This window comes from Ambystoma mexicanum, chromosome 13, assembly GCF_040938575.1.
Source record: "Ambystoma mexicanum isolate Mex_15411 chromosome 13, UKY_AmexF1_1, whole genome shotgun sequence".
Lineage (NCBI taxonomy): Eukaryota > Metazoa > Chordata > Amphibia > Caudata > Ambystomatidae > Ambystoma > Ambystoma mexicanum.
In genome coordinates, this window is record NC_090938.1 from 33,661,276 (window position 1) to 33,949,633 (window position 288,358).

Here is a 288,358-nt window from a genome sequence, read left to right on the forward strand (position 1 = left end):
GGCCTGGCACAGTGAACAGAGGTAGGACATAAGCTGGGGCGCTTCCCTCACTCCCTCAGCCTGCTACTGACCCCCGGCATTGTAGTTGGCGATTTATCATTCTGAGACTTACTTTCTGGGCTAACAATTTGGCCATAGGGGAGCACCATAAGTACCCCGCAGCATGGGACTCTCGCCCGCTGGCAGAGTCTACCCCCTCTGGGGGATCTTTGGCCAGCGTGGCGCGGTCTCACTCAGATCCTTGGGGTTACATCTGAGATGTGGGCAGTTTCGCCCCTCGAGTTTGCCTTACCCTGGGAGGGCCTCCTTTCTAATAACTGGGGACTCGCAGCCTAACTGGTGCCGTTTCCGTGCAGTCTTGCACCCTAAGGGGGGGATTGGGAAGGAGGGGGGGTTCGCTGTTCTCTTAAGACATCATTTTGTTAGGCCACAAGGCCTCGGTTATCACACACGGAGTGCAAGACCTGGCGCACCTGTGGGCGCAGATGACTCAGAAGGAAAGGCCTTTGTGCTACAATCTGACATGGCTGCGCTACCATGGCAACCAACAAAGATGTCAGTAAATTGCACAACAGCTTGAAGGTCAAAGGGATGGGAGAACAGCATCTTCTGAACAAAGCTTCACAAGAGGCATCTCTCTAAGAGTTTATTTTCATTTTTAGATGATTTTGCTCTGGAAAAATGACACTGAACCTCGCCCCCTCATAGGGAATGAGGTGTGGATGGATTGGTGTGACTCCAGCAGAGGGAATGAAGCGTGGATGGATTGGTCCGACTCCAGCAGAGGGAATGAAGCGTGGATGAATTAGTGCGACTCCAGCAGAGGGAATGGGGTGTGGGTGAATTGGGGTGACTCCAGCAGAGGGAATGGGGTGTGGATGGATTGGTGCGACTCCAGCAGAGGGAATGGGGTGTGGGTGGATTGGTGCGACTCCAGCAGAGGGAATGGGGTGTGGATGGATTGGGGTGACGCCAGCAGAGGGAATGAGGTGTGGGTGGATTGGGGTGACTCCAGCAGAGGGAATGGGGTGTGGATGGATTGGGGTGACTCCAGCAGAGGGAATGAGGTGGGGGTGGATTGGGGTGACTCCAGCAGAGGGAATGGGGTGTGGATTGATTGGTGCGACTCCAGCAGAGGGAATGAGGTGTGGGTGGATTGGGGTGACTACAGCAGATGGAATGAGGTGTGGGTGGATTGGGGTGACTCCAGCAGAGGGAATGGGGTGTGGATGGATTGGTGCGACTCCAGCAGAGGGAATGAGGTGTGGATGGATTGGGGTGACTCCAGCAGAGGGAATTAGGTGTGGGTGGATTGGTGCGACTCCAGCAGAGGGAATGAGGTGTGGATGGATTGGTGCGACTCCAGCAGAGGGAATGAGGTGTGGGTGGATTGGTGCGACTCCAGCAGAGGGAATGGGGTGTGGATGGATTGGTGCGACTCCAGCAGAGGGAATGAGGTGTGGGTGGATTGGTGCGACTCCAGCAGAGGGAATGAGGTGTGGGTGGGTTGGGGTGACTCCATCAGAGGGAATGAGGTGTGGATGGATTGGGGTGACTCCAGCAGAGGGAATGAGGCGTGGATGGATTGGTGTGACTCCATCAGATGAAATTGAGTTTGGATGTATTGGTGCGATTCCAGCAGAGGGAATGAGGCGTGCGTGGATTGGTGCGACTCCAGCGGAGGGAATGAGGCGTGCATGGATTGGTGCGACTCCAGCAGAGGGAATGAGGTGTGGGTGGATTGGGGTGACTACAGCAGAGGGAATGAGGTGTGGGTGGATTGGGGTGACTACAGCAGAGGGAATGAGGTGTGGATGGATTGGGGTGACTCCAGCAGAGGGAATGAGGTGTGGATGGATTGATGCAACTCCAGCAGAGGGAATGAGGTGTGGGTGGATTGGTGCGACTCCAGCAGAGGGAATCAGGTGTGGATAGATTGGGGTGACTCCAGCAGAGGGAATGAGGTGTGGGTGGATTGGGGTGACTACAGCAGAGGGAATGAGGTGTGGATGGATTGGGGGGACTCCAGCAGAGGGAATGAGGTGTGGATGGATTGGGGTGACTCCAGCAGAGGGAATGAGGTGTGGATGGATTGGGGTGACTACAGCAGAGGGAATGAGGTGTGGGTGGATTGGGGTGACTCCAGCAGAGGGAATGAGGTGTGGATGGATTGGTGTGACTCCAGCAGAGGGAATGAGGTGTGGGTGGATTGGGGTGACTCCAGCAGAGGGAATGGGGTGTGGATGGATTGGTGCGACTCCAGCAGAGGGAATGAGGTGTGAATGGATTGGTGCGACTCCAGCAGAGGGAATGAGGTGTGGGTGGATTGGTGTGACTCCAGCAGAGGGAATGAGGTGTGGGTGGATTGGGGTGACTCCAGCAGAGGGAATGGGGTGTGGGTGGATTGGTGCGACTCCAGCAGAGGGAATGGGGTGTGGATGGATTGGGGTGACTCCGAATGAGGTGTGGGTGGATTGGGGTGACTCCAGCAGAGGGAATGGGGTGTGGATGGATTGGGGTGACTCCAGCAGAGGGAATGAGGTGTGGGTGGATTGGGGTGACTACAGCAGAGGGAATGAGGTGTGGGTGGATTGGGGTGACTACAGCAGAGGGAATGAGGTGTGGGTGGATTGGGGGTGACTACAGCAGAGGGAATGAGGTGTGGATGGATTGGTACGACTCCAGCAGAGGGAATGAGGTGTGGGTGGATTGGGGTGACTACAGCAGAGGGAATGAGGTGTGGGTGGATTGGGGTGACTACAGTAAAGGGAATGAGGTGTGGGTGGATTGGGGTGACTACAGCAGAGGGAATTAGGTGTGGGTGGATTGGGGTGACTACAGCAGAGGGAATGAGGTGTGGGTGGATTGGGGTGACTACAGCAGAGGGAATGAGGTGTGGATGGATTGGGGTGACTACAGCAGAAGGAATGAGGTGTGGGTGGATTGGGGTGACTACAGCAGAGGGAATGAGGTGTGGATGGATTGGGGGGACTCCAGCAGAGGGAATGAGGTGTGGGTGGATTGGGGTGACTCCAGCAGAGGGAATGAGGTGTGGATGGATTGGGGTGACTACAGCAGAGGGAATGAGGTGTGGGTGGATTGGGGTGACTCCAGCAGAGGGAATGAGGTGTGGATGGATTGGTGTGACTCCAGCAGAGGGAATGAGGTGTGGGTGGATTGGGGTGACTCCAGCAGAGGGAATGGGGTGTGGATGGATTGGTGCGACTCCAGCAGAGGGAATGAGGTGTGGGTGGATTGGTGTGACTCCAGCAGAGGGAATGAGGTGTGGGTGGATTGGGGTGACTCCAGCAGAGGGAATGGGGTGTGGATGGATTGGTGCGACTCCAGCAGAGGGAATGGGGTGTGGGTGGATTGGGGTGACTCCAGCAGAGGGAATGGGGTGTGGATGGATTGGTGCGACTCCAGCAGAGGGAATGGGGTGTGGGTGGATTGGTGCGACTCCAGCAGAGGGAATGGGGTGTGGATGGATTGGGGTGACTCCAGCAGAGGGAATGAGGTGTGGGTGGATTGGGGTGACTCCAGCAGAGGGAATGGGGTGTGGATGGATTGGGGTGACTCCAGCAGAGGGAATGGGGTGTGGATGGATTGGGGTGACTCCAGCAGAGGGAATGAGGTGGGGGTGGATTGGGGTGACTCCAGCAGAGGGAATATGGTGTGGATGGATTGGTGCGACTCCAGCAGAGGGAATGAGGTGTGGGTGGATTGGGGTGACTACAGCAGAGGGAATGAGGTGTGGGTGGATTGGGGGTGACTACAGCAGAGGGAATGAGGTGTGGATGGATTGGTGCGACTCCAGCAGAGGGAATGAGGTGTGGGTGGATTGGGGTGACTACAGCAGAGAGAATGAGGTGTGGGTGGATTGGGGTGACTACAGTAAAGGGAATGAGGTGTGGGTGGATTGGGGTGACTACAGCAGAGGGAATGAGGTGTGGGTGGATTGGGGTGACTACAGCAGAGGGAATGAGGTGTGGATGGATTGGGGTGACTACAGCAGAGGGAATGAGGTGTGGATGGATTGGGGGGACTCCAGCAGAGGGAATGAGGTGTGGATGGATTGGGGTGACTACAGCAGAGGGAATGAGATGTGGGTGGATTGGGGTGACTACAGCAGAGGGAATGAGGTGTGGGTGGATTGGGGTGACTACAGCAGAGGGAATGAGGTGTGGATTCATTGGGGTGACTACAGCAGAGGGAATGAGGTGTGGGTGGATTGGGGTGACTACAGCAAAGGGAATGAGGTGTGGGTGGATTGGGGTGACTACAGCAGAGGGAATGGGGTGTGGGTGGATTGGGGTGACTACAGCAGAGGGAATGAGGTGTGGGTGGATTGGGGTGACTACAGCAGAGGGAATGAGGTGTGGGTGGATTGGGGTGACTACAGCAGAGGGAATGAGGTGTGGATTCATTGGGGTGACTCCAGCAGAGGGAATGAGGCGTGGATGGATTGGGGTGACTCCAGCAGAGGGAATGAGGTGTGGGTGGATTGGGGTGACTACAGCAGAGGGAATGAGGTGTGGGTGGATTGGGGTGACTACAGCAGAGGGAATGAGGCGTGGATGGATTGGGGTGACTCCAGCAGAGGGAATGAGGTGTGGGTGGATTGGGGTGACTACAGCAGAGGGAATGAGGTGTGGGTGGATTGGGGTGACTACAGCAAAGGGAATGAGGTGTGGGTGGAATTGGGTGACTACAGCAGAGGGAATGGGGTGTGGGTGGATTGGGGTGACTACAGCAGAGGGAATGAGGTGTGGATTCATTGGGGTGACTACAGCAGAGGGAATGGGGTGTGGGTGGATTGGGGTGACTACAGCAGAGGGAATGAGGTGTGGATTCATTGGGGTGACTACAGCAGAGGGAATGAGGTGTGGATTCATTGGGGTGACTACAGCAGAGGGAATGGGGTGTGGGTGGATTGGGGTGACTACAGCAGAGGGAATGAGGTGTGGGTGGATTGGGGTGACTACAGCAGAGGGAATGAGGTGTGGGTGGATTGGGGTGACTACAGCAGAGGGAATGAGGTGTGGATGGATTGGGGTGACTACAGCAGAGGGAATGAGGTGTGGGTGGATTGGGGTGACTACAGCAGAGGGAATGAGGTGTGGATGGATTGGGGTCCTCCTTTAATGGATCTTTGGGTCCAGGATGGGGAGGGAACCAGGCCATTAAGCCCATGTCAGGGGGCAGGTCTCCTACCATTGTCAGGCCTGAAGTCTTTATGAAGCAGCACACGAGCTGCTATGCCCCATTGAAATCCCTATGGCCAAGTGTTCTAACACAACCTGTTGTATCCTTTAGCCTTGGAGGAAAGGGGAAATGGGTCGAAATATCCTCTTCTCTAATTCTTCAGGGATAAAAGCACAAGGGGAATAACTCATTAGCTTTCTCTCTAGCAGTGTCTGGAGAACGTAATGTCCCATCCGAATCCCCTAGACTCAGTGTGCACCTCTGCAAACTGCCTGGGGGTCAGGTTCTGCCAAACCCTTCTCATGGAACCAGTTGCTCCAAAGGCTTCTCGCGTTCAGTACCAAAGCTCTTCAGCTGCTCTCTCGCTTCCTGAAATGTTGATCAGCTCTGCCCTGATTTCTAATGAGTGCTCATCGTAAACGTCTAGCCTGGGGGCATCTACCCTAACTTCCTGCCTATTCAACAACATACCTGAGCGGTCTATTCCCCAATTCAAAATCTTACTAGTCACGATTATTCTACATTCTTGTATGAGGCTACTGCTCCAAATTTTAACACCCTAGAGGCTTTCGCATGCAATGTCTATTCTGGTTTCGATATCACCAAAATGCAGGATATTATACCTTTTATTGGACCAACTGAAAATATTCTGAAAAGATGGAGCAACGCATTAGCTTTCGAAGTCCCGTATACTTCTTCGCCAGATGGTGTCAAAGCGGGAAGGAATGAGCATTTTAAACATCAATGGCTGAGGGAACAGTGTGCATGGAGTCTGGATCTGGAATTGCCATCTTATCTAAAAGACCGTAAAACTCCTGGCAACAGGGAACACATCGAACAGCTGAAAACAGTTCACAGTTTTACCCAAGAGTTGCATTTTAAGAAAACAAGTCTTGCGCACTTGTGACTGTTTTACGTAATATATGTTCCAAATTACACACAGGCAGCTCTTAAAATTACTGTTATTTTAAAAACCCACTGAAGTGTAAGGTTTAAAAACATGTAACTGGAAAGCAGGTTAATCTTCCTGACTAAGTGATGTGAGGCCATTGCAGTGATTGCAGTGCAGCTGTTTCCCTGCGGATATACAATGTGACACTACATTACAAGCTCTCGAGGTTTAGCTGCTGCAGCCTCCAGTGTTGCCTCAGTGTGCCTCAAGCATCAGACTGGTTAACGGGCTTGCATATAGTATGGCAAATAAACTAATTTCCCATGTTTTAACATGGCGTTGTCCTCTATTATCTAAGTAGGTGTCATGCTTGACAATGAGCTCAGCTGTGTACGATTTCCACTGTCTGTGTAATGACCTGTTAAGGGTCCTGAACACGGTCTGGTGTGTTCTTTTCTGATGCTTGATGAGATTGCTTTGCTGGATCTGGACTCAAAATGGGTCACAGTGTGTCCTAAAACCTAGGTCCATGTTCCGAGCTCTATTTTAGGTTAAGCATCTTCAGGTGTGTTTGCTCCTGTGTTCTGTGTGTAGTATTCAAGGGGTCAGCTTTCAAAGCCATCACAGATGGATCGTGATGAGGAATTATCTATGAGACCACATGTTCAATCATCCTGTGGCCTCATTACAAAGCAAATACGTTATATTCCCGCTTTTCTCACTGCCAGCAACTGTGCACTGCTTGCTTCTGCACTTGTTAATTCCGCCTTGACTACTGCAATAGTCTCCTAGCGGGCACTACCCACCTTAACATACAAGCTCTGCAGGTTGCACGGAATAATGCAGTTCAGGCCATACAGGGCCTGCCCAAATGTGTGCACGTCTCAGATGCAAGGAGGCCCTTCATTGGCTGCCTCGCCAACACAGGATCACCCACAAGATCCTGACACTGTCCTTCAAGTGTCGTTCAAAGGCCTGCCCTACATATCTGATTGATCGAGTAAAGCCCCAAGTAGGCAGAAGGAAGCTCCGCTCCTCCCCCTATCCCACACTCATCCAGCCCAGATACAAGCTGCTGCGTTTTGGGAGGAACTTGCTTCGACACTCAGGCTCTGCTGCAGTAGAACCTACTTCCTGGGCATATACCCCTGGCTGATAATCTGGTGCTTTTTAAGAAGGAAATAAAAACCCAACTGTTCAACCTCAATCCAGGCTGAATTTAGTCTGTTCCTCAGTCCTCCTCTTGCTGCTTCCTGCCCCTCCGGTCCCTGTTTTGTTTTTTGTGCGCTCTGAGGCCCACGGGCGTGTCACTTTATAAAAAATAAAATAAATAAATAAAATTGTGCAATGTCTACCCGTCCCGTGTGAAGTGCTGACCACTGGTGCTTCCGTTTTTTGGTTTGAGATGGTCTACCTATGTAGGTTTATTCTTTCACGCAGCTCCTGACCATTCTAGCCTAGATCCTTTCCTTGCGCTAATTTCCTGCGCTGGATGAGCAGTGCAACGTTGCACGGTCTGCGGCTGTGTGTCACTTACATCTGGAAAGTCCGGTTCTGTGGGGTTGTTATGGCAGATCGAGTGCAGATGTGTTGGTACTGCCAAATGTCTCTGGGTTTCTAATCTTAAAACAAAGCATATGCCCCTTTCTAAAGAAGTCTGTTCTTAAATTAGTCTTCCCTTGAACTATACATGAAACAGCAATGAACGCTCTGATAGATTCTTAACACAAGTTTCAATATAGGGTTAGGGCCTAGTGCACAGCTTCCATTGAAAGAACATTTATCTGAACGCTTGAGCAGAATCAAGTTCGGTGATTATAGGGAGAATGGTATGTCCACTGAGCAGGTCTGCTTCCTCGACTGGGAGTAGCAGCCTTGGCCTGTGCCTTTAGCAAGTTCAGTGCTTATAGGGAGAAGGGTGTGTGCACAGAGCAGGTCGCTATTGGGAAGAGTGGCCTCTGAACGCAGAACCGGTCTGCTTCCTCCATTGGGAGTGGCAGCCTTGGCCTGTGCCTTTAGCAAGTTCGGTGCTTATAGGGAGAAGGGTATGTCCACTGAGCAGGTGTGCTTCCTCCACTGGGAGTAGCAGCCTTGGCCTGTGCCTTTAGCAAGTTCGGTGCTTATAGGGAGAAGGGTGTGTGCAGCCTTGGCCTGTGCCTTTAGCAAGTTCGGTGCTTATAGGGAGAAGGGTATGTCCACTGAGCAGGTGTGCTTCCTCCACTGGGAGTAGCAGCCTTGGCCTGTGCCTTTAGCAAGTTCGGTGCTTATAGGGAGAAGGGTATGTCCACTGAGCAGGTGTGCTTCCTCCACTGGGAGTAGCAGCCTTGGCCTGTGCCTTTAGAAAGTTCGGTGCTTATAGGGAGAAGGGTGTGTGCAAAGAGCAGGTCGCTATTGGGAAGAGTGGCCTCTGAACGCAGAACCGGTCTGCTTCCTCCATTGGGAGTGGCAGCCTTGGCCTGTGCCTTTAGCAAGATCGGTGCTTATAGGTAGAAGGGTATGTCCACTGAGCCAGGTGTGCTTCCTCCACTGGGAGTAGCAGCCTTGGCCTGTGCCTTTAGCAAGTTCGGTGCTTATAGGGAGAAGGGTATGTCCACTGAGCAGGTCTGCTTCCTCCACTGGGAGTAGCAGCCATGGCCTGTGCCTTTAGCAAGTTCGGTGCTTATAGGGAGAAGGGTGTGTGCAAAGAGCAGGTCGCTATTGGGAAGAGTGGCCTCTGAACGCAGAACCGGTCTGCTTCTTCCATTGGGAGTGGCAGCCTTGGCCTGTGCCTTTAGCAATTTCGGTGCTTATAGGGAGAAGGGTATGTCCACTGAGCAGGTCTGCTTCCTCCACTGGGAGTAGCAGCCATGGCCTGTGCCTTTAGCAAGTTCGGTGCTTATAGGGAGAAGGGTATGTCCACTGAGCAGGTCTGCTTCCTCCACTGGGAGTAGCAGCCTTGGCCTCTGCCTTTAGGAAGTTCGGTGCTTATAGGGAGAAGGGTGTGTGCAAAGAGCAGGTCGCTATTGGGAAGAGTGGCCTCTGAACGCAGAACTGGTCTGCTTACTCCATTGGGAGTGGCAGCCTTGGCCTGTGCCTTTAGGAAGTTCGGTGCTTATAGGGAGAAGGGTATGTCCACTGAGCAGGTCTGCTTCCTCCACTGGGAGTAGCAGCCGTGGCCTGTGCCTTTAGCAAGTTCGGTGCTTATAGGGAGAAGGGTATGTCCACTGAGCAGGTGTGCTTCCTCCACTGGGAGTAGCAGCCTTGGCCTGTGCCTTTAGCAAGTTCGGTGCTTATAGGGAGAAGGGTGTGTGCAGCCTTGGCCTGTGCCTTTAGCAAGTTCGGTGCTTATAGGGAGAAGGGTATGTCCACTGAGCAGGTGTGCTTCCTCCACTGGGAGTAGCAGCCTTGGCCTGTGCCTTTAGCAAGTTCGGTGCTTATAGGGAGAAGGGTATGTCCACTGAGCAGGTGTGCTTCCTCCACTGGGAGTAGCAGCCTTGGCCTGTGCCTTTAGCAAGTTCGGTGCTTATAGGGAGAAGGGTGTGTGCAGCCTTGGCCTGTGCCTTTAGCAAGTTCGGTGCTTATAGGGAGAAGGGTATGTCCACTGAGCAGATGTGCTTCCTCCACTGGGAGTAGCAGCCTTGGCCTGTGCCTTTGGCAAGAACAGGCATACATCTCTTTCCAGCCTGAATTTCCTGATTGAAAAGCCTTTGGGAAGGGGGCTTGCGAGGCTCTTAACATCTTCCCTCGTGCACTGCCCACCACAGGCTCCTCACGCACTCCCAACAGTGCAAGGGTTCGCCACTTTTCCAGCTCATCTAAAGTGTCTGGTAGGAAACAGTTCAGACTAGCACACACCAGGCCACTGTGGAACAAGAGTTGCTGCACTTTAGGGAAGCCCTGTGGGCGTTCATGTGTTTGTACTGAGTGTGGGCTCCAATCTAACATGGCCGCTGCAGCAGCCCCCTGTGCTGCCAGGGACCGTGTGTGGCAAAAACCCTGCCCCCGCAGGCGGCGGATTGGCAGTGAATATGTTTTTGACTGTGACCATCAGGGGAGCCGGCCCCCTCATTTAAGGGCCACGCCCATCCCTGTCTGGGCCCCTGCACTACTTGGTACATGATCAGCCCAGCAGCTGTTTGTATCGTCTTTGCATACTGTCCGTAACTTGCCACACTAACTCTTGGCCAATTCAGTAAGCACCGACTACTCTACTACACACCTAGAGGCAGCATACTGTAACCTCTGCCTCGTGACTCGGATCACGCCGTTCCAGCAAGCGTTCAACTATATACTTTTCCTTACACCTCCCCGCTTCCATTTCCCAGATAAAAATTCCTCTGCCTTCCAGGCAACCGCCGTCCTTCTCCTCGTCCGCCCTACTAGTACTACCCCTCTCCAACATCATCCCTCACACACCCTCACGGAGGGTTTTAAGTCCACTGAGGAGTGTAGTTCATTCAGCAGTTGACTCCAGTCCATCTCCACCCCCCCCCACCTCAGAGCGGTGTGTCTTCTTTCAAATGTGCCATTCCCCATATGGGGAGATCTACTAACCACTGCTGTAAGGCCAGCCCCTGTGGTTTCTTCCAAGCTATAGCTACACCTCCTTTTAGCCAGTACTAGCATGAACTGGGCTAGTTGCGTCCGCACCTCGTGACGCTGCCCACTTGGCAATAGCCCCCACAAACACACACTCTGCGTGCATTCAAAGCTGAAGCCGAGCAACCCGTTAATTCTCCCCACCACTGCCTGCCAGTAGCCCCTGATCACAGAACATTCCCACGTCGTGTGCCATATCCCTGCCCGTCCAGTCCCACATCTCAGGCAATCTGCGCTTAAGGAACCATTCATCGCATGTAGCTACACTGGTGTCACATATACTCTGTGCAGGACGTTACATTGTATCAGCTGAAACCTCGCGTTTCTCGAGGTCTTTTGTATCTGTTCCCACATTTTCGCCCAATCTGTTTCCGGGATCTGGTCCCCCATGTCTCTTTCCAACTTGGCCTTATCTGCCAGTTCATTCATAGGGAACAATTCCCCTATTGCTTGGTAGATCCCAGAAATTCAAGCCCTGCCCCCTTCTTGGGATAACAGTACTTGCATCAGCGGGTCCGTGGCCGGTTCCTGCGGGATATGATCACAATTTCGCTTAGCGTGCCACCATTGCTCCATCCGCTAGGAATTGTCCCCTAGAAACCCCATACCGCTGCCTCCATTCCTGAAATGGCTGTACTTTGCTCCCTCAAACAAGACTCCCACTAACGTAAACCCCCCTCCATCAGTCTTGTGAATCCCATACTTCGCGCCGCCCCCCAAAGCTCCTGGTAGGTCTGCACTATAAAGCCCTAGCTCCTTCTTGCTCTTCAGGGGCTTCTTTCAGATCTCCCTTCCCACCCTAAAAACATTTGTGGGCCCCCTCCCCGCCACCGCTCCCAACAATAGCTCTGCCCCTCGATTGGCTGGTAAGCCTCCACACAGTCCATGTAGTAGCTCCCCCCATGGGGTTAGTCCAGAACAACACCGCTTGCAGCTGGGCTGCCATGAAATATCTCAATGTAACCCCCGTCATGGCACGGGTGGCGTAGCGTTGCCAGGGAGACCCTCCTCCTTCCCAAGTCCCATAATAACTCCCCCACTCGTTCGTCTAGCATCTTAAAAAAGACCTTCTTCATTACATATGGTAAGTTCGTAAAATAGTAAAGGGGTCTCGGGAGAATAACCATTAGTGACAGTGGCACCCTCTTCCATAGTTGAACTGACTCCCCTATCCCAGAGAGAGCCCGACCCGTATTGTACACACATGTCTCACCCATGCTGTGGACGATCTGGATGCCCAGATACCGAAACCAGTCCCCCCCCCCCATCTCAATCCCCAGTCTGGTATGGTGGCTAGGTCCCGGATCCTGAGGCCCCCCAATGGAAACAGTACCAATTTATCGATGTTAATCCGAAGTCCCGACAAGCTTCTGGAAGTTATTCAGCACTTCTAACAGGACTGGGGGATTATCTACCGGATTGCCCACATACAGCATCAAATCGTCGGCATAAAGGGACACAACATGTCGCACCCCTCCCACTAATATGCCTGCCTCCTTCATCTCCTTCCCAAGATATCACATCTGGTGTTCCACCACCATTCCAAACAATATTGGGGAAACCGGGCACCCTTGTCTCGCCCCCCTGCTCAGTATGCATCTCTGTGACACCCAGCTATTTGTTTTCACCCTGGCCATCGGTTTATTGTATAAGAGCCACAACCATCTCCACATGGAGCCCCCAAACCCATAGGCCACTAGCACTCGGAACAGCCATTCCCACTCCACTGAATCAAAGGCTTTCATGGCATCAAACGCAGCCACCGCCATCTCCTCCTGAAAATCCTTAATCTGGTCCATTACATGGTGCAACCGGAGGAGATTCATTGTAGTGTTGCGACCTCCTGCAAACCCACACTGGTCCTAATGTGTCAACCCTTGGGCCACACCGGACAGCCTAGCAGCTAGTACTTTCCCCAGGATTTTCGCTTCCACATTTACAATGATATTGGCTGGTAGGCTGAACGCTCTAGGGGATCCTTCCAATCCTTCAGTAAAACTGTTATCACCGCTTCCTGCATGGATTCCGGTAGAATCCCTACCTCAAAGGTTTCGTCAAACTTTTTTAAGCGGGGGAACCAGCAATCCTTTCAACCTGCAGTAGAACTCCACTGGGAGTCCATCCTGTCCTGGAGCCTTCACCTTCCCCATTGCCTTCAATTCCCTATTTATTTCAGCTTCTTCTATTGGCTCGTCTAACTCCTCCCTGATTTCCCCTGCGAGAACCGGTAGCTTCGCTGTGTTGAAGAGCTCCTGCACGTCCTCAGCTGAATAAGTCCCCTCGCTCGTGTATAGGGACTGGTTGAAGTCCTGAAAGGCTTCATTGATTCCCGCCAGGGTAGTGGCTAGCTCCCCTGACTTCTGCCTGATCTGAGTTATAGTATATTGCGGCTGCTTTCGATGAATCAGCCAGGCTAGCAGGCGCCCTGCCTTGTCCCCCCTCCGCGTGAATCTGTATGTCCCTTTGCCGACCTTCAAACCTTGAAAGAGAATCCTGTACCACACGATGAGCCTTCAGGGTATCAGCCAGTAACGCCCCCCTGTCCCGTCCTACCTCTATTTTCTGCTACAGAACCGCTATCTCCTTTTCCAGCTTCTCCAATTCCCTTTGCAGGGTCCTCTTAACCCCTACCATCCAAGCCATGCATATACCCCTCATTGTGACCTTAAACGCCTCCCACAAGGTCCCCCTACTTCCCACCGACCCTTCGTTGATCTCGAAACAACATACTATTCCTTCTCTTAATGAGTCTTGGAATTCTACATCTTCTAAGGCCGCTACCCAGAGTCTCCAGGAATACGGGGCCGGTCGCCGCTTTATCCTCCCCTGCGTTTGTCAACAAGGGCGAATGATCCGATGGGGTTCTTCACAAATATTCCGTACCATTGAACGTATTAAAGTGTTCCGCCCCCACCTGCAAATAATCCAATCTGGAGAATGTCCCATGCACCCGAAGCATACGAATACCCCTTTTCTTGGCCATGAGACCCCCTCCACAGCTCCACCAGATCCCAATCCCTCATTATCTTTCGCCTGTTGTTTCGATGAGCCCGAGCTTCCTGTACTATCCAAGGTCGGGGTCTAGTAGGCAATTAAACCCCCCCCCCACCATATGAACAGCCTTCTGGTAACCCCCCACTAATCGCATCACCGAACGGAAATCTTCATGTTAGGAGCATAGGAGTTAACTACACAGATGTCCCTACTTTCTAATACCCCCTGCAACGCCATCGTCCTACCCTCCTCGTCCATGACCGCCTTGACCACCTGCAGGGGTACCCCTGCTGCCACCCATATCAATACCCCCCTTGCGAATTTGGAGTAAGTCGTTCCCACCACTGTTCCTCCCCACCACCTCTTGAGAAGGTCCAGATCCCTAGGTACCATATGGGCCTCTTGAATCAGTGCCAGTTGTATCCCATGTCGCCTTAGAAAGCCTCCCACACGCTAACATTTCAGCTTTTTCCCTGGCCATTGGACATTCCACGTCCCCACCCTCAGATAATCACCCCATATCCTGATTCCAGTCATCACTATAATTCCATCCCATCTTCTTTGGATCGCTCCATCCCATGCCATTAGTCCCTCTTTCAACTCAAACCAGCCAGGCAACCATGCCCAACCTAAAACTCCCCTCTCCACCCCCACACCCCCTGGTCTCCCTCGACCCATATCGTATGCCCTCTCAAACCCTCCCCCCTACTATCCCCAGGCCATCCCCTACCTTGACTTAGAAGCGTCCTCCTCCCTCTCCTCCTGTGGACAATTGGTCACCAGTCCTGGGGTCTCTCCCTGTCATCTGCCTTCCACCCATCCCCAGAGCTATATCGTGCTCTCTCACATTTAACCCTCACTCAGTGGTCTTCCTTCTACCGTCCCCTATCTGAGCCCTCTCAGTCCCCTCTCCTCCCCCTCACCTCGCCCTGTCACCCGACCGCTGCGTATCTCCTGCCTCTTCCCTCTGGGTTCTCGGCCCTTGAGGCTGTGTTTCCAGCCAGGCCCACACCTCCTGCCGTGTACCAAAGAACCATGACTTTCCCCCCTATTATAACCTTCAATTTGGCTGGGAAAAACATCATATACTTGATATTAAATTCTCTAAACCGGCGTCTCACTCCATCATACGTTTTGTGCTGCCGCTGTATATCCAAAGTAAAATCTGGAAAGATACGCAATTTCGCATTCCCCACCTCATAATAGCCAGCCTTCCGGGATTCCTGCAGGATGGCATCTCTATCCCTAAAATTCAAAATCTTTGCCACTATGGCCCTTGGCAGTCCTCCTGGTGGCGGGGCTCTGCCAGGCACCCTGTGCGCTCGCTCCACAGTAAAAGGTTTTGATAGGCCCTTCACCCGCAAGGTGTCCAGTATGAGATGTTCCACGAAAGTACAGTGCTAGGGCCTTCTTCTCTCTCTGGGACTCCTATCAGCCAGATGTTACATCAACGTGATCGCCCTTCTGCGTCCTCTGCCTTAGTTTCCAGAGTATTGGCCGCCCCCACCAATCCCGCCATCCGATTCTTAAGTCACTGCAGGTTGTCCTCCACATTGCTGATTCTTTGCTCTACTTCCATGACTCTCACACCTTCCGCAATTCAGCGTGCACCAGGGACACATTCACCCCTACCTCTTTTATGCTCCCCTCCAGGGTGGACCTTGTGGCCTGGATTGCCTCCATAAGAGCGTCCAAAGTCACCCCTCCTTTTGGTGCTTTTTAGCGGGGTCCGTGTACCTTTCCACCTTCTGCTGACCCTTCACCATTGTTTTAGTTCCTGGGTGGATCGACCTCAGCTCTTACCTCCTCTTCTCACAAGGACCCCCCTCCTAGGGTCCAGCCACCATGCGATTAGACCCCTTCCAGCCCAATCCTCCCCCTCTCCATGGGGAGAACCGTTCTGTTTATCACCTCTGTGCGGGGGGGCCCGCTCAGTGGGGTCCTCAATACTCCTTTTGCCAAGGTGTCCTGCCCTACCGTTCTGTTTATCACCTCTGTGCGGGGGGGCCCGCTCAGTGGGGTCCTCAATACTCCTTTTGCCAAGGTGTCCTGCCCCTTTTAGCTGAGCTATGTGTCTTTACTGTGGTTCCTGGCCGCTACTGCAGCTCTGCTGTCGATATCTTGAAGGTACTATGCAGCCTCGTCTACCATTCCCCTCATTCATGGGCGTAATCTTAGGGGGGCACAGGGGTGTGTGTGTGTGTGTGTCCCCAACTTTCATGGCACACCATTTTGTCCCCATTCATTTGGCTGGGGCACCTTTTTTTCAGATGTCCTGTCCCCCCCAACATTTTCAGCAAAGTTACTCCACTGCCCTCCTTCCCTGATGTGTTAGTCTGTATTCACCCCTCCTGGGCTTTCCCCCTTCCCGTCCCTCACAGGGGGGGGGGGGCTGGATATAGTCAAAAGGAAAAAATAGGGAGGGAGGGGGGGAGAGAAGCTCCCCCCACCAACACTGCAGCACCTTTTCACCACGCTTTCCGCCGAGGTGCCCTGTTCCTTTTAGCTGAACTTTAAGCCGAGCTGCATGCCTTTATGGAGGTTCCTGGCCGCCTCTGTAACTCTCCTGCTGTTGTCTTGAGGGCCCTATGGAGCCTCGCTCACCATTCCCCGCCTTCTGTTATGTGTTTACCCGCACCTGCCCCTCTTGGGCTCTTGCTTTGTCCGTCTCTCACTGAGGGGGTTGGATGTGATCAAAAGGGAGATGCAAAAAGGGGAGTGGGGGAGCTCCCCCACTAATACTGCAACACTTTTTCCTCCACCCTGGCCGGTCTTTCCTCTGCAAGGCCCCACCAGGCTTTCTCTCTCCCTCTCTCCCTCTCTCTTGCTTAAGTGCGAGGCTGCTTCTGGGTCCCGTCTGGTTCTGGGAGTCTCCCTTTGCTGCCGACTGCCATCTTCCTCCTTCTCGCCCGGCTCACCAGGGTCCTCCGGTCCTCGCTCTCCCTTCTGCCGTACCAGCGTCCGTTATCGGATGTCTTTTTCCTCCACCTCTGGGGGCATGCAGTGCTTCCGCTTCCCACACCGAATCCCTCACTGCGGTCTCCTTACTCGCAACACCTCGCTCCCCTAGTTCCGAGGCAGCCCAGCGATGCTCTCCCTCCACACTCGCGGGTTACTTCTACGCCATGCCTTCCTGGTCCTGTCGGCCAATGCTGATCTCCCGGCGACCTTTTTCTGCCCCTCCACCCGGGGGCTTCTGCTCCTTCAGCTCGGCTTCCAGCCTGGCATGCGTTTCTTTTTCTCAGGCAGTGTTCCCCGCAGCCTTCCAGTGGCATTTTTGTCTTCAGGGCTCGCGTCTCAGTCATCCTCCACATCCAGGACTGTTGTGCACCTCTCCTCTTCCGAAACCGGTTGCCACTGTCAATATGTCATTCCTGCAGCCAAGCCTATGCCGAGGGACCGTCTTTGGAAGCTCGGAGCAGGATTTTTTCCACGATTTGTACGGGCGGCTCGGGAGCCACAGGTGTGGCGTTGGCCCTGTAAGGGCGCGCACGCGACGGGATGACGTTCACTCCGTCGCGTGCCTCGTATAAATAAACGGGGCGTTCCCGATGGCGGCAGAACCACCGTGGAACCCACACAAGTATCATCTCTGTCTCTGTGTCTTTGTACAACGGAGGGTGGGGGGCTCACGGGTAACGGTAGCGGAACACTGCTAACAGTGGCAACGAAGACCGGATCACTCCCCGGGCCAGGCGGCGAAGTTCGCTCATTGCGCTGTTCAGCTAAGGTGGGCGCATCAGGCGAAATCTGACCGCGGAGAGGGGAGAAACACAGCCCCAACCCCCCACAGCCACCCCAAAGAGAGGCATGACCAGTTGACTGAGTGGGAGAAAAGTTGCCACAGCAAACTTTATTACTTACATAAAGTCAGGAGTTAGTTTACAGGTGTTCCGTTTTAAACTCAGGATTCTGCGCTGAGAGCAATGCAACTTTGCCCCACCGCCCCTTCGGGTCCTTGGGGGACCCGTCGCAGGCGCCCCCCCCCCCCGTCCCTCCCTAACAGTCCCTCTCTACCCTTTGGCCATTTCTTTGTTTTGCAATTTTTCTTTTCATTTTCTTTCCCCATCTCTATTGCATTTTCTTTCCATGTCTTAAATTCGTTTCATTCTCCATTGTCTGCTTTGGCTCCTTTTTTAAAGATGCGTTCAGGTCTCCTTTTCCCCCCCTCTTGCTTCCCTTTACCCCTGGATTCCCTCGTCCCCTTTCCCCTAGTTGGCTCTCTATTCCTTGCCAAATTATTTCTCTCCCCCAAAAGATCTTCCCCTTAGCCCGACATGCCAGGGATTCCCCCCCCTTCTGCCGAGACCCCCGGGCTCCCTTGGCTCCCCCCGCCTTAGTTGTCACATCCCCTCCGGCCCCTCCTTCCTCTTCGCACGCTCCTGTTCTCAAGAGCCCCATCCAGAGCTCCCTTCACCCCAGAGCCCAACAGCTTTAATATCCCCATCATCTTCAACTGCCTTTCGCTCAAGAGGGGTCCTCCCCAACTATCCCCCCACTTCTCTTACCACCCCAACTCACCAACCCCTAATCCCACATGGACCCCCTTCCCCCCAGTTTCCAACCAACTTGCCAGAGTCCCGTTAACTGTGCAATCTCTCATTCCACCCCCCCATCCTTGCTGACTTCATTGTTGCTCTCCATTTCTGTTTTTTTTTTGTTTCCAACAATGCACTTCCCATTTCCCCACCCACTTTTGGAGTTGGAAGGTCTTCCAAGCCCCCTAACCCTCCCCTTTAACATGGGCCTCCTGTGAGTCTAATACTCCAGGGCGCCGTTCATAATAAACTGATGGCTGTGCAGTTGCCCTTGTGGTATCCGCCAGTACTTTCTAACGGGAACACCATGTAACATCCGCTGGGCTTGTCTTCTGAAACCCATCACTACGGCCCGTGCCTCTGCCACGATTCACTGCGGGCAGCCGGCGGCAGCGAGTTCCCCCTCAGGCACCTGGTCGCCTTGTGCTGTATAGACACTCTGTTATACTCCAAACCCGGTTCCACTACCTCTTTCATTCCATTCGCAACAGACACGCTGGCCCTCCGGACTCCACCGGTGGCGTGATGATTTGTGTTGGGGATCGCCGTCCCCGACCGTCACCCGTGCATGACGGCGTTCCTTGCAGGTTACCACTCCACTGGTATTGTACTCCTTTGCAGGAGGGCCAACTGTCCCTACAGTGGCGTGTCGGAAAAAGGTCTTCCCTTGACTGTGTGGTTCCTTTTCAGGAGGCCCCCCTCCGACAGGGGGGGCGTGTTGGGCCTTGCCCGGCCATAGTGCTCCCTTCCAGGAGGGCCCTCGCTTGTTAAGCAATTGCGTAACTTCTTTTATGTTAGTTACACCAATTTCCTTTTCCATTATTTCATCAGTTTTTCCCATACCTCCCCTTGCCCTAATTCCCCCCGTCGCCATCTTCTGGGTGTAATACTGACCAAAGTACTCGGTACCCCTGGCCCCACTTCCCCCCGAGGTCGGTGTGCCCATCCTTGGTCAGAAGTCTTCACTTCCTGTTGTACTTTGGTCCCCCCCCCTTACGAAACTCTGACCATACATGCCAACTCAACTACCCCCTTGCATTCCCCTTAACCAGCCTTAACTTGTTTACCCTTAACGTTGTATTTCTTCATTGTAATCTATATTCCCCTTGATCCGTTTAACTTCTTCCATTTTCCCGTCCACTGACACACTGCGCCGTTTCCTGCCCCTTCCTTGAAACCCCCCCTTTTGGCCCCTCTTGTTGTTACGCCGGCCAGAGCACCCCTCCCCTGAGAGAGGGAGATCCAGCCTGCGCACCCTGCCTTCACCATAGCTCGTCCTGGCCAATATCGCTTTTTGCGTTACCTACTAAATGTTTTCACTTTGCTGCTGAAATTTCCTTACCGTGTACTTTGTGTCCCACGTCTCCTGCCGACACCTCCCAAACCATGGACCATTCCACTCCGCTGTGTCCTTCCTATATGGTGGGTGGTGGTTGCTTACGAGCGCTAATGTCACGCCCGTTATTTATTTAGCACTGGAGGTATTGTACAGTGCAGGTGTATCTGTGGACGGTGCTGTTGAGTATTGGGGTGGGGTAGGGAGCTGGGAAGGAGAATGAAGGTGACGAAGGGTGAGCGCAGCGAGTGGAGGAGGCACCCCGATAACCGGGGCAGGGGCCTTCCTCCTTTTCGCGCTCTTGCCCCTCCCCCCCTCAGGGGAGGAGGGCGAAAGAGCCAGAGGAAAGGGCGCCAAGAGCCCCGGAAAGCCCGCGAAGGGCAACAAAGGAAGGGGGCGGGGCTTGGCGCATAAGTACAGCGGGCGCCCGGCTTAGGAACACTTGCAGCTCTTCCAGCAGCCGGGCGCCCGCCAAGAAAGGAGGACTTCGTTGGAACTTGCGGTCGGCATCCAGAGGCGTCGGCGACGGAGAAGGAAGGTCCCGGAGCAGGTTTCTACCCGGGATTTCATTTCGTGGCGAGGAAGCGGCGACTCGTACTGCGAGGGGAGCGGTCGACATCCAGAGGCGCCGGCGACGGGGAAAGAAGGTCCGGAAGCAGGCGAGGCCATCCAGCGAACGGCGAGGCAGCAGGGAGCTACACGCTCGCAGCCGGCAAGAGGCGAGGGAAGTTTTCTTGCATAAGAGGAGCCAGTCAGCTGAGCGGCGAAGCAGCGGGATCCCACAGGCTCACGGCGGCGGAAGCTGAGGTGGGAAGCGGCCATACCCAGGTTGGGTAGCAGCCCGAAGTAGCTCAGTTGGGAGAGCTTTAGACCTAAGATCTGAAGGACCCCGGTTTCGATCGCGGAGAGACCCGTGGCGCAAGTGATAAGTGCTTGCTCTTGCAATGCAGGCGACCTGAGTTCTAAGCCCACAATAAGTGTGTCATTCTTGTTGTACGGGTTTTGGCAGGAAATAATTTTGAAAAGTAAGACGCGGCGTACGAAAAAGTGCCGGGTGTGAGGAACGAGCTATTGCAAGGCTATAGCAAGAGAAAGGACGGCAAGTTAAGCAGAATTTTCTTTTGGCTGCAAGGGCTGTGCAGGAAAGTCAGGAGACACATAAAGCATTGATTGGGAGGACAGGCCTAAAGAGAATGATGCAGATGCAAGGAAAAAGCCAAGAGGACCAGCAGAAAGATGACCTGGAGGCATTTTTGATGATGGCAAGAAGGGCGGGGGACAAACACGGCACCAGCTGGATGCAGTTAATGGCAGCACAGGTGGGAGCCGAGGTTGCGGGGCGCAACCAGAGGTCGGAGTCACCTCTCTTGTTTCCACCTACACCCATCGAGGAGGCATGGGTGGAAGTGCACTCGCAGGAAGGAAAAGAGCTGGACATCGAGGAGCTCGAGGAGGAGGAGGAGCCGGTCGCTAAAAGGAAAAGAGTGATGACCAAGAAAGCGAGGGACAGCCAGCAGCAAGCGGCGGCAGCACAGAAACGAAAAACCAACCCCAAGGGAAAGGGGAGGGCGCAGGAGGTTGAGGCCATTCCGACACCGGTCCCTGCTGAGGCTCCAAGACCAGTGGGAGGTCCTCGCAGCACACCTGTAGCCACACCGGCGGTAGCAGCGGAGGTGCCAACCACCTTGGAGATGGTGAAAGGTATGTTCAGGGAATGTATGGAAGCTTGGGTGTCGGGTGCAAATGGTCAGTTGCCTGTTAATAAGAATGCTTTGAACATGGTGGGTAAAGGAATGCAAGGGGGTAGTGGGGTCACGGAGCAGCTGGGCTCGGGGGAGAGTCAGCCCGTGGTAGGCGCAGGACAGCCAGTAACGGGAGGGAACCCGGGGCAGATGGCGACGCAGGGGGCAAATACCACCTACACGCCACAAATTGGGGGGACACCTTGGTGGGGGGCACAGGCTCCTTCACAGGTACAAGGGCAGGAGCTGGCCAGTAATAACACAATATACGGGAGGCCCATGCCGGGGTTTGCACCGGCCAGAGTGGCGATTAATGCATTGGCATGGCACATCCCGCTGGCATACAAAGAGCGGGTATGGAGGAAAGAGTTCATGGACATTATGGAATTGTTGGGGATGGTCCCCTCGGGTCAAGGCTTCAGCGAACCCACTGAGAGGGAAAGGGAGAAGAAGGAGAAGGAGAGGCCAAAAATAGAGCTCAATATACATACCTGGTTGAGGGCGTTCAGGGTTTATGCCACTATTATGTTAGAAAAATTCCCACAAGATGGCGTGGCATTGATGGCGTATGAGCAGTATATTCACGAGCAATACTTGAAGCATGGGGGGGATACATGGAGCAACTACGATAAAGGTTTTAGACTTAAAATGCAGGTATGGCCAGCAATGACCTGGGATGAAGTGGATGTGGGGGGGGCGCATAGACACGAAAACGGTCCCAGCCAGGCCGGTAGATGAGAGCGTGACAAGCGAAAGACCAGCCCAGGGCAGGGGCAGGGGCAGGGGCAGGGGGTCCTACTCAAAAGGGAGGGGGTCCTTTCGTGGGAACTCCTCTTGGATCAGCCGGCCCAATTACCAAGGGGAGTTGCCAGAATGTTGGTTGTTCGCTGAAGGGAGGTGCACTTATGGTAATGCGTGCAGGTTCAAACACTCAAAAGCAGCAAGCGCAGGGAGGGACAGCCCCAACAGCCGAGAGGGTAAGACAAGGGGCAATGCAAAAGGCAAGGAGAAAAGCAAACATGATTGAAACACAGCTGCCCACGCCAGTACGTTTACAGGCCATGATGCCTTTCCTGAATGCATACAGCGACAAGGGTGACGCAAAACTGTTATGGGAGGGTTTCAGGTGGGGTTTTAAGATTCCTTTCCAGGGGCAGTTAGGACTTAAGGAGGCATGTAATTTGAAATCGGCGCTAGCAATGCCTGGAATCTTGGCGCAAAAAGTGGGGAAAGAGGTACAGTTGGGGAGGGTGGCTGGCCCTTTCCGCACTCGTCCACTGGAAAACCTGGTAGTATCTCCGTTGGGCTTGGTACCTAAAAAGGATAAGGGGCAGTACAGACTGATACAGCACTTGTCCTCCCCCGAAGGGGAGTCAGTGAACGATGGCATTTCGGGAGAGGAATGCAGGGTTCACTACGCAACATTTGAAGATGCAGTGGACTTGGTAAAGGCAGCGGGGGTGGGGGCCCTCATGGGGAAGGCGGACATTGAATCAGCTTTCCGGTTGCTACCAATTCACAAGGACAGCCATCATTTGCTGGGGTTCAAGGTGTTACAGGATTACTTCTACGACAAATGTTTACCGATGTTATGCCAAACAAAGGAAAATGTCTCATGCAGCACCTTACTGGGGGGAAAACGAAAGGGGCTGACAAAATGAGTAATGTTGGAAACAAACGGCATAACTATTGGACAAATGCCCAGGTTATGTCGGGTCGCATGATGCGGCAGTGTTTTATTTGGTCACAATGTTTTAATGGAATATGGGAAAAGGACTCGGGGTGTGTGGCAGCCCTTTATTGATGTAACAAATTGAGCTGCTGGTGGATTTGGGCTGGCAGACCGGGTGGGTGCACGGGGGCTCAATGGGAGGAACCTTGTAGCTGGAATTACCATTAAACACTGCCAATACCAGCATAGGCAGGGGGGGGCGGTTTTCTAGGTTTGGGGCTACCAGCAGCCATCCTGAAGGGTATAGAACAAGTAAAGGCAGGGGTCAAGTCCTAAAATGTTAACGTGTGGGGTGTTCGTAAACAGACACAATGGGATGTGGCGTCCAGAATTTACCATAACAAGGCGAAATATGCACGTTTCATTAAATTGGCTACCTTTGCATAACCACCCACGTGCGCAGGAGGAACGGCATTTCTCTTCCATGAAATCAACACACACAAAACCAAAATAGGATATTTTCTTCTAATGGTGTTTTTTGAAACATCCAAAGGTGTGCATGTTTTAAACTCCCAAGACTTGCAGTACCAAAATGGGACATTGCACCTTTAGTTGTTTGATATCGTTCCTCAGGTTACCTAGTGCAGTGGTGCAGTGGTGCATTGTCCGGCCTGCAAATCTGACAACAGCGCTTCCATCCTAGAGGTCGGCTTGAAAACAGGTTTCAATCCTGGCTCACAACCCAAAAGCCCTCAAACCACGTCGCCCACCTCTCTAGCCCCAAATCCCACCGCAAGTAACGTCACATGTCGTCAATTACAATTCCCCTTCCTATTTCGTCCTCATTTGGCAGAAGTGCGCTGCAGTTTGTAGCTCAGCTGCCTGAGGGTTCGTAGCGCTATGTGAAGCACATTTAACAAAACCGTCTGCTATCTCTCCCCCCTCCCCACCCCAACTTAGCTGTATGTCGCCAGTTATTCAATACCTGCCTTTGCCCCTACGCGCTTGGCTCCTTTGCTGCACGCATGGCCACTATGCATGCCTAGGCTTCCTTGAAGCGATTCCCAACTCTAAGTCAATGAACCTTGCACCCTGCGTTCCTATGCAATTCGACTACTATTGCACCCATTCATTGATGGCCATTGTGCTCGCCCCAACCAACCCCCAATGACTCGTCTTCCCTCCGGCAGGAGCATCACACGAAAAGCTTGGGCCCCCCAGATTCAAACCTACCATTATCAATGTACCTGCCAGTTTTAACCCATACCTGTGTCGTCGTTCTTTCACTGCTGGTGCTCGCACTACAAACCCGCGCTTCCAGGTGTGCCGGCCATTCAAAAACCCCAAGCTCGGGAAACCTGTCTAACTATTGTGAAAACCCGCAACTCAGTACCTGTTATACCAACCCTGAGGGACCCCAGTAAAACATGCATTTCACTCGTTGCCATATTATTCCAACTCTCTGCCTTGACACGTGGCTAACTGTCCCCGCGGCAAAGGCCATGCATTGGGAAAACCCAAAGCAGCACGGAACTGCATACATTTCAAATCAGCCTAACCTTTCCCATGCATGCCGAGTGCCTGACATTACGCTGTGCCTAGGTCCCTCCAGCTTGCTGGCTGGTAACCTACACACTGTCCCTTAATGTAAAGGCAATACATAATGGATTCACGCGCATCCATGCACGTACACGTCATCGCTACTGTTGCCAGTCGCCAAGCGATTTACATTTTATACAATTTGAACAGTGTTAACTTCAAATAGATGCACCCGCTCTACACGCCCACCAACCAACCGGCCGCTTAAGCTCGATATCCCTTACACCTGCCCTTTCCACCTGACCCCGCCCCTAACCTGCCTCTTTGTAATCACCCTGGGGCCCGGCGACTCCGGTGCAATGCCATATTGGAAAGGCTCCACCTGTAACCCAAACTACATGGCCCAGAAGACTTGAGTCCATAGCAGCCTGCCCATACCTTTCGCTCCCCCATTTATGTGCAAGTCTTCGATACATTCCGTTTTTGTTGTACTATTTGGCCTGCCCATTGAACCCACCACTGTGCCATCCTGACGCATCCGTTTATGAAATACCTGCATTTAAAAGGACCCTCTTCCGTCCTTGCTACCCATACTCCTTACTGTTAATGCCACCCTTAAACCCGTTTCAAACTTCCTCCTCTCCAACTGATAGCGGCACTCCGCCCTTTGTACTGCCGTGCCAGTGCGTAATGGCCATAACCCCGGCATCCGTCCATTCGTAACCAACACATACTCATAGATCATTCTCCTTTTCCCCAGAACAGCGTAGAATGAGACCGGTTTGTTGGCATAAAAAGGCCGCAGACTTATTCCACCATAACACAAAACCAAACTGCACACATTTGTGGAAAATTGTTCGTAAGATGTGGCGACTGCTCCGTGTCCAAAAGAACCTGCTTCCCCCTTTCCCTCCCCCAAGAGTCCAGAATAGGCCCAACTCTCCCAACCTTTGCGTCCGAGCCTCTCCTGCCCCTGCAGGCGCTCTTGGGCGGGGAGAGTGCCGTTTCCTTGGGGGAAGCTGAGCCCTAGTCGTTCCTCCCAGGCGCCCCTGCCGCTTAGGCTCCCAAGGGGCGCTGGGTCTGAGAAGAGCAAAGACCCTTCCTGCTTTCTCCTGGCTCCTCCGGAGTCTGTCTCATGTGTTTGTTCGGCCAAACACCGCCACACCGCCTTGTCGTCCTGCGACGCCGATGACTAGGTGCTCCTGCTTGTTCTGTTTGTAGGGTTGGTAGGTGGGAAAACAAACCTCCTACTGCTGTGCAACGGGCGGGTGTCCCACGGCTGCAGCTGGATGCTGCCTTCCGTGCGGACCCCGCTCGTTATAAAGGGGAATCCCCTCCCCTTTCTTTTGTTTGCCCTTCGCGGGATTTCCCCCAGCTTTGCCACGCTTCCCTTTTCGTGGCCTTTCCTTCCTTTTGCCGCCGGCGCCTCACCTTCCTTCCAGTGGGGGGGAGGCCAAAGTGAGGACACTGCCCGGGTTATCGGGGGTGCCTCCTCCATTTTGCTGTGCCTTTGTGTTCGTCGTCACTTGCATAACCCCGGCATCCGTCCATTCGTAACCAACACATACCCATAGATCATTCCCCTTTTACCCAGAAAAGTATAGAATGAGACCTGTTTGTTTGTTGGCATAAAAAGGCAGCAGATTTATTCCACCATAACACAAAACCAAACTGCACACATTTGTGGAAAATTGTTCATAAGATGCGACGACTACTCCCTGTCCAAAAGAACCTGCTTTCCCCTTTCCTTCCCCAAGAGTCCAGAATAGGCCCAACTCTCCCAACCTTTGCGTCCAAGCCTCTCCTGCCCCTGCAGGCGCTCCTGGGCGGGGAGAGTGCTGTTTCCTTGGGGGAAGCTGAGCCCTAGTTGTTCCTCCCAGGCGCCTCTGCCACTTAGGCTCCCAAGGGGCGCTGGGTCTGAGAAGAGCGAAGACCCTTCCTGCTTTCTCCTGGCTCCTCCGTAGTCTGTCTCATGTGTTTGTTCGGCCAAACACTGCCACGCCACGTGTGGGATACCACCCACCGTGGCTCCCCCCTTACTCCTCCTCTTACATTTCCAAGATTTTTGTGCAAATATTCCAGAAAAACAAGTCCATACCTAATGGTGATAGGTGCACCCCATCTTTTAAGAAGTATTTTGGAGATTTCAAATTAATCAGACCGTGCCTGATCTGCCCAAAACCTCTGCCCCTGCAGAACTTCGACATTGCGCAGTTTAGCTTGCGCCTGGACTTCTCCACTGCTGCGTGCTTATCTGCGCCTCTCCACTCCAGCCTTGGAATGATTTCTGACCAAACTATCTGTTTCCCCCAGTTGTCCTGCCAGCTCCTGTAAAGAGAACATCATCTCCCGCATGAGAGCCCCCCTCCCCAAGCTTGTCAAATCGTCCCCCCAACCCCCCAAGTGAATGAACAAAATGTCAGGTTGTTGCTTAGTGATCAACAACTTGCGCACCTGTAGTTGAGCCCATTTCATACCAGGCACCCTGTGCCACCCAATCCTGAACTCGCCCGCCGTCAGCTTTTCCTGCTCCGCTGTCCAGCTTGCCCCTGCCCTAGACACAAATGAGTGTCCTACTACCCATACCAATATCTTCTTCCTTCGGGCTGGTGCCGTAACGCTCAGCTGACTCCCACGGAGGCGCTGGTCTAGTCTGGGATGCTGTGGCCTCTTCGAGCGTGATGCGCAGAACTCGGAGCACCGACTGAACAGGACCCTGGCCCGTAGGAATATCCTTCTGCAGATGAGAAAGGGGATTAACAGTCTGCAGAATAGTGTGCTTGCTCCCCCCTTACCCCCTTCGTTCTACTCTAACTTCCTCCGAAATCCCCGGTTGAAGCTCACCTTATGGTGTAGGGGCGCGTGTTTGTCCAGTTACTTCACTGGTTTTCAGAATGGCGCTGGTAAAATCCACTTGACTTTTCCGAGCGGTATGCCGTAAGTATGAAGATTACAAAAGTTCAAGTGATGAACCTTCTTTTCTGTTGCCTTCCTAACCTGTGATCTGTCCTTTATTTCAGGTGCAGAATGAAGGCGATGCGTTGAGGGATTGAATTGCCGATGGTAAACTCAGGTGAGTAAGCGATGGGGGCGACCCCTCTTAATGTCTTTATATTCCTCCAGTAATGTCTTTTGTCCTTTCCCCATAGGGGCCGGGGTGCGGAACCTGCCAACGAAGCGGCGCCGCCCCGAAATGAGGAATGGTCCACCTACAGAAGACCGGTAAGTGTTATGGCGGAAAATAGGCTTTCCTCATATGTTCCTTCTGCTCACCTTTTGTCTCTTCTTCTCTCCCCTAGGCGCAGAGATGTGGCGACCGGAGCAGACAGTCGCGGTGGAGCCAGAAGAACTCCCGAGGACAGGTGAGTGAAGCATGGCGCTGCAGCGAGCAACGCGGTGCTTTTAAATGAAAGTCTTTTCTCAGGAACGCTGGCGTGAAGGTTCCGGATGCAGGTAAGAAGTTTGATAAAATTCTTGGTTTTCACCTTTCTCTTCTCTTCTTTCCTTACAGGTTTTCCAGGATCGAGGCGGGCGTGGCTGGAGACCAGATGCAGGAGCAGACACGGTGAGCGTTCAGCTGCTTGGATGCAGAACAACGCGTGGCTTAAATAGTATCCTTCCCTGGCCACGCCCGAGTGGCAAAATAGTCCCAATGAAAAAATAGTCCCTTTCAGGTCTCAGGGAGGCCTGAATCTTGCAGCATGGTCTGCATCAGGTAAGTGCACAAAACACCTTCCTTTATGAGCGTGGCGCCTATGGCGCCAGGACTGATGTCCAACATGAGCCTGGCGCCAAAGGCGCCAGGACAGAGTCCAAAGAGCCCCTATAAGGGGCCGCTGGGCTTTTACCCGGGGGCATGATGCCTGCTCCCGGGGGTGCTGGGCCTGGCGCTCCGGGGGTAGGCATCATGACAGGTGCTGATGGGAGAAAGAAGGAGGCATGTCAAGCTTACATTTTTTCAGGCCTAATAGATCTATTGAAACAACCTGATTTCCATCTCCCGATTTGCCTGATTGCCACTTACCCCATACCCACAGCTGCAGCCGACGTAGCGGCCCCGATCCGGAATGAGTGTGTTCCAAAAACCCCTTCCGTCTACCAAATTCCCTCTAGAGTCAGCTCCATTACTCTCCTGAACTGAAAGCGACTTAGTGCGGAGCCATCCTGGTGGATGAGTAGCGGAGCCTCTTTTGTAGATGGAGGTCTTACTTTGAGGAACCCTGCCACTGCCTTGACAGAGCCCACCGGGCTCCCGGCGATGGCCTGTAGTGACACTGTACACCCCTTGCCTTCCTGGTCTGTTTATGACCTCTTCAACCACAATGTCACCTGCACCTCTGAACATTGCACATCCTGTATTTGCAAAAAACTTGTGCCCTTCGCACCTCTGTTCTCTGGGACCACCTCACTCACCCTGAATGCCCCGAAGAATGCTAGTGTAAATGCTGCTCTGAACAAAGCCACTTTGAATCCCCCGTGACAGACTTGCTCAAGACAGGCCACCACCCTCTGTAACTTGACAACATCTATGGGCCGCCTTTCGTCTCCTTTAGGCTTCACTTGCTTGGCCCAGCCCTTCATAGCCATACAAATATAATGTTCCTTGGTAGGGTCACTCATTCCCCCCAGTTTAGAAAAATGGGCGATAGCTGCCAGGTGATGTGCCATTCATGCCTTGGTTTTTCCTTCATGCCATCCCCAACCCACAAAGGCCCTCACTGGCCTCTCCTGTTGGTTTTCCCCCAGCACTTCTTGTTTGAATTTCAGGTACCGTGCCCAGCATGCCTGATACCTCTGTGTCGTGCCTGGTGCCAGTGCCGTCTGAATCAGGGAACTCAGATTACCCCAATCATGTCCCACCACTGTGTTTCGAACTGTTTTATCACTTTTTCTGCTCCCGGGCAACACTCTCGAAATTTCTCCCACTGTAAACGAGAGAGAGCATCAGCCGCTGTCGTCTGAACCCCAGGAATGTGTCTAGCTCGCACCTCAATGTTCCTTTCTAGCATACATCTATGAAGCTCCCTTAACAAACGTAACACCCTAGAGCTGCTGGCAGATCCTTGGTTAATTATCTGAACCACAGCTAGATTGTCTGACCAGAGCATGACTTTGCTGTCTTTCAGCTGCTCCCCCCACAGCTTGAATGCTATCACGATGGAAAAGAGTTCCAACAGCGTGATGTCCCTGGTGACCCCTTGGCGATGCCATTCCTTTGGCCATGCCATGCCGCACCACTTGTTGTCAAGGATTGCCCCAAACCCCAGAGCCCCTGAAGAGTCTGAACAACTTGCGCCTGTCCTTGCTGTTGCTTTCGGTTCTCCACATTAGTACCCCATTGAAGTTGTCTAGAATTGTATCCCACATGGCCAAGTCCTCCCGAACCTCAGCACCCAACCTGACATGTTGACCTGGATGCTGCAGCCCTACTGTTCTCAGTTCAATACTCCTTGCAAATGCTTTACTTGCCGGGGCGACTTTCCCTACAAAATTGAGATTGCCTGCCATAACCTGGAGTTCTCTCAAGGTTGCCTTCCTTTTGCACCTTAAATCCTTGATGCTTTCCTTCAGTTTTGCTACCTTGTCCTGTGGCAGCCTGCATTCCCCTTTTACAGAATCAATTTCAATTCCCAGAAAGGTCAGGTAATTCACTGGGCCTACAGTTTTTTTCCCCGGCTAGCAGGACCCCCATTACCTTCATCAACCTCTGAAAAGTGCACATGATTTCTTCACACTCTGTAGCCCCTTTTCTCCCGACAAACAGAAAATCGTCCAGGTAATGCACCACTGTCCCTACCCGGCATTCCTGTTTTACTGTGAATTCTAAAAAGGTGCTAAACGCTTCAAAATGGGCACATGAAATGGCACACCCCATCGGTAAACATTTGTCATAATAATATTGCTCTTGTACCTTAAAACCCAACAAATGCTGACTTTCCTTGTGAATGGGTAACAACCGGAATGCTGACTCAATGTCCGCCTTTCCCATGAGAGCTCCTCTCCCGACCGCCCTCACCATTTCGACAGCGTCATCAAAGGATGAATAATGCACTATGCACCTTTCTTCCCCAATCCCATCATTGAGCGACTCCCCCTCTGGAAATGACAAGTGATGTATCAGCCGGTATTGTCCTTTCTCTTTTTTAGGAACCAGCCCTAATCGTGATTCTACCAGGTTTGGCATTGGGGGTTGCGCAAAAGGCCCGGCCCCCCGGCCCAAGGCCACCTCGTTGGCTATTTTCCGAGCCACCACCCCTGGCATCCCTAAAGCTGACCTTAAGTTGCGCCTCAGTGCCCATTTTTACTTCCGCACATGGGATCCTGAACCCCCACCTGAAACCTTCACACAACAACCTAGCATCTTCACTGTTATGATACGTATTCAACCACGGAGTCATTGCTTGCAAATTGACCGGGGTTGGCAGCCCACTTTTAATCACATCATTACACATTCTTTCTGAGGTATACTTTGACAGCATGCTATTAACTTCATTCTTTTTTTTACTTTGCTTTTTCCTTTTGGGCTGCCCCTGCGTCTCCCTTCGCTGGCCGAGGAACTACGCTCCTTATTACTCCTTCCCCGCGGGTGTTTGAATCGGCAAGATCTGCCAAATGGGCAACCTTCTTCCGAATTGACCCTCCAGCATTCAGCTTGCTCCACCTGGTAGCTGGCTCTGCTGTTCCAGGAGGAGTGCCCGCGAAAGGACGCCCTCCCCCGCTGGGTGAAACCACCCCTGCCCCTCCTTACCTGGGGCTTCTCCACTGTGGCTTCTTCGCCCCCTTCTCCTGTGAGCAATAGTTTATCCAAAAACCCGCCCACATCCATTTCATCCCAGGATAAGGCTGGCCACACCTGCATTTTTAAGCAGAATGCCGATCATAATGTAAATATCCTGGATGTAATGCCCATATGCCAGCATTGCTGAAGCATCCCGCGGGTATTTATCAATCATTATTGAAGTATAAACCAAAAATGCCTTTAGCCAATTAAGAATGGATGCCTCAGTCTTGGGAGTCTCCTTATCCCTTTTCTCTTTCTCCTTCTCAGATAATTCTTTTAACCCGTTACCCAGTGGCTCCATCCCCACAAAATCCAGGATTTCTACGAACTCTTTCCTCCATACCCTCTCCTTGACTGCCATTGGTATGTGCCATGATAATGAATTTACCGACAACCTAACCGGGCCAAAACCAGGCATTGTCCTCCCGTACTGTGTCATAGTACCCCATCCCCCATCCTGTCCAGTATTGTTCCCCGCCGGAGGAGGTAATCCTGCGTTAGCTACCCCTTGCCCCCACCATGTGGGTGGCTGAGTTGCCTCTCCTGTAGGAACTCCCAACTGTATCCCTGCGCTACCTCCACCTGTTGGGTTTTGCGCTGTTCCCTGCCATGGGTTGTTGGATTTGCGGAGACTGCCCTGCAGTGAGGCTCCCAGAGGCAACACTGGTAACAGTGTTGGTACTCTGTAGCTGGTGACTCCCCACACTCAAGCTTGGTGTAGTGGACCTGGCCACTGGATCCCTGTTCCAGGCCCCCCAATGCTGGTGAAGATCCCTGGTTGCTGATAAGCCCCAGAGCCCCCTCCCCCCAGGCCCGGTGTTACCCCTCTCTGCTGTATACCGTTGCCCCATTCCCCATTTGGTTAAATTCATTGACATTCCCACTCAGGAGTGGGCCATTGCCCCCATTTCCCCACGCTTGCATACATTGCATCACCATACCTTTCACTGCTTCCAAGGATGTGGGCCCGTCCTCCTTCGCAGCCACCGGTCTGGTTGCAGGCGTGCTGGGTGGTCCCTGATTCCTTGGTGCTACCACAGGTGTAGGTGCCGGGACGGCTGCAACCTCCTGTGTCTTTCCCCTGCTCCTTGCCGTAGCTGCCCTGGATTTCCTGCTACTGGCAGCTTGCTCCTTGCTTGCTTTGGCCCTCTGTGCCATCACTCTTTTTCTTTTACCCGCTGGTTTCTCTTCTTCTTCCTCCGGACCTTCTTCGTCCTGGTCCTGCATGTCTTCCTCATCTTGAAACATTAATGGTGACTCTGGCCTCTCACTGGGCCCTGCTTGTTGTTCCCCAGGCTGCGTGACCAGGGCCTCCATCCAGTTGCTGCTATGCTTGGCTACCACTAGTTTGGCCATCGTGATAAAAGCATCCAAGTCCATGCTTGCTGATGGCTGTTTTCTGTTAGGCAGGCTGCAATTTGCAAATTAGTCCGATCCTTCCGGATTGTCCTGCGTGTGCCTCTTGGCGAGAGCAGAGGCGCCGTGTGTGGCTTGGGTCTGCCGCACAAATGTTGCCTCCTGCTTGTGATGCAGTTCTGAAGAGTGCTAGGAAGCCCAGTGCTTGCCTCTTTGCCCGAGCCTTCCTTTTAATGCCTGAAGCTCGAGCGGCACATGCACCTCCTTTGCAGGAGCCGTACAACCCTCAGAGGATCGCTTTCATGTCTTTTCCGCGGCTTCCCCCAGCTGTCTTCAGTTCACCCGCCCTCTCGATCCACCTTTCCTGAGCCTCTGCTTGCTGTTCCCCCACTCCGCTTTACCTCTGATAGTGGAGGGCCCAGCGTATCCTTCCTCTGTGTAGGCTGTAAGATCCTTAGAGAGCTCTGACGCTCCCTTCCGCAGCCCCTCCGTCTGGATGCTGCTTCCGGATGAACGTGCAGCGGTTCTTGTAACCGGCGGGCGCGGCTTCGCTGTGCATGCCTCGGCTCTTCTCTCCCGCTGGACTCGCTGTTGTTCTGGTCCTTCGGCGGGGCGGCTCATCTGCTGTGCCCCTCGCAGCTCTTCTCACCAACGGCGGCGGTGACCTCTCGGCGACGTGAGCCCCTTCGGTGGCGAAATGTCCTTGCAATGGCTTCTCAGCAGGCCGGGACCTCGGAGGCTCCTCCCCACAAACAATAGTGTCCGCTGCAGCCAGGCACGATGCTGCGGTCCTTCTTCTCTTGATAGCTGCTGCTACTGCCGCTCCTTCCGACTGGCGCTGGTGCAACGGTCCTCCTGGAAATAAACCTCCTACTGCTGAGCAACAGGCGGGTGTCCCACGGCTGCGGCTGGATGCTGCCTTCCGTGCGGACCCCGCTTGTTATAAAGGGGAATCCCCTCCCCTTTCTTTTGTTTGCCCTTCGCGGGCTTTCCCCCCAGCTTTGCCGCGCTTCCCTTTTTCGTGGGCTTTCCTTCCTTTTGCCGCATTTGCTGCCGGCGCCTCCCCTTCCTTCCAGTGGGGGGAGGCCAAAGTGAGGACACTGCCCGGGTTATCGGGGGTGCCTCCTCCATTTTGCTGTGCCTTTGTGTTCGTCATCACTTGCAAATGCGCTTGTTGAAATGCAATTGAAACCAGCGCTCCACTTCTAGGCGCCATGATGTACCTGTGCATGGGATAGCTGCACATTTCAAGCATAGCATGCAACACCGAAGAAAGCCTGGTTCCCATACTATTGCTGCTATTGCTCCCATTGCTCCCATCATGATTCTGGCGGGCAAGCTGGGTGTGCCTGTCCCAAGAAAGCTTTATCTCTCGCGAGCTCTAGAGGAATGAGGGGCGGGTACCCTGGGAGTCAGTCTACAAGTCGTGAACATGGGACTCCCGTTATCGTGCATTAAAACTGCAGCCGCGGAAACTATAAATAAAAAGGGGAGACTGAGGCTGCGCTGCCTCTTGGCTGAGGGTTGTAGAAATGTAATGTAAACCTCACATGCATTTCTTTATTTATATGTTTGCATACCCGCCACATGCCCATCCTTCTGCCCGCCTCTACTGTCTCGGGCTCTCACGACCCGGATCCCTTCTTAACCACGTTCCGCCTACTTGTAGTGCCACAAAGCCCATACCCTCCCCGTGATCGCTGCATGTCACGCTACATTCGGTGAGCGATGCTTTGGGTCAACATTTGGTACACGGCCCCGATATAATAATAGCGATTTTGGTATATAGCGCCTCGTGCCATATTCATCTCCATCACATGTGCCCGGTGAGGCAGACAAAACCGCCAGCAGCTCAAACGTTACAACATTACCGATAAAAGCATTTATCCCCCAGGCGATTGTGCAAGACAATATTGACAATATGCGTGCATTAGTTGTGCCTACCCCATGGCATAAGTACTGCACTAAACCTACATGATGCTTGCCTTTTGGCCGCTCTGAAACACTCGTGTACGAGCGCGGTATAATTACACGCTGGCCCCCCCTTCACTCATTCCCCCTCTCCTCGTGCCACCTTGTGTCCCGACTCCCTATCAATACCATGTGCCAGCCGGGACTCTCCCTGGCACCCTTGCTGGCACGCTGCCATACGCCACGAGGCACCTCGGCCCCTACAACCAACCCACCCGCCCTGAGAATCCCCGCGCCCCTTTGCTTCTGCCAGCTGGGGTATAGTGTTACCGAGCACCCCAAGGGTTAAAGGAGTGCCGCCCCCACCGTTGTGGGGGCGGAGCCAGCTCACGGCGAAGTCGGGAAAAAGGGGAATTATGGGTAAGGCGCGCGAGCGCCAGTTTCGGTTGGGAAAGAAATAAAGGAGGCGGCTTCCACAATCCCTGTGTCCGTGTCCTCCTTCTCCGTGGCCGCCACTGTGTAACACTGGCGACGAGGACCATCCCCGTGCGCCCACAGAGTCCTCCTTCGGCAGTCCGCCGTCCTCCTGTGGTTTTCCACCACGTCCTGCGCTACGAGCGCATCCGCAGCATTGCCGGCAGTCCGCCAGCTTCCTCCATTTGATCTCCTGCCGCCTCCGCGCTGCGAGCGCATTTGAGGACGTTCCTGCGCCTCCCTCTGCCTGTCAACCTCCTACACGGCCAGAAAGTAGAGGCCGCTCCACAGGTACCCTGCAGCTGCGCCACATCACGACATTGTACGTTGGAGGCTCGCCTGATTTTCACGGCACTGCAACGAGCCCCCCCCCAGAAACTGCCCAAGGGAGTCTCAGCGTTTCCACTGCACAGTGTGCTGGCATAGCCCGCCCACGTCCACCAAAAATTAAAAAAAAAAAAATAATAATCTTTTTTGTTAAACATCATCAAGAACATTTGGCGAGTTTGAAGCAAGGACGTGTGCCACACCTGGCGGACCACTCTCTCAGCATAACTGACCCATACGCAAGTGCTGTACCCAGCTCCTGCCACCATGAGCACGCCGGCATCTGCCTCAGGGTCCAACCCTGGGTCGCCTACACCAGCCTACATTGTACAGCCAATTCAGCTGCGACTTCCACCATGACTCCACAAGCCACGAAGGGGCCCAGATGGACCGACTGGATGGAAGATTTCCAGCACTACGTCAGGGGGTCTGGTGATGGTAATTCCCCCAACATTAGGGACATTTTCCTCAACCTGGTAGGGGGTGAGATTAAGACGGTGGTCAAGACCATCCCTGCAGCTGAACAGAACACATTCAAGGACTTGATCAACGCTCTAGATAGACTCGTCATCATAGAGGTTAATCGTGACTACGAACGCTATCTTTTCAACAAATGCACCCAAATGCCACAGGAGACAGTTGACAAATTCATAACCCGCCTAAGAGTGAAAGGCGCAAATTGCCAATTTGACGCTTTCTCGTTGGAGGAAGCCATAAGATTAAGGGTCATCGAAGGCTGTCTATCCCCGGTGCTCAAAAAACAGCTCCTGAAGAAACCCCTCACCATCCAGGCGAACTCGCCCGCATACATGAAAGAGTTGATTCCCAAGCCACATCCATGGGAAACCCGAGTAACACCAAGCAGGACGCAGCGGAACTGGTCGCAACTATTCAACCAGCTCGCCCAGGTGACCGAGGGCCGCAGTCATACAGAACTCAATCCATCCAAACTCCCCGCCAACAGAGACAGTGTTATCGTTGCGGGATGTCTTTTCCGCATGCAGGCTCATGTCCGGCGCTATCACAGCGATGCACGAACTGCGGAAGAGAAGGACACTTTCACTCAGTATGCCGGGAAGGAATACCATTTCCCCCTGTGAGACCCCAAACGCCTGCCAGGCCGGCCTTTCGTCCACCACCCCCACGATACTTTCAACCCAGATACTACCAACAAGGCCAGGGGCAAAGGAGATACGTCTGGGCCATCGATGAATACCAAACACCAGGATATCCACTACAGCCGGAGCAAGCTGACCGAACCAGATACTTCACGGACGAATATGATCATCCACCAGAGGAATATGGGCCAGAGTCTTTCTACCAGGAGGAGCACGGAGCCGCATATGACATGCCATAAGACCTCTACGACCATGACGAGTTTGTCAACCTCGTACTTGACACTGAAGAGGCCAGAGAGGCCCCAACAATCCCCATCAAAATGGGAAACAGAAACTTCCAGTTCATGATTGATTCCGGCGCTACCGTAAACATTATGGGCGAGCAGGATTATGCCGCACTACCGGACCCACCAGCACTCGAACACTCTCGCTCAAGGATATTTCAGTGGGGAGCTACCATCCCCCTACGGACGGTAGGATGCTTCACACAACGCCTTCTCCTAAATGGCCGGAAAGTCGACACTACAATACACATTATCGGGTAACTTGCCAGAAGCCGATGCCTACTCAGCTATCACACGGCATCCCGCCTGGGTTTGATTGAAATACACGTGAGGCCGGGAGACTCCATCACAGCGACCTCCGAGAGCACAATCACGAGAAACACAGTTGGCTCCATCGCATGCCACCAGCCGCAGAACCTGGTCACACAGTCTGACATCTCGAGGCAATTCCCCAACCTCTGCACAGGGCTAGGCAAACTCAAGGCCCCTCCCATCCGGCTCCACGTCGACACATCAGTGAGGCCAGTACCACAACATCCTCGGAGAGTAGGTTTCCACCTGCAAACGGCTGTGTCAGATGCTCTTCAACAGCTGCTGGCTGATGGAATCATCGAACCTGCCACAGGCCCGACACCATGGGTCTCCCCGCTCGTGGTCGTACCCAAAGAAGGAGGAAAGAACCGTCTGTGCGTGGACATGAGGGTGGCCAACACTGCCATCCAGCGTGAGAGACATCCGGGCCCGTGCATCGAGGACATGATTGGGCAATTGAACAACGCTCGGATGTTCTCCAAACTCGACCTCAACCAAGGATACCACCAACTAGAGTTACATCCGGAGTCCAGGCCCATCACGACATTTGCGACCCACAACAGTCTCTACAGGTACCGGCGGTTGAATTTTGGAATCTCATCAGCCGCGGAAATTTTCCAGGAGGCCATCCGACAGGTGATCAGACCCATCAGGGGCAAACTAAACTACAGCGACGACATCCTCGTTTTTGGATCATCTAAGGAGGCCCATGACAAGGCTCTACTCGCCGTGTGTGCAGCACTCCAGGAAGCGGGCCTCACCCTCAACATCGCCAAGTGCCGTTTCAGCAAGACAAAACTGAAATTTTTCGGACACATCTTCTCCAGCGAAGGAATGTTGCCGGATCCCGACAAGGTTGACACCATCACCAACTTGGGTGAACCGCGACAGGCTGCAGATGTTCGCTCGTTCCTCGACATGGCTGGTTACTGTGCGAGGTACATACCACACTATGCGTCCCTTACCGACCCTCTGCAGAAGCTCCTTCAGAAAGATACAATTTTCGAATGGACCCCTGCGTGCCAACAGGCATTTTCCAACATCAAACGTGCCCTGATGGAAGCACATCGCCTGGCGTACTTCAACCCTTCGTGGCACACTGAAATAGTGGTGGACGCCAGCCCAGTGGGCCTTGGTGCCATCCTAGCCCAGACCAGCGGGGCGGACGTCCACCCGAGACACGTGGTCGTCTATGCAAGCAGAGCCCTGTCCACCCCTGAACTGGCTTACTCCCAGGTGGAAAAAGAGAGCCTAGCCGCCGTCTGGGCGTGCGAACATTTCCACGACTTCATTATCGGGAAAAAGTTTACGCTGATTACGGACCAACAGGCCTTGCTAACGCTCTTTGGCAACCCGCACACAAAGATGCCCCCTAGAATCGAGCGGTGGGGAATCCGTTTACAGGAATACGATTATGACATTGCATCGACCCGGGGGTGACCTCAACCCCGCGGACTACCTATCACGACACCCAGTCGGGGCTCCCCTAACACGCGAAGGAGACATCGCCTACGTACAATACATTGCATCCAACTCGCAACCACCGGCGCTATCCCTAGAGAGAGTTGCAGCTGCATCAGCGGCCGACCCCACCATGGCTCTCGCCATCAGCCTCACACTGACCAACAAATGGAGAGATCACCACAGGGCAATGCTGGCGCACCCAGGGGTGTGCAAACAGGAAATCGAAAGACTGGCCAGGATACATAGTGAACTGGCCGTCAAGGACAACGACATCCTCCTCAGAGGCTGCAGAGTCGTCATCCCCGCCACGCTCAGGAACGAAGTAGTAAGCACGGCCCATGAGGGACACAGAGGAGCGGAGAACACCAAAAGACAGCTGAGGTGCCATATCTGGTTCCCGTTTCTAGACGCAGCGGTAGAGGAATGGGTAAAAAACTGTCATGCCTGTCAGTGCACGGCCCCTGCGGAACATCCACCCCCGCTCCAACACACACAGATACCTGAACGGCCGTGGGAGCGTGTAGCCATGGACTTCTACGGGCCCACGGAGGAGGGTGACTACCTCCTGCTCATAATAGATGAACACTCACGTTTCCCGATCGTCAAAACAGTCACCACCACCGCATTCCCTCAAGTAGCAGCGGCGATAGAGGAAGTGTTCAGTGAGTGGGGGATCCCCAAAACAGTCAAGTCCGACAACGGGCCCCCGTTCAGTGGACACGAGTTTGGAACCCTAGCAGAACACCTAGGATTTGCACACATGAAGATAACTCCTCGACACCCACAAGCGCATGGGATGGCGGAACGCTTCATGGCGTCGATCAAGAAGACAAGACAAAGGGCCAGAATAGAAGCAGTCGATCCACACCAGGCACTGTGCCGACTTCTACGGGACTATAGAAACACTCCGCACGAAGCCACCAACAAGACACCTGCCGAGCTAATGTTTCGATACAAAGTGCGAACCCGTATACCGTGCAACCCATCGGATGAGGAGCTGCCCGACATAGACGTACTCCGAAGGGATGCGGAAGCCAAGGAGAGAGCAAGACGAGAGACAGATGCTCGCCGCCACGCGGTAATACCAGACTTCCACATTGGGGACGAAGTACTCGTCCAGCAACCAACGCCCAGAAAGACAGATCCGCGGTTTGCTCCAAGCCCCATGAGAGTAACCGCCGTGAAAGGCACGATGGTGACGGCCGAAGATCAAAGCAGATCTGTCACCAGGAACTGTCAACAATTCAGGCACTACACCAGACGAGAAGGAACAGAGCAGTTCCAGCGGTCGACATCTCCAGAACCACGAGACCCGCGGGACGACCTGTGGATCCCGCCAGGAGGAGATCCGGGGGAGACATGCGGAGGAGAGAGAACCACGGAACCACAAGAGGCAGGTGACCAAGAGGAGAGGCCACGGAGAATCGTAAGGAAACCTATGAGACTTGTTGAAGAATGTTGATTTGATGTTTGAATATATTGTTCGGGGGTGATGTTACCGAGCACCCCAAGGGTTAAAGGAGTGCCGCCCCCACCGTTGTGGGGGCGGAGCCAGCTCACAGCGAAGGCCGGGAAAAGGGGGAATTATGGGTAAGGCGCGCGAGCGCCAGTTTCGGTTGGGAAGGAAATAAAGAAGGAGGCTTCCACAATCCCTGTGTCCGTGTCCTCCTTCTCCGTGGCCGCCACTGAGTAACATATAGTATGTTCGAAAGTTCCCTCATTTGCTGTTGTTACCTCCCCAACTGCCCCCCCCCCATCCACGCCCATTGCCGTTGACCCACAGCAGCCCATACAGTGCTTGGCCTCCCCGTAGAGCGTCCATCGGACCGCTGGCCACGTTGCTGAACTCCTCCCAGCGCGACCCCTGCTTGCACCCTACTGCCGTGCCACCATTGCCCACTAGGCTGCCCGCACCCGCCCCCAAAACCGACCTCTCCCTCACTTTGCTGCGACATTTGAGCCACCATTGTGTTGCACCTTGGTCGCGCGTCCCTGTCCCTGCATGAACATGCATTTCCTTGCATTGTTTTGTAGCTGCCCACGCGTTCCCCGTCCCTGCAACACGCCTTAACCGGCCTTGTGTACAACACATGCCCGAACATTGATCCGCTGTGTTTTGCCATTAGTATCGTGCCCTAATGGCCAATCACCTATGGCGAGTGTGGTTTACATGAAAGCCCGCCAATTCGCAACATAATCTTATGCAGCACAATGCGCGCATACCTGCTTGTGATCAATGTAAAGTTACTACCGTTGCTCGTCGTTGCATTTTCCGTGACGCTCTGCTAAGCCTACGCTGCCCATAACAACGTTTGCTTTACTTTAAATATGCGTTGGTCCGATTCCCGCCTCGTTCTTCTTATGCAAGGGCCCAACGTCCCTACCAAACATGCACGCCGCCCGGCGCTTCCAAAATGGGGACGTGTCTCTATTCTGTACTGTACAAATAGTAACCATGCGCCAGGGAGGGCATCTAGACATTTTTTGCTCCACTGATATAATGACGGAGTCAACCACGCTTGTCTGCACCTGAAAAAACAACTGCTCGTAGCCTGTAATTATTTTATATAGCGCTTCATGTCCTGGGGTAGCTTCTAAGCGCTTTGGTATGCCCAATCTAGCTAATAGTCAGCAGCTCTCCCAACTAAGCGAACCTCCCGTCCCCTAGTTACCGGCCGGCACTGCTGTTCCATGAACTCTGGCGTGGTATTATTATCATCGCTATAATGGTACCTTCTCTCTCCCGACTCAGTAACGCGAAACTAGACGGGTGTTAAAGCAACATGGTCACGGGGATCCATCTGTATGCGCAACGCACCCCCGGCCACTAACTGCCAAGCAATTGTGAACTAAACGAAGCATATTCACCTCGTTCTTCATGACGCACCGTCCTCACTGGAACGCCTGGAAGCCGGAACCCTTCCTGGCCTGGAACTCATCATCTGTCACCAACCAGGAACGGAACACGAAACTTGGGACTGGTTGCAAACGAAAATCCCCTCCTTGACTGTGCCATGCGTCCGAACCGGAGGCCAACGGCAACAATAGTGGGATTCCGGCAGGAAGAGGGCCGCATTCTCATGCCGAGCCCTTTTATAAGGCCTCCGGCTATGGCGCGCTTCCCTCACTTCGCTCGCTGATGGGGTCACCCACCCCCCTTCTGAGCGGTAACAGGCATGGCCCTTCATTGAGTGGGTTGCAGGCGATTGTGGCAGGGGATGGTGATAGGAAGGATGTGATTATGGACATCAGGAGGAAGATTGATCGGTGTGTGCGTGGGGGAATGGATTTAGAGTTGGGTTGGGTTCCCAGTCACAGTGGCATTTTGGGTAATGAGTTGGTGGATCGGGTGGCCGGTGAGGGTATGAGAAGGGGAGCGATTGATATGAGGCTGCCTTTGAGTGTGGATGAGGTAAATGCTGTGGTGGTGAGATAGGTCATGGAAGAGTGGCAAGAGAGGTGGGTGAGTGGGGTGAAGGGCAGGTGGATGTTCAGTGTTCGTGGGAAAGTGTCCGTGAAGGTGGATGCGGGGAGCCTGGAATGGAGGAGGGGGGAGGAGGAGGTGATGCTGAATCGTTTGAGGATAGGACATGTGGGGCTGAATGACTGTTTCGAGTAGGGAAGCCTGAGTCGAGGGATTGTGCGGTGTGTGGGGTGCCTGAGACTGTGGGACATTTTCTGCTTAGGTGTGAGAGACATGTTGAGGAGAGAGAATTGATGAGGGTTCGGTTGTCTGCCCTGGGTGTGGCTGAGCCGAGTGGGAAGGCTTTGCTGGGAGGTGACGGGGTGAGACACAGGAGAAGGAACAGTGTGATGTTGGATTTTGTGAGGCAGACCGGGCGGTGGGAGGAGTTGTGAGCTATGGGAGCTAAGTACTGATTGGTGGGTCTGGTGCACATCATCCTTTAGGATGGGGAAGCGCCTGCGCGGGTCCGCCCACGCATCTGATAATTAAGAAGAAGGCGTCGGCACTAAGGGGTGCCCCGCCGAGAAGCCATTCTTTGAATGGCGTGGGAGCCCGTCGTAGTTTACCTTGCAGCCATACAACTTGTAACTTCCTGACACTAGCGCCTAGATGCTTAGGGCTTTGTGTGCTGCTATAAATGTAAATAATAAATAAATTATTGAAAAGCAATTACAAACTTCATTTTACATTGGATGTGTTGCACATACCACACTAGCAAGAAAATATGTAGCATGCTGCTTTAATACCTCTGCCAGTTCTTGGAACCCTGGCAGGCTGTGGCGAATACCAGCTCATTCAGCCCATGTCGGGATTCAGCTCTGGGGGTTAGCTATATTATTCTTTTACTTTAGTCACCTCATACCGACTGGACTGTCCCACCCTGCTAACCCTGATGCAGGCAAACTCCAGAGTGTAATTTCCATCAGAACAGCCTAACACCCCCCCACCCCGCTGAAGCTTGTGTCCATGCTACATTTCTGCGGCATATGTGCCTGCCAGCACACAGTAGGGGCACTGTATGGCATGTCTCAGCCTACATTTTCTAAGGTGCTCGACCACGTCCTGATGCCCTAATGATGCACACCCCCCAGCACATCTCCCTGCCCATCACCCAGGCACAGATGCATGCAGCAAAGGCAAGGGTCTACAGCATCGCACATTTGCACAACACAATAGCGGCATTGGAATGCACCCATGTGGTGTTGGCACCACCCCAGGCCACTGAACAGGCATATCGCAACCGGTTACAATATCACTCCATGAACGTGCAGATGACCTGTGATGCCGATCTCACCATCAGTCACCATTGTGCCCGATATCCTGGTGCGACACATGATGCACTTATTCTGGTAACAGCACCCTGCCTGCGTACATGGAGAGGCACAGAGGACAGCACACCTGGCTTATGGGTAAGTAGCAGTCAGACCTGATTGGCAAAAACACACATGCCGAAGGGGTACATCAGTAGCAGTGAAGTGAATGAACCACAATGACACCCGAGAATAGGCCAGGCACCCTGACTGACCCACACCGGGACACAGACTTCACACGTGTGATAAATCAGGGCATCCAGCCATGCTAAGCAGCACCACGCAATCAAGTCAACGTACAACCTAGCAGGAAGTAACAAGACACGCATGAAGATACCGTAATCATGGTAAGAAAGACCTGACAAGGGCTAAGAATGAGTTAAACAAGATATCGAAGAAGGGTCTTCAGTATGAGCAACCACTGAAAACCAGGAACACCAAGAATAACAAATAGGCAATACAAAATTGCCAAACCTATAGAATCGGAGTAACACTTATTCACCTAACACTCATAAGAAACACAGGATACTCGTCCAATCAGCATCATAGACTGTTAAAACATAGGGAGAAATGTATACCTACCATGATTGCTGTTTGGATAAATGGACAATATGTCCTAAGACAAATGTTTTAAAAAACAATATCTAATTGTTGAATGAATTATTATACTTGTGCCTTGAAAAAGCCAGCGCAAGGGCAAAACGCATGCTCGTGCCTCCAGGCGGAGTTTGTTGGCACTACTGTACAAACACTGATTTTTGCAACTTTTTAAATGAAGAAATATGAATAAATTACAATAAATTATGAATAAACAGGACCTTTTTAGTTTATCAAGCAAATTCTGATATAACTGCCACAAGAAGCGCACAGGGAATGTATATTGACACACTTATTGACTGGTTGGTAAGTACCAGTCTCTATGTGCTGCTACTGGCCCTCGCCTACATAACCAAATAACATACTCAGAAATCTAAACTAATTTGCTCACCCACGTACACAAAACTTAACATACAACCTATGTAGGCATATCCATGTACCCCACATGGCGTACTGCCTGCCGCACCATAGCTGACCAGTCCATTGCCAATGTAACAAGGTGGCCATGTTGACCATGCCCCAACAACCCCTATGCACACAAGGTGCCCTGTGCCCATCCACTGCAACATGCAGATAGGACTATGCATGTTATGACCATGCACTGGTACCACGATCAACACACTGCCATGTCTCACACAGTCCATTCCTGTCTTGCAGGTGACGCTGGCTAGCCACAGTTGCCATGGCTAATGACCCGTGCGAAACCCAGTCACACCACAGGAGATGGCCTATAATGATGCACAGAGGAGAACACGATCTTGCATTGAGAAGACATTTGGCCTTCTGAAATCCCGGTTCAGGTGCCTTCATCACAAAGGTGGTGCACTGATGTACAGCCCCGAAAAGGTTGGGAAGATCAAAGTGGTCTGCACCATGATGCACAACATGTGCATACGCAGGAATGTGGCAATGCCCGCAGATGAGGACAATGACCCCACCCCCCGCCTAGCTCTGAGAGGAAAAGGCTGGAGGAGTGGACCGGGCACCCCAGGCCCTACGTGGGGAAGCAAGGGAAGGACGGATGGTCTGCCATGAGCTGATAGAAAATTATTTTTTACACGAGAGACATGACACCTATACATGCAATATATGCATATGTATAAATTGCATTAAATTGATACTACCAACATGAAGAAGATTCAAGTGTGTTTAATACTGGCAATAAGGCAACAACATCCCCTACTAAAGGCCCCCCTCACAAGAACCCCCACCAACAACTACCACTTGCATTAGCGATTGCGCTTATCCCCCCTGTCTGTTGGGCTGTCAGCATTTGCGGCACGCCGTTGTGAACGCCTGGGAGGGGTGCTCTGCGATGACCCCTCAGTAGGGGTAGCAGACTGCAATGGTGGTAATGGTAATTCTGCAAAATATAGATGGATTTACGTCGCACCAAAGGGTTTTTGGCGGTAACACCACAATGCAGATTTACCGTTACCACCATTGCTGTGTGGCGCGCCCGCCAGGTTGTAATTCAGCGGAGATTCTGCCCTGATGCATGGCGGTAACAGTAAATCCGCATCGGTGGATTTACCACCGATTTTCCACCAAACTCGTAATGAGGCCCAATGTCTTTTCCAAATGTCTCTCCGTAATGTTTCCTTTTCTCCTTGCAGGTGTTGTGGGCCTGTGGACCAGCGAGGCGTGCACAGCTACGGAGTGTAAGAAAGTTATGGTGGCAACAGTAAAGCCAATACAAGTGATCGCAGTTCAAGGGTGTTTATTAATCTGTATAAATGGGTGAGAAAAACGCCTAAATCTAACATGGGAGCAAGATACAACCATCAAATAATAATAAGGCAGTCCTAGTGGCATCTTGTCATACTAAAAAAAACTATTGCCAACCCTTACCGCTAAGTTATAAAACGGTGTGGGGGCAGTGTTCATAAGAAAAGAAAGAAGTGTTAAAAAAATGATGTCAGGAAGTTATGGCCGGGGGTCTCCCTCCCCCCCCATTTTCTAGCACGGGACAAAGGCGGGACTCCTAAGCACAGCACACTTCTGGGATTCTCCAGTACGAGGTTACAGTTCCTACAGTTCCTTTCAATAATATCGGGACCTTCTGTTTCCAAGACTCTTTCAACCAAAGTCTCTTAATTCAGAGAGCCTGATGTATCGTAAGCGACCAAAACAAAAGTTTGTTTTATTCTTTTTCACGTTGGGCGATTATTCTTCACCCATGGATCCCCCTCACTCGGGCTACGAACCATCACTCAACGTTAATCTCCCTCAGACGGACTCAGACCAACCACTCTTGATGAAGTTCAGGAAGCTGTTTTCACAATGTGGGATTCACTTCCTTTAGCTTTTCTCCTGACATCCCTCAGTCGGGTTCACTACTGCCTTTCATTCAGAATCTCATCATTTGCAATATTCAAAAGTCTTAATGTCTTTTTAAACAACCATCTCATTTATTTAGGTCCCCCTCAGCCGGGCTCAGACCTTCCAATAGCACTTGCTAATCTTTAATCACAGAGACTTCCGAAAGGTGATCATGTCTCGCTGGGTCACTCTGTTTCCCAAAATCACAGTTCGTACGGCGTTCCCCTCAGCCGGGTGCAAACGCGTGCGTCACAATTTTTAATACTTTAACAATGCGTCAAGGACATTCGATTACAAAAGGGATTTGGTTGGACCCTTGTATGACTACCTTGACACCTTTCGTTGGCCTCCCCTATGGCCTTCTGGTATTCATAGTTTACACTTTTAATCTCTTAATGTTGCCACGGCAACCTCAAGCTCAATACAGTCCGGCTCCTATCAGGTTCTTCCGACCCACCAGCTGTGCTGAACTCGTTGATGTTCCTTTTTTCCGCTGGAATGAAAGACAGTACCACAATGGCAACCTCGTCTCCCTGCCCTGGCTATCAGTGCGGGAGGGTTCTATGTACCAGTGACATCCGTCACACCATCCCCCAGCTGCGATTCCTGGTCTTATGTTTCTTTGTTTAGAGGCTTCGCGGGCCTGGGTTGAAAACGGCATGGGCAATTCCCTCCTTGACATCCTTTCAGGTCGTGCCGCCTTTCTTCTCCGTTTGAACTGGTATCTTGGAATCACTGCTTCTTCGTACGCTCTGCCTTGCTCAGAGTGTGCTATCGTGCTCTGCCTTTTATCCCTATGGGAAAGGGAAAGGGCAGTCAGGTGTGTGAAATCAGTGGCAATTGCCTGACTCTGCCTGATCCTTGTGTTGGGATATGTCAGGTATACGGCTCTAGTGTTAGTCCGTTGTCTTTCAGAGTAATCTGTCTGTGAGAAAGTGTTTGTTTTAAGAAAGGGGGCAGGGGGCTGAGTTTTTAAATATCCATCGGAGTAGGATGGGGAAGAGGTGTTAACAAAAAGGGTATCCCGTGTCTCACCCGTCGGTGTCCCACTTCCACTCCCCGAGGACCCCCCATTCAGGTGATCCCCCCGCACTGGTCCACCACCAGGAACTGTGTCCAATAGCCATGGCCACCTGGATGACAGATCCCCTGGACCTAGAAGGTGCAACACCTTCAGGTTTCTCACAGGAGTTTGCTGAAGAGAAGCTCGAGCCAGCAGGATGCGCCCAAACAACAAAGCAGCTGAGGGAAGATGAGGCAGCAAAATGGCAGGTATGCCTGGGGGGGTGGCGCACCTGAAATGGACTGAGATGTGCGCGGCGTGTCCAAGGGTGCGCGGTCACCTAACGTGTGCGTTTCTCTTGCAGGACAGGGGTGAGATGACGAGGATTCGGAGGCCCGGTAAATGCTAGAGCAGGCAGCGCGGAGATGCAGAACAAGCAGAAGTGTAAGCATTAAGCTGCTTACTGCCAGCAGAACTATCGTGAAGCATCAGGTGAGGCTCTGTGCGTGGTCTTCATAGTCCTGGGCCACTCCTAGTGGGTCTAGACTACATAGCACGATAGATGCAATGGGGGTGCTTGGGGGCCATGTTGGTTTCCGGGCTGCATCCATCCCTGGTGGCCATGTTTGAGGGGGCTGGACTCATGTTCCCACGATGCACCTACACCGGCCATGGCGCGCTTGCACCAGCCAGCAACCAAGGTGGTCCAGCCTTCTCCCAAGTCTCTACCCTTGTGACGGCTGCATCCTAAGGGTGCGTTCCGTGTGGTCATGACAATATGCCATTCAGTTACTCCCATTAAAATGTCCTAAAAAGTTATTGCAGAGGATTGATGGGATGATCCTGAACTTTCTGAGGGGCGATAAAATAGACCGAAGATTCCACAATTCGTGCTAGTGCCTAGTGTTCCGGGAGGTGGTTTTGGATATCCAGATCTTGATAATCACAACAAAAAGGACTTTTGCTTAAGAGGTCGGCCTATTACTTTGTGGCAGAAGGGACCCGAACACTAGTTTGGATGTCAATATAGAGGGACATAAGTATTGGATAGTGGGAAAGTGCCAAACCCAGGCAATAGGTTACTTTCGTTAGATGCTACTCGAAAAGCTCTTGCTTGATGGCTGATTGACAGTAGTCAAAATGTGTGGCTGCATTAGGATGCCTCATCATGGCACAATCCAGTGCTTCAAATTGGGGATAAAACGCTGTGTTGGCGGAGTTGGGTCTCAAGAGGGATACAGAGGAAAAGTGATGTATTGATAGAGGAGCAAATAGTGTCTTGCAATGCTTCATCATACGTTTAGCCTAGGGAAGAGAGAATTAAGAAGATATACGGAATTAAAGTCACTTCGATCACATAGACTGGGTATGTTGAATACTCCGTTGGAAGTTAAATCAGTAACTTGTGGAATATTTAACTTGCCACCCTCATGGTCTTGACATTCCTTACTACGATGCCTTTGAAACCTCCGTATATTGAATCCTGGGGTAAACTAAGGAAGACCTGGACCAGTTGGAGTGTGATATTTCTATCAGAGAATGGGACTATATGTTAAGATGGGTTTTAAGTCAAAATGACCTGTGGTTTACCCAACGGAAGATCTTAGGACGACAGTATTGGACTCCTGTACAGATGCACAGATTGAGATTGTTGGACAATCATTCATGTTGTGGTTGTTAGGGAAAGGGGCACATTGTTACACATGTTGTGGGATTGTTCGAGAGTGAGAGACTTCTAAGGGGGGGGGTGTACTTGACAGACTGGATGTGATATTAAATAGGACCTTCTCTAGGGCACCCCTCAGGTTATTTTATTGTCGTATAGAGAGAGATATGTGTGATTGCTGATGAGAAAAATCCTTATACCTCACCTTACCTCGCGACAACCACGGAACACTGACACCTCAACACGGAAACCTTGAGACATGCAAAGAATTTACCGAAACACCCGGAAAAAAGATGAGAGCACTCAACAAGAGAGTGGGTTGACTCCAACCCCATTACCCCTTACATCACAAGAACAGAGGGGCACCATTGTTTTCCACAACATCCCGCAGAGTACGATGAAGCCCCGACAACCAACAATGCTACCTCCAACCTAACAATCGGACTCAATGAAGAAGAAGTCATCACTGATCTTCAACCGAGCATCATCACAGCAGAAGCACCACGATTGATCAGCCCTGTTATCAACCTATTGGACCGCTTCAATGAAGAAGCAGCTGCTGCCGCGCTCTTCATCCTACCAACATCAATGCGGAAACATGACGACCGGACAACCACAAACCTGAACAACAAATATCCACAAAACAAAATCACACCCAGAGAATTCACTGTAACTTAATAAACGCAAGGTCAATGTCCAAACATTCAACCAAAATATACGACCTCCTATCAGAAGGAGGCATAGACATCCTATTTGTAACCGAAACATGGCTAGACGACAACTACAAGATCACCCTCAACAACTGCCTCCCTGAAAACCTCAAATGCATCCAAGCAAACAGGAAATCCAAAAGAGGGGGTGGGGGCTAGCGATCATCCACAAGGAGCAACAGGCCATCAAAATGGAAGATCCACTAAACATCGATAGATGCGAATCCTTAATACTACGGCTATAAATAAACCCCAAAACAAACCTGAAATTCATACTCATATACAGACCACCCACCTACAGTGCGACTTTCATAGACGCCTTCACGGAAGCAATCACCATCCTAGCCACCAAGTACAATCATCTGATCATGCTCGGAGATTTCAACATCTGGTTCAACGAAGAAACCACAACCACACAAAAATCCTTAACCGCCCAACTAGCAGCCATGAACCTACAACAACTAGTCAAAGGAGCAACACACTCAGCAGGGCACACACTTGATGCAATCTTCGCCAACAAGGATCTCATCGCCACGGCACCCCCAATTCAAATACTCTGGAGCGACCACCTCATCATTCCATTCATAATCACAACGGCAGCTCCAACAAAGAAGCAACAAGAAAAACCACTGATCATGATGAAAAGAAATTGGAGAACCATAAAAATTCCAACCTATCCGAGCTCCTGTAACTCAGCAAACCACAAGCAACAACCATGGAAGAAGCTGACCTAGACAAAAAAAGTCACCCTACTCCATACCTAGATCGAAACAACTCTGGATGACATCGCCAAAGAAAAGCCCTTCACTCCATCACGTAAGAAAACAACAACAAAACGGTTCACCCCGCTACTCAACACCATGAAAAGAAAAAAACAAAATCTAGATTCTGAATGGAGGACCAACAACACCATTGCAAACAAATAGAAATTCCAGCATATAAAAAGGAAATACAAAAAGCAAAGAAGAAACACTACGAATCTTCAGAGCACCAAATGCCCAAAAAGAACTCTTCAAAATCATAAACGAAATGAGAAACCCATGGAGCTGCAACAACACGCCAATTCCATCGATGAAACTTTGCGATGACCTAGGAGACCACTTCAAAAGCAAAATAACTTCCATCCAACACACCATACAAAACAGACCAAGCGATCACACCTCAAACCCCATCTATATAGATGAGGAATATCCAACCAAGCTACGAACCTTCCCAGAAATATCAGTGGAGACTTTCGTCAAACTGGTAAACCAAAGCAGCAAATCAGGCGCCCCTAAAAACCCCTGCCCCCCGGACATATAGGCAACAATTCTCAAACAAGGAACCCCCATGGAATACCACAGGAATCTCCTCAACCTCTCAATCTCAACAGGCAAAGTACCACAGGCCTTCAAATCGGCTTACATCAAGCCGTTACTCAAAGACACAACAGGAAATGTAGAGGACTTCTCCAACTACAGACCCATTTCCAACATACCCTACATATCCAAACTGCTAGAAACATACCTCTACAAAATAACCCAAGAATTTATAGAAGAGCATTGCCCACTAGACCAGGCACAAGTTGGTTTCAGACCAATGAGGAACAGAATCAGCTCTACTCTCAATATGGGACGACCTAAAAACGAACGCAGATTCGGACAACAGTACCGCCCTGATTCTCCTCGATCTATCCGCAGCTTTCGACACTGTCAACCACGACACCCTCATAAAGAGATTAGAAGGACTAGGAATAACAGACACCGCCCTACTATGGATCAAATCCTTCCTAACAAACAGAACCGAAACCGTATGGATGAAACCTTTTAAGTCCAAACCTAGAGACTCCACGTGCGAAGTACCACAAGGGTCATCTTTCTCCCCGCTTCTATTCAACATCTACATGTACCTATTAATCAAACTCATCAAAAAACACGGCCTCACATGCTACAACTACGCCGTCGATATTCAAATAATCTTCAACATACAAGACACACGAGAAGAAAACGCTACACTAGAGAATTGCCTCAGTGATATATTCAACTGGATGAACCTCAACCACGTCAAAATCAACCCAGGTAAAACAGAGATAATGATTGTTTCAAAAAAGGGAGGAGACATCAGCTACATCCCCTGGCCAAGAGAGATCGCCACCACACCAGCACCATCATCAACTGTAAAAAACCTAGGGGTCCTGATGGATAGCAACCTCACCCTGGAGCCAAAAGTAAACTCGGTAATCAAGAAATGTTTCTTCCTCCTGCGAGCAGCAAAAAGGATCCCACCGTTCCTGTCGTTCGCCAACAAAACACTTACCATCATCGCTCTGATCATGGCCAGAGTAGATTACGCCAATAGCCTATACCTGGGCATGCCCGAATGACATCTAAAAAAACTCCAATGCATATATGCAGCCAGACGACTCCTGAAGCTACCCAGAAGAGAACACATCACACCTGCGCTACAAATACGACACTGGCTACCATTAAAACAGTGAATAAAGTTCAAGTCCATGTGCATCACACACAGAGTAATACACAAGCAAGGCGCAGAATTCCTAAGCGATTAACTACGCCTACATCAACCAACAAGAACACTGAGATCAAGCACAGACATCCGCCTGGAACCAAAACCCTACAACAGAAGAAAACTAGGAGGATCCTCTTTCTCTCACCAGGCACCGAAAACCTGGAATGACCTACCTAAGAATATACGGAAGACAACAAACCAGCTAGCATTCAGGAAACTCCTCAAATCATGTCTCTTCACAGCGTAACTACAACAGCGACGCACTAGAATGCCCACCCCGTTAAACAATGATGAAAAACACCAACCTCGGCCACTCCCAATACGGACATACACAGAACCCAAAGAACGGACCCCACGACAGACCATAAGATAGTAAGGGAAATAGCCACTAAAAGAAGGTCACCATAGACAGATTGCATAGTCAGACTGAGACGAAAGCCTTAAACGACTCATCCACTGCCTCCCGGCCGTACCATATCCAAAACCCCAGCAGACACATTTAGATAGAAAGTTTGTGAGAGGAGACCACAACACCAGCACCCAAGGAGGAGAATAGACACCCAACCCACACCAATCAATCCATCGGCATTACAGAGCTACAGAGCTAGCTAGAATAGAATGGCGAGGAACAATTAGAACAGTTACAGAGCACAGGGAGCGCCTCACACATACCTAGAACCCTGCCAGGATTAACCCCATTCGTCCACCCTGATGAGATTGGGAGGATTGGCGAGCGCCACACTCGGACAGAGTTCTGAAAATTAGCATGTTAAACATTATACAACCCACTAACAAAAAAAACTCAGAATTTCTGCACTTATCTCACTCAAAAATCTCACACAACCATCTCTCACACAACAACCTGCACGCACTTCACAACACAGCAACAACACATAAGCCGCACCAACAGCACACGAGGAATGACATCGATCCGATACCTACACCAAAGCTCAGCACCCGGTGTATACCGAGTTGAAGCTGCCAACAGAACACCACTCCTCTCACTATCCTATTCCTGCTTCACCTACTAACCCATCCCACCTTCTCGTTTGCAGATCTGCCAGAGCGCCTGGGGACCAACTCCGTTGGTGACGGTGCGCGGTACAAATACCTCTAACATTTAACATGGTTAGGAGATAGGAACAATGGATCAACAAAACCTTAGTAATGGCGGCAAAGCAGGTATTAAAAGGTATGGAAGACTAAGAAAAAACTGCGGGTGGAGGACTGGCGAACTGAATTAGAAGTTTCGTCCAGTTTTGAAATGATTACATTTCTAAAACAAAACAGAGGACTTATCTACAAATGTGGGCACCCTTTAACAATGTATATGGTTAATGTTGATACTCTGCATTGTGTTGTGATTAGAAACTTGGTAGGGGCTTGGTTGTATGGGTAGGTGTGTTTCGTTAATAGCATGTAAAGAATACTAGCGTTTAATGATCACCATGTTATGCTATTAAAACGTTTTTATGGCCTGTTGGGGAAACCAAAATGAATTTACAAAGGCAATACAGCGGAGGCAAGGTTAGAAAGCTTCTTCAGGCAGCGCTGCGCTCAGAAGAATATTCGGCGGACACAGGCTTGACTTCTTGAACTGGTGTATGTCCCAGGATCATTGAAGCAACCAAGTGCGGAAGAACCAGGGCATGCAGGTACGACTTCCCATTCTAGTGTAGAGTACATGGCGACCAGCCTGCCCCCGCTTTATGTAATAATAGACAGGAGACCCTCAAAACTCCTCTTTATTCCAAAAAACAAAAAAGTAAAATACATGGCCAACTGGAATCATGAAATGTACAGCTTTAAGTTATGTCCTCTTATTAACAAAATAAAGCTCTATCTATATTTACAATCATAAAAAAAATATATGTACACACATTTATATAGATATATATATTTTTTTCAGGTGGATGACAGCAGACAGGGTCAGACAAAGGAGAGACCGTGCTGGAGATCTGATATGTCAGTGTTTGCATGAAAAGAATTAAACTCTGGGTACTTTCCGGGGTGGCGGCATTCACTGCTTCCATCTGAGCGAGTAACCAATGCACAAGTGAGTTCCCAACATCAAACTAAGGTCCCAACGCAAGGGTCCATCTGTGTGCCCCCTTAAGAGGAGTGCCTTGCTTCATGCATGGCCGAGGATTCCCCAACTCCTGCCTATGCACACACTCCAACAGCAGGTGACAAAAAAAGAGGTGTTGTGGGTCATAACACAAAATATGCGCGAGTAGGGTACGTTGACATACAATTTGGGCAATGAGTGTCTTGACAGTCCGAGGAATGGGGCCGTCCTTCCCAGACACTCCTGTGGAGTTGCAAACTTAACATGTCGCATTTGTCCAGTGAGTGAGTCCACATGGGATTCTGTCTTGTGCAAATATTCTCAAAAATCATAATTGGACAGAGCATTTCCCTCGGCCAATGAGTTGATTGCTGATTTTGTTGCCATGAGTCCCTCTGTGAAAGTGGGGATGGGGCAATTTGTGAATCGGATCTCAGGCAGTATGAAGCCAATAGAAAGATTGGAGCTGATCCTCTTAGTCCAGGAAGAAGCATTGGCCATTGCCACGGATGGTGGATCTACAAATGGATTGTATGAAATCACTAAGCAGGTTGACGGGCATTCCCAGATAACCAGGCAGCAAGTGGCGAAGCAGACCAATAAGGAAGCCCTAAACACACAGGCCCACAGGAATGCAGAGGAGGTAGGAAGTCATTGAACCAAACAGGAAGTTAGAGCAAAGTCGGAAATCACACTGACCAGTCACAAAGTAGGCCTACGAAAACTCACAGATTCAAAGTGGAAGTTACGGAGAGACTAGACGGGAAATGAAAAGGCCAACCTACTGAAAGTGGGAAGGCAGAAAGTTCCTGGCCGACAACGATTTACAAAGTGACAGAGAGAATCAAAAAGGAGAGAGTCGCAAAACACACTAACAGAAAAGCACATAGTGACCTGATAACAATTGGAGAACAGACTAACATAACAGCAAGAGACAGAGTGATTGGACTGGCAGTCAAAGAAAAAGAAATCATGTTTCAGGAACCAGGGTGAATCTTGATAAGATCCAATCAACAGCCTTTATGACCCTTGCGCTGTAAACTTGGGGGCAGAAATGGGGGCAAAATGATATCAACCTGGGGCCTCCTGTTTGCGGTCACTATTACTCTAGCGCCCTTGGTCTTTAAGTAAGACCTGCTCTGTTTTGTGGGAGGGGCCCAAGGCCCTCCTTTGGGGTCATCATTGTTTGAAACTTGTGTGTACTTGAGAGGCGGGGAATCCAAATGGTCTTAGAGACCTCCTTACACATCTCTATTAAACAATCCTGCAGACATGGTGGCTAATAGGGCGAAAAAGGGCCAAGAGTGAATGGTTGTGCAGGAGGTGGAAGTGTATCATCCATAAGAGGTGAAAGCCAAGGCAGCCTCAAGCAGTATCTGTGCTGATAGGAATGTGAGCTGGAAATCCTACCGGCCAAGCCATTCTGCCGCACTACATGGCTGACATCAGACATTGAATCTATTGTCAGGCTGTAGAAGGTGAAAAGGAAAGCGACATATACTGTTTCCCGAGCTCGGTTATTCGACATCGAATGATGTGCTTTTACTCAGACTGCCATTGGAATCAAGCTTTCCCTACCGGAAATATGCCACAGAAGTGCTGATCTTAAATGGTGATCATGGCCATTAACTCCTCCCACTAATGAAACCGACGGAGTGAAAAAGTGACTCCTTGCAATGTTGCCAGATGTGGCAGAAGACTGCAACTACAAGAGTCACAAAAAGTTCTTATCCTGCCTCATCCAGTGCCCACCCTCCCCCGCACACAACCTGAAAGCACAGGATGCACTAGGAGTGCCCAATCCCCTTGAGACTAGATTGTATAGCACATATAGTCTTTGCAACACAATGTATAGACTTAGACACACAGACACGCTTAGATGCACAGATCGGTACAGATTCTGGCAGCCCTAACATTAGTGGCCTGGGGTCTCACTGTATCCCAAGGCATTTGTGCTGTGGGGGTACCTAGTGCTGGAGAGGTGCAGAGCGATGGATCCATGCCTACCTGGGGGGACAGTACGCACATGATAAACTTGCTTTATAAATAGTGGAGGAATCAGGGTGGTGCCACAGTATTTCAAGCATCCTATCATTCTTCATTGCCAGCACTAAAGGAGGCCCTTTCCTAAGGTTCTTCTCATCCAAATGCAAACTTCAGTCCGTCAGTACTACCAGCTCCCCGTCACTCTTGTCGTCAGCCTCTGAATCCTCATCTTCGCTGTATTGGTACAGTTCACTTTCGGTGTCCCCAGGATGACGGTGCTCTCGTCCCTCCCGGTCTTCTGACTTGAGACTGCGGGTATTGACAATGATAGGCATGCTCGGGTCTGCATCGCACGGGTGGTACTGGTCTGTCCTCGGCTGGGACATCATCATTCCCACGGAGCGATCATAAGATACCGAAGACTGCATCTGAGATTGAGGCCTGTAAAGAAAAAAGGGCACATGTCACAGTTCTGTCGCAAGTCCTTTCGTGCCTCTGTAGGATCATAGAAAAAACCTAACACATGCCATCCCAAGATCTGCCAATTTGCCCTCCCGCACAAGCGTCTAGAACACTGAAATCTGTTTTGTGCCGTCTGTATTAGGGACTACATCTATTCAGCAAGTCAATCATTTAAATACCCATCACATACAATGAACAAGTAAAAAGAAACGGACACAGTGTGCTACTAAACTTAGGCCAGGCTCCTTGGGGCCCTGTGAGGAGCAGTCAGAAGATCTATAAACCTACAATCCTGGTTAGCATGGATGGTCAATGGGTACAAAGAGGTAAGGAATGTAAACACAAAAGCAAATGTTGCTCATAAGATGCAGCAAATGGAAATACATAACCAACGTGAGAGGGGGGAGGGGGCATGATCTGCCGTTAAGTTTGCAACAGCTGGTAGCTCTCCTAACCACACCTGCAGATTAGAAAATCATCACAGGGTGAGGAGGTGGGCATATAGGTAGAGACCTGTCTGCTTAGGGTTCACGATGAACTGGTGCAACCCCAGAGAGGGTTGTGCCCCATTACTGACAGTAGCTCCTTATCACAAGGAAGCTAATTGACTCACAGAAAGAGGAAATCAGACCCTTCAAAAGGCCCTAAAAACATGCACTAGAATCTAGCAAAGAAAATTGGGCGAGAGTAGGAAACATATCTGCTTTGCCACTTTGCATTCTACGAGGAGCCACCAAGAGAGTAGTGACCGCCCCTAATTTGAACTGTGACATGCCAGGGAGATGAGAGGCTTAGTGGACTCAACACGGAAGCATGTAGAAGAGAAGCCCATCCTAAGGGAAGGGCCATTGAATTCAGCAAGAGGATTAATGGAGTCCTGTGCTGGTTCACAACTAACATGTCTATTGACAAGTTAGAAAAGAAAAGAAAATAATTTTTAATAAATGTCCCGATGGCAGGTGAAGGACTGCCTGCACGAAGTAGAGTAAGAGCTGTAGGCAGAGAGAGCTAGCTCACATATAACGTGACCCCTTTGCCCCCACAGGTGGAATATATCAACTGTGTTTTGAAGTTAGAGGACAAGAGACACAACTTCATGTCACATAATATAATAAAGACCTATTTCAATCTGGCTGCTATGATATTTGTAGTCTGCAGTACTGCGGGTGGACTGAAGCAAAGTTACCACAATGAGTGACAAAGGACAGGCAAAATATTCCGGTCTCCCTCATTTTCAGGCACGTATTAAGTGACTGTTGTCTCCTAGCCTCACCCTTGCCTGGGAAAATCTTCTTCTGGGGCAATAACGTAACCATGGATATCCTGTCCAGCAGGACATGTGGCTGCATATAGTAACATAGAATTAGATGTGAATGAACCAGCGTCCCTGTTGGAATTGTACTGAAAAAGACTAAACATATGTGCGTGCATAGACTACCGAGTGCGGAATCCATACATTTGTTCGGAAAAAGAAAAACGAATGGGAGATTTTATCGAAAATCTGCTGTATGAAAATTACTACAGATGTAAATTTCAAATAAATCCCCTATTCGGTGTCATTATAGTGAACAAGGGCCGTGGGGCTGTCCCCCACACCCTTGTTCACTATAATGCCACCGAGGGTTGCAGGGGTGTCCCCTGCTCCATATTAAATAAAAAATAAAAACATTTAAATTAAAACATATTTTAAAAAAGAGGGGCCCCCGCTACGCCGGCTCCCACTCACGCAAGTGACCGGAACCGCGTCACCGAGGGATGTGGTAGACGGCAGCACACAAGGTGGTGTGCCGCTAAGAGGTAAGTAAAGGGGGTGTCAGGGGAGAGGGTTACCATAAATGTTCGGGGAGTGAAAACTGAAAGTCATTTTCATTTCGTTTTTTCTCCCTTGAACATTTATTTGATCTATTCATGGACAACCACAGAGTACATGTTACACACATAAAATCTAATGCCCAGACCACGATGGATACACATTAACTGGAGAAACAACTTGGTTGTAGAAAAAGTAGAAGAAATCCTGCAATCACAATATGTTAGACAAAGGAAAAAGATGCAGCAACTAGCCCCAGGCCTAGACACATGACTTCATTACCCAATGACAGCTTCTTTATTCCAAGCGAGTCCTTTCAGAGTAGAGATGCTCCTGCGACTCTGCAATGGGTAATCAGGTTCTCCGTGATGCTGAGGGATACAATGTGACTGGATTTAATGATGGTGTCTCATTCAGCGTGACTTGAGCGTAATGAACCGCATTTAAACCTACAATACTGATAATAATTTGATGATTATATGGGGCGTGTTGATTGGATTTACAGCCAGTAGGATAACTCAAGCACAATGATATGCACCCTGCGTTTATATCCCCTTTGGGACAATTCAGCCCTTCACTAGTCCCGTCCCCAGGTCGATTGAGTGACAAATATTACAGCACTTGGAAGTTGAGAGAATCCAGCAAGAGCATTGTACCAACAGGATGGCATGGATATCATGTCTTTTTTGATGCTTGTAAATGGTGAACTGTGGCAAAGTCCCCTGCCTGTCTCTGGGGGTGGTGGGTCAGGTGGACAAGGCGTTCAGGTGCCACTGCCAATTGAGTGATACTGAGCATTGAGACATGTACCTGGGGATCCCGTGGACCACCCCAACATGCCCCAGCTCTGTGACACGGCCTTGTCCCTTACACTTTGCCCATGCAATGCCGGTTGCCTCATGGTAAGTTGCAGCACTGTAATGATGGCAGCGTCAGCCATGGCAGGACTCTAGACTGGCCTGCTTAACTGAGAAAGAACAGAGTACTTGGGGAGGAACAGGGCTGTGTTCTGCTAAGCAGTAAAAGAAAGGAATCAATAGGTGCGCTCCAAATTGCGGAATCAAAGTAGATGATTGAATCTAAACTTAAATTAGTCTGGGTGCTGGGGAGGAATACCAGCCCTGGCACGGGGTTTGTGAAGAACATGAAACAGAAAAAAGTGTCTACATCAGAGTCAAATCAATCAAATGATCAAAGTCAAGTTATATTCTTGCGAGGAACTCAGATGCTCTACGCGTTTCGGGAAACACCCCCTTCTTCAGGAGCAAAGTAATCTGAAATTATATGCATTTGAAAAAAACATCAGTAGCATAGACTCAATGTTGTATTTGACGTTGATCATTGTGCTTTATATTACTAAGCATCGTTTCATTTGTCCTTTTTTCAAACGTCTTTTGTTTCTTTAATGGCCTCATTTAATTAATTGTATGTTTACACATTTCCTTGTTAGCCAGAAGTGTCTTGGTAATGACATTGTTAATATTGTTTGCTTTGACAACATTTCATTTTCACCGGTAAAAATTAAAACTACATTGGACTGATTCTGTATCAGCTTTAATGGTGTGCAGGGGACGAGAGGGCCTTTAGATTCAGACACTTCATGCAGCACAGCTCCAATGCTGCAGCACAGCTCCAATGCTGCAGCACAGCTCCAATGCTGCAGCACCCTTGCTGTCAAGGACAAAGCGAAGGTGACCTGCCAACAGCGTTGGGATTGCGTGTGGGCACTCCAAGATAGCAAACAAGAATCAAGAAAGCTTGGTTGGCAGTACTACTTGTCCCTCATTGCTAGCTGGCGCTGCAAAGCACCAGGACCAGATAAACCAATCCCAAACCAGTTCCAATTACCCAGCACATGTGCAATCACCCACGTGGCCCAGAAGAAGAGTCTAGTATAGAATAAAAAGCCCTGGGCACCTCAGCAATAGTGTGGGCGCTCAGAGTTGGTGAGAGAGAGACGCTGAGAAACTGGGGGCCAGGCTGCAGACGAGGAGCAGCAAAGGGGGAGAACTGATTGCAGCCGAGTGGAGAGAGGTGATAGAAGAACTGAGAGGAGAAGAAGAAGGAGAGAGTATTTGGAGGAACAGCAAAGACGTGTTTAGAAGGGAGTTGTAAGGGTAGGTTAGAAGGAAGTGGAGAGAATGGTAACCAATGATTACATTGCAGTAAAAAGTAAAGACAGTAAATGAAGGGCTAAAAATAATGCAATCCAAAAATAAAGAGGGTAAAAAACAGTGGCAGAATGTAAAATAACGAAATATAGGCAATTATATATTAATGAAGGTTTGAATTTAAGTGGGGGAAAAAGTCCAATTGGGCCTCATTTAAAAATAGTATAAAGGGGAGGATGAAAAAGAGGAATGACAGATATAAGTGGTTCAGGGGTTGGAGGGGCGTCTCCCGTATATTTTATTAGCAAGGCAACAGTAGGTATAAAGTAATATGGTCAGAGGGAAAAGTAGACGAAAAGACATTTAAAAGCCACAAAACCACGATTCTTAATTATTAAAAAGAGCACTAGATGGCAGTCACAGACTATAGAAACAGTCTGCATGTACATAATATGAGCGATGTAAAAGACATGTTGATATTTATTTAAAAGTTATTAATGTTACTTTATAAATGTGTTTAGATGTTTTGGGAGCGATAAAACCACATATAACTGGGGAGAATGCCATGAGGAAGATGGAAGGAGGTGTTCAGTGGGAAGGGAGTGAATATCAAAAAGGAGGTTGGAGAAAGTATCCATAGGAAGGTAGAAAGGAGTACTCAAGGAGGCTGGGGGAACTGGGAGAGGCTGCAGACAGGAGAACAAGTTACGCACCCCCGGTAACGCCCTTTCAACTGGATATTCCTCCCACATATTCCTCATCTCTGATATATTCAGGTCTGCTTGCAACTTGCTTCGTATTTTTTTTCCATATGGCCGAGCGTGGTGCAGCGTCGAATCTTGGTCCTCAATGCTCTCCGTAGCGTCCCTTGTGACGTCGACACTGGTATATAGAGCACACACGCTGACTGGTACCTCAGTTCTTAGTTTTTTCCTCCTTTAATTAGCATTCTTTTCCTCCTTTAATTAGCATTCTGTGTCACAGGAGGAGATAGTCTTGATGTTGTGAGAAAGAAAGGTGTACGACATAGACATTCTAGGCAAGTGGGGATGGATGGGAGGGCGAGGAGGAATACATGGGAGGAACATCCAGTTGAAAGAACGTTATCAGGGGTAAGTAACTTGTTCTTCGACTGGATTGTGTCCTCCCATGTATTCCTCATCTTTGATAGACCCCCAAAGCAGTTAGAGTTTTGCAGAGGGTGCCAAGAATTTACTTTATTTGTTAATGTTATGAAGGACAGCTTTGCCAAATTTGGCTTCCTCTCCTGAAAAAGAATCTACACCGTAGAATTTATTAAATGTATGCAGGGACTTCCATGTTGCCGCTCTGCAAATGTCCCTCATTGGTAGACCTCTTTCTAGAGCCGAGGAGGCAGCCACCCCTCTACTGGAATGCGCCCTCAGACCTTCGAACAAATCTTTGGCCTCCAACGAATAAGGAACAAGTTACTTACCTGTAACTGTTGTTCTCCAGCATGGGTCTGGCATGGATTCACATGCTCATGAATATTCCCCGTCGTCAGGCCGGGAATCCTCGGTAAAGAAAAAAATCAGTATCAGTTTCGTTTCTGATCTGTCTTTCTTAGCAGTAACCAATGGCTGGTCTCTGGGTCATACTGCCCCCAGCCAATGACTGCCCTCTCCCTAAGCCCCGCCTCTGGCAGCCATCCTCAGATTTGGTAGCACATAAAGTGGCAGTATGACCAAGTGAAGAGCCGCAGAGGGGTAGGAGGGAGGGTTCACATGTGAATCCATGCCAGACCCATGCTGGAGAACAACAGTTACAGGTAAGTAACTTGTTCCTTCTCCAGCATGGGGTCTGGCATGGATTTCCATGCTCATGAATGACAATGCATTACTTACCGTAAAAGCATTTCTGATGATTGTATCTGCTTAGATTCACATGCTGTGCATAGGTCCGACATCCAGTGGTCACTGCGGAGTATTGCATTTTGTTTTTCGTAGTCGAAAAGGGACGTCGACAAGGCGTGTCTGAAATACTATCCCTATAGTGACGTGTGTTGTACCCACAATCCCTCACGCGTCGAGGTCCCTCTGTTTGTATTTTTCTGCCCTGAGGGAGCCTTCTAGACGTGAGTGAGTACAGAAAAGAGAGATATAAAAGGAAGTCTATGTTCCTTCCATCCGAGCGGGGAGGAAGGGTGGGCGCATGTGAATCTAAGCAGATACAATCATCAGAAATGCTTTTACGGTAAGTAATGCATTGTCTTCTGATGCTTGTTAATCTGCTTAGAATCACATGCTGTGCATAGACTAGCGAGCAGTACCCGGAGTTGGCGGTGGGTTATGAGAAGGAACAGTAGAGAAAAGATGTCTTAATACTGCCTGACCCACCTGGGAGTCAGATCTCGAGTGTGCATCTAGACAGTAGTGTTTTGTAAAGGTGTGCACAGAACTCCAGGTAGCCGCTTTGCAGATGGACTCGAGGGGAACATTTGCAATGAATGCTATGGACGCCCCCGTGCCTCGAGTGGAATGTGCTCTTGGCCTAAAGGGCAGTTCTCTCTTAGCAAGAGTGTAACAGAGAGTGATGCATTGAACAATCCATCTAGAAATAGTGGACTTTGAAACTGCATCCCCTTCTCTTCCTGCTGCCACCGAGACGAAGAACTGATTAGTCTTCCTCAGTGGTCTCGTTCTTTCCATGTAGAACATGACCGTTCTGCGCACATCTAGTGTGTGCAGAGTTTTTTTCTCCCAAGTTGAAAGGATTTTGAAAGAACGTTGGCAGTTCTATAGACTGGTTTACGTGGAATTTCGAGATGAATTTCGGAGCAAACCTTGGGTGAGTGCGTAGAACCACCTTATCTCTGTGAACTGTAACAAAGGGGTCTAGAACAGAAAGAGCCTGTAGTTCACTTACTCTCCTGATGGAGGTGATAGCTATTAGAAAAGCAGTCTTAAGAGTGAGGTCTTTAAGAGATGCTTTGTGCATGGGTTCAAATGGTGAGCCCATGAGTCTGGTAAGTACCACGTTAAGGTCCCATCCGGGAGCTGGGTCAGCTATCGGGGGGGGTATTCTCTTTATTCCCTCCATGAAGGCCTTTATAACAGGGATCTTCCACCACGACACCTTGAGTTGGGAAGTGGTGTATGCAGAAAGTGCCGCTAGGTGGACTTTAATGGAATTGAACACTAGACCTGAATCCAATAAGTGGGTCAGGTATAGAACAATATGTGTGGGAGAGCAGTCAATTGGGTTGATGCCTTTCCCTCTGCACCAGATGACAAATCTCCTCCACTTGCTAGAGTAGCAGTGGCGAGTGTTAGGTTTTCTGGCTTCCCTGAGAATGTCCATACATCTCTGCGGGAGCAGTAGATGTCCGAATTCTATGATCTCAGGAGCCAAGCTGCTAAGTTCATGTTCTGGGGGCATGGATGCAGAGTCCTGCCCTTGTCTTGTGACAGCATGTTGTACGGGCAGGGGAGTTTCACTGGGGGAGATAGAGACATCTCCATCAAGTGAGCGAACCATGGCTGTCGGGCCCACATTGGGGCCACCAGTATCATGGTTACTTGTTCCTGGCGCATCTTGTGCACCACCTTGTTGAGAAGGGGAGTCGGGGGAAAAGCGTAAACAAATTTCCCTGACCATTGCATCGACAGACCGTTCCCCTTGGATTGGTTCTGGGGGTACCTGGAGGCGTAACTTAGGCATTGTGAGTTCTCCAGGGTTGCGAATAGGTCTATTTCTGGGAATCCCCATTGTGTGAAGACGTCGAAGACGATGTCTTCGTGCAGTCGCCATTCGTACTCTTCGGGCAGGGGGAAATCTCTGCTGAGTTTGTCTGCCAGCAGATTGAGTTCCCCTGGTACATGTTCTGACAGTAGGAACATGTTTTGTTTGAGAGCCCACTTCCATATATTTTGGGCCAGTTTGGACAGTCCTGGAGAGTGGGTGCCCCCCTGCTTGTTGATGTAGTACATCGCTGTGGTGCTGTCTGTAAGGACCAACACAGTTTTGCCTTGTAGGTGTTCCTGGAAGGCTTTTAGCGCCTTGAACACAGCTAGTAGCTCCAGTAGATTTATGTGTTTGGATGCTACGTCCGGAGTCCACACTCCGTGAGCAGTCTGATGGGATAGGTGAGCCCCCCATCCTGTTAGGGATGCGTCTGTGGTTAGAGTGGCTTCCGCCGCGGGTGTGGCAAAGGGTTTCCCTTTTTCCAGGTTTTCCTTTGTCCACCATCGTAGCGAGAGAACCAAGGCCTGCGAGACCACCACTGGATCGTCCCATAATCCGCTGGCCTGACACCACTGGCTGTTGAGCCACTCTTGCATAGGGCGCATGCGCAGGCGCGCGTGAGGTACCAAATAAATACACGACGCCATCATGCCTAGCAAGCGCATTGCTTTGCGTACCGTCACCTCTCGACCGGTCACATATTGAGGGATTTGAAACAGCATGTTTTGGACCCTCTCGTTGGAGGGGGAAGACAAGGCCGTCCTTTGTTTGAATTAGAGCCCCTAGGAATTGTTTGATTTGGCTGGGGTCGAGGCTGGACTTCTTTTCGTTGATGGAGAAGCCCAACTGGAACAAAAGGTCTACAGTCTTTTGGGTATTGGAGAAGCATGTTTCGTAAGAATCCCCTGTTATGAGCCAGTCGTCGAGGTAAGGGTAAACTGGGTTGGACAACCTGCGCAGGTGGGCCGCTGCCACTGCCAGTACCTTGGTGAATACCCTTGGTGCTGATGCTATGCCGAAGGGTAGCACTCTGAACTGGTAGTGTTTGCCCTCTATCATGAACCTGAGGTATCTTCTGTGCGCTGGCAACATTAAAATATGAAAGTATGCATCTTTCATGTCCAATGTTGTCATGTAATCTCCCTGTGATAGCAGTGGGATCACTTCGTGTAAGGTCACCATACGAAACTTCTGGGGTTTGACAAACTTGTTCGCTGGGCGCAGATCTAATACAGGGCGCATGGTTAGATCCTTTTTGGGTACAAGGAAGTACACAGAATAAATACCTTTCGTTACCTGAGATAGAGGCACAACCTCTATGGCTCCTTTTTCCAGCAGTTGTTGTACTTCTTGGAGAAGGATGGCAAGGTGTTCCGGTGTCATGCGTCGTCCCCTCGGGGGTCTGTATGTTGGGGAACTGTTGAATTCGATGCAGTATCCGTGGGCTACGGTGGAAAGTACCCAGCGGTCTGACGTTATTCCCTCCGATGCTGGAAGAAAGGATGTTATCCGGCCCCCGACCGGTGTTGCATGGGAGGGGACGCGAATCTTCGCGTCACTTGGTGTTGTTGGGGGCTTGGGAGCCTCTGGGGGTGGACCCCCGACCTCTCCCTTTGCCCCTGCGCTGGCCTCTTTGGCTGTACTGCCCACTATTGGTCTGGTAACTGGTGGCAGGGTACTGCTGCTGCTGATTCTGCTGTTGGCGTTGGCCACGAAAAAAGCATTTGTTGCCATAGCCGCGTCTGGTAGTGGGCTTAGAGATCTGGTCAAGAGTTTTGATAGTATCGAACTCTTTTTTAGCCATTTCCAGAGCCTCATCCACCGCTTTCCCGAAGAGGTTTGAGTCTTCAACAGGTTTATTTATTAAAGACGCCTGTGTCTCCGGTTTGAACCCTGAGTTGCGCAGCCATACATGGCGTTTTAGGAGTATTCCCTGAACCAGGGAACGCCCCGCTGTCTCAGCAGCATCCAGAGAGTTCTTTACAATACTCTGGTTGACCTGGGTTCCTTCGCCAATAGTTGATAGCAGGCGTGTACGTAGTGGTTCCGGCGCTTCTTCGGCGTCCTTGCGCAGTTTGGCCCACTGCGCGTCCGCGTAGCTAGCTAGCAAAGAATTGTTGTTCGCAATTCTTGCCGAAAAGGCAGCCGATGATGTGACTCTTTTAGCAAGGGCATATAACCTCTTGCCCTCCTTGTCAGGTGGTGCCTCACTGGTGGACAGCGGCACCCCTGCCCTCTTCCTTGTATTAGTTACTACAAGGGAATCCGGAATGGAATGTCCCTTGATGTACAGCGGGTCTGAGGGTGAAGGAGTGAAAAGTTTTTCAATCCTTGGATTAACTCCTCTGATTAGTGCGGGTGTGGATAGCGAAGGGATGATTCTTCTCTTCACTGAAGCGAGGAGGGGAATGGTCTGGCTGACTGGGGGTTTCTCCTTAATTACTCTTTCCACAAAGTCTATTTCCGGAGAGATCTCCCCAGTGTCCAGTTCGAAATGTGCTGCTGCTCTGCGCAACAGGGCATTGAATGTGGGCTGATCGTCAATGGGAGACGCGTTTCTAACAGGTGACTTGTCAGGAGGATTTAGGTTCAGGACATCATTGTCCGAATATACTGATGGGGATTGCCAGGGATGAGAAGGTCCTTCTTCTGGATTTTCTCCGAAGCCTTCTCCTACCATGTCTGGGCTGTCTTCCAGACCTTCCTCTTGGTTCTGTCCCTCTTCATTGTCCACAAAATCATCCTCCTCTTCTAAGTATTGTTCCTCACCAGTGAGGTCATACACATTATGGAAGTCTAAGGCTGTGTCCTGCCTTGGGTATTTGGCCCTGGGGTCCTCCTGAGGCCCTTCTCTTGTTCTCTTGGGAGTGGGAGGGTTCTGGGTGTTCATAAACCTCTCCATTCTCTCCATGCAGAGATGGAGCCTTTCCATGGTTTCATGGGGTACCCCTGAGCGGTCTAGCGGGGGGAAAATTAGTGTCATCTTGCTGAAAACGGCTCGACCTCTCCCACAACGTCGAGGAAAGTGTCCCGTCGCCTTCCGAAAAGCCTTCCGGTGTGCTGGGGGTCCCCCCGACTGAAGGGGGTAGTCCCTGTCTTTCTTCTGGCTTTTTCGGCGTGTCTTTCGACCTTTGCGTAGCGCTCGACGTGTCTTTCGGCGTACTCTTCTGGTCGTCGGCTACAACAATCCTCGCCAAGCTCTCTGTGACTCGTTTGTCAGCGGAGGGCTGTGGTTTCGACGTTACGGGTGTCGATCGTTCTACGGCGGCGTGCGCTCTCTGCTGGTGCGCGCCGGCCGATGGTTTGGGGGCGGCGCCCTTATTTGCCGAAAGCCCAGTCGTTGGTCGCGGTTGCGAGAGGGGCTTCGAACCCGAACGGTCCGAGGAGGCCGCCGGTGTAACCTGCGTCTCCTTGGGCGCTGATGCTTTCTTTGTCTTCGACGAAGAAGAGCTATGGGTTGTGTGTTTGTGTTGTATCGTGTGCGTCAGTGTCGCCGGGGTGTTCATCCCCATAAGCAGGGCGTGAGCCGAGCCCGTCGGGGCCGGGGACAGACGACGAAGAGCGCGAGCGTTCTTTAGAGGGGTGTACGACTTCCGTAGCGGAGGTCGTGTTATCACGTTCCTCGTCACTGTCGGTGGTAGCAGCGGCGGGTGAAGACCCGGCCTTCGACATAGCGTAGGCCGCCCACCTCTTGACCCTACGGTCTTTTAGAGTCTTTGGCTTTAGAAGCCGACAAGCCGAGCAACCCTCCTCTTTGTGATCGAGGGGCAAGTAGCGGTTACACCGTGAATGCTTGTCCTTCCAAGTAAACTTGCCCTTACAAAGTGGGCAAAACCTAAAGGGTGTCCTCTCCATAGCCGAGGCAATAAACCGTGATAACTACCCCAAGGGAAAGGAAGGGGAAAAGGAAAGGCATTCTCAGAAAAAGAATCAGAGATGTCCCACGACCCCACTCTCCCTACTGTATTTGGCCTGCGAGGCCAGGCCACGTGTTCGGCAACGCCGAAGGATCTCCTCCGCTCGTCCCCTCCGTCGAAGATCTTGCTCGGCGGAGATAGCTTCACAACTGCGTCGAGGGAGGGATCGATATATTAAATGTTTAAACAGGAAAAAACGACCAAAGGTCGAGGAGATGGAATCTGCAATGTCTCTCGAGGAGCTCCGCGTAAAGGCGACCAGTAGCTGGGCAGAAAAAAACAATCTGAGGGACCTCGACGCGTGAGGGATTGTGGGTACAACACACATCACTATAGGGATAGTATTTCAGACACGCCTTGTCGACGTCCCTTTTCGACTACGAAAAACAAAATGCAATACTCCGCAGTGACCACTGGATGTCGGACCTATGCACAGCATGTGATTCTAAGCAGATTAACAAGCATCAGAAATAAGAATACATAGCAGTACACACATGCACAAACACAGGAGGTGGCAAAGGCTCAATATTAAGCATTACATCAAAACTCAACATTAAGCATTTCTTACCTCCTCACCAGGATCACCTTAAGCGAACAAGTTGCACAGCACTGCTTGGCTGACCCTGGACTCCTCCCTGGAATCCCGGTCACACCAGACAAGAACGCCGTGGTAGCAGCGACCGCTCTGGTCGAATGGGCTCTCGGACGGCCGGGCAACGGTCGGTTCGCCAACCGATGACAGTGCATGATGCAGCCGGAGAGCCATCTGGAAATGGAAGCCTTCGAGGGAGCCTTCCCTTGGTTCACAGGTCCAAAGTTCACAAACAGCTGTGATGTCCTCCGAAAACTCTTCGTTCGGTCCACGTAGAACTTCAGCGCTCTAGCTACATCCAGCGAGTGCAAAGTCTTCTCGGCCGGCGACGAAGGCGACGGGAAAAAGACTGGAAACACCAAGGGCTCGTTGAGATGGAAGTCCGATGGCACCTTGGGCATGAAGGAGGAGTGCGTCCTCAGCACTACCCTCGTATCGTGAAAAGTCAGGTATGGAGGCTTGCAGGATAGTGCCTGGATCTCTCCCACACGTCGTGCGGAGGTGATGGCCACCAGGAACGCTGTTTTCCACGACAGAAACTTCAACGGGCCGAATGCAATGGCTCGAATGGCAGACCCATGAGCCTGGTCAGCACCACGTTGAGCTCCCACGCCGGGGCTGGCGCCTTCACCGGCGAGAATGATCGAAACAGTCCCTTCATAAATTCCTTAACCAGGCGATGAGACCACAGGGATGACCGCGCTGTAGTCCTGGTGTATCGAGAAATTGCTGCCAGGTGTATCTTGATTGAAGCATGAGATAGTCCAGTTTTGGCTAGCAACAAAAGGTACGGCAATACTTGAGGGGCCGTAATCCGCAGAGGGTTAATCTTCTGTGCACGGCACCAGATAGAGAACCTATTCCACTTATGTCCGTAGCACTTGAGAGTTGAGGACGCCCTGGCCTTCGCAAGAACCTCTCTGCAGTCGGCCGGGATATCGTATCCTCCAAACTCTAGTGCTGCAGGAGCCAGGCCTGCAAGTTTGGCGACTCCGAGTCGTGATGAAGAATTGCACCTCCTTTTCTGGAGAGAAGATCTGCGTCCGTCTGATGGGGACGCTGACAGGTCCAGAAGGTCCGGGAACCAGATCTGTCTCGGCCACGCCAGTGCAACGAGGATCATTCTGCACAGTGACCTCTTGAGCTGGTTGATGAGTCAGAGCAGCAACGGCAATGGAGGAAACGCATATAGGAACAGGCCGTCCCAGGGGAACGAGAAAGCATCGCCCATGCTCCTCGGTTGGGGAAACCTGCTGGCGAACCTCTGGCACTTGGAGTTCGTCGCTGTCGCGAACAGGTCGATCTGGGGTTTGCCCCATCGCTGAAAGAGTCGGTCCACTAGATCCTGGCGTAGTTCCCACTCGTGGCATGAGCGCAGCTCTCTGCTGAGTGAGTCGGCGATGGTGTTTTTTATCCCTGCCAGATGAAACGGCACCAGAAACATCCCTTGAGCAACAGCCCAATGCCACAGGTCCTGGGGTTCCTTGGATAGGGCCGGGGATCTGGTTCCGCCCTGCTTCCGGATGTAGAACATCGTGGTGGTGTTGTCGGTGAAGATCCTCACCACCTTGCCCTTGAGGGACGGGAGGAAGGACATGAGGGCCCAGAACACTGCCCGGAGCTCCAGGATGTTGATGTGGAGCAGTTCTCCTCTGGGAGCCAAAGGACTCTCGCGTGAAGATCTCTGGTGTGGGCTCCCCACCCCTCCAGGGAGGCATCCGTCGTCACCGTCGCCTGGTGGGCCGGGGTCTGAAAGTCTGTCCCCGCCACTAGATGAGCGCGGGTGCCCCACCACCGGATCGCTCATCGGAAGGTCTCGTTGAGAGGGATCCTGTCCTCGAAGCTGCCCGTCGCTTGAAACCAGCGGGCGTCGAGGAACTCCTGTAGAGGGCGCATCCCAGGCCTGCACAGGCGCACGAGATAAATGCAAGAGGACATCATCCCGAGGAGGGACTTGATGGACCTCACTCTGGCCATGTCCGTGGCCAGCAGACGCTGCACCTTGCCTAGGATGGCCTTTGTCCTTTCCTCCGACGGCGAGGCCAGACGCCGCCACTGTGTCGAGCTTGTCTCCCAGGAACAGTGCGACTTTGAGAGGGGACCAGGTGGGACTTGGGGAAGTTGATGGAGAACCCCAGGTCAGTGAGCAGCTGGACGGTCTTCGCTGTGTGTTCTACGGCGAGCTCCCTTGTCCTTGCGCGGATGAGCCAATCGTCCAGGTAGGGGTAGACGTGGATCCCCTGCAGGCGCAGCCGCGCCGCCACTGGAGTTAGGCACTTGGTGAAAACCCTGGGTGCCAACTTCAATCCGAAGGGGAGGGCCTTGAACTGGTATTGCCGCCCTTGGACCACGAACCTGAGGAACTTCCGGTGTCCTTTTAGAATGGGAATGTGAAAGTATGCATCCTCCAAATCCAACGACGACAGGAAAACGCCTTCCTCCAGCTGTCCCAGCACATGCTGGAGGGTGACCATCCGAAACTTCTGTGCCTTGATGTACTTGTTCAATCGTCGCAGGTCTAGGATGGGTCGCCACCCTCCTGTCTTCTTTTTCACGAGGAAGTACCTTGAGTATACTCCGGGGCCCCGGAGCCTCTTTGGGACGAGCTCGATGGCACCTTTCTTGAGCATCGCCCTTACCTCCAACAGCAGTTGAGGGACAGGGTTTTCTTTCCTGGCCACGGGAGGAATGCGGGGGCACTTTTTTAGAAATTCGAGGGCGTGCCCCTAGGTCAGGGCGTTCAGCACCCAACGGTCGGTGGAGATGGACTCCCACACGCTGATGGAATTCGCCAGCCGGCCTCCCACCGGGGTGCTTCGGTGGGGGCCAGACGCCACGGTCGGTTCAATCTTGCTTGGAGGATGCCTTGCCGCCTTGGCCTCCCTGGCGATGACGGCGGGATCCACCCGACTTGCCTCGTCCTCTATAGGCTTCCTGCGACGAGGAGCGGGCCGCTTGACGGTACGTAGTGGAGCCACCGCCGAATCCCTTGGAGGCACCCTGCTTGCCTCCGGAGCTCTGAAGGGCGGCCTTCGTTGCTGGAGAACTCCCAGGGTCTTAGCTGTCTCTGTGTCCGCCTTGATGGCTTGGAGGGACTCATCTACTGTTTTCCCAAACAGGTTGTTCCCGTCGAACGGCATGTCCAAAACCTTGGCTTGTACGTCCTGGCGGAAATCCGTCGCCTTGAGCCACCCTGTTCGTCTGAGGCAAACGCTGTTGCCTAGCTGGCGGAAACCGGTGTTGGCAATGTCTGTTGCCACCGTTATGGCGTCGACCAACGCCACCTCACCTTCTTGCAAGATCTTCAGGGCCTCAGCCCTCTTGTCGTCCGGTAGGAAGTCCAACAGGGGGGCGATCTTGTACCATAACTCCCTGTCGTAGCGGGCCACGATCGCGTTGGCCGCCTTAATCGTTGTTGCCGCCGACGAGATAACTCGTTGTCCCATTGCATCAAGCTTCTTTCCTTCGCCGTCCGGCGGGGGAGTTGACGTTGAGGACGATGCCCCCCCCCCCTCGCTGAGACGACCGAGTCAGGGGTCGTTTGCACCCTAAGGCACAAAGGTGCCGCGTCGGGGACCCGGTACTTCTTCTCGTACCGATCCCTCTTGGCAGACGTTGTAGACGGATTCTTGAGAAGGGCGAGACCCTCGTCCCAGATGTCATCCAGCAGAGGCACGGCGAGGACTGTCTTCCTCTTGGCCTTGCGCCGTTGGTAAAGGAAACCTTCCTTCTTCTCTTCGGGACAGAGCTGAAAAAGCTCAGATGCCCTGGCGATCGTAGCGTGGAAAGACCCAATCTCGTCGGGCGGGGAGGCCTGGGCTGGAGGCGATGGGAGCTCCGTCCCGTCGTCGCCGCCGTCGTCATCCGTACCCATCGTGGCCGCGTCCGTTCCCGTGTCATCCCCAGGTACGGGGGACGTGGGCAAAGGCTGAGCAGGTCGCGAGGGCTGAAAAGGCGGGGCTGGATGGGTCCGTCTGCTCTTGTTTGGGGGACTTCCCGATGGGCCTGGCTCTGGCTCCTCCGTCGGGCCAGGTTCCGGCTCCTCCGTTGGTGGTAGGGGCAATCTCGTCCTTATCTCCGAACATAAGGATTGTATTGCCAGCAAAATGGCCGCCGAGTTGTCCTGCGGCTCCGGAAGCGACGGGCGCGACGGTTGACTAGGAACCTCGCCGGCGCTCTCGTCGTCCCCTTCGTTGGGATCCCTCCTGTGGGACCGGGCCTCTTCGACACCCTCGTCGAGGCCCTTAAAGACCTCAACTAGTTTCTCCTCGGAGGCTGTGTCCGTGTCCACAATGGCCACCGGCTCCCCCCCTCTTTTTCCACCGGGGTCTTCTCGAAGGGCCGCCACAACCTCCTCGATAGAGGCCTTGGCCGGGTGAATCAAGGCCTTCACCACCTTCTGCGGGCCTGTGGCTTTCACCTTGGGGGGGAAGGTCACCGCCTCGGTCCCCCTCGGCTGGATCCTTCGAGATCAATCAGGGCCTCTCCAGAAGCTTTGCCGGGTTCTCGGCCTTCCTCTTCCCTGAGCCAGAGCGTTGGCTCGTGGTTGATGGTGCTGGAGAGGATGCGCCCTGCCTGGCAGTCGAGGAGCCCGACCATTCGGCGCTCCCGCTGCCCACGGACTCGCGGTGCTTTGCCTTCTGTTGGGCCCGCGTCGCTGGGGCGCCCTCACAGGACTTAGAAGACCGCTCGGACTTCTTCTTCTTCTCACCTGACGGGCTCTTTCCTTCCAGCCAGTTGGAGAGACGAAGGTGTCAGTCCCTGATGGTCCGTTCCGACATGTTCCCGCAAAACACACAGTCCTTCTCCACGTGCGTTTTGTCCTCATGAAGGCAGTAGAGACATTTCGAGTGCTCGTCCTCCTTGAACACATTCTACAGCTGGCATCCAGGGCAAACCCTGAACAGCTTTCCGGGCGTCAAGCTTCCTTTCTCCTGGGCCATGTCCGGGTGGTCCGCAGAAACTTCTGGACTCCTCCAAGAACCGTAACTCGAAACTTCATCCTTGAGGGCCGTAGAAAATCCAAAACGGGTCCCCGTTGATTGGATGTAGACACGGTGGAGCTTTAGGCTCTATTTGACCGAAAAATGAAAAAATATCTTTGAAAAAGCGCGGCGCGAAAACGCAGCAAAAAGCTCGAGAGCTAAACACGAGGACTCCCAACAGTTGAGCGTGCAGTAAAAGTCTGAGGATGGCTGCCAGAGGCGGGGCTTAGGGAGAGGGCAGTCATTGGCTGGGGGCAGTATGACCCAGAGACCAGTCATTGGTTACTACTAAGAAAGACAGATCAGAAACAAAACCAATACTGATTTTTTTCTTTACCGAGGATTCCCGGCCTGATGACGGGGAATATTCATGAGCATGTGAATCCATGCCAGACCCCATGCTGGAGAACACTGTTATACACATAACAATCCATCCAGAGATGGATTGTTTTGTGACTTCTACATCTAATCTTTGACCAGCATACCCAATGAAAAGCTGATCACCTTGGCGAATATTTGCAGTTCTTGTAATATAGACACTTCGTACCCTCTTTGGGTCTAGGCGATGTAGTCTCTCTTCCTCCTTAGATGGTTGAGGAGAATAAAAAGATGGTAGTGCAATACGCTGTGCCAAATGAAATTTTGACATGACTTTTGGTAGAAAAGATGACTTAACCCTTAAAAATACCTTATCCTTGGAGAAGGACGTGAAAGGTTGTTTGGAAGATAGAGCCTGTAGCTGACTTACCCTACGGGCAGATGTGATGTCCACTAAAAAGGCCGTTTTTATGGTGACCATCCTTAAAGGGCATGAATGCAAGGGCTCAAAGGGAGCTCCCAAAAGACCTCCGAGTACCAGGTTTAGATCCCATTATGGCACGATGAAGGGCGTAGGCGGAAAAAATGTGTTAAACCTTTCAGAAATTCTATCACAATTGGTACTTGGAAGTATGATCCCTCATCGGGAGATCTTTTGAAAATTGAAAGAGCCGCTAAATAGCCCTTCACCATGGCCACTTGCAATCCAGAATGGGTCAAGTGAAGTGGGAAAGATAAAACCTGGGGAAGTTTACATGAGAAAGGATCTAGTTTCTTTTCCCTGCACCAGTTGCAAAATCTATTCCAATGGCAGCGGTACAGGGATTTAGTTGCTGGTCTTCTTGCCGAATGCAACACTTCCATTACGTCTTCTGGAAGGTCCCAATCTTTATATCTCACCCTTTCAGACACCAGGCATGAAGGATGAGAGTCCTGATCTCTGGGTGAAGAATGTGGCCTTCCTCTTGCGAGAGTAGGTCCTCTCTTTGGGTAAGACTAATTGCAGGGCAGATGGCCATCTCCAGAAGGTCCGGGTACCATGTTCACCTGCTCCACTCGGAGCAATGAGGATCATGGTTTTCCCAAACTTCCTCAACCTCCGTATTACGTGAGGAATGACAGGGACTGGTGGGAACACGTACCGGAGTGCAAAATCCCAGTCCACTACGTACGTGTCCCCTAGAGCTCCTCTTTTGTGAAATTCCCCAGAGCAGAATAGCTTGCACTTCCGGTTGACACTGGTCGCGAACAGATCCACTTGAGGGGTTCTCCAAAGGGCAAAGATCTCTTGAAGGACTTCCTGAGCTAGTTCAAACTCGTGGGAGATCGTGCTCTGCCTGCTCAGAGCCTCTGCTGCCATGTTCTTTTCTCCGGCTAGATGAACTGCCAGAAGAGTTAGTCCATCTCTTAATGCCCAGATCCAGAGCTGCATTGCCTCTCTGCACAGGGGCAGTGACCTTACGCCTCCTCTCTTGTTGAGGTAATGCATGGCCACTGTGTTGTTCATCATTATCAGGACACTTTTCCCCCGTTTTGAGGGCAGGAAGGCCATCACCGCTAGTCTGATTGTCCTCAGCTCCAAAAGGTTGATATAGAGTCTGGAATTCGACTGAGACCAGTGTCCGCTTCTTGAAAGTTCTCTCATGTGCTCTCCCCATCCTGAGAGGGAGCCGCCTGTCACAACTCTCGGCTCCGGCCATGGTTGCCAAAAGTAGAAAATGGCGATGAGGCGTGCACTCTGGTTCCCAGTTAGATTTACCTGCTAAAGCAACAGTTAGTCTTCTCCAAACATTTTCTTGACTATATCAATCATCAGGGAGGCTGTTTTCCTTTTCCTTTTCAGGTGTGTCTGGTTAATTCTCATTAAAGTCTCTAAGGATTCTGGTACATGTAGTCGCACAATTTTTTCAATGCAGGTGAGTAGGAACCAATTTGCGCGCCTCACCCACCCTCTGTTTCTTTACATAATGGTTGCCAAAAGTATTCTCCTCTCATCACATTTTCTCGGTTGGCCCACCAAAGGAGATCCTGGGTGACCTTTGTTGGGACCTGGAGAAGGTCTGTCATTCTGCCGGAGAATTGAGACCACTGGGATCTGAGAGTCTACCGAAGGGATCTCATTCTCAGATGAGCTTCTGGCACCAGAAAAATGATGCCGTAGGCTGTTAGACGTTGGGCACTCTGAAATCTTTGGACCATCTGCAAAAGATGTTGAGCCCTTAACTTGGGCAGCAAAGCTTTTCCCAAGGCTGAATCCAAGACTGCTCTAATACATTTAAGCTTATGTGAAGGTGTCAAATGGGACTTCTTGAAGTTCAGGGAGAAGCCCAGCTCGCGGAGTAAGTGGCAGGTGAGCCTGAGATGACTGACACTGTTCCAGAGAAACAGCTCTGATCAACCAGTTGTCCAGGTAGGGGTAACATGTGAATCCCCTCCCTCCTTAGACTTGTTGCCATAAGCTTGCTGAAAACCCTCTGGGCTGAGGTGAACCCGAATGGCAGAACTCGAAACTGATGAGAACCGCGAACCTCAGGTACTTTCTGTGCTTCTGATGTATCGACACATGAAAGTAAGCATCCTGAAGGTCCAATGACACCAACCAATCCTGAGGTCGAAGGGCCTGAATGGACTGTTATGTTATGTTATTTGGCATTTATATAGCGCTCTATGTATCATTGGTATGATCTCAAAGCAAAGACTGCGAAAGAGTTACCATCTTGAACTTTCCTTCCTGAGGAACTTGTTCAAGCATCAAGTCCAAGACGGGTCGCACTCCTCTGTCCTTCTTTGGTATTAGAAAGTAAGTAGAGTAGCAACCTTGGTTCCTTTCTACTACAAGGTACCAATCATATTGCACCTTTCTCTTGGGGGGGAGGAGGGGAGCAATAGGCAGGTATTTTTAAGAATGGGAGGGAGGAACCGTCTGCAACTGTTTGTAGCACCCATGCATCCGAAGTTATGCTTTGCCAACTCTGGACATGGTAAAACAGTCTGCCCCATACCCCAGATTTGTGGGTGAATGAATCATTTTGCTGTTCCACCTGCAACAGAGGGTAACTCTGAGTGTTGAACAGAGAGTCCTTCCTCTTCCACCTCTTCCACGATAGGGTCTTCTTTGACCTCTTTGTGAAAACTGACTTCTTCATCTAGATATGGAGGAATAGAAACAAAAAGAACGACCCCTCAATCCCGGACCTGTTAATTGAGGCTGTCTTATTGCCGCCCCTAAAGATTTTGCTGCAGCCCTAGCAGCTTGCAGTTTTTCCAGACTGCTATCAGCCTTCTCACCAAACAGAGAAGTACCATCAAATGGCAGGTCTAGCAAACGTGCCTGGACATCCGCTGAAAATAGAATTAACATTGTGGTTGCCCAAGTCAAGATGGAGAGAAAGAAACTTAATCTGATTGGTTTGAGGAACAATGCTATGTTTGGTTTGTCTGATTGGTGGAAAGGATAATGGCAGGATTCTTGGGAGGTGAGCAAGATTCTAAACTGCATTTCATCCAAAGTAATTCAGTGGCTGGTTGTATTTTAGTTAAGCTCCTTAAGTAAGGCCTTTCAGAGTTCAGAAGATTTACTAAAGAAGTAAGAAAATCGTTTGCTGAGCCAGAGAGATCAAGAAGACATCAGGTGGGATTGTTCCTTTTAAAAGCTTAAAGATTTTCACAGTGAACGTCCATTGTTTATCAGAAACTTAGAGTTTAGAAGTTTAAAGCTTACTTGGAGAAAGAACATTTACAGTTTATTTACAATAAGGAGAAAACAATTGAAAAGACTGCGCGCGCAAGCTTTAAAGTTGTAAACTGTGCGAAAAGTGTTTCAAGACTGTTTAACGTGCGCGCAAAGTCGTTGGGAGTGCGTGCGTATGAGAGCGCTTGTCGGATTGCGATAGAGTGCGAGTCCATATTAACTGAGCGCTAGTAGTTTTTAGCGCGTGTATATTTTTCACGTGCGCGACGTTACGCAAGAGAGCGCGAGTCCATATTAACTGAGCGCGAGTAGTTTTAGCGCGTGTTTCGCTTGGCGATTGCGCGCGTAGTTTTTTCAGAGCGCGCGCGTAGTTTTTTCAGAGCGCGCGCGTGTTTCCTGTACGCGTGGAATTGTTTAAGTGCACGTGTTTCACGTGCGCGTGAATTTGTTAAAGTGCGCGTGTTTCACGTACATGTGAATTGTTAAAAATGCGTGTTTCATGTGCGCGTGTATTCGTTAAAGTGCGCGTGTAATTTTTTTAGCGCGAGGACAATTTTTTCACGTTTTGTGATTTTGCGTGTTAATCGCATGAATGCAGTGAGAATTCAATACTTCAAGAAAAACTGTATTTCTCAAGAGTATTTGGAAATGTAAATTTGATGGAGTTAAGTGAACTTAAAGTCAAAGAAGAATATCTAAGGTTGTAAGGTGTTTGCAAGAGTCATCTTCAGAATATTAAAGAGACTGGAATGGCTAGTGACAACATACACCAAAACATTACAAATGTTTTCAAGATATTCTCTACAGACAATTAACCTCTAAGTTCTAAACAGAGGTATAAGAGGTAAAGAAGTTGTTTTAAAAAGAATAATTTAGAGAAAAAGGTTTACACTGATGTATAAGTAACCAAGTGTGTTTGTTACTACAGATACCAGAGCCTACCAGAAGGTTGCAGGGCTGCAGTGTCTCCGTTGTTATTTTATCCAAATTCCCCTTTCCCTTTCCTGGGGTTTTCAGCTCAGCTTTCACTTTAGGGTTGAGAGGTGAACTCTTGTTGAGGGTCTGTGGGGCCAGCATCAGCTCCTGTGGAATTCAGTCAAGCCGGACCCTGACAAAATCAAGATTTTCTTAGTCAAGACATACGTCGAAGTACTGTGCTGGCAGCCATGGCTCTACTGACCGAGTCCACTGTATCAAAACTAGATTGTAGGGATTGCATAATGGCATCTTTGCCATCTTCTTTCAGGCTTAAAAATCCTTCTCTCTCTTCTCCCTCGGGTATATGTTCTGCTGCTAGAGCAGCCACACCCGAAAGGGTATGTGTGTATTTTGTTAATGCACTGGTAGATTTTAGTGCCATAATTCCTGCACTAAATACTCTTTTACCCAAAGAGCCAATCCTCCTATCTTCTTTATCTGCCGGAGCAGAAGGATAGGCTGCAGCTTTTGAAGAAGCTGTTGCTGCCTGAACATCTAAGCTTTCTGGCGTTGGGTGCCTGTTCAGAAATTGAGGTTCTATGGAAGCAGTCTTGTATTTCTTTGTTAATAACTAATTAAGCGATGGAACAGAATCTGGCTTTAGCCATTCCTCCATTACTCTTACTCTCAAGGTTGCATGAAATGGCAATACAGCTTCTGTAACTAGCCCACTGTCTAGGATGTCAGTGAGGTCATCAGTCTCCACAGTAGCTGCAGGTCCGGACCATCCCCGATATGCAGCTACTTTACCAATTACTGCCCTGTAAGAGGGATCAGTATAACCAGATATTTCAGGATTACAAAATTCTATCTCTGTTGATGTTTCCCCAACTACTTGTTTCCTTTAATGTCTCCACAAGATTTTGCATCGTGGATTCATCTGAAATTATTTCCTCTGGAACATTTTGTGATCCATATTCATAACCAAAAGGGGGCTGATCTTCTTCTTCCTCCTCATCATCATCTTCAAAAATTGAACCCATTTTCCTAAAGAAATCAGATCTAGGAATGGGTTGGAGGAATTTAGGATCATCAGGTATAGACTTTACAGTCTTCGAGAGCAAAGAATGCTCTGACGGAGCTGAAGGTGGCAAAGATTTTAACAGATTTTTTTAAATGATCAGTGAATGCGTCGACAATTTATGTTGCTTCGGAGGCTATATATGTATTACATGCCTCGAAGGTTCAGGCGATGAACATACATGTTTTGATACCTTAGAAGAAGGTTTTGATGCAGTTAGTGAATGTTTCGAGGTAACAGACACATGCTTCTTCTTTTGCGTCGTGGAAGATTTCTTTGACTTATGTCGAGGAACATCTCTTCCCGGGCTCAGAGGCGTGTGAGAAGGGGACACACGAGACTCCCTATTGGTCTTGATAGGCGCTGAGGGGTGGCCACTTTTGTTAGACTCCTTTGGAGTCTAACATTTTTAAACAGAAGTTTTCTAACTCTGCTGGAGTCGAGTTCTTTTTGGGAAAAGAAACTCTTTCTGAAGAGGAAGACGAGGACCTGTGATGCTGTTTCTTACCCTTTTTATGGGAAGAGGAGCACGACCGTCGTAAACTGGACCTCGAATGTCTATGTTTAGAACTTTTTTTTTACAGGAGATACATCTCTCAAGTCAGATAAGGGCCGAGGATTTGGGAGAGAGCTTACCTGCATCGAGTTTCCCCTTCCTTTCCCACAAGGCCTTAAGAGTCATCGATTGACACGAGCCACAGTCGTCAACCTTGTGGACCGATCGTAAGCACCACAGACAAACGCGCTGAGGGTCTGTGATAGACATTTTAGCCCCACAGTCTGAACACTGCTTAAAGCCAGTCTTCCGTGTCAAGGCCATATCGAAGTAAACGCAATTGAAACGCTGAGGCAATTAGCTCCAAAGCACATAGCAATGCGGAAAAAACAGAACTGAGGTAACGGTCAGCGTGCGTGCTCTATATACCAGCATCCACGTCACGAGGGACGCTACGGAGACCATCGAGGACCAAGATTTGACGCTGCACAACCTCGCCCCCTATGGAAAACAAATTCTGAAGCAAGTTGCAAGCAGACTTGAATATATTAAAGATGAAGAATACGTGGTAGGACACAATCCATTCGAACGTATGTTCAGGAGGAAGTTGGGAGTATCATCAGAGAGGATGAAGGTGGTATCAAGGAGATACCGGTGGAGAGACAGGAGTGTGTAGAGGATGGGAGAAAAGGAATGGGAGAGATTTCCATAGCAACATGAGTGTTGCAAATCACTGAGGAGGAAGACCAGGTTGGGATTTGGGGAACAGAGCCAGGACCCCAAGATAGGGAGCTGCAAATGAGACAGAATACAGCTTCCCTTGGTGGAAGCTTGGGGATGGTGGCAGCCCTTATCAAGCCCACGTTTCTGCCACTCCAGAGGCATAACCTGTAGGTGCACATGGGCCTACAAATGCCTGTGAGGAGCTCCCACTGCATCAAGTATGAGAAGCAGATGATCAGAGGCGAAAGAACTAGATGACAAGAAAGAACAGTGGGGGACACGTACAAAATCCCAGGATTGTGAGTGAAGTGAACGGATAGGGTGGGGAACCCAGATAGAAGTCATCCTATTGTTGTTGAACCTTTTTATGTTGCTTTTATTATTATTAATCACGTTACTTTCCCCAATAAGCCCTGCTTTAATTATAGTTGCAGTAAAAGGGTGGTTCTCTCTTCCTTCAAACCAGTGCACACAAGATGGCAGTGGTAGCGGTCCCGTCTATTGTAAGGGTGCAGAAGAAGACTGACACGCAGGTAACATGATTGTTGCCATAGACTTATTTAAATCAAAATAAAGAGGAAAACCAATCTCTCCCTAAATCAAAGAGGGGGTTCCTGCCTCCACTAAGGAACTAAGGATTCAACCAGAATGTTCGAGTAAATGGAAAGAGTCCATCATTTTGTGTTAAAATGCCTACTTCTGTCCCTCACACTTGTAACTAATACTAACAAGGTAGTGGATCTTCTTGGTCCAGTAGAATGGCTCCCTATTTCTGGACAATGGACTATAGATCCAGTTGCAGGTGGGAACTTCACCTGAGAGAATGACCCCCTTCGCCAGGTCACAGTTCCTTTCTAAGGTATCAAACAAAGTTCCAGCTTGTGATGCAGTAAAGTCCTCAGTTCCAATTCAAAAGGTAAAGTTCCAAATCAAACATCATCTCTTGTTGCCCATAGGTTTTTTCACCTTTGGGTTCCTGGTGAATGTCTCCCTTCTCCAGGTATCCTGTTCTCCATTCTTCCACAGTACCAGGGCAATTACTCCCTTCCCCAGGCCTCCACCTGTTTGGCTTCCCGGTACACATCAGGGGGCATGGCTCCCTTCCCCTGATCTCTCTTGGCTCCATGGTACACACCATGGGGTGGGTATGGCTTCCTTCCCATGATCTCTCTTGGCTTCAGGGTCCACAACACCAGGGGGCAGGTATGGCTTCCTTCCCCTGATCTCTCTTGGCTTCAGGGTACACAACATCAGGGGGAATGGCTCCCTTCTCCTGATCTCTCTTGGCTTCACACTACACAACACCAGGGGGTATGGCTTCCTTCCCATGATCTCTCTTGGCTTCAGGGTCCACAACACCAGGGGGCAGGTATGGCTTCCTTCTCCTGATCTCTCTTGGCTTCACGGTACACAACACCAGGGGGTATGGCTTCCTTCCCATGATCTCTCTTGGCTTCACGGTCCACAACACCAGGGGGCAGGTATGGCTTCCTTCCCCTGATCTCTCTTGGCTTCAGGGTACACAACATCAGGGGGTATGGCTCCCTTCCCCTGATCTCTCTTGCTTCACACTACTCAACACCAGGGGGTATGGCTTCCTTCCACGGAGCTCTCTTGGCTTCACAATACACAACACCAGGGGGTATGGCTTCCTTCCTCTGGTCACTGTTGGCTTGCAAATTCACTGTAGTAGGGGGAATGACTCTTCCCCGTCCCTTCTTAGGCTCTTCACCACAGTTCACGAAGGTTGGGTGAATGACTCCCTTCCCAGGCACTTATCTTGGGTGCGGATCCCATACCTTTGTTGGAAAACCTGCATTACTGCCTTGCAAGGTACTGCGACAAAGAAGAGTGGTTGTGATGACCTCTTTCTTCAGTTGCGGGTACCAGACCCTTCTCTCCTCTTTATGTCTCGGTGGGGACAGACCTGGTTCACTAACCTGCAGGGTAATATTGTGTCTCAGATTACTTAAGGCAGTTATGTGTGGGTCGCCGACCCCGATTTCCGGGCTTCTCTCACTCTCCTTTCTTCCCCCAACAGCCCTTGTACCTTTTGTGTCTCTGCTGGGTCTTGTTCGCCGGTTGCAAGCACTTCTGTTGCTCTGCTCAGCTTCTCTGGCTCTCTCTCTGCTTGTGCGACTACTGAGGCGGATCCGCAGCATTTAGTGCTTGGCAGGTGGCAAGTCTCTCCATGACTGCGCGGTCTGAGGACTCCGCCCCGTCGTACTATCGCTCTTCCAGCTCTCTGGTGGGCCAGGATACTGCAGACCAGGTAAGGACGCCTCTTCTTTTGTTCTCGGGTGCGCGGCTTCCTCCTGCTCCACGCTGATCCTCCTGGGAAGGTCTGACTTTTTTTTCTCTCTACTATTTTGTATTGGCTTTGGCCAATCAGGACTCTTGAAACGCTACACTGCTCGCTAGTGTTTTAAGGATTGCTCTTCATATCTCCGTACCTCCTCCTCATCCCAGTATTTACCTGAGAGCTCTCTAAGGTGGGCCTGACCCTTCTTCGTCTCAGTACTGCTACTATTATGTACCCGACACATGCACATGGGATGGCAAGGTAAAGGAGGGATAGGTGACGGGGATTGAAGGGACGCATACTGCGTTCTCCCCACAGTCGACCCTAGTCCCATTTGGGGGGCAAGCCTCCCCATGAGATCCTCCCGCTGAGTACCACCTCCAGGGGGGCTATCGATCGGGTAGCGGCCTCACCTCCCTGGCCTCATGGGGAGGGGCTCCCCATAGGGGAAAAGTGACCGCATCCAAGGATTCATCACACTATTGTCTGCAAGACTCCAGAGGTCTCCCTGCTACTCACGATATCACGTAGCTCGGCCGTGTGTCCTGCCGGCGGTTCTTCATCAGTGCCTTGTACTCGCCCACCCGCAGCCGCTTTCCTTCCACAATACATGTGCGCTTTGGGCGGGGCTTGTATTTGTAGTCGGGATACCGCTCCAGGTGCTGACGGCTGAGCCGGGCCTGCTCTTCATAGTATGGCTGCTTTTCCATGTTGGACATCGTCTTCCAACGAGAGCCTGGCGCAGGAAGAAAGAGGCAGATTATCGGGACCAGAAATCACATCAGAGGAGCAGGAAGAAGGAGTCAGACAATCACAACCAGAAATCAAATCAGAGGAGCAGGTAGTGAGAAGCAAACGATCCGGACCAGAAATCACACCAGAGGAGCAGGAAGAGAGACAGACATTCACAACCAGAAATCACATCAGAGGAGCAGGAAGAGAGGCAGACGATCACAACCAGAAATCATATTAGAGGAGCTGGAAGAGAGAGGCAGACTTTCACGACCAGAAATCACATCAGAACGAAAGAGAAGCCCACAGGAAGAGATAGCCCAGTAAAGAGCCAGAATGAGATACAGCAAGAGGAAACATACAAAAGAGACTTCCCTGCATGCAAGCTGTAACGCAGAAAGAAACACCCTCAGAATGAGATCTCTAGCAGCACACTGTCACACAATAAGAAATAGCCCTCTAAAGAGACATCCCACCCTTATAGCAACTTGCCACAAAACCGCAACATCCACATTAGAGCTCACAAACAGGTCATAGTCACTCACACTTCTCTATATTGTTCGGTGATTTGCATCGTACATGGCGGCTCTTGTACTCCCATAAGCAGAGTAACGTTCAATTAGCGCTTAATCACAAGGCAGAGCCTTAGTCTAGCACACAGCACACTCACACCCAGAACAGAACCCACCATTCAACCATTTCAAGACCCACGGTGCAATCACAAAAGCTTTTGCAATTACAGGGTGATGGGTTCTATGCAGGTGCTCCCCATGCTCTTGCACTTGTTACCACAGTGCAAATCCAACAGCAGAGCACTGTGACCGAAGTTCATGAATTCATAGAATCTATGCAGATCTCCACGTCGCTGACACTCTCCGAGGCTCTTGTACTCGCCGTACACAGTGCATATCATGGTGCTGCTCGCACTAACAAGGGATCTTGCACTCACCCAGTACAGATACTGACCCAGCACACATTCATCCAGGATTTTGCATTCATTTTCCAGTGCATATCCTGGTACTGCTCACTCTCCCAGACTCTTGTACTCACTCAGTACAGATCATGGCCCTCCTTGCAATCAACCACAATCTTGCTCTCACTCTGTACATATTGCTGGCCTGCGCATACTCATCCAGCATCTTGCACTCACTCTGTACTGATCCTGGCCCAGCACACATTCACCAAGGATTCTGCACCTCCTCAGTGGAGATCCAGGCTTGCACACACTCACCTGGGATCTTGCACTCACTCAGTACAGATGTTGGCCCCACACACACTTTAAAGTGCAGATCTTGGTGCTGCTCACACTCACACAGAGTACAGATCCCGGAACTGCTCACCCATGGTCAGATTGTGGCCCAGCACATGCTCACCAAGGATCTTGCACTCACTCTGTACAAACCCTGGTCTTGCGCACACACTCACACAGTACAGATCCTGGCCACGCACACGCACACGCACTCACCCAGGATTTTGCTGATGCTCGAGTTATGCATGTCGGGGAAAGCCTGTAAGATCTTGCGCCGCTCATCCTTGGCCCACACCATGAAGGCGTTCATGGGACGCTTGATGTGGCTACTGTTCCTCGATTCAGGAAAGTGCCTTGAACCTACAACAAAAGAAAAGGAGGAAACAATAAAACCAAAGTTCCCCACCATTTAATTAGTGAATCTCCAATTGTTAAAAAAAATAAGGAACTACATGAAACTTTATTGTTTGAGCCAAAGAACCAAGATGGCAGGCAAAACCAAGAATGTTGTAGTGCAAAGGTGCTTGTCAAAAAGGAAAGGTAAGGAAAGTGATATGAAAGGAGTGGTGAGTGATGAGAGTTTGCAGGGAATGGGGAAAAACAGGGTGGTGGGGAAGACTGGATTGGGCAGTGAGAGAGAGGGGGTGCATGCCCACCCCAGCCAGAATACGGGGAAAGCATTGGCACAGATGAGGGATCACCAAACAATGCGAGTTCAAACAAGTTTATTCTACAACACAAAAGGTAAAAAGGCTGAGGAACCTTAAATGAAACTAAAAAGGAAGCAATTCAGCTTGCTTGAGGACCGCATTTCTACAGCCCATCCCGCACTTCCAAGGCTCCGTCTCACCCTGGTCAAAACAGCACTAGTAGTCAGTGGGGTTTTAAGAGTCCACCGCATTTCTGTTGTGGTTGCTTTGATCTTTCTGTTACCACTGCTGTAGTGAGGTTTCTGCCGCCATAATGGGAGCCAGGATGCTAAGATCTCTTTAGATAATTGTCTCCACCAACCAGATGTGTGGGGTTTTTAGTGTGCCAGCACTTCAAGGGTTACTATGGGTGTAGTGAGGTTTCTGTAGCTGTCATGGTTGTGGGGATGCTGCGCTCGCTCTCTCTGGTCCTCCCCACCTGCCATTTGCGTGGGGTTCAGGCTTACTTCAGGTCTTTACCCATCTGGCTCATGTACCTCCAGATCTCACTGAGCTCTGGGAGCTTCAGGGGGTCCCTGATGCCCAGGTTCTAAAGGTGCTTAAGATGTGGTGTGCGATAACAGTGGGTCAGAAGCACCCGACTGAAGAAGGGAGGAAGGGAAAAGATTGGCTCCACTTTTCGAAGGTTTGGTCTTTCCGGATTGTATGCTTTTAACGCAGCTGTGTCGCATAAAGAAGAATGCACCCAGAAAACCTGAATCTAAAGCAGACATTTCCTCCACCCCTGTTTGGGCCTAACTTCGTACCGTCACCGTCCATACTGCAGTTCAACAGGGAATCATCCATCTGGTGCACTGATGCTTCATCCATGGCATCCTTTGACGGCGGAGAGTCCATACTGAGCCCCTCCTGCAGAAAATAAAAAGAGGCAAAGATTGAACTGCACTGATGGAAACGGTGCACATGTGTATGTAAGCACACAGAGCACAGGTACATGGATTTTCACATAGACAAACACAACCAAATCGAACCAAAACAAACTTTGAAAAGGGCAGCGGTGTGCAGTATACATCTTAATAACATAACACAGCAACTTTAGAGGACAGTAAAGCCTCAGAGGACATCGGCAGAGCTGTTCATTGTTACCAGTATTGGAATAGAAACATTAGAATTGAGCAGCATTGGCAGAACAGGGTGTTGTTCATACTACTGGGGTGCACTGGGTCAGCAGTTCCACTCACCTTGCGGTGCAGGTTGATTGCAGGACTGTCCGCAACACCGTTCTGACTGTGCAGGAGCTGGCGTGCCTCCTGAATGGCTTTGGTGATCGCATCCCCCTCCCCAAGGAATCCTGTAAAGAGCAAAATCAGAAGGTGAGCTCAAAAAGAAGTGTTGCACCTGTAACGTCAGTTTGCAGCCTGGCATCTGGAATAGGGTCTCCGCCTTCTGGTACTTCAATAGCCTTCAAAAAAGAAAACTACGATGACTAAGTATAAGAGAGCGAAGATATTGACTGGAACTGGCTGCAGACAATGACTCGAACTAGCAAGAATGAGTTAGTGGAGCTTGCCGCAGAGAGTGACTGGAGCTGAATACAAGGAGCAAGTGAAGCTGCCTGTAGTGAGCGACTAGTGGGCATGAGTGGAGCTGGCACCAGGAAGTGAGTAGAGCTGGTCGCAGGTAGTGAGTGGAGCTGGCCACAGAGGGTGAGTAGAGCTGGCTATTGGGAGTGAATTGGGCTGGTCGCAAGGACTGAGTCGAGCTGGCTGCAGGAAAGAGAAAGGAACATTGGTGAACTTGGCTGAGGGGATAGTTGTGGGGGGCAGGAATATGGTTGCGGGAAGAAGTTTGTGCTGAATGTGAAGGAGCTGGTGGTCAGGGCATCGGAGTTAATATCAGGAGTGACCTAGCTAGCTATAGGGAAGGCCCAGGTGGAGCTGAGGGAGACAGAACTTACAAGAGTGAACCAAAGTGGGGGTACAGTGTCTGATTGGTTTACAGGACGGTGGAGTTGGTTGTAAGGGTAGTAGGGATAGCTGTCTGGTGACCTATCACAATGACAATTGCCAGAGAGATTACCTTAAAATGCAGTCGCGGCTGAGAGCAACCTACAAATGGTCCATCTCACATACCTAAGGGTAGGTTCCCTTGCTGGGGACTGGCCCGCATGTCCCTGCCAGACCCGTGATTTGGGGGTGAAGGGCCATAAGAGCTCATCTTTATGGTTGGGGAGCTTGACGCATTGGGATGATCTGAACTTTTTGGTTTCGCAGTTAAGTTTAATGGCTGTGACGGTTCCTGTAAAATAAAGAAGAGAGGTATTAACATTACATTGGTAGTAAACAGGCCCAGAGCCTCCTCCACAAGTGCCCCTCCCCTCCCCCACTCACATCTTCCCCAGCTACTTACGCCTTCCCCATGAAGCACTACCCAGGAACTCCCACCATGAAATCATCAACAAGATTTTGTGTACATATCATGATGAGAGGATGAGAGGGAGAGAGTGGGAAGGACAGAGAGGGAAGGAGAGAGGGAGAAGGAGCGAGGGGGAAAGAGAGAGGGGGAGAGAGAGAGGGGGAGAGAGAGAGAGGGAAAGCGAGGGAAAAAGAGAGCGAGAGAGAGAGAATCATTATATAAGAAGGTTTGTCTGTTGAGCACTGTGCAATGTTGTGCGTGCATAATAAAGAATGAATGTGTATGTTTGTGGATAAGGGATGGTTTGTGTGTGTGTATATACTGTGTGCATCGGAGTAGGTGCATAATTAAGAAAGTGTGAATGGGGTATATAGTGACGAATCTCAGGGTATAGTCAATGCTTACATGGGGGGGGGGGCCCTTCCCATGAGGCCAGGGAGGTAAGGCTGCTACCAGATAGTCCCCCCTGGGGGTGGTACATAGCGAGCGGATCTCATGGGGGGGGGAAAGAGCGCGGTATCTATGTACTTCACCCCTACCGCCCCCATCATCCTACCCTATACAAACCTCTGTAGTTCCCAACACTTTCATATGTTTTTTGTAGAACAGAAGACCCCCATCCGTGTGAGACGCACTGAGACGAGGAAGAGTAGGGACTACCCATATGGAATGCATGAGAAAACAGACGAGGAAGAATCCACCTAACCCAGTAGAGAGTAATCATGTCAGTATTGGGACGAAGAAGAAGTGCAGAGGACTGAGGAACGCACCGCGGTACCAAGGTATGCATTCCAGTCAATACGAACACTCTGAGGATACAAAAAGGGAAGAAGGATTACACAAGTTGTCCAAGCCTCCCTGGAGGAGCCGCAAGAGTCAGCACAGTCCAGGAAGGAGGAAAGCAGATCAGGACGCTGAGAAGGGAGCAGGAAGGTCCAGGGCCAGTCCAGAGTGGCAGCACTGCTCGACAACACCTGAGAGAGAAGCTCCAGGAATTGCTAAAGCATGGGGGGCGTGAGAAAGGAGAACTGCGATGCCGAAGGAAGCTTGCAACTGCAGAGACGGTACAGACCGAAAAAAGACGACGAGAGTCGGGAAAGCCCAACAGCTGCTCGCAAGCGTCAAAGAACACCCAGGATGATCGCAAACCACAGGAAAAAGTATGCATGTTGCTGGGAAGGCGCAGGGGCTCTAGAAATGTGGTGAAAACCCCAGAGGGGAGTAAGAAGCCGAGAATACAGTGTTTGGGACCCTGACCAAGGGAGAGAGACTTTTCCCATACCTTGGGTTGCACGATAGTACTTGACAGGAGAGTGAACCAAGACTATCAAAGGGGAAATCCAAGCAGGAAAGGTGAGTCTGGGGCCTGCACCCATAAGAGGAAGAAAATCATCATTCTTCATAGTCCCAGTACCTGGCAAAAACCCAAAGCTACTTAATATGTGTAAACAAGGGGGGGTCCTGGGAGTAGCTCTCTACTGGCCTATATCCCGGGTTAGAGTCTAAACCCCAGTCTTTAGCTCACCATCCTTTCACAGAAGAGACATTTTCCACTACATATCAGTCTTTGTCCTGCCCAAGGGCAGTCCAGCACCAAAATGCCAGGAAATTCTCTTCTGAACAAGCGTACCAACAGCAACTGCAGACATGTGTTTCGGCCTGGTTGGGACTCGTCAGTGAGGTGGAGCTGTGCCTCTTTCAGAGCAGTGAGCAAGGGTTCCACGTCTGGTGTGGAAGGTTGCCCAGAGCAATTCCAGTGGTTCAGAGTCATTCAAAACCTTCCACCGATCACTTTTGTGTTTATAGTTTGTCTCACTATGTGAGAGAGGGTATGCCCAGACGTGGGTCCATTGCTTGCTGTGCCATAGGGAACCAAGCTGCACCTCACTGAGAAGGTCCAAGAAGGCCGAAACATGTCTGGGGTTGCTTGCGTTTCCATGCAGAGGGGACCTGGCCTAGCAGTTCGGGCAGGGCTGCTCCCATTGGTGGCAGTGCCTGACTGATTTGCATATGGCTGGACCCCTTTTGCAATGGCGCAGACGGGCTAAAAAACGGTGGTGTGGAAGGTTGCCCATAGCAGTGCCAGTGGTTCAGATTCATTCAAAACCTTCCACCCATTACTTTTTGTATATAGTATATATATCCATTCTTTCTGGGCCAGGGCTTTCATACAAGATTTCTTAGAGAAGTGAGTTTGGTGGAGGTAGAGGTCCCCAATGTTGAGAGTAGACTGAAAAATCATGGTGGTGAATATCAAGAGGGCTATGGAGGCCTTAGAGGAGTAAATTAGGCTACAAAAACGTGCTGACCGCAAGCATAGAGCAGCCCCACATTCTCAGGTAGGAGAGTTGGTTTGAATTTCCAGTAAGAACATTGCTCTTAATGGAGAAAACAAGTTCAGTTCCTGTTACATTGGTCCATTTGAGATTGAACAAGTCCAGTCCCCAGTTAAAGTGAAATTGAAGTTGCCCTCAGGTCTCAAGGTGCATCCAACCTTTGACGTAAATCTTGTAAAGCCTTGTAGAGAGGGTACCAGGTTACAACAGGCGCCAGGTCCAGTGAGTGTAGAAGGTTCGGGAGAGGAGTACGAAGTGCACGGAATTCTGGATTCTAGAGAGATACGGGTAAGGTTGCAGTATCTTATTTATTGTTCACTTGTTAGGCACCTCTACACAAAGTACATACTGTTTCAAAGCGCCCACAGATCAAAGGAATGGAACAAGGGAGAGATACATATTTAATACACAACAGAGGGTGGTAAAGGAAATAAGGACGAACCTACGGTGCCTTGTGAGTATTCAGAACGTGCAAGTGCAGCAAGTAAGAGTGGGGTGGGGGTAGGTGCTGGGATGTGCGTGCTAGTGAGTGAGCAACAGATTAAGTGCATGTGTGATAAGTGCTACATGGCCTGGAGCCGTGTTGGGTGTCAGTGCAAGCCTCCAAGGCAAGTGCTGAGAGTAGACAGAAGCTGGGGTGATTGGGTGTGGTAGGTCAGGGGTCCAAGGATGCAGAAGGACCCAGGACACCAATCGCAGCAACTGTGATATTAGCAGACAAGAGACAATGGAAAGGAAGACGTAAAGAGGAAAGTCTTGAGGAGCTTCTGGAATTTAAGGAAGTCCTGCTCAAGACGATGAGGGAGGGGGAGACTGTTCCATAGTAGGGAGCCAGCTGAGGAAAGCAATCAACCACCTGCTCTCTGTTTAGCAAAGCGCTTTACACCCAAAGAGTTGGTGCAAGAGGAACTTACAGGTCTGGAGGGAGAGTATTTAGTGAGATAAAGTTGAATATACTGATGTCCCTGAGCCCAGACAACCTTGTGGATGATGCAGAGGAATTTGAATTTAATCCGAGCAGCAACCAGAAGCCAGTGAAGAGAAGACTTTTTGGGGCAGGAGAGATGCAGACCGTGGGCTGAAGGCCAAGGATAAGTCTCACTGCCCTCTTCTGGATTAGCAGAGGGGTTGCAGAGTGGAAGAAGTTAGATTCAGGAGGAGGTTATTGCAATAGTCAAGCCTAGCGAGAACCAGAGCACGGGTAATGTGGAGCCTCTGGGGAAAAGTGAGAAAAGGGAGAATTCTTTGAGAAGGAATAGCTGAAAGTGGGACTTCTTGGCAATGTCCCGAGTTCAAGGGAGGAAGGAGAGAGGAGTCGAAGATTACTCCAAGGTTTCTGGCTTCAAAGGAAGGAGCAGTGGGGAGCCCATGGAGGAAGGCCAGAGTGAAGGGAAGAAAGCAGGTGCAGGGGTCCCGATGGGAAGGATCCCAGTTTTACAGGCGTTGAGGAAGAGATCGTTAGAGGTGCACAAGGACTGAATGGCTGATAGGCAGTAAGGGATGATGGAAAGTGCAAGGGGGTCAGCAGGAAGTTTGCGAAAGAGTTGAGTGTCGTCTGCACAACACTGGAAATTGGGGGGAAAGGAGGAGATGAGGCATGCCAGCAGAGCAAGGTAGATGTTAAAGAGCCAAGGAGAAAGGTATAGAACCATGGGGTACGCCACAGGTGGAGGAGGTTGTTGGAGAGGAGAAGGTGCCCAGGATGACTTTGGGACAAGCGGTCAGTTAGGAAGGATGTCAGTCAGTCCAGTGCCCGATCCGAGAAATCAAGGGTATCGTGGAGTCTTTGTATGAGGATGGAATGGTTGACCATGTCAAATGCAGAGGAGAGATCAAGAAGGGTGAGGACAGCTGAGGAGTTGGAGTCCCGAGATGCGATCAGTTCTTCAGGGGGGTTCAGAAGAGCAGTTTCTGTGCCTCTGGATGCTCGGACTCCAGATTGGTGGTTGTGGAGACCACCAACAAGTTCGGTGTGAGAGTTGAGTTGGGGCAAGACAAGCTTCTCCAGTGGCTTCCCCAGGAAGGGAGTGATGGAAATAGGGCGGTAATTGGCAGAACAGGTCGGGTCTGCTGAAGGTTTTTTCAGGAGGGGGCACATAAAGGAGTGCTTGAGGGGGGAGGGAAAAGATCCAGTGGCAAAAGAGTGATTGCAGAAATTTGCGAGTGAGGGGGCAAGAGAGCCAATGTTGTTGATGGTTCTGGATGAGCAAGGGGAAACCGGTTTAGAAAAGACTTTCATGGGCGGACAACTCTGGTAACTTCTTCAGGTGTGATGGGGAGGAAGGAGGAGGTTGTGGGGCCAAGGAAGGCATGGGGGTGTGGGAAGGGTGAGTGACAAGGGAGTTCAGGATGTCCTGGGTTTTTGTGGTGAAGTGTGTGGCCAGTGCATTACAGAGGGCCTGGGAGGGAGACGGGGAGGAGGAGACTGCAGAAGGATTGGCTAGTTCCCTGTAGATCTTGAAAGGTTCCGCTGTGCTGTTGAATGCACTAGATGCACTTTCATCGGGTGGACTGAAAGGGGTATGGCCCAGAGGAACGATCATGGGTGGCCAAGGAGGATGTTAATTCCCAGAGGTTGGTCAGGAGATTTCATCAACATTGGCTTGGGAAACTTGGCCCTGGGCATTATGGGGAGCAGAGTACTGTCAGGTTCCCACTAAGTATTCCCAATAGAAGGAATTCAGGGTATGGAAGAGGTGTGTGATTCTAAGTCTTTGATTTGTGTGGTTATCTTGGGGCTAGAATACTTTTTATTTCCTTAACAGTACTTATTCAGGATTCAGGAGGAGCGCCAAAGATGATGGACTTGTTGAGCAGCAATGATTGGTTCAGAGATCAGTGTGAGGTAGTTTGGAATCTTTGAGAAGATTCTAAACTGCCTTTCATTCCTGTGAAGCTCAAAGAAGGTCACAGTATCCAGAGCTCCTGTATATTTACATTGATGAACCTGTAAAGAAGACTATTTTCAGGAAAAGATCAAAAGTGAAGTTTCAAAGTAAGAACACCCAAAATCAGAGAAGAAGCAGAAGATCAAAGATAAGTGCTGTAGAAAAAAAGAGAGAATAATATTTGTAACTCAATGAAAGCAAGTGTAAGGAAGTTCTTCAGAAAAAGACAAGTGCATGGTCAGCGTCCTAAATTCAGCTTAAAGAGCACTTACGTATCCAGCGTAGCCTCAGAAGGCAGTTGCAAGTTATTTAGAGTAAGGAATACTAAGTCGCTAGCGCGTGTCACGTGAGCGAGCTGAGAGACTTCTTATTTCATCAGTGTTAACATTCGTGCAGCACAGTGATTAACGATCCGCTGAGGGTGAGCGGAGAGCGTCGTAGTGAGACTGTCAGGTCCAGGCCCAGGGGCAGAAGGGTATAAGTCTTACCAGTGTCTGTTTGGGTCTTTTTGTTATTGTTTCTCAGTATTTATTCTGATCTTGGTTTAGTCCTCGACTCTTGTGCTCAGAGTAGGGAAGCTTCCCCAAGCCAAGATGGAGGAAGGATAACTGATTGTCCACAGTGATAACAAAGACCCTTTGACCAACATTCTTAACTGCCTTTCATTATTTTTGTTTGTTCTTCCTGGAAGAATGATAGGAGTGAATCAGCAGTCAGGAGAGCAGTGAAGCAGTGAAGGAGAAAGCAGCTTCAGCAACAGAAGGCAGCAGCTAAATTCCCTTTTGCTCTTGCTATCTTATTTGAGACATTTACATGATTGAAATCAGCAGGAGTTAAATTTTGCCAAGGCTGTGTACTCACACGTGCCTAAGAGAAGTCGATGTTTAAATATAACTGTTTCCAGGCAGTGAAAGTGAGTGCAAATGTTGTGACATTCACTAGCGATGCGACAGTGCTATATAGAGGCCGTCCGCTGAACTGCAAGCTAGCAGTAACATTCTAACTTCTGCAAACTAGCAGTAACATTTTTTCACTTTCTGTTTTCTAACTTTTGACAACAACCTTTTTCTGGATGCGAGGTTAGCGCGGTATTAGGGATGTAACCAGAAAATTATATTTGTAAATAGTCACTTTTATTAATTCTTGAAAACAAAAGCATAAATTCAGGAATTGAACAAGCAGTGTTACGCAGAAGCATATGTGAGCAACAAAGACCTAGGGCCTCATTCCGAGGTCGGCAGTAATCTGCCATTACCACCGGAGGGTTGCCGTCGGCCTGGAAACACTGAATCCGCCGCCTGACTTCCCGGTGCCACTGGGACATTACAAGTCGCGGCGGCGCAGGAAGTCAGGCAGCAGATTCGGTAACTCCCCATTCCCGTGGTGTCTCATAGGACTCCATGGGAGTGGGGAGACGGTTTCACCTGCACTGTTGATAACTGTGTCTGTGCTTCCATGAAAAGTCTGCCTGCAGGGGCTGTTGCGCCCGGAAGGTCGGAACCTGCCGGGCGCAACAGCCCCTGCAAGCAGACTCGTAGTGTGGCGGTCCGGAAACAAGGGTGCCAGTAAGCTTACCGCACCCTTGTTTCCAGACCGCCACACTTGGAATAAGGCTCTTAAACTATTCTTGAAGGCTGATGGAAGCAAAGAAACCAACTTTTAAGAGGGCTCTAGAAAACTGTTAACAAACATTTTTAACAAAAAGATATAGCTGCAAGGTTCCTCTGGATATAGTCGAGAGAAATTCAGGTAAAGTTAGTAAGCCACCAGGGAATGAAGTAAGGGGGAAAGGTATTTAGGATGTATAAGCTAAACAGTACTTCTTTCTCGTTCCCTGCAGATATTCTCCTGAGTCAAGGCCTGTAATCTGAACTGTTTGTTAATTTATCCACTTCCCCCTTTCCCTTGGTGGGGGTGTTACGGGCTCAGCCTTTTTTAACTTGGCTGATAGCGTAACATCTTGGAGGGACTGTGGGGTTCAGCAGCTCCTGAGGACATCTTGTGAAAACAGTCCTGACAAGAGACTACTGTGTGTGGGATAGAGGAGGCAGAATAGAATCACCAGTATTGCACGTGGGTACTGTGGGAACAGAACCACCATCTAAATCGCACATGGGCGCTGTGAGAAATCCAGCATTATGCGCAGGCGTCCAGATCTAGGAATCTTCAGAGCGCACAGTGGCAAGAGCGGCAGAGTGGCGAAACTATTACTTTGCGGCAAGTAAGCGCAGAGGCTCCCTAGAGACTCAAACTAAAGTAATTCTACCTGGTTTAGCAAATAACCATAAGGAAGCATCTTTAGTAATTGTGTTTTGGAGGTTCCAGTGCACTTGAGGAGAAAACTCCAAAATTGGGAGGCATCTACAGCTTGAATAAAAGTGTCAGATCAGTCGGCCTGTGGCAGTATAAATAAAGTATTCCAAAGAAATCCTAGCACTAAAAAGAAATGTAAGGAAAAGATACATGACTGATGGCCACAGCAGAGAAAAAGGTACTACTAATTCAAGGCAGAAGTTGAAGAAGTAATTTGATGTAATTCAGGAACGAGACAGTTTAGTTGTTAAAAGGAACAGTTCAGCCATCAATGGTTCCGTTGGAAAGACCACATCAGTGAGTGAAAAAACTAAAGCACAACTCAGCTTAAAAACGGTTCCTCCAGGCTATTGGTGGAGGTTTACAGGTAATTAAGGGAAGTGGGGCTAATGAATACATTCAAGTTTAAAGGATTAAGAGAAGTTAAGTAAACCACCAAGTGTGTTCATTTGCAGGTTCTGTCTGAAGGTGTGAGTTTCAGCAGTCTGAGGGCTACCGACAGGAACCAGTTCTTTTTATTTTATCCACTTCACCTTTCCCCCAGCCTGGTCACTTCAGCAGTTTTAACCTTAAGATTGCAGGGAGGACCGGACTAAGGTGCCTGGAGGACTCATAATCTGCTCCTGCAGAATGAGTGCTGGACCTTTCACTCGTGCAACGTAACATGCGCGCAGGGAGCACGCAAATCGGAAGGAGACCACTACGAGAAAGACATTTCGGAAGGCACTGGGAGTAGCGTACTAAACAGTATACAAGAAGTAATACTAGTTAGAATGAGCAGTATTCTATTCAAACCTAAACCAAAGATATGTACAGTTAAAACAAGTCGTATCTATGAATAGTTACAGTTGTCAGTGTTCATTTGCTTAGCAACCACACAATCCTGAGTGAGGGTTTTTCTTCTACACAGGTTGTTTACTGTGAAATAACCTTTCCAAACTTCACAAGCTCCTTTTGGCATCAGCTATCGGATCACAGGTACTGCTGAGTATAAGGAGTTGAGGGGCAAAAAAACAGATTCTAGACTAGAACTGTATTAATTAAGAAAGTAATCGGTTTGTACTTCTTTTAAAATAGGTCTTCAAGTCAGAAGAGGAAGAAGAACCTGTGCTATTATTCATTTGATCCACTTCCCCTTTCCGGCGACCGGCGACCAGCATCCAGTGGGTAAAACGTAGCTGGAGGCTAGACGTTACGAAGGGAACAGTGGGGTACAGCAGCTTCGACAGGGATGAAAGTTCATACCCGAGTGGCATTCTGCTCTCACTTGTGGAAAGTATTCATCAGCTTCTTGATACTCGATTCGGGCCAGAGTGAACCACTTCTCCTTCATCCAGGTGCTGATATTTCCCAACCTGGATGGCAGTGAGGGTCTGCACCAGAAAGAAGGCATGGGGGAATGGTAATAAGTTGGTGTTGTCACTGTACCTGGGTCTGCGTCTGGCCAGGCACGGAAGGTCGTTTCACGTTCGAGGGTGAGGGATTGTGCATCAGCGACATTTGGTATTCTAGGGGCGAAAGAAGAAAGTTTAGAGCATATAGAGGGCGATATCATCACTGACACAGCACTGTTACTACACACACTATTACTACACGCACACACAAACGTTTTCTCTAGAAGCACATTTCCTCCATAATCTATGGACCTCTAAACGTTCTGCTTTTGTTTTACACACAGTCCTGACTTTTTGCAGTACAGTGAAGCGTTCAGCTTCACTCCACTGGGCTTTTGCTCACATGTTATGGGGAAACTGACTAGTCCTTCAGGCTGTTAGTATTACGAAACTATGTTTCCCTTAGTCTTTTACTCTGTTGCCTGTTTGGGTAATCATGGGTTTTATCATTGCACAATGCATCTTCCAATGCAGTGCAATATGGGTTTCTTTATGTGTAACCCTAGACTGCACCCAAGAGATTTTTATTCTACCTTAAAGGACAAACTGGTGGCAGCGGTTACTTTTTCGTACACTTTACTATGTTTTCAGTTAGCCTCACCGTGTTTAACCCTTTTGGCTACCAAATGTGACTAGAGTCCTACAATGGCCGTGCCACAAGGTTTTCATTTGTACCTTGGCAATCGTATGTTTTTGCCTTCTTGCTGCCCTTTCACGTCAGGAAAATCCTTGTATGGTCATGCACTTGCCCAGGAAACACAAAGGTTTCGTGGGATAGTGCAGGGCATGTGTGGGTGGAGCCAGGAAGTAGGATGGGAATGTCTGGTTGTAATCCACAACGTGGTTCCAGTCTGGTGTGCATGCTTGCAGGAGACCCACAGTGGTCCATTATTGGACCAATGCGGGTGTGCATGTGTGGAGCAGATCTTGCTATTGGAGGGCTGAGTCTGATTACTCACCTGACTTTGGATAAGAAGAGGAGCCCTGCAACCGTTTCAGCGGATCTAAAGAAGGAGCAAAGTATCCTGAGAAGCTAATCAGATGAAGGATGATTCCGAGACCCACTTGACGCGGCCTGGCAACGACATCCTGCTGCTGTCCGAGAGAAGCCCTGCTTGGCAACTGATCTCAGAAGCCCTTCATTGGTACTGGCCCGTGAAGACCTATTCTCTAACCTGGACTCAAACACTCACTCCGTTCTGATCCTCCTTGATCTTTCTTCTGCCTTTGACACAGTCAACCACTCCATCCTCAAACTGTCTCCATGATACCCTAGGCATCACAGACTGGGCACTGGTGTGGCTGACCCCCTTCCTTTCAAACAGACCTTACCAAGTGCAAATGGGCCCTTTTGTCTCCTTCACCTCACTCTCTACCTGCAGTGTACCTCAGGGCTCTATCTTATTGCCTTGGCTATTTAACACCTACCTGGCCCCTCTGCCCTCCTGATCTCCACTTTCTCCCCTCATTTCCAGTGTTACGCAGATGACACACAGCTATCTTTCAAGCTGCCTTCCTCTACCTCCTCCTCCACTTCCCTCACACCTGACTGCCTCACTGCTATTCAGTCATGGTGCTCAGTCAATGAGGTCTGTCTTAATGCCAGTAAGACAGAGATACTTCTCATTGGGATGCCTGTTCCTCGCCCCGTCACCCCCTCTCTCTCTTTGGCCTGACTCCCTAAATCCTCTCCCCTCACCCACTTGTGAGGGAAAAAACCTTTGGATCATCTTTGACTACTCCCTCTCCTTCTCTCCACACATCACAGATCTTGCCAAGAAGTCCAACTTTCTGCTGCACCTCCTCGGGGGCATTCCCCCTTTCCTCACCTTGCCCCAGAAGGTCAACGTCTCCAGGGCCCTGGTTCTCTCTAGGCTGGACTTCTGCTACAGCCTCTTCCTCAAGCTGCCTCCTTCCTCCCTTTGCCCCCTTCAACTAATCCATCGGGATATCTGGTTGTATAATCCCCAATCACAAGGACATATTTATTCCCTAATCAGGATGTCTCCAGAGGACCAATTATGTCCATACCGATTCTTAAAACTGGGATTTCTATGATTGGCAACGTGTTCAGTGGGGCAGGTAATGGGATGTGTGTGCTGGTCTTTTGACAGATCTCACATGTCTGGATGAAGGTTTTGATATCAGCGTGGATACCTGGCCAGTAAAACTTTCCACTAATATGCGCTTGGGTTTAAGATTGTCCTAAATGCCCCCCCCCCCCGGCCCCTGGAAAGGTGGGAATGCGCAATCTCCAGTACAACCTTTCAGTGGCTCTTGGGTATTACCAGTTGTGTTTTGACTAGATCTTCCGTGGATGTCTCTCTTCTATAAAGCAATCCTTGTTTTAAGAAGAAAAAGACTTCCCTTGTCTAAGCCTTCTCCCTCTGGGATTTCTTGCAGAAAAACTTCAGCGAGAGCTGGATCATTTCGCTGGGCGAAGGCTAGGTCGGGATAGATGGTGGGCTCTTCTCCCTTCCTTTCTTCTATGTTACGAGATTTATCAGCTTCCCCAACGCCTAAGGAACAAGTTACTTACCTGTAACTGTTGTTCTCCAGCATGGGTCTGGCATGGATTCACATGCTCATGAATATTCCCCGTCGTCAGGCTGGGAATCCTCGGTAAAGAAAAAACCAGTATCAGTTTCGTTTCTGATCTGTCTTTCGTAGTAATAACCAATCACTGGTCTCTGCGTCATACTGACCACAGCCAATGACTGCCCTCTACCTAAGCACCGCCTCTGGCAGCCATCTTCAGATTTGGAAGCACGTGAAGTGGCAGTATGACCAAGTGAAGAGCCGCAGAGGAGTAGGCGGGAGGGTTCGCATGTGAATCCATGCCAGACCCATGCTGGAGAACAACAGTTACAGGTAAGTAACTTGTTCCTTCTCCAGCATGGGGTCTGGCATGGATTCACATGCTCATGAATAAAGAATACATAGCAGTACACACATGCACAACCACGGGAGGTGGCAAAGGCTCAACATTAAGCATCACATCAACTCAACATTAAGCATCTTACCTCCTCACCAGGCTCACCTCAGGCGAACAGGTTGCGCAGCACTGCTTGGCCGACCCTGGACTCCTCCCTGGAATCCCGGTCGACGCAGTAGAATTTCGTGAAGGTGTGCGTCGACCTCCACGTAGCAGCCCTGCATATGTCCAGCAGGGGCACACCAGATAGGAACGCCGTGGTAGCTGCGATCGCTCTGGTGGAATGGGCTCTCGGACGGCCAGGCAGCGGTCGGTTTGCCAACCGGTGACAGCACATGATACAGCCGGAGAGCCATCTGGAGATGGAAGCCTTCGAGAGAGCCTTCCCCTGATTGACAGGTCCAAAGTTCACAAAGAGTTGTGACGTCTTCCGAAAACCCTTCGTGCGGTCCACGTAGAACTTCAGCGCTCTAGCTACATCCAGCGAGTGCAAAGTCCTCTCAGCCGGCGACGAAGGCGACGGGAAGAACACAGGCAACACCAAGGGTTCGTTGAGATGGAAGTCCGACGGTACCTTGGGCATGAAGGAGGGGTGCGTCCTGAGCACTACCCTCGTGTCGTGGAAAGTCAAGTACGGGGCCTTGCAGGAAAGGGCCTGGATCTCTCCCACTCGTCGTGCGGAGGTGATGGCCACAAGAAAAGCTGTTTTCCACGATAGAAACTTCAACGGGGCCGAGTGCAGAGGCTCGAACGGAGGTCCCATGAGCTTGGTCAGCACCACGTTGAGCTCCCACGCCGGGGCCGGAGCCTTCACCGGCGGGAACGATCTGAACAGTCCCTTCATGAACTCTTTCACCAGACGATGAGACCACAAGGACGTCCGGCCCGTGGTTCTGGTGTATCGGGAGATCGCAGCAAGATGAACCTTGATGGACGCATGTGCCAGACCAGCTTTGGCCAGCGTCAGCAGGTACGGCAGTACTTGGGGAGCCGTAATCCGTAGAGGGTTAATCTTCTGTGCGTGGCACCAGACAGAGAACCTCTTCCATTTGTGTCCATAGCATTTAAGAGTCGAGGACGCCCTGGCCTTTGCAAGAACCTCTCTGCAATCGGCCGGTATGTCGTATCCTCCAAACTCTAGTGCTGCAGGAGCCAGGCCTGCAAGTTCAGCGACTTCGGGTCGTGGTGGAGGATGGCGCCTCCTTCCCTGGAGAGTAGATCCGCGTCCGCCGGCAGCTTGATCGGCGGGGACACTGACAAGTCCAGAAGGTCCGGGAACCATATCTGCCTCGGCCACGCAGGTGCGACGAGGATCATCCTGCACCGTGACCTCTTGAGCTGGTTGACGAGCCGGATTAGCAGAGGCAAGGGAGGGAACGCGTAGAGGAACAGGCCCTCCCAGGGGAACGAGAAAGCATCGCCCATGCTCCTCGTCTGGGGAAACCTGCTGGCGAACCTCCGGCACTTGGCGTTCGTCGCCGTCGCGAACAGGTCGATCTGGGGTGTGCCCCACCGTCGGAAGAGGCGATCCACCAGATCCTGCCGTAGTTCCCACTCGTGGCACGAGCGCAGCTCCCTGCTGAGTGAGTCGGCGATGGTGTTTTTTATCCCTGCCAGATGAAACGGCACCAGAAAAATCCCTTGGGCGACGGCCCAATGCCACAGGTCCTGCGCCTCCTTGGACAGCGCTGGGGACCTGGTTCCGCCCTGTTTCCTGATGTAAAACATGGTGGTGGTGTTGTCGGTGAAGATCCTCACCACCTTGCCCTTGAGGGACGGAAGGAAGGACCTGAGGGCCCAAAACACTGCACGGAGCTCCAGGACGTTGATATGTAGGGACTTCTCCGTCGGGAGCCAGAGTCCCCTTGCGTGCAGATTTTCGGTGTGCGCTCCCCACCCTTCCAGGGAGGCATCCGTGGTCACAGTCTCCTGGTGGGCTGGGGTCTGGAAGTCCATGCCCGCCGTCAGATGCGCGCGGGTGCCCCACCACCGTATCGCTCGTCGGAAACTCTCGTCGAGCTTGATCCTTTCCTCGAAGCTGCCCGTCGTCTGGATCCAGCGCGCATCCAGGAATTCTTGCAACGGGCGCATCCGGAGCCTGCACATGGGAATGAGGTAGATGCAGGAAGACATCATCCCGAGGAGGGACTTGATGGACCTCACTTTGGCCGCGTCGGCCACCAACATCCGTTGCACCTTGCCCAAGATGGTCCTGGTCCTCTCCTCCGACGGGGAGGCCAGAAGGGACACTGTGTCGAGCCTCGCTCCCAGAAACAGTGCGACTTGCGCGGGCACCAGGTGGGATTTGGCGTAGTTCACGGAGAATCCCAGGTCCGTGAGGAGTTGGACGGTCCTTGCCGTGTGGACCACGGCGAGCTCCCTCGTCTTGGCGCGGATGAGCCAGTCGTCCAGGTAGGGGTAGACGTGGATCCCCTCGCGGCGCAGCTGCGCCGCCACCGGTGCAAGGCACTTGGTGAATACCCTGGGTGCCGACCGTAGTCCGAAGGGAAGGGCTTTGAACTGGTAATGACGCCCTTGGACCACGAATCTGAGGAATTTGCGGTGCCCCTTTAGGATGGGAATGTGGAAGTAGGCATCCTCCAAATCCAACGACGATAGGAAGTCTCCTTCCTCCAGCTGACCCAGGACGTGCTGGAGGGTGACCATCCGGAACTTCTGCGCCTTGATGAACTTGTTCAGACGTCGCAGGTCCAGGATGGGGCGCCATCCTCCCGTCTTCTTCTTCACGAGGAAGTATCTCGAGTAGACTCCGGAGCCCCGAAGCCTCTTTGGGACGAGTTCGATGGCGCCCTTTCTGAGCATCGCCTTTACCTCCAGGAGAAGTTGAGGGACGTGAAGTTCTTTCCTGGCCACGGGGGGGACGCGCGGGCACCTTCTTTGAAACTCGAGCGCGTGGCCCCGGGCCAGGGCGCCCAGCACCCAACGGTCGGTGGAGATGGACTCCCACACGCTGACGAAGCCCGCCAGCCGGCCTCCCACCGGGGTGCTTCGGTGGGGACCCGACCCCAAGGCCTGTTCAATCCTGCTTGGACGCGGCCTTGCCGCCTTGACCTCCTTGGCGACGACGGCGGGGTCCGCTAGACTTGCCTCGTCCTCTGTAGGCCTCTTGCGACGACGAGCGGGCCGCTTGACGGTAGGAAGCGAAACCGCCGCCGGAACCTTTGGAGGCGCCCTTGCCTCCGCCGCTCCGAAAGGGCGTCCGTCGTTGCAGGACTCCAAGGGCCCGGGCCGTCTCAGTATCCGCCTTGATGGCCTGAAGGGAATCGTCCACTGTCTTCCCAAACAGGTTGTTCCCGTCGAAGGGCATGTCCAGGACTCTGGTCTGGACGTCCTGCCGGAAGTCCGTAGCTTTGAGCCATCCACGACGTCGAAGGCAAACGCCGTTGCCCAGCTGGCGGAATCCAGTGTCGGCGATGTCCGTCGCCACGGTGATGGCGTGGTCCGAGGCCACCTCACCTTCCTGCAGGATCTCAAGGGCCTCCGCCCTCTTGTCGTCCGGCAGAAAATCCAGCAGAGGAGCCATCTTGTACCAGAGCTCCCTGTCGTAGCGGGCCACGATAGCTAAGGCGTTGGCCGCTTTAATCGTCGTCGCTGCCGACGAGATGACTCTACGCCCCATAGTATCCAATTTCTTTCCCTCGCCGTCCGGCGGGGAAGTCGATGTGGAGGCCGCACCCCCCCCGCTTTCTTCCTGGCTGCCGCGGAGACGACGGAGTCCGGGGTAGGCTGCGCCCGGAGGCATAGGGGGGGGCCGTGTCCGGGACCCGGTACTTTTTCTCGTACCGGTCTCTTCTAGCTGGCGTCGTGGAAGGGTTCTTGAGGAGGGAAAGGCCCTCATCCCAAATGTCGTCCAACAGAGGCACTGCGAGGACCGTCTTCCTCTTGGCCTCGCGCCGCTGATAAAGGAAGCCTTCCTTTTTCTTCTCCTCAGGGCAGAGTTGGAAAAGCTCGGAAGCCCTGGAGATCATGGAGTGGAAAGATCCGATCTCGTCGGGCGGAGAGGCCCTGGTGGGAGGCGACGACGGAAAATCCTCGTCGTATGCCTCGTCGTCCGTACCCGTCGCTGCCGTGTCAGTCCCCGTATCATCCCCTCGGGTGGACGGGGAGGAGGGCTGGAAGGGGCGCGACGGTTGAAAAGGAGGTGGTGGATGGATCCTTCTTTTCTTGGTAGGGGGAACACCAGAAGGTCCCGGTTCTGGATCCCCCGACGGGAGAGGTTCCTCCGTCGGTAACGGTAGCCTCGTCCTTATCTCGGAGCATAAGGACTGTATGGCCAACAAAATGGCCGCCGAGTTGTCTTGCGGCGCTGGCAGAGGGGAATCCGACGGGCGAGCAGGGGCCCCGTCGGTCTCCTCGACGATGTCGTCGTCGTCACCTGCGTCGGGGTCCATTCCGACGGGCTGGCCTTCTTCCACGCCTAGGCCGTGGCTTAAGACCTCGATCAGTTCCTCTTCTGAGGTTGAGGCCGACTCTACGACGACGCCCTGCCCCCCCTTCTTCTTCCCCACGGAGGGTTTCACGGGGGTCCTATCGATGGGCACAAAGGAAGACTCCCTCCGAGGAGGCAGGCAGATTCTGGGCCCTGAGGTCGCCACCACTGGTGCAGCCACCACAGGCTGAGCCAGGGCCGCCGCGACCGTTTCGATAGAGGGCTTGGCCGGATGGATCAAGGCCTTCACCACCTTAGGTGCGCTCACCGCCTTATCCTTGAGGGAGGGGGCACTGCCACGCTCCTCCTCTGCCTTAGAGCTCGACCGGGGCCTCTCCAGGAGCTTCGCCGGGTGCTCGGCCTTCCTCTTACCCGACCCAGAGCGTTGGCTCGTGGTTGATGGTGCCGGGGAGGGTGCGCCCTGCCTGGCGCCCGCAGAGCCCGACCGTTCGGCGCTCCCGGTGCCAGCGGACTCGCGGTGCTTGGCCTTATGTTGGGCCCCCGTCGCCGGGGCGCCCTCAAAGGTCTTAGAAGACCGCTCGGATTTCTTCTTCTTCTCGCCAGACGGGCTCTTACCCTCCAGCCAGTTGGCGAGACGTTGATGGCGGTCCTTCATGGTCCGTTCCGACATGTTGCCGCAAAACGCACAGTCCTTCTCCACGTGCGTCTTGTCCTCATGAAGGCAGTAAAGGCAGAAAGAGTGTTCGTCCTCCTTGAAGACGTTCTGCAGCTGGCATCCAGGGCAGACCCTGAACAGCTTTCCGGGCGTCGAGCTTCCCTTCTCCTGGGCCATCTCCGAGACAGGGCCTGAGAAGCTTCTGGAGTCCTCCGAAGTGTAGCTCGACGAAATCTTCACCCTTGAGGGGCACAGATGAATCCGACACGGGTCCCCGTTGATCGGATGTAGGATCGGTGGAGCTTGAGGCTCCTTTAACCGAAAGAATCGAAGTTTTTTGTAAAAAGCGCGAAAAATTAGCACTAACGCTCGAGAGCAATAGCACGAGGATCCCAACACATGAACGTGCGGTAAAAATCTGAAGATGGCTGCCAGAGGCGGTGCTTAGGTAGAGGGCAGTCATTGGCTGTGGTCAGTATGACGCAGAGACCAGTGATTGGTTATTACTACGAAAGACAGATCAGAAACGAAACTGATACTGGTTTTTTCTTTACCGAGGATTCCCAGCCTGACGACGGGGAATATGGAACAAGTTACTTACCTGTAACTGTTGTTCTCCAGCATGGGTCTGGCATGGATTCACATGCTCATGAATATTCCCCGTCGTCAGGCTGGGAATCCTCGGTAAAGAAAAAACCAGTATCAGTTTCGTTTCTGATCTGTCTTTCGTAGTAATAACCAATCACTGGTCTCTGCGTCATACTGACCACAGCCAATGACTGCCCTCTACCTAAGCACCGCCTCTGGCAGCCATCTTCAGATTTGGAAGCACGTGAAGTGGCAGTATGACCAAGTGAAGAGCCGCAGAGGGGTAGGCGGGAGGGTTCGCATGTGAATCCATGCCAGACCCATGCTGGAGAACAACAGTTACAGGTAAGTAACTTGTTCCTTCTCCAGCATGGGGTCTGGCATGGATTCACATGCTCATGAATAAAGAATACATAGCAGTACACACATGCACAACCACGGGAGGTGGCAAAGGCTCAACATTAAGCATCACATCAACTCAACATTAAGCATCTTACCTCCTCACCAGGCTCACCTCAGGCGAACAGGTTGCGCAGCACTGCTTGGCCGACCCTGGACTCCTCCCTGGAATCCCGGTCGACGCAGTAGAATTTCGTGAAGGTGTGCGTCGACCTCCACGTAGCAGCCCTGCATATGTCCAGCAGGGGCACACCAGATAGGAACGCCGTGGTAGCTGCGATCGCTCTGGTGGAATGGGCTCTCGGACGGCCAGGCAGCGGTCGGTTTGCCAACCGGTGACAGCACATGATACAGCCGGAGAGCCATCTGGAGATGGAAGCCTTCGAGAGAGCCTTCCCCTGATTGACAGGTCCAAAGTTCACAAAGAGTTGTGACGTCTTCCGAAAACCCTTCGTGCGGTCCACGTAGAACTTCAGCGCTCTAGCTACATCCAGCGAGTGCAAAGTCCTCTCAGCCGGCGACGAAGGCGACGGGAAGAACACAGGCAACACCAAGGGTTCGTTGAGATGGAAGTCCGACGGTACCTTGGGCATGAAGGAGGGGTGCGTCCTGAGCACTACCCTCGTGTCGTGGAAAGTCAAGTACGGGGCCTTGCAGGAAAGGGCCTGGATCTCTCCCACTCGTCGTGCGGAGGTGATGGCCACAAGAAAAGCTGTTTTCCACGATAGAAACTTCAACGGGGCCGAGTGCAGAGGCTCGAACGGAGGTCCCATGAGCTTGGTCAGCACCACGTTGAGCTCCCACGCCGGGGCCGGAGCCTTCACCGGCGGGAACGATCTGAACAGTCCCTTCATGAACTCTTTCACCAGACGATGAGACCACAAGGACGTCCGGCCCGTGGTTCTGGTGTATCGGGAGATCGCAGCAAGATGAACCTTGATGGACGCATGTGCCAGACCAGCTTTGGCCAGCGTCAGCAGGTACGGCAGTACTTGGGGAGCCGTAATCCGTAGAGGGTTAATCTTCTGTGCGTGGCACCAGACAGAGAACCTCTTCCATTTGTGTCCATAGCATTAAGAGTCGAGGACGCCCTGGCCTTTGCAAGAACCTCTCTGCAATCGGCCGGTATGTCGTATCCTCCAAACTCTAGTGCTGCAGGAGCCAGGCCTGCAAGTTCAGCGACTTCGGGTCGTGGTTGAGGATGGCGCCTCCTTCCCTGGAGAGTAGATCCGCGTCCGCCGGCAGCTTGATCGGCGGGGACGCTGACAAGTCCAGAAGGTCCGGGAACCATATCTGCCTCGGCCACGCAGGTGCGACAAGGATCATCCTGCACCGTGACCTCTTGAGCTGGTTGACGAGCCGGATTAGCAGAGGCAAGGGAGGGAACGCGTAGAGGAACAGGCCCTCCCAGGGGAACGAGAAAGCATCGCCCATGCTCCTCGTCTGGGGAAACCTGCTGGCGAACCTCCGGCACTTGGCGTTCGTCGCCGTCGCGAACAGGTCGATCTGGGGTGTGCCCCACCGTCGGAAGAGGCGATCCACCAGATCCTGCCGTAGTTCCCACTCGTGGCACGAGCGCAGCTCCCTGCTGAGTGAGTCGGCGATGGTGTTTTTTATCCCTGCCAGATGAAACGGCACCAGAAAAATCCCTTGGGCGACGGCCCAATGCCACAGGTCCTGCGCCTCCTTGGACAGCGCTGGGGACCTGGTTCCGCCCTGTTTCCTGATGTAAAACATGGTGGTGGTGTTGTCGGTGAAGATCCTCACCACCTTGCCCTTGAGGGACGGAAGGAAGGACCTGAGGGCCCAAAACACTGCACGGAGCTCCAGGACGTTGATATGTAGGGACTTCTCCGTCGGGAGCCAGAGTCCCCTTGCGTGCAGATTTTCGGTGTGCGCTCCCCACCCTTCCAGGGAGGCATCCGTGGTCACAGTCTCCTGGTGGGCTGGGGTCTGGAAGTCCATGCCCGCCGTCAGATGCGCGCGGGTGCCCCACCACCGTAACGCTCGTCGGAAACTCTCGTCGAGCTTGATCCTTTCCTCGAAGCTGCCCGTCGTCTGGATCCAGCGCGCATCCAGGAATTCTTGCAACGGGCGCATCCGGAGCCTGCACATGGGAATGAGGTAGATGCAGGAAGACATCATCCCGAGGAGGGACTTGATGGACCTCACTTTGGCCGCGTCGGCCACCAACATCCGTTGCACCTTGCCCAAGATGGTCCTGGTCCTCTCCTCCGACGGGGAGGCCAGAAGGGACACTGTGTCGAGCCTCGCTCCCAGAAACAGTGCGACTTGCGCGGGCACCAGGTGGGATTTGGCGTAGTTCACGGAGAATCCCAGGTCCGTGAGGAGTTGGACGGTCCTTGCCGTGTGGACCACGGCGAGCTCCCTCGTCTTGGCGCGGATGAGCCAGTCGTCCAGGTAGGGGTAGACGTGGAAGGCATCCTCCAAATCCAACGACGATAGGAAGTCTCCTTCCTCCAGCTGACCCAGGACGTGCTGGAGGGTGACCATCCGGAACTTCTGCGCCTTGATGAACTTGTTCAGACGTCGCAGGTCCAGGATGGGGCGCCATCCTCCCGTCTTCTTCTTCACGAGGAAGTATCTCGAGTAGACTCCGGAGCCCCGAAGCCTCTTTGGGACGAGTTCGATGGCGCCCTTTCTGAGCATCGCCTTTACCTCCAGGAGAAGTTGAGGGACGTGAAGTTCTTTCCTGGCCACGGGGGGGACGCGCGGGCACCTTCTTTGAAACTCGAGCGCGTGGCCCCGGGCCAGGGCGTCCAGCACCCAACGGTCGGTGGAGATGGACTCCCACACGCTGACGAAGCCCGCCAGCCGGCCTCCCACCGGGGTGCTTCGGTGGGGACCCGACCCCAAGGCCGGTTCAATCCTGCTTGGACGCGGCCTTGCCGCCTTGACCTCCTTGGCGACGACGGCGGGGTCCGCTAGACTTGCCTCGTCCTCTGTAGGCCTCTTGCGACGACGAGCGGGCCGCTTGACGGTAGGAAGCGAAACCGCCGCCGGAACCTTTGGAGGCGCCCTTGCCTCCGCCGCTCCGAAAGGGCGTCCGTCGTTGCAGGACTCCAAGGGCCCGGGCCGTCTCAGTATCCGCCTTGATGGCCTGAAGGGAATCGTCCACTGTCTTCCCAAACAGGTTGTTCCCGTCGAAGGGCATGTCCAGGACTCTGGTCTGGACGTCCTGCCGGAAGTCCGTAGCTTTGAGCCATCCACGACGTCGAAGGCAAACGCCGTTGCCCAGCTGGCGGAATCCAGTGTCGGCGATGTCCGTCGCCACGGTGATGGCGTGGTCCGAGGCCACCTCACCTTCCTGCAGGATCTCAAGGGCCTCCGCCCTCTTGTCGTCTGGCAGAAAATCCAGCAGAGGAGCCATCTTGTACCAGAGCTCCCTGTCGTAGCGGGCCACGATAGCCAAGGCGTTGGCCGCTTTAATCGTCGTCGCTGCCGACGAGATGACTCTACGCCCCATAGTATCCAATTTCTTTCCCTCGCCGTCCGGCGGGGAAGTCGATGTGGAGGCCGCACCCCCCCCCGCTTTCTTCCTGGCTGCCGCGGAGACGACGGAGTCCGGGGTAGGCTGCGCCCGGAGGCATAGGGGGGCCGTGTCCGGGACCCGGTACTTTTTCTCGTACCGGTCTCTTCTAGCTGGCGTCGTGGAAGGGTTCTTGAGGAGCGAAAGGCCCTCATCCCAAATGTCGTCCAACAGAGGCACTGCGAGGACCGTCTTCCTCTTGGCCTCGCGCCGCTGATAAAGGAAGCCTTCCTTTTTCTTCTCCTCAGGGCAGAGTTGGAAAAGCTCGGAAGCCCTGGAGATCATGGAGTGGAAAGATCCGATCTCGTCGGGCAGAGAGGCCCTGGTGGGAGGCGACGACGGAAAATCCTCGTCGTATGCCTCGTCGTCCGTACCCGTCGCTGCCGTGTCAGTCCCCGTATCATCCCCTCGGGTGGACGGGGAGGAGGGCTGGAAGGGGCGCGACGGTTGAAAAGGAGGTGGTGGATGGATCCTTCTTTTCTTGGTAGGGGGAACACCAGAAGGTCCCGGTTCTGGATCCCCCGACGGGAGAGGTTCCTCCGTCGGTAACGGTAGCCTCGTCCTTATCTCGGAGCATAAGGACTGTATGGCCAACAAAATGGCCGCCGAGTTGTCTTGCGGCGCTGGCAGAGGGGAATCCGACGGGCGAGCAGGGGCCCCGTCGGTCTCCTCGACGATGTCGTCGTCGTCACCTGCGTCGGGGTCCATTCCGACGGGCTGGCCTTCTTCCACGCCTAGGCCGTGGCTTAAGACCTCGATCAGTTCCTCTTCTGAGGTTGAGGCCGACTCTACGACGACGCCCTGCCCCCCCTTCTTCTTCCCCACGGAGGGTTTCACGGGGGTCCTATCGATGGGCACAAAGGAAGACTCCCTCCGAGGAGGCAGGGAGATTCTGGGCCCTGAGGTCGCCACCACTGGTGCAGCCACCACAGGCTGAGCCAGGGCCGCCGCGACCGTTTCGATAGAGGGCTTGGCCGGATGGATCAAGGCCTTCACCACCTTAGGTGCGCTCACCGCCTTATCCTTGAGGGAGGGGGCACTGCCACGCTCCTCCTCTGCCTTAGAGCTCGACCGGGGCCTCTCCAGGAGCTTCGCCGGGTGCTCGGCCTTCCTCTTACCCGACCCAGAGCGTTGGCTCGTGGTTGATGGTGCCGGGGAGGGTGCGCCCTGCCTGGCGCCCGCAGAGCCCGACCGTTCGGCGCTCCCGGTGCCAGCGGACTCGCGGTGCTTGGCCTTATGTTGGGCCCCCGTCGCCGGGGCGCCCTCAAAGGTCTTAGAAGACCGCTCGGATTTCTTCTTCTTCTCGCCAGACGGGCTCTTACCCTCCAGCCAGTTGGCGAGACGTTGATGGCGGTCCTTCATGGTCCGTTCCGACATGTTGCCGCAAAACGCACAGTCCTTCTCCACGTGCGTCTTGTCCTCATGAAGGCAGTAAAGGCAGAAAGAGTGTTCGTCCTCCTTGAAGACGTTCTGCAGCTGGCATCCAGGGCAGACCCTGAACAGCTTTCCGGGCGTCGAGCTTCCCTTCTCCTGGGCCATCTCCGAGACAGGGCCTGAGAAGCTTCTGGAGTCCTCCGAAGTGTAGCTCGACGAAATCTTCACCCTTGAGGGGCACAGATGAATCCGACACGGGTCCCCGTTGATCGGATGTAGGATCGGTGGAGCTTGAGGCTCCTTTAACCGAAAGAATCGAAGTTTTTTGTAAAAAGCGCGAAAAATTAGCACTAACGCTCGAGAGCAATAGCACGAGGATCCCAACACATGAACGTGCGGTAAAAATCTGAAGATGGCTGCCAGAGGCGGTGCTTAGGTAGAGGGCAGTCATTGGCTGTGGTCAGTATGACGCAGAGACCAGTGATTGGTTATTACTACGAAAGACAGATCAGAAACGAAACTGATACTGGTTTTTTCTTTACCGAGGATTCCCAGCCTGACGACGGGGAATATGGAACAAGTTACTTACCTGTAACTGTTGTTCTCCAGCATGGGTCTGGCATGGATTCACATGCTCATGAATATTCCCCGTCGTCAGGCTGGGAATCCTCGGTAAAGAAAAAACCAGTATCAGTTTCGTTTCTGATCTGTCTTTCGTAGTAATAACCAATCACTGGTCTCTGCGTCATACTGACCACAGCCAATGACTGCCCTCTACCTAAGCACCGCCTCTGGCAGCCATCTTCAGATTTGGAAGCACGTGAAGTGGCAGTATGACCAAGTGAAGAGCCGCAGAGGGGTAGGCGGGAGGGTTCGCATGTGAATCCATGCCAGACCCATGCTGGAGAACAACAGTTACAGGTAAGTAACTTGTTCCTTCTCCAGCATGGGGTCTGGCATGGATTCACATGCTCATGAATAAAGAATACATAGCAGTACACACATGCACAACCACGGGAGGTGGCAAAGGCTCAACATTAAGCATCACATCAACTCAACATTAAGCATCTTACCTCCTCACCAGGCTCACCTCAGGCGAACAGGTTGCGCAGCACTGCTTGGCCGACCCTGGACTCCTCCCTGGAATCCCGGTCGACGCAGTAGAATTTCGTGAAGGTGTGCGTCGACCTCCACGTAGCAGCCCTGCATATGTCCAGCAGGGGCACACCAGATAGGAACGCCGTGGTAGCTGCGATCGCTCTGGTGGAATGGGCTCTCGGACGGCCAGGCAGCGGTCGGTTTGCCAACCGGTGACAGCACATGATACAGCCGGAGAGCCATCTGGAGATGGAAGCCTTCGAGAGAGCCTTCCCCTGATTGACAGGTCCAAAGTTCACAAAGAGTTGTGACGTCTTCCGAAAACCCTTCGTGCGGTCCACGTAGAACTTCAGCGCTCTAGCTACATCCAGCGAGTGCAAAGTCCTCTCAGCCGGCGACGAAGGCGACGGGAAGAACACAGGCAACACCAAGGGTTCGTTGAGATGGAAGTCCGACGGTACCTTGGGCATGAAGGAGGGGTGCGTCCTGAGCACTACCCTCGTGTCGTGGAAAGTCAAGTACGGGGCCTTGCAGGAAAGGGCCTGGATCTCTCCCACTCGTCGTGCGGAGGTGATGGCCACAAGAAAAGCTGTTTTCCACGATAGAAACTTCAACGGGGCCGAGTGCAGAGGCTCGAACGGAGGTCCCATGAGCTTGGTCAGCACCACGTTGAGCTCCCACGCCGGGGCCGGAGCCTTCACCGGCGGGAACGATCTGAACAGTCCCTTCATGAACTCTTTCACCAGACGATGAGACCACAAGGACGTCCGGCCCGTGGTTCTGGTGTATCGGGAGATCGCAGCAAGATGAACCTTGATGGACGCATGTGCCAGACCAGCTTTGGCCAGCGTCAGCAGGTACGGCAGTACTTGGGGAGCCGTAATCCGTAGAGGGTTAATCTTCTGTGCGTGGCACCAGACAGAGAACCTCTTCCATTTGTGTCCATAGCATTTAAGAGTCGAGGACGCCCTGGCCTTTGCAAGAACCTCTCTGCAATCGGCCGGTATGTCGTATCCTCCAAACTCTAGTGCTGCAGGAGCCAGGCCTGCAAGTTCAGCGACTTCGGGTCGTGGTGGAGGATGGCGCCTCCTTCCCTGGAGAGTAGATCCGCGTCCGCCGGCAGCTTGATCGGCGGGGACGCTGACAAGTCCAGAAGGTCCGGGAACCATATCTGCCTCGGCCACGCAGGTGCGACGAGGATCATCCTGCACCGTGACCTCTTGAGCTGGTTGACGAGCCGGATTAGCAGAGGCAAGGGAGGGAACGCGTAGAGGAACAGGCCCTCCCAGGGGAACGAGAAAGCATCGCCCATGCTCCTCGTCTGGGGAAACCTGCTGGCGAACCTCCGGCACTTGGCGTTCGTCGCCGTCGCGAACAGGTCGATCTGGGGTGTGCCCCACCGTCGGAAGAGGCGATCCACCAGATCCTGCCGTAGTTCCCACTCGTGGCACGAGCGCAGCTCCCTGCTGAGTGAGTCGGCGATGGTGTTTTTTATCCCTGCCAGATGAAACGGCACCAGAAAAATCCCTTGGGCGACGGCCCAATGCCACAGGTCCTGCGCCTCCTTGGACAGCGCTGGGGACCTGGTTCCGCCCTGTTTCCTGATGTAAAACATGGTGGTGGTGTTGTCGGTGAAGATCCTCACCACCTTGCCCTTGAGGGACGGAAGGAAGGACCTGAGGGCCCAAAACACTGCACGGAGCTCCAGGACGTTGATATGTAGGGACTTCTCCGTCGGGAGCCAGAGTCCCCTTGCGTGCAGATTTTCGGTGTGCGCTCCCCACCCTTCCAGGGAGGCATCCGTGGTCACAGTCTCCTGGTGGGCTAGGGTCTGGAAGTCCATGCCCGCCGTCAGATGCGCGCGGGTGCCCCACCACCGTAACGCTCGTCGGAAACTCTCGTCGAGCTTGATCCTTTCCTCGAAGCTGCCCGTCGTCTGGATCCAGCGCGCATCCAGGAATTCTTGCAACGGGCGCATCCGGAGCCTGCACATGGGAATGAGGTAGATGCAGGAAGACATCATCCCGAGGAGGGACTTGATGGACCTCACTTTGGCCGCGTCGGCCACCAACATCCGTTGCACCTTGCCCAAGATGGTCCTGGTCCTCTCCTCCGACGGGGAGGCCAGAAGGGACACTGTGTCGAGCCTCGCTCCCAGAAACAGTGCGACTTGCGCGGGCACCAGGTGGGATTTGGCGTAGTTCACGGAGAATCCCAGGTCCGTGAGGAGTTGGACGGTCCTTGCCGTGTGGACCACGGCGAGCTCCCTCGTCTTGGCGCGGATGAGCCAGTCGTCCAGGTAGGGGTAGACGTGGAAGGCATCCTCCAAATCCAACGACGATAGGAAGTCTCCTTCCTCCAGCTGACCCAGGACGTGCTGGAGGGTGACCATCCGGAACTTCTGCGCCTTGATGAACTTGTTCAGACGTCGCAGGTCCAGGATGGGGCGCCATCCTCCCGTCTTCTTCTTCACGAGGAAGTATCTCGAGTAGACTCCGGAGCCCCGAAGCCTCTTTGGGACGAGTTCGATGGCGCCCTTTCTGAGCATCGCCTTTACCTCCAGGAGAAGTTGAGGGACGTGAAGTTCTTTCCTGGCCACGGGGGGGACGCGCGGGCACCTTCTTTGAAACTCGAGCGCGTGGCCCCGGGCCAGGGCGTCCAGCACCCAACGGTCGGTGGAGATGGACTCCCACACGCTGACGAAGCCCGCCAGCCGGCCTCCCACCGGGGTGCTTCGGTGGGGACCCGACCCCAAGGCCGGTTCAATCCTGCTTGGACGCGGCCTTGCCGCCTTGACCTCCTTGGCGACGACGGCGGGGTCCGCTAGACTTGCCTCGTCCTCTGTAGGCCTCTTGCGACGACGAGCGGGCCGCTTGACGGTAGGAAGCGAAACCGCCGCCGGAACCTTTGGAGGCGCCCTTGCCTCCGCCGCTCCGAAAGGGCGTCCGTCGTTGCAGGACTCCAAGGGCCCGGGCCGTCTCAGTATCCGCCTTGATGGCCTGAAGGGAATCGTCCACTGTCTTCCCAAACAGGTTGTTCCCATCGAAGGGCATGTCCAGGACTCTGGTCTGGACGTCCTGCCGGAAGTCCGTAGCTTTGAGCCATCCACGACGTCGAAGGCAAACGCCGTTGCCCAGCTGGCGGAATCCAGTGTCGGCGATGTCCGTCGCCACGGTGATGGCGTGGTCCGAGGCCACCTCACCTTCCTGCAGGATCTCAAGGGCCTCCGCCCTCTTGTCGTCCGGCAGAAAATCCAGCAGAGGAGCCATCTTGTACCAGAGCTCCCTGTCGTAGCGGGCCACGATAGCCAAGGCGTTGGCCGCTTTAATCGTCGTCGCTGCCGACGAGATGACTCTACGCCCCATAGTATCCAATTTCTTTCCCTCGCCGTCCGGCGGGGAAGTCGATGTGGAGGCTGCACCCCCCCCCGCTTTCTTCCTGGCTGCCGCGGAGACGACGGAGTCCGGGGTAGGCTGCGCCCGGAGGCATAGGGGGGCCGTGTCCGGGACCCGGTACTTTTTCTCGTACCGGTCTCTTCTAGCTGGCGTCGTGGAAGGGTTCTTGAGGAGGGAAAGGCCCTCATCCCAAATGTCGTCCAACAGAGGCACTGCGAGGACCGTCTTCCTCTTGGCCTCGCGCCGCTGATAAAGGAAGCCTTCCTTTTTCTTCTCCTCAGGGCAGAGTTGGAAAAGCTCGGAAGCCCTGGAGATCATGGAGTGGAAAGATCCGATCTCGTCGGGCGGAGAGGCCCTGGTGGGAGGCGACGACGGAAAATCCTCGTCGTATGCCTCGTCGTCCGTACCCGTCGCTGCCGTGTCAGTCCCCGTATCATCCCCTCGGGTGGACGGGGAGGAGGGCTGGAAGGGGCGCGACGGTTGAAAAGGAGGTGGTGGATGGATCCTTCTTTTCTTGGTAGGGGGAACACCAGAAGGTCCCGGTTCTGGATCCCCCGACGGGAGAGGTTCCTCCGTCGGTAACGGTAGCCTCGTCCTTATCTCGGAGCATAAGGACTGTATGGCCAACAAAATGGCCGCCGAGTTGTCTTGCGGCGCTGGCAGAGGGGAATCCGACGGGCGAGCAGGGGCCCCGTCGGTCTCCTCGACGATGTCGTCGTCGTCACCTGCGTCGGGGTCCATTCCGACGGGCTGGCCTTCTTCCACGCCTAGGCCGTGGCTTAAGACCTCGATCAGTTCCTCTTCTGAGGTTGAGGCCGACTCTACGACGACGCCCTGCCCCCCCTTCTTCTTCCCCACGGAGGGTTTCACGGGGGTCCTATCGATGGACACAAAGGAAGACTCCCTCCGAGGAGGCAGGGAGATTCTGGGCCCTGAGGTCGCCACCACTGGTGCAGCCACCACAGGCTGAGCCAGGGCCGCCGCGACCGTTTCGATAGAGGGCTTGGCCGGATGGATCAAGGCCTTCACCACCTTAGGTGCGCTCACCGCCTTATCCTTGAGGGAGGGGGCACTGCCACGCTCCTCCTCTGCCTTAGAGCTCGACCGGGGCCTCTCCAGGAGCTTCGCCGGGTGCTCGGCCTTCCTCTTACCCGACCCAGAGCGTTGGCTCGTGGTTGATGGTGCCGGGGAGGGTGCGCCCTGCCTGGCGCCCGCAGAGCCCGACCGTTCGGCGCTCCCGGTGCCAGCGGACTCGCGGTGCTTGGCCTTATGTTGGGCCCCCGTCGCCGGGGCGCCCTCAAAGGTCTTAGAAGACCGCTCGGATTTCTTCTTCTTCTCGCCAGACGGGCTCTTACCCTCCAGCCAGTTGGCGAGACGTTGATGGCGGTCCTTCATGGTCCGTTCCGACATGTTGCCGCAAAACGCACAGTCCTTCTCCACGTGCGTCTTGTCCTCATGAAGGCAGTAAAGGCAGAAAGAGTGTTCGTCCTCCTTGAAGACGTTCTGCAGCTGGCATCCAGGGCAGACCCTGAACAGCTTTCCGGGCGTCGAGCTTCCCTTCTCCTGGGCCATCTCCGAGACAGGGCCTGAGAAGCTTCTGGAGTCCTCCGAAGTGTAGCTCGACGAAATCTTCACCCTTGAGGGGCACAGATGAATCCGACACGGGTCCCCGTTGATCGGATGTAGGATCGGTGGAGCTTGAGGCTCTTTTAACCGAAAGAATCGAAGTTTTTTGTAAAAAGCGCGAAAAATTAGCACTAACGCTCGAGAGCAATAGCACGAGGATCCCAACACATGAACGTGCGGTAAAAATCTGAAGATGGCTGCCAGAGGCGGTGCTTAGGTAGAGGGCAGTCATTGGCTGTGGTCAGTATGACGCAGAGACCAGTGATTGGTTATTACTACGAAAGACAGATCAGAAACGAAACTGATACTGGTTTTTTCTTTACCGAGGATTCCCAGCCTGACGACGGGGAATATTCATGAGCATGTGAATCCATGCCAGACCCCATGCTGGAGAATCATGAGCATGTGAATCCATGCCAGACCCCATGCTGGAGAAGTTGCCTCTATCTTTTTTATGTGGTTCACTTTATTTAAACTGAGGGAATAACGCTCTTTCTAAAAATTGCCTGGGCAATATGATCTACCTGACGTACCTCAAAGGGGATATGTAAGAGAACCTTCACATCTCCTCGGAAGTCGGGAAGACGCCAGGACGTCTGTCCCGAACTTCCACGCTATGCCAGATTTTGGGGCCAATCTTATGTAACACCCCACAGGAGGTATCAGGACCAAGTCCATGGGAATCATTCCTCTTTTCCATGGGGGGATAATAGCTTCCCTACGGCTACAGATATCAAACCCTATTGATTCCTTGGTGGCGATGGAGGGGTTAGTGGCCCTCAGACTCCGTTTTTGAAATTGTAGGGTACCCAATTTCTTTCAATTGAGTCACATCCCACCCCTGACACCATATGTAAGGAACGCATGGTGGCAACAGTAAAGACAGACACAAGTGATCACAGTTCAAGGGTGTTTATTGAACTGTATATGCAGGTTGGAAAAACAACTAATCCAAACCTAAATCTAAGATGGGAGCAAGCTACAACCATCAAATACTAATAAGGCAGTCCCAGTGGCATCTAGTCAAGATGAAAGGGCTTATACAAAACCTATTGCCATCCTTACGCTAAATACAAAGAGTGTGGGATGAGGAAAGAAAGAAAGAAAGAAAGAAAGAAAGAAAGAAAGAAAGAAAGAAAGAAAGAAAGAAAGAAAGAAAGAAAGAAAGAAAGAAAGAAAGAAAGAAAGAAAGAAAGAAAGAAAGAAAGAAAGAAAGAAAGGCTCAGACCCTTCTCGAATATTAGCTTCCCTCCACAGGTTCAATACGGCTTTCAACTCAATCTCATCTATGACATTCACAACTCTTAATGTCTTTTTTAAACAGTTCTTTGTGGACATCCCTCTGCCGGGTTCACTCTTGTCAACACACTATTCATTGGGACTTTTGGCTTCGCCCCCCTCTCTATCGGCATCCCTCCATCGGGTTTACTCTTGCCAACTTTGTCAATCACACAGTTCCTTGAACAGTTCTTACGATGTAGGATTCACTTCTCTTAGCTTCACAATCATCTGTCAGTCAAATACTTTTGACTGTACAGAGGATTTTACTAGACCACTGTATGACCACTTGGACCCCTTTTGCACCTTCACCAAGGCCTTCTGGTAATGGTAGTTTCAATAATAGGGTAGTAGCCCAGAGTTTCCAGAATGAGCATCCATGTGATGGCTGACTCCTCTGTAACTGGATTTCCCTATTCGTATCAACAGTTCTTTGTACTTTCTTCAATTAGCCGCTTGCTAATTTCATTCAACACAGTTTGGTTTCCAATTGGCTCTCCCCTCAACTCACCGGCTGTGATTAACGGCCTGGCCTTTCTTATCTCTGGAGTCAAGGCCGGTACCACGGTGGCAAGTGTCTCTTCCCAGCTTGGTTATCAGCGGAGGAGGGCCCCATGTACCGTTGACATCTGCTGTAACACACACTGGCTACTGTTCGCGGTTTTACGATTCCTTCAGTGGAGGTTTCACGGGCCTGGCTCAGAAAGGGCAAGGTTGCTTCTCTCTTTGTCACCCTCGTGATTTGCGCTGTCTTTCTCCTCTTGAACTGCTGTGCTGAGTTAGCTATCTTGTTGTGCGGTCTGCCTTACTCGTATTGCGATCTCATGCTCCACCTTTTATCCCTGTGGGGCCGTCAGGTGTGTATGATTCTGCTAAATTGCCCGACTTTGCCAGACCTTTGTGGTGGGACATGTCAGGTAAATGGCTCTGGTGTTTGTCCGTCATCTTGCGTGGTGTACGAAACTGTTTGCATCGGAAAAAGGGGTGGATAGAGTGTCTGAGTATCATACAGGTTATGATGGGGAAAAGGTGTGATAAGAGGGGAGCTACTGCGTCCCACCCATCGGTGTCCCACTTGCACTCCCCAAGGACCCCCCCATCCAGGTGGTCCTCCCTCACTGTCCACCCCCAAGAACTGGATCCAATAGCGATGGCCGTGTCCTGGCCACCTGGATGACAGATCCCGGGGACTAGTCAGGGAGGCACCTTCACATTTCTCACATACTGCAGGACTTATCCTTGGGCTCAAGCCCAGGGACTGCATCTCTCCAGCCCTAAAATCTCTCCACTGGCTCCCGGTGGCTGAAAGGATCAAATTCAAGACCCTCTGCATCATCCACAAGGCTGTCTGGGGCCGATGACCTCTCTACATCCAGCTCTTCTCCCAAAAATACCTTCCGGCCAGATTCCTTCGGTCCTCTGGCTCCAACTCTCTGCAGATCAAACATTTCTCCAAGCAGAGAGTGGGACGATCCCTTTCCTCAGCTGGTTCCGCCCTCTGGAAGATCCTCCCCGCACCCCTCAAACTTGAGCAGGATCTTCTTAAGTTCTGGTAACTTCTCAAGACTTTCCTGTTCTCCTCTTCCTTCCCTCTCCCCCTCCCCCTCCTGTGATAAATCTCCCTCTGCTGCTGCGACTGGGGCCTGATCCCTTCAGAGTCATCCAGGGGCCAGACCATCCACCCGCTACAAGCCCCCTCAGCACCCCTTGCCAACGCTTGCCCTGGTGCTCCCCTTCCCGGACTAGCCCAACACAGTCCTACCTGTCCACTGCACTCAGCCTCCCCCCACCTTCCTCTTCCTGTAGCACTTGGCCGCCGCCTTGGCCCACCCCCACCCTTGTGGGCAACATTCTCCTGCACTGCACCCTCTAGCACTCCCCCTGTCACGCACTTGCACAGTAGGATTGTCACAAGGCCAATATAATTGTATTTGTTGTTCTACTTTGTTCCCATGTTCCCCCCATTCATCTTGTCTTGTGGCGCCTTGAAACACTTGTTTAAAGACGTCATACAAACGTCCAATAAATAAATAAATACTTCAACTCTTTGGAGTGGTGGGACCAACCATTCCTGACGTCTCCTGGTAGCCCTGCAAGTGAGCCTGTTCGGAAGGGTCCCTGTGTACGTGGTTTAGTAACCAGAAAGCGTATGTACATAGAATTAACATTGTGGTTGCCCAAGTCAAGATGGAGAGAAATAAACTTAATCTGATTGGTTTAAGGAACAATGATATGTTTGGTTTGTCTGATTGGTGGAAGGGATAATGGGTTGGATTCTTGGGAGGTGAGCAAGATTCTAAACTGCCTTTCATCCATAGTAATTCAGCGGCTGGTTGTACATTTATTAAGCTCCTTAAGTAAGGCCTTTCAGAGTTCAGAAGATTTACTAAAGAAGAAAGGAAACCAATTGCTGTGGCTGAGAGAACTAGAAGACATCAGGTGGGATTGTTCCTTTTAAAAGTTTATAGACTTTCAAAAGAATTTCCATATTCTAAGGAACTTAAAGTGTTCAGAAGTTATTTAAAGGTTTACTGTGAAAAAACTCTTACACAGTTTTAAGACTTTGAGAAAAGAAGTGCAAAGACTGTGTGCGCAAGTTTTTAATGTTGTTATCTGCGTGAAAGGAGTTTCAAAACAGTTTAGCGCGTGCGCGAGTCTTCGCGTCTTCAGCAACGTCATTTATGGAAATGCGCGGGTATGGAGAGCGATAGTGCGCTTGTCCCGATGAAATGTGCGCAAGATCGTTTCTAGCGCGTGTACAAGTTTTCACATTAGTAACGTTGCGTGCAAATAGCGCGTGCTCGGTGAGCGATAGAGCGAAAGTCCATATGAACTGAGTGCGAGTTTGTTTTCAGCGCATGTACAGGTTTTCACGTTTAGCAGCGGTGAGTATAAATCGCGCACGTGCGTTTAGCAAAAGAGCGCGTGAGGTCTATGAATAGTGCGTGAGATTGTTTCAGCGCGAGAACAGTTTTTCACGTCTTGATGGCGTCGCGTATTAATCGCGTGAGTGCGGTGAGCATGTACGTGATTTTAAAACGCGTGTCAAGAAAATAACTAGTGCAAGTTATTTTCTGAGTTTAGAAAAGCGCGTGTTTATTTTTCTTGTCGTATATGACCGTGTAAATAGAAAACTCACACGCAGGAGGAGCAGCATTCAAGAAAGTTTAAGAGTTTCCATTTTCATGTAACTTTCACGCTATTGGGAATTCTATTTTTCAAGAAAAGACTGCATTCCTTTAAAGCATTTAAGCTCAGACTTTACAGAGTTAAATGTAATGAAAATTAATGAAGAATATCTAAGTTTGTTAAGTAATTGCAAGAGTCATTTACTTTAGAGTTCTAAAGAGACTTGAATGGCATAGTGGCAAGATGTATTAGAGCATCACAACAGTTTACAGGATATTCAACATGAATAAATAACCTCTAAGTCTTAACAGAGGTTTAAGAGGTAAAGAAGTTAGTGTATGTTAAAAAAACAATTTAAGAAAGGAAATGTATAATATTGCATAAGTAACCAAGCATATTTGTTTTACCATAGATACCAGAGCCTACCAGAAGGTTGCAGGGCAGCAGTGTCTCATTTGTTGTTTTCTCCATTTCCCCTTTCCCTTTCTTGGGGTTCTCAGCTCAGCTTTTATTTTAGGGATGAGAGGTGAACTCCTGGTGAGGGTATATGGGGCCAGCATCAGGTCCTGTGGAATTATGTCAAGCCGGACCCTGACACCCTGGGCAATCCAAGGGGCCATCCAGCTTGAATTTGGGCTACCGTAATAGGAGCGCCGTCATCCCATGTTTCGACCTAGGCTTTGGGGATCGCCAGCTTATCCAACAAGACACCCTTCTGATGAATTTCACCTTCCCAGCACCATTGGGTCGAGATATAGAAGGCTGCATCAGACTGTGATAGCTGAATCCCTCTGTGTCACTGTTACAAGAGTGACAGTCGCCACAGACTAATTTCCAGTGCCCTGAGACGTGCTGCAGTGGTGTGTTTCGCATTCATCCTACAGAACCGAGTGCAGCAACCCCTGTGACCAGCCGGACCGGGCTCTGCACCTGCAGCATATGGGCATCTGGGAACCGAAAGGAAGGTGGGAAAACTTACCTCGAATGACAACCTCCGGACCTGCCAAGTCTGGACCAAAACCGAAGTAAGGGCGGAGAGTAGAGAGCATACTTACCAGTGGATTATTTCATCAAAAGAGTTTTCTAACTTTGGGCTACGTTTTGTCATTATTTGGCTTGGGTAGTACTTCCTGTCTAAAGCCATCTGAAAGACGGGAACAGTTTTGTTATCAATAACCCCTACCTGACTTTTGAATCTTTGCTCACATCCTCAGGACACTTAGTCTCCGAAAAGTATTGGAACTTTGTGAACTTCACATTGAACATTGGTCGCAAGGCCCCATTCATCTTAGGGCAGGACTTCTAAAGTGTGGATTACATTTTATGAAGAGTGCTGGCGCCAACTAAATTACTTACCTTCTTCCTTTTCAGGTACTGGCCAAGTAATTGATTGATGTGCACTGACTAAGATTTATAATAGATAGTGTTGTATGATACTTTAACTGCCATTTATTCATTTTTCATGCGTTTATCTGGGCCTATAATGTAGCTTTCGCGCCCTGGCTGGCCAGCCCGCCCTCAATTTGGGCTCCGGCCCATTAAACGCCATGTCTGCCCCCCAGCCGGGACGTGAAAACTATTCGCACCCCTCCGATCACACTCTGGGCTAGTAACGGGCATCTAATCAGAAATAGGGACTGTACTCAGAATTCTGGAAACAGGCAGAGCAGCAAAGTAGCGCAAGAACCCGTCACCCAAAGGCAACTTTACTGATACAACTAGAAAGGGCACACGGAAGAAGGCAAGATACAACTAATAAGCCGGAAAAGCTGAAGAATATCAGCCACGGCCATCAACAACCCAAACTGTTACTAACAATCAACCCTCCGCATACACCTCTCACATACTGCACTAAAAGAACCAGAGCTCCTCAGCACAGCAAACCGCACACACATGACAACACTGAAACAACAAGACATAGAACACACAACCTTGCATAACACCACATGACGTCTGCCTCCCGAATCTCGCAACCAAGCTCAGTGAACGGTACGTCCGAACTGAAGCTGCCAACAGCACATCACAGTTCCCTTGCTCTTTCTCCCGCTCCTCCCACTAACCTACCCCCTTCTTTTTGTTTTCACAGAATCGCCAGAGTGCCAAGAGACCAAGCAAGTGGCACTGGTGCGCAGTATAAAAACCTTTACCATTAACATTCTCCACATTGCCTTGATTGGTGTGGCTTAAGCTCCCAGAAGTAAATCCCTGTTCTCCAACGTGGGTGGCCTCCTAAACACCTGTCCACCAGGCCAGAGTTTAGAAATCCATTCTAACATACACACACTCTCTCTCTCGAACATTACATGTTGGCACCAGGTATGGTTACATTGTAATACAACGGTGATTCTTAAAAGAGTAGAAACACAGCAGCCAAGCACCAGGGGACTGCCTGTCTTCATTCAGTGAATGATGAAGTTACCAGCAGACCGGCCTACTGGGAAATAAGGACATGTTGGGATAGGCCAGTATTGCACAACGTGATTTAGAGTCTGTGAAATGGCAGGGAAGGCCAGTCTGGAGCCTATGAGAGACGGGCAAAGATCTGGCACATACTGGGCGTTAACAGGTTGGTGCCTGTAAAAGATCGTAAAGCACATGCCTGTCAGTCGCTTGCCAGACTTGGACAGTCCAGTTCTTTGAGAAATAAGGATTCACATATTCAGTGACTTGTCAGACGATAGTAGGGTATGTGTAAAAGACTGGGATAGCCAGACAGACAGGCAGACGTGCAGGCAGGCAGACAGGCAGGCCGACAGGCGCAGGCTTCTTACCTGGTTTGCAGGACATGGGCTGCATGCTCATTCCCATTTGGGATTCAGAGGGCATCTGCAGAGACTGGTGGCTCTGGTGAAAGGCTGGGATCATCACATACGGCATGTTTACCTGCTACAGAGAGGGAGGACAGATCAAACTCACTGCACAAAAAGCAGGAGAAAAAAGAGGACAGAGTGCATGCTGGACCTAGAGCAAGAGAGCTTGAAAGGACAGGGCAGCATTACTCAACACAAAAAGCAGGTGGGGGAGGGGGTCATCACTGCAACCACAGAGCAAGAGAAAGAACAGAAGAGTTAGGGGAAAGAGGAGCATCACTGTATGCCGAAATCAGGAGCGAGCGGGAGCATGGCAACATCAGTGGACACAAAACAGGAGAGAGTGGGGAGAGGCAACATCACTAGAAACACAGAGCAAGAGAGAGTGAGGAGAGGCACATCACTGGTAACACAGTGCAAGAGAGAGTGAGGAGAGGCGCATCACTGGTAACACAGAGCAAGAGAGGAGAGGCAACATCAAAGGAAACACAAAGCAAGAGAGTGGGGAGAGCTACATCACTGGAAAAACAGAGCAAGAGAGGAGAGGCACATCAGTGGACACAAAACAGGAGAGAGTGGGGAGAGGCAACATCACTAGAAACACAGAGCAAGAGAGAGTGAGGAGAGGCACATCACTGGTAACACAGTGCAAGAGAGAGTGAGGAGAGGCGCATCACTGGAAACACAGAGCAAGAGAGAGTGAGGAGAGGCGCATCACTGGAAACACAGAGCAAGAGAGAGTGAGGAGAGGCGCATCACTGGTAACACAGAGCAAGAGAGGAGAGGCAACATCAAAGGAAACACAAAGCAAGAGAGAGTGGGGAGAGCTACATCACTGGAAAAACAGAGCAAGAGAGGAGAGGCACATCAGTGGACACAAAACAGGAGAGAGTGGGGAGAGGCAACATAACTAGAAACACAGAGCAAGAGAGAGTGAGGAGAGGCGCATCACTGGAAACACAGAGCAAGAGAGGAGAGGCAACATCAAAGGAAACAAAGCAAGAGAGTGGGGAGAGCTACATCACTGGAAACACAGTGCAAGAGAGAGTGAGGAGAGGCGCATCACTGGAAACACAGAGCAAGAGAGAGTGGGGAGAGGCACATCACTGGAAACACAGAGCAAGAGAGTGGGGAGAGGCACATCACTGGAAACAGAGCGAGAGAGTGAGAAGAGGCAACATCAAAGGAAACACAGTCCAAGAGAGAGTGCGGAGAGGCACATCACTGGAAACACAGAGCAAGAGAGACCGAGGAGAGGCAACATCACTGGAAACACAGAGCAAGAGAGGGAGGAGAGGCAACATCAAAGGAAACATAGTGCAAGAGAGGGTGAGGAGAGGCACATCACTGGTAACACAAAGCATGAGAGGAGAGGCAACATCGCTGAAAACACAGAGCAAGAGAGACTGAGGAGAGGCACATCGCTGGAACAGAGCAAGTGAGTGAGGAGAGGCAACATCAAAGGAAACATAGTGCAAGAGAGTGAGGAGAGGCATATCACTGGAAACACAGAGCAAGAGAGAGTGGGTAGAGGCACATTGCTGGAAACAGAGCAAGAGAGGAGAGGCAACATCACTGGAAACACTGAGCAAAAGAGAGGCAACATCACTGCAAACACAGAGGAGGAGAGGTAACATCACAGGAAACACTGAGCAAGAGAGACTGAGGAGAGGCAACATCACTGGAAACACAGAGCAAGAGAGGAGAGGCAACATCGCTGAAAACACAGAGCAAGAGAAAGAACAGAAGAGTTAGGGGAAAGAGGAGCATCACTGTATGCCAAAATCAGGAGCGAGCGGGAGCATGGCAACATCAGTGGACACAAAACAGGAGAGAGTGGGGAGAGGCAACATCACTAGAAACACAGAGCAAGAGAGAGTGAGGACAGGCACATTACTGGTAACACAGAGCAAGAGAGGAGAGGCAACATCAAAGGAAACACAGAGCAAGAGAGGAGAGGCAACATCACTGGAAACAGAGCGAGAGAGTGAGAAGAGGCAACATCAAAGGAAACACAGTCCAAGAGAGAGTGCGGAGAGGCACATCACTGGAAACACAGAGCAAGAGAGACTGAGGAGAGGCAACATCACTGGAAACACAGAGCAAGAGAGGGAGGAGAGGCAACATCAAAGGAAACATAGTGCAAGAGAGAGTGAGGAGAGGCACATCGCTGAAAACACAGAGCAAGAGAGACTGAGGAGAGGCACATCGCTGGAACAGAGCAAGTGAGTGAGGAGAGGCAACATCAAAGGAAACATAGTGCAAGAGAGTGAGGAGAGGCATATCACTGGAAACACAGAGCAAGAGAGAGTGGGTAGAGGCACATTGCTGGAAACAGAGCAAGAGAGGAGAGGCAACATCACTGGAAACACGGAGCAAGAGAGAGTGGGCAGAGGCACATAGCTGAAAACAGAGCAAGAGAGGAGAGGCAACATCACTTGAAACACTGAGCAAGAGAGAGGCAACATCACTGCAAACACAGATCAAGAGAGGAGAGGCAACATCACAGGAAACACTGAGCAAGAGAGACTGAGGAGAGGCAACATCACTGGAAACACAGAGCAAGAGAGGAGAGGCAACATCACTGGAAACACAGAGCAAGAGAAAGAACAGAAGAGTTAGGGGAAAGAGGAGCATCACTGTATGCAGAAATCAGGAGAGAGAGCATGGCAACATCAGTGGACACAAAGCAGGAGAGAGTGGGGAGAGGCAGCATCACTGGAAACAGAGCAAGAGAGTGAGGAGAGGCAAATCGCTGGAAACACAGGGCAAGAGAGACTGAGGAGAGGCCCATCACTTGGAACAAAGAGCAGCAGAAATAGCTAAGAGCAGTAGAGAAAAAAGATGGATAGGGAAGCACTGTTTCATACAAACAGCGGCGGATACAGAGAGGAGTGGACTAAGCAGCATCACTAAAGTCTAGAAACAAAGAGCAGGGGAGCTGCAGAGAGGACAAAGCATTAGATATAAAAAGCAGTGGAGCTGCAGATAGAGGGCAGGGCAGCATCACTAGCTACAAAGAGCAGGAGAGCTAGAGAGAGCACAGTGCAGCGTTGCTAGATACAAAGAGCAGGGGAGCTGCAGAGAGAGAGGAAAGGGCAGCATCACTAGATACAAACTGCAGGGCAGATGGGGAAAGGACAAGGCAGCATCACTAGATACAAAGAGCAGGGGAGCTGGAGAGAGGACAGGTCAGCATCACTAGATACAAAGAGCAGGGGAGCTGCAGAGAGAGAGGACAGGGCAGCATCACTAGATACAAACTGCAGGGCAGATGGGGAAAGGACAAGGCAGCATCACTAGATACAAAGAGCAGGGGATCTGGAGAGAGGACAGGTCAGCATCACTAGATACAAAGAGCAGGGGAGCTGCAGAGAGAGAGGACAGGGCAGCATCACTAGATACAAACTGCAGGGCAGATGGGGAAAGGACAAGGCAGCATCACTAGATACAAAGAGCAGGGGAGCTGTAGAGAGGACAGGGCAGCATCACTAGATACAAAGAGCAGGGGAGGTGGAGAGAGGACAGGTCAGCATCACTAGATACAAAGAGCAGGGGAGCTGCAGAGAGAGAGGACAGGGCAGCATCACTAGATACAAACTGCAGGGCAGATGGGGAAAGGACAAGGCAGCATCACTAGATACAAAGAGCAGGGGAGCTGGAGAGAGGACAGGTCAGCATCACTAGATACAAAGAGCAGGGGAGCTGCAGAGAGAGAGGACCAGGGCAGCATCACTAGATACAAACTGCAGGGCAGATGGGGAAAGGACAAGGCAGCATCACTAGATACAAAGAGCAGGGGAGCTGCAGAGAGAGAGGACAAGGCAGCATCACTAGATACAAAGAGCAGGGGAGCTGGAGAGAGGACAGGTCAGCATCACTAGATACAAAGAGCAGGGGAGCTGCAGAGAGAGAGGACAGGGCAGCATCACTAGATACAAACTGCAGGGCAGATGGGGAAAGGACAAGGCAGCATCACTAGATACAAAGAGCAGGGGAGCTGCAGAGAGAGAGGACAGGGCAGCATCACTAGATACAAAGAATATTGTTTCAAGGATTGAGACACCCCAAAGAGACAGCTCGCCGCTCACCTACACTATGAAGCAGTGTGCAGGCTGCAGCCACCTACTGCCCAAGTCCCTTGCAGAGAGGCCCTCGGCAGGCCTTTCCCTTAGTATTCACCCTGGTTCCACACTAGAGAAGACACGTGATCCAATAGAGAGCCTCTCTGCACACACACACACTCCCTGTGCTCTCCGGTGTGGTGCGCTGCCCCAGCCCCGGGCACTGCCTTTACCTGGATCTGCTGCTGGAGCACGTTGATCTTGTGCTGCTGCTGGATGAGCTGCTGCTGCTGCTTGGCAATCTGTAGAGGGCATAAGAGAAGCAGGGTACACGTTAGCAGGACCCAGGTGCAAGTAGCAACAATGCTGGGAGCCATCCCAGGAGAGGCTACAGCTGGTACCCCCAGAAGGCTCATGCATGAAGAAGAGTTGCTGTAGCACAGCACAGGCTGTGCAGACTCATATAAGGTAGAGGCCTATTGCCACCACTGGTGGTTCCTATCAGAAAAGCCCATACAGATGGTTGAGGACAGGAATAATGCCACCTTGAGATGGTCTCATTGGGGCATGACCTTGATTCCACGACAGACAAAGCTGAACCGGGAAGCAGCGTCCCCGGCAGCACTCATTCTGTACTTGAATACATCTCTTCCAATCTCCCCAGCTATGAAGTCCAAAATCTAGGGCTGCAGTGCTATACACATTCCTCAGCTAACCGTGTACCGCTAAAGAGAGCTGTGATGCCTGCTTTCCCGCTGGCTTTGGCCAACACGTTCTAATGTTTGGCAAAGTGTTGGGCCAGGACATCAGAGCCATCAATGGCATCGCCCCGCCAGAAGGAAGATGTAGGGGTGCGCGCTCTTCCTTTTCAGCCGGCTAGTTTGACCTGTACTCAGGTCTTCCCTAGGAACTTCCTGCAAGGACTCCACGCCTCATGTGAGTGCAACGGCAATTCATGGATGGACACGCCTGAGACTGGCTGGATGCCTCATGGACACGCCTGAGACTGGCTGGAAGCCTCAAGGACACGCCTGAGACTGGCTGGAAGCCTCAAGGACACGCCTGAGACTGGCTGGAAGCCTCAAGGACACGCCTGAGACTGGCTGGAAGCCTCAAGGACACGCCTGAGACTGGCTGGAAGCCTCATGGACACGCCTGAGACTGGCTGGATGCCTCATGGACACGCCTGAGACTGGCTGGATGCCTCATGGACACGCCTGAGACTGGCTGGATGCCTCATGGACACGCCTGAGACTGGCTGGAAGCCTCAAGGACACGCCTGAGACTGGCTGGATGCCTCAAGGACACGCCTGAGACTGGCTGGATGCCTCATGGACACGCCTGAGACTGGCTGGATGCCTCATGGACACGCCTGAGACTGGCTGGAAGCCTCAAGGACACGCCTGAGACTGGCTGGATGCCTCAAGGACACGCCTGAGACTGGCTGGATGCCTCATGGACACGCCTGAGACTGGCTGGATGCCTCATGGACACGCCTGAGACTGGCTGGAAGCCTCAAGGACACGCCTGAGACTGGCTGGAAGCCTCAAGGACACGCCTGAGACTGGCTGGAAACCTCAAGGACAATTAGAACAAAAAATATAAGAACACTGTTCAGCCCGCAGTCGAAAAGAAGGTTCTCGGTAGCAAAAGTCAAGAAGAATGAGGAGAAGAGGACAGCTGGAGGTGCCTTGAAGACTTCCTCTCAGCGCGTGGACCTCCCACCAAGTGCCCTGCTGGATAAAGAGTCACGTGGGTTCACAGATGCCAGCCACGTGTGTGAAAAGCTTAGACACTCTGTACCCAGTTTCTAGGGGTCGGCAAGAAAAATCTATGCGAACACCCCACACAGTGCTTACAGTGGCTGGGTACAGGTGTGCGGAGGGAGTGTCGCTCTAAAGAGAAGCATATTGGGGTGCAGGTCCCTTACCCTGGCGGTATGGCAGGGCCAGAGCAGTACATTGCCAGCAGGAGGGCACCCACACAGACATCTCTGGAAAAAGGATTTACTACAGCTTGGCAAGAGGCTCCCGTCCCTGTTCCACAGGACACCCCCCCACCCCCCTCATCCCCCAAGAATGGGGGAAAGGAGAAAGTAAAAGAAACCTGAAGAGAGGCGAACTAAGGCCGAGTGACTCCACAGGTGCGTTATGCATTGTATTATAGGGCTATTCCAGGATGAACCACTAGATGGCAGCAGAATGAAAAGCAGGCGAATCCTTAACAGAGTCAATACTTTAAATAAAACATCACGACAGAAAAAGAAACGGAAGGTTTCAATGCGGGTGGAGCCTATAGGCCACGAGCCTGCAACCTTGGCTCTCCAGATGTTTTGACTACATCTCCCATCAGCCCTAGCAAGCACAGTAATCGTAGGGGGTCCTGGGGGTTGTAGTCCAAAACATCTACTGCGATGTAGACACCTGCTAGAGGCAGCTGGATTCTTGCATGAATTAGGGCAGAAAAGGGGGGAGTGGAAAAGCGATGGGCACAGAAAAATGGGCTAAACAACAAGTTTCACACGGGTTTTGTAAAGGGGCTTTGGACCCCCACCCAGCAGCTCTTTTGATCACATTGCTTAAAGCGAAGATCATGAAAAGCAAATGCAAGGTAAACCTGGTCGACTTTCGAAGGCATTTGACAGCATAAATCGTACCCGTCTGCAGAAAACAAGATAGCTGATCAGAAATGCCCTGCAGATTTGCTGGAACAACTTCGAGGGCTTCATACTAACACGATAAGAATCTGTCTCAATACTACAGGGCTATTAAGTGAGGAAGTACAAACAGGAAGGGGTGTCAAGCAAGGGTGTTCCATTGGCCCCCGCCCTCTATAATCTGTACATTGCAGATCTGGGAAATTGCATGGAACAGATTAGACGCTTTCCTCCAAAGCCTGGGAAAGAACAAGTTACTCTCTTACCTGGTAACGTTCTTTCGATGGGATGGTCCGACGACGTATTCCATATCTATGACAGTAATCACCACAGCTATGCTGCTTCGGAAAATCTTTCAGCGTCTGCGTCCCTGCGTCGATGACGTCGATACGCCGCCCTGGAGGACCTCCTCCGACGGCCGACGTCACTGGATGTTATAAGTAGGACGCACAACGCCCGTAGCCTCAGTTGTAGTTTTTTCCCAGAACGTGTGGCACCAGTCTTCTGCCTGTCTGACCACACAAAGCCTTGAGTAGACGTAAACTGCAATCGCATAAGAAATTCTGTAGCGGGGAAGGCAGGGAGGGAGCGATATGGAATTCGTCGTCGGACCATCCCATCGAAAGAACGTTACCAGGTAAGAGAGAAACTTGTTCTTCGAGGGGATTGGGTCCTCCGACGTATTCCATATTTATGACAGACTCCCAAAGCAGTACCAACGCAAGGAGGTGGGAAAAGAATTTAGAATACAGAAATTTAGAATGCCCAATCAAATTGCGGAGTAATGGACCGCCTTGCCAAAGGCCAGATCCTGCCCACGGATAGAATCGAGGGAGTAGTGACGTACAAAAGTATGGACCGAAGCCCAGGTGGCTGCATCACAGATGTTACGAATAGGAACACCCCTCTGTAGGGCAGTAGAGGCAGCCATACCCCTGGTAGAATGGGCCTGCAAGCCGACCGGCGGGTCCTTACCCGCCAAGCGGTAACATTCAGAAATTGCCAGAATAATCCAGCGAGACAAAGTCTGCTTAGTTAACAGCTTGTCTCAAACACCTTCCAGCGTAACCAATAAAGAGTTGATCGTCCACTCTGACCCGGGACATGCGTGAAATATAAAAGCTTAAAGCTCTCCTAGGATCCAGCCTATGGAGCCTCTCCTCTTCCTTACCAGGATGCGGAGGAGGATAAAATGCCGGAAGAATAACCTTCTGGCCTAAATGAAATTCCAACACCACCTTCGGAAGAAAGGAAGGACAAACTCTAAGGACAACCATGTCCTTGTGAAATACAGTGAAGGGTGGCTTAACTGAAAGTGCCTGTAACTCACTCACTCTGCGAGCGGAAGTGACCGCAACCAAAAATACAGTTATAAGAGTTAACAGTCTCAAAGGGCAAGAATGCAAAGGCTCAAACGGAGCACCGATCAGAAACTTGAGGACAAGGTTCAAATCCCAACCGGGCACCTGGAAAGGTGACGGAGGGAGCACATTAGTGAGCCCTTCTAGAAACTGAGAAATTAAAGGGATTTTAAAATAAGCACACTCTTCAGACGAGCGCTTAAATATGGACAGCGTCGCCAGGTAACCTTTAACGGTACCCACTTGCAAGCCCCTGTGGGCTAAAGAAAGCAAAAAAGACAGACCCACAGGAATGTCACATGAAAACGGATCCACATTCTTAACCCTGCACCAGCCGCAGAACTTTCTCCAACGGCAACGATACAGGGACTTTGTTGTGGGCCTTCTTGCCGAAAGCAACACCTCCATCACGTCTTCAGGGGAGGTCCCAATCCTTATACCTCAACCTTTCAGAAACCAAGCGTGAAGGTTGAGGGACCTGACCTCTGGATGGAGAACCTGACCCCCCTCCTGTGAGAGCAGATCGCTTCGGTAGGGAAGACGACGTGGAGGGCAGATGGACAAGTCGAGAAGGTCCGGGTACCATGTCCTCCGGGCCCATGCCGGAGCAATGAGGATCATCTGGGAACCAAACCTCCGCAGCACTTGCGGGATGACGGGGACTGGAGGAAACGCATACAGCAGTGGGAATGACCACTCCACCACAAACGCGTCTCCTAAGGCTCCTCTTGGAGGAAATTCCTGCGAGCAGAACCTTTTGCACTTCCGGTTGACACTGGAGGCGGAGAGATCCACTTGGGGGGTCCCCAAAGGGCGAAGATCTCCAGGAGAATCTCCTGAGCCAACTCCCACTCGTGAGAGATCGCACTCTGCCTGCTCAGAGCGTCCGCTGTCTCGTTTTCGTCTCCGGCCAGATGAACTGCCGAGATCGAAACTTCCTGCTGGATTGCCCAGAACCAGAGCTGCATCGCCTCCCTGCACAGAGGAAGTGACCCTGCCCCCCCCCCTTTTTGTTGAGGTAGTGCATGGCCACTCTGTTGTCCGTCAGGATCAGGACATTCTTTCCTCGCACAGTCGGCAGAAAAGCCTTCAGGGCAGGCCTGATGGCCCTCAGCTCCAATAGATTGATATGGAGTCTGGACTCCGACGGAGACCAACACCCGCTGACTGTCAACTCGTTGGCATGAGCTCCCCATCCCATGAGGGATGCGTCCGTCACGATCATCACCTCCGATTAGGGTAGCCAAAATGGAGCCCCCTTCATCAGATTGCCTTCGACGGCCCACCACAGAAGGTCCTGGGCGACCGAGGGCGGCACCTGAACGGGGTCTGACATCCTGCTGGAGGACAGACCACTGGAGCTTGAGTGCCCATTGCAAAGATCTCATCCGCAACCTGGCCTCTGGCACCAGAAGAATGCAGGATGCCATGAGGCCGAGCAATCTCAAGAACTCGAACGCAGGGAGACTCTGGGCATGTTGAAACTTTAGCACCATCTGCTGAATGTGATGAGCCCTCACCTTGGGAGGAAAACACTGCCCCAGGGACGTGTTCAGCACTGTTCCGATGTACTGGAGCCTCTGAGTTGGCATTAAGTGGGACTTCTTGAAGTTGAGGGAGAAGCCCAGCTTGTGGGGGGAGTGGCAGGTGACGGACAGATGATCCAGGACTTGCTCGGGAGTGCGCGCCCTGATCAACCAATCGTCCAGGTAGGGGTAGACGTGAATCCCCCCTTTCCTGAGATGCGCTGCCACCACCACCATGAGCTTGGTGAAGACCCTCGGGGCGGAGGTCAATCCGAACGGCAGAACCCGAAACTGAAAGTGCGAGTCGCCAACCGCGCACCTCAGGTACTTCTTGTGCTTTGGATGGATTGGCACATGAAAATAAGCGTCCTTGAGGTCGAGAGACACCAGCCAGTCCTGAAGTTGAAGGGCCTGGAGGACTTGAGAAAGAGTAACCATCTTGAACTTGTCCTTCCTGAGGAGTTTGTTCAAACCGCGCAAGTCCATGATGGGTCTCAATCCCCCGTCTTTCTTGGAAATCAAAAAATAAGGGGAATACCATCCCTTGTTCTTCTCCACTACAGGCACCACTTCTATGGCGCCTTTCTCCAGCAGGGCTTGAACCTCCTGCACAAGGAGCGGATACGGGCTCTTCAACAAGGAGATTCCCTGGTGGATTGTCGTGAGGCCTCTGCCGAAAAGGAAGACAGTAGCCGTGGGCTATGATCTCCAGAACCCACACATCTGAAGTAATGGCACGCCATTCGACAAGATGCTGCGCCAGCCTTCCCACAAACGGCGAGCCATGGGATATGGCCTCATGACTGAGCTGAAGCGGCTGCGACGTTGCCTGAGGGCAAAGAGGCAACTGCCCGAGTGGCCTTGGAACCTCGAGTACCTTGCTTTCCACCTCTGGCACTCCTACGGTGGCCCCTTTGACTGGCAGCTCCCCTCGCTTTACCAAAGGATGAGGAATAATGAAAGGAACCTCCCCTCCATTGCTGTCCCCTAGGACGAAAAGGCGGAGGTTGGCGAACTGCAGCGCCCAACGACTTTGCTGCAGCTTTGGAGGTCTGCAACCTCTCAAAGCTCTCGTCAGCCTTGCTGGCAAAAAGATGGACACCATCAAAGGGCATGTTGAGGAGCCGGGCCTGCACATCAGGTGCAAACCCCGACTTCCGCAACCACGCAAATGTGCGTATTACGGTGCTTGCCGCCATGGACCGGCCGATGCAATCTGCCATGTCCAAACCCGACTGAACGGCCTCACACATGGCATCCTTGCCATCCTGGACCATAGCAAGAAAACCATCCTGTTCGTCCCCTTCAGGAATATGTTCAGCCGCTAAGGAAACAGTTCCACAGAGTGTGCGTGAAACGTGACAAGGCACATACGGAGTTGGCAGCCTGAAGAGCCATACCCCCTGAAGAAAGCACTTTCTTCGCCCAACCATCAAAACGCTTGTCATCCCCATCAGGAGGGATGGTAGGATACGACGCTTGCTTTGCTGGGGCCGTAGCCGCCTGCACCACCAAACTCTCTGGAGTGGGGTGCTGGGTCAAGTAGCAGGGGTCGCTACTGGCTGGGTGGTATTTTCGCGGCAAAGACTTGCCCACTGCCGGGAGACTCTCCAGAGCAGTCCAAGCTGCCGCCACCCTCCTCTGTAGAGCCATACGGAACGGCAGTACCGGGTCAGTTGGTGGACCTTGGTTGAGTATATCCATGAGGTCATCCTGAAGAAAATCCCCTGGGGGAGCAGACCACCCCAAGTACTCGGTGACCCTAGACATAAGGCGCCGGTAGGAGGAGTCGGCATGGGTGCCAGGCTCAGATCTACAAAACTCCACCTCCGGAGAGGTGTCCAGACCACTGGCGTCGTGCAGGGACTGACGCAGGTCCTCAATCTGACTATGTCCTGAGAGAATCTCATCTGGCACCGTATCAGGAATCATGCCATCATCAGAGCCCTCATCCACCTCCGAAATGTACTCAAGATGGTGGAAAGTGGGCACAGTATGGGGAACAAAGCCATGCTTGGCCTTGGCCAGAGCCTTTCTAGGGGGTTCCACCGCACCCCGGGGTACCCCCGTCGAAACATCCTCGAAAGGTGTCGAGGGCGTCGAGTGAATCAGCGTTGACGCCGAACGCGGCGCCGACAGCATCGACAGCGCCGACAGAGGCCTCGAGGGCGGAGCCCCGAGCGTGTCCTTCGACAGCCTAGGCGCCGATGGCGTCGACGACTTCCTCGAAGGCAGAGGCTCGAGAGAGTCCCTAGACGACCTCGGCGCCACCGGCGTCAACCTCTTCTTCGAAGACATCACAGATACACATGGTCTCGAGCGCGTCAAGGACCTGGACCTGGACGGGCATGACTAGAACGATTCCCTGTGTTCGAGCGGGACCGTTCCCGCGAATCGTGCCGACCACCCGAGCCCGAAGGCATACGAGCGGTGTCTCTAGTCCGATCACGCCAGACCCCACTCAGAGACGCGGACGGACCAGTGCCCTGCGATTCGAGAATCGCTAGCATTTTCTTACCAAAGGAAGCCCATTCCTCCTGAGTCGCATGCTTGGTGGAATAAGTGACCCGCCGACGGGCAGAGTCCTCGGAAGAGGACGGGGAAGGCGAGCAATGACAGCGCTTCCGGGAGTGCCTCGAAGAGGCAGAGGAGTGGCGGGACCCACTCCGGGACCGAGACCCACTGGACTTCCGACTGCGGAGAGTTGCCCCTCGAATCATCCGTCGAAAGCCCCGTGGACCTCGACTTCTGGGGCTTGGACGCCTTACCGACCAACAGTTTCATCTTGCGCTCCCGCAAGGCTTTGGACGTAAGCGACTGGCAGTCGACACAATCATCCGTGTCATGGGCCTCCCCGAGGCACCAGAGGCAGGCGTCGTGCAAGTCCGTCACTGACATCTGGGACCCGCAGTCCCTACACTTCTTGAAGCCCGGACACAGGGTGGAAGAAGAGGAAGACATCTCGAAAACGTCTCACAAACAAACAAACAGGTTCCAAGAACCGAAAGAACAGAAACTCCAAAGAGTCGAGGCGCGTTTGCGGAAAAAACGGAACTGAGGCTACGGGTGTCGTGCGTCCTACTTATAACATCCAGTGACGCCGGCCGTCGGAGGAGGTCCTCGAGGGCGGCGTATTGACGCAGGACGCAGACGCCGAAAGATTTTCCAAAGCAGCACAGCTGTGGTGATTACTGTCATAGATATGGAATACGTTGGAGGACCCAATCCCCTCTAAATGAAGATTACTCATATACTATACGCAGGTGACTTAGTCCTACTTCATTACACCGAAGTAGGTCTACAAAGACAATTGGACAGATTAAAGGAATATGCAGTGGAAAACAACTTAGAAATCAATGCAGAAAAAACAAAGATCCTCACCCTAAAAAAGGGCAAGACCCAGGAAAAAGAAATTGGTAACTTAAACGCAGAGAAATTATGAAAGTAACATCCTTTAAATACCTAGGGATATTGATCTCAAAGAGCGCATCGGAGATTCACACTACTGAGTATTTAAGAAAGAAAGCCACTAGACTCACTAGCCAAGCGATAATCCTAATACGGAAATACTGTAGATGCTCACTCCTCCCAATAATTGAGTTCTACAAAGCCAAGGTGGTTCCCACGCTTACCTATGGTGCCGACGTCCTATTTGACTTTCCAATCAAGCTCTGGGCACTCTGGGAAGGTCTCTTTTGGAAGACGGCCATTGGACTTCCACGCTCAATCCCAATGCAGGTTGCTAGAAAGGAACTGGGGTTAGGATCTATGAAGATGGCAGCCCAATGGAAAATATGGAGTCTGTTTGGGAAATATGTGAGCGCTAATCTCCCCGCCTCCTATGATCAACGGGATCAAATCCGAATTAAACAGAGATAACAAAGCTCTAATTAGGCAGGGGACGAGTGCAGACAACTACTCACGGAAATAGAGAGCTCAGTAAGACAACCTTCTGACCAACCCCAGAAGGGTGAAGAAAAAACTGCAAAAAATTGACTGGGTAGCCACAATAGAGGATGCAAAACAAATTAAAACTACACCAAAACTTAAAATCCGAAGCAAGAATGCAACGTGAGATCTAAGGAAGTGCCCAGACCCGAAGATGAGAACTGCATTAATGACGATCAGATTTAATATTTGTAGGACAAAGGAAACAATATCACTGAGAGCCAAAGAAGAAGTCAGTGATAAATCGTGTCGATTCTGCAAATCAGAGGACGCGAAAGAAACTATCTTTCATCTGTTTACCACATGCCCAGCCCTCACCCTGAAGAGGACTCAGTACTTTGGTCGTTTCCTAGAGAGATTTAGAACCATATCAGCTGAGGACTGGTGGAGACTCCTGCTGAGCGGAGAGCAAACTTCTGTGACAATTGCAAGCGTCAATTATTTTAGGAACTGTTTGGAGGAACCACTACGAGCGGTGGTAAGGATAGATTAGGGAAGTATATGACAAGAGAAGAATACTTTGGACTGGTTCCTCCTGGTTTTTGCTAAAAGTCTAATGTAAATTAAAGTGCAATTAAATAAATAAAAATCTGATCTGCAAATCTACCATACCCCAACAGGATGCATCCGGCTGGACTGACGCAGTGCGTTTCTAGCAATGCGCCTAACTAGAATACCGTGCCACGATTGGAGCACTTCTCTAGCAGGCGCATTGATACATTATGACCACGCACCCTGCCTGCAACCTCCAGGAGGCCACAGCATGCGAGACGCAGACGCAGAATGAGGGCATGTCTGTATTGTTTACATTCCAGGGGTTGATTATTCTGGATAAGGTTCCCTACCTGATCCTGCTGCTGCCGTGCCAGCTCCATCTGCTGCTGCTGCTTCTCAAACAGCATGGCGGCCATGTTCTTCTGCTCCGAGTGGGCCGTCAGCAGCTGGTCCCGCAGACTGGACAACTGGTTGATCATCACCAGCAACTGCAGCTCCTTCTCAGCAAGGCTCTCGTGGGTACCTGCTCCGGGAGGGGGCATGAGTTACAAGGGAGCCTTAACAGCGGGTGGCACTGTAAGCCAAAAGGGACACAAGTACCAAGGGGGGCTGCCCAGAGAGGTACTGTAAGCCAAGAGGACAGAAGTAACAGGGGAGGCTGCCCAGAGGAGGCAAAGTAAGCAAAGAGCACACATAACAGGGGAGGCTGCCCGGAGGAGGCAAGGTAAGCCAAGAGGACACAAGTAACAGGGGAGGCTGTCCAGAGACGGCAAAGTAAGCCAAGAGCACATATAACAGGGGAGGCTGCCCAGAGGAGGCAAAGTAAGCCAGGAGGACACAAATAACAGGGGAGGCTGCCCAGAGAGGGTAAGGTAAGCCAAGAGGACACAAGTAACAGAGGAGGCCGCCCATAGGAGGCAAGGTAAGCCAAGACGACACAAGTAACAGGTGAGGCTGCTCAGAGGTGGTATTGTAAGCCAGGAGGGCACAGGTAACAGGAGACTCTGCCGAGAGGGAGTACTGTAAGCCATGAGGTCACAAGTACCAGGGGAGGCTGCCCAGAGCGGTACTGTAAGTGAAGAGGACACAAGTAACAGAGGAGGCTGCATAGAGGGGGGCCAGGTAAGCCATGAGGACAAAAGTAACAGTAAAGGCTTCCCAGAGGAGGCAAGGTAAGCCAAGAGGACACGAGTAACAGGGCAGGGTACCTAGAGGACATACTGTAAGCCAAGAGGGCACAAGTAACAGGGGAGGCTGCCCAGAAGGGTACTGTAAGCGAAGAGGACACAAGTAACATGGGAGGCTGCATAGAGGGGGCAAGGTAAGCCATGAGGGCAAAAGTAATAGGGAGGCTACCCAGAGGGGGTACTGTAAGCCAAGAGGACAGAAGTAACAGGGGAGGCTGCCCAGAGGGGGCTAAATAAGCCGAGAGGACACAAGTTACAGGGGAGGCTGCCCAGAGGGGGGCTGTAAGCGAAGAGGACAAGTAACATGGGAGGCTGCATAGAGGGGGCAAGGTAAGCCAAGAGAGCACAAGTACCAGGGGAGGCTGACTAGAGGAGGCAAGGTAAGCCATGAGGGCAAATGTAACAGTAAAGGCTGCCCAGAGGAGGCAAGGTAAGCCAAGAGGACACGAGTAACAGGGTAGGGTACCTAGAGGACATACTTCCAAGGTAAGCCAAGAGGACACACGTACCAGGGGAGGCTGCCTAGAGGGGTACTGTAAGCCAAGAGGGCACAGGTACCAGGGGAGGCTGCCCAGAGGGGTACTGTAAGCCAAGAGGACAGAAGTAACAGGGGAGGCTGCCCAGAGGAGGCAAAGTAAGCCAAGAGGACACAAGTAACAGGGGAGGTTGCTAAGAGGGGGTACTGTAAGCCACGAGGACACAGGTAAAAGGGGAGGCTGCCCAGAGGAGGTATTGTAAGCCAAGAGGGCACAGGTAATAGGAGACTCTGCCCAGAGGGGTACTGTAAGGCAAGAGGACACAAGTAACAGAGGAGGCCGCCCAGAGGAGGCAAGGTAAGCCAAGAGGACACAAGTAACAGAGGAGGCCGCCCAGAGGAGGCAAGGTAAGCCAAGAGGACACAAGTAACAGAGGAGGCTGCATACAGGGGGGCCAGTTAAACCAAGAGGACACAAGTACCATGGGAGGCAGGCCGTGCATTCTCACCTTTCACATCTTTGCTTTCCATGGGCACGTTTCCCAGAAGCCTCTCCTTCCAATCACTGGACAGCAGCTTTTCTATAGTTGGCATCACTGTAGATGGAACAGGTGGAGGGAGGGAATGAAGAGATACATATCAGCAATTAATTACTAAATACATGTGACCAACAGGATGGGGTTCAGGGTGCGGGGGAGGTGGGCATGTAGAGTCCTGCTTCCCAGACCTCTACAGGAGGCACTTGAGGGACGGGGCCCACACGGGCATCTGGATTTCTGCGATGGATGGAGATTATATGTAAGCATGGCTCATACACCAACAGGGGTGCAAAGACAGTGGGACAAGCCCCCGCATATCCAGCATTACTATGGTCAAAATAGCAGTGGAGCGGCCAACATGAGATCAGAAACTTCCTGGCAGGTGGTAGAGGGACAGATCCTGAGGTAAGGGGCCGCTTCCCAGGCACCCAGCCTCCAGAGGAATAGCCTCCCTAAGATTGACAAGTATCAAGTGTGCCCTAGAGGCACCAGTCCAGCAGGTGCCACTTCCCCAGCTGCACCGTGCACTTACCTTCCCTCATGTTAGGGCTCAGCTCCAGCTTTTCAGGGCCGGCAGACTGAAGTCCTCTGGTGTCTGGGGTTCTTCTGTCGGGAGGGGACCGGGGCTCCTGCTGGGCAGAGATAAGATTAGTTCACAACCTTCACAATCTCAGGTTTGCCAGCAAAATGAGAGGTCTGTGTCAGCAGCCAGGTGTGGGAGACCCACAGAGGTAACAGCACAAGGTGAGTGGAGTGGAGAAATGTTACACAGTAAGTGGAGTGGGCAGCCTGGTCTGGTAGAAGGCTTAGGATCCCCCCAGCTGCAAAGGAGCATACCTGTTGGGTTATGGAGCAAGGGTGGCAACGTTGATATGGGTGGGGCCGCGTAAGCCCACAGTGAGAAAGACAAGTGGTTGGGGAATGATGGCTCCCAACCCACAACTTCACAAGCACTCAGGTTACCTCCTAAATTACCCCAAGCACCTGGAGGCGACAGTATGCATTATACAAGAAATCACACTGCCTAGAATCAGATCGCTAAACAGCTATAAAGACGAATGCATATGGAAAGCAGGAAGGGGCGGTTTGCTTGTGAACAACGTAAAGGTTTGAAGACACCAAGGGGTTGAGATATTCTGCTTCGAGCACAAATCAAGGGGGCATGACAGCATCCAACCCCCCCCCCCTGGTAGTGCTCTGTCTCCATGCCAAATTCTAGTGCATGCGCAGAGGCACAAAACAAGGTCCCCCAGAAAAAGGGCAGGAAGCTCCCATTCTCTATTAAGATTCTGCAGAACACAAAAGCTTGCCCTCCTCATACCCCCATCTACCCTCGCAGCGACTGCTGCTGTCTTGCCCATAAAGCTAGACACAAGAGAAGAAAGAACCAACTTATAAAGGTTGCACCACCTTGGTACCACACAACAGAGCCCCCCCACAGAGAGCTAGATTCACTGCATCAAGCAACGACCTGGGGCTGTTCAGGACCGAGGTGCACTGTGCGAGCTGTGTGGGTGTCAGTATGGAAGAGCATGGGTGGTCAGAGGCTGGTCTGAGGTGCACTGGTAGAATGAAAGGTGGGTCCCAACACTGTAGGTACATATTTAGGTGTATTGGTAGAGCTGTGTGATGGTGCCAGCATAGAATAGTAAGAGGTCCTGCAGGCCATGATTAAGGTGCACTGACAAAGGTGTGTGTGTAAATACAATGGGGTGGAGATCGTAATACCAGCTCTTTTAATGGCTTTTAAAGTCAGGCAGCCTAGAGGTACATTTGTGGAGTAGAGCAATGACTGCTATGTCACTCTTGCCTATGTCTACTGGATCTTATGACCTCACCATGATGTGCCCATGCCAAGCATAGCCAATGTTCACAGAATTACATAAAAAGCATAAATGGCGTAATGACGCAGGCCTGGCGATGCAAGTCACACCTGAGAAGTGGAGTCGGTGGCATCCCTGGGGGGTGGAGGTGCCCTGTTTGAGCCGCTGGGTGGGATGTCGGCTGCTGGCAAGTCACAGCTCTCCTCCATCTTGTCCTCTTCCTTGATGGCGCAGGTCACCATGTCGCCGGACCCGTCCTCGTCGCGATGGGGAGAGCCGGGATTCCTAAAGGACATCCTGAGCAGACCAGAGGTAAGAGTTACCATAGGATTCGAGAGCACCCGGCACTCGCTGCGTTGGATCATTCACTCTAAGTAAGAAGAGCTCCCAGGCCCTGTCAACAGAATTCCATAGAGTCTACAAAGCAGAGGGCAAATATACCAGGCTAAAGGTTATACAAAAATAACTCCCTTAGACTGTAAACATAACTGCCTGTAAGCAGTTTCCAAAGCCTATAAAAAGCCTGCACCCACCACCCCTCTTTACACCATAATACCTGGGGCTCTTGTGGTGCTAGCATGGGTTCCCTGTAAACAGTTCCTGCAGAACTGTAAACAAAATGGCCCAAGGATTTAAACCAAACTCTTTACACGTTCCCAAAACCTTAAAGAAATGAACTAATTCTAAACAAAACTTTCAGAACCTGTAAATCATGCTTTATACTGGTACTAAGTTGATTTGCCAGCTGTAAACTCGTATCAAATTCTGCTACTTCTGCTTACGAAATACCTGGGTGAGAATAAATCTGTAATAATCAATGTCTACCAAAGTTTGTGAAGTGAGCTCCCTTGCCAAGCGCCTCCAGGGCTACCTTTAATGGCCTGTGCAGAGCTCTCGAGTCAGGTGGAAAGACTCTTGTAGCCCATAAAGAGAATTGCTGGAGCCTGGAAAGATGACCTTCCAATGGCTGGTCAATCGATCTTTAAAATCTGCAGAGTAAATTAATTTCGCTTCTTATCATTACTCTCAAGCCTGTAAGAGATCACACATGCCTTATGTGTAGGAAGGTCCACATAAACCAGTCAATGGAACACCACTTACTTAGTCTTTGGTTGAGAGTCACTCACCACGACTGCAAACAAAACTCTAAAGCACTCTCAGCCTATCCGTTTTAGGATTTTAACAGAGCTGTTCAATATGGTGGAAAGGACTCCTTCAGCATGAAACCGTCAAAGCCTAAATAGCACCACCCTAAACTACACGCCGACCCAGTGAAGCCACTGCAGAGCTCCCTCTAAATATGCAAAAAGTTCCAATTCTCCAGGCTTCTAAAGAGATTTCTACACGATTAAAACAAAGCTCTCCAAGCCAGCAAATAAAACACTTTTAAGATTGGAAAAAAAGGTTGTCCGTGGCTGTAAACAAAACTCTCCCAAGATGTAAACAAAATGCTCTAAGTTCGTCAAAAAGACTGTCCAAGGCTGTAAACAAAGCTCTGCACGTATATAAACAGACCATGTCAAGTCATTAAGCAGAACTTCCGTGGCCCTCAGGGCTGAAAACTGATTTTTTCAGGCCTATATCCAAAACTGTAAGCCTGTAAACAGAAATCTCCAAACCTGTAAATTGATGCTTGGGGTGGGTGGGGTGGGGCGGGGTCTATGAATAACAGCTGTTTTGAACTGTACCAGTGAAATGGAGGGAGAGGGACACTTGAAAAGTGCGAGGCTAGTGAAGGGCGCAACCCCCTGGGGTGGAAAAGACCCTTCATTGTGCGAGTGCTACTAGACCTAGGCAAGTTCCTGGGAGGGAATACCCTGATGACTGGCTAGCACCCTGGGGGATGAGGGGGCTATATGGGGACCATGGCAGCTTGCTCAGAGAGCTTCATGTACACTGGCCTGCTCCTTCAGTGCGGTGTAGCATCTACAGGAGTGTGCATCTCAGCAGCCCCAGTGAGGAAAGCAGACAGAGAGAGGGGGGGGTGTGGTGCTGGTCGAGTGGGCTGGTGAGCAGAGGGACTCTACGAGAGGTCACCTGCAGTTGTGTGGTGAGGGCGAACTGGCTGGCTCCTTCATTTAAGGTTTCCCGGGGGGCTGGTGAGCTTATTTAGGGAGACACTTCCCTAATGCTGGTCAGTGTACACCCGAGCAGGGTTCAGTGCAAAGCCGAAACCCAGGGGGAGAGTTCATGTCCCCATTAAGCAAGGAGTAGGAGGCACTGTGAACCTGAGATCACCCGATACACACTATAGAGCACTACCAGCCACGCAAGTGATGAGACTCCCTTCCACTCTCACTCTTGGAAGGCCTGCCTTTCCCTTCAGACTCAGTCTTTTTGCCACATCCAGGAATTCTTCGTCTGCTGGTGCCACCCTTCCTGGCTGCCATGGATGTTACACTCGCCCAGCCAGATTGGGGGATGGGGGGTGGGGGGTGCTCTACCGCAGACCATAAGCTCGGCAACTAACCTTAGAGGTGAAGGCCTACTTCCAAACCTCAATATGTCTCTCGGCAGGCCCAATTGTCTACTTGCACACCTCTTTGTGCAGACCCAGAGACCCAAAGCGTGTTAGCGGAGCCTGTACACATCTATGGAGAGCCCAGATCTCTCTGTGCAGAGTCTAGCCCACCCTGTGCAAAGCCCTGGCCTCTGTGTGCAGACTGGATGCTTCTATAGAGAAGGACTTCACACATCTGTGTGTGGGGCCTGGCTTTCTCTGTACGGAGACGGGACCTCTGTGTGCAGGCAGACACCCATAAATCATTCCATAGAGCCTCACTCTCTGAGGAGCCCAGACTTCTATGCAAGCGCATACCGCTCCCTATAAAGACCCAGTATCTCTTTGTGCAGACCGTGGGGCTAACCCTACAGATTCCTGATCTCTCCATGAAGAGCCCAGGCCCAACCCTAGAAATTCATGGTCTCTCTATCTGTGCAGAGCCCAGGCCTAACCCTACTGATTCCCGATCGCTCTGTGCAGAGCCCAGGCCTAACCCTACAAATTCGTGATCTCTCTGTGCAGAGTCCAGGCCTAACCCTAGAAATTCATTAGCTATCTGTGCAGAGCCCAGGCCTAACCCTACAGATTAATTATCTCTCTGTGCAGAGCCCAGGCCTAACCCTACAGATTCCTGATCTCTCCATAAAGAGCCCAGGCCTAACCCTACAGATTCCTGATCTCTCTGTTCAGAATCCAGGCCTAACCCTAGAAATTATTGATCTTTCTGTGCAGAGCCAAGGCTGAACCCTAGAAATTCACAATCTATCTGTGCAGAGCCCAGGCCTAGCCCTACAGATTCATGATCTCTCTGTGCAGAGCCCAGTCCTAATCCTACAGATTCATGATCTCTGTGAAGAGTCCAAGCCTCATCCTAGAAATTCATTATCTCTCTATCTGTGCAGAGCCCAGGCCTAACCCTACAGATCCTTATCTCTACGTGCAGAGCCCAGGCATAACCCTACAGATTCTGATCTCTACGTGCAGAGCCCAGTCCTAACCCTACAGATTCATGATCTCTCTGTGCAGAGCCCAGGACTAACCCTAGCAATTCATGATCTCTCTGTGCAGTGTCCAGGCCCAACCCCACATATTCATGATCTCGCTGTGCAGAGGCCTAACCCTACAGATTCCTGATCTCTCTGTGCAGAATCCAGGCCTAACCCTAGAAATAATTGATCTTTCTGTGCAGAGTCCAGGCTGAACCCTACAGATCTATGATCTTTCTGTGCAGAGCCCAGGCCTAACCCTACAGATTCATGATCTCTCTGTGCAGAGCCCAGTCCTAACCCTACAGATTCACAATCTCTCTGTGCAGATCCTGGCCTAACCCTATAAAGTCATTGTCTCTATCTGTGAAGAGCCCAGGCCTAAACCTACATATTCCTGATTTCTCTGTGCAGAATCCAGGACTAACCATCGAAACTATTGATCTCTCTGTGCAGCGCCCAGGCTGAACCCTACAGATTCATGATCTCTCTGTGCAGAGCCCAGGCCTAACCCTACAGATTCATGATCTCTCTGTGCAGAGCCCAGGCCTAACCCTACAGATTCATGATCTCTCTGTACGTCGTTTGGGCCCGTTAGGACAGTTTTTCTGAGGTTCTACCCAACTTCATCAAAACCATTCAACCGGGACAGTACAAGACTCCACTCTTAGTACAAGGCTGTACCACCTGAGTTTGTTGGTAGCGTAGACAGAGCAGCCAGGCTTATCTTAGGAGGGGGAGAGTGCTGTAGACCGGTACAAAGAATCTATAACACACAAATTAATCAATTGAAACACTGATAACCCGAGCTATTATGAAAAATAAAGGTTTATTTTAAATACAATTAGGCCAAGTTAAGTCTTGGGGTAAGTACTGGTCAAAGTCATAAACCCATTATAAAAAACACAACACAATGCTTGAAGGTACACAGACCAAAGCATATAACCTTATTTGGAACACCCAACAGTGGTTCTAGGGAAGTCAACCCTTTTTAAAATGCATTCTGTATAGGACGCTCCTATTATTGGGGAATAAAATCAATGGTTATTTTCAGATTACATTGAGTAATACCAGGGTAGTAGACCCTAACAGTTTTACTGTGATGCTCAGCAACACATCACATAGTCACCTGGACATTATACGTTTTGTGGCTAGTGGAACACTTATTCCAGGTGCAGTAAAAACCTATAACTACTTCTGTGATAACACAGTTCTACAAGGTGAGTAAAACCTAAGAATGTAATATTCAATTACAGGTGCTTTGGAGATCAGTGAAACACAGATTGAGATAAGCAGTAACTCTTGTAACTTATTTTAGGATGGCACACAGCTAACTCAAGATAAGTAAACCCCATATACTTTTTCAAGAAGCCATCAGCAACTTGGGGCAGGTATAAACCTAAGACTGTTTTGTGTCTGTCTAAAACAGAACAGGGAAAGCAAACCCCAGTGTTACTCTTTATAAATGACTCAAGGTTATTCTAGGTAGGTAAAACCTAATGCAGACTTATTCTAGACTGGCTAACAGCAAGTGAGGGGAAGCAAGACCCAGTTGGGGGACACTCAAACAATTATCCTAACAAGAATAATAAAGTGAAACACTACAGCATTACTTTTGGGGAAGAGGAACAACCTTTTCACAGGTGAGTAATATACCCTTACATCTACTTTCTGTTAGAATGGCGAAACAGTTTCTAAGGAAAGAAAGATGTTACATATACTTTTCAGAATGGCACGTCTCTAAGGTAAGTAATAACTTTTGTAACTGTTCACTCTCAGAGTTACAGTTACAAACCAACTTCTTCTACAAGTAAGTAACTTTTAAACATTTATTCTCTTTTCTATGTGAAAGTCCCAATCCCTGAAAAGTCTTTCCCTTATTCTTGGAGCATGAGTGTTCTCAGTGGCAGAAGGGGGGGGGTCACTAGGGTCTAGTGTCCAACAGGCAGTGTCAGGATAGGTTCTTAAGTAGCAAAAGTCAGAGTTCCTAAGGCAGACTGTTCAACGGGTGAGTATTTTACTTTAGAGTTAGTTGAGGGTCCAGGGGCTCCACAGAAGACACCCTAGCAGGATTCCAGCAGTGGGCCTGGGTGAACTGGACGAGAGGACTCCCAATCACAGAAAACACCCCCAAAACTACACAGGAATCGCAAGAGACTTAAGGTAAGTAAATACCCAAGCCAGCACAGTACCTCAGCACAGTAGAAGATGTTGCAGCAGGAGGGCTTCAGGATTTGCAGGCAAAAACCCGGCCGGTGGATTCCTTGTCGTGGTGACTGAAAACAGGAACTTGGAAGGGACTTTGCAGCAGGGATCAATGGGGAAGGCTCCAAGCAAGGTTTTCCTCATGTCTGGAAGCAGCTCTGTGGATTTGGTGCCTTTTCGGGAGCACAGAAGAAGACGGAATATCACTGGTCGGATTCTCATCATTACAAAGGTCCAGCACTTTGGTGAGGGAACTTTTTGGACTTGATTTGTGCCTCTAGAGATCCAGCAGGATAACCACGAAGTTTCAGCGAGATTCGGAATTCGGAAGACCATGCACGGACAATGGCTCGAGGTCCCAGGGTATTGGGGTATTGCAGCCCCACAAGGTCGTAGCATGGCGTGGTATGTCTAAAAATGCAGGTCTTCTTGAGTTTAGTGGGTCTCACCAGGAACTTGGGTGGGGTTGTTGTTTTCAGAGACCACCGGTCGACTGAAAGGAATGGCTACAGCCGGTTCAGGTTACACAGCAAGCTCTCCAGTCACTGGAAATCGTCTGTCGCTTTTCCTTCATCATCCTCTTCGGTTTTGGTTCCAGTGGTTGACTTATCTTCAGCTTCCAGGTTCGCAGTATTTAACAGGAACTACAGCACAACTTCTGCATTCTCTCCCTGCATTTTACAACAAGGGGCGATCTGGTTGTCCAATCAGGACAGCCAGCCCCCCCCCCCCCACACTGGGATTTGTGCCTATTCAGGCAAGGAGGAAAACAAAGGGCTGTGGAGTTTCGGACAGACAGACTGGAGCCTGGGCGGCGAGTCCAGGGGACTCCCGCCGAAGATAAAAATCACACAAAGGAATTTCCCACCCAGGATGTCAGGGCAAAGAAGAAGGAAGGACAAGGAACAGTAAAATGGCGAAAAAACAAGACAGAGGCCCTTTTGGTGAAATTAGCACCCTTGGGTGCCTTGACTACTGCAGTGAACACAGTCTGCAGTAAAGGTGCACTGAATTAGTAAAATGTATCACTGTGACCAGCCATTGAAGGTAAGCTTGTCCCTGTAACAGAATTGTTACAGTTTTAGTGTGAAAAGGGGATCCATTCCATCTCCCCAGCACTCCACATAAGGTGGGGTGTGCTGGTTTCACCGAATAAAATGTAAAAGGGATCCAAAGATCCTTTCTAGCCCTGGGAACTGTAGTTCTCTCAAGGTTAGCCAGAGAAAGTTAAAAAGGGGTGAGCTCAAAGGGCAACCCAGCAACAATAGGCAGAATGTGACAAACGTTGTCAAAGAGGATAGAATTAAAAAGACACTATGGAGAGTCTTAAAAATGACAACCATAAAAAGAGTAAAAGACTACTGAGGTATAAGGAGAAATAATCCAGCACTAAAGCAAAAAAGTTCTGGGGTTGACACAGGTCAGGAAGATTTATCATTACTATGAAAATCGTACCTAACGGGGCCTTTCCATGAAGAGCCCGGGCACCCCTAGAGCAAACACCCCGAGGACTCCTCTCTGTAGATCCACTCCTTGCAGACCCCTAAACGTCGCAGAGCAGATCTAAGAGCTCTTGCTTCAAGCCATACCCTACCCCTAGAGGCTGAGTGATTCAGTGTGGGGTCCACAGTGGTGCCTCCCTCGCAATGCGGGATGCCCTCCTGCTCCACAGCCCTGCCCAAACTCCTTCACACACCCTGGCAGCATAAGACTAAACCGCCAGTAACCTGCTTCTAGGGCAGTGTTCTCCAATCTGTGGGCCGCGCGTTGTAGAGCGATGAGACAGAATGTAAGAGAGGGGCCACATAAAAAGGGGGAAAATGGGAGCGAGACAGAAGAGAAGATGCATGGAGAGAAGAAACAAGAGGAAGTTAAGGAAAGAACAGGAGAACGAGGTGAGGCACACAAAGGGGCGAGGGGAGGCACACAAAGGGGCAAAAGAAGGCACACAAGCATACGTGTAACAAGGAGAACGGAATGGCAGAATATGAGAGGATGAGAAAGGCGAGAGTGTAAGAGCGACCACGAGTAAACAAGAGAAAGAGCAAAGGAGGGAAGCAGAACAGGTGTAAGAGAATGAAGGGGGAACAAGGAAAAGAGGTGCACGTTACACTGTAAATCACATGCTAAGTAGCTAGGTGTTTGATCCTCTGTGGTTCAGACTGACCCGTGCTAGCCCCCACTCCATAGCTGCCACATAAGCAACCCACTCACTCTTCCTCATTTGGGAAGTGCTTCTCTTCTGTGTCTAGTTCTTATCTGCCAACCAAATAAATGACCAACATTGGCTTCAGTGGGGCCACTTTTAAAAACAATGAAATCGCATTTATTCTCCTGGGAGACCGACCAGGATTAAGGACGTCGAGTGTTGGTCTCTTGGCAAGTTCCCTGCTGTCCCTATGATGTCTCTGGTTAGCTGTCACCAGCCCCCCCCCCCCTTCCCAGGACCTTTCCCGCGAGTGGGGGTGCGGGATCTCAACTTCAAAAACTTTATTTCCATGGGGGGCTTGGAAGGTTCTGTTCTAGGGTCACCAGCAGATGGAGAAGTGAGGAATGGCACTGGTAAATGCCAGTGCCAGGCTGTTTGGTACCGTGGTGACCCGAGCTATCTACAGCCAGTGGCAAGGGGGCAGACAAGGGTACCCGAGAAGGAAGAGAAGGGGAGGCTCCTGGAGAATTCAAGACCCCAAGTGTGGGTTTCGGGAAATAACCCGGATGTATTACTGCAGCCTTTGCGCTCTAGCTGCAAATGAAGGCAGGATTTCCCTCGATGAGGAAACCGTAGTCATTGGCTGTGTCGCCGCCCTGTCTTAATCAATTGGTGTCATTTACAGGAAACTGGGGAAAGGTCAATCGGGGCTCACCGTGTATGGTAGTGCTAGGAGGGGCTTCAAAGCCATTCTCTTTGTCCCTCTTGCTCTCTGACTGTACTCCCGACTTTCTGCACCCTGATCCTTTCGCTCGCTCTCGGTTTCTCTTTCTCTACCCCTTCTCTCTAATTCCTTGTCTCCCTCGCTTTCTGTCTCGCTATTTTCCCCTCTGCGTTTTTCTCTCTTTTTTACTCCTTCTGCCTAATACTTTGTCTCGATATCTCCCTTATTTTCTCAATATTTTTCCCCTATGCTTTTTCTCTTTCTCTACCCATTCTCTCTATTTCCTTGTCTCCATCTCTTTCTGTCTTGCTATTTTCTCCTCTGCGTTTCTGTTTCTCCCTTTCTCTGCCTCTTCTGACTTCTTTCATGTCTCTCGGCTACTGTCTCACTATTTTTCCCTCTCCATTTCTCCATCTATTGCTATCTCTCGCTCTACCAATTTCTGTGACTCATTCTTGACTGTCCCATTCTTTTCCCCTCAGCGTTTCTCTCCATTTCTCTACCCCGTCTCTCCGAATCATCCTGTCTCCCTTGTTCTCACACTGTTTTTCCCTCTGCGTTTCTCTCCCACGCTCTACCTCTACTGACTCATTCCCTGCTTTTCTTTTTCCGTCTCACTATTTTTCCCACTGTGTTTCTCAACCTCTCTCTTTTTCTTTCTATCCCCTTCTCGCCGACTCACTCTTTGCCTCACGCTATCTCCCTGCTGTATGCAAGGAAGGCCGCTCTGACGGCCTCCTCACGCGTCCCTGCTGTTTGCAAGGAAGGTAACCCTGCCTATCGGCCTCTTCATGCGTCCCTGCTGTGTGCAAGGAAGGTAGCCCTGCCGGCCTCTTCATGCGTCTCTGCTGTATGCAAGGAAGGCAGCTCTGCCGGCCTCCTCACACGTCCCTGCTGTTTGCAAGGAAGGTAGCCCTGCCTGCCTCTTCATGCGTCCCTGCTGTGTGCAAGGAAGGCAGCTCTGCCGGCCTCCTCACACGTCCCTGCTGTTTGCAAGGAAGGTAGCCCTGCCTGCCTCTTCATGCGTCCCTGCTGTGTGCAAGGAAGGCAGCTCTGCCGGCCTCCTCACACGTCCCTGCTGTTTGCAAGGAAGGTAACCCTGCCTATCGGCCTCTTCACGCATCCCTGCTGCGTGCAAGGAAGGTAGCCCTGCCGGCCTCTTCATGCGTCCCTGCTGCGTGCAAGGAAGGTAGCCCTGCCGGCCTCTTCACGCATCCCTGCTGCGTGAAAGGAAGGTAGCCCTGCCGGCCTCTTCACATGTCACTGCTGCATGCAAGGAAGGTAGCCCTGCAGGCCTCTTCACGCGTCCCTGCTGTGTGCAAGGAAGGTAGCCCTGCCGGCCTCTTCACGCGTCCCTGCTGTGTGCAAGGAAGGCAGCTCTGCTGGCCTCCTAATGCGTCCCTGCTGCGTGCAAGGAAGGTAGCCCTGCCTGCCCCTTCACGCGTCCCTGCTGCGTGCAAGGAAGGTAGCCCTGCCTGCCTCTTCACGCGTCCCTGCTGTATGCAAGGAAGGTAGCCCTGCAGGCCTCTTCACGCGTCCCTGCTGTGTGCAAGGAAGGCAGCTCTGCCGGCCTCCTAATGCGTCCCTGCTGCGTGCAAGGAAGGTAGCCCTGCCTGCCTCTTCACGCGTCCCTGCTGTGTGCAAGGAAGTTAGCCCCGCCTGCCTCTTCACGCGTCCCTGCTGTGTGCAAGGAAGGTAGCCCTGCCTATCGGCCTCTTCACGCATCCCTGCTGCGTGCAAGGAAGGTAGTCCTGCCGGCCTCTTCATGCGTCCTTGCTGCGTACAAGGAAGGTAGCCCTGCCGGCCTCTTCACGCATCCCTGCTGTGTGCAAGGAAGGCAGCTCTGCCGGCCTCCTCACACGTCCCTGCTGTTTGCAAGGAAGGTAACCCTGCCCATGAGCCTCTTCACGCGTCCCTGCTGTGTGCAAGGAAGGTAGCCCTGCCGGCCTCTTCATGTGTCCCTGCTGTGTGCAAGGAAGGTAGCCCCGCCTGCCTCTTCACACGTCCCTGCTGTGTGCAAGGAAGGCAGCTCTGCTGGCCTCCTAATGTGTCCCTGCTGCGTGCAAGGAAGGTAGCCCTGCCTGCCTCTTCACGCGTCCCTGCTGTGTGCAAGGAAGGTAGCCCTGCCGGCCTCTTCACGCATCCCTGCTGCGTGCAAGGAAGGTAGCCCTGCCGGCCTCTTCACGCGTCCCTGTTGTGTGCAAGGAAGGTAGCCCTGCTGGCCTCTTCACGCGTCCCTGCTGTGTGCAAGGAAGGCAGCTCTGCCGGCCTCCCAATGCGTCCCTGCTGCGTGCAAGGAAGGTAGCCCTGCCTGCCTCTTCACGCGTCCCTGCTGCGTGCAAGGAAGGTAGCCCTGCCGGCCTCTTCACGCGTCCCTGCTGTGTGCAAGGAAGGTAGCCCTGCCGGCCTCTTCACGCGTCCCTGCTGTGTGCAAGGAAGGCAGCTCTGCCGGCCTCTTCACGCGTCCCTGCTGTGTGCAAGGAAGGTAGCCCTGCCGGCCTCTTCACGCGTCCCTGCTGTGTGCAAGGAAGGTAGCCCTGCCGGCCTCTTCACGCGTCCCTGCTGTGTGCAAGGAAGGTAGCCCTGCAGGCCTCTTCACGCGTCCCTGCTGTGTGCAAGGAAGGCAGCTCTGCCGGCCTCCCAATGCGTCCCTGCTGCGTGCAAGGAAGGTAGCCCTGCCTGCCTCTTCACGCGTCCCTGCTGCGTGCAAGGAAGGTAGCCCTGCCTGCCTCTTCACGCATCCCTGCTGCGTGCAAGGAAGGTAGCCCTGCCGGCCTCTTCACGCGTCCCTGCTGTGTGCAAGGAAGGTAGCCCTGCCGGCCTCTTCACGCGTCCCTGCTGTGTGCAAGGAAGGCAGCTCTGCCGGCCTCCCAATGCGTCCCTGCTGCGTGCAAGGAAGGTAGCCCTCCCTGCCTCTTCACGCGTCCCTGCTGCGTGCAAGGAAGGTAGCCCTGCCGGCCTCTTCACGCGTCCCTGCTGTGTGCAAGGAAGGTAGCCCTGCCGGCCTCTTCACGCGTCCCTGCTGTGTGCAAGGAAGGCAGCTCTGCCGGCCTCTTCACGCGTCCCTGCTGTGTGCAAGGAAGGTAGCCCTGCCGGCCTCTTCACGCGTCCCTGCTGTGTGCAAGGAAGGTAGCCCTGCCGGCCTCTTCACGCGTCCCTGCTGTGTGCAAGGAAGGTAGCCCTGCAGGCCTCTTCACGCGTCCCTGCTGTGTTGAAGGAAGGCAGCTCTGCCGGCCTCCCAATGCGTCCCTGCTGCGTGCAAGGAAGGTAGCCCTGCCTGCCTCTTCACGCGTCCCTGCTGTGTGCAAGGAAGGTAGCCCTGCCGGCCTCCTAATGCGTCCATGCTGCGTGCAAGGCTTTGCCTCAATACCGTGACTGCCTCACAGAGAATCAACACCCTACAGCGCCTGGCGCTTCACGGAGGAACTAACAAACCTCCTACAAGACTAGGGTGCAGGCAGATCAAGGGGGGCAGAGAAGTCACTGCCCTACTCCACCCAGCTAAGAGCAGTGCTGTCATAATGGAGGAGAGGCCCGGCAAGCCGTTCTGCCGGCTTTCAGAGGGTTAAAAATCCGCCTTTACTCAACATTGCACTTTGAACCTGTTTTCATTTTGCAACTTTGCAAGGACAGCTGCTAAACACATGGTACTATGCCCAGACTCTTCATTATTCGAGTGATTACTTTAAAAATATACCCCATTTGCCTCTTTCAAAAGGTCATCAGTTCTCACTGTATCAGAGTAAAACCCTGAATGACAGAAACACATTTTAGTTCGTTTTTTTCTTACAACAGTTATAGCAAGAGGACAGTGGCGGTGCACTTCAGACTCATGTCCCCAGTGCAAACTCCCTCAGCTATTGCCACGAATACAAAAAAATCTCAACACAACTGTAGTAAAGAAGACCTCCGGTACTCCAGGTAAGTTCCTAGGGTCTTTACTGTCCTTGTCCTGTACTCCTCAACAAGACACGGGGGTGGTAGGGGACACAAGATGACAAGGGAAACACCGGGCCCACCGCCAAACCCATCTTCTCTGTTCACAGCTTCTCTCTCTCTGACCAGCCGTCACCCAGCAGAACACTTCCAAACATTCCGCTAGCAGATGACCTCACACACACTGCTACAGACAGCTACTCTGTAAGCCAGATCACTACACCAACATATCATCGTGGACCACAACCAGTGCACACCACTACAGGACGGCCACGCATACCTGCAAAAAAGGGCGGTGGTCGCGTAAGGTATGGGGGTGTCAGGTTCTAATGGAGAATGGTAGATTGCCCCCTGTCGTCCATACAGTCCATGGAAGCTGCCTCAGATAAGTACATGGTCAACTCGCTCTGCTTTTTGTGAACACAATGTTCACATAGCTAGAGACACATTACCGCCTTTAAAGGCCAGTCCTCGCACGAGTGAGTGCTCTGTACCCCCCCATCTCCTCCTATGGGGTTAACTACAGTCAGGGATTTCAGGGGTAGGTCCACACCAGCCCTACCACCAGCATGCATTTCCAGAATATATGCACCGATGTAGCCCCCCCGTTCCTTGTAGCCCCAACAGGCCTGAGACTCAGAGAGGGGCAGGGTAGCTTCTCAGCGGCCTAGTGGTGGCAAATAAGGACACAAGGCATTGGTCGAAGCCACTCTCTTTCATACCTCCACAGGCGGCCCCCCAAACACTTGCCAGACCAGCTACCCCACATTCCCTGTACTTGTCCCCTAGTTATGCTGGGCCGGGAGCATTAGCCAGTATCCTCTCAAGCATTCCGCCCTTTGCACGACAAAGATTGTTTAAGGCCGGCGAGGATTGGCTGAAGTTTAAGGGCAAGGCGATCCTTCATAGGTGGCCAACAAACGGTCACGGTCCCAGTAGCATGGACTGCAGCCAATGCACACACATACACTCTGCCCTGTGTGCACAGATGGCAACAGGGGTTCTTTTATCTTTGGTGGAGGGGCCAACATGGCAGCATACCGAAGGTAAACACGCTGAGTCGCTGAAGGCCTACCTTGAGAATAACTAAGCCATTGGGACTCTGGACAATGCATTGAACTGAAATGCCGGCTATGGTAATGCCAGAGCAGGAACTGCAGGCATAAATCCACAGCAGCTGAAAGGTGCTTACACTGCGCACGGTTTCCAATACAAGGCACTACCCAAGGTAGGTTTTAGTTCTTTTTAAACTATCATCTGCACTCACTTCATGTGATGTCCCCCAGGGTGCAGCCCTCACCCCTGTTACTATTTAAATTTACATTCACTTTGCTGATGTCATGCGCGAGCGTGGCCGGGAGATCTAGGTGGGTGATACTCCAGAGACAATCACAAGCTTGGCGGTGCCCATACATGACATCTCCAGAAATAGTGCATGGATGAGGAAGATTCATGTGGTGTACTGGCGGTAATTATACTCAAAGAGCTGAAATACATGTCATATAAACCATATTTTATTTCCAAATATTCTCCCTTAAACCCGCCAAGATGTGGTTTCACAGAAACTAAATGTCTCTTTTGATGAATTCTGTCGGACCCTTGATCTTTCTTTCACTTGACTCTTCGGTCCCAGAACTGACTCTGCCCCGTCCCTTTGATTCTCTTGGGATGGGGGTCACCTGGCTTCTTTAGCTCCTCGTGCCGGGGTTACCAACAGAGGAATTTCACCTCGACTCTTGCCTTAGCAACTTCCTCTTCCAGGAGCAACTCTTACTTTGGAAGCTCTTTTCCCCTGAGGTCACCACCTCTTTATACATATTTGTAAACCTCGACCTGTCCATATTTGACTAATGTCTCAAAAGTCCACTCCCTCAAATACCGCCATTTTTTAAAGTCTCCAAATACAAGTTTATGAATGCCACCAGAATTTCGTAAATGTTTCTTTATCTTCTTTTACAAAAAGTCTTTCTTACGTGCAAAATAGCATTCACTTTACAATTCCTACAATACAATATTTCTCCCCATATAGAATTCTCCTCCCATTTTCTAGCTGCTTTTACAGTCTACAATCACCTCCCAACAAGCAAGGTTTCTCTTCATGTGCAGCTTTCAGAGTCTACCATCACCTTCCAACAAGCATTGTTTCTCTTTGCAACAACCTCTTTCTAAATCTACCTGCTCTACTCTCTGCCCTCTGCAACTAATCCAGAACAGGACTGTGAGACTTGTCCTTGGCCTCAAGCCCTGGGATCGTATCTCTCCAGCTCTGAAATCTCTTCACTGGCTCCCAGTGGATGCAAGGATTAAATTCAAAACCCTCTGCTTTCTGGGGCCTGGGTGCAAAATACCTTCAGCTATCCCTCCGCAAATACCTCCCCTCTCGAGCGCTTCGCTCCTCTACCTCCAACTCCCTCAGGGTCAGTCGTTTTTCAAAGAAAGGAGCTGGGGGTAGATCTCTGTCTTCGGCTGGGGCCTCCCTCTGGAACAGCCTCCCTGCCACTCCAAAACCTGAGGAGAACCATCTCTGGTTCCGGAAGCACCTCAAGACCTTCCTCTTTTCTTCTGCCTTCGATCCCCCTCTCCCTTGCTGATCTGTTCTCTCTTGGCACTGTGCACCTGGCCACCCTCTGTCCTTCGGGCCCAGATACCTGCTCACCATGCCACCCTCCCGCACTGCCTCCGGGCCACCCCTTGCACTGGGGTCTGTATATGTTCCCATACAGCCCCCCCTTTTTCTTCCTGCACTTATCAGACCTACCCTGTCTGCTTAAACCTAGCACTTGCAAATTGCTTGCTGCATTACGACTGTTTGTTGCCTTTATTATTTATTTATTGTTATTTATCTGTTTCTCCTCTGCTTCACACTTTCCACTTCTCCCCTTCCATGCACTTTTCCCCTCCGTCCTCCCCATGCACTTGCGCGTTCTCAATGTCACTGGGCCTAGTAAGATCGCTGTTTTGTTCTCCCCTGTTCCCCTCCCTTGCCTTGTCGCGCTCTGAAACACTTGTGTACGAGCGCAATAGAAAAAATATCTATCAATCTCTTCATGTGTAGCTTTCAGTCTACCATCACCTACCAACAAGCCATGTTCCCCTTTGTGTAGCTTTCAGAGTCTACAATCACCTCCCAACAAGCAATGTTTCTCTTCATGTGTAGCTTTCAGAGTCTACAATCACCTACCAACAAGCAATGGTTCTCTTTATGTGTAACTTGTAGTCTACCATCACCTCCCAACAAGCAATGTTTCTTTTTATGTGTAGCTTGTAGTCTACCATCACCTCCCAACAAGCAATGTTTCTCTTTATGTGTAGCTTTCAGAGTCTACAATCACCTCCCAACAAGCAATGTTTCTCTTCATGTGTAGCTTTCAGAGTCTACAATCACCTACCAACAAGCAATGGTTCTCTTTATGTGTAGCTTGTAGTCTACCATCACCTCCCAACAAGCGATGTTTCTCTTTATGTGTAGCTTGTAGTCTACCATCACCTCCCAACAAGCAAGGTTTCTCTTCATGTGCAGCTTTCAGAGTCTACCATCGCCTCCCTACAAGCAATGGTTCTCTTTATGTGTAGCTTTTAGAGTCTACCATCACCTGCCAACAAGCAAGGTGTCTCTTCATGTATAGCTTTCAGTCTACCATCACCTCCCAACAATCAATGTTTCTCTTTGTGTAGCTTTCAGAGGCGCCCCAATCACCTCCCAACAAGCAAGGGTTCTCTTTGTGTAGCTTTCTCAGGTACTGCGACCCAGAATGCAGTGTGGTTGCTTTATACTTGCAATCTATTCCTTAATCACTAAATGCTCTGGGATTCCATTTCCCAGAATGCACTGTACACATTCCTACTTTCAACGCAACTGGGATTCGGCACCTCTGGGTCAACCTCTCAACTCCTTGGGGGTCCCATAATCAAACATTGCACTCCTATCTGAGTTGCTTTTCTAGTTCCTAGTTTCTCGGTGGTTGGAATCCCAGTGTTGATCGATGGAGCATATTACGCAGGCGATTTCTTCAGTAGCTGGGCTTTGCAACTTGTGCCTTGAATCTCAATGGCACCTCTGGTTTCCCTGCGTGACTTTACTTGTGGTACCACAAACCCAGAAGCCTCACCAATTACACGTCTCTGCTTCCAAGTCAGGGAATTTGCCAGTTCAGCTTCCCAGCATCTCATGCTCTGCAACTGCATGCCCTTTTCTGTATGCCGTACCTGGGCCCCGCCGCGCTCGTCTTCCTCGACACAGCTCTCAATAGTGCTCCAACATGATTTCCTCTCTCGGAGTATGAGCCGATCATTAAGTAGGCCTCCCACTCTCCCTGGTGGTGTAATAACTGAACTAGAAGGCAGACTTGGATGTTCGCAGGCTGTTTTTCCATCCAGACTTCCATCAATTTCTATCTGGGGAGGGAAATCAGTTAACACAAAATGGTGGCAGGACAGAGAGAATTCTGTGAAGCTTCATCAGCATTCTCCAAACGCACGCCCTATGACCTTTGGCTTGTTGAACCAATGCCCACTCCAGTATCTAAAGGCCTAAACAATGAAGAGGTCTTGGACCTGGGGCTGGTTCTTGTGCAACAGATACATTTAAATGATCGGTACAGTTTCTCCAGAAACTTCACAGCCAGTATGCCTTCTCATTGCTGCAATACAGAGATAAGGATCATTTTCAGCTGGAATATAGACCACTTTCCTCTCAATGCCACTCTGGTAACCTTTGCATTTAGTCATTTTCTTTCAACTTTATGTTCCATATTGTATTTGATCTTCTTTCAAGGCTCTGTCTAATTGCACAAATTATGTTTTGTAAATTTAATAACATATCCCACCAGATCTGGCACAGGCAGCTGGAACTCACCAGGGTGCTCAATTTAGATGAAGGAGAGCATGGTCTGGAGTTGGTTGACATGGTTCCATGGGTATTGCTCGCTATTCGCGCTGAATGCTGGGTTATTCCTTGCCCAGGTGGTTGCCCCCAAGCCCTCTCTTCTTACTGCACGGTAAACCACACATTGCAATGGCATTCAGTCCCATACAAGTTCTAGTTTGCCTACAAATTTAGCTGACATGTTTTCTAATGAGGGCATCCTTTTTCCTTCAAATGCCGGGTACAGTTAACGCTCCCACACATTCACACCTGGCTCTAACCTGCACTCCTAATGGAGATGCCGATAACACTACAAAGTGTGGCCACCGAGCAGTCTCAGAACCCCAATGTTGGCACAGCTTCTCATGTACATAGGCAGGCTTACAGCAAATCAAGACATTGCCCTGCATACAGTACGCTGGGTGCACCATACCACCCCACATTAACACGAGAAGGAAGGCAGTACAAGAGATATGTTGGCTGCCTGGGGGGCATGGTACCAGCTTAAGTGTGGTCTTATTATCAGACCCACCAGCTTTTCATGCACAGAGCAGGAATCTCAGCAACTTTCTCATATGGTTTTACATTCAGACGTCAGTGTTTATACCTAAGTGGGCAACTGCGGTGTGGGAAGGTGTAGATGCAGAGGATTCCCAGAAGAGCCAAGCAGTAGACAGAGGATTCCCAGAATAGCCGAGCAGTAGACAGAGGATTCCCAGAACAGCCGAGCAGTAGACAGAGGATTCCCAGAACAGCCGAGCAGTAGACAGAGGATTCCCAGAACAGCCAAGCAGTAGACAGAGGATTCCCAGAACAGCCGAGCAGTAGAAAGAGGATTCCCAGAACAGCCGAGCAGTAGACAGAGGATTCCCAGAACAGCCAAGCAGTAGACAGAGGATTCCCAGAATAGCCGAGCAGTAGACGGAGGATTCCCTGAATAGCCGAGCAGTAGACAGAGGATTCCCTGAATAGCCGAGCAGTAGACAGAGGATTCCCAGAATAGCCGAGCAGTAGACAGAGGATTCCCAGAATAGCTGAGCAGTAGACAGAGGATTCCCAGAATAGCCGAGCAGTAGACAGAGGAATCCCAGAATAGCCGAGCAGCAGACAGAGGATTCCCAGAACAGCCAAGCAGTAGACAGAGGATTCCCAGAATAGCTGAGCAGTTGACAGAGGATTCCCTGAACAGCAGAGCAGTAGACAGAGGATTCCCTGAATGGCCGAGCAGTAGAGGGACGCTGTCTTCACAAACTTGTCGAACAGACACTGGGCACTGCAAATGAAATTCTACCCTCACTTGAGGATCCTCAAGTGTAACCTGGGTGCTCCCCTACACCTTGCCCTGCCGAGCAGGGTGCTTGGAGGCTTCTGGCCTTAACAGCACCTATCACATGAGCCCTCTGGTGCATGCATGCTTGCTCTGTTAACCTTAACTGTATCTTAAAGTGCTTGGAAGCAGCTAGAAGACAGCATGTTATCGCTAGCTAGAGCATCAAAACAGACAACTCTAGAAGCTCCTCTGGAGACTGCGGGTAGCTTTCAAGAGCCGCTGGAAAGCATAGTCAGGGCACTGAACACAGCAGGACACCACACAGGGAAGGCTACCTTGACCAGAGTGTTTTCCCGGAGACCCACAGCTATATACCACTAGACAAACATGGCATTCAGGGCTGCTTGTAGGGCAGGGGCAAGTATATATCCCAGTGTAGGCGCATTATACTCTGACACTCATCTATGAAGGAGCAACGAAGAAAGCACTGCTAATAAAAGTAAAGCTATATTACCAAGGGGCTCCTGACATCGTTCATTCATACTAACTGATTTCCTTTTAGTAGACTCTGACTGCTGAATTAGATTGGCTTAAACACAAAAGCAAAGGACATACGTGTGCAAAGACAGTGCCACTGCTGAACGTGTACAAATAAACCTAGACAGGTCCACACAATTGACTATTGAAAAGAGTGAGGCCTGTAGTCCCCCATCTTCACAGAGACCACCTACGGAAGGACATGAAACGGCTCTACTAGCCCAGAGCCCCTCTATGCAAAGGTAAGGAAGAAGAGGCCCCCAAGAGAAGAAAGCAAGCAAAGACCAACAAAACATCTATGGAAGGACATGAACCAGCTCTACTAGCCCAGAGGCCCGCTATGCAAAGGCATGGATGAGGTGTCTGCCAAGAGAAGAGACCAAGGAGAGGCCCACAGAACATCTATGGAAGGACATGAAACAGCTCTACTAGCCCAGGGACCCTTTATGCAAAGGCATGGATGAGAGGTCTGCCAAGAGAAGAGACCAAGGACAGGCCAGCTGGCTCTCCACAGATGGGCACTGAACAGTCTTCCGTCAATAAAAGAAAACCTGCACAAGCCACAGACCTTCCGGCTAAGCCTAACAAGGAGGCTCCAACTGTGCTTAACCCCTAGGCCTCACCGAAGTCATCTTAGCTGTATGATCTCTCCATCAACAGGACTATTTCTTTACTCTTACAGAAACCATTGGCTTGTCAAGGTAAACACAGGCCTTAATAACTAAATAAAAACACTTAGAAGACTGGTTCCAGTACCTGGACCTGGGATTTGAAGGCCTCTTCCCTGATGGCATCTTGAGCAGCAGCAGCTGGATAAACAATGGAGGGATGGAACTTAGTGTGGCTTTTCAAATGCTGCTTAGAACCCCAGGGCTGCCCAGCAGCAGAACAGTGAAGTCACAATCCCAGCTCAGAAGAACCCGGGGAACTGACATCATTGCCTACCCAGAATCTACCTGCAAGCCAGGTCACATGATCTCCAGCCACCAACAGGAGTTCGAGTTCGGCATCGGAGCATTCAATGAGCGCTCACACCAAACTACATTCTTGGCCTTAAATAATACGTTTATTATTACCCAACTAATTGGCAACCATTTCATCTGTCTTGGGAGGGTGAAGTGCCGGGTTGCTCCTGCCTGTATGCAAACAGGTCTGTCTCTGCATTAGGTGCATTAACCCACGCAGAGTTTTCTTGCCAGCAGCAGAGCACATGCGTTTAGGGGTACGCCCTCACCAATGCATCTTTTTTTTATTGTTTAGATCTTTACAAAAATTCTTCTAACCCTGATTTTTATATAGATATATAATCATTTGCTACTTTTTTCTATTTCCTTTTCTTAATTGCTGCATTGTTAATATTTCTTTAATGTTTCCTTCTGTTAGGCTGAGTTAAAAAAAACCTTGTAAAATAAATGCATTCGCCAATCTGATCCCTTCTGTCCCCATTTCCATACTGCCCTCCTTGCGGTCTGAAGCGACCCTCTATGCAGGCGACAAATGACAGCTGCAAATCAATACATGGAAAAAAGGCAGGGCTCTGCAGCGTTATACTGGCCGATTTCACCGCAGAATAAAGGCAGAGAAAGACACCCCACTCATTAGCTCCCGAGTTCTCAAGCAGAAAGTCAAAATAATGTCATATTTTGATAGCAGCTTGACATCAAACGTGTCTTTTTGTATCACAGAAAGGAACACATTTTCCATTGTTTGACAATTGTTAGCGGAACAAACTTGCCTTAGAAAATAAGGACTCTCAAGTGGTAATTAAAATATAAAGAAATGGCACAACAAAAAAAACAGGGAAAGCATCCACTGTTACTTACTGTAAAAGCGGACACAAAAAAAACAAATTAAAAAAGGACCTTGCAAGACATTTACTTTCAAATGCGGCACAGATGAGAACGTGTAATTGGGGGGGGGATATTATAAGGGTACAGGAGGGCTTAAACGGGGATTGGAGGTGACCGGGCCCTAACTGCAGGATTATTATCAATAATAAAGCTTTTTATAGACAGCCATAGGGGTGGTGCCTTAAAGCCACCTACCTCCACCCTCTTCAATAGTCCTAAAGGACTAAACGCATTTCGTAAAAGGTTGTACTGGTGAGCTCCGCCCTCTCCCTACAGACCAGTAGCCAGACGTAATTTCAAGAAGTGTACATGGCTTATGAAGACGCCCGGCCCAGCCTTCCAATGTCCTTGCCAACCCTAGCATACTCCTGCTCAGGGCTCTCTGAATAGCTTCCCTGTTTCTGGGCCCGCTCCTTGTGCTGGGAGGCTGTTCCGTGCACCCTCTGCTCTTGCCCACAAAATGACCTTTAAGCCATCATAGCTCACGAAGCCTTCAGATTTTCCTTGACACGCGTTTCTCCTGACGCAGACCACCGCAGAACTAGCTCTGAGCAGACAGCCCAGCTTTTGGAAGGCTAGGAAACTGGAACTTGCATACAGAGAGCACAGTCATGGGATGGAAAGTTCATTTCATGGCTACAGAGAACAGGAAAAAGTGACAGGAGCAGAGCAAAGGATGGTGGCCTGTGATGTGAATTCACTGAGAGTCGACATGTGTTTCGGCCTTTGGGACACAAGCTATTAAACTCTGAAACTGTACCTACATCTGTAGAACTGTCATTTGAAGGTGAATTGGGAAGGACAAATTATGTATCAGGCTTCTAGTTCACAAAAAGATCCACAGAGGGCTGTTTCAGTCCTCTTGTTCCCAAACAAATAGGGTATCGCCTCGAAAAACCGAATCCAAAAACAACGAGGCCGCAAATGCTGATTAAAAAAATATATATTTTCGCAATAAATGGATGGGGTCGGGGGAGGGAGTTAGGAAATAAAATATGGTTGGGGGATGGTGTGTGGGAAGGGGAATTTGGGGGGGGGTCTTCCTCAGTGTTAAAAATCGGAAAAAAAGCCCACAACTAATTCTCTACAATATGTGCTAATACATGAAATCAAATCAAGTAGACACTGCCTGGGCTGGGTGACTGCGGTGTTGTTGCCACCAGCCGCCGCAACCCCGACTAGGTTTCATGCTGGATGCATGGACAAAGCAAGACTCTATGCTTGTGACTAGGAAAGAGAACAGAGGGCCCTGTTAGTGAGACCCCTATACTCATTCTCCTAAAATTATTCAATATGATGGTCAACAACCCGGGGACATGCAATGGGGAGCCAAGGTGCTGCTACTGATTGGTACCTCTTTCCTTGCTGATCGTCCCCCCGGGAGTCGGGCTGGTGCTGCTGCAGGCGATCCGAGGCCTCATTTAGCCCGACACTGAAAATAGAAAACAAATCAAAGGTGCTTGTTCAACATTACTTAGCCTTCAAGTTCAACCCATAAATATCAGCCAAGACTCTACCCACCGCGGTCAGGCTTATGGTCTACACATGAATCGGAAAGGGTACACTTAGCGTAAGCAAATCAGACAAGTTAGTATGTAGTAGAGCTGGGCGATACATCAAGTTTTGGAAATATATCAATATACATTTTCAAAATCGATATAGGATGAGACAACATCAAGATATATACATTTATATATATATATATATATACACTTTATTACATATGCTAAAATTTTGTATTGACATTTTTATCTGTACACATCTGTGTGTATTCTCAAACAAGAAGAGGAGCCCTGTATTTTCATTTTATTTTGATCAATGTCATATAAATAAAGGTATTTGTGACATCTCACATGTAGTTGGTGGCTTACAACTGAGCATTTAACCCACATAAACAATATGGAGCTATATATCGTATATCGCCAGTCAGCCCAAAGATATCGCGATACGATGCTTGGTCCATTTCGCCCAGCCAGCCGTAGTGTGAAAAACGACCACGCAAAAACCTTTTAGATTTGTCCACTCAAAACTCCCTAAATAGCGACACAAGATCTAGGACTGCAGATAAAACTGCTTTAAGAAAACACTGAGATCCGAACCAATCTTGTTGGTTTGTTCATTTATGATGAGCACCAGACCCGAAGGTATCAGGGAACAGCAGATACAGGATATGCAAGGCTTAGGTACAATGGTTACAAAATATAGACGTAAGTAGTACATATGTAAGAGCTGAATACATAAATCAATGCACAGAAGATATAAATAACATACAGAAAGTGGTTACAGAACATGGATGTAGATCACACAAGTACATTACAATGTGTAGGTGAAACATGAAGAGGTCTTAATGATCCGTAAACATGAGCAGGTTAATGTAACTGTGTCTAAAATTCACATAGGGTTGGTCTTCTCTATAGGGTTAGGCATGTTATTCCATAGTTGGGCCGCTTTGACGGGGAAACTACAGCCACCAACCTTAGAGAGCTTAAATCTCGGGCTATTGAGGCAGTTGCTGTGGATTAGTCTCATATGTCTAGCTGAGGTTTTCCTATGGAATATATCAATAAGATAGCTTGGGGAAGAGTTATTCAGTGCTTTGTGGGTAAGGGATGCTGTTTTAAGTTGGATTTTGTTGTGCGTTGAGAGCCAATTGTTTTGGGGCCTGATCGCAGATATGTGTGATCTTTTAGCCACGCCCAGTGCTGCTCTTAAGGTATTATTTTGGAGGATTTGTGTGCTCTGGATGGTTGATTTGTTGGCACCGATATATAGGGCGTTACAATAGTCTAGCCTAGAGAGTATGAGGGCTCTGGCCAGGATAATGCAATTGTCTTCAGACAGAAAGGATTTGCCAGTTCTGATGAGCTTACAAGTGTAGGCAGTAGCAGTGACCATGGAGTTCACTTGTTTAGCAAAGGAGAGAGTGGAATCTAAGTAGAACCTAAGGGTCTTGACCTCCTTGGCTACCTTAATGAGGTTACCATCAATTATGAAGGAGGAATATTCATGGCCTAATTTCTGAGGTTGGTAGGAGTACCCATGATGATAAGTTCAGATTTGTCATCATTCAGGCAGAGACTGTGGGTCGCCATCCATGCCTGAATGATGAGATACACTCTATTCACCAAGGCCAAATCCTTAGCGTAATCCCCGAAAACTGGGAGGAGAATCGGAGTATCATCTGCATAATTAGTGTAGGTGATACCAAGAAGGTCCAGATCATCGAAAAGGGGCTTAGTGAATATATTGTATAGTGTGGGGGAAACACAGGAGCCCTGTGGAACCTCGCACATGATAGGGATAGGGTCTGCCGCTGCAGAGCGGGAGAAGACCCTCATCGTCCTGTCGCTCAAGAAGGACTCAATACAGTCTATAGCCTCTTTGGAGAAGTGGGCAGCCGAGTCTAAGCGGCTGCATAAGACCTTGTGGTCCACAAGGTCGAATGCCGCCAACAGGTCAAGCAGCAGGAGGAGGGAAGTTTTCCCTTTGTCTCTTAATTCATCGATTTGTGTCTTCAAATCAATGAGGGCAATCTCTGTTCCGTGTTGGGGACGGAAGCCTGATTGTCGCGCCCCTAGAAGTTTGTGGAATTCCAGAAATGTTTGAGGCTCCTTCACATCCTGGGATCGTTAGTAGGCCTCAAATCCAGACTTAAATAATAAAGAGTCTATTTAAAGTTCCATATGAACTTGAAACACCCTCCATCATCCAAATGCTTATTTTATTTATTTTCTATGTTTGTAGAGCACACTTAGCCCTTAGGCATCTAGGCGCTTGGATTAAGGTTAGGTGAGATTGCTTAGTTACAATTCCAGTTACACTTGAGGTTGCGGTTACAAATATAGCGCTAGTTGCATAGAACAACGCTAATAGGCGTAGGGTTACACCAGCATTTAAAGAAAGCATTATCAGTGAAAGCCACATCTCTGGTAAGCATAAATGCAAACGTTAGATCAGTGATGTGCATTAAAAGGAGGCACGCCTCATGTTGCGGGAGGTGGGGGGGGCAGAGTACAGTAGAGAGCTCTTGTTAAAGGCTGAAAGCGACAGTCTCACTTCTCTTGCCGGATCTGTAACTCCCTGAGAAACATATGAAACCCATGCGGCAGTATAGTTTGGTTCACACTAAGGTTGTTTTTTAAAGTTTGGTGAAGATTGGTAAGGGGGGACAATGTTGCGAGTGGTCCCAAAACATCCAAAGGTCTCGATTGGCTATGAAACTCATCTAATGTTGAATGATCTCTGGCTTACTGTGATGGGAGGACTTTTGAAATAGTCCCTAAAACAGCAAATCTCCAGCTTCCTCTCAAACACAGCATTGTCATGGGTTACATTAAAAGCCGCTGAAAAGGTTCTCCAGGGCGGCCATCTTGGTTCTGCGTAGCCTGCCACAAACACTCGGTTTGGTACACACATTGCATTTGCTGGCACCTCGATAACTCAGACGAGTGCCTGACCTGGGTTTCTTTGCCAAAGAATTCATGAAGAGAGAATGTATAGGTGCCTTGGCCACGTCCTACCAAGAAATGTGCATATCTCGAATTGGTTCCCAGGTGGAACTTAAACAAACATATTTATCATTCAGTGAACATTCTTAAATGAAAAGACAAAGGTTCCAAAACGTGGAAATTCGTTAGACAAAGCAACCATAGGCCCAGCCCCCATGAGTCCTCCAGGGTCCTCTGCAGCTAGGCGCAGTATCTCAATGCAGCTCCACTATTAGGGGGAGTCAGCATTGAACGTATGCCCCAACTGCAGAAGTTCCAGGCTTGAGATGCTAGGACCTGAATGCCACCATTTGGAGTATATTTAATGGGTGGATGAAGCAGACAGACCACCCAAGGCAAACAGGGAGATCAATTGCTGTGAACTGGTTATCCTCGAATCCATCTACCAAGGGCGGCCTCTGGAGAGGGTCCTTGAGCCAGTGTGCTGCAATATATGTGTCATTGTAACTCTCTGCATGTGGCGCAACATGTGTCACTGTGCTGTACCTGGATGAACCTCTTCCTGTGTAGATGCTAGGGTGTGTGTGTATGTGCTTATGAATGTCATTGTGCATATGTGTATTCGTGTTTATGTGGGCACATGCCACATTGCTTGGGCTAGTGTGTCACCGGGCCTGTAGGTGGGCAAGTGCCCCTGTGTGTGTGCCAGCAAATACCACTGTGTCTTTGCTTGCATCTCAGCACGTGCCCCTCTGTTTTTGCCCGTTTACCACTGCATACATGCCGCCACCACACTAGGTGTGTGCCTTGCAGGGGTCACTGACTGGATGTGTCTGTCACTATGTGTGTTACATCATGTGTCTTTGACAGCATGCATACGTGTGTGTGTGTGTCTGTTGCATTTGTCACTGAGTGGATGTATATGTATGCCACTGTGTTGTGGGTATCGTTGACTGCATGCAAGCCTCTGCCTATATGTGTGTCTGTGTTGTGGGTATCATTGACTGCATGCAAGCCTCTACGTGTGTGTGCTGTATGTGTCACTGACTACATGCAAGCCTATGCACATGTGTTGTATGTGACATTGACTCTGCAAGTCTCCGTCTACGCGTGTGCACTTCTCTGTGCGTTGTGAATCATTAGCTCTTCCTTTTTTCGTTGCTCTAACTTCCGGTACCCCTATAATAATCACAAAGCTTCCCCTCCCCCTCCTTTAATCTCAGCCCGCCATCTGCAGGGCTTTCTCGGTTTTGTGTTGTTCAGTTGTATAATTCCACTGGCTCAGCATTTTTCTCGTAAAAGGAAAAAGGGGCAATTGCTCTGGGTTGTTATCCGTGATACTGCTGTAGGTATCCTCGGATGACAAGAGCCCCATCATAGCTTTCTGGGAGACTCCTAAACAGACACGCTAATGAAAGGGGAGTGGGCCCGTGCCCTGCACATCATCGAGCAGCAACCAGGAGTACCAGTTCCAGAGGTTCCAGGGCTCTGCCTTTGCTACCTCCAATGATTGTACGGCAGTGTCTTCCTTGTCCCAGAAAGCACGTGGCGCCCATATTCCAGGCACAACGTGGCCATCGCACGCCCCTACACCCAGGGGCGGCGCCCAGCACCAGGCTGCAGGCAGGAGGCGCCCACAGGAAAGCGGTGCATCAAGGGCCGGCCGGTCACATGCATCACCTGGGCAGGCCGAGTATTTACATTTCAAGAATCATTAACGTGAAGCCACGGGCCTAATTGCTGGGCTCAGCTTTTGGATGGCCACGCCCTCAACGAGTAGCAGTGCTTTAGTCTCTGGTGCACCTCCTGGAGCAAACGAAGCCGTGACCGCCATTACACCGCCGTGCCCTAGTAAGGAGGGCTCACAGAGGGGTGCTGGTCATGCCCTACTCATGACCACTGTCATACAAAAGCTGGAGAGGGCGGCTCCACTCCTGCCAACACCAAGCAACAATCACCCCACACAAAACGCCTACTGTTGCATCACAAATGCCCGCAACTCCAACACAACAAAGCCATCGTCTCAACGCAAAATGGTCAAACGTTGTCCCAACAGAAAGCAGCCACTGTGTTAAGAAAAGGAAGCCACGCTCTAAACGCAGGGCCCCCACTGTACGAACACAACCGAGCGGGCTACAGTTCCTACCAACTCGCCCGTCTTCCCAGCACAGTAATGTTACAAAAAGCAGTGTATTGCCCTAAGACACAAGGGGCATGGAGTAAACAAGAGTCAGCCAATATGCAAACACGAGGCACTCCTAATCGCGAGACATTGCAGCCATCCTCCCAATACAACCCAGCAATCCCCACAACACTTAGCGGGGACATCCCCCAACTGCGCCTCCCAGGATGTAGGCACCCCCTTACCACATTCATGCCCCCTGCCCCCTCCCCCACACCCCACCAAGACCTCCAGGAGGTTCCATGAAATAAAGAGGCAGGCCCAGTTTTCAAAGGAGAAAGTCGCTGCAGCGAGTGCCGCAGCAAGCATTATTGCATGAACCCAGGAGTTATCTTACAGATGATCCGTTTCTCCTCCCCCCCACCCCCCCTGCCGTCAGTGTCCAGAGGACCCTGCGGCAGGGGTAATACCGTCCCTCCATACACATTCCCTCTCTGCCCATGGCCGTTTCGTTGTTTACTTTTTCACTTTACATGTTTGCTTTACTTCTTTATTTCCTTGTCAATTCACGTACTTTTCTTTCATTCTAATTTCTGTCACTTGTTCTACCCGTCTAACATTCATGGTGTTCGCTACTTTCCTTCACTTCCATGTTCTATTCCCTTCTTCTGTCTAACATGCTAATTCTAGTGCTTGGTGTTCACTACTTTCCTTCACTTCCATGTTCTATTCCCTTGTTCTGTCTAACATTCTAATTCTAGTGCATGGTGTTCACTACTTTCCTTCACTTCCATGTTCTATTCCCTTGTTCTGTCTAACATGCTAATTCTAGTGCTTGGTGTTCACTACTTTCCTTCACTTCCATGTTCTATTCCCTTGTTCTGTCTAACATGCTAATTAATTCTAGTGCTTGGTGTTCACTACTTTCCTTCACTTCCATGTTCTATTCCCTTGTTCTGTCTAACATTCTAATTCTAGTGCTTGGTGTTCCCTACTATCCTCCACTTCCATGTTCCATTCCCTTGTTCTGTCTAACATTATAATTCTAGTGCTTGGTGTTCACTACTTTCCTTCACTTCCATGTTCCATTCCCTTGGTCTGTCTAACATTCTAATTCTAGTGCTTGGTGTTCCCTACTATCCTTCACTTCCATGTTCCATTCCCTTGTTCTGTCTAACATTCTAATTCTAGTGCTTGGTGTTCCCTACTATCCTTCACTTCCATGTTCCATTCCCTTGTTCTGTCTAACATGCTAATTCTAGTGCTTGGTGTTCACTACTTTCCTTCACTTCCATGTTCTATTCCCTTGTTCTGTCTAACATTCTAATTCTAGTGCTTGGTGTTGACTACTTTCCTTCACTCCCATGTTCTATTCCCTTGTTCTGTCTAACATGCTAATTCTAGTGCTTGGTGTTCACTACTTTCCTTCACTTCCATGTTCTATTCCCTTGTTCTGTCTAACATGCTAATATGCCAATTCCCAGTTCTTAGTTCCCCATCCTACCCGTCTTCATTGAAATTTCGTTCTAGTTCCAAATCCTTTCCTTCTTCCCCCCTCACCCGGGCCCCTTGCCCCATCTAACCCCCCCCCCCTTTGTTCCTGAATACCTTCCTCCTCCCCAGTGCTTCCGCCCACCCCTTTTGTTTTATTCCATTTCTGCTGCCCTTTGCTTCCATATTCAGTTCTATTGATTTCCCAAGTTGCCTGCCCCCTGCCCCTCGGGTTCATAGCCATCATCCCCTAGCAAGTTATTTTCCCAACCGCCTAATTCCTCCCAGACCTGCCAACTTTTACCTCCCTCCAGAGCCCTTTCAGGCCCCCACTCATCACCTTGCCCCAGAACTTCCCCTTCCCTGTTTCTTTCCTTACCGCAGCCTCCTTACCCCACCCTCCTTATCCATTCCCCCAATTCTTCCTTTACACAGACATTCCTGTAACACATTCTTCACGTTCCCTCACAACTTCCCTTCCCTTTCTCCCCAGTTTCCGGTCTGCCTTCCCTTCCCCACCCCACCCCCTGCATTTTGAGTTGAAAGGACTATCAAACTCCAAACCCCTCCCCCTTTTTTCAGGGCCTTCCCTGAATCTGGTACTCCTGGGCGCCGTTACTTCTAAGCTATTGGCTGCGCAGTCCCCTATGGGATCTGTTGGTGCTTTTTCTCAGGATCACCCCGTAACATCCGCTGGGTACTCTGGAATAGAGAACGACACACATTACACGACAGTAACAGACCATATATCTGCAGTGGGATGGGTAGGAGGGATTTCCACTATGCTGTGAGGGGGCTGGGGTGGACTGGCCTATAGGGAACTCTGGAGATTTCCCAGCAGGCCTCTGTACGCTGGGCCTGTTTTGTGTGCTATTTCCACATTTTCTCATAGGAAAAGCATTGGAGTTGCTAAAAATATGTCATATTGGGCCACTTTGCAAATTATTTCCAGGGCCTCTTTTAGTTCCCAGTCCACCCCTGTGAGGGGGAGTAGGACCAAGAGGGTGCCCCAGGGGGTCAAAGGCTTTCTATAGCCCTGCACCTCTCCTGGTCCTGCTCCCCCCACCCCTCGTCGTCCCTTGTGACGTGCTTCCGGCCGCCTCCCCCATCCCGCAAATAGGGGCCAACTATTGGTCCTTTGTTTGTTTTCTCCTTTGTCGGCTGGGATTCGCCCGCCAATGTGCTTGGGATGTTTGCGAGATGGAAACAGGTGAATGTGTGAAATGACTCTCACTCCAACGTCGATTTCATACCGGCGCTCTCCGATCCAGCATCCATACAGAACACATAGGAGTGCCATCCGCATAGTATTGGGGCAAGCAGGAGGGGGGCAGAGCTTGATAAGCTGCTTTCTCAGAAGGGCGGCGAGATGCCGAAAGACTATTCCTTCCGGCGATTTTCAACAATGTTTAGCATTTTAGTCTAATTGTGCTAGGTAGCCTTACTTCACATTTAGCCTAATTGTGTAAGGAAGCCACACACTGCATTTAGCCCACCTGCACTAGTTAACCAGATTTTACTTTCAGCCCGATTCTGTTGGGTAGCCAGCCGTGTTTTGCATTTTGGCTTAGTTGTGCCAGGTGCTCATATTCTGCATTTAGCCCAAGTGTAAAAGGTAGCCATACTCTGCCTACTCTGAAGATTAGCCACACGGCACAGTTAGATAGAATTGCTAAAATGAAGTAGACACTTAGATTTTAGAACATTAGCCATGCGTAGCCATGCGTCTCACTTGGATAGATTTGTGAAGATTAGCCACCTAGAAGAACTTTGAGAGTACCCAATGTACTAACCAGCCCACTCCTGCTCCCCTCTAACACCCCACTCCCCTCAAGTACTATACACGCCGATTGGCATTGGACCTCACCTTTACAGATACAACATGCCAGTGCACCCAACACACGGAGGCGCCGGTTTCTCCTGGCTTTATCCTATCCCTCTACCCTCACTAACCAACCCCGTCCTCTTTCTTGTAGACCCACGTGAGCTCCTGGAGACTGCCCCTCGGTGGTAGCGGTGCACAATAGAAGTCAGCATAACATAACATATGTTCAATTATTTCAACACAAAGTGGCTACCGCCCCTTCGCAATGCAGCATGTGCCCCAACACAGCAGAGCCACCTTCTTAACACAATATGTCAATTGTCCAAACACAACGGAACCATTGTCAAAAAAAGAACAGCAGCAAAATCCCCAAAAGAATAAGGTTATTATCCCAACAGGATGGCATTTGCCAGCACAAAGGGACATTGTCCAAACATCAAACAGCCATTGGTCTGGCAGAGGGGGGGGGGCAGTGTTCCCACACAACAAAGATGTTTTCCTTACACAGGCTGTCCACTGTAACAACACAGGTGGACGCTGTTACAGTACAAGGCTGCAACTCTCACAGCGAAAGGTGGCCACAACCATAGCTCAGAGTGGTCCATGTCACAGCTGAAGACTGCCACAGTCACAGATCCGAGTGGCCACTGTCAAGCTCAGAGTGGCCACAGTCACAGCTCAATGTAGTCATAGCTCAGAGTGGCCAGTGTAACAGTTGAAGGTGGCCAATGTCACACTTCAGAGTGGCCACTGTCACAGCTCAAAGTGGTAACAGCTCAAGGAAACATTTTGCCATTGTCTGAAAACAGGGCAGGTATACCCCAAATGCACAGTGGATGTATTCCTAACAGAAGATTTTCCGGAACCCACCTTAAGGATCATTTTAAAAAAAGATGGTAGAGGTGCCCACTGACACAAAATGCATTACGTCCTCCATCACCGATTTCCATATATGCAGAAAGCAAAAAGAATGTGGAGCACGATAGATGCGCAACTGAGCTGCGAGTTTGCTCAGCTACTGAGAGCGCTACTGAGCTGCAAGGATGCTCACAGCACTACCTAGCTGCGAGCATGCCCAGAGCACTACTGAGCTGCGAACATGCTCAGCTACTGAGAGCGCTACTGAGCTGCAAGCATGCTCACAGCACTAACTAGCTGCGAGCATGCTCAGAGCGCTACTGAGCTGCAAGGATGCTCAGCTACTGAGAGCACTACTGAGCTGCGAGCATGCTCACAGCACTACCTAGCTGCGAGCATGCTCAGAGCACTACTGAGCTGCAAGGATGCTCAGCTACCGAGAGCGCTACTGAGCTGCAAGCATGCTCAGAGGGCTACTGAGCTGCGAGGATGCTCAGCTACTGAGAGCGCTACTGAGCTGCAAGGATGCTCACAGCACTACCTAGCTGCGAGCATGCCCAGAGCGCTACTGAGCTGCGAGCATGCTCAGCTACTGAGAGCGCTACTGAGCTGCAAGCATGCTCACAGCACTACCTAGCTGCGAGCATGCTCAGAGCGCTACTGAGCTGCAAGGATGCTCAGCTACTGAGAGCGCTACTGAGCTGCAAGGATGCTCAGCTACTGAGAGCACTACTGAGGTGCGAGCATGCTCACAGCACTACCTAGCTGCGAGCATGCTCAGAGCACTACTGAGCTGCAAGGATGCTCAGCTACTGAGAGTGCTACTGAGCTGCAAGCGTGCTCACAGCACTACCTAGCTGCGAGCATGCTCAGAGCGCTACTGAGCTGCAAGGATGCTCAGCTACCGAGAGCGCTACTGAGCTGCAAGCATGCTCACAGCACTACCTAGCTGCGAGCATGCTCAGAGCGCTACTGAGCTGAGAGGATGCTCAGCTACCGAGAGCGCTACTGAGCTGCAAGCATGCTCACAGCACTACCTAGCTGCGAGCATGCTCAGAGCGCTACTGAGCTGCGAGGATGCTCAGCTACTGAGAGCACTACTGAGCTGCGAGCATGCTCACAGCACTACCTAGCTGCGAGCATGCTCAGAGCGCTACTGAGCTGCGAGGATGCTCAGCTACTGAGAGCACTACTGAGCTGCGAACATGCTCAGCTACTGAGAGCGCTACTGAGCTGCAAGCATGCTCACAGCACTAACTAGCTGCGAGCATGCTCAGAGCGCTACTGAGCTGCAAGGATGCTCAGCTACTGAGAGCACTACTGAGCTGCGAGCATGCTCACAGCACTAACTAGCTGCGAGCATACTCAGAGCGCTACTGAGCTGCAAGGATGCTCAGCTACTGAGAGTGCTACTGAGCTGCAAGCATGCTCACAGCACTACCTAGCTGCGAGCATGCTCAGAGCGCTACTGAGCTGCGAGGATGCTCAGCTACTGAGAGCACTACTGAGCTGCGAGCATGCTCACAGCACTACCTAGCTGCGAGCATGCTCAGAGCACTACTGAGCTGCAAGGATGCTCAGCTACTGAGAGCGCTACTGAGCTGCAAGCATGCTCATAGCACTACCTAGCTGCGAGCATGCTCAGAGCGCTACTGAGCTGCGAGCATGCTCACAGCACTAACTAGCTGCGAGCAAGGCCAGAGCGCTACTGAGCTGCGAGGATGCTCAGCTACTGAGAGTGCTACTGAGCTGCAAGCATGCTCACAGCACTACCTAGCTGCGAGCATGCTCAGAGCGCTACTGAGCTGCGAGGATGCTCCGCTACTGAGAGCACTACTGAGCTGTGAGCATGCTCACAGCACTAACTAGCTGCAAGCATGCTCAGAGCGCTACTGAGCTGCAAGGATGCTCAGCTACTGAGAGTGATACTGAGCTGCGAGCATGCTCACAGCACTACCTAGCTGCGAGCATGCTCAGAGCGCTACTGAGCTGCGAGGATGCTCAGCTACTGAGAGCACTACTTAGCTGCGAGCATGCTCACAGCACTACCTAGCTGCGAGCATGCTCAGAGCGCTACTGAGCTGCGAGGATGCTCAGCTACTGAGAGCACTACTGAGCTGCGAGCATGCTCAGCTACTGAGAGCGCTACTGAGCTGCAAGCATGCTCACAGCACTAACTAGCTGCGAGCATGCTCAGAGCGCTACTGAGCTGCAAGGATGCTCAGCTACTGAGAGCACTACTGAGCTGCGAGCATGCTCACAGCACTAACTAGCTGCGAGCATACTCAGAGCGCTACTGAGCTGCAAGGATGCTCAGCTACTGAGAGTGCTACTGAGCTGCAAGCATGCTCACAGCACTAACTAGCTGCGAGCATGCCCAGAGCGCTACTGAGCTGCGAGGATGCTCAGCTACTGAGAGTGCTACTGAGCTGCAAGCATGCTCACAGCACTACCTAGCTGCGAGCATGCTCAGAGCGCTACTGAGCTGCGAGGATGCTCCGCTACTGAGAGCACTACTGAGCTGCGAGCATGCTCACAGCACTAACTAGCTGCGAGCATGCTCAGAGCGCTACTGAGCTGCAAGGATGCTCAGCTACTGAGAGCGCTACTGAGCTGCAAGCATGCTCACAGCACTACCTAGCTGCGAGCATGCTCAGAGCGCTTTTGAGCTGCGAGGATGCTCAGCTACTGCGAGCACTACTGAGCTGCGAGCATGCTCACAGCACTAACTAGCTGCGAGCATGCTCAGAGCGCTACTGAGCTGCAAGGATGCTCAGCTACTGAGAGCGCTACTGAGCTGCGAGCAGACTCACAGCACTACCTAGCTGCGAGCATGCCCAGAGCGCTACTGAGCTGCGAGGATGCTCAGAGCGCTACTGAGCTGCAAGGATGCTCAGCTACAGAGAGCGCTACTGAGCTGCGAGCATGCTCACAGCACTACCTAGCTGCGAGCATGCCCAGAGCGCTACTGAGCTGCGAGGAGGCTCAGCTACTGAGTGTGCTACTGAGCTGCGAGCATGCTCACAACACTACCTAGCTGCGAGCATGTTCAGAGCGCTACTGAGCTGCGAGAATGCTCAGCTACTGAGAGCGCTACTGAGCTGCAAGCATGCGCATCTACTGAGAGTGCTACTGAGCTGCGAGCATGCACAGAGTGCTACTGAACTGCGAGCATGCTCAGCTACTGCGAGCGCTACTGAGCTGCGAGCATGCTCAGCTACTGAGAGCGCTACTGAGCTGCGCGCATGCTCACAGCACTACCTAGCTGCGAGCATGCTCAGAGCGCTAGTGAGCCGCGAGCATGCTCAGCTACTGAGAGCACTAGTGAGCTGCGCGCATGCTGAGAGCACTAACACTATGAACGTCCCACGTAGGGACTTTGTAAAGAAGGACTGTGGACGCCTAGTCTATCATGATGTAGTGGGTACTGCGACCAAGCCCCATATCCTGGCCGCAGGGTGGGACTGGGGTAGATATATGAAGTAGGCCCTGAAGAGGTTAGTGAAGGTTCTCCCTGGTTCCCAGGCCACACCTAACCATTTTTGCACCGTAAACAACCTGATGTTCGGGTCTAAGGGACTTTTACATTTTCCCCCCGAAGAGAGATACTTGCAATCTCGGTGACGGCAAGATGGCAACATGAATGTTCTACCATGACACATGTTCTTCCCTGTCAATCAGGGTCACCATTGGTCTCTGTAATTTGTGTTACCCGAACCAACATCAGAGACCCCGGCACCAAACTCGATAATGAGGGGTTGGAGGGGTTCCACAGACTTAAAGAAGGAAGCATTCAGCATTGGTTTGAGGAGCGGACTGGTCACGCGGCAAGCGCTATACGACACCACCTGCTTGTGCTGGCTTGATTTGAGGTTTTCTTATTTTATGTGCCGCTGGATGTCAGCACTGCAAACTGAATTTCCTCTAGGAGCAGAGAACTCTGCAGGCAGGAGAGGGTTGAGATTACAGTTTCATTGAGTTGCAAGTGACTTCTAGAATAAGGAGGAAGACGGCCAGGCTCAGAGGAGGGCATTGCAAAGCCATGGGCTTACAGTAAAACTCCAATCTTTTTTTTTCTTTTTTTTTTTTTCGGTTTTTATACAAACCTTTAAAAATAGAAGCAGCCTTACAAAACTTTCAAAAACAACCCGCTTTACTTTGCACTTTAGGTTTGGTATATGTGACTACACCCCACGCTCATCAACAACCCTGTGGCTTAGGCCACATTTTTTGTGTCTATAGTAGCATTTAGACGATCTTTAGCTACCTGAAGAAAGGATACCAGAGCATACAGAACAGGTTTGTTAGACCCGTCAAACAAGGCTTTCCACCAATCGTCGCGAGTTAAGCATTTAAAGTTTTTTGTAATTGTGCTAAAAATGCGATTTCTTTCTTGCTCAAGACCAGAGCATGACATCGTCAGGTGCTTCAGCGTTTCATTTGTGATGTTACAAAGGCGACACCTGAGGTCTAAGTCAGGTCGTTAGGACAAATAACATAGCCGTTCCTTCGTCGGCAGAGCGTTCAATCTGAAATGTAAGTATAGAGAACGCAACCACTGATCCGGAAAACATGACAAATAGGTCGGCACACAACCATAGGCTCTAGCTTCTCCAGGAACTTGTTGCATTGACCTTGATTTTGCTCTTTGGTCACAGGTGTTTATCCAGTCATTTCTCCAGAGCTTCAGTTTGGCAGCATCAGGATTTTCTAACAGTAGTTGTGGCGTAATATCATATGAGGTAAGAACCTCCTGACATAGCTCGTTCCATTGATGGACAATTGACGGCGCTTTGTCAGACTCTGGGTTTTGGAGGATTGCAGTTTGGAGCATAGGTTTTGTTTGTATAAGTTTTCTGTAAAGGTTTAGCAGATTCCAAGCAACCCTTGCTTGTATGGAGATATACCCAAGCTCATATCTAATACAAACCGTAGGAGTACCTTTTGGGAGATGTAGAACTTTAGACCAAAAGATATTTTCAAGAGTGTTCCACACTTCGTTTCCACTGCCAAAGGCATTTTCACCAGCATAGATTAGTGAGGGAACAGCCTTCTGCTGGAAGAAATATAAGGTCGGTTTTAAGGAAAATTTTCCATATTTTCTGTTTATTAGAGAAGCTTGGCATGCCAGTTGGCGGCATTTTCTCTTTGCTTCTTCAACCCATGGAGCGTCATTTCTGCTCGCACTTAGACGCATCCCTAAGTATCGGGTGTTTAACACACGCCCAATGGGTTCTTTGTCTAGGTACCATTTGAATATCGGCTTGTTTGTTTTTGCACCTTGCAGTTTTTCAAAGACGATGATTTCGCATTTTCCCCTATTGATGTTTAGTCCATTCTCTGTTAAGTATTTTGCCACAAAAGTAAGTTTGCGTTGTAGACCTATAGGTGTTGAGTCTAGCAAGATGATATCGTCCGTGTAGACTAAATAGTCTACGTGTGTGCCGTGAATTTTGGGTGGGAATGTTCGCAAACCGTCGAGAGCGTCTTCGATGTCAGATATAAACAGGTTGAAGATGCTTGCTGCTAGGGGACAGCCTTGTTTCACACCTCTAGAAGTGATAATAGGAGCTGATAACTTGCCTTAGATCTAATCGCACTCTGATTGAGGTATTTGCGTGGAGTTCACAAATGGCGTCCAACAGACTAGGCGGACAGGCCCATTTGGACATTTTTTCCCATAGTAGTTCTCTATTTATACTATCGAACACCTGAGATAAGTCTACCAGCACGAGATAGATCTTGGAATTTGAGCGAAGCGCTTCCATCTTCATAAGATTCAGTAGTAGGAGATTAACGCAGCAACCTACACCCTTTACAAAACCTCACTGTCTAGGGTCTACCCGCTGGTTATTATAAGACCTCTCCAGCAGTTTTTGCTGCAGAAGGGTGGCATACACCTTTCCCAACACGTCAAGGAGTGCAATAGGTCTATAATTTTTGGGGTTACTGCGGTCTCCTTTTTTGAAGATTGGGATGATCACTGCGGATTTCCATGAGATAGGGGTCTTACGACACTCAATGATCCTTTTGAACAGTGATTCGCAGAAGGTTGCCCAATGTTCGGGCTGGTGCTTAATCGTAAAGTTCGTTAGCCCATCAGGGCCAGGCGCTCTAGAGTCGTGCACATTCTTGATGACTCTTAGGATGTCTTCATATCCAAATGCGAGGTCCCAGTGTGGTAGGTTTAGGGGCTTCCAGATGTGATTGTGAGTGCCTTTACGAAATAGATCAGCATAGAAAGCTGTCCATTCTGACTCGGGCACCAGGTTAGCCTGAAGAGCATGTTGAGGAGCAAGATGGTCGTTTATGAGTCTCCAGTATTTAGCTGGGTTAGCGGACTCCATTTTTGCCAGCATGAACTCTGCGTCATTTTGCAGCATTATAGCCTTGTGGGACTTTAACCAGTTCTTACAATCTTGTTTGATCTTTTGAGCTTGACTTCCATCGTCTATTGGGGAGTTTTTATGTGCCGTTCTCAACTGCCGGCGTAGAAGGCGTTTCCGTTGTTGTACCTCAAGATCAAATTTATGTTTAGGTATAAATTGGGTGTGTCTTAGATTATTTTTTTGTTCTTGGTATTGCGTCAGCAAGTGGTCATACTCCAAAGAGTCGGAAGACTGGAATCTCATGAGAATGTTGCTCACCTCACTTGGTTCAAGATTTAAACGAACCCGGCCAGTTCCTGTTCGAACAGAGTGAGACCATAGGTCCTGGGAAGGGTGAACATTCAAAGTAAACTTTTGTACCACCATGTCGTGGTCACTATGAGTCATTTTAATGACATTGAACCTGTCAGTTCTTTTGTGAATCATTGCAGATACAAAGATCTAATCAAGTGTAGACTTTTGTTCACCTCTTCTCCAGGTTGGAGCCGCCGGGATATCACCATGGGTTTGTCCATTTAGCATCGTCAAGTCACGTAGCTCCATTTCTAAACACCATTGAAATGTCAATTGGTGACCCAAGTTGTTTAATCTCTTCTTATTCCCCGATAGATTTGTGTAATTAAGGCAGTCAATGTTGAGATCGCCGCAAATGATCAGCTCATGTTGAGGGCCAGCTTCCAGAATCTCGTCCAGCGCAGTTGTGACTTCGTCTATGAAGTGTTTAGACTCAGCAGCTTCATGATTCCAATAGAGATTGACGATGTGAAGATTTATAGCCGAGCTGTCGGCTGCCTTTCCAGAGACAATCTTTACCACTTGGATAAAGGGAGAAATGTTGGCAGAACCTAAGAATCGAAAGCCTGAGTCCAGCTTAACTGCCACCAGCAAGCCTGCCATAGGTCTGCCTTTACACTGTTTAATTGCAGGGTTATGGGCAAGTTCAAAACCTTCTAGTATTGGTTTATCACAAAGCCACGTCTCCTGCAGGCAAGCAATATCCAATTCAGCAGCCCAGGCAGTATTGAAAAGATGACTGAAGCCCCTGGTGTTCCAGGATCCTAGTGTGTAATGTTTGCATAAAGAAGGGGCCTGGCGTTAGCATGACTGATCATTGTTTAAAGTTTCAGCGAGCCAGGACCAGTCTTTTTCACTCGTTTTATGCGACAAGCAATGATCAATTGCTTCAGTTTTAGAGTGAGCTAGATTGGCTCCTTGAATTGTTATTTTTATCCGATTTTTGCTGGATGGTTCGAAAGCTGGCTTCCAGTGGTTTACTGCAGGACATTGTGATTTGTCACAAGAAGCCATTTTAACAAAATCAGTTGTCTTCGTGTTATAAACTTGATTTTCTTTACCATCGTGTACCATATTGAGTACTGCTTTTGGTGCGCCATTAAGGGTGCGGGCCGGTGCCATGGAGATGTCGAAGCCCAAAGACAATAACACCGGACCGGCTTGAAGAAGTGTGTCAACTATAAGTTTGGACTGCACGTGTAAGATGACTGCATCATTTTTCGTCTCGTCGAAGAATTCCACTATTTTTAAATCTTCGGATTCAATTGCTCTAAGACTTGGAACGAGATGGCATAACCATAAAACGTTGTGCCGATTCATGATCAAATCATCTGCAGAGTCAATACGTTCCAAGAACACCTGATGAAGCAATGGTTCATTTTTTTTTTTGCGAAGATTGACCTTATTGGAGTCGTTTAGTATGTTACTTCTTATCGATCTTGATAATGGACTCACATTTGAGGTCGGTTGGGGGGTGTGGGCAAACTGAAAACCCCTGAGACTTTATTTGCTGAGTCCAAAGTGACAGGCTCAGGTACTGGCATCTTTCCACGAATATCCAACACTGTCTGGGCACTGGTCTCATCTAGTTGACAAGCCAGTTTGTGGGATAGTGTTGACAGCCTAGAGCGCTTTTCATCTAGCGTCAAAAATGTCTTCTTTTGACAGTCCAAGTTGACCGCTGGAGCTATTTTGGTCTGTCTGATTTCGCATAATGTGACCACTCTGTTTGATGGCTGAGATGACTTGTTTAAGCAAGGATGATTTACAATTGCGGCTCCATTGGTCTCTGAATTTGCACAGTCCACTACCAGCGAATCTGAGTTGATCTCTGCAAGTTCAGCGACTTTGGCAGAGTTACCGTGCAAGGTGTTTGTTTCTTCAACCTCACCCAGATCTTCAGTCTCTACATCCTCGTATACTGACATGTTTAGTAGTTCTTCAGAAGTGTCACACGAGTTGATTTTGGCTCCAATCGGTTGGTCCAGTTCGGTGACAACATTTCCAGAGTTGGTGTCCGACACTCCACTTTTTTCTTTCAGGACCGTCTTGTTGACAGTTACATTAACTGTTTTCAGGTTTCTCAGAAATTTCCTCGAGTCGTTGCCTCGTTTTGTTTTTTTCAGGGGCATGTTTTTAGATTTTTTCAGCCCGTTTCCTCTGCAGATTTTAACACTAGGTCCAACTGGAGGATCCTTCTTGGCAGATTTAAAAATATCAAAGACAGCCGAGGCAACGCTACTCGCCTCTTCCGATACGAGTATAGGCTCCTCGCCGATCAAGTCTAGATTTCGGATCTGGGTCGAGGAGGAGGCCGGTTGAGGATCTAATAAAGCCAAATTTCCAACGGCTTGAGTTGCCAACAATATGTCCTGGAACTGTGTGGGGTTGCTTGGGTCAGGCCCAGCTAAAGCTGGAAGGTCGTTACTTGTCTGAGCCCCAGGTTGACTACCAGCAGAAAACTCCACCACAGTCGTCAGATCTTGAGTACTTATCAAAGGAGCTTTTTCCATTGAAATCGTCGGAATCTTACAACCTGTGTGAGCTGTTGCAGGATTCGCCACAGGCTGCGCGCGGGAGGTCTCAGTCAGACTACTAGAGAGACCGAGTGTCGACTGGTGTAAGCTGCAAGAGGACCCGTTTCTTCTGTCGTCTAAGAGGCCATTGCACGGGTGGTTTGCTGACTTTTGATGAAACAGGTTGAGTGCTTGTTTCGCCACATCTGCCAGTAATTTTCTGTCTAAGTAGACGTTTTTGTTGCAGTCTGTTAGGGCCCCCAAAAGCCGTTTCAGCCTTCTTGTTGGTGTTCAACACTACGTCCATATAGGACATGTGCGTATTTTCGAGCATAGCAATCTTAGTGTTCATTCCAGAGACAGCTACTGACAGATCTTTTAGGCTTTCGTTCAAATGTTCATACATTTTGAGAAAAGGTGTCAACGACATCGTTGTTGACGACATGATGATGGTCTGGAGATCTTGCATGTTTGGCATTTGGCGTGCATTAGCAATCGACTCTTTTGTGTGACCCACTTGACGTTTTTTGCTTAGCGGAAGTCGTCTGATTTTAGGAAAGGGTCGCTCCATCAAGGATGAATCAGAGGATGAAGAGTCAGTTGTGGAATCAGCACGCCCATCATCCATTAGAGAGACACACGCATCCTTTCGTGCGGTATTCGATGAGCAATTTTGCTTTTGCGTTGCAGCCGCGAAACCTATTTTAAGGAGCTTCCTCTGTGAGCATTGTACGCTCGGAGATGTGCTCGAATAAACTCTTCTCCTTTTCGTCAGATTGTTTTTAAGAGGGCTCTGCAGTTGGCATTTACTTGCAACTGCCTGTGGTTTAGGATTTGTCACAACTTCAGATACATGTGTGTTTGCCATGTGCATAAGTTGCGATACGGCCTCCCTTGGTTCAACATCTCCCGTTGTAGTGTCTTTTGTGGGTAAGGTATAGAGTCTTTCTTTGTTTATCTGTTTCAGATCTGTTAGGAGCTTGTTAACGATATCTAAAGAGTTTCTGCGGTTAGTAACACCTTTGTCTTCCGATAGCTTCGATGTTTCCCAGACAGCTCTTACAGTTGAGTGACAGTTAGGGGACTCTAGGCACGGCTCAAAGACATGCTCCGCAGCGTCCCTGTGTGTGGAAGCAGCGCTATGAGCGATGTCAGCCTGGGCCCTGTTGGGAGATGTGACTGACAAAGGTATTAGATTATCATACGCAGTGAAGAATCTTGGTCGGTACGAGCCCGTGCTTATTTCTTCCTGAGCTGTGTTGTGTGTTTTATTATTAAAACTCCAATCTTCCCAAGTGTTGCACCTGGAGGAGAGAACCACGTGAAGATGGAGATCTGACCGGAACGGGAGGCCACCGTGTGTTAGTTAAATAGGTTGGACCCAATTCACGAAGACATTAATAGACCACACAGTAGATTTTGAAAACGCTACGACTGTGGAAGGCAGCCAATACAACACAGAATCGACTTCTGTGAGGTTAAAAATTAACCTTATGGCAGCTTTTTTCACAGATCGCTGCCTCTGAATGTGAACTGGACTTCTGGGCTGACCTGTGTCGGGGAATGCCAGAAACCAACAAGATGGCGGATGGTCCTAAAGAGGGCTCGCTCTGTGGCTATGCAGACACCTGCAGGAATAGAAGGGAAGCGGCTAACGCCAGAGATTCCAATGCTAGGAACCAGTGCCCTGGCTCACACTAAGGAGGAAGCCAGATGACACCAGGTCTTCAATTATGGGGCTCGTGCTGGGGCCCGAGCAAGGTTAAAAGGACCCAGTATGCATCCCTGGGTGCAGGAGTTGAAAGGTATAGCTTGAGAGAGGTGGGGAATCAGTGCAGCGAGGAGGAGGCAAAGCAGAGTGAGGAAAGGGAATGTGCGGAGTAGAGCGAGGACGCAGTGCAGGAGAAAACAGATTGTGAAGGATGGTGGTAAAGAACAATCATGTGGTCAGGAAAGACCACAAGGTGCTGGAAGAGAACAAGGAGGATGAGACTAAGCAAAGTTGGGAGCGAGGAACAGCGGAGGAGGATGGTAGAGATCAGGTCGAGCTGGAAGAGGACAAGAATTATGAGACTATGCAGAGACGAGGAGCAAGGAAGAGCAGAGAAAGGCAGTAGAGCAGAGAAAGCTGGTAGAAATCAGGACGAGCTGGAAGAGGACAAGGATTATGAGACTATGCAGAGACGAGGAACAAGGAAGATCAGAGAAGGACGGTAGAGATCAGGACGAGCTGGAAGAGGACAAGGATTATGAGACTATGCAGAGACGAGGAGCAAGCAAGAGCACAGAAGGACGGTAGAGATCAGGACGAGCTGGAAGAGGACAAGGATTATGAGACTATGCAGAGACGAGGAGCAAGGAAAAGCAGAGAAGGCTGGTAGAGATCAGGACGAGCTGGAAGAGGACAAGGATTATGAGACTATGCAGAGATGAGGAGCAAGGAAAAGCAGAGAAGGACAGTAGAAATCAGGATGAGCTGGAAGAGGACAAGGATTATGAGGCTATGCAGAGACCAGGAGCAAGGAAGAGCAGAGAAGGATGGTAGAGATCGGGACGAGCTGCAAGAGGACAAGGATTATGAGACTATGCAGAGACGAGGAACAAGGAAGAGCAGAGAAGGACGGTAGAGATCAGGATGAGCTGGAAGAGGACAAGGATTGTGAGACTATGCAGAGACGAGGAACAAGGAAGAGCAGAGAAGGACGTAGAAATCAGGACAAGCTGGAAGAGGACAAGGATTGTGAGGCTATGCAGAGAGGAGGAGCAAGGAAGAGCAGAGAAGGGCGGCAGAGATCAGGGCGAGCTGGAAGAGGACAAGGATTATGAGGCTAAGCAGGGACCAGGAGCAAGGAAGAGCAGAGAAGGACAGTTCAGATCAGGGCAAGCTGGAAGAGGACAAGGATTATGAGACTATGCAGAGACGAGGAGCAAAGAAAAGCAGAGAAGGACGGTATAGATCAGGACAGGCTGGAAGAGGACAAGGATTATGAGCAGAGAAGTACGGTAGAGATCAGGATGAGCTGGAAGAGGACAAGGATTATGAGACTATGCAGAGACGAGGAGCAAGGAAAAGCAGAGAAGGGCAGTAGAAATCAGGACGAGCTGGAAGAGGACAAGCTTTATGAGGCTATGCAGAGACCAGGAGCAAGGAAGAGCAGAGAAGGACGTTAGAGATTAGGACGAGCTGGAAGAGGACAATGATTGTGAGGCTATGCAGAGACCAGGAGCAAGGAAGAGCAGAGGAGGACGGTAGAGATCAGGACAAACTGGAGGAGGACAAGGATTGTGAGGCTATGCAGAGACCAGGAGTAAGGAAGAGCAGAGAAGAACGGTAGAGATCAGGGCGAGCTGGAAGAGGACACGGATGAGCAGAGAAGGACGGTAGAAATCAGGACGAGCTGGAAGAGGACAAGGATTATGAGACTATGCAGAGAAGGACCGTAGAGATTAGGATGAGCTGGAAGAGGACAAGGATTGTGAGACTATGCAGAGACGAGAAGCAAGGGAGAGCAGTGAAGGATGGTACAGATCAGGACGAGTTTGAAGAGGACAAGAATTGTGAGATTATGCAGAGACGAGGAGCAAGAAAGAGCAGAGAAGGACGGTAGAGATCAGGGTGAGCTGGAAGAGGACAAGTGTTATGAGGCTATGCAGAGACCAAGAGCAAGGAAGAGCAGAGAAGAACGGTAGAGATCAGGACGAGCTGGAAGAGGACAAGGATTATGAGACTATGCAGAGAAGGACGGTGGAGATCAGTAGAGATCAGGTCGAGCTGGAAGAGGACTAGGATTGTCATGCTATGCAAAGACCAGGAGCAAAGAAAAGCAGAGAAGGACGGTAGAGGTCAGGACGAGCTGGAAGAGGACAAGGATTATGAGACTATGCAGAGACGAGGAGCAAGCAAGAGCAGAGAAGGACGGTAGAGATCAGGACGAGCTGGAAGAGGACAAGGATTATGAGACTATGCAGAGACGAGGAGCAAGCAAGAGCAGAGAAGGACGGTAGAGATCAGGATTAGCTGGAAGAGGACAAGGATTGTGAGGCTATGCAGCGATAAGGAGCAAGAAGAGCAAAGAAGGATGATAGAGATCAGGAGGAGCTGGAAGAGGACAAGGGTTATGAGAGTATGCAGAGACGACGAGCAAGGAAAAGCAGAGAAAGGACAGTAGAAATCAGGGCGAGCTGGAAGAGGACAAGGATTGTGAGGCCATGCAGAGACCAGGAGCAAGGAAGAGCAGAGAAGGATAGTAGAGATCAGGACGAGCTGCAAGAGGACAAGGATTATGAGACTATTCAGAGACGACCAACAAGGAAGAGCAGAGAAGGACAGTAGAGATCAGGACAAGCTGGAAGAGGACAGGTATTGTGAGGCTATGCAGAGATGAGGAGCAAGGAAGAGCAGAGAAGGACGGTAGAGATCAGGACGAGCTGGAAGAGGACAAGGATTGTGAGGCTATGCAGCGATAAGGAGCAAGAAGAGCAGAGAAGGATGGTAGAGATCAGGACGAGCTGGAAGAGGACAAGGATTATGAGATTATGCAGAGATGAGGAGCAAGGAAAAGCAGAGAAGGGCAGTAGAAATCAGGACGAGCTGGAAGAGGACAAGGATTATGAGGCTATGCAGAGACCAGGAGCAAGGAAGAGCAGAGAAGGACGGTAGAGATCAGGACGAGCTGGAAGAGGACAAGGATTATGAGACTATGCAGAGACGAGGAACAAGGAAGAGCAGAAAAGGACGGTAGAGATCAGGACGAGCTGGAAGAGGACAAGGATTATGAGACTATGCAGAGACGAGGAACAAGGAAGAGCAGAAAAGGACGTAGAAATCAGGACAAGCTGGAAGAGGACAATGATTATGAGGCTATGCAGGGACCAGGAGCAAGGAAGAGCAGAGAAGGACGGTATAGATCAGGACGAGCTGAAAGAGGACAAGGATTATGAGCAGAGAAGGATGGTAGAGATCAGGGCGAGCTGGAAGAGGACACGGATTATGAGCAGAGAAGGACGGCAGAGATCAGGACGAGCTGGAAGAGGACAAGGATTATGAGACTATGCAGAGAAGGACAGTAGAGATCAGGTCGAGCTTGAAGAGGACTAGGATTGTCATGCTATGCAAAGACCAGGAGCAAAGAAAATCAGAGAAGGACGGTAGAGATCAGGATGAGCTGGAAGAGGACAAGGGTTATGAGGCTCTGCAGAGACCAGGATCAAGGAAGAGTAGAGAAGGACGTAGAAATCAGGACAAGCTGGAAGAGGACAAGGATTGTGAGGCTATGCAGAGACGAGGAGCAAGGAAGAGCAGAGAAGGACAGTAGAGATCAGGGCAAGCTGGAAGAGGACAAGGATTATGAGACTATGCAGAGACGAGGAGCAAGGAAAAGCAGAGAAGGACGGTATAGATCAGGACGAGCTGGAAGAGGACAAGGATTATGAGCAGAGAAGTACAGTAGAGATCAGGACGAGCTGGAAGAGGACAAGGAATATGAGACTATGCAGAGACGAGGGGCAAGGAAAAGCAGAGAAGGGCAGTAGAAATCAGGACGAGCTGGAAGAGGACAAGGTTTATGAGGCTATGCAGAGACCAGGAGCAAGGAAGAGCAGAGAAGAACGGTAGAGATCAGGGCGAGCTGGAAGAGGAAACGGATGAGCAGAGAAGGACGGTAGAGATCAGGACGAGCTGGAAGAGGACAAGGATTGTGAGGCTATGCAGAAACGGGAAGCAAGGGAGAGCAGTGAAGGATGGTACAGATCAGGACGAGTTTGAAGAGGACAAGGATTGTGAGACTATGCAGAGACGAGGAGCAAGAAAGAGCAGAGAAGAACGGTAGAGATATGGGCGAGCTGGAAGAGGACACGGATTATGAGCAGAGAAGGACGGTAGAGATCAGGACGAGCTGGAAGAGGACAATGATTATGAGACTATGCAGAGAGGAAGAGCAGAGAAAAACGGTAGAGATCAGGACGAGCTGGAAGAGGACAAGGATTATGAGAATATGCAGAGAAGGACGGTAGAGATCAGGTCGAGCTGGAAGAGGACTAGGATTGTCATGCTATGCAAAGACCAGGAGCAAAGAAAAGCAGAGAAGGACGGTAGAGATCAGGATGAGCTGGAAGAGGACAAGGATTGTGAGGCTATGCAGAGACCAGGAGCAAGGAAGAGCTGGGAAGGACAGTAGAGATCCGTATGAGCTGGAAGAGGACAAGGATTGTGAGACTATGCAGAGACAAGGAGCAAGGGAGAGCAGAGAAGGATGGTAGAGATCAGGATGAGCTGGAAGAGGACAAGGATTGTGAGGCTATGCAGAGACCAGGAGCAAGGAAGAGCAGAGAAGGACGGTAAAGATCAGGTTGAGCTGGAAGAGGACTAGGAATGTCATGCTATACAGAGACCAGGAGCAAAGAAAAGCAGAGAAGGATGGTAGAGATCAGGAGGTGCAGGTAGAGAATGATAAGAGGAACGTTAGAAAAAATGATGAACTGCTGAAGAAAGAGAAGGAAGTGAAATAGTGTAAGGAATGGAGAAGAGGACCTAGAAGAACAAGTTACTTCTTACCTTGTAACGTTCTTTCAATGGGATGTTCCTCCGACGTATTCCTTATCTTTGATAATTCGTCTCCAGCTTGCTGGCCTCGGAACTTTTTCTCTGTAGAGCGCGATGCGCGTCGACATCCGCCGAGTCGATGTCCCTCGACAGCCACCGTATCGGCGCCAACGTCACCATGCCCATAAATAGCCATGCGCGGCGTCCGTTGCTCAGTTCCGTTTTGCAGCATAAGATAAGTCATGCCTGAATTGTTTATTGACCTTGAAGGAGCGTAAGCTGCAACCACAAGGGAAGTATTACTGCAGGCATGGATGGGAGGGGCGATAAGGAATACGTCGGAGGAACATCCCATCGAAAGAACGTTACAAGGTAAGAAGTAACTTGTTCTTCGAAGGGATTGTGTCCTCTGACGTATTCCTTATCTTTGATAGACTCCCATAGCAGTGGCATGTAATTGGAGGTGGGAGTAATAATGTCATGTATCCCTTTTAGGAATGAACCGCGTGTAAAACGGCTTTTCCAAATCTGGTCTCTTGACTAGCGGAGGAATCCAGGTTGTACAATTTTGTGAAAGTATGTGCGGACGACCATGTGGCAGCCGCACATATGTCTCGGACGGGTACCCCTCTTTGGAGGGCCGAAGAGGCTGCGATACCCCTGGTTGAATGAGCCCTAAGATTTTGGGGTGGCTCTTTCCCTGCCAGTTTGTAACATTCCAGAATGGCCAAAATAATCCACCTGGAAATGGTCTGTTTTGTTATGGGTAGTCCCAACTTGTGACCGAGTATCCTACAAACAGTTGGTCTGCTTGCCTAATCCTAGCCAGTCTGCTGATGTAAAAGCTCAGAGCTCGCCTTGGGTCCAGCCTATGTAGCCTTTCTTCCTCTTTCCCTGGATGGGGAGGAGGATAGAACGAAGGTAAGGTAATTTTCTGAGTAATATGAAATTCAGAAACCACCTTTGGGAGGAAATTAGGCTTCACCTGTAGGACAACTTTGTCCTTATGGAAAATTGTATGAGAGGGTTTACAAGAGAGAGCTTGTAGCTAGCTCACCCTCCTAGCAGATGTTAGTGCTACCAATAGGACAGTTTTAAGCATGAGAAATCTCAGCGAACAAGAGTGGAGTGGTTCGAATGGAGTACCCATTAGGAAGTTTAAGACTACATTTAAGTCCCATAAGGGAACTTGGAATGGTCTTGGAGGATAAACATTAGTTAATCCCTTGAGAAATTGTATTACCGAAGATACAGCCCTGATCAGCCAATCGTCCAGGTAGGAGTAGACGTAGATCCCTTCCCTCCTTAGACTCGCAGCCACTACCGACATTAGCTTGGTGAAGACCCTTGGGGCGGAGGTCAGACCAAATGGCAGAACTCAAAATTGATAATGAGAGTCGCCAATTGCGAACCTCAGGTATTTCCTGTGTTTGAGATGGATTGGCACATGGAAATAAGCATCCTGAAGGTGCAGAGATACCAGCCGGTCATGGAGCTGGAGGGCCTGAAGGATCTGAGAGAGAGTTACCATCTTGAACTTGTCTTTCCTGAGGAACTTGTTCAATTCTCATAAATCCAGGATGGGTCTCAGTCCTCCGTCCTTCTTTGGTATGAGAAAGTAGGGGGAGTACCAGCCCTTGTTCCTGTCCGCTACAGGTACCGGTTCTATGGCACCTTTCTCTAGCAGGTCTATAATTTCCTGCAAGAGGAGCGGATCTGGAACTTTTAGAGAGCTGTGCCCCGGTGGATGACTCTGAGGGATGTGTAGAAAGGGTAGGCAGTAACCCTGGGCAACTGTCTCCAATGCCCAAGCATCTGACGTTATAGCCTGCCATTCCGTCAGATGGTGAGTTAACCTGCCCTCTACAGGTGTTTTGTGTGGAAAGACCTCAGACTGGTTGGGGGCGGCTGATGCAGATGCCGAGTGTAAAGAGGCACCTGCTGCTGCGGCTTTAGTACTTTTGACCCGTCCACCTCGGGTGGATCTCCTTTGGCCTCTTTGAGCCAGCTGTCCTCTGCCTTTCCCGAAGGTGGAATAATAGCGAAAGGACTTTCCTCTCCCAGAGGTTCCTGAGGGGCGAAAAGGAGTTTGGCGGATTGCAGCTCCTAACGATTTTGCTGCTGCTTTAGATGTCTGCAACTTTTCCAGACTGTCATCAGCCTTTTTACCGAATAAAGAAGAGCCGTCAGAGGGCATATTCCAAAGTCTGGCCTGTACATCTGGAGCAAAGCCAGACTTTCGCAACCACGCATGCCTGCGGCTTGTCGTACTTGCCGCCATGGCCCTGCTGATACTGTCAGCGGAATCGATGCCAGTTTGAAGTGACTTGCACATGGCATCTTAGCCATCTTTAATAATGTTAAGGAAGGCTTCCCTTTCCTATTCTTCGGGTATGCAGTCAGCCGCTGATGAAGCTCACTCCCACAGTGTGTGACTGAACCTGGCGAGCGTACAGGTGGCGTTGATGGACTTCAACGCCATACTACAAGCAGAAAATACTTTTTTTGCCATAGAATCGTACCTTTTGTCATCTCTATCCTGTGGGACAGTAGGGTAAGCGGACCTGCTGCTTGATGAAGTTGCCGCTTGAAGCACCAGGCTCTCCGGAGTCGGGTGTTTTGATAAGTATTCAGGGTCAGCCGCAGCTATCCTATACTTGGCTGACAATCTTTTATTGACTGCAGGGATAACTTCAGGAGTTTCCCAATTAGATGAAATCTTTCTTTGTAAGGCTGCATGGAAGGGGACCACAGGAACCTCCTGTGGACCTTTATCTAATATGTCTGTCAGGTCATCCTGTTGAAAAACAGGTGAAGGCGCAGACCAACCCATAAATTCAATAATCCTTGCCATCAGGGTTCTATAGGGTGTTTCGGCATGTTCCCCTGGGTCTGGCTTAACAAATTCCACTTCTGGGGAAGTGTCCAGCCCACTTGCCTCATGTAATGATTCCTGTAGGTCTTTCAACCTTCTTTCCTCAGAGGTGAAATCCTCTGAAACAGGTAGTGTGGTCCTCTGCAACCCAAAAGTTTCCTGGTCAGAATCCTCCCCTTCTTCATAGATTGAAGATAATCCGGGGTACTCTGACCTCGGAAATGGTGTAAAACCCATTTCTAAGGCAGAAGGAGCCAAACTAGTCATTATTGGGCGAGAAAACGTCAATGTCGTCGACGCCGATGAAACAGGCTTCGAAGGCGCCGAGAACGGCGTCGAGAAAACTGGAAGAGGCCTCAAAGAACTCTGGAGGATGTCGACGACGGTCTTGGCGTTGTGCCGGAGGCTCTTGGTATCACCGTTGGCTGTGAAGTAGCCGTGGTTTTCTCTTTCATCGGCGTCGACGATGGCGTCGAGTCGATCGACCGATGTGTCGAAGAACCCTTCGACAACGGCGTTGATGGCGCCGATCCATGCGTCGAAGGGATCTTCGAAGATGAAGACGGTGCCTTCTTACCCGATGGGCTGTGGCGCTCTCGGGTGGATTCTTTCGCCGGGTGCAGCGACTCGCAGCGTTTCGATATTTTGGGTTTTTCACCCGGGGTATCACCCTCAGCTGTCTTCGAGAGGGTCTAGGCCGCTTTCTCGAAGATGCTTAGCATTTTCTTCCTGAATTCTTCCCACTCAGCCTGAGAGCTGTGTTTTGTGGGACAGGAGACCCTTTCTGGGGAAACAGAAGACGAGGAAGGGGATCTTCGACGTCTCTTTTTTGAGTGTCTCGATCTCGACGAATGGTGGGAGCTACTTCGAGATCTAGAATGGGAATGCGTTCAACGGCGAGGAGACGAATGCCTCGACTCAGCCGAAGAAACTTTCGAGGAGGTTTTTGACTGACTTACCTCTCTCGAGCTTCCCCTTGCGCTCCTTCAAGGCTTTCGCCGTCATGGACATGCAGTCCTCACACTCCGAACAATGGTGCTCGGCTTCCAAGATCCACAAGCATATCCTGTGTGGATCTGTTATCGACATTTTTTTACCGCAGTCTCGCAATTTTTTGAAGCTGGATTGCGGCGTTGTCGGTTCCGATGAAGAAGCCATCGAGAACGAGTAGGTATTTTCGAGTAAATCTAGAAGGTTTATCTGACTGAACTGAGCAACGATATTCCGAGGCCCCACGAAGCGCGGAAAAACGGAACTGAACAACGGACGCCGTGCGTGGCTATTTATGGGCATGGTGACGTCGGCGCCGATACGGTAGCTGTCGAGGGACATCGACTCGGCGGACGTCGATGCGCAGCGCCCTCTACAGAGAAAACATTTCCGAGGCCAGCAAGCTGGAGACGAATTATCAAAGATAAGGAATACGTCAGAGGACACAATCCCTTCGAATAACAAGTTACTTACCCTGGTAACATTCTTTCGATTGGATGTTCCTCCCACGTATTGCTCATCTTATGATAATTATCCTTCCAGCTTCAGCTGCTACAGAATTTATTTTCAACAGAGGGCGCTGTGTGCCGTCTCGTCGAGTCGATGTCCCCCGAGGGCCTCCTTTCGACTGTTAACGTCATCATCAGTATAAGTAGCACTCAGCAGCACCTGTTGGGTTCAGCCCTGTTTTTCCCCTCTTGAAGAGGAATTACCAGGCGTACCATAGACCTTTGGCTCCAAGAAAGCGGAAAGTCTAAGAACGCGTAAATTCTACGGCAGGGTAGGTTAGGAGGGGCGATGAGGAATACGTGGGAGGAACATTCAATCGAAGGAACGTTACCAGGGGTAAGTAACTTATTCTTCGAATGGATTATGTCCTTCCACGTATTCCTCATCTTATGATAGACTGCAAAAACAGTAATAATTTGGTGGTGGGAGTACAAATTATATTTTGTTTTAACTGTTGTCATGGACTGATTGAAGGACCGCTTTTGCAAATTGTCCTTCCTGATTGGAAGATGAATCCAGGCAGTAATGTTTCACAAACATGTGAATAGACGACCAAGTGGCGGCTGAACAAATGTCTTTGATTGGGTTACTTCTCTGAAGAGCAGCAGAGGGTTGCCATGCCCCTTGTGGAATGCGCTCTCAAACCATCCGGCGGTCTTTGCCTGCTAACTTGTAACATTCCCCAACAGCCAGGATAATCCATCTGGATAGGGTCTGTTTAGTAACAGCTAAACCCAATTTAGGGCCTGGATAGCCAATGAATAATTGGTAATTTTGACGAAATGTATAATTTTTTATGTATAAAAACTGAGAGCCCTTTTTGAGGCCATCCTATGTAACCTTTCCTCCTCCTTTCCAGGACGAGGAGGTGGACAGAAAGTTGGCAAAATTATTTTTTGCGACCTGTGGAAGTCAGAGACTACTTTAGCTAGAAACAAAGGTTTCACCCTGAGAACAACCTTGTCTTTATAGGAAACCATATGTGGGGGTGGGGGTTTACAGGAAAGTGCCTGCAACTTGCTTACCCTGCGGGCTGATGTTATTGCAATTAGCAAAACAGTTTTGAAGGTTAACAGTCTTAATGGGCATGAGTGTATAGGCTCAGAAGGAACGCATGTTAGACATTTTAACACTAGGTTAAGATCCCATACAGGGACTTTGAATGAAACTGGTGGAAATACATTATTAAGACCCTTCAGGAATTGAACAATCAGAGCGATATTAAAATATGGATCCTCCTCTGTAGAGCATTTGAAAATAAATAGTGCCGCCAGGTAACCTTTAATTGTTCCAATTTGGAGCCCCATATTTGCCAAATGTAACAAAAAGAAAGCACTGCACCAGCTGCTGAACTTGTTCCAATGGCAGCGGTACAAAGATTTTGTTGCTGGCCTTCTGGCCGAAAGCAAGATCTCCATTACGTCATCCGGGAGGTCCTTGTATCTCAACCGCTGAGAAACCATGCGTAAAGGTTGAGGGTCTTGACCTCTGGATGCACAACACAACCCTCCTCTCGCGAGAGAATGTCATCTCTTTGTGGAAGACGCATTGGAGGGCAGATGAACATGTCCAGAAGGTCTGGGTACCAAGTCTTCCTGGCCACATTCGGGGCAATTAGGATCATGGATTTCCTGAACTTTCTCAACCTACTGATCACATGAGGAATGACGGGGACTGGAGGAAACGCGTACAGGAGTGGAAATTCCCAGTCCACTATGTACGTGTCCCTTAAAGTTCCTCTTGGGGGAAGTTCCCTGGAGCAGAACGGTGCGCACTTCTGGTTGACACTGGTCGCGAACAGATCCACTTGAGGAGTTCCCCAAAGGGTGAAGATCTCTTGAAGGTCTTCCTGAGCTAGTTCCCACTAGACTGTGCTCTGTCTGCTCTGAGGGTCTGCCACTGTGTTCTCCTCTCGGGCTAGGTGAACTGCTGATAGAGAGATTCTTTCTTGAATTGCCCTGAACCAGAGCTGCAAAGTGGTAGTGACCCACGCCTCCTTTCTTGTTGAGGTAGTACACAGCCACCATGTTGTCCGTCATTATCAGGACATTCTTTCCCCATAAAGAGGGCAGGAAGGCCTTCAGCGCTAATTTGATTGCCCTCAGCTCCAAAAGGTTGATGTGTAGTTTGGGCTCCGATGGAGACCACCGACCGCTGATTGTCAGGTTGTTGGCGTGGGCTCCCCCACCGAGTGAGTGAGGCATCCGTCACTAAAGTTATCTCCGGCCATTGCTGCCAAAAAGATTCTCCCTTGAGAATGTTGTCCTTGCAAGCCCACCACAGAAGGTCCTGAGAGATTCTGCCTGGAACTTGCAGGTGGTCTGACATTCTGCCTGAAAACTGGGACCATTGAGTCCTCAGAGCCGATAGGAGGGATCTCATTCTCAGGCGAGCCTCTGCACCAGGAAAATGCAGAATGCCATGAGACCGAGCAACCTCAAAAAATCAAAGTCTGGAAGATTCTGGGCATTCTGGAATTTCTTGACCATCTGCCGAATATGTTGAGCTCTCACCTCGGAGGGCAATGCTTTCCTGAGGAAGAATCTAGGACTGATCCAATAAATTGGAGTCTTTGAGATGTTATCATGTGGGACTTCTTGTAATTGATGGAGAATCCCAGTCTGTGGAGAGAGTGGCAGGTTACGATGAAACATTCACCCATCCTTGATGATTGCCAGGAAGCCGTCTCTTTCTTCACCTTCCGGGATGTGGTCAGCCACCATAGCTACAGAGTCCCACACGGTAAACGTAAACCTTGACAAGGTACAAGTTGCGTTAGTTAACTTTAATGCCATACTGCCAGCAGTAAATATTTTTCTCGCCCAGGCATCCACTCTCTTATCATCCCTATCAGGAGGGATAGAGGGGAATGCTGATTAAGAAGTAGATGTAGGAGCCTGAACCACCAAACATTCTCGCGTTGGATGCTTTGTCAAGTACTCTTTGTCACTGGTGGATGGCCTATATTTTTTAGCAAAATGTTTATTTACTGCAGCCGCAGTCTCTGGTGTCTCCCAATTTGCTGAGGCCCTTTTTTGTAGTGCAATGTGAAAGGGCAAAATTGGATCTTTTTGGGGACCCTGATCCAAAATATCCGTCAGGTCATTCTGCTCAAAAGAAGGAGTAGGCCTGCTCCATCCTAAAAACTATCACCTTACTCATCAGCTTCCTTTATGAGTCAGCGTGGTCAGTAGGATCTGGTTTACCAAATTCCAGTTCGGGAGCGGCATCTAACCCACTGGCTGATTGAAGGTTATTGTACAAGTCTTTTAACTTAGATTCTTCTGAGATGAATTCCTCTGGCACATTAGGGGTGCTATATTATAACCCAAATAGAGGTGTGCTATCATCTGAAGGCTCATTATCTTCATAGATAGATAATAAAGACTTTAACAAGTCTTTCTTTAGAAAGGGTTTGAAAATCTTTTCCTGGGTTACTGTTGGCTTCGACAACTTTGACGTAATCGTCTTCGAAGTCGGAGTCAATTTTGTCTTGCGATTCGAGGGGGTCGAGGCCGCATTCTCAAAGATCTTAAGCATTTCATTATGAAATGCATCACATTTTGCTGAGGAGTCTGACTTAGTTGGACATTTGATTACCTCGGCCGAGGAATCACTAGAGGTCGAAGGTGACCTATGGCGCCGCTTCTTAGCCTTCTCCTTCTTCGCGAAGAAGAAGGGGATGATCGACTTCCACATAGCAATCTTTTAGATCTTTTCCGTCAAGGAGAATCTCTCGATCCATCAGACTTCCTTTTTGAGCTCTTCGAAGAAGACTTCGAAGGCAACCTCCCCATTGCCAATTTACCTTTACACTCCCTCAGAACCTTTTCAGTCATCGCTTGACAGGAGTTACAGTCAGAGGCACGGTGACCGGTACCAAGACACCACAGACATATGCAGTGGGGGGTCGGTGATCGACATCTTCGATCCACAGTCTTGGCATTTCTTGAAGCCCGTCTTAGGCGTTGATGGAGCCGACGGGGAAGACATTTTTGTTGATTGAAATTAGCTAACGAAGTTCAGTGAAGAACCAAAGCTCACCGCTATTCCTCGAAGCGTTAGCTCGGAAAAACGGAACTGAAGCAAACGGGCGCTGCATGTGCTACTTATACTGATGATGACATCAACAGTCGAACGGAGGCCCTCGAGGGACATCGACTCGACGAGACAGCACACAGCGGCCCGGTCGAAAAAGAAATCTGGAGCAGTTGCAGCTGCAAGGATAATTATCAAAAGATGTGCAATAAGTGGGAGGACACAATCCATTCGAAAAACCCACTATCAAGAGAAGAGGTGCAGGTGAAAGAGTGAAAGGAAAGGTGCAGAATAGCTGGAAACCCCCGCTGCCAAGAGAGGAAGAGGATGGCTATTTGACTATATGAGCAGAGAAGAGGCAGCCTGAAAAAGAGAAGGAGCTGTCACCACCAGGTGGTGGAGGAGAAGACCACAAGGGGAGGTGGAGAATGGCACAAACGTTGTTGGGCGTTTAACATACTGACATATGCCACTAAAGGACAAACTGTAGTCCAGAAATAAATGTGAGGGATCCTTAAGGCCCCAGAGACTGAGTGACTTTATGCAGACCACTGGTTGGCGGAGCCAAAGAGCAAAGAGGGAAGGACTTACAGACTACAGTCCTTAAGAACTATTTCCTTCAAGTGTCCAGTTTCCTTGTTGAGAGTCTCCATTAAACCCATGGCCAGTCATTTGACCTTACATTATGGGTTTCGATATCCCTAGTTCAATGCTTAAGAGTGAGTGTTCCATCCGTTATATAGCAGAAGTGTGCAACTTAAGAAACATTCATGATCAATGCAGTGGGTTAAAGGCAGATATTTTAAGATACGCTCTGCTTGGCGGCGTTAGAGGATGAGTGGCTCATGATCAAATTGGATCTTAAATTGGCTGTCAGTTCTTTGACCTCTCTGGAAGCTATACGGGTGTTCTCCTTTGGATATTATAAACCGATATGAGCAGGATTGCCTCTACTGAGCATTCCGGAAGTAATACTGTTCCGTCTGTCTTGCTGAGACATACACTCTAAAGCAGGGGTCTGCAAATTGCGACCCTCTAGGGGTTTTGGACTACCACTCCCATGATCCCCCATCATTACTTTAGCATGAGAAGGATGACAGCGTAGCCCAAAATCTAGCGAGCCAAAGGTTACAGACCGCTGGTCTAAAGGTTTTTTCTAATGGTGGTGGCTGACACCTCAGCTTGAGTGTCTTGAAGCCTGGACACATTGCATTAAAGAATCCACACCATTATCCTAATGCAGCATGTTCATTGTCCCAAAACAATGTAGCTACTGTCCAAGCAGGACAAGTGTATTGCACGAACACCAGGCGGCCAGGGTCCCAGCACCAGGCGGCCAGAGTCTCAGCGCCAGGCAACCATTGTTCCAATACAAGACGGCTACGGTCTCTGCACAAGGTAGTCATTATCGTAAGACTCCTAACACATGAAGGCCATACTCTCAAAACAACACATCCAAACCCCAAATACAACAGGGCCATTGTTGCAACACAAAACGGTGCGACAGGGTCATGAAGTGGTCAGAAGGGAGCAGGGACTCTTCTCAGCCTGAGGTAGGCCAGAGACTATCGTATTTTTTTATTTGTTGCATTTGGATGTACACCAAAACCCTTGGTTATCACGGCGTAGTTACATATATCTTCGTTAGCAAGTTAAGGTTACATACATCTTTGTTGATAGCTGAGTACATATCTTAGTTATCAAGACTGGGTTACATACATTTTAGTTGCGGCAGTATAACAGGCGTATAGTGTATCATATGACATAGCAATGATCTAGTGTTGCTTGGTATTTACCGTCTAGGGTAAAGAGTGTTTAAGAGAGTATTAGTACTTGTTGAACAACCAGGTTTTGAGTTTTTTTTTTTTTAACTTAGGTAGCAAAGTTTCATTGGATAGATGGGGTGGGAGAGAGTTCCAGATGCGGGGGGCTGCAATGGTGAAGCTAGCATTACCTGCTCTTGTGCTGGTGAAGCAAGGAATGCGCAGTTGGATATTTGCATTGGATCTGAGGGATCTCGATGTGGTTTTGCGTGCAATGCAATTATTGAGATATGTATGGGCAGTGTCTGATAGCATCGATGCTGAGTGTTTTATGGAGGATTCTGGACTGCACTGGGAGCCAGTGTGCCTCTCTTCTGTATTGTGAGATGTGTTCTCTTCTTTTAATGCCCAAAGCTGCTCTGAGGGCTTTGTTTTGTAGGAGTTGGAGTTTAGTTAGGTTTTTTTTGGAGGTACCTAGCAGTAAGATGTTACAATTGTCTATTTTTGTTAGGGTGAGGGCTCTAGCAAGTGTCAAGCACTTGTCAGGAGATAGGAGAGGCCTGCTAAGTGTGATCGAGTTTGGTGGTGTAGGCTGTTGAGTAGGCCAGGGCGCTAATGTGATTGTTCATGGTGAGATTCGAGACTCCCAGTGTTTTGACTTTATGGGAGATGTTAATGGGTGTGCCGTCAATCATTATGGAGGTGTAGACTGGGTGGAGTTTACCGAGTTTGTTGGGGAGAAAACTATGAGAATCTCAGTTTTGTCTCCATTAAGACAGAGGCTGTTATAAGCCATCCAGTTTTGGATGTGTGAGTAGATTGTATTAATGGTGGCCATGTCTTGATCCAAGTTACCTGTGATGGGAATGAGGATTTGTGTGTCATCAGCAAAGTTTGTGTAGATTACTCCCATGGCATCTAGTGCTGTGAAGAGTAGCATGGTGTTGGTGTTGTATAGGGTGGGGGAGAGGCAGGATCCTTGTGGTACACCTAGTGGTACTGGGATGGGATCGGCTGAAACTTCCCCTATGGAAAACTCTTGAGGTGCGGTCAGACAGGAAGGATTTTATCCAAGTAGTGGCCTTATGTGAGAAGTGGAAGTTAGTGGATAGTGTTTGGCAAAGTTTTTCATGGTTGACCAGGTCGAAAGCCGCTGATAGGTCTAGGAGTAGGAGGATGCACAGTTTGCTGGAGTCCCTGATGGCATACACCTGGTTTTTGAGGTCTAGTAGGGCAGTCTTGGTACTGTGGTTGGGGCGGAAACCTGATTGTCTTTGCCCTAGTAGGTGATTCTGTTCAAGATGGTGTTGTACTTGGGTATAGGCTATTTTGGCAATGATTTTTAGGAGGAATGGTACTGTTGTTATAGGTCTGTAGTTAGTAGGGACCGTAGGGTCTAGGGAGGGTTTTTTAAGTAATGGCGTGACCCAGGCTGCCTTAATGGAGGCTGGTATTTCGCTGGAAATTAAGGATTCATTCACAAAATTGGTGATGGTGGGAGCTAGAATGGTGGCGCATTCTTTGACTATTTTAGCTGGGGTGCTGTCGCCTTTGCAGTTCGAGGGCTTGAGTGACGCTATTGTTTTAAGGACTTTCTCAGTGGTGACTTGTGTAAAGTGGAATTCCGGTGCGTTAGGGCTGGTGGTGATAGTCGAAGGGTGGGGGGGGGCGTGGTGGTTAAGATCTAGTAGGTTTTTTGTGAGGCTATTTTATTTTGGAGAGTGGTCACTTTGAAGGATAGGGCATCCTGAATGGTGGTGCACCAGGCTTTGCTTGGAACTATGGGGTTAGTGGGGTGAATGGGTGCTTCTAGTTCTTTGATAATAGTAAATAATTCTTTAGCGTTGGAGGCTGCGGCTGCTATGCAGTCGTTGAGTGATTCAGCTTTGTGTGAAAGTACGCTGAGTTATCCTATTCCAGAGGCAGAGAAAGGGATTTGAGGGTGGACCCCAGGCCCTATCTCCCCACGGCGGGTATTATTGTGAGATAGCATTTGTACCACTGTTCCATTCACAATGCCTACCAGCCTCTGTCCTGGTCAGGTTTCCTGCGTTTTCTTTCAGGACTACTTTTCCCAGAAGCACCCAGGCAGCGGCAAGGAAGACCCGGACTGGATCTGTAGAAGCAAGCTAACCGACACAGAACACCCAGTCCAGAATATGTACGAGACGAGATACAGGAGCCCCAACCCACCACTGCCAGACAGACCGCTATCAAAGAAGAAAGATAACCTCACTCATTTCAGGAAGAAAACGTGGCAAAAAAATTACCGTTTTCCAAAGCCGGGACTAAACATAAACTGGAGACCAAAAATGGGGCAGGCCTAACCAGGCTATTTAAAGACTTCACAAATCAAAACCTACCCCCTGGAGGAAAGCACAGGAAGTGATTGGCCCACAAAGGCAGGGGACAGAAAATGCCAATGGTAACCAGGAGGATAAGCAGAGCAGGGGATGCTGGGCTATAAAAGCCCAAGCTGGCCAGACATTGATGAAAGGTGTTTGGGTGAGATCAGGAGGGGAGCTGGTAGACCGAGAGATCAGGCGGTGGAGAGCGAATAGTGGAGAACAGTGCTGACAAGACTGTGGCCGTGGTGTGAGAGTGCCGGTAAGGTATTGTGTGAGAGAGAGTGTGGCACCAGGGGCTAGAGTGAAGCAGAGTGTATGAATAACGATGCGAGAGAGAGACAAAGAAAGAGAGAGGGTGGAGTGAGTGGGGAGAGGGGATGGAAGGGGGGCATAGGTGGAGAGGCAGAGGGAGAGTAGTAGTAATGGTGAGGGTGGAGCGTAGAGGCAGGAAGATTGTAGTAGACAGGAGGAGAGAGTGTGGCAAGATCCGGTCAGAAGGGAGAGGTTAGGAGAGGAGAGGTTAGAGACAGGAGAGGTGAGAGAAGGAGTGGAAAGGGAGGGAGACTAGATGGTCGAAGAGAGTGAAAGTAGATAGATAGTAATGTAAGGGGGAGTGAGAGTGAGTGAGCGAGACAGGAGAGAGTGGAGAGAATCTGTGGAGTCACCCATCAGAAGAAGTTGCAGAATTAATAAGTCTTGGAGGTAGGTAGTTGGAGAAGGCCACAACCTTTAGGTTCCCAAATGAGTATCATATGCATCAGTTAAGCGAGACGAAGATGGTAAGATTTACTGTTCCACAACATGGCTTTGTGGGGCATTGTGAGGGTTAGGGTGGAGGCAACCCACGGGAAGGTTGAGAGAGCCATAGGGACCACCCTAGCCGAACTAACCCAAGTCTAACCAATATACCTCCTGTTTGGAATCAAACAAAGATCTAAAAATCCACTACTTTAGTCTGTCAGTCTGTAAGGTAATCCGTGATAAGGGCTAACATCCAAAAACAAGCCACACAACCATTGTCTCAAAAAGAGAATGCCAACACAATACAAACACCGTTCCAAGACAACACAGCCACTGCTTCGACACTACCCAGTGACTGATCCAACCGGAAAGGTTTTTACTACCTGGCCATTGTACTAACACAAGTTGGCCACTGTCTTAAGAGTGCTAGCATAACGGGCCTTTTGTGTCAGCATAAGGTAACCATTGTTTCAACATAATGCCACCACTATTCCAAAAAACAATACCACTGTAGGAAAACAAGGGAACAGTTGTCGGTCAGGCTGGTCTTTGTCCATTGAAAATGTTGAGAAGAGTATTACCTCTGATCCCGGCCCGCTGCACCCTCCTGTGGTTGCTGCTATGGTTCTATCACGTATAGACTATTGCAACTCTCTGTATCTAGCCCAACCCAAGGACCTGATTAAACAGCTGCAGCGGCTGCAAAATGTGGCCGCAAGGGTAGCCACAGGCTCCCCTTTTGGACCGCACATCTCCCCTGTGTTACGGAACCTGCACTGGCTCCCTGTGGCTCAACGGGTTGAATTTAAGACCTTGTGCATTGTACAGCGTGCCATTCATGGTCAGGGTGCAGAACACCTTCAAGCCAAGTTCAGGCGCTATCATCCTACTCGTCACCTTCGCTCAGCCACCTCCGAGCTGGTTGTTCAAAAGCACAACAGAGACTGGGTTGGCGGCCGGGCCTTCTCTATTGCTGCAGAAGTTCTGTGGAATAATCTTCCACTTATCATAAAGAAAACTCCTAACTATCTGGAGTTTAGAAGGTGGATTAAAACGTAGCTATTTTGAATGTCATGGGGCTGTCTCCTTCTCTCCTAGCGCCATGATGCCTTCGGGCGAACGTGCGCTTTACAAGAATCAATGACATAACATTGTCCCAATGCAAGATGTACGTCGTCTCAGCATAACCTGATCGTTGTCACAAATCAACACGCCCATTGCCCTGAAACCAACACAGCAGAATCCCAGACAATGTACCAACACAACACACTCACTGTCCAAAACAAGTGGGTTATATATAGCAGCCACAGTCTTCACATAAAGACTGCTGTCCACACACAATGCAGACATCAGAAAACAGAACAGGACCATTGAAAGTGTGCTGAGGGAGTGACTGAAGGCCACTGTGAGTGTGCCAAAAAGGCTACCAGCAGGCAAGAGCCAACATGCTAGAGATCGTGCTCAAAGGCCTCAGCAAGCAAGACGAAGCAAACATGGCAAGGTGAGCATGAGTGCCCTCAAGTCTCTTAACAGTACAACACGCATGCTAGAGCGAGTAACTTGAGGCCAGAATGAGAAGGTTTAGTGTCTGCTGTACTCAAGCACACAGGAAATATATAGTATTATTTATTATAAGATATATATATATATATATATTTATTAAGATGCCATTAACAAGCCCTGCTCTCTCCGTCCTTCCTTCCAACGGTCCTCCTTTTCATCTCGTCACTTCATTCTGGAATGCCTCTCGTGCCACAGTGTCAAGATGGCACGATACCACATATCCCCTTTCCTAAATCAGGGCTCTTCTCCGGGCCTCTTACGGTTTAGTGTAGTCTTCCAGATATCTCAGCCTACGATAACTTATTCCGAACCTTGAAGTTGACTGCAGCATGTCGGTCTCATTCGGCAAGGAACATCCACCACCATTTCTTTTATTCACACTCACATCCTTCCTACCACACATCATTTCCCAATGCCTTACTCTCTCAACCATCACCCTCTCCAAATTCTATATTCTTCCGTCCTTTGTCCTCACTGTATATTTAAAAGTTTCTTTGAACCTGATTGACTTTGACCACTGACACCCAACACCTCTCAACATTGCAGGCAGTCTGATTCTAACCCAGTCTCCCACATGCTGAGATATGAATTTCCTGAAATACCCATTATCGCGCAACACTTTGTTCTTTATCTGTCTCTGATATTCTCTTTTGCATGATTCCATCTGCGTTTTTATACGTTTAAGTCATTCATGGGTGCATTACAAATACTTAAAACCAAAATCAAATCAAATCATCCAACACCACAGCCATTCCGATCCCATCACCCTTCCAACCTGGAAACACTTCAGTACTGGCCTTCCTCCCTGTGCTGTGCTCAAAAGGAGAGACCCCAGTTGTGCTGCACGGCATGAATCTCTGAGCCACTATTGTCCTCTTCACAACACCCTTCCAGTCTTTCCCATTAGATCACGCCTCTAATGGCCTCTTTGATCACCCTATTAAATCTTTCCACAACCCCATTTGTTTGGGGATTATGTATGGCACTAGTCTTACAGCCCTCTCCCTAAAATACTCCTGGATTTCTCTTGATTTGAATTAAGAACCAGTTCCTGTAAGAATCACATCAGGATAGCCCTCACAACCACAAAACTCCTCCAAGAATTCAATCACTTTTCCAGCCATAACATGTGGCGTCATTCACAGCTCCACCCATCTGGTTAACATGTCTATTACTACCACACAATATATCTGACAACCACCACTCCATATAGGCCCAATCACAGCAATCGCCAGTTTCTCCCATGATCGCTCCCCGGTTTGTCCGTAAGAGCCATCAGGTGTTTCTCACTCACACACACCTTGTCACTATTAGTACAAAGGATACAGTTCCCCCACGATCCTCTCAAATTGTGTGTCACACGCTGGCCGCCAATAGCTGTTTCATATTCTGCGTTTAGTCTTCATGATGCTTTGATGACCTTCATGCCCAAGATTTATCAGCCTCGACTCAAGGCTCCTTTCATATGTTCCAGAAGACCACAAGCCCAGTGCAAGCAACTATAGCTAACAGGTAGTGCTCCAGATTATGCATGGCAAAGCTAGAGCGTGTACCCAAAACCCAGTGCAAGCTCCACAAGGAGAGCCACAAAGCTTGAGCAAATGAAAGTAAGTTCCTAAGGCTGGCACATGTGTGCCACAGGAAGTGAGGCCCTAAGGACCACTAGCCGGAGCATTGCCCTGAGGCAAGAGTGAGCACCCAAAGACCAGAATAAGTGCCACAGGAACACAGCATGCGCCCCCCGTCCCCAGGGGAATGCAACTGTCCTCAATCCAAGCTCAGCATTGCAAGACCAGAGTGGGCACCACCTCTGCTGTCACGGATGCCCAAAGGCAGAAGCAAGCATCCGACGACCAGAGTGGACACCACCTAGGCTGTCCAGGTGACAGAAGGTAGAAGCAAGCATCCAAAGACCTGAGTGGGCACCACATGGGCTGCCACAGATGCCCCAAGGTAGAAGCGGACATCCCAAGAGTCTGGAATAGTAAAGTATTACCATGTACTCCCATCTAGTGCTCATACTTAAAGGCCAGTATCCTATGGTTGAATTAAGCATGACAAACAACCACACCATGGTTAGTGCAAGCTCCCAAAAACTTATTGGGTGCTGCAAGGAGTTCCCTAAATTAGAGTGCAAGGCTAGAGGAAGCGTCCAAAGAACAGAGCAAAAGCACTAAGGACCGAACAAGCACACCAGAGATGCAAGAAAGCATGGCAGTGCAAATGTCTCACCGCCACTGCAAGTGCCTGAAGCCCGGAACGAGTGCCTCAAGATGACAGATGCTGCTCCAAGGCTGTTGAGAGAGTCTAAAGGAAACATCAAGCACTCGAAAGAGAGCAATGCTAAAGGATGAAGTGAGTACACTGAGGTGAAATGGAGCACACAAAGGACAAAGCGAGCATGTCATTGTGTGTGCGCCCTCGACAGAGGAACTCGGAGACACAGCACATATCCAAAGGACTCAGTGAGCTTGCTATGGTCAGAGACAGCATGCCAGAGAGAATGTCTCAAGGCCACACAAATATACAGTAGTCAAAGGGAGTACTCATAGATCACAGCGACTGTCCTAAGGTGAGAGCCTCCGTTTTAACACCAAAGTAAGCGCCTCTAGAGTGAGTACCCCAAGAACAGTGCACAAGTCCCACAATGAGAGAGCTCTCAAGCCAAAGGGAGTTTTGTAAGGTCAATGCAATTGCCTCAAGATCACAATGAGCATTGCCATGGTTACAGAATGCGCCGTAAGGCCAGGAATTGTGTACCAGTTTAAACCTATAAAAAGTAAAAGAAGCATTCACCGGCAAATGCCTGCTTCACTTGTATACAAACAATAAGCACCCCACAACAGAGCAGCACTCCAAGCGCAGAACATATCCTCACAAGCAAGTGTTCCAAGGGGAGGGCAAGCTTGTCATCCATACAGCGAACTGCCAAAAGTAGAGAGAGATTTCCCTACTGGGAGTGGGCTTCCTAGGGCCAAATTGAACATGCCAAGGTCACCATGAGAGAATGCCTCATGGCCAAAGCAAGGATCTCGCTGACAGAGCAGGCACCTACTAGAAGAGTGAGCACCCAAGGGTGTGCACCCCAAAGAATTTCAACTTGAGTGCCTAAAGCACCAGGCTTGTATTACAAGGGCACAGTCTGAATCCCTAGGCCAGAGCAAGTGCTCTGGTTTGCGCTACACACCAGAACGAGCATGCAAGAGTGCACAGTGCAATGGAAGTCATGGTGCCCTCAAAAGTAAATTCATCTCTTAGCACTTTGCTTTGGTGTCAGAATCGCCAAGAATCTGAAATTCCGTTCCCATGGTTGTGAGGTGGGGCTGTTATCCACAAGCTTGGACCCGAGAGAAGGATTTACCACATAACACACACTGGAAGCTTGCGAAGCACAAAGACTAATTACTGTATTGTTTTGTGCAAACAAAGTGTTTACTTAGGCAACGGCAGCATGATTTGTGCAGTATTGTAGCATTGTTCTTGAGAAAAGCAAAGAGGAACAACCTTGGGGTTTGGGCAACCGTTCGTAAAAGGTCACAGTCACAGAAAGTTGCAGGCTGCCATCTGGAACTTTCAATGGGTTCACGTGTAGTGAACATGTACAGTCTGTTAAAGGATGGAGGAAAAGGGACGGGGCGTAAGAGTACTTCAACCTGTACAAGAGCCCAGAGGCTCACAGGACCTATAGGTTGTAAACACAGGATCCCAGCAGCAGCCTTGGGAAAGTGCGTCTATAGCACTGATATGAGCAGGTCCTGATTGGGGTATCTGACAGACAAGTCACTGGTGCATGTGAACCCCGTGCTAAACTATGGGTACAACAAAAGATAAACCATGATGTGGTGGGCCTCCAGAGAAAAAGCAGCTGTGCCTCTCCTGGGATTGGATGGCAACCTTTGAGTGGTGAAGGTCAGTTGGGGGATGCTAGTACTCGCCAATTGACACAAGTCCATTGTGCCCATTGCTCCAGTTGTCCAACAAATAGTGCATAGAGGACGAGTGCCGCCAGCATGGCTAAAGTAGCTAGAGGTCTGCGCCGTTTCAGTTCTTGAATGTACAGTGAGAAGACCAACTGAATACAGTGGTGAGGGGCTGTGAGAAGTGACAGTGAAAACCGAGGGCACACAGCCTTGGGCACGCAAGGCAGGAAGGGGTTAATCGGGGTGTGCGAGACGGTTACAAGAACGAAGGACTGTCAGGTGTGTGCTTGGGTGCGGATGCGGGGAGAGGCAGAGTTGGGTTAATGGGTTTGTTCTGTCTTTTCTTTAAAAGGAGGAAGAAGCCCGTCTGGAGGAGGAGGTCGTGCCATGAGGGACTGAGGAGACTGCGGGTAGCGGTGCGGAAGAGGCATTCTTCTGGGCTTATTAGCCAGCCCGGGAAAAAACGGTACGGGAAGGCCAAGATGAACAGACACAGTGGCGGAGCAGAGTGCAGTGCGAACCAGGTAACAAAGCCCAACTCGCGAACAACGGCCATGAGAGTTGCCAGCGGATCACCAGGGTTTACCACGCGGAACGCCACCACCGAGGGAGCAGGTGAGCCTGCCGAAGAGTGCAGGGGACGTTGGGGAGAAAGGGGACAAGGGCCACACAGAACACTGCCACCCAGGGACCAGGTGAGCCTGCCGAAGAGAAAGGGGTTGTCGGTGGAGAAAAGGGGTAAACTTAAGTGGAACACCGCTACCGGGGGATTTGTTCGTAACCGGGACAGTCTGTGCCAGAACTTCCCAAGTAGAGGACTAACCTAGGAGAACTGGGACACCGGGCAGGGGTGAGGTAACCACTGCTCTACTACCAGAATGTTGGACTACTTATAAGTAACTGTTAAGAAATAAAGTAAAGAACCACATGCAACTTTCCTATAGTCTCAGCGTACTTTGTGTAACGAACACAAGTAGTGACAGGGCCCTACCCCCCAGCCAGATGTGTGCATTGGCGTCAGTCCTCGTGGAGCCAAGTGAACCGTCTTTCCGCTTGCCCTTTATACTTTTTGGCACACTCACTGTTGTGCAGGTCAGCTCTGCATAACCATTAGCCACGTTGGAGACTGTAGACTCCTACGGTTAACAGAGCATACCCCACAGCTTCCATCAAGGAGGTCTAGATCGAGCCATCAGATCACAAAAAGCCTTCTTCTACCGAACAATAGACAAAGCTGACAACACCACAGCTGCTCTTCTCAAGATCTTTTACAACTTCATCAGACCCAAGGCTCTCGCACAGGTCATTCCCTTTTAAACGGTCTTCTGCCATCAATTCCAGGACCCTTGTGCCTTGAAGATCCACACTCTTAAGCTTAAAGGCTCTAACTCGCCGTTTCAGAACTTTCCCAGTGGACACCCCTCCCTTACTGCAGGCAGTGGTCCAATGTCTGACCTTTTACAATGCAAGCCAGTTGGAGCCTCTTTGGACCCCCGTCAAATGACCATCTCCATCCCAGTGACGAATGCCATGACACCTCTTCTGACTGGATGAGATGTCATGGAATCATGGGTGGAATTTTGAGGGTAGCCTATGTATTGCGCTAGATTAATTGTAGGACAGACACTTTTGAATTTAGCAAAATCTCTGGTTGGAGCCACTGTATTGAATCTAGGTGCACTTTTGAGCATAGCCACCGTGCTTTAACACAGCTGTATTTCGGAGTATAGATACCAGATTGAATAGGGTGCTGCTGCCCTCTGAATCCTGCCTCTGTGTTGAAAGTGTACTACACTCTGAAGCGTGCCACTGTACTAACCTCCCCATCTCCTCTCCCGCATACCTCCCAAGTACCACACACGCCTTATAGAGCCAGCCACACCACACACAAAACACACATCCACCACAACAAACATCTGCCAACAACAAAAAATCCCAGACATTGGGCCTTACTCCTCCAGACACAACAAGCCAGTGCACACAATCAATGCACACTTAGAAAGCCGACACACACACACAGACGCCAGTTCCTCCTGGTTCTGCAAGCATAAACGGAACAGCACAACCTCTATCCTATCCCTCATCCCTCACTAACCCACCCCACCCTATTTTCTTACAGGGCTGCATGAGCGCATGGAGAACATGCAAACGGTCATTCCACTTCAACATCAAATGAACCACGGCACGATAAATCAGACCCCCAAGACACTTTACCTGGACCCTGTGCAGCCTTCAAACCGCTGCCACATCTCAACCCTTCCTCGTATTAGCAAGGTCTTGATGGAATTGGCCACCAAGCAACTCCAACCCTAGTTTGAGAAGGATACCTTCCTACATTCATTCTGGTCAGGCTTCAGACCATCACAGAGAACGGATACCACCTTCCTTGATATTAAAGAATGTCAGCTTTAGGAAATGGACATTGGCCAACCGATCCTGCTCGTCCTTGCAGATCTGTGAACACCTTTGGACACTGCCCACCATCTTCTACATGATCGGTCGGGTATCTCTGGCTCGATTCTAGCCTAGCAAGGATTCTTTTACGGCAGATTTCAGCATGTGAAACGTAGCCCTAGTGGAGGACTCTTGAGGAGCTCATCGGACTCCTCAGTCTGGAATGCCAGACTTATGACAAAGACACCCAGTCAGTGGTGAGAGGAAGGCCTTCAATCAGTACGAGATGAAGAACCAAAAACTCTTTCCTAAACTCTCTCCCCATCTGACACAAGGCGACACAACAGTGTTAATATACTTTTATATTCAGCCCAATCAACACCCTAGTAACTTTGAGGCACTTGGCCTTGACTGTAGAGCAGTGCATTGTGCCCCTGCCTGTGGAAATCACACCTTGGTGTGCAGGAGGAAAGGATTAAGCAATGGGGAATAAAAAGGATGTATGAACTTCAGTAAGAGTACCGTTATATGGGATAAATCAGAAATCCTTGCCTTCAGACTACCCAACGCTCTTCTCTTAGGCCTCATCTTCCAAAATCATGTGCACAGTATGCCCTGTGATGACAAATATATGTTATGAAAACAGTTAAGTCATCTTGCCAAATCCTTTCATCCGCACAGAACCTGGCTTGCAACAGCACTCTATTCATCTCTGTTCCGCAGACAGCATCCCTCCTTAGAGCCAGTAACTTACCAGGATGGACTGTGCCAACTCTCTCTGTACCTCGAGCTCTCTCATTCCTCTGCTGCAAGCAATCCAGAATTAAATAGTGAAGCTAGTCTACGACCTTAAGCATCATAACCACCCCTTCCATAGCTACAATAAGCTGCCCACCTCTTCCCGAATCAAAAACTCTCTGCCCAGTCCACAAAGCTCTCCATGATCAAGCTCCCGTCTACCTATAGAAATACGACATGGACTAAAAGCCAATAAGACACCCTTCTCGCCGTCGCTCAGTACTCATAACACCTCCTGGGTGGTAGTTGAGGAGCAGTTCCAGATCCCACCCTATATATCTCTTTGCAAGTTCATCTCTGACATAACAGAGCCACCATTTCTTGCAACGAGCCCTCAAGGCGTATCAGTTCTCCCTTGCATTTCAATCCTCCTCTTTGCTCTTTACCGCCTGCTTATGTCCACTCATCAAGCTCCTGCACTCTGGAGCAATCACCAGCTAGCATGGGTACACTACCAGAAAATAAGAACTATAGAAGAGCATTTTTAACTGCAAGAAGGCCTGCCACCCAGGAATTGTCAGACAGGGGTGCAAGACTTTGGAACTGCTGCATGTCAAAAAGCAGCAGTCGGCCACTGAGGTCCAAGTAGCTGGATCAGACCCCCTGCCAGCAAATTACAACAAACCAACACACACTGCCCTCTCTGGTTTGTGGTCATTTTGATATTATTTATTCCTGTTGAAGACACACACACACCTTGTTAGTTGCTGAATCAGTCCCCCTCCGCCAGTGCTCTGCTGGGAAGAAGGTGGCTTGTAAACACACACAACCGAAACTTTAAAAGAAGGGACACGTCGGGAACTTATTTTGAGTAGCCCAGAAATTACCTCTCGGTGATAACTTAGCCATTACAAACGAACCATCGAGGGAAGAGCAAACTCCCTCGATCCCGCTTCTGATCGTGGGTGCTCACTTTTACAAGTTGGAAGTAATCCATCCCATCTGAGCTTCAAATTCTGGAAGTTTCACGGTATAAGGAGACATTCCATCTCCTCTCTACCATTGAACATGGGGTTTTGGCTTATTTCAGTAGAGTAGTCCTGCTGTTGAAAATGGTTTTAGACAGAGGCTAATTTCTGATACACCTGTTGAACAGCCCTTGCCATGCATGTGGGGTAACTAGTGTGCCTGGTGCTTAATTTAACCTACACCTGGATTCACAGAGCAATTTAATTCCACACTGACAAACATGTGCGCGATAAGTGACATTCTAGGGCCAGAAGAAAGGACTCAATGGGGTGTTTCCTCTACTTCTGCCCTTTACCTACTATCAGGTTACCCCAAGGGAGTAGGGGGGGGTCCAGCACAGTCAAGAGGAAAATGGGCAGGTTAAGATAACAGGAAGGGGGCCTGGGGGCTGATGGGGAATCCATGCATGTAGGAAGCCACCAGGGGGAAATGTAGGAACCGAGGCAGGGAAACCAGATCAGCAGAAAGCCACTGGAGGAGAACCCTGTGAATGGAGGAGGAAAATGTCAACCAGCAGGAAGCAGAAGGAGAGAGGCAGAGTGGGAAACCAGTGAATTACATACCGGGGAGAGGGAGAGCCAGAGATGACCCCCTTGCTTCCCACCGGGATCAAGAGAGACCTGCCCTGCCGGGTTGGGGGGGGGGGGGTTTAGTAGGGGTGCGGCTAGATCACTGCCTAGCAAGTGCGTGGTACACACAGGCTGAAAGAGACCCAATACTATACAGAACAGTGCTCTCACAGCCCAAGTGCAATATCCTAGTGCCAGAGTGTGGGATGCTGGCAAGTGCAGGGATGATTAAAATTGCTGGAAGGGATTTAGTGCCTCCTTGTAGCTAAGAGGAGCTTGGTTGGTTTGACTCCCCAAGCCAACAGGTACCATTCAAACACACCTATGTGAGATTAAGTCTGTGTTTGAGAACGTGTGTGAAGGAGCATTGGGGCACATCTAGAAGATATTTAGAACTCAATGGATCAAATATAAATCCCTCACTGCCAACTCTTGCCGCTTGCACCTCTAACATTCGCAAAGTCCGTCCCTTTCTGACCTCCCATGCTACTAAACTCCTCATTTCCTCCCTCATCTTCTTTAGACTCTTCTACTGCTCCTCTCTTTTCTTCGGTCTCCCCTCGACTCATCTATCCCCTCTTAAATCCATCTACCACTCCGCTATCTGCTTGCTTTGTCTTCTCGCTCCCCACGATCACATCTCCTCTTCTCTCGCCTCTCTAAACTAGCTTCCCATCTCAAATTCAACTTCCTCTGCCTGGTCTTTAAATCCCTCTATGGTCTCGCCCCACCTTACCTTTCCTCTCTCCTCACTTACCATCCTCCCCCTCGTCCACTTCCTTCTGCTGATCTCTTCCTTCTCACCTCTCCTCCCCTGCCCTGTACCCCATCCCCGCCTCAGATCTTTTCAACTTCTTGCCCCTTTCCACTGGAACCGTCTCCCCCTCCCCATCCGTTCCATCTCCTCCTATTCCTTCTTCCGCACGTCTCTCAAATCTTACCTCCTCCAATCACCATCACAACACCTGTGCTGCCTCTTTCACGATGGTCCTATATCCCTTCCTACAGTTTTACTACCTCTCCCACCACGACCCCTTTCCAGTCATGTAATACCATATTGTTCATGTAAATTGTTCTAATGACTGTTTTCCGATACTTGATTCATTGTTGTTAATGCTCGTTATGTATTCTCTTTTTTTTCCTTATGTAAAGCGCTTTGGAGTAAAGCGTTATATAAACCCTAGTAATATCTAAATACAAATAAATAGTTAGCGTTGCACGTGCAGGTTAGATTCACAGCAGGCAATGCACTAGCTCCTTGTGCCCCCGATTAGCTCCTGAATACTGACTGGGTGATGCTGGACACCCAGGAGCTGCTTTTAGGTGTTGCTTTTGCAATCTTTATTTTGAATGGCAAGTTCAACTGTTCGATGGGAGTTGTGGTTCTGTACAGAAGAGGATCAAGCATCTAGAGTGTTGTGCTAACCGTCCAAGTGCGGTGCATGCCTGCCAGGATGAAGTGCTTGAGAAACAGTGTGCGCTACGCTGACAAGGGAATACTAGCTTGATGGGCGATTTACTGCTATCCCCCTGCAGCCAGTTCTCTGCAGTCCGACGTTCAAGCCTGGAAATCAACTATTGGGAAGGAGAATTCCCTTTCCTCACTATACAAGATGGCGTGTGATGCGTCTGCTTTCTTTCCATTTGTGTAGAGAAACGGGTCTACAATACAAGAACACTGTGCCTGCTGAGGATGCCAAAGTCGTGGAAAGCCCAGTTTTTTTTTTACATACAGAATTCATGGAGTATTAAATCACGCATTATATATTCATGAAGTTGGCAGCATTATGCGGGGTTCCTCCACAGTCAAAGAATTCCCCAAAAAACAGTCTTGGCTTTTGTGTGGGCTAGAATTAGGCATGTTCCAGGCACTGCCATTATGGCAGTGGCTGTAAAATGGTGCTAGGAACCAGGCACGTGATGCAGTGCCTAGAAAATGCCTATTGCCTGAAAAAGAGCTAAGGCTGTAGGCTTTGCCAATGCTTGTTTTTAACAGAAATCCAATGCAAAAACTGGCTGCAAGGACACACCCACTGCTTAAAAATCAAGTGGCTGAAGGCACATTTAGTTAAAATATTTGAACAACATTTTAAGCCTTTACCTTTTAGAAGATTGCTTAGACGTAACCAACAAATGTGATGAATGGAAGGTTTTGAATTAATCTAAACCACTGGCGTAGCTCTGGGCAACCTCCCACATCACTGTTTTCTAGCGCATCTGAGCTGTTGCATATCCGGAACTAGCCTTAGGAAAATCAGCCTGCAACTGCCGCCAATGGGAGCAGACAAGCACATATTATTTATTACGAAATGGCAATAGCGGGGTCATAAAAGCGAGCAGTCAGATGATACTGCCTGACGAAACAAACTCAAAGAGATCATAGGAGGGTGTGTTTTGGGTGGGCAGGGTAGTGGTATTTACGTGGCTATGGGCAGTCAATGGGGGTTACTAGAAAGTCAAAACACAATGAGGCTGTGTGCCCCTCCACACCTCATCTGGCTCCTATACCAATAGTTGACTTCAGAGGTGCCAATAACCAAAGACTTAAACATTTGTTTTTAAAGACTGAGAAAGGGGACCATACAGCATGTCCGAAAGACAGTCACATAGTGTATGCCAGGCAATAGGCTCTGCCGTAGACTCCCAAGAGACCAGCGTGAAATAGCCCACGAGCCAAGTCCAGTAGGAACTTTAATTGGTCATGGGGGACAACCAATGTCAGGTTGCAGCTCTGCCTCAGAATTCTTGGGCTCACTGGTCAGAAGACCTCTTTCCATGTAGACTTTGAACAAACGAGGGGCCTCGCTCTGAGCTTGCTCCTCCGCCTGCTTTCATAGACCTGCCGGAGCAGGACAGTCTCTCTGTGCCCGACAAAAACTCAACGTAGGCCTCCAGCGGAGGAAAACTCACTGACGTCTCCCTTAGGCTTGAAGCTACTGTGTCCTCCATCTCTGGTTCTGTTTTAACAGCACTAGGCTAACCTGCGATCACGGAGGACTTTAATACTACAGTAGCCACTGGTTCCTCTCCTGCATGGGCAGCCAACTTAGTGGACTTGGGGTCTGGACTTGGAGCTACCAGTTTGAACAGTTGCTCTCACTCTCCAGCAGTGGAGAGGGGGCCTCAACCGCTTCTTCTATGGGTGCTTGCACAGCCTTTGCTCGCTTCACTGCTGCAACTATCACTGGTTCAGGAAGGGCACTGCCTAATATACACGCCAATGGAATGGAGTATTGTACTGCTCTTCACCTTTCGGTGGTTTATACCTCCAGCTAAACCTTAGCATTACCAGTGGGCATCGGCTGAGGCCATCAAACCCTCTGACATTACAATCCGGGCCTTTGATCTACTGTCCCTCTTGTACCCATTGTGGTTGACAGTTCCAGCCGGGTCACAGAGCACAGGAATCTTGTTCCCATTTATTAAGACATGCTCCATAAATAAATGAGCATTCAGGGAACTAGAGTCTCCTCTGGGGACCCTCTCCCGGGCCACAGGGAGCTCATCAGCTAGGGAGCCCACACTGGCTGTGTCCTCTTGCGCTTGATTGTGCCCGCTCTATGGCTCTGACGCCCACACAGAAAACATGCACTGGGTGTTTGTGTCCCAGTGCTAAGAGTATTTGTAATTGTTTTTTTATAACGTGCTTAATACCCAGAGGTTTCTAAGCGCGGACCCGGGGATGGAACCTGTGTTGCTCCACATCGTCTCTGCCTCACAGCAAGCAGCCAATTGTACGTTCCTTCAAATGTGTACCTTTGTTTCCAGTCACCCACCCACTCAGAGACTTCAGAGCAAAATGTGTAAACGCAGCGGAAGTTTGATTACCCCTTTTTGAGAGTTCTTTAAAACTCCCGAGGTATTGCTGCAGGGTTTTGTGAAGTTTCCCCAGGGTGGCTGCTTTAATTTTAGAGTACACAGGCATCTTCTCAGTAGCCACCTGAATTATCACATCAGTGCCCTGGGTTGCTAAGCAACTCATCAGGGGATGCACCCCACAATCTCGTATCTACCTCCTGGGGTTGGAAGACCAACTCTAGTGCCTCGACCCAATCAAAAGTATGCTTCCCCGCCTCATAGGATTGTGTTAAATCCTGAGCTTGAAGGACTTCACTCCTCACCTGAGGTCTGTCTGTGGGCCCCTGTCTCCGCCTCGAGCTCTACCTTGCACAGCAGGAATCAAGCTCATGCTACCTTCCTCTTCCCCAGGAGGAGTTTTCTAGTAGCAAGCTTGGTTACATTGAGACTACCCTGGGATCTACGGGAGACTGGACTTTGGAAAAACCACACAACCCCCCCCCCCCTCAGATATCACTGCTGCTCTCCCCCTTCTTCCAGCACCCTCCCCACTGGATTGGGTACTCTTTGGGCCTCGAGGTCACTACAGTCCCCTGGACCTCCCGGGCCACCCCTGTTTTTCAGTATTTCAGGTTTACCAACCTTACTGCCACAGGCGAGTCTGCCGTCCCGATACAGATTACGAAGGGCGCTGACTTTCAAGCCTTATCTAATAGTCCTGTTCTATTCCATTCCACACAAGTTACCCGGCAGGATGTCCAAACCTGCCTGCACAGTTCTTTTATTTTGGCAAACTAAGCTTTAGGCAGTCGGTGCTGTATCCCTACCGCTTGACAAAGTGTTACTAAATGAGTACTGCCCGGCAGGAGAACAGGGATGAGTATTGGTTTCTAAAGTCCTACTCAGCCACACACTCCGACTAGAACAGGGGTGATCCCAAACGTAGAGGTGAAACCTCCTTTGCCTCTTAAGGTAGCATGGACCAAGGGCATCCTGTACTCCTCAAGAGGTTGTGAGCCAGCGTGGAAGCATCCAAAACAACACCAGTAATCAAGGACCAAAATAAAAGAAATGACCAACCACGGTTCTATAAAAATAAGACTAAGTAAACTCGAAGGACAGAAGAACCAGTAGAAACACTAACAACCAACACGTGTATTGAGATGCACAGAGAACAGAGCTTCGGGCGAATGGGCACTCTGGGTATTGAAGAATAGGCATCTTCAAGTAAACAGCATTGTAGGAAAGTCAAAGAAGTTCAAAGATATGTCTTTAAGTCACAGAGTGGGGTCTTAGTGACACCACGGACCATAGAACAAGGCCCGGGGGACGGAACCACTGATATATGCAGGGTTTTGACAGCGTTGAGTCTGGTTCCTGGGTGCTTTCTGACGATTCGAGTAGGGTTCTAGTTGCCAAGCTAGGCTGATGGATCGCAACAACACTGAGATTCAACAAGCAGCAATGGCTCTTGACCCAAAGCATCTTGGGACTTGCAGGTGATGTACAAGTCCACAAAGCCCCAATGGTGTCTCGAAGCGCTGAAGGTAGAGATTCAGCTGAAGCAGAGAGCTGGCCTGGCTGGATCCGACGATGCAGTGCGGATCAACACGCAGCAACGGCCCAAAGAAGTTTGGAACGGGTGGTAAGGTCTGCTCGGTGTAGCTCAAACGAGCGTGAAGCGGCTTAAAGTGGAGAGAGTTTCAAAGAGTCTTTGCAGAGGCTCAGAAGTGCTGGAAGCAGCTCGTAATTTAAGAGCGAGCCAACAGCTTCTTGTAGTCCTTGGTGTGCTGTGGGACCCTTTGTCTTCTTCCCTTCGAGGCAAGATGTTTGCCAGTGACACTTGGGGGGCTGCTCCTGTAGCAGGCTGCATTTGGGGTACTAGTGTACCTGCAGCAGTCAAGCTTCCCTCCAACTTGTTACTTCCAATGTTCACCAGAAGAAGTTAGGGAGATGGTCAGGGCACTCCATGGAAATCCTAATCTTCACCCCAATGGTTGTTTGGCTTTGGGCAGCCTTTACCCCAAAATGGCTCCAGTGAAATCTTCTGCAGGATGGTTCCAAGATTATTCTTCAAGATGGTTGCCCCAGATACTTCCCCAAAGCTCAAAGAGATCAAAGATGATTCAATTAAGTGGGAAGGGGTCCCATCGCCTTATGTGGTCACTTTGCAACAGCAGATTGGTGCATTCCAAGGATTCTGCCATGGGCCAATCATTGCTGTCTGAATTAGGATTATTCTTTGTGATGTCATCTTCTAGCAGACTGCCCTGTCTGCAGGAAGTTAGGGAGGGGCTCAGGAAGGCAGGAGGGGCCCTCACAAATGCAAGGTGGCTGTGGCTGGCCTTTTCCCAGTTACAAGGTCCTCTCCAGCTACAATGTATTCCCTCATCCCCTGTCTGGCCCAGATCAAATGGACTCCAATAATTGTATCCCTGGTGCGACTTCCCCCTTGTGTAACATAGGCCCCTTTAAAGCCCCCACCTCACCCTGGCCCTAGAGGAGGTATGTCCTTTTATCCTGGGAAAGGTATCATGGCTTCCCATCAGAGAACAAAGGCCAACCCGGAAAAGGCCCACCATGAGTTGTAGGTTTAACTTCCAGGCCAGATGCAATACACAAATGCCTCTGCCCTGCAGCTCCGAGGTGGAAATAATAAATGACATCAAATTGGGTTTTGGATGTTGCACCTGTACTTCCTTGCAGCCACTATATCAAAGCAGACATGGCTTTAGCTTAGATTTAGCCAAAGTTCTGCCACAAGGCAAATGGGGCTATGCAGTTAGAGGTATGTTGAACATTAGTGCCAGTACTTTTAAAGGCAGCCCATGGCTGTTGGAATGAATACTGATGGTAGTAGGCTGTTTAGAAAGGCACGTGTTACTCTGTAGCGGCCAGTTTGCCAAACCACACACTGCAGCTGCTGGTGTGCCAGTAGGCAGGGCCCAGCGAAATACACATGTGAACTATACTTTTCAGCATGAAGCATTTTGAAAGGCCTGTTTAGCAGAGCCCACTTTCCGAAAGTGAAAAACACCATCATTTTGCACAGCAAAAATCAAAAGAACCCAGTACTGCACGTCCTCGCAGATGGCATTCTGTCATAGGTGCATCTCTGCTGGTAAGGCACGCAGAGCTAAAACATGATTATAAACCATCGAGAGGGGGCACACTCCCTTGAAAAAATGGGTTATGTGGCCTTCATCGCTCTCAGTATAGGGGCGCTCACATTTTTGACAAATAATGACCTGAAGACCTTAGTACTGGGGGGAGCTGTGTTTACAAGAGTCAAACTCCAAATAGAAATTGCCAGGGTACCTAGGGCATGCAGAGTAGGAGGGGCAGAGGAGGCACAGGGCACTAGACTTAGTTGCAATCTTGGTACTCAGCTCACCCAGTGACCTCATGTGTAGGGCAATTGAAGGCAGGTGCCCGGCCCGAAACACAGACCCTCTGGTACACTAGTGTTCGCAGTTTACTGCGGCTGTCTGGGCCTTCCCTTCTTCTAGCCTTTGAACATGCAGTAGCGTCTCAAAGCGCTCAGAAGCCAGCATATAGGCGCTATACAGAAGAACAAGTCAATCAACAGTGTTTTTAGGTCTAGTCAGTGAGAGTGGAGTGAGCCAGGGGGCAGGGGCCAGACATAGGAAGGCCTTGGAGACCCCTCCCCCCACACCGGACGGGAGCCCCTTGATCTTAAAAGGGAATGGCAGCCAGGAGGGAGTGCATGTGAAGGGGGAAGAGCGTGGAAACAGCCAGGTGTAGGGGGGACTCTTAGAGGGTGGGGTGGGGGTCAAGGGCCAGAGAACAGGGGGCGGGCGGGGGTTGCCCTCTTTGTTCCAGATTCACCAACTACGAGAGGACGCACCTGCCCCACCCACACCTTAAGTTAAGGATAGACTGGGGCGCAATCCGTAAACGACATGCAATGTCTGATATATACTGTGTGATGCTTTCTTTCTGAGGTGCCCCGGCAGAGTTACCTGGTGTGTCCAAAGAGAACCAGTGCTGTAACTAGGCTTGGATTGACCTATAGGGCAATAGGCGCATGACCGAACCAAAAACACAAAATGCTAGCATGGGACAGTTTTTTTGGCCAACGTGGGACAGTTTGACGAGTTACTTCACTCTGCGGCTAGCAGTTTTGAGCAGTGCTGCTGAGTAAATATTCTTTAAAATGCACAATATGCATTACATTTTATCAAAAAACTCCACCTTGGCTACTATTCAAACAACGTCACAAAAGGAATGAATTGCCATTTGCAACTGTGGCCCACTTTTTCATAGGTGCCCGAGATAATTATATGGCCCAGTCCGACCCTGGCTGTAACAACCAAAAGGGTCCAGCAGTCGTAGGGAAGGGGGGTTGGCTACAGTAAACTGTCCACCCTCTCCTCCCCTCTCGCTCCTCTCCTCCTTCTGTGAACTCTGACCCTCCTTCAGCCAGCCCCCCTCTTTTCTCCCCCGACGAGGTCACTAGACAAGTCCAATCTATGAAAGTCTCGTCAAAACAAGTCCATCCCTGTTCTTCGCAAACCTTAAAGGACCAAACTGACACCCTTGCTCCGGCCCTTGCTGATTTCTGCAACCTCTCCTTTGTCTCAGGAGCCTCCCCCTCCCCTCTAAAGCACTCTCGTGTGCATCCTCTTCTCAAGAAACAGCTGATCCTTCTTTCCCGGCTATCTATCGCCCAATATTCATCACTCCATTTCTGGGCAAACTCCTGGAAAAGCTGGCCATCTCTCAGCTTAACCTCCACTCTGATTCTGTTGGCTGTCTCCACGACCATCAGTCTGGCTTCAGAGCTGCCAGAAGCACTGAAAGTGCTCTCTTGAACATCCGTGAAGATTTGCTCTCCAACCTTGACTCTAACATTCCCTCTGTCCTCATTTTACTTGATCGCTCTTCTCCCTTTGACACGGCCAAACATACCATCCTGCTTAACCGTCTCTGTGACAACCTGGGCATCACCGACCAGGCTCTGGCCTGGCTGACCTCTTTCCTCTCCGATCGACCCTCCCAGGTCCAACTTGGGTCCTTCCTTTCCTCTATCTCCCTCTCTACCTGCAGAATTCCCCAGGTGTCAAACCTCTCCTCCTGGCTCTTTAACCAATACCTGGCAACTCTCGCCCACCGCATTGCCATTTTCCGCTCTAATTTCCAGTGCTACGCTGATGACACCTCATTTTCAGGCGTTCCTCAGCCACCTCTTCTCCTTCTCTCATCTCCGACTGCCTTTCAGGATTGGTGTGCCGCCAATGATCTCAGTCCAGAATGCCAGCATGTCTGAGATCCTACTCATCGGCACACCTTCACCCTCCTTTCCTGTCTCTCACTGGCCGGTCTCCCTTGGTCGTCCTCCTACCCCCACCTGAGAGGCCAAGAACCTCAGGATAATCTTTGACTCCACGCTTTGCTTCTCTGTCCACATCTCTGCAGTCTCAAAAAAGTCAAACGTCCTTCTGCACCTCCTCGGAAGTACTCTGCCTTTCCTCTCCTTCCCCCAGAAGCTCACTGTCTATCTAGCCCTGGTTCTCTCAAGGCTGGACTATTGCAACAACCTCTTTCTAAATCTACCTGCGTCTACGCTCCGCCCTTTACAACTTATCCAGAACAGGACTGCAAGACTTGTCCGTGGCCTCAAGCACTGGGATCGTATCTCTCCAGCACTAAAATCTCTTCACTGGCTCCCAATGGATGCAAGGATTACATTCAAGACCCTTTCCATTGTCCACAAGGCTTTCTGGTGCCTGGGTCCAAAATATCTTCAGCTGTCCCTCCGTAAATACCTTCCCTCCCGAGCCCTTCACTCCTCTGCCTCCAACTCCCTCAGGGTCAGTCATTTTTCTAGGAAACGAGCTGGGCGTAGATCTGTCTTCGGCTGGGGCCTCCCTCTGGAACAGCATCCGTGCCACTCTAAAACTTTCGGAGAACCATCTCTGGTTCCCGGAAGAACCTTAAGACGTTCCTCTTTGCTTCTGCCTTCTCTCCTCTTCTCCCCTGTTGATCCTTTCCGTTCCTGTTCTCCGTTGTTCCCCTCCCTTGCCTCGTCACACTCTGAAGCACTTGTGTACGAGCGCGATACAATTAAATATCAATAATAAACGTTAAAACGAGGAGGCGGATTGGCCACCAGAGGAACAGTTTCCGCTGCCAAGGGTACGCAATACAAAGCCAGCCCGGCATGAGAACCTGGGGACGACGTGGCTGGATGACGCCAACAAGGAAACCGGGGCCCGATAGGGAGGCAAGCGCTACAGGGGGGGGGCATCATCCACCATGTGTGGCTATGGAATTATCAAGGGGGGGCATCATCCACCATGTGTGGCTATGGAATTATCAGGGGGGGGGGCATCATCCACCATGTGTGGCTATGGAATTATCAAGGGGGGGGCATCATCCACCATGTGTGGCTATGGAATTATCAAGGGGGGGCATCATCCACCATGTGTGGCTATGGAATTATCAAGGGGGGGGCATCATCCACCATGTGTGGCTATGGAATTATCAAGGGGGGGCATCATCCACCATGTGTGGCTATGGAATTATCAAGGGGGGGGCATCATCCACCATGTGTGGCTATGGAATTATCAAGGGGGGGGGCATCATCCACCATGTGTGGCTATGGAATTATCAAGGGGGGGGCATCATCCACCATGTGTGGCTATGGAATTATCAAGGGGGGTCATCATCCACCATGTGTGGCTATGGAATTATCAAGGGGGGGCATCATCCACCATGTGTGGCTATGGAATTATCAAGGGGGGGCATCATCCACCATGTGTGGCTATGGAATTATCAAGGGGGGGGCTTCATCCACCATGTGTGGCTATGGAATTATCAAGGGGGGGCATCATCCACCATGTGTGGCTATGGAATTATCAAGGGGGGGCATCATCCACCATGTGTGGCTATGGAATTATCAAGGGGGGGGGCTTCATCCACCATGTGTGGCTATGGAATTATCAAGGGGGGGGCATCATCCACCATGTGTGGCTATGGAATTATCAAGGGGGGGGGAATCATCCACCATGTGTGGCTATGGAATTATCAAGGGGGGGCATTATCCACCATGTGTGGCTATGGAATTATCAAGGGGGGGGGGGCTTCATCCACCATGTGTGGCTATTATCAAGGGGGGGGCTTCATCCACCATGTGTGGCTATGGAATTATCAAGGGGGGGGGGGAATCATCCACCATGTGTGGCTATGGAATTATCAAGGGGGGGCATCATCCACCATGTGTGGCTATGGAATTATCAAGGGGGGGGCAATCATCCACCATGTGTGGCTATGGAATTATCAGGGGGGGGGAAATCATCCACCATGTGTGGCTATGGAATTATCAAGGGGGGGGCATCATCCACCATGTGTGGCTATGGAATTATCAAGGTGGGGGCATCATCCACCATGTGTGGCTATGGAATTATCAAGGGGGGGCATCATCCACCATGTGTGGCTATGGAATTATCAAGGGGGGGCATCATCCACCATGTGTGGCTATGGAATTATCAAGGGGGGGGGGATATATGGGACGGGTGGTCGATAGGAGGGGAAATCCAGAAGGGAGGGTCACCACTAGGAGCTACCCAGTTTCTGAAGTGAGGCGAAGCATGTGTCCTTTATGACGGACCAAAACTGAAGTTGCCAACAAGACCAAGGCTGCTTCTCAGGCCGGCCTAAAATCAAAGGGCCTTTAGGACGGGGAATGCTCCAATGTAGGACTGGCCCCAGAATACACTCCGTCACAAGGCTCTCTCTGAATGGGAGCTTTCAGTGGCCAGATGACTAGATAAAGGGTCATGGGTTGAACCACCCTCTGAAGCACCGTGTGTACTCTGAGCAGCTGACAGCACAGACAGTATTTATACTCATGGAGATGAGTGAGTCAACCTGTAAAAGGCTGTGTGCCCACAGGCAGGGTCATAGCACACTACAGCACAGCAAACCTTATACACACCTAGAAAAACACAAAGCAGGTACAACACAGGGAGCAGCAGTGCAAGCTTCCCTCGTACACACAAACAGCACAGGGAACAGCAGTGCAAGCTTCCCTTGTAAACACAAACAGCACAGGGAGCAGCAGTGCACGCTTCCCTCGCAAACACAGACAAACACAGCACGGGGAGCAGCAGTGCAAGCTTCCCTTGTAAACACAGACAAACAGCACGGGGAGCAGCAGTGCAAGCTTCCCTCGTAAACACAGAGAGCAGCAGTGCAAGCTTCCCTCGTACACACCGACAAAAAGAGCACAGGGAGCGGCAGTGAAAGCTTCCTTCATGCACACAAACATAGCACGGGGAGCAGCAGTGCAAGCTTCTCTCGCACAAGGAGCAGCAGTGCAAGCTTCCTTCGTAGACACCGACAAAAAGAGCACGGGGAGCAGCAGTGCAAGGGTCCCTCGTACACAGAGGCAAACAGCACAGGAAGCAGCAGTGCAAGATCCCCTCGTAAACACAAACACAGCACGGGGGGCAGCAGTGCAAGCTTCCTTCATACACACAGACAAACAGAGCATGGGGAGCAGCAGTGCAAGGTTCCCTCATAGACACAGAAAAACAGAGCATAGGGAGCAGCAGTGCAAGCTTCCCTAGTGTGTGTATGTATATATATATATATATATAAATATATATATATATATATACACACACACACACACACACACACACACGCTTCCCTCATACACACAAAGAGAGCACAGGGAGCAGCAGTGCAAGCTTCTTTAGTACACACAGGCAAACAGAGCACGGGGAGCAACAGTGCAAGCTTCCCTGCATAGGGAGCAGCAGTGCAAGCTCCCCTTGTAAACACAAACACAGCACGGGGGGCGCAGTGCAAGCTTCCTTCATACACACAGACAAACAGAGCACAGGGAGCAGCAGTGCAAGCTTCTTTAGTACACACAGGCAAACAGAGCACGGGGAGCAACAGTGCAAGTTTCCCTCGCATAGGGAGCAGCAGTGCAAGCTCCCCTTGTAAACACAAACAGCACGGGGGCAGCAGTGCAAGCTTCCCTCGCACACGGAGCAGCAGTGCAAGCTTCCTTCGTAGACACCGACAAAAAGAGCACGGGGATCAGCAATGCAAGCTTCCCTCATACACACACAGAGCACGGGGAGCAGCAGTGCTAGCTTCCCTCATACACACACAGAGCACGGGGAGCAGCAGTGCTAGCTTCCCTCATACACACACAGGGCACGGGAGCAGCAGTGCAAGCTTCCCTAGTACACACAAACAGAGCATGGGGAGCAGCAGTGCAAGCTTCCCTAGTACACACAGAAAAACAGAGCACGGGAGCAGGATTGCAAGCTTCCCTCATACACACAGAGCACGGGGAGCAGCAGTGCAAGCTTCCCTAGTACACACAAACAGATCACAGGGAGCAGCACTGCAAGATTCCCTCGTACACACAAACAGAGCACAAGGAGCAGCAGTGCAAGCTTGCCTAATACACACAAACAGAGCACAGGGGCCAGCAGTGCAAGCTTCCCTCGTACACACAGACAAAGCATGGGGAGCAGCAGTGCAAGCTTCCCTCGTACACACAGACAAAGCATGGGGAGCAGCAGTGCAAGCTTTCCTAGTACACACAGAGCATGGGGAGCAGCAGTGCAAGCTTCCCTCGTACACACAGACAAAGCATGGGGAGCAGCAGTGCAAGCTTTCCTCGTACACACAGAGCATGGGAAGCAGCAGTGCAAGCTTCCCTCGTACACACAGAGCACAGGGAGCAGCAGTGCAAGCTTCCCTCGTACACACAGACAAACAGATCACAGGGAGCAGCACTGCAAGATTCCCTCGTACACACAAACAGAGCACAAGGAGCAGCAGTGCAAGCTTGCCTAATACACACAAACAGAGCACAGGGGCCAGCAGTGCAAGCTTTCCTCGTACACACAGACAAAGCATGGGGAGCAGCAGTGCAAGCTTCCCTCGTACACACAGACAAAGCATGGGGAGCAGCAGTGCAAGCTTTCCTCGTACACACAGAGCATGGGGAGCAGCAGTGCAAGCTTCCCTCGTACACACAGACAAAGCATGGGGAGCAGCAGTGCAAGCTTTCCTCGTACACACAGAGCATGGGAAGCAGCAGTGCAAGCTTCCCTCGTACACACAGAGCACAGGGAGCAGCAGTGCAAGCTTCCCTCGTACACACAGACAAACAGAGCATGGGGAGCAACAGTGCAAGCTTCCCTCGCATAGGGAGCAGCAGTGCAAGCTCCCCTTGTAAACACAAACACAGCACGGGGGGCGCAGTGCAAGCTTCCTTCATACACACAGACAAACAGAGCACGGGGAGCAGCAGTGCAAGCTTCCCTCGTACACACAAACAGAGCACAGGGAGCAGCAGTGCAAGCTTCTTTAGTACACACAGGCAAACAGAGCACGGGGAGCAACAGTGCAAGTTTCCCTCGCATAGGGAGCAGCAGTGCAAGCTCCCCTTGTAAACACAAACACAGCACGGGGGCAGCAGTGCAAGCTTCCCTCGCACACGGAGCAGCAGTGCAAGCTTCCTTCGTAGACACCGACAAAAAGAGCACGGGGATCAGCAATGCAAGCTTCCCTCATACACACACAGAGCACGGGGAGCAGCAGTGCTAGCTTCCCTCATACACGCACAGAGCACGGGGAGCAGCAGTGCTAGCTTCCCTCATACACACACAGGGCACGGGAGCAGCAGTGCAAGCTTCCCTAGTACACACAGAGCATGGGGAGCAGCAGTGCAAGCTTCCCTAGTACACACAGAAAAACAGAGCACGGGAGCAGGATTGCAAGCTTCCCTCGTACACACAGAGCACGGGGAGCAGCAGTGCAAGCTTCCCTAGTACACACAAACAGAGCACAAGGAGCAGCAGTGCAAGCTTGCCTAATACACACAAACAGAGCACAGGGGCCAGCAGTGCAAGCTTCCCTCGTACACACAGACAAAGCATGGCGAGCAGCAGTGCAAGCTTCCCTCGTACACACAGACAAAGCATGGGGAGCAGCAGTGCAAGCTTTCCTCGTACACACAGAGCATGGGGAGCAGCAGTGCAAGCTTCCCTCGTACACACAGACAAAGCATGGGGAGCAGCAGTGCAAGCTTCCCTCATACACACAGACAAACAGAGCATGGGGAGCAGCAGTGCAGGGTTCCCTCGTACACACAAAGAGCACAGGGAGCAGCAGTGCAAGCTTCCCTCATACACACAGACAAACAGAGCATGGGGAGCAGCAGTGCAGGGTTCCCTCGTACACACAAATAGCACAGGGAGCAACAGTGCAAGATTCCCTCGTACACACAAACAGCACAGGGTGCAGCAGTGCAAGGTTCCCTCGTACACACAGAGCACAGGGAGCAGCAGTGTAAGCTTCCCTCGTCCACAACAGAGCACAGGGAGCAACAGTGCAAGTTTCCCTCGTCCACAACAGAGCACAGGGAGCAACAGTGCAAGTTTCCCTCGTCCACAAGAGAGCACAGGGAGCAACAGTGCAAGGTTCCCTCGTACACACAAACAGAGCAAAGGGAGCAGTAGTGAAAGCTTCCCTCGTACACACAAACAAACAAAGCCCGGGAAGCAGCAGTGCAAGCTTCCCTCATAGGCGCAGAAGAGGGGAGCACAACCATACATTTATGTATTTGTATTTTTTAAGCGCACAACAGCCCAGGGGCATCGTGGCGCTGTTACAGAATTAGCAATCTTGCTGGTTACAAAAGAAGGCATGGTGGTTACATGGATATTTGCATTTAAGAGCATTTCGAATACATAGAAAAAAGTGATAAAGACATGTTGCGTTACAGTACAGTACAGTTTAAGGTGGGGGTGAGGTGCAGAAGTAGAGTTAGGTGAATAGTGTAGTTTTGAGGGATTTGCGAAAGGAGAGCAAGGAGGGTTCCGCTCTGAGTGAGTTAGGGAGGGCATTCCAGAGCTTAGGTGCTATGTGGGGGAAGCCAATGCCGCCGGCTTTGGCTCTTCGCATAGTGGGTATGCAGAGTTGGTTAGTGTGGTGGCTTCTTTTGGGGCGATCAGAGGAATTCTTGACTATGGTTTCTGATAGATAGGAAGGTACGGCTAGATTGATGCATTTACGAGTGAGGGTGAGGATTTTGACGTTGATTCTTTCCTGTCCACTTTATCCATTCTGTAGACACTAGTCCAGTCCTGGTTTTCACTTTGCTGGGTTTAGAATGGGGAAATCTAGGACTACACGTCCCAGAATGTAAAGTTGGACTGCTCTTTCCCGAATGGAACATATGCTTAAGCAGCACTGGTGCAAGAGTCTCAAGCTGCCCCCGTCATACACACAGAGCACTGGTACAACAAAGGCAGCAGTCGAGCAAGCATCCTACAGATTCTGACACGTACATGCCCAGAATCCTCAAGTTTCCCCTGGCCATGCGTGAGAAGGGAATCCAGTCCTATGTTTGCTTTGAAATTTGGCACTAAAAGGTTCTCTACATTTCAAATGTGAAGCAAAAAAAAAAAACTACAAGTCCCAGAAGCCAAAGGGAAAAACGGGCCTTGATGCCCCACTCCCGCATTGGCCACGGGAAACTTGAAAGAACTTGAAAACTCTGCATGCCCTTTAGATAGTAAAGTGTTTAAAGCATTTTCTGCTGAACAGAACCCTTTTGTTTTAAACTTGAAATGTGCACTTTAGCGGCAATCAGCGTGTTCTCTTGGCTAGGAGCAAAGATCTTGCGTTATTTCATGACGGTTGTGAGCGGCTGATCCTGTTGGAGAAATGTCTTGTGCAAAGCTTGCAAGAGTGCATGTGCCAGCTTTTATGCACTCACCCAGCCCTAACTTTTCGGACCATTGCATTCTGGGACTTGTAGTTTCACTTTTCCTGCATTAGGTTTAAGAGGGTAAGCACTACTCACACTTGATATGGGGTAAGGCAGCGTGTACGGTGTCACTGCACTTTTTCCTTCAAGACCAGACTCACTTTTTCTTCTCTGTTCAATTGAAAGGTTGCAGAGGCAGCCTTTCCATTGGTCAGTTCACGTGAGGATTCAGTTAGTGGCATATGAGCTCAAACAGCTGTCTGACCAATCACACATGGCTTCCAAGTAGTCCAGAATCAAGTGTGCCACAATCAGGTATGGCTTTAGCCATCATTCATTCATTCTGTCATTTGTAAAGCCCCTTTCACCATAATCATGGTCCCAACACGCTGCTGGTTGAATGCCCTCGGAGGGACCAGCATCCATATTTGGGAGGTGCTATTACACGTAAGTGCATTTAAGCCATTAAGGTTATGTGAGGGTGGCCAACACCCTGCTAGTCACCCATGTCTGAATCGCATGTGGATGGGCGCGGCGGAGGTAGACTATGAACTAAACAGATAGAGAATTATGCGAGAAGCTACAATTCGAATTGGCGTCATTAAAAGGTAGCTTAATTCTTATGGCTGAGGTGTTGTGCAATAGTGTTTGTGTCGTATCTCTCCAGGGCTGAAATCTCTGCACTGGCTCCCAGTGGCTGCAAGGATTAAGTTCAAAACCCTCTGCATTGTACACAAGGCCTTCTGGGGTCAGGAACCGAAATACCTTCAACTCTCTCTACCTAAATATCTCCCTTCTCGAGCTCTTCGCTCATCTGCCTCCAACTCCCTTAGGGTCAGTCGCTTCTCCAAGCAACAAGTTGGTGGCAGATCACTCTCTTCAGCAGGGGCCTCTCTCTGGAACAGCCTTCCTGCCTCCCTGAAACTTGAGGAGAACCATCTCCGGTTCAGGAAACACCTCAAAACCCTCCCCTTTGCTTCTGCTTTCTCTCCTCCCCTCCCTTGCTGAATTCCTGACTGTAATTGCCCTGGTTACCTGGCCACCCTTTTGATCTCTGGCCCAAGCCCCGTCAATTACCCACCTGCACTGCCTCCCTGGCAACCCCTGCACTTGGGGACCGTTTTTCTGTATCCTTTCAGTCCCCTTACTAGCACTTACGTTTGCACTTCCTTGCACTTGCCACTAGCTGGCTGTTTATGTGTCATATGTATTCCACTTCCCATGTACTGCACTTCCCCTCTCCCTTCCCCCTGCACACTTTTCCTTTCCTCCCTTCTCATGCACTTGTGCGATCTGAATGACACCTGGCCTAGTAGGATCGTTGTTTGTCCTCCCATTGCCCCCCCCTTGCCTCGTCGCGCCTTGAAACACCTGTGTATAGGCGCGTTATAAATGCCATATCATATGTGAGTGCTAGGTGTGTGGAATGAGCCTGTGGCTTCCGCTGAGTTACGAAGGTGTGAGAGGAGAAAAAGGGTTAGCTGATCAAACAACAATGTCCACATTGTGGGTTTCATCTATGTACAAAGAGCAGTGCTACGTTTCACAGAGCAACCAAGTGCTAAATGAATACATAATACTTGCCCTCTGAGAAGATGCATTATTAGTTCCTTCTAGCACGAACGTGGCCCCCTCTTATGTTTTCTTATGGCGGGATGGACCACCCTCATGTAATAGTCTAGGTGCGAGAGGATGATGGCATGATTGCGGAGACTGTGGGGGTAGGAGAGATCTGCTTGATGTGGAAGGTGCATGATCTGGAAACAGCATTGATGTGACGCGAGAGGGTCTAGTCTGAGCTAAAAGTGCATCCTAGGTGGGGTTTTGACTGAGGGCGATGCAGAGGGAGTGGGTCCTAATAAAGGCAGCCCAGGGATAGGTTGGGGAAGGAGAGCTGTTTTGCTGCAGATTAGGATTTCAGTTTTTCCGGGGTTGAGGAGCAGTATGTGTTTGGTATAGTTGTAGGTATGAACCGTGGGTCATACTAGGCCTTTTTATGCATGAAAATCTTGTAAATAGGACAGCATTATTATTATTTTGCCGAGTACATTTAAGCACAAGTTTAGTGCAGAGGGCAGTGCAAAGGTCAAGTTACTAGACAGAAACCAGAACGCTTCTTTTGATTTTTTATCTACATGGATGTAATTGCAAGCCATGGAGAAAAGCCTGTGAAACAGAATGTATTTCTCTGAAGCTCTTCAAAAAAAGAAACTGAACGCTGGGTTAAAAGGAATGGTTTCTTTCCATTCAGCTTCTGGTGTGTTGTGTGCAGATGCTCATGGAGCAAACAGGAGCCCTGAACATATTTATTTTCTTAGCATTTTAGGATTGTATAATTAATAAGATGGAAAACTAAGTTGCAATTGAGAATTAATCTTTTGTACCAAAATTATGATTTTTTTTGCCAGTGAAAACAAACCAGTATGGCACAATTGTATTTTTGAGATTTCCTGTGCTGTGTGCATAATCATGTGGAGGCAGATCATTTTTACACTTATAATTTACACTCCAATTATAAAAACAGTGTGTAAAATGATTATGCACGGTCTAGTTTACATCCATTCAACCTTGCAGTCAATGGGGTACATTACTATTAATGGTCAGTGACAGCACAGTCTTTGCTCAAGGGTGAGTGATTGTCATTACACCAATCACAGGCGTTATAGCTTCTCAAATCTTCAAGACTACAATTAAAAAATGCAAAACCTGACTCTCCAGAAAGTGCAAGTGCTGTTCAACAACAAACAAATGAAAGTTACATTTGTAGTTGAAATAGAAACTTAGCAAAACCTGTCCCTGTGATAATCCTTTTATCTTTTATATTTAAGTTTATGTAGCGCTTCATACATGGTTTGTCCAATATCTAGGCACTGTGATTATTATACCTCAGTCGATACACAGTTTACTGACCTCTGAAGGATTTTAGCCAATATGATAGCTCAGCTGGTTGAGTGCTTGTTGCTGTGATCTGTGACGATCTCTAGGTTGCAGGTTCGAATCCCGCAAGACCAACTCAGCCTTTCATCCTTTCGAGGTAGATAAAGGAGCACCAAATTCAGTTCGGTGATAATTGTGATAAATATGTTCTATGTATATAAATAACAATTTGACCATGATATTAGGTATAGAATTTAGCATGGAGTCCTTGCCTCTCTGCACTGTTGGATCATAACATTGGCATACCATTAGGTAGTAATAGATCCAGCCAGGAAATGAGGACTTTCATTAAACATCAAAAGAAAATTCTGCTATCGAACCTCAAAACACACAATACAATTCATGTTTGCTTTACTATGTAATTGGCTACGTTTTTGTGATTTCAACATCTAAATATATTTATTTATATAGCGCACCAAACCCAGAGGTATCTAGGCGCTTATGCTTAAGAGATTGGTTACAGTGCTTATGGTTACAGGACAGGAGGCGCAGGAAGTAAATACATCAGAGAGCCGTATAGAGGTAGTTACATCACAGGCAGAAGTGCAAGAGTTCAAGTGGACACATTCATGGAGCCTAACCCCAAGTTGCAGGGCAGCTACAGCACAAAGATGTAGAAAGTCAAAAACGGTGGGCACATTAATGATGCCTAACCCCATGTTGCAGGGCGGCTACAGCACGAAGATGCAGAAAGTCAAATGCAGTGGGCACATTAAGGGAGCCTAACCCCATGTTGCAGGGCAGCTAAGGCACAAAGATGCAGAAAGTCAAATACAGTGGGCACATTAAGGGAGCCTAACCCATGTTGCAGGGCAGCTAAGGCACAAAGATGCAATAAGTCAAATACAGTGGGCACATTAAGGGAGCCTAACCCCATGTTGCAGGGCGGCTACAACACGAAGATGCAGAAAGTCAAATGCAGTGGGCACATTAATGAAGCCTAACTCCATGTTGCAGGGCAGCCACAGGACAGATATGCAGAAAGTCAAATACGGTGGGCACATTAATGACGCCTAACTCCATGTTGCAGGGCGGCTACAACACGAAGATGCAGAAAGTCAAATGCAGTGGGCACATTAATGAAGCCTAACTCCATGTTGCAGGGCAGCTAAGGCACAAAGATGCAGAAAGTCAAATGCAGTGGGCACATTCATGGAGCCTAACCCAAGTTGCAGGGCAGCTAAGGCACAAAGATGCAGAAAGTCAAATACAGTGGGCACATTCATGGAGCCTAACCCATGTTGCAGGGCAGCTAAGGCACAAAGATGCAGAAAGTCAAATACAGTGGGCACATTAATGAAGCCTAATTGCATGTTGCAGGGCAGCTACAGGACAGATATGCAGAAAGTCAAATACGGTGGGCACATTAATGACGCCTAACTCCATGTTGCAGGGCGGCTACAACACGAAGATGCTGAAAGTCAAATGCAGTGGGCACATTAATGAAGCCTAACTCCATGTTGCAGGGCGGCTAAGGCACAAAGATGCAGAAAGTCAAATACAGTGGGCACATTCATGGAGCCTAACCCATGTTGCAGGGCAGCTAAGGCACAAAGATGCAGAAAGTCAAATACAGTGGGCACATTCATGGAGCCTAACCCATGTTGAAGGGCAGCTAAGGCACAAAGATGCAGAAAGTCAAATACAGTGGGCACATTAATGAAGCCTAATTGCATGTTGCAGGGCAGCTACAGGACAGATATGCAGAAAGTCAAATACGGTGGGCACATTAATGAAGCCTAACTCCATGTTGCAGGGCGGCTACAGCACAGATATGCAGAAAGTCAAATACGGTGGGCACATTAATGAAGCCTAACCCCGTGTTACAGGGCGGCTGCAGCATGAAGATGCATAAAGTCAAGTACGGTGGCCACTTTCAGAAGAGATCAAATGGCTAGACCTTATAGAAATAATGAAAGGTTTATTCTGTCACAATGCAGAAAGCTGCCACATGGCAATAGTTTCAATACAGTTTTTGCACAAGTCGGCTGGATGTCACATACATTTTACTCTTGCAAGGGAGACACGTCCTTTTTACTCTCTTGTAATCACATATACTCTCAAAGTTTAAAAATAGGGAGTAAAATAATCCCACCTCAAAATCTTATCTGGAGCACTGCTCGAACTGTAATTTTTAGTGTTCTGTGGGGACTCAGTATAGCCCTAGAACATTCAAACCCTCTGAGACTAAACCCAGTCGCTCTGTTACGTTACCTTGATTGGGTATGGCTAAAATCCCAGTGTCTCCCCGTTCACCACAACAAGAGGACTCCCAAAATCCATCCTAACAACCCTTACAGTGGTTGCTGAAGAAATCCGAGTAAGGTGGGTGCGAGTGCATAACAATTCCTGCCTGCCATTTAGATGAATTTCCAAAAGCACAGTGCATTCTGGGAGGTGTAGTTCTCATTCCCCCATGTTATGTGTTGTATAGTTCCCACCTCAAAATCTTATCTGGAGCACTGGTCTAACTGTAATTTTTAGTGTTTTGTGGGGACTCAGTATAGCCCTAGAACATTCAAACCCTCTGAGACTAAACCCAGTCGCTCCGTTACGTTACCTTGATTGGGTATGGCTGTGGGGACTCAGCATAGCCCTAGAACATTGGGTATGTGTTGTATAGTTCTCGTTATCATACTGCTTATCCAGTCCTGGTTTGCCCTTTTACGAAGCACTGCTATATGCTGATTTGACCCAACGTGTTCATTTAGTTAAAAGAGAACGCCAACTCCCAGAATGCACTCGTTTGTTTCGTAATGAAATGGCAGAGTTCTCTGGTCCCCGCAAACAGAACTCCAGTTGCACAAGCCCAGGAGGAAGACGGTTAGCATGGGCCGATTGTTTTCCCATACTAATGGGGATTGGCCTGTTTCTAAGCACCCCTTGGTCGCCTGCTTCTCGTTGCTACGTTAACCTGCACCCGGAAGGATTTCCATGCAGTGCAGCCCAAGTTGCAATGTATGGTTGGAGGAGACATTGCATCTCAACGGAGGGAGAGGTTGACCAAAATGGACATATTGGGGGGAGGGGGGTTGGACAACCCCCAAGACTAGGGAAGGAACGATCGCTCTGCCTCGAGAGGAATTCTATGCTCACTCATGAGATGAGGGGAGAGAATCAATGGGGCATCATAGCAGCGAACCACCCTCCCCCAGAAGGGGGAGGGGCGCGGGTGCATTACACCCCCAGCCCCTCCCCAATCAGCCCAAACAGCGGAGAATCAATACAAGGCTTGTGTGCAAAGAGAGACTCACTGCTCAGACGTGCTTTCCGCCACGGTGTCTCGGCTGCCGTCTCTTCCAGGCTGATAGACTCACACGGGTAGATGTCTCTTCAACAGGACCCCTGGTTGCTTGCCAGTCTCTTGCTAGACAGCACGCCCACAAGGCGGTCTCTTTACAGAGCCAAGCGATGCCCTTCGGTCTCCTCTTCCGAGCATTCAATGGCTGTGTGCAGTCTCCTCTCCCAGACTGTCAGGCGCACTCTGATTACAATGAGATTCCCAATGCTGTCTCTGCTCACGTTCCGACTTCCGAAGACTGTCTCTTTCCAGCTAAAAGGCACTCAATGCCATTTCTTCTCGCAGACTGGCGAGAGTGCCCCTTCTCCTCGGGTGTCTCTTTCCCAGTCCCAAACCCTGATGTCCCTGGATTCCTCTCTGCCCTGCCACCTCCCTGTTGCTCTCCCACGCCTCTGTCTCTTCCCCAGGCTTGGCTATTCCTGTATTCCTTAGTGTCCAGCTCCTGTCCCAGTCTCCGATGCTGCTGTATTCCTCGGTTACTCTCCCAGGCTCCTAAGTTCCTCTAGTTCTCCCCCAGGCTCTGATGTTCCTCTAGTTCTCTCCCGGGCTCTGATGTCCCTATGGTTCTCTCCCGGGCTCTGATGGTCCTCTAGTTCTCTCCCGGGCTCTGATGTTCCTCTAGTTCTCTCCCGGGCTCTGATGTTGCTGTATTCCTCGGTTACACTCCCAGGCTGTGATGTCCCTCGAGTTCTCTCCCGGGTTTTGATGTCCCTCGAGTTCTCTCTCATGCTCTGATGTCCCCCGAGTTCTCTCCCAGGCTCTGATGCTCCTCTGGTTCTCTCTCAGGCTCTGATGTCCCCCGAGTTCTCTGCCAGGCTCTGATGTTGCTGTATTCCTCGGTTACTCTCCCAGGCTCTGATGTCCATCGAGTTCTCGCCCAGGTTTTGATGTCCCGCGAGTTCTCTCCCAGGCTCTGATGTCCCCCTAGTTCTCTCTCATGCTCCGATGTCCCTCGAGTTCTCTCCCAGGCTCTGATGCTGCTGTCTCCCAGGCTCTGTTGTCCATGTATTTTTCTCTGCCCTCTCAAGCTCTGATGTCCCCCGAGTTCTCTCCCGGGTTCTGATGTCCCTCGAGTTCTCTCCCAGGCTCTGATGCTGCTGTCTCCCAGGCTCTGTTGTCCATGTATTTTTCTCTGCCCTCTCAAGCTCTGATGTCCCCCGAGTTCTCTCCCAGGCTCTGATGTCCCTCTAGTTCTCTCCCGGGCTCTGATGTCCCTCTGGTTCTCTCTCAGGCTCTGATGTCCCCCGAGTTCTCTCCCAGGCTCTGATGCTCCTCTGGTTCTCTCTCAGGCTCTGATGTCCCCCGAGTTCTCTGCCAGGCTCCGATGTTGCTGTATTCCTCGGTTACTCTCCCAGGCTCCGATGTCCCTCGAGTTCTCTCCCAGGTTTTGATGTCCCGCGAGTTCTCTCCCAGGCTCTGATGTCCCCCTAGTTCTCTCTCATGCTCTGATGTCCCTCGAGTTCTCTCCCAGGCTCTGATGTGCCTCGAGTTCTCTCCCAGGCTCTGTTGTCCATGTATTTTTCTCTGCCCTCTCAGGCTCTGAATCCCCCGAGTTCTCTCCCAGGTTCTGATGTCCCTCGAGTTCTCTCCCAGCCTCTGATGCTGCTGTCTCCCAGGCTCTGTTGTCCATGTATTTTTCTCTGCTCTCTCGGGCTCGGATGTTGCTATATCCCTCGGTTACTCTCTCCTTGTGGCTGGTGGCTGGCTCTTCCTGTGGGCGTGTTCGTTGTAGCTTTCTCACTCTCCCCCTATCCTTCGCTCCCTGGATGTGATTGCAGAGTGCCACTTCCTGCCACCTCCCCCCTCCCCAGCATTGTATCCTGCCTCTGTTTATTTCTCAGGCCCCGCCCGCGAATCCAAACTGTCCCTCTAGCTCCACCAGGCTGTGAGTGGAGGCTGCACGGCCCTGGGAAACTCACACTCGCCTCTGTGCCCCGAGGCTCCAGTGTCAGTGTGCAGTGCTGTGCAGTGCACCACTCGGCGTGCTGGAATCAGTGGGGGGCACTCTCTTGATGCGTGCCTCGTACACAATGACGGTCCCTCTTTTGCTGCATGTCTCATGTTCAGTAGGGGCCCCTCTCGATGTGTGTCTCCTGTCAGTGGGAGACACCTCTTTTCATGCATGCATGCCTCGTGTTCAGTGGGGGCCCCGCTCGGTGCATGCCGCGTACATCAGTGTACCCCCCCCCTCCACAACAACCAAAAGCACTTTCTTAAATCTGGCACCATATCAAGAACAGTAAGCCAAACTCCCTCCACTACTGTGGTGGCTGCCCCTTTACGGGCACACACACGCGGCGTAGTGACATCACTCTGCAGCGTGGGCTTGAAATAAACGGGGCATCCTCAGAGCGACCATTGAGCCCGGACCAAGAACACGCATCTCTGTTGTGCTCTGTAACGAGGGGACTCACGGGGAGAAGGGGGGAACCTGGCCACTCGCAACAGTGGCGACGAAGGTGGAATGCCAACGCACAGGCGGTCAGGGGAGCAGAGGTTTTTTTCCTCTGGTCTTCATGCCGCAGACCCAGCGGTAACCACACGGTTTGGCCGCCATTTTGCGCACACTGTGGCAAGGGCTTGCGGCTCCAACCAGGAGTGCTTGTGCTCCCTCACACTCTTGGACAGCATTCTGCTGTACATTTCTTCGTTTTGGAGCGTTTTCATGCATAAAGTTTGATGTGATGAGCTGGGGGAGACCTGCTGTCCTTTGTCTTTGTGCCTTGGGCCCACCCCACTCAATTTTTGGACTCATTATCTTTGGCCTAGGAGTTCCATTCTATTCTTCCTGGCTGTTTGAACATTGTTGGAGGGGTGGGGGTGGGGGAGGGAGGCTACTGTGTTGATTGCCCACGAGTGATGTAGTGGCAAGGGGCCCTACGCCCACTTTTTGGATATTTGGAGAAGGTGCCAGGCAGGCGCTTGGTGACTGTGTGGTGGTGGAGGGATATCATCAGAAGTAGCTGCAAGGGGTGTGTCTGGCCACATCATCACACTGAACAGCTTGATGCAGTTTGCCCAGGGCAGCCTGCCAGTGAGTTGCATCCCCAGTACTTTGGTGTGGTGCCTGTGCGCTCACTGCCATGAATCGTCATGGTGTAGGGGCAGGAGCCCAAGCACCAGTGCCAGGACCAGCTGCCCCAGTGGCTGCGCGTGCGACAAGACAACGGGGGGCACTCACACCAATGCCCGAGATTGATATCTCTGGGACCCCATCCAGCCTGGGACTAAGATGGAGACTCTGGATTGATAGGCTCAACATGTACTTCCGGGCCACTGGGGAGACGGATGAGGGCAGCAAGGTGGCTATGCTACTTTACTCTGCAGGACCGACATTGCATGAAGTCTTTCAGTCCCTGACACCAGCGGATGCGACGTACGTGGCAGCCAAAGACACACTGCACAAGCATTTCATGCCACTTGCCAATGCAGATTATGAGTGTTTAGAACAGGGGGAGTGCGGCGGCCCTCACGAGGAAGAAGACAAAGAAGAGGAAGAGAACATCTTTTTCATCTCGAGCGTCAGTGCTCTGCACACCACCAACAAGAGACAGCGACGGTGCCTGGTGAGAGTGAACGAGTCAATGGTGCTAGTGGACAATGGGGCGTCTGTTAATGCGATGTCAAGGGTGCACTACGACACCATGGTAGCGCCACCAAAACTACAAAAGCAGAGGGCGTGCATATTTGCCTTTGACGGCGAGCAGCCAATCCCGCTGACTGGGGCGTATGTAGCCCATGTGGAGCATGGAGGGTCGTCCATCCAGGCCCAGTTCTACGTGACAAACGTCAGCAGAGAACACCAGCCTGAGTTGTGCGGCAGCTGAAGCACTCGGCATGGTGAGCTTTGCATACTCAGTGTATGTGGAAGACCTGCAGGGGCTGCTAGTGAAATACAGCCAGCTCTTTGAGGGAATTGGCTGCATGGCTGGGGACCCAGTGAGGCTGCATATCGACGAATCGATCCAGCAGGTTACGCTGAAACACTGCCGAGTCCCAATTCATCTGCAGGATCTTGTCGACAAAGAGCTGGACAGCCTGTTGGAACTCAACATAATCGAGAAAGTTGATGGCCCGACTCCCTGGCTGTCTCCGATTGTTATTGCATGGAAGCCCAAGCAACCTGACTCTGTGCAGATTTGTGTGGACATGAGGCTCCCCAATAAGGCCATTAAGCGCGAAAGACACATCACCTCCATGATTGATGACATCATTGCTGAACTGCAGGGGGTGCGTTTCTTCTCGATACTTGACCTTCGAGCGGGGTATCATCAAGTGGTGTTGCATCCGGATTCTCGGTACATTACCACCTTTACCACACACTGAGGCCTCTATAGATACAAGCGCCTGAGTTTTGGGGTATCATCTGCAGCAGAGGTATTGCAAAATATCATTTGTGGAGCTCTGGCTGTCTTGGATGGCGTCCTCAACATTAGTGGCGACATCTGGTGTGTGCGAGAAGGGAGGCAGAGCACATGGACAGGCTGGCGAAGACCCTGGAACGGCTGCAAGCTCTCGGACTAACACTGCATAAGGACACATGCAGGTTGCTCAAGAAGACCATTGAATTCTTCATATTCGTATTCCAAGAAGGGGATGTATCACCAGATCCTCATAAGGTCAAGGATATTGTGGAGGCAAGGCCCCCGGAGTGTTACGGCCCGTTCACGAAGGTGGTCTTTCCTGCGCCGGTGGCGCTTTATGCCATTTCTTCATGCTATTTCTCCCAAGATGGCGATGTGTGCACAAAAGGAAGGTCTAGATCCATTCCAGTCGCCTGAGGATACTCCTCCCCTTAACCTGGTCACGGTACTTAAACCTCCGGAAAGGAAACCTCAGTGCGTTGCTACTGTTTACTGTGGTCACACTTCGTAAGTCACCGCTTAGGAAACTCCTGGATTTCAGCATCCAAATTTATTCTAAGCTTCCACATCCTTCCTTTATTGAAACCTGTTTCTCTCTCCTTCTTTGCTCCCTCTTAGACCATCTGCTGCCATTCACCCTCACGCTATAGGGTTAACGATCAGTTTCGCCATGGAATCTGCAACCCGACCCATTTTCATTCTGTAGGTTCCATATTCCACATTAATTAAACATTCTTAGCACAAGGGAACCATCTCAGCACTTCTTGTTGTTTCACTTCCGTATTAGTTCATTAGGAAATCCCAGACTACATCTCCTAGCATTCATCACAGGGATCTCTTTCTCTCATCCATCCTCACAGTCGGACTGGGTAGGTGGAATCGAAACCCCTTCACTCTTTTCTGCAACCCGTCTTCCTTTCACACCATTTACCCTGTCTTTGTTTTCCTCCCTAAGCTACCTCCGGTCCCGGACCCATCAACGCCCCCGCTTCCGGAAAGCATTGACGCAACCCGCAGGGAAACTTCCTGGGGAAACCTGTTTGCCGATAGTCTACGCATCGAGGCAGCTGCCAAGGCCTTTTCACGCCCCCCGTTGATCCTGCGCTCTCAAGCAGCACAGGGTTTTTTCCCTTCCCAAAGGGTTTCCCTGAGGCACCCTGTGCTCGCCGAGGCGGATAGAGGGTGTAACAGGTGAATTCTCGCTAGCTTCGATCCTTCACCGAAGACAAGGTAGGAATTTTCCATTTTGTTGTGTTGTGGTGAAGGGAACCTGAGTGAATCTCTACTTCTCGTTACTACTATGTGGTAGAATTATAACAGATAGCAATGCCTGGGTAGAAATTAGAGCCGCTTTTTGTTCAGCTCACTCTGTGTTCCCTTCATAACAACATCGCAAATTGACATGGAGCAGCAGGTACAACAGTTGATGGCGGCTGTACAAACCCTCTCAGGGGAGGTACAACAACTTAAACGAGAGAACACTCTTTGCGGCAACAAGTACGTCGCTCAGCTCATAGCTCCGAGGTTCCCCCGGGTCGACTCCTGTTAGGGAAATTCGATGGAAATCCACACGCTGTCAAAGAATACCTAGAAGCCTGTACAGTGCAATTTACCTTTAAGGCAGCCTTTTTCCCAACTGATCGCGACAAGGTTGGTCACATGATCGCCCAAATGACGGGCGCAGCATTAGCAAGGGCTACCCCCCTTGTTACCAGTAACAATCCGATACTTGACTCCTACCCAGCTTTGTGCAACAGCGTCAAAAGCATGTTTGGCAGGCAGGAAATCACGATAGCCTCACAAGAGCGACTGTTGGACCTTAAACAGGGAAGTCAGGACATTTTGACGTATATTACTAGGTTTAAACAGATGTCGACCGATTCCTCCTGGGCTGACCACGCTCTCATCACTATATTTAGACGAGGGCTTTCTGAAGAACTAAAGGACGAAGTTTCTCGAGTCCCACGTCCTCACAATTTGATAGAATTTATTGTATTAACAATGCAACTCGATTATCGTCTCCAGGAGAGACAGCGTGAAAGGCGCAAGGGTCGTTCACAAAAACCCTATTCTGAAGGAGCAGTCCCACTAACCAAGATTCCATCTACGGAAGAACCCATGCAATTAGGTACCACTAGAGGTCCTCTATCACCAGAAGGAAGGTCCAGACAGAAGTCTTTAGGCTTGTGCATTTATTGCGGAGCCAGCAACCATACAGTAAAGGAGTGTCCCCTCACTCCCAAAAAGAAATCGGGAAACGCCAGCGCCCGGCCGTGAAGGAAACAACGGTCCAGGGCTCTTTGACGGTTACCAGTTCCCTACTCGCTACACACTCTGACTCTAACCCCAGCCCAGAAGGCTCCATGATTGTACTGGAAGTTTCCTTAACATGGGACAATATCCAGCTCCAAAGGGTGTCTGCCCTAATAGATAGTGGAGCTGCAGGCAATTTTATTGACGATACATGGGCTTCACGACATGGCATCCCAAGCAAAACCCATCACAATTCCAGTTGAAAGCGTGGATGGCAGTCCACTAACCACGGGACCCATTACAGACAATACCTACCCTTTGACTATGATCATCTCCAATCACCAGGAACCCCTTGTGCTGGACATCATCAAGACGGCTCATTACCCGATAATTTTAGGATTACCTTGGTTAAGGAAACACAATCCTTACATAAATTTGGCCGCCGGCACGTTGTTTTTAGGCCCGGAACATTGTGTTCAACAATGCGTAGGAACAAACAACCTTTCCAAAAACAAATCAATAACCAGCCAGGGGCTCCATCAGGTATCTATTCTCCCCCCTGTCTACCAACAATACCAGGGAGTCTTTGCACAGACGAAGTATTCATCTCTTCCCCCACACCGCAGGGATGATTGTGCAATCAAATTGATCCCTGACAGTCCTCTCCCCTTCGGGAGAATGTAGATACTATCTGCAAAAGAAAAAGAGGTACTGAAAGATTACTTGCACACACATTTACAGAATGGGTTGATTACTGAGTCTAATTCCCCGGCAGCGGCATCCTTGTTTTTTATCCCGAAAAAAGACTCTTCAGAACTCCGTCCATGTATTGATTACCGGGGGTTGAACAAGATCACCATCCCAGACAGATACCCCATGCCCTTAATACCGGACATTTTAGAGGCTGTCAGAGGTGCACAGATATATACTAAACTAGATCTCAGGAGAGCCTACCACTTGATCCGCATTAGATCCGGGGACAAGTGGAAGACAGCCTTCTGCACCCCTTTTGGTCATTATCAGTACCAAGTCATGCCCTTGGGTTTTACCAACACTCCAGGGGTTTTCCAAAGGTTCATGGACCACTTATTCGCTGATATTTCACTACATTATGTCATCATCTATCTGGATGATATCTTGGTTTTCTCTCCTACCTTGTCCACTCACATTCAACATGTCAGTAGTGTCCTTGCACGTCTTCAAGAAAACCATTTGTTTTGTAATATAGAAAAATGTGAATTCCACCAAACCTCTGTCACTTACTTAGGGTACGTCCTATCCCCTCAAGGTATTTCTATGTACCCGACCAAGATCTCAGCCAATAATGACTGGCCATCCCCCAAGACCGTCAAAGACATACAAAGGTTTTTGGGGTTCGCTAACTTCTATAGACGGTTCATCCCACGTTTTTCTTTCTTGGCTCAACCACTCACACATTTGCTCAAAAAAGGGGTCCCATTCGTCTGGACTACCGAAACTCAAGACTCATTTGAAGCTTTGAAATCCATATTTACTAAAGCACCAATCTTGGCAGTTCTGGATCAAAATCGACCGTTTATTGTGGAATCAGATGCTTCCCATTCTGCATTCGGAGCGGTCCTATTACAGCCGGATGCACAGAACACGGAAAGACCAGTAGCATATATGTCCAAAACCCTAACTCAGGCGGAGCTCAATTATACTGTCTTGGAGAAGGAGCTTCTTGCCATAAAAAGAGCGTTTGAGGAGTGGCGACATCTTCTATTGGGGGCTCAACACCCCATAGAAGTGAGGACGGATCACCAAAATCTACGAACCCTTCAGTATGCACAGACATGCAATAGTCGCCAAGCTCGATGGGCACATTTTTTCTCACCGTTCCGAATCACTTTTACCTTCATTCTAGGTAGAGTGAATTTGAAGGCTGATGCTCTATCCCGCAGGGAAGGCAAAGACCACAAGATGTTTAAACCGGAACCGTTGTTCCCCAAGGCAATGTTCATTCCAGTCATTCATCACTTTCTACAGAAGATAGAAGAACAGACTCAGAAGTTGTTGACGGCCAATCCTGACATCGCAATTCAGCAAGCTTTGTCGAACAATAACGGGCTTCTTTTCAAAGGAGACAGGTTATTCATCCCTAATGAGTTCCTTCGAATGGAAGTATTGCGATTATGCCATGACTCTCGAGTAGCGGGTCATAGAGGAATCTCCAATATCGTGGAGTTGGTTCTCAGACAATTTTGGTGGGACACTGTAAAAAAAGATGTACGTGATTACATAGCTTCCTGTGCTATTTCTCTTCAAACTAAAACTCCCCGCAGACCACCCTTGGGGAAATTGATACAAATGCCATTACCCGACAGACCCTGGCAAATTATATCCACAGATTTTATTGTGGATCTTCCACCATCGAACCATTGCTCCACCATTATGGTCACCGTAGATTCTCTAACCAAGATGGCACATTTCATCCCTCTTCCTGCAGTACCTTCCGCAGTACGTATGGCTCAAGTCTTTTTGGATCGTATCTTCTCTTTACATGGTCTTCCCGATACGATTATTTCAGATCGCGGACCTCAATTCACCTCTCGATTCTGGAAACATCTGTGTAACACCTTGGGAATCTCGTGAGCCCTGAGTTCGGGCTTCCACCCTCAATCTAATGGGCAGACTGAACGCCTTAATCAGACTCTAGAAGGGTACCTCAGATGCTATTTCTCCGCGGCGCAAGACAATTGGAAAGACTGCCTCTTGCAGAGTTCGCGTATAACAACGCTACGTATTCTGCCACTAAAGGTAGCCCTTTCTACTGTACCTATGGATTCCATCCTTCCATATTTCCTTCCGTCTTACCATCCTCCTCAGTTTTCCCTAGCTTGGAGAGATTATCGAACTTTATTCAACAAGGACACAAAAAGGCCTTGGAAGCTCTAAAGATGGCACAGGATAGGAGCAAGTTGCAAGCGGATAAACACAGATCTACCTATCCCCCTCTTAACATAGGGGATTGAGAATGGCTGGCCAGTAAATTTCTTCCCAGAAGACTTATCCCTTCTAAACTATCCCCTAAATTCTATGGACCTTTTAAGGTGCTCGAATGGAAGGGGCATGAAGCCTTTAAATTGGAGCTACCTCGATCATGGAGTCGGATCAATCCCACCTTCCATGTATCTCAACTAAACCAGTTGAACCAGATGTTCGGAACCGTTTTCATCGTGTCCCTACTGGCACACCACTTCCTATACTCCGGGATTCTCCGGGATTCTGGCCCTGAATACGAAGTAGCTGACATATGTGATGCACGTTTTCACAGGGGGGTTCTGCAATTTTTGATTGATTGGAAAGATTATTCTCCATCTGAGAGATCCTGGGAGCCGGCTTCTGCGGTGCATGCTCCACGCTTGGTTCGCACCTTCTATCGCCGTCACCCGGGTAAGCCGGGTTCCACCTCCTTTGTCAGGGGGCATACTGTTACGGCCCGTTCACGAAGGTGGTCTTTCCTGCGCCAGTGGCACTTTATGCCATCTCTTCATGCTATTTCTCCCAAGATGGCGATGTGTGCACGAATGGAGGGTCTAGATCCATTCCAGTCGCCTGAGGATACTCCTCCCCTTAACCTGGTCACGGTACTTAAACCTCCGGAAAGGAAACCTCAGTGCGTTGCTACTGTTTACTGTGGTCACGCTTCATAAGTCACCGCTTAGGAAACTCCTGGATTTCAGCATCCAAATTTATTCTAAACTTCCACATCCTTCCTTTATTGAAACCTGTTTCTCTCTCCTTCTTTTCTCCCTCTTAGACCATCTGCCGCCATTCACCCTCACGCTATAGGGTTAACGATCAGTTTCGCCATGGAATCTGCAACCCGACCCATTTTCATTCTGTAGGTTCCATATTCCACATTAATTAAACATTCTTAGCACAAGGGTACCATCTCAACACTTACCTCTTGTTGTTTCACTTCCGTATTAGTTCATTAGGAAATCCCGGACTACATCTCCTAGCATTCATCACAGGGATCTCTTTCTCTCATCCATCCTCACAGTCGGACTGGGTAGGTGGAATCGAAACCCCTTCACTCTTTTCTGCAACCCGTCTTCCTTTCACATCATTTACCCTGTCTTTGTTTTCCTCCCTAAGCTACATCCGGTCCCGGACCCATCAACGCCCTCGCTTCCGGAAAGCGTTGACACAACCCGCAACCCGCAGGGAAACTTCCTGGGGAAACCTGTTTGCCGATAGTCTACGCATCGAGGCAGCTGCCAAGGCCTTTTCACGCCCCCCGTTGATCCCGTGCTCTCAAGCAGCACAGGGTTTTTTCCCTTCCCAAAGGGTTTCCCTGAGGCACCCTGTGCTCGCCGAGTCGGAGGCGGATAGAGGGTGTAACAGGTGAATTCTCGCTAGCTTCGATCCTTCACCGAAGACAAGGTAGGAATTTTCCATTTTGTTGTGTTGTGGTGAAGGGAACCTGAGTGAATCTCTACTTCTCGTTACTACTATGTGGTAGAATTATAACAGATAGCAATGCCTGGGTAGAAATTAGAGCCGCTTTTTGTTCAGCTCACTCTGTGTTCCCTTCATAACAACATCGCAAATTGACATGGAGCAGCAGGTACAACAGTTGATGGCAGCTGTACAAGCCCACTCAGGGGAGGTACAACAACTTAAACGAGAGAACACTCTTCTGCGGCAACAAGTACGTCGCTCAGCTCATAGCTCCGAGGTTCCCCCGGGTCGACTCCTGTTAGGGAAATTCGATGGAAATCCACACGCTGTCAAAGAATACCTAGAAGCCTGTACAGTGCAATTTACCTTTAAGGCAGCCTTTTTCCCAACTGATCGCGACAAGGTTGGTCACATGATCACCCAAATGATGGGCGCAGCATTAGCAAGGGCTACCCCCCCTTGTTACCAGTAACAATCCGATACTTGACTCCTACCCAGCTTTGTGCAACAGCGTCAAAAGCATGTTTGGCAGGCAGGAAATCACGATAGCCTCACAAGAGCGACTGTTGGACCTTAAACAGGGAAGTCGGGACATTTTGACGTATATTACTAGGTTTAAACAGATGTCGACCGATACCTCCTGGGCTGACCACGCTCTCATCACTATATTTAGACGAGGGCTTTCTGAAGAACTAAAGGACGAAGTTTCTCGAGTCCCACGTCCTCACAATTTGATAGAATTTATTGCATTAACAATGCAACTCGATTATCGTCTCCAGGAGAGACAGCGTGAAAGGCGCAAGGGTCGTTCACAAAAACCCTATTCTGAAGGAGCAGTCCCACTAACCAAGATTCCATCTACGGAGGAACCCATGCAATTAGGTACCACTAGAGGTCCTCTATCACCAGAAGGAAGGTCCAGACGGAAGTCTTTAGGCTTGTGCATTTATTGCGGAGCCAGCAACCATACAGTAAAGGAGTGTCCCCTCACTCCCAAAAAGAAATCGGGAAACGCCAGCGCCCGGCCGTGAAGGAAACAACGGTCCAGGGCTCTTTGACGGTTACCAGTTCCCTACTCGCTACACACTCTGACTCTAACCCCAGCCCAGAAGGCTCCATGACTGTACTGGAAGTTTCCTTAACATGGGACAATATCCAGCTCCAAAGGGTGTCTGCCCTAATAGATAGTGGAGCTGCAGGCAATTTTATTGACGATACATGGGCTTCACGACATGGCATCCCAAGCAAAACCCATCACAATTCCAGTTGAAAGCGTGGATGGCAGTCCACTAACCTCGGGACCCATTACAGACCATACCTACCCTTTGACTATGATCATCTCCAATCACCAGGAACCCCTTGTGCTGGACATCATCAAGACGGCTCATTACCCGATAATTTTAGGATTACCTTGGTTAAGGAAACACAATCCTTACATAAATTTGGCCGCCGGCACCTTGTTTTTAGGCCCGGAATATTGTGTTCAACAATGCGTAGGAACAAACAACCTTTCCAAAAACAAATCAATAACCAGCCAGGGGCTCCATCAGGTATCTATTCTCCCCCCTGTCTACCAACAATACCAGGGAGTCTTTGCACAGACGAAGTATTCATCTCTTCCTCCACACCGCAGGGATGATTGTGCAATCGAATTGATCCCTGACAGTCCTCTCCCCTTCGGGAGAATGTAGATACTATCTGCAAAAGAAAAAGAGGTACTGAAAGATTACTTGCACACACATTTACAGAATGGGTTGATTACTGAGTCTAATTCCCCGGCAGCGGCATCCTTGTTTTTTATCCCAAAATAAGACTCTTCAGAACTCCGTCCATGTATTGATTACCGGGGGTTGAACAAGATCACCATCCCAGAAAGATACCCCATGCCCTTAATACCGGACATTTTAGAGGCTGTCAGAGGTGCACAGATATATACTAAACTAGATCTCAGGGGAGCCTACCACTTGATCCGCATTAGATCCGGGGACAAGTGGAAGACAGCCTTCTGCACCCCTTTTGGTCATTATCAGTACCAAGTCATGCCCTTGGGTTTTACCAACACTCCAGCGGGTTTCCAAAGGTTCATGGACCACTTATTCGCTGATATTTCACTACATTATGTCATCATCTATCTGGATGATATCTTGGTTTTCTCTCCTACCTTGTCCACTCACATTCAACATGTCAGTAGTGTCCTTGCACGTCTTCAAGAAAACCATTTGTTTTCTAATATAGAAAAATGTGAATTCCACCAAACTTCTGTCACTTACTTAGGGTACGTCCTATCCCCTCAAGGTATTTCTATGTACCCGACCAAGATCTCAGCCAATAATGACTGGCCATCCCCCAAGACCGTCAAAGACATACAAAGGTTTTTGGGGTTCGCTAACTTCTATAGACGGTTCATCCCACGTTTTTCTTTCTTGGCTCAACCACTCACACATTTGCTCAAAAAAGGGGTCCCATTCGTCTGGACTACCGAAACTCAAGACTCATTTGAAGCTTTGAAATCCATATTTACTAAAGCACCAATCTTGGCAGTTCTGGATCAAAATCAACCGTTTATTGTGGAATCAGATGCTTCCCATTCTGCATTCGGAGTGGTCCTATTACAGCCGGATGCACAGAACACGGAAAGACGAGTAGCATATATGTCCAAAACCCTAACTCAGGCGGAGCTCAATTATACTGTCTTGGAGAAGGAGCTTCTTGCCATAAAAAGAGCGTTTGAGGAGTGGCGACATCTTCTATTGGGGGCTCAACACCCCATAAAAGTGAGGACGGATCACCAAAATCTACGAACCCTTCAGTATGCACAGACATGCAATAGTCGCCAAGCTCGATGGGCACATTTTTTTCTCACCGTTCCGAATCACTTTTACCTTCATTCTAGGTAGAGTGAATTTGAAGGCTGATGCTCTATCCCTGCCATGATCTCTGCTTCCAAAAGATCAGGACTTGCCCGACTCCCTTGGAAGCAGACCCATAACCCCGGTTCCGAGTGCCAGCCAGTCCCAATTGGGACCTTTTGGACCCTGTCCTGGCGCCAGTGGCACCAGGCTCATAAAGATGCCCAGTCCCAGCGCTGGAAGCGCCGGGCTCATAATGCTTGGGTGGACTTACCTGCAGCAGACCATGCTGCTTACTTACCTGCCAGTTGAACCCCTGATCCTCTTCTGTTTGGGACTACTTTTCCTGTTGGGTGGGGCAGGAGCCACTCCCTAGGTTCAGAACACTGGAACTCTTCTGGAAAGCAGGAACTCTTTTCTTAGGCGTGGCTGTGGAAGGAGACACCTAAGCACTACAGGAGGCTATTTAAACCACACCCGATGGATGAATCTTGCTTTGCGTTATTCTGCATTCTCTGCAGCAGAACGCTCATCGTGTCTTCTGCTTCTGATCCTGGGCCTAAGGGAACAAAGGCTTACCATCCTGGAATCCAGTCTTCAGCAGCACCTGTAAAGACAAAGAAAGAACAGGTTAGCACTACGGTCTTCAGTGGCAGCGCATCTCTTACCTGGTCCATCGGCTGTCACCAACGCCTCGCGCTGCATTCCGGCATCTGAAAGACAAAGGCTTACCTACTCTTCGCATGCTCCGGAGGTCTTCGCACTGCATTCCGGCATCTGAAAGACAAAAACTTACCAGCTCTTTGCATGCTCCGGAGGCCTTCGGCGCTGCATCCCGCATCTGAAAGACAAAAGAAGGTGCGTTTAAAGACATTGGGGAACTTTAATACTCACGTGCCATTACTCCTTCCCACGCTGAATCCAGTGGGTATTCCAGCACCCTTCAGCTTCTCTAAAGCTCCGAACTTGTACCTGCAAGATAAAAGGGACAGTTAGTGCGCATCGTGAAGCAGGCTACAAGCGCTTACTTACGTGCTTCCAGGCGCTTCTATTCCTCACGCGGGTTCGATCCTCAACTCTCATCAGCCCGCCATCCGCCATCGCCGGAACCCTGCAAAACAAGAGATATCATTACAAAAGACTTTTAAGACATTTGAAGTGCCCAGAACTTACCGTTCGTGCAGTTAACGACGGACAGCAGTCCTCTGAGGTCAAGAGGCCTGCACCCTTATCCAGTGAAGAAACTGGTTACGGCACCCTGCCCCGAGGCAGATGGAGAGCTCGGCGTTCACTTACCTAAGGTGAGGGTGTTAACCTTTGGGGTTCTACAGGAGAAGAGAAAGGGAAGAGGAGAGAGGCACCCAATAACCCCAGTTCATTAATCCCATATTTTCTATCTGCAGACATCTTACTCTTCGAGTCAGACATACAGTGCACAGAGGTCCAGCCCAAAGAGCCAACCGTGTGTTACACATCACCTTTAAAGATACGGCATTCACCCAGTCAAGACCGGCGCCTCTGCGGGAATCAGGTGAGCGTTACAGAACGCAAAGCCTATCGCAAAACTCCCACCCAGGCGCTATGGAAACCTCGGATACCGACCAGCTAGCCCAGTTACTTGGGGAACTAAGAGCAGAAGTGCATGCAGCCCGTCAGGAAACGAATGCTCTAAGAAGGGAACTGATTATTTCCAAGGAGCGAACAGACGATCTCGCTAGACAATTGCTACAGTCACAAGCCGGACAAACTCCGTTACCCGCATCAGGGGCAAATCTTCCTTCAACATCCTCTACGAACCCAGTGCAGATCAACCTACCTGGGAATGTACCTCTGGCTCCGCCCGAACGATTTTCTGGTGACCCAAAGAGGTTTGCAGTATTTATTAATCAGTGCCGGTTGCACTTCTTATGCCGGCCAGCAGCCTTTCCAACTGATCAAGCTAAGGTAGCTTTCGTGCTTTCGTACCTTAGTGGCAATGCGGCAGACTGGTCGATCCCTCTAGTTAATCAAGATGATCCGGTTCTCCATGATTTTCGAGCTTTTCAGCTCAGTATGGAAAAACTGTTTGCAAGACATTCACAGGGGCAGGCCTTGGACAATGAGCTCCTTTCATTGCGACAGGGTAATGAAGACCTTTTGGCTTATATTGCGTCTTTCAACAGACTGATAGTGGAAACTCGATGGCCTGAGGACAAAAGGATTACGCTGTTTTATAGAGGTCTACGTGGAGAGCTCAAAGATGTGTTAGCCCAAGTAGTGAATCCCCCGCAAGACTGTTCGGACTATATTGACTTAGTCGTTCAAATTGACCACAGACTGCAGAACAGGAAGGCCGATCGTTCCAAGTTTGATGCTCGAGTATTTTCCAAACCACCAACTCCTACCAAAGGAGTAGACTCCGGGGAACCCATGCAAATAGGGGGCCTGAAAGGACCACTAACACAAAAGGAGCGGGAAAGGAGAAAACAGCTGCAATTATGCCTCTATTGCGGAAACTCGGGGCACTTTCTTCGAGACTGTCCGGTGAAACCAGCCAAGAAGGCAGTAGGAGCTGCAGTTACCAGGGTCACAAACTCTGAGCAGGGAAACGACCTCGCCCGACAAGAATAGAGGTCCTCTTGCCAAGCGTTAAAACCAGTTCCGTGACCTCGCATTTCGTGATACCTATGGTCCTCATTAGCCCTGAACATCCGGATCGATTACATGCGATTGAAGCTTACGTCGACAGCGGTGCCATCGGCAATTATGTGGATCATGAAATGGTTTTGAGGATGAATCTGACTCTTTGTCCAAAGGCTGTAAAGGACGTCATTACTACGGTGGATGGTACGGGGATAGCCTCCGGACCAGTAACGCATACCACCCAAGAAGTGACGCTAGTAAGTCAAGATGGACACCATGAGAAGATCGTGTTCGATGTGATCAAGGCCCCCCAGTTCCAGATTATTCTAGGAATTCCTTGGTTAGAGAAGCACAATCCTCAGATCGATTGGCGAGCAAGAACGGTTCAGTTTCCAGAATGTGTCTCTACTTGTCACCCTCAACCTGGTGTTGCACTGGCAGCAATTTCCTCGGAGGCTCCTCAGTTACCTCCTGAATACCTAGAATTCCAAGATGTTTTCCGGAAGGATCAGGCTAACTCTCTACCTCCTCATAGGTCTTATGACTGCCAGATAGACCTGATACCTGGATCTACTCCTCCTTGTAGTAGAATTTATGCCCTCACCGAGCCTGAGAATCTTCACCTCCGACAATACCTGGATCAATACCTAGCGAATGGGTTTATTCGTCCTTCCAAGTCCCCTGCTTCCTCAGCTTTGTTCTTCGTTCCAAAAAAAGAAGGGGACCTTAGAACTTGTATAGATTATCGCGCCCTGAACCAGATCACCGTTAAGAATAGATATCCGTTACCTTTGATCCCTGAACTCCTGGACCAAGTCAGAAAAGCATGCATATATACAAAGCTGGATCTTAGAGGAGCCTACCACTTGGTACGAGTAAAAGAGGGCGATGAATGGAAGACGGCCTTCCGCACCAAGTATGGGCTATTTGAATATCAGGTCATGCCCTTCGGACTTTGCAATGCCCCGGCCGCCTTTCAATATTTTATGAACGATGTCCTCAGAGAGCTCATAGATGTGTGTGTTGTTGTTTACATTGACGACATCCTCGTTTATTCTTCATCGGAAACTGAACATCGGAAACACGTGAAAATGGTCCTCGAGAGATTGCGTCAACACAAACTTTTCGCTAAGTTGGAAAAATGTGTTTTCAACGTGACTGAAGTTGAATTCTTGGGATTCATATTATCACCTAGCGGAGTGCGTATGGATTCAAAGAAGGTCGATGCAATTCTCAAATGGCCATCGCCATCCTCGGTAAAAGGTGTTCAAAGCATGTTAGGCTTCGCTAACTTTTACCGCAGGTTTATCCCCGAATTTTCTCGAATAGTCCAGCCCATCACTGCCTTGTTAAAGAAAAACAAACGTTTTGAATGGTCTACCGAGGCGGAAACAAGCTTTCCAGAATTTGAAGACTAGATTTATCTCTGCACCGATCTTAAAACATCCTCGCCCAGAACTCCCCTACATCGTTGAAACTGATGCTTCGAGCCTTGCCATGGGGGCAGTTCTATCACAAAAGGACCCAGTAACCAATCAGTTGCATCCCGTGGCATTTTGGTCCCGCAAATTCTCGCCTCCTGAAATCAATTACACTATTACTGATAAGGAACTTCTAGCTATCAAGTCCGCCTTTAAGGCTTGGCGGCATTATCTTCTGGGGGCCCGACACACCGTTACTGTGATTACAGATCACCGAAACCTGCAATATTTGAAAACCGCAAAAGCTCAATCCTCTAGGCAACTCCGTTGGGCACTATTCTTTGCCGAGTTTGACTTCATAATTACCTATCGACCTGGTACAAAAAACGGTAAAGCTGATGCCCTTTCTCGGATGGGAGTGGAAGAACATTTGATCAATCCTAAACCTGTACCTATCATTCCCGAACAAAGAATTCTAGGTGTAATCGCCACACAATCCATAGAGGAAGTTAAGGATAAAGCCAGGCTACTGGTAACTCCAGCAGACATACAGAATTGGCATCTGCAGGGAAAGGACTTTACGGTGAAGGACAACCTATTATATTTCCAAAAACGGTTATACCTGCCCAGCACAGATTTACAGAAAAAGGTAATCTCTTGTTATCACGATTCTTTAATGGACGGACATCCCGGTATGACCAAGACCACGGAAAAGATCAAGCGCTACTTCTGGTGGCCGTCTTGGAAAAAAGATATCAGAGACTTTATAATGTCCTGTGGAGTATGCGCCCAAAACAAGAGTCAAAAGGAAAAACCAGCCGGCCTCTTACGCCCTATTGACATCCCGCCTCGCCCTTGGCATACGCTTTCTATGGACTTCATCACCGATCTACCTCCATGCTCCGGATACAATACGATCCTAGTAATCGTGGACCTATTCTCCAAGATGGCGCATTTCATTCCACTCAAAGGCTTACCAACAGCAGCAACTCTGGCCCGAGAATTTCTCGAAAACATCGTCCGACTGCACGGTTTTCCTTCAGTTCTAATTTCAGATCGAGGTAGTCAATTTATTTCTCATTTTTGGCGAAGTTGCTGTCGGTCGGCTCAAATTGATGTGAGACTTTCGACCAGCCACCACCCTCAAACCGACGGACAAACCGAGAGGACCAATCAAACTCTGGAACAGTATTTGCGCTGCATGCTACAACAAACTGAAAAAACTTGGAAAGATATCCTTTGGATAGCCGAATATGCCTACAATAACTCTGTCCACTCGGGAACTGGGAAGACCCCGTTTTTTCTTTTATACGGTAGTCACCCTCGAACCTCGGAGTTGGATCCACTCCAAGATCTTGGAACACCAGCAGTAGACCACCTGCATTCTACAATCACCCAAGCCTTTAAGGAAGCCGTTTCTCACCTTCAAAGGGCTAAAGAACAATACAAGAAAGGAGCAGACCAACATCGGAAGGAAGCCCCCCAATATCAAGTAGGAGATCAAGTCTGGTTATCCACCAAATATCTACCTCTAAAAGGACCACGCACATTCAACCCAAGATACCTTGGTCCCTATTCCATCACTACCATAGTAAATCCAGTAGTGGTCAAGTTGGACTTGCCCCCTCACATGAAGATACATCCGGTCTTCCACGTCTCTCTATTAAAACCCGCGCAACCTCAAACCCGACTAACTACATCTCCAAAACCTATTCTAGTTGATGGAGAACTCGAGTTTGAAGTCAAAAGCATCCTGGATTCCAAGATCTCCAAATCTAAACTATTTTACCTGATTGACTGGAAAGGCTACGGTCCCCAAGAAAGATCCTGGGAACCTGCAGAATATGTCCACGCGCCTCGTCTAATCAAAAGATTTCATCGAACATTTCCTAACAAGCCCAAACCCCCGGAGAAGCCCGGTTTGGGAGGGGCCTTGAGGGGGGGTGCTGTCATGATCTCTGCTTCCAAAAGATCAGGACTTGCCCGACTCCCTTGGAAGCAGACCCATAACCCCGGTTCCGAGTGCCAGCCAGTCCCAATTGGGACCTTTTGGACCCTGTCCTGGCGCCAGTGGCACCAGGCTCATAAAGATGCCCAGTCCCAGCGCTGGAAGCGCCGGGCTCATAATGCTTGGGTGGACTTACCTGCAGCAGACCATGCTGCTTACTTACCTGCCAGTTGAACCCCTGATCCTCTTCTGTTTGGGACTACTTTTCCTGTTGGGTGGGGCAGGAGCCACTCCCTAGGTTCAGAACACTGGAACTCTTCTGGAAAGCAGGAACTCTTTTCTTAGGCGTGGCTGTGGAAGGAGACACCTAAGCACTACAGGAGGCTATTTAAACCACACCCGATGGATGAATCTTGCTTTGCGTTATTCTGCATTCTCTGCAGCAGAACGCTCATCGTGTCTTCTGCTTCTGATCCTGGGCCTAAGGGAACAAAGGCTTACCATCCTGGAATCCAGTCTTCAGCAGCACCTGTAAAGACAAAGAAAGAACAGGTTAGCACTACGGTCTTCAGTGGCAGCGCATCTCTTACCTGGTCCATCGGCTGTCACCAACGCCTCGCGCTGCATTCCGGCATCTGAAAGACAAAGGCTTACCTACTCTTCGCATGCTCCGGAGGTCTTCGCACTGCATTCCGGCATCTGAAAGACAAAAGCTTACCAGCTCTTCGCACGCTCCGGAGGCCTTCGGCGCTGCATCCCGCATCTGAAAGACAAAAGAAGGTGCGTTTAAAGACATTGGGCAACTTTATTACTCACGTGCCATTACTCCTTCCCACGCCGAATCCAGTGGGTATTCCAGCACCCTTCAGCTTCTCTAAAGCTCCGAACTTGTACCTGCAAGATAAAAGGGACAGTTAGTGCGCATCGTGAAGCAGGCTACAAGCGCTTACTTACGTGCTTCCAGGCGCTTCTATTCCTCACGCGGGTTCGATCCTCAACTCTCATCAGCCCGCCATCCGCCATCGCCGGAACCCTGCAAAACAAGAGATATCATTACAAAAGACTTTTAAGACATTTGAAGTGCCCAGAACTTACCGTTCGTGCAGTTAACGACGGACAGCAGTCCTCTGAGGTCAAGAGGCCTGCACCCTTATCCAGTGAAGAAACTGGTTACGGCACCCTGCCCCGAGGCAGATGGAGAGCTCGGCGTTCACTTACCTAAGGTGAGGGTGTTAACCTTTGGGGTTCTACAGGAGAAGAGAAAGGGAAGAGGAGAGAGGCACCCAATAACCCCAGTTCATTAATCCCATATTTTCTATCTGCAGACATCTTACTCTTCGAGTCAGACATACAGTGCACAGAGGTCCAGCCCAAAGAGCCAACCGTGTGTTACACATCACCTTTGAAGATACGGCATTCACCCAGTCAAGACCGGCGCCTCTGCGGGAATCAGGTGAGCGTTACAATCCCGCAGGGAAGGCAAAGACCACAAGATGTTTAAACCGGAACCGTTGTTCCCCAAGGCAATGTTCATTCCAGTCATTCATCACTTTCTACAGAAGATAGAAGAACAGACTCAGAAGTTGTTGACGGCCAATCCTGACATCGCAATTCAGCAAGCTTTGTCGAACAATAACGGGCTTCTTTTCAAAGGAGACATGTTATTCATCCCTAATGAGTTCCTTCGAATGGAAGTATTGCGATTATGCCATGACTCTCGAGTAGCGGGTCATAGAGGAATCTCCAATATCGTGGAGTTGGTTCTCAGACAATTTTGGTGAGACACTGTAAAAAAAGATGTACGTGATTACATAGCTTCCTGTGCTATTTGTCTTCAAACTAAAACTCCCCGCAGACCACCCTTGGGGAAATTGATACAAATGCCATTACCCGACAGACCCTGGCAAATTATATCCACAGATTTTATTGTGGATCTTCCACCATCGAACCATTGCTCCACCATTATGGTCACCGTAGATTCTCTAACCAAGATGGCACATTTCATCCCTCTTCCTGCAGTACCTTCCGCAGTACGTTTGGCTCAAGTCTTTTTGGATCGTATCTTCTCTTTACATGGTCTTCCCGATACGATTATTTCAGATCGCGGACCTCAATTCACCTCTCGATTCTGGAAACATCTGTGTAACACCTTGGGAATCTCGTGAGCCCTGAGTTCGGGCTTCCACCCTCAATCTAATGGGCAGACTGAACGCCTTAATCAGACTCTAGAAGGGTACCTCAGATGCTATTTCTCCGCGGCGCAAGACAATTGGAAAGACTGCCTCTTGCAGAGTTCGCGTATAACAACGCTACGTATTCTGCCACTAAAGGTAGCCCTTTCTACTGTACCTATGGATTCCATCCTTCCATATTTCCTTCCGTCTTACCATCCTCCTCAGTTTTCCATAGCTTGGAGAGATTATCGAACTTGATTCAACAAGGACACAAAAAGGCCTTGGAAGCTCTAAAGATGGCACAGGATAGGAGCAAGTTGCAAGCGGATAAACACAGATCTACCGATCCCCCTCTTAACATAGGGGATTGAGGATGGCTGGCCAGTAAATTTCTTCCCAGAAGACTTATCCCTTCTAAACTATCCCCTAAATTCTATGTACCTTTTAAGGTGCTCGAATGGAAGGGGCATGCAGCCTTTAAATTGGAGCTACCTCGATCATGGAGTCGGATCCATCCCACCTTCCATGTATCTCAACTAAACCAGTTGAACCAGATGTTCGGAACCGTTTTCATCATGTCCCTACTGGCACACCACCTCCTATACTCCGGGATTCTCCGGGATTCTGGCCCTGAATACAAAGTAGCTGACATATGTGATGCACGTTTTCACAGGGGGGTTCTGCAATTTTTGATTGATTGGAAAGATTATTCTCCATCTGAGAGATCCTGGGAGCCGGCTTCTGCGGTGCATGCTCCACGCTTGGTTCGCACCTTCTATCGCCGTCACCCGGGTAAGCCGGGTTCCACCTCCTTTGTCAGGGGGCATACTGTTACGGCCCGTTCACGAAGGTGGTCTTTCCTGCGCCAGTGGCACTTTATGCCATCTCTTCATGCTATTTCTCCCAAGATGGCGATGTGTGCACGAATGGAGGGTCTAGATCCATTCCAGTCGCCTGAGGATACTCCTCCCCTTAACCTGGTCACGGTACTTAAACCTCCGGAAAGGAAACCTCAGTGCGTTGCTACTGTTTACTGTGGTCACGCTTCATAAGTCACCGCTTAGGAAACTCCTGGATTTCAGCATCCAAATTTATTCTAAGCTTCCACATCCTTCCTTTATTGAAACCTGTTTCTCTCTCCTTCTTTTCTCCCTCTTAGACCATCTGCCGCCATTCACCCTCACGCTATAGGGTTAAAGATCAGTTTTGCTGTGGAATCTGCAACCTGACCCATTTTCATTCCGTAGGTCCCACTGTCCACATTAATTAAACATTCTTAGCACAAGGGAACCATCTCAACACTTACCTCTTGTTGTTTCACTTCCGTATTAGTTCATTAGGAAATCCCGGACTACATCTCCCAGCATTCATCACAGGGATCTCTTTCTCTCATCCATCCTCACACTCGGACTGGGTAGGTGGAATTGAAACCCCTTCACTCTTTTCTGCAACCCGTCTTCCTTTCACACCATTTACCCTGTCTTTGTTTTCCTCTCTAAACTACCTCCGGTCCCGGACTCATCAACGCCCCCGCTTCCGGAAAGCATTGACACAACCCGCGACCCGCAGGGAAACTTTCTGGGGAAACCTGTTCGCCGATAGTCTACGCATCGAGGCAGCTGCCGAGTCCTTTTCACCCCCCCGTTGATCCCACACTCTCAAGCAGCACAGGTTTTTTTCCCTTCACAAAGGGTTTCCCTGAGGCACCATGTGCTCGCCGAGTCAGAGGCGGATACAGGGTGTAACGGGTGAATTCTCGCTAGCTTCGATCCTTCACCGAAGACGAGGTAGGAATTTTCTATTTTGTTGTGTTGTGGTGAAGGGAACCTGAGTGAATCTCTACTTCTCATTACTACTACGTGCTAGAATTATAACACGGAAAATGTATCAGAGGTCCGGAGTTTCTTGGGGATGGTCACTTACTGTGGCCAGTTTATCCGAAACCTTGCATCCAGGTCGGAGCCTCTGCGGACTCTAACCAAGAAAGACGCAACGTGGCAGTGGGGACCCCTCGAGCAGGCCGCATTTGCGGACGTGAAGGGGGCATTGACAGTGAAGGATACTATGGCATTCTTTGACCCATCTTTGTCCTAAGAAATTGTGGTAGATGCCGGCCCGTTTGGTCTGGGTGCAGTCCTTACCCAGACATACGCGAATGGGGAGGTCCGGCCGATTGCATATGTGTGCAAGGCACTCTCAGAAACGGAACAGCGATACTCCCAAATTGAGAGAGAGGCCGTGGCGGTCCTGTGGAGGCATCAACATTTTCGTCTGTATGTGCTGGGCTGGCTGGTGACTGTTGTAACTGACCATAAGCCCCTGCTCCCAATCATGGCTGGCTCGTCTTCCAAACCTATATATTGGATCAGTAGAACGGGTTACTGATCCAATATATAGTTTTGTGCTGCATAATACCTGAAGGATCAGGGACTATAGTGCAGGTCTACCCCTTTATTTTTTCTTTTTTCTTCGTCTTCCAAACCTCCAGCCCGTATCGAAAGATGGATGCTGGCGCTACTGGAGTATGCAGTCTCATGGTGTCATGGCCACAGGACAAGAACCACAACTGACATCACTTATTGGGTTCAGTTGGACCCAGTCCTGGCACCTATGGGGCCAGGCTCATGAGAAAGTGTGCTCTGCACACATTTTTCCTAAAGCACGTGCTATTTCATTTCTTGCTGAGCCCCCACGTGCACCCAGGACTGGCGTGGCCATAGGAATGCACTGGGCTACACGTGCAGCATCTTCTGGGAGTGACAGGGTGGAGCCATCAAGCAGAGCAAAGGGGGCATGGCTAGGACCAGGCTATTTAAGCCTGCCCCACCCGCATGCCAGCGCTTTGCGTTAATCTGCTCATGCAGCGTAACGCTCACTGCCGCATGAAGCGCATCTTACACGTTTTCCAGCAAAACCATCACTGAAGCGCAGCTTACCTGTTTTCCAGCAAAACCATAGCTGAAGTGCATCTTACCTTTTTCCGGCAAAACCATCGCCCGAAGCGCTTCCTACCTACGCCTGAAGCGCATCTTACCTGTTTCCAGCAAAACCATTGCCTGAAGTGCATCGTTGTTGTCCCTCGACAGCCACCGTATCGGCACCGACGTCACCATGCCCATACATAGCCACGCGCGGCGTCCGTTGCTAAGTTCTGTTTTTCCACGCTTCGTGGGGCCTCGGAATATTGTTGCCTAGTTCAGTCAGATAAACCTGTTATATTTCCTCGATAAAACCAACTCGTTCTTGATGGCTTCTTCATCCGAACCGACGACTCCGTGGTCCGGCTTCAAAAAATGTTGAGACTGCAAAAAGAAAATGTCGATAACGGATCCTCACAGGATCTGTTTGTGGTGCTTGGGAATCGAGCACCATTGTTCGGAGTGTGAGGACTGCATGTCCCTGACGGCAAAAGCCTTGAAGGAGCGCAAGGGGAAGCTCGAGAGAGGTAAGTCAGTCAAAACCTCCTCAAAGGTTTCTTCGGCCGAGTCGAGGCATTAGTCTCCTCGCTGTCAAAAGCATTCCCATTCTAGGTCTCGAAGTAGCTCCCACCACTCGTCGAGATCTAAACACTCAAAGAAGAGACGTCGAAGATCCCCTTCCTCGACATCTTCTGTTTCCCCAGAAAGGGTCTCCTGCCCCACAAAACACAGCTCTCAGGCTGAGTGGGAGGAATTCAGGAAGAAAATGCTAAGCGTCTTCGAGAAAGCGGCCTCGACCCCCTCGAAGACAGCTGAGGGTGATAACCTGGGTGAAAAACCCAAAAAATTGAAACGCCGCGAGTCGTTGCACCCGGCGAAAGAGCCCACCCGAGAGCGCCAAGGGCCATCGGGTAGGAAGGCACCATCTTCGACACCGTCGTCGAAGATCCCTTCGACGCATGGATCGGAGCCATCTACACCGTTGTCGAAGGGTTCTTCGACGCATTGGTCAATCGAATCGACACCATCGTTGACATCGACGCTGATAAAAGAAAAAACCACGGCTACTTCACAGCCAACCTTTATACCCAGAGCCTCCAGCACGACGCCAAGAACGTCGTCGACATCCTCGAGTAGGATCCCGATCCTCTCGAGTTCCTCGAGGCCTCTTCCAGTTTTCTCGACGACTTTCTCGGCGCCTTCAAAGCCTTTCACATCGGCGTCGACGACATCGACGTTTTCTCGCCCAATAATGACAAGTTTGGCTCCTTCTGCTTTAGAAATGGGTTTTACACCATTTCCGAGGTCAGAGTACCCCAGATTATCTTCAATCTATGAAGAAGGGGAGGATTCTGACCTTCGGGCTGCAGAGGACCACACCACCTGTTGCAGAGGATTTTACCTCTGAGGAAAGAAGGTTGAAAGACTTACAGGAATCATTACATGAGGCAAGTGGGCTGGACACTTCCCCAGAAGTGGAATTTGTCAAACCAGACCCAGGGGAACATGCCAAAACCCCCTATAAAACCCTGATGGCAAGAACTATTGAATTCATGGGTTGGTCTGCGCCTTCACCTGTTTTTAAACAGGATGACCTTGCAGACATACTAGACAAAGGTCCACAGGAGGATCCTGTGGTCCCTTTCCATACAGCCTTACAAAGGAAGATTTCATCAAATTGGGAAACTCCTGAGGTTATCCCTGCAGTCAATAAAAGATTGTCAGCCAAGTATAGGGTAGCTGCGGCTGACCCTGAATATTTATCAAAACACCCGACTCCAGAGAGCCTGGTGGTTCAAGCGGCAAGTTCATCAAGCAGCAGATCCGTTTACCCTACTGTCCCACAGGATAGAGATGACAAAAGGTACGATTCTATGGCAAAAAAAGTATTTTCTGCTTGTAGTATGGCGTTGAAGTCCATCAACGCCACTTGTCCGCTCGCCAGGTTCAGTCACACACTGTGGGAGTGTGCTTCATTAGCGGCTGACTGTATACCGGAAGGAGATAAAAGGGAAGCCTTCCTTAACATCAGTAAAGATGGCAAAGATGCCACGTGCGAATCTCTTCAAACTGGCATCGATTCCGCTGACAGTATCAGCAGGGCCATGGCGGCAAGTATTACAATCCGCAGGCATGCGTGGTTACAAAAGTCTGGCTTTGCTCCAGATGTACAGGCCAGACTTTTGAACATGCCCTTTGACGGCTCTTCTTTATTCGGTAAAAAGGCTGATGACAGTCTGGAAAAGTTGCAAACATCTAAAGCAGCAGCAAAATCTTTAGGAGCTGCAATCCGCCAAACTCCTTTTCGCCCCTCAGGAACCTCTGGGAGAGGTAAGTCCTTTCGCTATTATTCCGCATTCGGGAAAGGCAGAGGACAGCCGGCTCAAAGAGGCCAAAGGGGATCCACCCGAGGTGGACGGGTCAAAAGTGCTAAGGCTGCAGCAGCAGCAGGTGCCTCTTTACCCTCGGCATCTGCAACAGCTGCACCCAAACCACTCTGAGGTCTTTCCACACAAAACACGTGTAGGGGGCAGGTTAACTCACCATCTGACGGAATGGCAGGCTATTACGTCAGATGCTTGGGCATTGGAGACAGTTGCCCTGGGTTACTGCCTACCCTTTCTACACATCCCTCAGAGTCATCCACCGGGGCACAGCTCTCTAAAAGTTCCAGATCTGCTCCTCTTGCAGGAAATTGTAGACCTGCTAGAGAAAGGTGCCATAGAACAGGTACCTGTAGCGGAGAGGAACAAGGGCTGGTACTCCCCCTACTTTCTCATACCGAAGAAGGATGGAGGACTGAGACCCATCTTGGACTTACGAGAATTGAACAATTCCTCAGGAAGGACAAGTTCAAGATGGTAACTCTCTCTCAGATCCTTCAGGCCCTCCAGATCCAGGACTGGCTGGCATCTGTGGACCTCCAGGATGCTTATTTCCATGTGCCAATCCATCTCAAACACAGGAGATACCTGAGGTTCGCAATTGGTGGCTATCATTATCAATTTCGAGTTCTGCCATTTGGGCTGACCTCCGCCCCGAGGGTCTTCACCAAGCTAATGTCGGTAGTGGCTGCAAGTCTAAGGAGGGAAGGGATCCACGTCTACCCCTACCTGGACGATTGGCTGATCAGAGCTGTATCTTCGGAACAAGCTCAGATCCAGCTAGATAATGTCTGCCACTTCCTTCACAAACTGGGCTTCTCCCTCAATTTAAAGAAGTCACAGATGATACCATCACAGAGACTCTAGTTCATCGGCGCGGTCCTGGACACTTCCCTGGGAAAAGCCTCGCCACCAGAGGTGAAGGCTCAAGATATTCTGCAGATGGTCAACAAGTTTCAAAATGCCCAACATCTCCCAGCCTTCGACTTTTTGAGATTGCTAGGCCTCATGGCATCCTGCATCTTCCTTGTGCCAGAGGCTCGCCTGAGAATGAGATCTCTCCAGTGGGCACTAAGAACCCAGTGGTCACAATACTCAGGAAGAATGACAGATCTCCTCCGGATTCCGGACAAGGTAGCCCACGACCTTCAATGGTGGGCCTATCCAGAGAACATCTTGAAAGGAGAACTGTTTTGGCAAACATGGCCGGAGATAACAGTAGTCACAGATGCCTCACTCACGGGGTGGGGAGCCCATGCCAACGACTTGACCATCAGCGGTCGTTGGTCTCCATCGGAGTCCAGACTACACATCAACCTATTAGAGCTGAGAGTCCCTGTTATTCCACAAATGATCAGGCGGTTGAGAAGATTCCGGAAAACCATGATCCTAATTGCCCCGGACCAGGCCAGGAGAACGTGGTAGCCGGACCTTCTGGATATGTCCATCTGCCCTCCAATCCGTCTTCCACTCAAAGAGAATCTTCTCTCGCAGAAGGGAGGTCAGGTTCTCCATCCAGACATAAGAACCCTCAACCTTCACACTTGGCTTCTGAAAGGTTGAGGTACAAGGATTGGGACCTCCCTGATGACGTCATGGAGGTGTTGCTTTCGGCCAGAAGGCCAGCAACAAAGTCTTTATACCACTGCCGTTGGAACAAATTTTGCAGCTGGTGTAGAGAAGAGAATATCGACCCTTTTCATGTGGTACACCAACTGTGTTATCGTTTCTACTCTACTTGGCAAACTCAGGCCTTCAAGTTGGCACTGTAAAAGGCTATCTCGCAGTGCTATCAATCTTCAAGCGCACTGCGGAGGAACCATCGTATTTCAGACTACCCTTAGTAATACAATTTCTCAAGGGATTAACTAATGTTTATCCTCCAAGACCTTTCCAAGTTCCCTTATGGGACTTAAATTTAGTCTTAAATTTCCTAATGGGTACTCCCTTCGAACCACTCCACTCTTGTTCGCTGAGATTTCTCACTCTTAAAACTGTCCTATTAGTAGCACTAACATCTGCTAGGAGGGTGAGCGAATTACAAGCTCTATCTTGTAAACCCCCCATACAATTTTCCATAAGGACAAAGTTGTCCTACAGGTGAAGCCTAATTTCCTCCCAAAGGTGGTTTCTGAATTTCACATCACTGAGAAAATGACCTTACCTTCGTTCTACCCTCCTCCCCATCCGGGGAAAGAGGAAGTAAGGCTACATAGGCTGGACCCAAGGCGAGCTCTAAGCTTTTACATCAGCAGACTGGCTAGGATTAGGCAAGCAGACCAACTGTTTGTAGGCTACTCGGGTCACAAGTTGGGACTACCCATAACAAAACAGACCATTTCCAGGTGGATTATTTTGGCCATTCTGGAATGTTACAAACTGGCAGGGAAAGAGCCACCCCAGAATCTTAGGGCTCATTCAACAAGGGGTATCGCAGCCTCTTTGGCCCTCCAAAGAGGGGTACCGGTCCGAGACATATGTGCGGCTGCCACATGGTCGTCCGCACATACATTCACAAGATTTTACAACCTGGATTCCTCCACTAGTCAAGAGACCAGATTTGGCAAAGCCGTATTACATTTGGTTCATTCCTAAAAGGGATACATGACATTATTACTCCCACCTCCAATTACATGCCACTGCTATGGGAGTCTATCAAAGATAAGCAATACGTCGGAGGACGCAATCCCTTCGAAGAACAAGTAACTTCTTACCTGGTAACGTTCTTTCGATGGGATGTTCCTCCGACGTATTCCTTATCACCCCTCCCATCCATCCCCGCAGTAATACTTCCCTTGTGGTTGCAGTTTACGCTCCTTCAAGGTCAATAACCAATTCAGGCATGACTTATCTTATGCTACAAAACGGAACTGAGCAACGGACGCCGCGCGTGGCTATTTATGGACATGCTAACGTCGGCGCCAATACGGTGGCTGTCGGGGGACATCAACTCGGCGGATGTCGACGCGCAGCACCCTCTACAGAGAAAAAAATTCCGAGGCCAGCAAGCTGGATACGAATTATCAAAGATAAGGAAAACGTCAGAGGAACATCCCATCGATAGAACGTTACCAGGTAAGAAGTAACTTGTTCTTTGCTAAGGTTGCGCGCTACATAATCCTCACGCTGACGTTAGGGCTCAAACTTACCATCTATTTGGGACATTGTAAACTCCTCAGGGCTCTATTCGGGCTCACTTCCAGCAGCGCGACTCCGCTTGGTCTTCATCACCTACGGGGAGAAAGAAAGACATTACTAGGGATATGAACACTAATCATGTGGAAAAGACATTGTTAATGAATACGGACAATAATCATTGTTGAAGAACATTTACCTTAGAAGTGGATCAGTCACAGCCGGTCTGGGCTGCCATTCACAAGGGCCAGTGAAGGAACTAGGCCCAATTAAAGCGTCCCTGCACTTGAGAAGCAGGACAGAGAGCTCATCATCATAGTTTAACAGGTGAGACTGCATGGGCAAACGCATGCTCACCACGTTCTGGGAAGGAGGGTTTGAGAACTACAGCCATATCACAGCATACTCACGACCTCTCGTAACCTTACAGGGGCAGTTCCAACCATCAGAGCAATTCACAACACGGGAGCAGGGGAAGAAGCCTGATCCAGGGGAGCCAGATCCTGGGAGGGCTGCAACCATGCACCAACGACCCTGCAGAGACCAGGTGAGCGTAACACATTGGTGTCCCGGCCCGGCAGCAATAAAGCTGCAGACCACCTGTCCAGGCACCCCACATGCGAGCCAGAAGGACGTGGGAACATCAGTGCAGATGAAGCAGATGAAAATGTGAAGCTGGTGGTAGAGGCGGCAACCCCAAACTCGGTGTCCATCCATGAGCTGGAACAGGCGGCAACAGAGGACGAGTGTTTCAACATCTTGAAGGTGGCCCTCCAGCAGGGGTCATGGAGGCCGGTGGTGGACACGCTGGCCCAGAGGACACAGGAGGCAAGATCAGCATTGGAACAACTGTGGAGGGTCAAGGATGAACTGGCTTTTGTAGAGTCAGGACTATTACACCAGGGGGACCGCATTCTAATACCAATGTGCAAAGTCCCCCAAGTCATCGGGTTGGCACACCAGAGCCCTCAGGGCATTGCCAAAACCAAGGCCCATCTGCGACAGAAGGCATGGTTTCCGGACCTTGAGAGACTGGTGGAGGAGTTTATCTCTGCCTGTGTGCGGTGCCAGGTGGCGTCCGCAGCATAGAAGTAGCCCCTGATTGAAACCATGCCCCGAGGGACATAGCCTTGGCAGAATATCCATGCTGACTTCGGATCCACAGGTCCTGACACTCACTTCCTGGTAGTTGTCGATGAATGGTCCCGGTATCCTCAGGTAGAGTTAATCGACTCTTTCGACAAGGTGGCTGTGGCTCTAGAGAAAGTCTTTGCTACCCACGCCCTGCCTCAGACCCTGTGTTCCGACAACAGACCACCATTCCAGGGGCACAGTTTTGCCCAGATAATGGAGGAGTACAGAATACAATATCGCAAGATCACGCCTGTGTGGCCCCAGGTGAATGGCGAAGCAGAAAGATTAATGAGAACGTTAAAGTGTTTAGCATCACCCAAGGCCAAGATCACTGCCTACAGAGGGCTTTGTATCAAGTCCTATGGGAGAACAGGGCCACCCTGCATGCCTCCATGGGGGTGGCACCAGCAGAAGCCATGTTTCAGCGATGTCCGAGGGGTCTGCTCCCAGAAGTGAGGGAGCGGGAACCAGCTGTCATTGACAACGCTCAGGTGGAATGGGAGAGGAGTCTCAGGACGGATGGCGAGAATATGAGAAGAGGACTCGGGCCCAAGCAGCTAGTTCCGGGAGATGAAGTGCTTGTTAAGAACCGGCACCCTCAAGGCAAACTGTCACTAACATATGAGCCTGGTCCAATGGATGTGGTGGCGGTGCGCGGCTCGATGGTAACTGCTTTGGACGGAACTGCCACTGTCTCCCGCAATGCCAGCTTCTTCAAGAGGATTGACCAGTTCGGAGGCGATTCTCAGAAGGGACTGTAGTGACGTACCGGATGAGGGCAGTGGCCTGGCCCATCTGCCGCGTTTCCCTAGTCGGGGGGACACGGGTGAGGAGGGCTTGATCCGGAAGGCGGGCACGAGATATCCCCAGAGGGTCGGGAGGGGGAAGCCCCGACCAAGAACACGCATCTCTGTTGTGCTTTGTGACAAGGGGGCTGAAGGGGGCCAAGGGGGAAACCTGGCCACTCGCAACAACTACAGGCACTGAAAGGCCAACCAGTGATGGCATTAAACCCCCACACCCCCGCGATCAATATATTGCAGAATTGTGGTCGTTCAACAGTGTCCCACAGTTTGATAGGACAGAAAACCAAAGACAGAGAGAAATTAGCTAAGGACTTAGACCGACGCCCTAAAGAAGCAATACACACTAAAATGGGGAGCACAACCAGCTAGGATGCTACAAGTCACTGGGGTAAAAATATACTAATTGGTGTAAAATAACAAAAATCGCAGGCAAACACTCAGTCAGTAAATACAGACTGAGCACAATCTGACTGCTCACATGAAAAGTTTAGGGAGGATAGCATCTGTCAGCAATGTGAATTAGGAGAACTAAGTGTAACAATAGGGAAGTCTTCAAAAGTAAAACTGGACAAGAACAGCTCTGTTTCATCCTTGGACGAACGCAAGAATTGGAGATGACACCAACATGCATTTATGTATAAAATGTGTGTGTGTGTATGCCACCAGAGAAGGCAAAGTGCACACATGTATTTTTAAATAATTGCACTTCGCTAATCATAACCTTAGACACATACAAAAAAATGCATACATCTTTGTAATTATTTAACATATCTAAAAAATGCACAAAGCAATATGGATTTAAAAACAAAAAGCTGAAAACCAAAATAATCAATGCTGTAGAGTGTAACATGTATGTATCTCATGTAATTACTTTGGTAATATTTAATATTGCTTCCATCGTCAGTAAAAGGCCCGTGCCCTCCTGTGCCCTGCGTGCCCCACAGCCCACTCTCTCTTGAGTATACCATTCCAACCACCTCGCCCTGATTCGAAGGGGTGTTACCAACAGCTTTTGACATATTTTAAGACTCCCAACAAACTAAGCACTGCACAGAGGCTACTTATTCCAGGAAACATTCAACAACCCCGAAAAACGTCTTCTCCATTGACTTCAATGGCATCACCGGGCTAACATGTGCCATCACCTTCCTCGGTCTGGAGACTCAAGAAGCTGACAGTAATATGTACGCCACAATCCCCTCTCCTGCCCCAGACAGTACAATCCACTCCCCAGCCCATACCACATCACCCTCCACCGACCCAGTAGATTGCAAGTCTCCTGCATAGTGCCTCTTCCAGTCCCTACATTACATACACCTCTCTCTTGCCCCTGTACACACATCCCCCCAGCACTGACCATATCACCCTCCACCTACCCCCAGTAGATTGCAAGTCTCCTGCATGGTGCCTCTTCCAGTCCCTACATTACATACACCTCTCTCCTGCCCCTGTACACACATCCCCCAGCACTCACCATATCATCCTCCACCTACCCAGTAGATTGCAAGTCTCCTGCATAGTGCCTCTTCCAGTCCCTACATTACATACACCTCTCTCCTGCCCCTGTACACACATCCCCCCAGCACTGACCATATCACCCTCCACCTACCCCCAGTAGATTGCAAGTCTCCTGCATGGTGCCTCTTCCAGTCCCTACATTACATACACCTCTCTCCTGCCCCTGTACACACATCCCCCAGCACTCACCATATCATCCTCCACCTACCCAGTAGATTGCAAGTCTCCTGCATAGTGCCTCTTCCAGTCACTACATTACATACACCTCTCTCCTGCCCCTGTACACACATCCCGCCAGCACTGACCATATCACCCTCCACCTACCCAGTACATTGCAAGTCTCCTGCATAGTGCCTCTTCCAGTCCCTACATTACATAGACCCCTCTCCTGCCCCTGTACACACATCCCCCCAGCACTGACCATATCGCCCTCCACCTACCCAGTAGATTGCAATTCTCCTGCATAGTGCCTCTTCCGGTCCCTACATTACATACACCTCTCTCCTGCCCCTGTACACACATCCCCCCAGCACTGACCATATCGCCCTCCACCGACCCAGTAGATTGCAAGTCTCCTGCATAGTGCCTCTTCCGGTCCCTCATTACATACACCTCTCTCCTGCCCCTGTACACACATCCCCCCAGCACTGACCATATCACCCTCCACCTACCCAGTAGATTGCAAGTCTCCTGCATAGTGCCTCTTCCGGTCCCTACATTGCATACCCCTCTCTCCGGCCCCTGTACACACATCCCCCCAGCACTGACCATATCACCCTCCACCTACCCAGTAGATTGCAAGTCTCCTGCATAGTGCCTCTTCCGGTCCCTACATTACATACACCTCTCTCCTGCCCCTGTACACACATATCCCCCCGCACTGACCATATCACCCTCCACTACCCAGTAGAATGCAAGTCTCCTGCATAGTGCCTCTTCCAGTCCCTACATTACATACACCCCTCTCCTGCCCCTGTACACACATCCCCCAGCACTGACCATATCGCCCTCCACCTACCCCCAGTACATTGCAAGTCTCCTGCATAGTGCCTCTTCCAGTCCCTACATTACATACACCTCTCTCCTGCCCCTGTACACACATCCCCCAGCACTGACCATATCGCCCTCCACCTACCCAGTAGATTGCAAGTCTCCTGCATAGTGCCTCTTCCAGTCCCTACATTACATACACCTCTCTCCTGCCCCGTACACACATCCCCCCCAGCACTGACCATATCGCCCTCCACCTACCCAGTAGATTGCAAGTCTCCTGCATAGTGCCTCTTCCAGTCCCTACATTACATACACCTCTCTCCTGCCCCTGTACACACATCCCCCCCAGCACTGACCATATCGCCCTCCACCTACCCAGTAGATTGCAAGTCTCCTGCATAGTGCCTCTTCCGGTCCCTACATTACATACACCTCTCTCCTGCCCCTGTACACACATCCCCCCAGCACTGACCATATCGCCCTCCATCGACCCAGTAGATTGCAAGTCTCCTGCATAGTGCCTCTTCCGGTCCCTACATTACATACACCTCTCTCCTGCCCCTGTACACACATCCCCCAGCACGACCATATCACCCTCCACCTACCCAGTAGATTGCAAATCTCCTGCATAGTGCCTCTTCCAGTCCCTACATTGCATACACCTCTCTCCTGCGCCTGTACACACATCCCCCCAGCACTGACCATATCACCCTCCACCTATCCAGTAGATTGCAAGTCTCCTGCATAGTGCCTCTTCCGTTCCCTACATTGCATACACCTCTCTCCTGCCCCTGTACACACATCCCCCCAGCACTGACCATATCACCCTCCACCTACCCAGTAGATTGCAAGTCTCCTGCATAGTGCCTCTTCCGGTCCCTACATTGCATACACCTCTCTCCGGCCCATGTACACACATCCCCCCAGCACTGACCATATCACCCTCCACCTACCCAGTAGATTGCAAGTCTCCTGCATAGTGCCTCTTCCGGTCCCTACATTACATGTGCCTCTTCCGGTCCCTACATTACATACACCTCTCTCCTGCCCCTGTACACACATCCCCCAGCACTGACCATATCACCCTCCACCTACCCAGTAGATTGCAAGTCTCCTGCATAGTGCTTCTTCCAGTCCCTACATTACATACACCTCTCTCTTGCCCCTGTACACACATCCCCCCCAGCACTGACCATATCACCCTCCACTACCCAGTAGAATGCAAGTCTCCTGCATAGTGCCTCTTCCAGTCCCTATATTACATACACCTCTCTCCTGCCCCAGTACACACATCCCCCAGCACTGACCATATCACCCTCCACCTACCCCCAGTAGATTGCAAGTCACCTGCATAGTGCCTCTTCCAGTCCCTACATTACATACACCTCTCTCCTGCCCCTGTACACACATCCCCCCAGCAATGACCATATCACCGTCCACCTACCCAGTAGATTGCAAGTCTCCTGCATAGTGCCTCTTCCAGTCCCTACATTACATACACCTCTCTCCTGCCCCTGTACACACATCCCCCCAGCACTGACCATATCACCCTCCACCTACTCAGTAGATTGCAAGTCTCCTGCATAGTGCCTCTTCCAGTCCCTACATTACATACACCTCTCTCCTGCCCCTGTACACACATCCCCCCAGCACTGACCATATCACCCTCCACCTACCCAGTAGATTGCGAATCTCCTGCATAGTGCCTCTTCCAGTCCCTACATTACATACACCTCTCTCCTGCCCCTGTACACACACACCCCCAGCACTGACCATATCACCCTCCACCTACCCAGTAGATTGCAAGTCTCCTGCATAGTGCCTCTTCCGGTCCCTACATTACATAGACCTCTCTCCTGCCCCTGTACACACATCCCCCCAGCAGTGACCATATCACCCTCCACCTACCCCCAGTACATCGCAAGTCTCCTGCATAGTGCCTCTTCCGGTCCCTACATTACATACACCTCTCTCCTGCCCCTGTACACACATCCCCCCAGCACTGACCATATCGCCCTCCACCTACCCAGTAGATTGCAAGTCTCCTGCATAGTGCCTCTTCCGGTCCCTACATTACATACACCTCTCTCCTGCCCCTGTACACACATCCACCCCAGCACTGACCATATCGCCCTCCACCTACCCAGTAGATTGCAAGTCTCCTGCATAGTGCCTCTTCCGGTCCCTACATTAGATACACTTCTCTCCTGCCCCTGTACACACATCCTCCAGCACTGACCATATCGCCCTCCACCTACCCAGTAGATTGCAAGTCTCCTGCATAGTGCCTCTTCCGGTCCCTACATTACATACACCTCTCTCCTGCCCCGGTACACACATCCCCCCAGCACTGACCATATCGCCCTCCACCTACCCAGTAGATTGCAAGTTTCCTGCATAGTGCCTCTTCCAGTCCCTACATTACATACACCTCTCTCCTGCCCCTGTACACACATCCCCCCAGCACTGACCATATCACCCTCCACCTACCCAGTAGATTGCGAATCTCTTGCATAGGGCCTCTTCCAGTCCCTGCATTACATACACCTCTCTCCTGCCCCTGTACACACATCCCCCCAGCACTGACCATATCACCCTCCACCTACCCAGTAGATTGCAAGTCTCCTGCATAGTGCCTCTTCCAGTCCCTGCATTACATACACCTCTCTCCTGCCCCTGTACACACATCCCCCCAGCACTGACCATATCGCCCTCCACCTACCCCCAGTACATGGCAGGTCTCCTGTATAGTGCCTCTTCCGGTCCCTACATTACATACACCTCTCTCCTGCCCCTGTACACACATCCCCCCAGCACTGACCATATCGCCCTCCACCAACCCAGTAGATTGCAAGTCTCCTGCATAGTGCCTCTTCCGATCCCTACATTACATACACCTCTCTCCTGCCCCTGTACACACATCCCCCCAGCACTGACCATATCGCCCTCCACCTACCCCCAGTAGATTACAAGTCACCTGCATAGTGCCTCTTCCAGTCCCTACATTACATACACCTCTCTCCTGCCCCTGTACACACATCCCCCCAGCACTGACCATATCACCGTCCACCTACCCCCAGTAGATTGCAAGTCTCCTGCATAGTGCCTCTTCCAGTCCCTACATTACATACACCTCTCTCCTGCCCCTGTACACACATCCCCCCAGCACTGACCATATCACCCTCCACCTACCCAGTAGATTGCAAGTCTCCTGCATAGTGCCTCTTCCAGTCCCTACATTACATACACCTCTCTCCTGCCCCTGTACACATATCCCCCCAGCACTGACCATATCACCCTCCACCTACCCAGTAGATTGCGAATCTCCTGCATAGTGCCTCTTCCAGTCCCTACATTACATACACCTCTCTCCTGCCCCTGTACACACATGCCCCCAGCACTGACCATATCACCCTCCACCTACCCAGTAGATTGCAAGTCTCCTGCACAGTGCCTCTTCCGGTCCCTACATTACATACACCTCTCTCCTGCCCCTGTACACACATCCCCCCAGCACTGACCATATCGCCCTCCACCTACCCAGTAGATTGCAAATCTCCTGCATAGTGCCTCTTCCGGTCCCTACATTACATACACCTCTCTCCTGCCCCTGTACACACATCCCCCAGCACTGACCATGTCACCCTCCACTTACCCAGTAGATTGCAAGTCTCCTGCATAGTGCCTCTTCCGGTCCCTACATTACATACACCTCTCTCCTGCCCCTGTACACACATCCCCCAGCACTGACCATATCACCCTCCACCTACCCAGTAGATTGCAAGTCTCCTGCATAGTGCCTCTTCCGGTCCCTACATTGCATACACCTCTCTCCTGCCCCTGTACACACATCCCCCCAGCACTGACCATATCACCCTCCACCTACCCAGTAGATTGCAAGTCTCCTGCATAGTGCTTCTTCCAGTCCCTACATTACATACACCTCTCTCCTGCCCCTGTACACACATCCCCCCAGCACTGACCATATCACCCTCCACCTACCCCAAGTACATCGCAAGTCTCCTGCATAGTGCCTCTTCTGGTCCCTACATTACATACATCTCTCTCCTGCCCCTGTACACACATCCCCTCCAGCACTGACCATATCACCCTCCACCTACCCAGTAGATTGCAAGTCTCCTGCATAGCGCCTCTTCCGGTCCCTACATTGCATACACCTCTCTCCGGCCCCTGTACACACATCCCCCCAGCACTGACCATATCACCCTCCACCTACCCAGTAGATTGCAAGTCTCCTGCATAGTGCCTCTTCCGGTCCCTACATTACATACACCTCTCTCCTGCCCCTGTACACACATCCCCCCGCACTGACCATATCACCCTCCACCTACCCAGTAGATTGCAAGTCTCCTGCATAGTGCCTCTTCCGGTCCCTACATTGCATACACCTCTCTCCTGCCCCTGTACACACATCCCCCCAGCACTGACCATATCACCCTCCACCTACCCAGTAGATTGCAAGTCTCCTGCATAGTGCTTCTTCCAGTCCCTACATTACATACACCTCTCTCCTGCCCCTGTACACACATCCCCCAGCACTGACCATATCACCCTCCACTACCCAGTAGAATGCAAGTCTCCTGCATAGTGCCTCTTCCAGTCCCTACATTACATACACCTCTCTCCTGCCCCTGTACACACATCCTCCAGCACTGACCATATCGCCCTCCACCTACCCAGTAGATTGCAAGTCTCCTGCATAGTGCCTCTTCCGGTCCCTACATTACATACACCTCTCTCCTGCCCCGGTACACACATCCCCCCAGCACTGACCATATCGCCCTCCACCTACCCAGTAGATTGCAAGTTTCCTGCATAGTGCCTCTTCCAGTCCCTACATTACATACACCTCTCTCCTGCCCCTGTACACACATCCCCCCAGCACTGACCATATCACCCTCCACCTACCCAGTAGATTGCGAATCTCTTGCATAGGGCCTCTTCCAGTCCCTGCATTACATACACCTCTCTCCTGCCCCTGTACACACATCCCCCCAGCACTGACCATATCACCCTCCACCTACCCAGTAGATTGCAAGTCTCCTGCATAGTGCCTCTTCCAGTCCCTGCATTACATACACCTCTCTCCTGCCCCTGTACACACATCCCCCCAGCACTGACCATATCGCCCTCCACCTACCCCAAGTACATCGCAGGTCTCCTGTATAGTGCCTCTTCCGGTCCCTACATTACATACACCTCTCTCCTGCCCCTGTACACACATCCCCCCAGCACTGACCATATCGCCCTCCACCAACCCAGTAGATTGCAAGTCTCCTGCATAGTGCCTCTTCCGATCCCTACATTACATACACCTCTCTCCTGCCCCTGTACACACATCCCCCCAGCACTGACCATATCGCCCTCCACCTACCCCCAGTAGATTACAAGTCACCTGCATAGTGCCTCTTCCAGTCCCTACATTACATACACCTCTCTCCTGCCCCTGTACACACATCCCCCCAGCACTGACCATATCACCGTCCACCTACCCCCAGTAGATTGCAAGTCTCCTGCATAGTGCCTCTTCCAGTCCCTACATTACATACACCTCTCTCCTGCCCCTGTACACACATCCCCCCAGCAATGACCATATCACCCTCCACCTACCCAGTAGATTGCAAGTCTCCTGCATAGTGCCTCTTCCAGTCCCTACATTACATACACCTCTCTCCTGCCCCTGTACACACATCCCCCCAGCACTGACCATATCACCCTCCACCTACCCAGTAGATTGCAAGTCTCCTGCATAGTGCCTCTTCCAGTCCCTACATTACATACACCTCTCTCCTGCCCCTGTACACACATCCCCCCAGCACTGACCATATCACCCTCCACCTACCCAGTAGATTGCGAATCTCCTGCATAGTGCCTCTTCCAGTCCCTACATTACATACACCTCTCTCCTGCCCCTGTACACACATGCCCCCAGCACTGACCATATCACCCTCCACCTACCCAGTAGATTGCAAGTCTCCTGCACAGTGCCTCTTCCGGTCCCTACATTACATACACCCCTCTCCTGCCCCTGTACACACATCCCCCCAGCACTGACCATATCGCCCTCCACCTACCCAGTAGATTGCAAATCTCCTGCATAGTGCCTCTTCCGGTCCCTACATTACATACACCTCTCTCCTGCCCCTGTACACACATCCCCCAGCACTGACCATGTCACCCTCCACTTACCCAGTAGATTGCAAGTCTCCTGCATAGTGCCTCTTCCGGTCCCTACATTACATACACCTCTCTCCTGCCCCTGTACACACATCCCCCAGCACTGACAATATCACCCTCCACCTACCCAGTAGATTGCAAGTCTCCTGCATAGTGCCTCTTCCGGTCCCTACATTGCATACACCTCTCTCCTGCCCCTGTACACACATCCCCCCAGCACTGACCATATCACCCTCCACCTACCCCAAGTACATCGCAAGTCTCCTGCATAGTGCCTCTTCTGGTCCCTACATTACATACATCTCTCTCCTGCCCCTGTACACACATCCCCTCCAGCACTGACCATATCACCCTCCACCTACCCAGTAGATTGCAAGTCTCCTGCATAGTGCCTCTTCCGGTCCCTACATTGCATACACCTCTCTCCGGCCCCTGTACACACATCCCCCCAGCACTGACCATATCACCCTCCACCTACCCAGTAGATTGCAAGTCTCCTGCATAGTGCCTCTTCCGGTCCCTACATTACATACACCTCTCTCCTGCCCCTGTACACACATCCCCCCGCACTGACCATATCACCCTCCACCTACCCAGTAGATTGCAAGTCTCCTGCATAGTGCCTCTTCCGGTTCCTACATTGCATACACCTCTCTCCTGCCCCTGTACACACATCCCCCCAGCACTGACCATATCACCCCCCACCTACCCAGTAGATTGCAAGTCTCCTGCATAGTGCTTCTTCCAGTCCCTACATTACATACACCTCTCTCCTGCCCCTGTACACACATCCCCCAGCACTGACCATATCACCCTCCACTACCCAGTAGAATGCAAGTCTCCTGCATAGTGCCTCTTCCAGTCCCTACATTACATACACCTCTCTCTCCTGCCCCTGTACACACATCCCCCCAGCACTGACCATATCACCCTCCACCTACCCCCAGTAGATTGCAAGTCTCCTGCATAGTGCCTCTTCCAGTCCCTACATTACATACACCTCTCTCCTGCCTCTGTACACACATCCCCCCAGCACTGACCATATCACCCTCCACCTACCCCCAGTAGATTGCAAGTCTCCTGCATAGTGCCTCTTCCAGTGCCTACATTACATACACCTCTCTCCTGCCCCTGTACACACATCCCCCCAGCAATGACCATATCACCCTCCACCTACCCAGTAGATTGCAGGTCTCCTGCATAGTGCCTCTTCCAGTCCCTACATTACATACACCTCTCTCCTGCCCCTGTACACACATCCCCCCAGCACTCCAGCACTGACCATATCACCCTCCACCTACCCAGTAGATTGCAAGTCTCCTGCATAGTGCTTCTTCCAGTCCCTACATTACATACACCTCTCTCCTGCCCCTGTACACACATCCCCCCAGCACTGACTATATCACCCTCCACCTACTCCCAGTACATCGCAAGTCTCCTGCATAGTGCCTCTTCTGGTCCCTACATTACATACACCTCTCTCCTGCCCCTGTACACACATTCCCCCAGCACTGACCATATCACCCTCCACCTACCCAGTAGATTGCAAGTCTCCTGCATAGTGCCTCTTCCGGTCCCTACATTGCATACACCTCTCTCCGGCCCCTGTACACACATCCCCCCAGCACTGACCAGATCACCCTCCACCTACCCAGTAGATTGCAAGTCTCCTGCATAGTGCCTCTTCCAGTCCCTACATTACATACACCTCTCTCCTGCCCCTGTACACACATCCCCCCGCACTGACCATATCACCCTCCACCTACCCAGTAGATTGCAAGTCTCCTGCATAGTGCTTCTTCCAGTCCCTACATTACATACACCTCTCTCCTGCCCCTGTACACACATCCCCCCAGCACTGACCATATCACCCTCCACTACCCAGTAGAATGCAAGTCTCCTGCATAGTGCCTCATCCAGTCCCTACATTACATACACCTCTCTCCTGCCCCTGTACACACATCCCCCCAGCACTGACCATATCACCCTCCACCTACCCCCAGTAGATTGCAAGTTTCCTGCATAGTGCCTCTTCCAGTCCCTACATTACATACACCTCTCTCCTGCCCCTGTACACACATCCCCCCAGCACTGACCATATCACCCTCCACCTACCCAGTAGATTGCGAATCTCCTGCATAGTGCCTCTTCCGGTCCCTACATTACATACACCTCTCTCCTGCCCCTGTACACACATCCCCCCGCACTGACCATATCACCCTCCACCTACCCAGTAGATTGCAAGTCTCCTGCATAGTGCCTCTTCCGGTCCCTACAATGCATACACCTCTCTCCTGCCCCTGTACACACATCCCCCCAGCACTGACCATATCACCCCCCACCTACCCAGTAGATTGCAAGTCTCCTGCATAGTGCTTCTTCCAGTCCCTACATTACATACACCTCTCTCCTGCCCCTGTACACACATCCCCCAGCACTGACCATATCACCCTCCACTACCCAGTAGAATGCAAGTCTCCTGCATAGTGCCTCTTCCAGTCCCTACATTACATACACCTCTCTCCTGCCCCTGTACACACATCCCCCCAGCACTGACCATATCACCCTCCACCTACCCCCAGTAGATTGCAAGTCTCCTGCATAGTGCCTCTTCCAGTCCCTACATTACATACCTCTCTCCTGCCCCTGTGCACACATCCCCCAGCACTGACCATATCACCCTCCACCTACCCAGTAGATTGCAAGTCCCTGCATTACATACACCTCTCTCCTGCCCCTGTACACACATCCCCCCAGCACTGACCATATCACCCTCCACCTACCCAGTAGATTGCAAGTCTCCTGCATAGTGCCTCTTCCAGTCCCTGCATTACATACACCTCTCTCCTGCCCCTGTACACACATCCCCCCAGCACTGACCATATCACCCTCCACCTACCCCCAGTACATCGCAAGTCTCCTGCATAGTGCCTCTTCCGGTCCCTACATTACATACACCTCTCTCCTGCCCCTGTACACACATCCCCCCAGCACTGACCATATCGCCCTCCACCTACCCAGTAGATTGCAAGTCTCCTGCATAGTGCCTCTTCCAGTCCCTACATTACATACACCTCTCTCCTTTCCCTGTACACACATCCCCCCAGCACTGACCATATCACCCTCCACCTACCCCCAGTAGATTGCAAGTCTCCTGCATAGTGCCTCTTCCAGTCCCTACATTACATACACCTCTCTCCTGCCCCTGTACACACATCCCCCCAGCACTGACCATATCACCCTCCACCTACCCCCAGTAGATTGCAAGTCTCCTGCATAGTGCCTCTTCCAGTCCCTACATTACATACACCTCTCTCCTGCCCCTGTACACACATCCCCCCAGCACTGACCATATCATCCGCCACCTACCCAGTAGATTGCAAGTCTCCTGTATAGTGCCTCTTCCAGTCCCTACATTAAATACACCTCTCCTGCCCCTGTACACACATCCCCCCAGCACTGACCATATCACTCTCCACCTACCCCCAGTAGATTGCAAGTCTCCTGCATAGTGCCTCTTCCAGACCCTACATTACATACCCCTCTCCCCTGCCCCTGTACACACATCCCCCCAGCACTGACCATATCGCCCTCCACCTACCCAGTAGATTGCAAGTCTCCTGCATAGTGCCTTTTGCAGTCCCTACATTACATACACCTCTCTCCTGCCCCTGTACACACATCCCCCCCGCACTGACCATATCGCCCTCCACCTACCCAGTAGATTGCAAGTCTCCTGCATAGTGCCTCTTCCAGTCCCTACATTACATACACCTCTCTCCTGCCCCTGTACACACATCCCCCAGCACTGACCATATCACCCTCCACCTACCCAGTAGATTGCAAGTCTCCTGCATAGTGCCTCTTCCAGACCCTACATTACATACACCTCTCCCCTGCCCCTGTACACACATCCCCCCAGCACTGACCATATCACCCTCCACCTACCCAGTAGATTGCAAGTCTCCTGCATAGTGCCTCTTCCAGTCCCTACATTACATACACCTCTCTCCTGCCCCTGTACACACATCCCCCCAGCACTGACCATATCGCCCTCCACCTACCCAGTAGATTGCAAGTCTCCTGCATAGTGCCTCTTCCAGTCCCTACATTACATACACCTCTCTCCTGGCCCTGTACACACATCCCCCAGCACTGACCATATCACCCTCCACCTACCCAGTAGATTGCAAGTCTCCTGCATAGTGCCTCTTCCAGTCCCTACATTACATACACCTCTCTCCTGCCCCTGTACACACATCCCCTCAGCACTGACCATATCACCCTCCACCTACCCAGTAGATTGCAAGTCTCCTGCATAGTGCCTCTTCCAGTCCCTACATTACATACACCTCTCTCCTGCCCCTGTACACACATCCCCCCAGCACTGACCATATCACCCTTCACCTACCCAGTAGATTGCAAGTCTCCTGCATAGTGCCTCTTCCAGTCCCTACATTACATACACCTCTCTCCTGCCCCTGTACACACATCCCCCAGCACTGACCATATCACCCTCCACCTACTCCCAGTAGATTGCAAGTCTCCTGCATAGTGCCTCTTCCAGGCCCTACATTACATACACCTCTCTCCTGCCCCTGTACACACATCCCCCCAGCACTGACCATATCACCCTCCACCTACCCAGCAGATTGCAAATCTCCTGCATAGTGCCTCTTCCAGTCCCCTCATTACATACACCTCTCTCCTGCCCCTGTACACACATCCCCCCAGCACTGACCATATCACCCTCCACCTACCCAGTAGATTGCAGGTCTCCTGCATAGTGTCCCTTCCAGTGCCTACATTACATACACCTCTCTCCTGCCCCTGTACACACATACCCCCAGCACTGACCATATCACCCTCCACCTACCCAGTAGATTGCAAGTCTCCTGCATAGTGCCTCTTCTAGTCCCTACATTACATGCACCTCTCTCCTGCCCCTGTACACACATCCCCCAGCACTGACCATATCACCCTCCACCTACCCAGTAGATTGCAAGTCTCCTGCATAGTGCCTCTTCCAGTCACTACATTACATACACCTCTCTCCTGCCCCTGTACACACATCCCCCCAGCACTCACCATATCACCCTCCACCTACCCAGTAGATTGCAAGTCTCCTGCATAGTGCCTTTTCCAGTCCCTACATTACATACACCTCTCTCCTGCCCCTGTACACACATCCCCCCAGCTCTGGCCATATCACCCGCCACATACCCAGTAGATTGCAAGTCTCCTGCATAGTGCCTCTTCCAGTCCCTACATTACATACACCTCTCTCCTGCCCCTGTACACACATCCCCCCAGCACTGGCCATATCACCCGCCACCTACCCAGTAGATTGCAAGTATCCTGCATAGTGCCTCTTCCAGTCCCTACATTACATACACCTCTCTCCTGCCCCTGTACACACATCCCCCCAGCACTGACCATATCACCCTCCACCTACCCAGTAGATTGCAAGTATCCTGCATAGTGCCTCTTCCGGTCCCTACATTACATACACCTCTCTCCTGCCCCTGTACACACATCCCCCCAGCACTGACCATATCACCCTCCAGTTACCCAGTAGATTGCAAGTCTCCTGCATAGTGCCTCTTCCAGTCCCTACATTACATACACCTCTCTCCTGCCCCTGTACACACATCCCCCTAGCACTGACCATATCACCCTCGACCTACCCAGCAGATTGCAAGTCTCCTGCATAGTGCCTCTTCCAGTCCCCTCATTACATACACCTCTCTCCTGCCCCTGTACACACATCCCCCCAGCACTGACCATATCACCCTCCACCTACCCAGCAGATTGCAAGTCTCCTGCATAGTGCCTATTCCGGTCCCCTCATTACATACACCTCTCTCCTGCCCCTGTACACACATCCCCCCCAGCACTGACCATATCGCCCTCCACCTACCCAGTAGATTGCAAGTCTCCTGCATAGTGCCTCTTCCAGTCCCTACATTACATACACCTCTCTCCTGCCCCTGAACACACATCCCCCCAGCAGTGACCATATCGCCCTCGACCTACCCAGCAGATTGCAAGTCTTCTGCATAGTGCCTCTTCCAGTCCCTACATTACATACACCTCTCTCCTGCCCCTGAACACACATCCCCCCAGCACTGACCATATCGCCCTCGACCTACCCAGCAGATTGCAAGTCTCCTGCATAGTGCCTCTTCCAGTCCCCTCATTACATACACCTCTCTCCTGCCTCTGTACACACATCCCCCCAGCACTGACCATATCATCCTCGACCTACCCAGTAGATTGCAAGTCTCCTGCATAGTGCCTCTTCCAGTCCCCACATTACATACACCTCTCTCCTGCCCCTGTACACACATCCCCCCAGCACTGACCATATCACCCTCCACCTACCCAGTAGATTGCAAGTCTCCTGCATAGTGCCTCTTCCAGTCCCTACATTACATACACCTCTCTCCTGCCCCTGTACACACATCCCCCCAGCACTGACCATATCACCCTCCACCTACCTTTTCATGCCCTGAAACCTTCTACAGAACACATCCCATTCTCTCGCCCATGAAAGCCCCCGTCAACAGCCCTGATCATATCGCCCTCCACCTACCCCCAGTACATTGCAAGTCTCCTGCTACCTGCCTCCTCCTGTCCTGAATACCTCATACAGAACACACCACTCTCTCCTAAACAGCCCACTCCCCAGCTGCAATCAAATCACCCTCCACCTACCCCCCCAGTACATCGCAAGTATCCTCAAATTTGCCTCATCCTCTTCTGAAACCTCCTACAGAACACATCTGTATGACTGCTTGCAAGACCCGGCAACGCCGAGACCTCGCGAGATTTGCGAGCGAGAGATGCAGAACGCCGCAGTGAGTGGGATCGGCACCGAAGGGTCTTGAGAGAGAGCCATCGAGCAGCAGCAGCTCCTGGCGCTCCTCCTGCATGGGGAGTGAGAAACCCATTACAGCCCAAAAGACTAGGATAAAGCTCAGAGTCTTGGACATTACCTACAGTGTATGCAACTGTACTGTTTTACTATCTTTATTTATGCTGCCTTTGTTACTTACCAATAAACCCAAGTTACAACCTTACTGAAGGTCTGACTGTTTATTATACAAAATAATTAGCGACGAGGAGCGGACGCAGACCCTGCGACACACACCATGCAAGGCGCAACGCCACCCCCTCTGTTTCTACAAACTCCAGGTATGCTCACAATCCCGTGGCCTCAATGGGAACCGTTATTTACAACCTACATAGATGCGCTGGGAGGCGTGGAAATACAGGGCTGCAAGGCGCAAGGCAATGCGAGTAGAAGGACAAAGAGTGTTTGCCAGTCTCACACCAGAAGCAGTGGCGGTAGAAGATGTCGATGTATACAAGGAAGCCGTGAGGAGGATTATTAGATGTTTCGCCAGTAAAGAAAACACAGTATTGCACAGAATCAGATTCTATGTGCGCAATCAAGAGGCAGCTTAACCAGTGAACGACTATGTCATGAATCTACGCGAGTTGGCAGCCCTGTGCAACTTCAGGAACAATTCTGAAAGCATGATCTGCGACATGTTGACAGTACACACAAATAGCAGGAGGGTGCAGGACAAGTTCATCATTGAGAAAGAACTCCAGCTGGACAAAGCAGTTGAGATCGTGAGAGCCGTAGAAGAAACGGCGGGAAGGCACAAAGAGTTTGCAGGTAACTCGGGCACCACCGAAGTACAGGCCCTAATATTTAGAGGGAGGAAAGATAAACAGTCAGCGGAACCCAGGGAAGGAAAATGGGTGAGGAAGGAACCCCCCAAATGTCACAGATGCACCAGCACAAAGCACTTGGCCAACGACAGGAAATGTCCTGTGAGGGACAAAGAATGCTCGGTTTGTAAAAGGATCAGGTTTTTCACCTTGGCATGCAGGTGGCGTAACAAGAAAGTAAACACTGTACAGGCAGAGGAAGGCGAGGAAGGGGACACTTCGTCCGAAGAGGAAGGAAGGCCCACCATCATAATGGTCAACAGTACGAGAGCCAGGAGAGAAAAACCCCACTGTACCATCAGAGTGGATGGGATGGAAACGAAAGTCATGGCCGACTGAGGTTCTGACTTAACAATACTGCCCATAGATACGTATAAGGAAATGATGGGCACCGACAAAGTAGAAATACTCAGTACCAAACACAACCCCACTGTGTTTGGAGGCGCCACAGTAAGTTTACTGGGTTACATTAATGGCATTGTCGAGTTCAAAGGAAGAGAGACGAGCACCAGAGTGTATTTGGCCAGGGAAGGCCCAGCAGTCCTGGGGTGGGACGATCAAGCCAGACTGAAGATCAAGTTGGATCTCAGCACGAGGATCAAGTTTTGGCATTCAATGCAGGAGGAGTGCCGGTGTCGAAAGAAGACTTCCCCAAACTATTTTTGGAAGGGCCGGGCAGAATCAAGAAGTACGTGCATAAAATGGTCAAATCAAATGCAGTCCCGGTGAAGCACAAAGTACGTCCCGTGCCGGCGACGGCCAGAAACATACTCAAAAAGAAATTGGAAAAGATGGTGAAAGAAGACACCATTGAAGAAGTGGAAGCATCAGAGTGGATAAATCCGGTGATGTTAATGAAAAAACAGAACTCTGAGGACTTGAGACCTCCGCAGCCTAAACTTAGAGGTCATGGCAGACAGCTATCCCCTACCCTTGCATAAGGAATTTATGCCCCTCACTGCATTCATCACCCCGTTCGGCACATATCAGTTTACCAAGATGCAGTTCGGCCTATCATCAGCGGTCTCCACCTTTCAGTGGATGATGGATTCAATCCTGTGGGATTTGGGTAACGGCTCGTACTTTCAAGACAACATATTGGTCTACGCCAAAGATGAGCACATGCATGGCATTATACTACTAGAAAGGTCCTCAATAAACTACAAGAAGCAGGTGTCGATCTCAGGTACGACAAGTGCATGTTGAGGGACAGGGAAGTCGAATACCTCGGATACGAGATATCCAGTCAAGGGATCAGTCCCAAACAGAATCTGGTGCAGGCTATTGTAAAGGCCCGCAAACAAGGATGAGCTAAGATCATTTTTGCGGCTAGCTGAGCACTATGCCACGTTCATTTGGAGCTTTTCTGAAGTCACAGTGCCATTGAGAGACCTACTCAAAAAATGAGGCGAGTGTACATGGTCCCAGGCGCAGAAGGGGGCAGTCGAAATCATTAAGGAGAGAATTGTGAACGCACCATTCTTACAGCCGTTCAATCGCGATTGGGATACCATCATCACTACCAACGCCAGTGCATCCGGTTTGGGAGCGGTGCTGATGCAGAAGAGAGGAGATACAGAAAATGTGGTGGTGTTTGCATCCAAGGTGTTATCCAAAGCCGAAAGAAATTACTCCACAGTGGAAAAGGAGATGTTAGATTGCACATGGGCAGTGGAGTACTTCAGGACTTACATTTGGGCAATAAATTCAAACTGGTCACCGACCATAAACCATTGATCCACATGCTAAACCCTGGAGAGACAATAAAACATCCACGCTGAGGCTAGCGCGCATTGCAGCAAGGCATCAGGAGTACACTTTTGACATAGTGCACATTGCAGGGTGGTAGAACTCCCAAGCAGACTGCATGTCCAGGCTACCAAGAAACAGTGAGAAGGCAACCACGTTCTTAGAAGATGAATGCGTGGTAGCGTCCATTCAGGATTTGAGTAGTGCTGAATTCCTGCAAATCAGCGAGCGCCACTGGAACGAGGACGCCTGCAAAGACCCCACGATGACGAGACTCAGAGAATGGGCCAGAGAAGGTTGGCCGGAGGAAAGAGCCATCCCAGAAGGAATGAGACCGTACTGGAAAGTAGCAGAGGAGATATTTGAGGCAGAAGGTCTGATCATCAAGGGCGATCAGGTGATTCCACCAGTAGGCATGAGAAAAGTTATCCTGTGTAGGGCCCACTCATGACATTTAGGCAACACCATGACACAACGTCGAGTGAGAGAGGGCTATTGGCGACCAACAATGGATCAGGACATCCGCATGATGATCATCAGATGTTACAAGTGCTTAAACAGCGACAAGAGATTAAAGACGAGATAGGCACCACTCATACCCAACAAAGTCCTGGAAGGAGTGTGGCACAAAGTGGGACTAGGCTTCATCGGCCGCCTGGAGGCGATGTCGGCAGAGCACCGGTATGGAATAGTCATGGTAGACTATTTGTCAAAATGGTTGGAAGCCGGATTTGTGTCAACTATAACCACGTCAACTGTCGTAGAAGTACTGACTAATGTGTTCCAGAGAGAAGGGCTACCCAAAGACCATGCCACAGACAACGGCGTCCAACTCGTCTCACGTGAAATGGAGACCTTCTTGAAAAAGAATAACATAAGGCAAATAAAAGAAGCACTGTACCACCCCCATGCCAATGGGCTGGTGGAAAGAGCAAACCAGTTCATCAAGGGAGCGATACAGCTGGCTCTGGCAGCCAGAATGGACCCTCTCAAGACAGTCAAAGAAGCCGCAGCAGCTCACAGATTGACCCCCAATGGTGTCAACCAAGTGTCACCGTTCTGCATGCTGAGGGGCAGGAGAGCAGCATCCACGTTGGTACCACCATGGTTGTCAAGCGTGAGGGCAGACGAAGAAGTGAACATGCAGGACGTGAGATGGAGGATAAAGAACCCAAGGCAAGGCCCAAATAAAGAAATGGTATGATGGGTACAGAGTGACCCAAAATTTTGAAGTCAGAGAAGGTGACTGGATCAAGATCAGCCTACCAATCATCACGCAACAGGATCCAAATTCAGTCAGCCCATCAAAGTGCTGCACCAACCACGTCCACACCCAAGACGTCCACACATGGAACATAGAA

The 288,358-nt window shown here is 50.5% G+C and overlaps 1 protein-coding gene across 3 annotated transcripts; it reads right to left on the reverse strand.

Annotated features, from left to right (window-relative positions):
- Positions 1–53,833: 53,833 nt before the first annotated feature.
- On the reverse strand, positions 53,834–238,130 carry SOX13 (SRY-box transcription factor 13). Of its 3 annotated transcripts, XM_069633103.1 has the most exons (16): positions 236,314–238,130; positions 164,948–165,025; positions 142,680–142,866; positions 141,279–141,378; positions 140,717–140,803; positions 138,896–139,068; positions 128,793–128,861; positions 124,457–124,571; positions 97,282–97,361; positions 88,034–88,199; positions 87,143–87,252; positions 86,708–86,810; positions 85,468–85,611; positions 83,790–84,006; positions 58,714–58,802; positions 56,468–56,600 (listed from the first exon to the last, which is right to left on the reverse strand). In XM_069633103.1, the coding sequence occupies exons 3-15, from the start codon at positions 142,863–142,865 to the stop codon at positions 58,748–58,750; spliced, it is 1,605 nt and encodes a 534-aa protein (XP_069489204.1). In that variant the 5' UTR covers position 142,866; positions 164,948–165,025; positions 236,314–238,130; the 3' UTR covers positions 56,468–56,600; positions 58,714–58,747. The 3 variants fall into 3 exon arrangements, with proteins under 3 accessions (XP_069489202.1, XP_069489203.1, XP_069489204.1); XM_069633101.1 differs by lacking the exon at positions 58,714–58,802 and having other exon boundaries at positions 53,834–56,600; positions 236,314–238,128; XM_069633102.1 differs by lacking the exon at positions 58,714–58,802 and having other exon boundaries at positions 53,834–56,600; positions 141,279–141,375; positions 236,314–238,127.
- Between the last annotated feature and the right edge of the window lie 50,228 nt (positions 238,131–288,358).

What these genes read in the sequence shown, in the direction of transcription:
- SOX13 (XM_069633101.1), bottom strand. Translation starts at nt 142,865, where the DNA reads ATGTCCTTTAGGAATCCCGGCTCTCCCCATCGCGACGAGGACGGGTCC. An exon ending in CCACCGACTCCACTTCTCAG is followed by an intron (nt 141,379 to 142,679) that starts GTGTGACTTGCA and finishes ATCTCTGCCCAG; the next exon opens with CAGGAGCCCCGGTCCCCTCC. An exon ending in GCCCATGTCCTGCAAACCAG is followed by an intron (nt 97,362 to 124,456) that starts GTAAGAAGCCTG and finishes TTTCGCCCCTAG; the next exon opens with AATACCAAATGTCGCTGATG.